This window comes from Eleutherodactylus coqui, chromosome 4 (genome assembly GCF_035609145.1).
Source record: "Eleutherodactylus coqui strain aEleCoq1 chromosome 4, aEleCoq1.hap1, whole genome shotgun sequence".
NCBI lineage: Eukaryota > Metazoa > Chordata > Amphibia > Anura > Eleutherodactylidae > Eleutherodactylus > Eleutherodactylus coqui.
In genome coordinates this window covers 46516011-46737860 of record NC_089840.1, presented here as the reverse complement: position 1 = coordinate 46737860, position 221850 = coordinate 46516011, and the positions used below count along the sequence as shown (strand labels likewise).

The 221850-nt window shown below is 44.7% G+C and overlaps 1 protein-coding gene across 2 annotated transcripts; it reads right to left on the bottom strand.

Annotated features, from left to right (window-relative positions):
- Positions 1 to 81782: 81782 nt before the first annotated feature.
- On the bottom strand, positions 81783 to 211409 carry LOC136624590 (galactosylgalactosylxylosylprotein 3-beta-glucuronosyltransferase 1-like). Of its 2 annotated transcripts, none has more exons than XR_010792357.1 (6): positions 211037 to 211409; positions 117977 to 118124; positions 102451 to 102983; positions 99334 to 99630; positions 98968 to 99167; positions 81783 to 82334 (listed from the first exon to the last, which is right to left on the bottom strand). XR_010792357.1 is itself a non-coding variant. In XM_066598550.1 (6 exons), exons 2-5 carry the CDS (start codon positions 118086 to 118088, stop codon positions 99081 to 99083), a joined length of 1029 nt encoding a protein of 342 aa, XP_066454647.1. In that variant the 5' UTR covers positions 118089 to 118124; positions 211037 to 211409; the 3' UTR covers positions 81783 to 82334; positions 99062 to 99080. The 2 variants fall into 2 exon arrangements, 1 of the variants encoding a protein (XP_066454647.1); XM_066598550.1 differs by having other exon boundaries at positions 99062 to 99167.
- Positions 211410 to 221850: the final 10441 nt, after the last annotated feature.

Genomic DNA, 221850 nt, shown 5'->3' with positions numbered 1-221850 from the left:
GTCCCCATGGCCTGGCGGTACACGTCCTTGTCCACCGATAACAGTGTATCATCCACAGGTCCACCCATAACAGTGTATCATCCACAGGTCCACCCATAACAGTGTATCATCCACACCTCCACTCATAACAGTGTATCATCCACAGGTCCACCCATAACAGTGTATCATCCACAGGTCCACCCATAACAGTGTATCATCCACAGGTCCACTCATAACAGTGTATCATCAACAGGTCTACCGATAAGAGTGTATGATCCACAGGTCCTCCCATAACAGTGTATCATCCACAGGTCCACCCATAACAGTGTATCATCCACAGGTCCACCCAGAACAGTGTATCATCCACAGGTCCACTCATAACAGTGTATCATCAACAGGTCTACCGATAAGAGTGTATCATCCACAGGTCCTCCCATAACAGTGTATCATCCACAGGTCCACCCAGAACAGTGTATCATCAACAGGTCCACCCATAACAGTGCATCATCATCCACAGCTCCACCCATAACAGGGCATCATCATCCACAGCTCCACCCATAACCGTGTATCATCCACAGATCCACCCATAACAGTTTATCATCCACAGCTCCACCCATAGCAGTGTATCATCCACAGGTCCACCCATAACAGTGTATCATCCACAGGTCCACCCATAACAGTGTATCATTCACAGGTCCACCCATAACAGTGTATCATCCACAGGTCCACCCATAACAGTGTATCATCCACAGATCCACCCATAACAGTGTATCATCAACAGGTCTACCGATAACAGTGTATCATCCACAGGTCCACCCATAACAGTGCATCATCATCCACAGCTCCACCCATAACAGGGCATCATCATCCACAGCTCCACCCATAACAGTGTATCATCCACAGATCCACCCATAACAGTGTATCATCCACAGCTCCACCCATAGCAGTGTATCATCCACAGGTCCTCCCATAACAGTGTATCATCCACAGGTCCACCCATAACAGTGTATCATCCACAGGTCCACCCATAACAGTGTATCATCCACAGGTCCACCCATAACAGTGTATCATCCACAGGTCCACCCATAAGAGTGTATCATCCACAGGTCCACCCATAACAGTGTATCATCAACAGGTCTACCGATAACAGTGTATCATCCACAGGTCCACCCATAACAGTGCATCATCATCCACAGCTCCACCCATAACAGGGCATCATCATCCACAGCTCCATCCATAACAGGGTATCATCCACAGATCCACCCATAACAGTGTGTCATCGACAGCTCCACCCATAGCAGTGTATCATCCACAGGTCCACCCATAACAGTGTATCATCCACAGGTCCACCCATAACAGGTATCATCCACAGGTCCACCCATAACAGTGTATCATCCACAGGTCCACCCATAAGAGTGTATCATCCACAGGTCCACCCATAACAGTGTATCATCAACAGGTCTACCGATAACAGTGTATCATCCACAGGTCCACCCATAACAGTGCATCATCATCCACAGCTCCACCCATAACAGGGCATCATCATCCACAGCTCCACCCATAACAGTGCATCATCCACAGATCCACCCATAACAGTGTATCATCCACAGCTCCACCCATAGCAGTGTATCATCCACAGGTCCACCCATAACAGTGTATAATCCACAGGTCCACCCATAACAGTGTATCATCCACAGGTCCACCCATAACAGTGTATCATCCACAGGTCCACCCATAACAGTGTATCATCAACAGGTCTACCGATAACAGTGTATCATCCACAGGTCCACCCATAACAGTGCATCATCATCCACAGCTCCACCCATAACAGGGCATCATCATCCACAGCTCCACCCATAACAGTGTATCATCCACAGATCCACCCATAACAGTGTATCATCCACAGCTCCACCCATAGCAGTGTATCATCCACAGGTCCACCCATAACAGTGTATCATCCACAGGTCCTCCAATAACAGTGTATCATCCACAGGTCCACCCATAACAGTGTATCATCCAGAGGTCCACCCATAACAGTGTATCATCCACAGGTCCACCCATAACAGTGTATCATCCACAGGTCCACCCATAAGAGTGTATCATCCACAGGTTCACCCATAACAGTGTATCATCAACAGGTCGACCGATAACAGTGTGTCATCCACAGGTCCACCTATAACAGTGCATCATCATCCACAGCTCCACCCATAACAGGGCATCATCATCCACAGCTCCACCCATAACAGTGTATCATCCACAGATCCACCCATAACAGTGTATCATCGACAGGTCCAAACATAACAGTGTATCATCCACAGGTCCACCCATAAGAGTGTATCATCCACAGGTCCACCCATAAGAGTGTATCATCCACAGGTCCACCCATAACAGTGCATCATCATCCACAGCTCCACCCATAACAGGGCATCATCATCCACAGGTCCACCCATAAGAGTGTATCATCCACAGATCCACCCATAACAGTGTATCATCCACAGCTCCACCCATAGCAGTGTATCATCCACAGATCCACCCATAACAGTGTATCATCCACAGATCCACCCATAACAGTGTATCATCCACAGGTCCACTCATAACAGTGTATCATCCACAGGTCCACCCATAAGAGTGTATCATCCACAGGTCCACCCATAACAGTGTATCATCAACAGGTCTACCGATAACAGTGTATCATCCACAGGTCCACCCATAACAGTGCATCATCATCCACAGCTCCACCCATTACAGGGCATCATCATCCACAGCTCCACCCATAACAGTGTATCATCCACAGATCCACCCATAACAGTGTATCATCCACAGCTCCACCCATAGCAGTGTATCATCCACAGATCCACCCATAACAGTGTATCATCCACAGGTCCACCCATAACAGTGTATCATCCACAGGTCCACCCATAGCAGTGTATCATCCACAGGTCCACCCATAACAGTGTATCATCAACAGGTCTACCGATAACAGTGTATCATCCACAGGTCCACCCATAACAGTGCATCATCATCCACAGCTCCACCCATAACAGGGCATCATCATCCACAGCTCCACCCATAACAGTGTATCATTAACAGATCCACCCATAGCAGTGTATCATCCACAGCTCTACCCATAGCAGTGTATCATCCACAGGTCCACCCATAACAGTGTATCATCCACAGGTCCTCCCATAACAGTGTATAATCCACAGGTCCACCCATAACAGTGTATCATCCACAGGTCCACCCATAACAGTGTATCATCCACAGGTCCACCCATAACAGTGTATCATCAACAGGTCCACCCATAAGAGTGAATCATCCACAGGTCCACCCATAACAGTGTATCATCAACAGGTCTACCGATAACAGTGTATCATCCACAGGTCGACCCATAACAGTGCATCATCATCCACAGCTCCACCCATAACAGTGTATCATCCACAGATCCACCCATAACAGTGTATCATCGACAGCTCCACCCAGAGCAGTGTATCATCCACAGGTCCACTCATAGCAGTGTATCATCCACAGGTCCACCCATAACAGTGTATCATCCACAGATCCAGCCATAACAGTGTATCATCCACAGGTCCACCCATAACAGTGTATCATCCACAGATCCACCCATAACAGTGTATCATCCACAGGTCCTCCCATAACAGTGTATCATCCACAGGTCCTCCCATAACAGTGTATCATCCACAGGTCCACCCAGAACAGTGTATCATCCACAGGTCCACCCAGAACAGTGTATCATCCACAGATCCACCCAGAACAGTGTATCATCCACAGGTCCACCGATAACAGTGTATCATCCACAGCTCCACCCATAACAGTGTATCATCCACAGGTCCACCCATAACAGTGTATCATCCACAGGTCCACTCATAACAGTGTATCATCCACAGGTCCACCCATAACAGTGTATCATCCACAGGTCCACCCATAACAGTGCATCATCATCCACAGCTCCACCCATAACAGGGCATCATCATCCACAGCTCCACCCATAACACTGTATCATCCACAGATCCACCCATAACAGTGTATCATCCACAGCTCCACCCATAGCAGTGTATCATCCACAGGTCCACCCATAACAGTGTATAATCCACAGGTCCACCCATAGCAGTGTATCATCCACAGGTCCACCCATAACAGTGTATCATCCACAGGTCCACCCATAACAGTGTATCATCCACAGGTCCACTCATAGCAGTGTATCATCCACAGGTCCACCCATAACAGTGTATCATCCACAGATCCAGCCATAACAGTGTATCATCCACAGGTCCACCCATAACAGTGTATCATCCACAGATCCACCCATAACAGTGTATCATCCACAGGTCCTCCCATAACAGTGTATCATCCACAGGTCCTCCCATAACAGTGTATCATCCACAGGTCCACCCAGAACAGTGTATCATCCACAGGTCCACCCAGAACAGTGTATCATCCACAGATCCACCCAGAACAGTGTATCATCCACAGGTCCACCGATAACAGTGTATCATCCACAGCTCCACCCATAACAGTGTATCATCCACAGGTCCACCCATAACAGTGTATCATCCACAGGTCCACTCATAACAGTGTATCATCCACAGGTCCACCCATAACAGTGTATCATCCACAGGTCCACCCATAACAGTGCATCATCATCCACAGCTCCACCCATAACAGGGCATCATCATCCACAGCTCCACCCATAACACTGTATCATCCACAGATCCACCCATAACAGTGTATCATCCACAGCTCCACCCATAGCAGTGTATCATCCACAGGTCCACCCATAACAGTGTATAATCCACAGGTCCACCCATAGCAGTGTATCATCCACAGGTCCACCCATAACAGTGTATCATCCACAGGTCCACCCATAACAGTGTATCATCAACAGGTCTACCGATAACAGTGTATCATCCACAGGTCCACCCATAACAGTGCATCATCATCCACAGCTCCACCCATAGCAGGGCATCATCATCCACAGCTCCACCCATAACAGTGTATCATCCACAGATCCACCCATAACAGTGTATCATCCACAGCTCCACCCATAGCAGTGTATCATCCACAGGTCCACCCATAACAGTGTATCATCCACAGGTCCTCCAATAACAGTGTATCATCCACAGGTCCACCCATAACAGTGTATCATCCAGAGGTCCACCCATAACAGTGTATCATCCACAGGTCCACCCATAACAGTGTATCATCCACAGGTCCACCCATAAGAGTGTATCATCCACAGGTTCACCCATAACAGTGTATCATCAACAGGTCTACCGATAACAGTGTGTCATCCACAGGTCCACCCATAACAGTGCATCATCATCCACAGCTCCACCCATAACAGGGCATCATCATCCACAGCTCCACCCATAACAGTGTATCATCCACAGATCCACCCATAACAGTGTATCATCGACAGCTCCACCCATAGCAGTGTATCATCCACAGGTCCACCCATAACAGTGTATCATCCACAGGTCCACCCATAACAGTGTATCATCCACAGGTCCACCCATAAGAGTGTATCATCCACAGGTCCACCCATAACAGTGCATCATCATCCACAGCTCCACCCATAACAGGGCATCATCATCCACAGGTCCACCCATAACAGTGTATCATCCACAGATCCACCCATAACAGTGTATCATCCACTGCTCCACCCATAGCAGTGTATCATCCACAGATCCACCCATAACAGTGTATCATCCACAGATCCACCCATAACAGTGTATCATCCACAGGTCCACTCATAACAGTGTATCATCCACAGGTCCACCCATAAGAGTGTATCATCCACAGGTCCACCCATAACAGTGTATCATCAACAGGTCTACCGATAACAGTGTATCATCCACAGGTCCACCCATAACAGTGCATCATCATCCACAGCTCCACCCATTACAGGGCATCATCATCCACAGCTCCACCCATAACAGTGTATCATCCACAGATCCACCCATAACAGTGTATCATCCACAGCTCCACCCATAACAGTGTATCATCCACAGATCCACCCATAACAGTGTATCATCCACAGGTCCACCCATAACAGTGTATCATCCACAGGTCCACCCATAACAGTGTATCATCCACAGGTCCACCCATAACAGTGTATCATCAACAGGTCTACCGATAACAGTGTATCATCCACAGGTCCACCAATAACAGTGCATCATCATCCACAGCTCCACCCATAACAGGGCATCATCATCCACAGCTTCACCCATAACAGTGTATCATTAACAGATCCACCCATAACAGTGTATCATCCACAGCTCCACCCATAGCAGTGTATCATCCACAGGTCCACCCATAACAGTGTATCATCCACAGGTCCTCCCATAACAGTGTATAATCCACAGGTTCACCCATAACAGTGTATCATCCACAGGTCCGCCCATAACAGTGTATCATCCACAGGTCCACCCATAACAGTGTATCATCCACAGGTCCACCCATAAGAGTGTATCATCCACAGGTCCACCCATAACAGTGTATCATCAACAGGTCTACCGATAACAGTGTATCATCCACAGGTCCACCCATAACAGTGCATCATCATCCACAGCTCCACCCATAACAGTGTATCATCCACAGATCCACCCATAACAGTGTATCATCGACAGCTCCACCCAGAGCAGTGTATCATCCACAGGTCCACTCATAACAGTGTATCATCCACAGGTCCACCCATAACAGTGTATCATCCACAGATCCAGCCATAACAGTGTATCATCCACAGGTCCACCCATAACAGTGTATCATCCACAGATCCACCCATAACAGTGTATCATCCACAGGTCCTCCCATAGCAGTGTATCATCCACAGGTCCTCCCATAACAGTGTATCATCCACAGGTCCACCCAGAACAGTGTATCATCCACAGGTCCTCCCAGAACAGTGTATCATCCACAGATCCACCCAGAACAGTGTATCATCCACAGGTCCACCGATAACAGTGTATCATCCACAGATGCACCCATAACAGTGTATCATCCACAGGTCCACCCATAACAGTGTATCATCCACAGGTCCACTCATAACAGTGTATCATCCACAGGTCCACCCATAACAGTGTATCATCCACAGGTCCACCCATAACATTGTATCATCCACAGGTCCACCCAGAACAGTGTATCATCCAGAGTTCCACCCAGAACAGTGTATCATCCACAGATCCACCCATAACAGTGTATCATCGACAGCTCCACCCAGAGCAGTGTATCATCCACAGGTCCACTCATAACAGTGTATCATCCACAGGTCCACCCATAACAGTGTATCATCCACAGATCCACCCATAACAGTGTATCATCCACAGGTCCACCCAGAACAGTGTATCATCCAGAGTTCCACCCAGAACAGTGTATCATCCACAGATCCACCCAGAACAGTGTATCATCCACAGGTCCACCGATAACAGTGTATCATCCACAGGTCCACCCATAACAGTGCATCATCATCCACAGCTCCACCCATAACAGTGTATCATCCACAGATCCACCCATAACAGTGTATCATCGACAGCTCCACCCAGAGCAGTGTATCATCCACAGGTCCACTCATAACAGTGTATCATCCACAGGTCCACCCATAACAGTGTATCATCCACAGATCCAGCCATAACAGTGTATCATCCACAGATCCACCCATAACAGTGTATCATCCACAGCTCCACCCATAGCAGTGTTACATCCACAGGTCCACCCATAACAGTGTATCATCCACAGGTCCTCCCATAACAGTGTATAATCCACAGGTTCACCCATAACAGTGTATCATCCACAGGTCCGCCCATAACAGTGTATCATCCACAGGTCCACCCATAACAGTGTATCATCCACAGGTCCACCCATAAGAGTGTATCATCCACAGGTCCACCCATAACAGTGTATCATCAACAGGTCTACCGATAACAGTGTATCATCCACAGGTCCACCCATAACAGTGCATCATCATCCACAGCTCCACCCATAACAGTGTATCATCCACAGATCCACCCATAACAGTGTATCATCGACAGCTCCACCCAGAGCAGTGTATCATCCACAGGTCCACTCATAACAGTGTATCATCCACAGGTCCACCCATAACAGTGTATCATCCACAGATCCAGCCATAACAGTGTATCATCCACAGGTCCACCCATAACAGTGTATCATCCACAGATCCACCCATAACAGTGTATCTTCCACAGGTCCTCCCATAACAGTGTATCATCCACAGGTCCTCCCATAACAGTGTATCATCCACAGGTCCACCCAGAACAGTGTATCATCCACAGGTCCTCCCAGAACAGTGTATCATCCACAGATCCACCCAGAACAGTGTATCATCCACAGGTCCACCGATAACAGTGTATCATCCACAGATGCACCCATAACAGTGTATCATCCACAGGTCCACCCATAACAGTGTATCATCCACAGGTCCACTCATAACAGTGTATCATCCACAGGTCCACCCATAACAGTGTATCATCCACAGGTCCACCCATAACATTGTATCATCCACAGGTCCACCCAGAACAGTGTATCATCCAGAGTTCCACCCAGAACAGTGTATCATCCACAGATCCACCCATAACAGTGTATCATCGACAGCTCCACCCAGAGCAGTGTATCATCCACAGGTCCACTCATAACAGTGTATCATCCACAGGTCCACCCATAACAGTGTATCATCCACAGATCCACCCATAACAGTGTATCATCCACAGGTCCACCCAGAACAGTGTATCATCCAGAGTTCCACCCAGAACAGTGTATCATCCACAGATCCACCCAGAACAGTGTATCATCCACAGGTCCACCGATAACAGTGTATCATCCACAGATGCACCCATAACAGTGTATCATCCACAGGTCCACCCATAACAGTGTATCATCCACAGGTCCACTCATAACAGTGTATTATCCACAGATCCACTCATAACAGTGTATCATCCACAGGTCCACCCATAACAGTGTATCATCCACAGGTCCACCCTTAACAGTGTATCATCCACAGGTCTACCCATAACAGTGTATCATCCACAGATCCACCCATAACAGTGTATCATCCACAGGTCCACCCATAACAGTGTATCATCCACAGATCCACCCATAACAGTGTATCATCCACAGGTCCACCCATAACAGTGTATCATCCACAGGTCCTCCCATAACAGTGTATCATCCACAGGTCCACCCAGAACAGTGTATCATCCACAGGTCCACCCATAACAGTGTATCATCCACAGATCCACCCAGAACAGTGTATCATCCACAGATCCACCGATAACAGTGTATCATCCACAGATGCACCCATAACAGTGTATCATCCACAGGTCCACACATAACAGTGTATCTTCCACAGGTCCACCGATAACAGTGTATCAGCCACAGCTCCACCCATAACAGTGTATCAACCACAGATTCACCCATAGCAGTGTATCATCCACAGGTCCACCGATAACAGTGTATCAGCCACAGGTCCACACATAACAGTGTATCTTCCACAGGTGCAACGATAACAGTGTATCATCCATAGGTCCGCCCATAACAGTGTTTCGTCCACAAATCCATCCATAACAGTGTATCACCCACAGATCCACCCATAACAGTGTATCATCCACAGGTCCACGCATAACAGTGTATCATCCACAGCTCCACCCATAACAGTGTATCATCCACAGCTCCACCATTAACAGTGTATAATCCACAGATCCACCCATAACAGTGTATCATCCACAGGTCCTCCCATAACACTGTATCATCCACAGATGTCTTCAAAAGTGCAATGAAAAGAATTCTCAGTTACCTGATAAGTATAGTGTGATTACTTGCCCCCGATCTTGATTTTTGTGTCAGAGAAGTCAGGTGACAAGTACAGAAAGTAATTGTCATTTTACTGACGTGTGCTGCCTCAACCTTGCAGTCTATAGTGCTGATATATAGCATACTGGTTACCAAGTTGGAATTGCTGCTCAATAACCACTTTTCTTTACTATAGGGTTTCTGGGTTATTACTAAACTGGCGGAATATTATTTCCTGAGGATCTGGCAGACTACCCTAACGCCTATCAGTGATCTAGTGATAATATCTGAGGTTAGAGGAAGTCAGCTTACTGTTAACATGGTGTTGTCAGAGAGGAATCTTTGCATATTCTTTTTGCATGTAACAGCTGACTCATAAACTACTTCAGAACTAAAGCAAGAACAGAAAGTACACTATTATTAGTACAATGGTAATAATTTCTCCTTAGCTATATTTAAAATACATTTTGAACAAATAGGTTTTGACAAAATTATTTCTCAATGTTGACCCCTATGTCCAAGAATATAACTACTATAATACTGCCTCCTATGTCCAAGAATATAACTACTATAATACTGCCTCCTATGTACAAGAATATAACTACTATAATACTGCCTCCTATGTACAAGAATATAACTACTATAATACTGCGCCCTATGTACAAGAATATAACTACTATAATACTGCCTCCTATGTACAAGAATATAACTACTATAATACTGCCCCCTATGTACAAGAATATAACTACTATAATACTGCCTCATATGTACAAGAATATAATTACTATAATGCTGCCTCCTATGTACAAGAATATAACTACTATAATACTGCCTTTTATGTACAAGAATATAACTACTATAAGACTGCCTCCTATGTCCAAGAATATAACTACTATAATACTGCCTCTTATGTACAAGAATATAACTACTATAATACTGTTCTCTATGTACAAGAATATAACTACTATAATACTCCTCTCTTTGTACAAGAATATAACTACTATAATACTGCCTCCTATGTACAAGAATATAACTACTATAATACTGCCTTCTATGTTCAAGAATATAACTACCATAATACTGCCTCCTATGTAGAAGAATATAACTACTATAATACTGCCCCCTATGTACAAGAATATAACTACTATAATATTACCCCCTATGTACAAGAATATAACTACTATAATACTGCCTCCTACGTACAAGAATATAACTACTATAATACTGCTCCTGTGTGCAAGAATATAACTACTACAATACTGCTCCCTATGTACAAGAAATTACCTACTACGACACTGCTACTGTGTGCAAGAATATCACTACTATAATACTGTCACCTATGTACAGTAATATAACTACTATAATACTGCTCCTATGTACAAGAATATAACTACTATAATACTGCCCCTATGTACAAGAATATAACTATTATAATACTGTCCCCTATGTACAAGAATATAACTACTATAAGACTGCCCTCTATGTACAAGAATATAACTACTATAATACTGCCTCCTATGTACAAGAATATAACTACTATAATACTGCCCCCTATGTACAAGAATATAACTACTATAATACCGCCCCCTATGTACAAGAATATAACTACTATAATACTGCATGCTATGTACAAGAATATAAATACTATAATACTGCCACCTATGTACAAGAATATAACTACTATAATACTGCCCCCTATGTACAAGAATATAACTACTATAATACTGATCCTATGTACAAGAATATAACTACTATAATACTGCCCCCTATGTACAAGAATATTACTACTATAATACTGCCTCCTATGTACAAGAATATAACTACTATAATACTGCTCCCTATGTACAAGAATATAACTACTATAATACTGCCCCCTATGTACAAGAATATTACTACTATAATACTGCTCCCTATGTGCAAGACTATAGTACAATACTGCCTCCTATGTACAAGAATATAACTACTATAATACTGCACCCATGTACCAGTAGTGTTAGCGACCCTTATAATGGTCCCAGTAGTAACAGTGACCCCTATATTGGCCCCAGTTGCAATTGTGCCCCCTCGCGGTGGTTTCAGTAGTAATACTATTACTACTGGGGCTGATATAGGAGACACTATTACTAATAGTGTCCCCTATATTGATACCACTAGTAACAGTGACCCCCACAGTAGCCGCAGTACTAATAGAGCCCCCTTGAAACCCATATACTTATCTCCTCCTGGTCTTCAGAGCACCACTGCTTCTCTTCTTAGCGCTGCTGCGGCTGGAAGTGTTTGTTCCCATCGCAGCGCCTCCTCCCAACTGTGGAACCAAGGGGGAGGGGTCAGGGGAGGAAGATCCCGGATGCACACACTGCCATCAGTGTGTGTATCCAGCTGCGGCGCCACCGCGGCCCCCGCCGGCTGGTAATCACTTTAATGGTGACCTTGCATGCTGAAAGTGGGACAAAAGCCAAACAGGAATCCCGAAAGTGGGACAAATGGTATTAAAACTTTTAGCAGACCCTATGTCAACCTTGTTAGGACACTGGTGAACTGGTTGTGTTAGGCAAGATGACTGTCAGCGGTAACTTTCGAGCATACTTAAAAGCGCTATAATCTAACCTTGCAGCATCAATTTCCACTCCAAGCTTAAGATCAGCGACCTTTACCTTACACAAGGTATTAATGGGGTAGAACGGGACAAAATGACACCACTGATTTCTATAGGAGTTCAGCAGTTTCGTTTTCACTATCGGGAAAAAAGATAGGACCTGCTCTATGCACTACGTACAGGAAATATCGGGCGGCACCTATCTCCCCGCATTTTTTTAAAAAACACCTGCACTTTGGCGCGGAGTTTGAACGGGCGAAGAAATACCTTGTTTAGGTGCAGCTACGCGAGTGTAGTTGTGCCTACGGCCTTCTAAAGTCGCCCTTACTCTTTGATTTGCTTCTAGCATCTTTAGCCCTGGAACATTTTGCACATCCCCCTGCATATTCCGTGCATGTTTGTGCATCCCCCATAGACTTCTATGGTACTCTTTGTTGTGCAAATGTTCACAAAAATAGAGCAAGTTCTATGTTTTTGCACGCGCAAAAGGAAATGAGAACAAACCCATTGTAATCAATGGGTTCTATTCTCTGCATATTAGGAAAACTGACCCATGATCCGGGTGGAAAAAATCGCAACATGACCTATTCTGGTCCATATTCACTGTCCCCTACATTGTACATCCAACAGCACACAGGTAGGGTATCCGTATGCTGTCCGATGCGAGTTGTGCCTGAGAATCTCGGACGCAACTTACACATAGTCATGTGAATGCAGACTTAGGGCAAAAACACTTGCGAGTCTTCCCTTATATAGCCGTGAATATCACGGTCGTATAACTGAAAAAAGAAAACCACTGATTTCAATAGGATTTCAGTGGTCTCGTTTTCACCATTGAGATTTCTTGTCCGTGAATACTACGTCCGAGAAAAGATAGGATCAGCTGTATTCGTTACGTGTGGGCAAGGCGACACCTATCTTCTTGCGGCTTTTTTCAAACTCCTGCACTCTGGCACGGAGTTTGAAAAGCCGGTGAAGGGGAATCAATCTCCCTCGTTCAGGCGCAACTATGCTCGCTGCTATGGAGTGCAGTTGCACCTGAACGAGGCTTTTCAAACTCCGTGCCAGAGTGCAGGAGCTTGAAAAAAGCCACGAGAAGATATACACTGGCCTATGGTAGTTTATTTGCACCCTTAAGGGGGTTGTCCCACTTCTAACAGATTGGGAACAGAAGGGAGCAGAAGGGAACAGACAGCTTCATGACTCCACATGTAGCGCCAATCCAGGCCGCTGCACAAATTACTCTTCAGAAAAACAGCTAGAAGTGGGACAACCCCTTTAACCTACAGCATTTGTTGCCATCTTTTTCCATTTTTAAGAGATGCTTCTCCATCAGGCAGATTTTAGATTTTTTACATCATGTTCATTTGTATCCATACGGTCATAAAATCATTGAGAGGTAAGGTCCTTCTCCCTAGATTGTAAGCTCCTCGGAGCAGGATTATGTGTAGCACTAGTCAGGAGGGTAGATGAGATCCAGGGTGATATCCGATCTCCACATTTGGGGTGAGGAAGGAATTATTTTTCCCTATATGAGACTAAGTTCTCCGGGGTTTTCTTTGCCTTCCTCTGGATCTTTGGATTGTGGCTCTTAACTCCGGACCCCAGAATGATGATAACTGTTATATATGACAAGTGCTGGATGCTCACATTATGGGGGCTCACACCAGTGCAGGGTTGTTCTGTTTGTCTCTATCCTATGAGCTAAACAACATATAAACCTGGATGGCACCGATTGGACCTCATCGACTATAATGGGATCCGTTTGGCTTCCTGCATGATGACAGAATGTTCCTCGGATGACATAGTGCAGCATACTGAACTATCTTGTTCGTGACGCCATGCTGGATCTGTGCAGCAGGCTCCAAAAGAATGCAGATGTGACCGGGGATCTGACTTAGTAGTCACCACCCTCGTTATTATATAGGATATAAGTCATTATTATTATTGGCTCCACTGCTTATTGCTAATAAATAAAGGTGTAACAGCAAGCGGCTGTTTTGTCGTTCTTCTCAGGGGTTATTATATCTCACAGTTACCAGGATGAGTTAGATAAGACTTCTCCATAGTCCATGCCAATCTGGAGCAGAACCGGACTATTTCCAGTCCATCATCCACTATCCCAATATAATATAAGGCTGCAGTCACATAATATGATAATCTTCCACAATAGCCAAATAGGCAATATCAGAGACTTAATGTCAGACGTTGCGTTATCTCTGTTGTATCACTGGGTTCCTATGTGGGGTCTGTGGCAGGTTCTGGAAGGGGCTCTTAACCACATTTCCGCACCTCTCTATGGTATAATATGAGTTTCTTTGAACTTCTCACTTCCTTTGGCCCGGCTCTACAGGTATCAACAACATCCTCTATCCAGGGTAATTTCGCCATCAATGGGAAACTTTGTTTCAACTTTTAATTAAGGGAACTCCCTGACAATGTGTTAGTGATTGCTATAACTTCTTCATTACTTTCACACCCAACTTCGAATGAAGTTAATATACCTGTCAGACTTCCCGATGCCCTCAGTTCTATAATGGAATTCAAAGCCTCTCGCATACGGGCAGAAATTCTGTGGCGGGATTTCCCGCAGAATTTCCGCTCGTGCGTGGTGCCATAGGATTGCATTAGATAATGCAATCTTATGCAGACAGCCGCGATTTGACCACGTGAAAACTCGCGCGATAAACAAATTGCGGCACGTCCTATTTCTTTGCGAGTCTCACAGAAACGTAACTGGTGACGCGCCGGCTCTTCACTGCGTATGTGCGGCTGTGCATCAGCCGGCACGTGCAGTGCAGAGAGAGAAGACGCCAGACAAATGAGTATAAGTTCAATACCGGAGCATGCGTGGCATCCCGCTGCAAAAATTCTCGCAGTGGGATCCAACCCGGCCTTGTGCAGGCGGCCATAGATATTAAGACAGGCACTATCCTACCAAAAGTAATTGGATGCCTGAGCAAGAATCAAAACTAGTATTTATTCCCATACATTAATACTTAGTGGGGCTCCTTTGGCCCTAATGACATTGGATACTCTCTGTGGCATACTTTCTTCTCTCAAGGAAAATGGATGCTGTTCATATTTCCTAACCTGATTTAACAGTTTATCCCAGAGATGTTCAGTAGGGATCACGTTGGGACTCTGTGCAGCCAGTGCAATCCTGGACTGTCCATATCCTCAAACCAACATAAAACAGCATTAGACCTGTGACAAAGCGCATTGTCTTGTTATAAGTATGGCTGACCATTCCCAGAGTACTGTCCATATCCTCAAACCTACATAAAACCTGTTAGACCTGTGACAAGTCGCGTTGTTTTGTTGGAAGTATGGCTGACCATTCCCAGAGTATTGTCACATTGTCAGCAGCACATTATTGTCTAGAATGTCAGGGTCACCACCGTGTTCATAATTCTTGTCACTATAACCAACGGACCGAGACCGTGCCACGTAAAACATCCCCAGACCATAGAAGGATCTCTGACCTACTTAACTGTTGGCACAACGCACTCAGGTAAAGGGCGTTCCCCATCATCCTCCACACCGAGGTAGTCTACCCGATGTGAAGACGGAGTACCGTGATCCATCACACGATAGAATGTTCTTCTATTATTACAGTTCCTATGCTACAATACAGTCGTTCACTGCTATCAAAACAATGTAACGCAGTGTTGGCGAACGTATGGCATGAGCGCCAGAGGGGGCACTCAGCGATCTCTCTGTGGGCATTGCATGCCATTCGTTACTAGTACTACTAGAAAGGCAGAGGGATGCGGTGCTGGGCTGCTCCGCTCCCCCTCTCTACGAGCGCCTGAGGACACATGGAGCGTGAGGGTGCGTCACGGCCCGTGGTGACTGTGGTTTATGTAGTGCACTACAGTGGAATTTGACTATGTAGGGGTTAATGTTACATTATAATGAATACATCTATGTGAGGGGCCGGCTGAGCTGGTGATGACAACATGATTAGATGGACTTTGTATTCGCCGGATGAGGCTAGCAGTAGATTTTTATACAAGCGACAGAATGTATGTAGTTCTTAGGGCCCTTGCACAGTAGCATTTTTCACGCTTGTTTTTTTTTCACGCGATATTGCTGAATTTTTTTTACACGAATTTCAGTAGGACAACACCAGTGTATCATCCACAGGTCCACTCATAGCAGTGTATCATCCACAGGTCCACCCATAGCAGTGTATCATCCACAGGTCCACCCATAGCAGTGTATCATCCACAGGTCCACCCATAGCAGTGTATCATCCACAGATCCACACATAACAGTGACATCCACAGGTCCACCCGTAAAAGTGTAGCATCCACAGGTCCACCCATAACAGTGTATCATCCACAGGTCCACCCATAGCAGTGTATCATCCACAGCTCCATACATAACAGTGACATCCACAGGTCCACCCATAAAAGTGTAGCATCCACAGGTCCACCCCTAACAGTGTATCATCCACAGCTCCACCCATAAGAGTGTATCATCCACAGCTCCACCCATAACAGTGTATCATCCACAGCTCCACCCATAACAGTGTATCATCCACAGATCCACATGTAAAAGTGTATCATTCACAGGTCCACCCATAACAGTGTATCATCCACAGGTCCACCCTTACCAGTGTATCATCCACAGATCCACACATAACAGTGTATGAGCCACAGCTCCAGCCATCACAGTGTATCATCCACAGCTCCACTTGTAACAGAGTATCATCCACAGGTTTACACATAACAGTGTATCATCCACAGCTCCACCCATAACAGTGTATCATCCACAGCTCCACCCACAGCAGTGTATCATCCACAGCTCCACCCATAGCAGTGTATCATCCACAGCTCCACCTATAACACTGTATCATTCACAGGTCCACCCATAACAGTGTATCATCCACAGCTCCACCTATAACAGTGTATCATCCACAGCTCCACCCATAACAGTGTAGCATCCACAGGTCCACCCATAACAGTGTATCATCCAGAGGTCCATCCATTACAGTGTATCATCCACAGCTCCACCCATAACAGTGTATCATCCACAGGTCCACTTATAACAGTGTACCATCCACAGGTCCACCCATAACAGTGTATCATTCACAGCTCCACCCATAACAGTGTATCATCCATAGATCCACCCATAACGGTGTATCATCCACAGATCAACCCATAACAGTGTATCATCCACAGGTCCACCCATAACAGTGTATCAGCCACAGCTCCACCCATAACAGTGTATCATCCACAGGGCCACGCATAACTGTGTATCAGCCACAGCTCCCCCCATAACTGTGTATCAGCCACAGCTCCCCCCATAACAGTGTATCAGCCGCAGCTCCCCCCATAACTGCCATGACAACGAACAAGGTAGTGTTAGATCATGTCAAACTGAAAATATCACTAGAGGGCAAAATTATCAAACAGCGGCTCTCTTTTTTTGGACACGTGATGCACGCTAACTCACTAGAAACAGTAGTGAAGCTTTGCAAGGTCAGTGGGAAGAGAAAATCAGGGCAACAAAGAACAAGATGGCTAGAAACAATCAAGGCCACCACGAACATGTCAATTGCGGAATTGAAAGAAGTGGTGAAAGACAGGAATGCGTGGAGAGCATTGATCCATAGAGTGACTGATCGGATAATCATCATCAAACAAGTTAAAATGAATAAAAATATTGAATTAACTTTGTTTCACCAAATTAAATCTAGGTTTTTGACTCTTCCAAGTCGCCCCCTCTATATGATATTACAGTTTTACACAATTAAGGTATTCTTTCTACAATTGCATTTAGATATTGTGCTGAAATTTCTTCCCAACATTTGTTGCAGGAGTTCTCATAAATGTGCTGCACTTGTAGGTTGCTTTGCTTTTACCCTTCTGTTCAGTTCATTCAAACAATGACAATGGGTTTAAACTGGAGACCATGCAGTCCATTCCATTCTTTGAAGCCTATCGGCTATTTCTTGCCTTTTTAAGTAGTTGTGACATAACCTAGAAGTTTGTTTTGGATTATTGGCTTGCTGTAATACGAACCTCTGACCAACTAGGCGGACACCAGAGGGCATTGACGTATCATATGCCATGGTAGTCATTTTTGTTAAATGTGCCAGTCATCCTATTGAAATTGTCAGCTCTAGATCCAGCAAAAGAGCCTTAAACCATCACGCTCGCTCCTCCATGTTTGGCAGTTAGTATCACATACTCAAGAACCATCCTTTCACTTACTCGACGGTGTACAAAAACCCTGAATAATGTACCAAAGATGGCACATTTTGATTCATCAGTTCATACGACCTTCTTCCACTCTTCAGTAGTCCACTGGAGCTGCTGCTTGGCCCAGGCAAGTCTTTTTTTCTTTTGCAATCTTAGCAGTGGCTTTCTTACTGATACTCTACCTGTCAAACCTGCAGATAGAAGTTTTTCACAATTGAAATAGAGACTTGTTTATTTTTAGTTGCATTAAGATGTGTTTGATGATTTTGTGCTGTGAGCTGCCGATTACGCAAACTGTTGACTCTCAAAAACTTGTAATCTACTTTTGTACTGCCCTTTGGTCTGATTTCGTAGTGGCCTCTTCCTGTCAGAGTTTCCTACAGCTTCAAAGTGCCCTTTGATGATATAGGAAACTGTACTGACTGTCACCTTGGATTTCTTGTCAAATTCTCTGTAGGACAGACCTACACTTCTAGTGGTTATAATTGGCTGTCTTCTATGATTAATTGCTTTTTTCTTGCCATTATGATAGCAATATGTTCTGTTCTGAAGAGCAAATCCTGCCCTACAGGGTGTTGTAATTCAGTCTGTTCCAACACTCATTATATAGAATCAGAGGGTTTGAAAATAATTTACAAAAGTTGAGAAATCTGTAGGTATATCTTGGATCCAATTTCAAACCAGAGTAGGGATGGCGAGAGGGGGTGAAGGGGGGGGGGGGGAGGAAGGGAGAATTGGTGGCTGGGTGAGAGCCATCCATACAAAAAGGCAAAAAATAAAAATATTGCAAAGGATAGATGTCAGGATTGAATTATCTAATAGACATCCCACAACGCCTAAGTAAGGTAAAACTGATCTAAGGCGTTGTTTAGATTGGCAGTTAGATACTCCATGTTACGCACATCATTTATGCTGGTGAGTGGTGATCAAGTCATGTATAGATGGTGGAGAGGTTTGTTTCCAAATATATCAATGAGGCACTTTACAGCTGTACAGATGAGTAGTAGCATCCTGGAATTAATTTTACCGAAGGCTTTAGGCGGAAGGTTCAGTACATATTTTAATATAACATTTATAAGAGATTGAACAGCTGATCAAAATGGAGTTATCAGTGGACAATCCTAAAAATTATGATCCAAGGTTCCCAATAACGCTTTGCATCTCCACCAAGCATCAGGTATAGAAAAGTTGAATATATGCAGAAGTGAGGGATTATGATACCAGTGCATTAATAATTTGTAGTGATTCTCCCAGTAGAGGGTACAGAGACAGAGGATTTAGCAGTATTTTGCAATATGATTAGCCAGGTAGGTATAGGTAGGGGTCTGCTCAAGTATCATCCCAATGCAGCATATAGTGTTTGTGTGTATCATGAGTAGGGAATTTGAATAGTAGTTTATAAATATGGGATATCAGGCCTTTGGAGGCTAGGCCGCCACTACATAGCTGCTCAAAAGGGGTGAGTTGAGGGGTAATTAAGAAGCTGAAATTGGATTTAGCTAATGTCATGTCCAAACTGGACACGCTGGATCTGTAACCCTGAAATACTCACAAGCTGTGACCAAACAGACCGCAGTAGCACACAAAACAGTGGTAAACAATAAAGAAAACTGACACAAGGAAAAAGACCTTAGGGAGGGATCTGCCTATAAACAGATAACCCGCCCTGACAAGGGCGAATTTGACCACTTACCTAGGCCATTAGCAGACCCTACGTTGAATAGGAGAAAACCAGATGTAAACGATAATAACTGCACTACCTAGCTTTGAGAAAATCAGGCAAACAGGAAATCCAGCACCAAGCTCTAACTTCAACCCAAGTCAGAGGAAGACTGAAATCAAACAGTACTGAGCTAAGCACAAGGCCAGGCTATATAGTCCTCCCAAATTATCTACAGGTGAGAACAAGCAAGTCTCAAAATTCCACTCCTGGCAGAAGATGGAGAAACAAATACAAGACCTGTACCACATCACTAGAAAGGAACAGGTCCCAGGACCACCGCAACAGATGAATGACAAAGTTGTAGATAAGAGAAGAAGGCCCGCCCTGGAATGTTAAATTTATTTAGGATGGATTCAAAAGAATAGCAATGTTCTTGAGACGGGGTCAATCAGATCATAAAAATGAAATACTCCAGCCGGAAACCATGGCCTAGGCATAGAAGAAGAGGGACTATTGGGGATGCAAGGGATAAACAGAAATTCTGCAAGAGTGGATGTTAGGGGGGCGAGGGGAAACCTAGAGCAGCAATAAGTCCATAGTGATTTTGTGAACTCCACAGGTGCTAGAAGATAGACATGCCAAGGGGTCGCGTTGACACCCCATAGGAGAGCATGAGAATGTGTGGGTGCAATCCATGTTTTTTCTATTTCTGTCCATTCATTAAATGCTAAAAGCATCATCCAGGATCGAAGAAGTCGTAGGTGAGCAGCATAATAGTATTTACTAATATCCGGTAGAGAAAGGCCATTCTGAGATAGCAGAAAATTTAGAACCGAGTTATGGTCTCCATGGCATCCCATTTTTTTTTCAAATAAAGTCCAGAAAAAAGGAATAAAACCATCAGAGAATGTGTTGGGATTTTCAAATAAATAGAGAAATTTCATGAAGATCGTCATTTTCAAGGAATTGATTAATCCTAAAAAATGACAAGTGTGATGGTTTCCACCTTTCAAGCTAGTTATTCTTTTCCTGAAAAAGTGGGGGAAAATGATATTAGTATAATGTAGAATGGAAATTGGTAGGGTTCACTCTTAAATATTTAAGGGAGGTCGGTTTCCAAGTATAATAAAAATTGTTTTTACAGCAGCGAGGAGAGGGACGGGGATGTTAATGGGCGGCACACCATTTTTAGCAGTATTAATTTTGTAACAGCTTAGACGGACATATTCTTGCATCAGGTTGTGAAGGTTCAGGATGGAAACTAGGGACTGAGTGGTAGTCAAAATACCGTCGCCAGCATACAATTTTGAATTCTTTGTCCCGGACCATCACTCCCCGGATAATAGGACAGTCACAAATTGCCGGTGCCAGAGGTTCTATAGAGATAGCGAATAGTAAGAGGGAAAGGGGGCAGCCTTGGAAAGTTCCGTTGTAGATATGCAAGGGAGAGGAAGTGGCGCATGGAAGTCCGAATACAGATGTAGCAACATTTGTGTAGCTTCCTGATTAATCACATCAATAAGGTCTATAGTTCTTCTTGTGTTATCACCTGCCTGTCCTATAAGAAATAAATGTGACCAGATTCTTATAGATAAAGTGAGGCAGCCACACATTTAATCTATTAGCTAATATTTTAGCTAATATTCATTGGTCAGAGTTAAGAACTACAATAGGTCTATAATAAAAGAAATCTGAATGATGATGATCAATGAGTGGAACAGGTTACCATGGGAGGTGGTGAGTTCTCCTTCAATGGAATTGTTCATACAAAGGCTGGACAAATATCTGTCTGGGATGATTTAGTAAATCCTGCATTGAGCACGGGCTTGGACCCGATGATCCTGGAGGTCCCTTCCAACTCTACCATTCTATGATTCTATGAATGATCCTTCCCCAGTTTTGGAATGACCGTAATCTGGGAATGGAGCATAGAAGGTGAGATGAGGTCACCCACCATTAAGGAATTAAATGAGCCATGTGTTTAAAGCATCTCCAACACCTTATGATAGAGATAAGGGGGACATCCACTCCTGGGGATTTACCATTTGGGAACTCCTTAATTGTGTCTGTCAGCTCCTCCATTGTTATTTTGTTATTCAAATGAGCCAGGGCCTCTGGGGGCAGTTGAAAGGGGGACAAAAAAGAGGAAAATAGGTCATGAATGATGCATTTCGGAATCTGCAGGTATGGAGGAAGAGAAAGAATATAGCAAAGAATAAAAATCTTTGAAGAGTGCTGTGATGCTGTGGGGGCCATCAATCATATTACCAGAAGAATCACGTATAGAAAACAAGGCAGTCTGAGCACGCCAATCTTGAAGTTGACGAGCGGAAAGTGAATGTGCTTTGTTACCCTTTTCATAAAATCATTGTTTAGAAAACGGCATCATTTTTTGTACAGCTACGAGAGAGATTTCTGTCAGCTGGGAGCAAGCTGCAGTCAGCTTGCGGATCGTGGAAACTGTAGGTCATGGAAGCCTCTGGCGCTCTAAATTAAAAATGGTTTCGTGTAGTTCTAAAGCCTTAAGCAACCCATTCTGTTTCCGATAGCTCGCCAGATTTATGTGCTTCCCACAGCACCGCAGAGGAAGAGACAGAGGACTCATTTTTTTTTAGTAAGGTATGATGTCAAATGCTCTCAGAGTGTTTCCCTATGAATTGGAATCGTGGAATAAAGAATAGAATGGTAGAGTTGGAAGAGACCTCCAGGGTCATCAGGTCCAACACCTTGCTGAATGCAGGATTCACTAAATTAGGGTTGTCAAACTCAATTTCACCAAGGGCTACATTAGCCTTATGGTTGCCTTCAAAGGACTGATTTTAATTATAAGATTGTATAGTAATAGTGACCCAGATAGTGGCCCCCATAGTGACCCCCAGTAGTAATAGTGACCCCCAAAATAGCCCTAGTAGTAATAGGGTCCCTCATAGTGGTCCAAGTATTAAAGGTGGCTCCAGTAATAATAGTATCTCCCATGGTGGCCCCAGTAGTAATAGCATCCCCTATATTAGCCCCAGTAGTAATAAGTGACCCCCATAGTAGTCCCAGTAGTTATATCGACCCCCCTATTAGCCTCAATAGTACTAGAGACCCCCATAGTGACCCCAGTAGTAATAGATGACCTCCATAGTATTCCCAGTAGTAATAGCGACCACCCTATTGGCTCCAGTAGTACTAGTGACCCCCATAGTGGCCCCAATAATAAGTGTCTCCTATATCGGTGGCTCTAGTAGTAATAGTGCCCCCCATTGTGGCCCCAGTAGTAATAAGGGACCACCATTGTGACTCTAGTAGTAATAGTGTCTACTATATTAGCCCCAGTAGTAATAAGTGACCTGCATAGTAGTGCCAGTAGTAATAGTGCCCCCTATCGGCCCCTGGTTGATCAGCATCCCTATAGGGTTTAACTCACTCAGCCTGCAGCTACAGTTCGGCAGCAGCTGCTACTGAGTCTGTGACCACCTGACGATGCGGGTGGAGAGTCACAGACTTTGCACTGCCACCGCCAGACTAGAGCTGCAGGCTAGGTGAGTGGAATGCCTGTAGGGATGGGACACAGCTGGTGGGCCTTATAAAATGATGTTGCGGTCCGGATTCGTTGTGTTTCACATGTGTGCACTATATCATTTCTGACCTTAAAAACATCCGTATACTGGATCCTTCCTACCCTCTTTCTGAGTTTGGTAAAACGCTGTGATTTCGGATGCAACGTTTTGTGAATGAATGTGTGAGAGTAGCCTAAGAAGCTCTAATTCTCCTTGTTTGTTTCCCATTCTCTGTGCATTTGTGTAGAAACATTTTAGATTGTGATCGGTGTCTGTTGCTCCTCTACTTTCCTTTAGAATTTTTTGTCTTTGTTCCTTCTTTTAGCTTCCAATAGCGAGGTTCTCAATTATATTCATCCGCTGTATATTTTTGTTTGGCCTTTCACTTTCCTTCCCATATTGTTCTAGTTTAAAGCTCTCCTAATGAGTGAAGCAAGGCACCTGCCAAATATATGCTTTCCTGTTTTGTAAGGTACAACCCATCTCTAGCAAGCAGTTCAGCATATAGGTAATTCACTTCATAGTCTAGAAATCCAAAATCTTGCTGATGGCACCATCGATGTAGCCAGTTGTTCACCTCTAGAATCCTGTTCCATCTTCTTATTCCGTGGCCATCCACTGGAAGGATAGATGAGAAGATTACCTGTGCTTCTAGTTCCTTCACCTTCTTGCCAAGGTCTTCAAAGTCTGCAGATAGTTGCAAGGTTCCTTTTTGCAGTGTCATTTGTCCCTACATGTATTAGTAGGAATGGGTGGTGTTCTGTAGGACTGAAAAGTCTTGATAGCCTATCAGACACATCTTTGACTTGTGCACATAGAAAGCAGCACACCTCTTGTGAGGTGTTAGGTCTGCAGACAGCGGCCTCTGTTCTTCTCAATAGGAAATCCCCCACACCCACAGCTCTTCTTCACAACTACACTTTTTTCTCTCCTTCCAAGAGGATTCTGAGTGCTTACTAGACTGTTCGTTGTACGCAAAGTCATTACTTGATGTACCTCTTCATTGTTTTCCTGTATGAGAACCCAGTACCGGTTCCTGAGCATTATGGGTGCACTGCTAAATGATTCCTGGTCCTCCTGCTTCTTTGGGTCACATGCCTCCATTCCTCTACTTCTGCAGGTACACTGAAAAAAGTTTTTTCATTCAACATTCTGAAGAGCTACTTCTACTCCGTCAAAGAAATCCTAATCTTCCTCAATGAGTTTCAACATAACTATTCTCTCTACAAGACTTTGCACCTTTTCCTCCAATAGAGACACAAGTTGGCCTTTCTGGAAGGTAGGGTTTGACTTTTCCTCTGGTAGGTCTGTAAACATATAGCCTACATTGCAGCTCACCATATGGCTACTCCCCCCTTCCATGTTAAACATAGTCAGTTGCTATCCACTTCCAAACTTCTAATAGTCAAAAATTCTTGTAATGATACTTAACTTTTAAGATTGTACTGAGAAGAAAACATTGCGCGCGGTAAGGTGCGTGGTTTGGGCAGTGTGCAATGACCCACTACACCCAGCTAAATCCAGCAATCGTCTCACTCACAGCAAATTTTCACTCTTCCCAGAATGGACTGGGAATATGCAAATTATCTTCCTGGAGCTCCAAACTCTGGTCTGCCAATGTCCTTAGAGCAGCTAGACCTGGCTAAACCCAGTGATTGTTTCACTTACTGCGGGTGTTCAATAAATGATCAATTAATATCCTATGACATATCTTTTCGACTGCAGGGGAGAGAGTTGAGGTGATAGTCAAAGGGGCATGGTCAGACCATGACAGAGAAGTGCTAATATCGAAGGACCAATATGTTGTTGTAAATATAGTCGATCCTGGTATACGTATGATGAGGGTTGGAGTAGAATGTGAATTGTTCCTGTGTAGGATTACAAATCTGCCAAAAATTAAAAACAGAGCGGGCGCGGATTAACTGATAGAAAGTCTTGCTCATCTGCACCACATATGGATGAGAAGCCAAGGGCGAACAGTTAAACAATCCATGGATTCAGAAAATGTTAAATTGAAGTCGCCATCAATAATAACCAAGGTGTGCCATAGAGAGTTGAGCCTATGGAAAAAAGATTGAAAGAAAGGGATCTGACCGTTGGTGGGAGCGTAAATGTTATATAGACTCAGCTAGACCAAAGAGAAGTCCCTGTAGAATATCGAATCTACCTAAAGGGTCTATATCTACATGAATGACTTGCAAGGGGCGAGAATTCGCAATTAGAATAGCTACTCCAGCTTCTTTATAGGAAGGGTAGCGCTGTAGGAGTGTGAATACCAGTATTTAGAAAAAATTGAAATTACTTTCTGAGGTGAAACGTGTCTCCTGCATGAAAGCAATATCAGCCTTCATGTTATAAAGCTCTCTCAGGGTCAACCTTCCTTTCACATCCTTGATATTGAGAGAAACTAGTTTGGTCCCGATCACGGCTGGTGGACAGGGTAGGCGCAGTGCTGGAGTGACATCTGGGCAGGGGGACAGAAATTCCAGGGTGCTACCACTAACAGGAGGCTGCGATCAGGGGTGAATAGAAGACAGTATGTAAGAAAAGGGAATACTGACATGGGAAAAAAATAAGAAGATCAGTAAAAACATTCTCAGAAGGTAAGGCACAAAGCCACATTACACTATCCCGAAGCAGGGGTTATATATCAGTCCCGGGGAGTAGAGCAGTAGACTGAAGAGCGAAATGTACAAGAGAAAGAACAGCTCCACAGAGGAGAAGAGCTCTAAGGGGGACCATCTTGGACCACCTTGGAAGGACAATTGTGACTCTGGGGAATTTTACTGAAATTATACTGTTTTTGTCTTGGAAAATGAACATATTATCTGCTACGAGGGAGAGAGGCAAAAGGGAGAGCAAAGGGTACGGCAATGTAAGCCGAACAGTCACAATAAACCATGTAACAGAAGTGTACTTGCCAACTTCCTCTATCTCTCATCTGTTATTAAAGCCTTTCCCTTTAGTGCCTGGGTATTTTGCCAAGTTGAAAGGCAACAAGTTCGGATATGGCTTTAAAAAAAGGACAGATAGGTTGATGCAACTCAATTTTATTAATAAGATGATAATTGAACAAAATTGTATAAAATAGGTGACAATTAAACTAAGTTACATGAAATAGATGATATGGTGTACTCTTTTACAATATTTCTTATGCAAAGGCTAAGTACTGATATCACAAAGGGATACATGAACACATTCATATTACACATGAATATACTAACAACTAGAGATGAGCGAGCGTACTCGGAAAAGCACTACTCGCTCGAGTAATTTGCTTTATCCGAGTATCGCTGTGCTCGTCCCTGAAGATTCGGGTGCCGGCACGGAGCTGGGAGCTGCAGGGGAGAGCGGGAAGGAACAGAGGGGAGATCTTTCTCTCCCTCTCTCCCGCCCGCTCTCCCCTGCTCCCCGCTGCGACTCACCTGTCAGCCGCAGCGGCACCCGAATCTTCAGGGACGAGCACAGCGATACTCGGATAAAGCAAATTACTCGAGCGAGTAGTGCTTTTCCGAGTACGCTCGCTCATCTCTACTAACAACACAAAAACATCATCTGTCTTGGTACATCAACTGCAGGAAGAAGCAGCGAAAGACAGAGAACCAATCCCATCTGTAGGAGCCTTCCTTAACATCATCTGTCTGGGCATCAGCTGGAGAAGCGGGTACCAGAAGACAGAGAACTACACTGTGAGAGAGAGGCTCCTACTCACAGGTCAATGGCTTTTGTCCTCCATGCATCAACTCCAATCTTTTATACACTATAAAATAGCTTAATCATCTACTATGCCCTAAGCTGCATCTTTGCAAAGAACAAAGGTTTGTTTCCCTGAAGTTATTACACTTCCAAAGTGGCCACGTTTAAAGTGTAAAGGCTAGAGATGAGCGAACACCAAAATGTTCGGGTGTTCGTTATTCGTAACGAACTTCCCGTGATGCTCGAGGGTTCGTTTCGAACAACGAACCCCATTGAAGTCAATGGGCGACCAGAACATTTTTGTATTTCGCCGATGCTCGCTAAGGTTTTCATGTGTGAAAATCTGGGCAATTCAGGAAAGTGATGGGAATGACACAGTGACGGATAGGGCAGGCGAGGGGCTACATGTTGGGCTGCATCCTAAGTTCACAGGTCCCACTATTAAGCCACAATAGCGGCAAGAGTGGGCCCCCCCCCCCTCCCAACAACTTTTACTTCTGAAAAGCGCTCATTAGCATGGCATACCTTTGCTAAGCACCACACTACCTCCAACAAAGCACAATCACTGCCTGCATGACACTCCGCTGCCACTTCTCCTGAGTTACATGCTGCCCAACCGCACCCCCTCCCCCCCACAGCGCACACCAAACTGTCCCTGCGCAGCCTTCAGCTGCCCTCATGCCACACCACCCTCATGTCTATTTAGAAGTGCGTCTGCCACGACGAGGGACCGCAGGCACACACTGCACAGGGTTGGCACGGCTAGGTAGCGACCCTCTTTAATAGGGGCGGGGCGATAGCCCACAATGCTGTACAGAAGCAATGAGAAATACAATCCTGTGCCACCGCCATCAGGAGCTGCACACGTGGGCATAGCAATGGGGAACCTATGTGCCACACACTATTCATTCTGTCAAGGTGTCTGCATGCCCCAGTCAGACTGGTTATATGCACCTTAACAGTAACCGCGTTGGTGGTAATGTGGTGGTGACTGCGGACCTAGTACCACGGTTGTATTTTGTTGGTTTTCGGAATGTGGCCAGGATTAAGTGGGCCGTGGCGGGGGGATGGTGGGGGGGCTCTCTTGTAGTGTCGGTAAAGGTGAAATTCTTGGACTGCCGCCAGACGAACCAATGCAAAGGCATTTGCCAACAATGTTTTCCCTGTTGGAGGAGGAGGGGGATGTTTTTGAGGCACTACGTGTCCTCTCCACGTGTCCGTGGTTATATGCACCTTAACAGTAACCGCGTTGGTGGTAATGTGGTGGTGACTGCGGACCTAGTACCACGGTTGTATTTTGTTGGTTTTCGGAATGTGGCCAGGATTAAGTGGGCCGTGGCGGGGGGATGGTGGGGGGGCTCTCTTGTAGTGTCGGTAAAGGTGAAATTCTTGGACTGCCGCCAGACGAACCAATGCAAAGGCATTTGCCAACAATGTTTTCCCTGTTGGAGGAGGAGGGGGATGTTTTTGAGGCACTACGTGTCCTCTCCACGTGTCCGTGGTTATATGCACCTTAACAGTAACCGCGTTGGTGGTAATGTGGTGGTGACTGCGGACCTAGTACCACGGTTGTATTTTGTTGGTTTTCGGAATGTGGCCAGGATTAAGTGGGCCGTGGCGGGGGGATGGTGGGGGGGCTCTCTTGTAGTGTCGGTAAAGGTGAAATTCTTGGACTGCCGCCAGACGAACCAATGCAAAGGCATTTGCCAACAATGTTTTCCCTGTTGGAGGAGGAGGGGGATGTTTTTGAGGCACTACGTGTCCTCTCCACGTGTCCGTGGTTATATGCACCTTAACAGTAACCGCGTTGGTGGTAATGTGGTGGTGACTGCGGACCTAGTACCACGGTTGTATTTTGTTGGTTTTCGGAATGTGGCCAGGATTAAGTGGGCCGTGGCGGGGGGATGGTGGGGGGGCTCTCTTGTAGTGTCGGTAAAGGTGAAATTCTTGGACTGCCGCCAGACGAACCAATGCAAAGGCATTTGCCAACAATGTTTTCCCTGTTGGAGGAGGAGGGGGATGTTTTTGAGGCACTACGTGTCCTCTCCACGTGTCCGTGGTTATATGCACCTTAACAGTAACCGCGTTGGTGGTAATGTGGTGGTGACTGCGGACCTAGTACCACGGTTGTATTTTGTTGGTTTTCGGAATGTGGCCAGGATTAAGTGGGCCGTGGCGGGGGGATGGTGGGGGGGCTCTCTTGTAGTGTCGGTAAAGGTGAAATTCTTGGACTGCCGCCAGACGAACCAATGCAAAGGCATTTGCCAACAATGTTTTCCCTGTTGGAGGAGGAGGGGGATGTTTTTGAGGCACTACGTGTCCTCTCCACGTGTCCGTGGTTATATGCACCTTAACAGTAACCGCGTTGGTGGTAATGTGGTGGTGACTGCGGACCTAGTACCACGGTTGTATTTTGTTGGTTTTCGGAATGTGGCCAGGATTAAGTGGGCCGTGGCGGGGGGATGGTGGGGGGGCTCTCTTGTAGTGTCGGTAAAGGTGAAATTCTTGGACTGCCGCCAGACGAACCAATGCAAAGGCATTTGCCAACAATGTTTTCCCTGTTGGAGGAGGAGGGGGATGTTTTTGAGGCACTACGTGTCCTCTCCACGTGTCCGTGGTTATATGCACCTTAACAGTAACCGCGTTGGTGGTAATGTGGTGGTGACTGCGGACCTAGTACCACGGTTGTATTTTGTTGGTTTTCGGAATGTGGCCAGGATTAAGTGGGCCGTGGCGGGGGGATGGTGGGGGGGCTCTCTTGTAGTGTCGGTAAAGGTGAAATTCTTGGACTGCCGCCAGACGAACCAATGCAAAGGCATTTGCCAACAATGTTTTCCCTGTTGGAGGAGGAGGGGGATGTTTTTGAGGCACTACGTGTCCTCTCCACGTGTCCGTTCCATGTAAGCAATAGTAGCACTCAAGACAGGCCCCAGTAACAATTCTGAAGCAGCAGTATAGCGGGAGCGCAGTCTTCGTTCCATGTAAGCAATAGTAGCACTCAAGACAGGCCCCAGTAACAATTCTGAAGCAGCAGTATAGCGGGAGCGCAGTCTTCGTTCCATGTAAGCAATAGTAGCACTCAAGACAGGCCCCAGTAACAATTCTGAAGCAGCAGTATAGCGGGAGCGCAGTCTTCGTTCCATGTAAGCAATAGTAGCACTCAAGACAGGCCCCAGTAACAATTCTGAAGCAGCAGTATAGCGGGAGCGCAGTCTTCGTTCCATGTAAGCAATAGTAGCACTCAAGACAGGCCCCAGTAACAATTCTGAAGCAGCAGTATAGCGGGAGCGCAGTCTTCGTTCCATGTAAGCAATAGTAGCACTCAAGACAGGCCCCAGTAACAATTCTGAAGCAGCAGTATAGCGGGAGCGCAGTCTTCGTTCCATTTCAGTAGCCTTAGTATAGCCAAGGCACAAGTGACATTTATGTAGCTAAACTGTAGGCCAACCCCACACACCTTTCTGTACCATGAGTGCAGGCGAAGAACATAGAAATTACTATGATTACACTGTAGGTGAGGGCCCCAAAAAATTGGTGTACCAACAGTACTAATGTACCTCAGTAAAAATTGGCCATGCCCAACCAAGATGGCAGGTGAATCGCTTTGGTTAATGTGGCTTAAGTGGTAACTAGGCCTGGAGGCAGCCCAGTGTAACGAAAAATTGGTTCAAGTTAAAGTTCCAACGCTTTTAAGCTAATTGAAACTTATAAAAATTGTTCTGAAAAATTATTTGAGTGAGCCTTGTGGCCCTAAGAAAAATTGCCCGTTCAGCGTGATTACGTGAGGTTTCAGGAGGAGGAGCAGGAGGAGGAGGAGGAGGAATATTAGACACAGATTGATGAAGCACAAATGTCCCCGTTTTGGATGGTGAGAGAGAACGTAGCTTCCATCCGCGGGTGCAGCCTACGTATTGCTTACGTATCGCTGCTGTCCGCTTGTGGAGAACAGAAGTCTGGCGAAATCCAGCCTTTGTTCATCTTGATGAGTGTTAGCCTGTCGGCACTGTCGGTTGACAAGCGGCTACGCTTATCGGTGATGATTCCCCCAGCCGCACTAAACACCCTCTCCGACAAGACGCTAGCCGCAGGACAAGCAAGCACCTCAAGGGCATACAGGGCTAGTTCAGGCCACGTGTCCAGCTTCGACACCCAGTAGTTGTAGGGGGCAGAGGCGTCACCAAGGATGGTCGTGCGATCCGCTACGTACTCCCTCACCATCCTTTTACAGTGCTCCCGCCGACTCAGCCGTGACTGGGGAGCGGTGACACAGTCTTGGTGGGGAGCCATAAAGCTGGCCAGGCCCTTAAAGACTGTTGCACTGCCTGGGATGTACATGCTGCTCGATCTACGCACATCCCCTGCTACCTTGCCCTCGGTACTGCGCCTTCTGCCACTAGCGCTGTCGGCTGGGAATTTTACCATCAGCTTGTCCGCAAGGGTCCTGTGGTATAGCAACACTCTCGAACCCCTTTCCTCTTCGGGAATCAGAGTGGGCAGGTTCTCCTTATACCGTGGATCGAGCAGTGTGTACACCCAGTAATCCGTCGTGGCCAGAATGCGTGCAACGCGAGGGTCACGAGAAAGGCATCCTAACATGAAGTCAGCCATGTGTGCCAGGGTACCTGTACGCAACACATGGCTGTCTTCACTAGGAAGATCACTATCAGGATCCTCCTCCTCCTCCTCCTCCTCAGGCCATACACGCTGAAAGGATGACAGGCAATCAGCCGGTGTACCGTCAGCAGCGGGCCAAGCTGTCTCTTCCCCCTCCTCCTCATCCTCCTCATGCTCCTCCTCCTCCTCCTGTACGCGCTGAGAAATAGACAGGAGGGTGCCCTGACTATCCAGCGGCATACTGTCTTCCCCCGCCCCCGTTTCCGAGCGCAAAGCAGCTGCCTTTATGGTTTGCAGGGAATTTCTCAAGATGCATAGCAGAGGAATGGTGACGCTAATGATTGTAGCATCGCCGCTCACCACCTGGGTAGACTCCTCAAAATTACCAAGGACATGGCAGATGTCTGCCAACCAGGCCCACTCTTCTGAAAGGAATTGAGGAGGCTGACTCCCACTGCGCCGCCCATGTTGGAGTTGGTATTCGACTATAGCTCTACGCTGTTCATAGAGCCTGGCCAACATGTGGAGCGTAGAGTTCCACCGTGTGGGCACGTCGCACAGCAGTCGGTGCACTGGCAGCTTAAAGTGATGTTGCAGGGTGCGCAGGGTGGCAGCGTCCGTGTGGGACTTGCGGAAATGTGCGCAGAGCCGGCGCGCCTTTACGAGCAGGTCTGACAAGCGTGGGTAGCTTTTCAGAAAGCGCTGAACCACCAAATTAAAGACGTGGGCCAGGCATGGCACGTGCGTGAGGCTGCCGAGCTGCAGAGCCGCCACCAGGTTACGGCCGTTGTCACACACGACCATGCCCGGTTGGAGGCTCAGCGGCGCAAGCCAGCGGTCGGTCTGCTGTGTCAGACCCTGCAGCAGTTCGTGGGCCGTGTGCCTCTTATCGCCTAAGCTGAGTAGTTTCAGCACGGCCTGCTGACGCTTGCCCACCGCTGTGCTGCCACACCGCGCGACACCGACTGCTGGCGACATGCTGCTGCTAACACATCTTGATTGTGAGACAGAGGAGGAGGAGGAGGAGGAGGGTGCTTTAGTGGAGGAAGCATACACCTCCGCAGATACCAGCACCGAGCTGGGGCCCGCAATTCTGGGGGTGGGTAGGACGTGAGCGGTCCCAGGCTCTGACTCTGTCCCAGCCTCCACTAAATTCACCCAATGTGCCGTCAGGGAGATGTAGTGGCCCTGCCCGCCTGTGCTTGTCCACGTGTCCGTAGTTAAGTGGACCGTGGCAGTAACCGCGTTGGTGAGGGCGCGCACAATGTTGCGGGAGACGTGGTCGTGCAGGGCTGGGACGGCACATCGGGAAAAGTAGTGGCGACTGGGAACTGAGTAGCGCGGGGCCGCCGCCTCCATGATACTTTTGAAGGACTCCGTTTCCACAACCCTATACGGCAGCATCTCAAGGCTGATGAATTTTGCGATGCGGACGGTTAACGTTTGAGCGTGCGGGTGCGTGGCGGCGTACTTGCGCTTGCGCTCGAACACTTGCGCAAGCGACGGCTGAACGGTGCGCTGAACTACACTGCTGGATGGGGCCGAGGACAGCGGAGATGAGGGTGTGGGTGCAGGCCATGAGGCGGTAGTGCCTGTGTCCTGAGAGGGGGGTTGCATCTCAGTGGCAGGTTGGGGCACAGGGGGAGAGGCAGGGGTGCAAACCGGAGGCGGTGAACGGCCTTTGTCCCACCTTGCGGGGTGCTTGGCCATCATATGTCTGCGCATGGTGGTGGTGGTGAGGCTGTTGGTGTTGGCTCCCCGGCTGAGCTTTGCGCGACAAAGGTTGCACACCACTGTTCGTCGGTCGTCAGGCGTCTCTGTGAAAAACTGCCAGACCTTAGAGCACCTCGGCCTCCGCAGGGTGGCATGGCGCGAGGGGGCGCTTTGGGAAACACTTGGTGGATTATTCGGTCTGGCCCTGCCTCTACCCCTGGCCACTGCACTGCCTCTTGCAACCTGCCCTGCTGATGCCCTTGACTCCCCCTCTGAAGACCTGTCCTCCTGAGTAAGTGTTGCACACCAGGTGGGGTCAGTCACCTCATCGTCCTGCTGCTCTTCCTCCGAATCCTCTGTGCGCTGCTCCCTGGGACTTACTGCCCTTACTACTACCTCACTGCAAGACAACTGTGTCTGATCGTCATCGTCCTCCTCACCCACAGAAAGTTGTTGAGACAGTTGGCGGAAGTCCCCAGCCTCTTCCCCCGGACCCCGGGAACTTTCGAATGGTTGGGCATCAGTGACGATAAACTCCTCTGGTGGGAGAGGAACCGCTGCTGCCCAATCTAAGCAGGGGCCCGAGAACAGTTCCTGGGAGTGTTCCCGCTCCTGAGCAGGTGTCATTGTAGTGGAGTGAGGAGGCTGGGAGGAAGGAGGAGCAGCAGACAGAGGATTCGGATTGGCAGCAGTGGACGGCGCAGAACTGCGGGTAGACGATAGGTTGCTCGAAGCACTTTCTGCCATCCAGGACAGGACCTGCTCACACTGCTCATTTTCTAATAACCGTCTCCCGCGTGGACCCATTAATTGGGCGATGAATGTGGGGACGCCAGAAACGTGCCTCTCTCCTAATCGCGCAGCAGTCGGCTGCGACACACCTGGATCAGGAGCTTGGCCTGTGCCCACACCCTGACTTGGCCCTCCGCGTCCTCGGCCGCGTCCACGTCCTCTAGGCCTACCCCTACCCCTCAGCATGCTGTATTACCAGTGATTTGATTTCACAGGCAGGAAATAAATTGGCGCAAGACTGCAGGCCAAATATAATTTTTGCCCTTTTTGGAAAACGAAAGGCCCCACTGCCTCTAGTGAATGAATTATCTAAGTTTAATAACTGTGCTGTGTCCCTGCTTATGTGTCACAGAACGTGAGGGTAGCAGAGTTATTATAACTCTTGGAGAGCAGGTATTTTTTTTCCCAATTAAGGAAAGCAAATGGCGAACCCAGCAGTAAAGCGTAGCTGGGTGCGTATGATTTAGCAATGTTTTTCACGCAGCTCACACGTCTCCACAGGCGTAAGGACGGACAGAGGCTGGACAAATAGATTTGTTTTCAGTTTTTTCCCACCAACAGGCAGCACTGCGTATATTCAATGAACCTGAGAAGTTTAATAACTGTGCTGTGTCCCTGCTTATGTGTCACAGAACGTGAGGGTAGCAGAGTTATTATAACTCTTGGAGAGCAGGTATTTTTTTTCCCAATTAAGGAAAGCAAATGGCGAACCCAGCAGTAAAGCGTAGCTGGCTGCGTATGATTTAGCAATGTTTTTCACGCAGCTCACACGTCTCCACAGGCGTAAGGACGGACAGAGGCTGGACAAATAGATTTGTTTTCAGTTTTTTCCCACCAACAGGCAGCACTGCGTATATTCAATGAACCTGAGAAGTTTAATAACTGTGCTGTGTCCCTGCTTATGTGTCACAGAACGTGAGGGTAGCAGAGTTATTATAACTCTTGGAGAGCAGGTATTTTTTTTCCCAATTAAGGAAAGCAAATGGCGAACCCAGCAGTAAAGCGTAGCTGGCTGCGTATGATTTAGCAATGTTTTTCACGCAGCTCACACGTGTCCACCGCCCGTAAGGACGGACACAGGCTGGACAAATAGATTTGTTTTCAGTTTTTTCCCACCAACAGGCAGCACTGCGTATATTCTATGAATAATAACTGTGTTGTGGCCCTGCCTATACAATTCTTTCCCTGCAGTATCAATGGAGGGTGGAATGCTCTGCAGAGGCGATTTTGAGAAGCCCAAAAAAAATGCAGCACAGCTAACAGCAGCCTGGACAGTACTGCACACGGATAAATATGGCCCTAGAAAGGACCGTTGAGGTTCTTGAAGGCTACACTCACTCCTAACACTCTCCCTGCCTATGCAGCACTTCTGTCCCTAATGCCAGGTGCAACGCTCTGCAGAGCCGATTTTGAGAAGAAAAAAAAATCCCACTGCTAACAGCAGCCAACACACAGCTATCAGTGGCCCTAATAAGGACCTTTGGGGGTCTTGAAGCCTACACTAACTACCAATTCTTTCCCTACAGCAGCTCCGGTACAAACAGCACTGTCCCTCATCTAACTCACACCGCATCTGAGGCGAGCCGCGGGAGGGGCCGACTTTTATATTAGGCGAACACCTGATCTCGCCAGCCACTCACAGCAGGGGGGTGGTATAGGGCTTAAACGTTGCAGGGGGAAGTTGTAATGCCTTCCCTGTCTTTCAATTGGCCAGAAAAGCGCGCTAACGTCTCAGGGAAGGAAGTGAAAGTAACCAGAACACCGCATGGTGTTCGTCACGAATAACGAACATCCCGAACACCCTAATATTCGCACGAATATCAAGCTCGGACGAACGCGTTCGCTCATCTCTAGTAAAGGCCCATTTAGACACAACAAAAATCGCTCAAAAATTGCTCAAAGCCGTCTTTTGAGCAATTCTCATTGCGTCTAAATGCACTGACATCGTGCCGTTTTCGTGCACGAGTCATTGATCGCTCACTTCAAGTTTTCTTGAATTGAGCAATCAGCTGTTATCAGAGCAGCTGGCTGTTATCACAGCCGGCTGCGCTGATAAGATTCTCTGTGCCTGTGGCCTGCTGTCAATTCACAGCAGGGCATGGGCTGTAAGCATGCAGAACAATACAGTTGTTTGCTTACGCAAAACAGCCACGCTCCGGCTGCATAACTGTGTATTAGCTACTTAGCTACTATAGGGTATGCAAAGATGATCGCTCAAAACTGTCACTCAAACTGTCGTTTGAGCGACTTTTGAACGATCATCTGAGGGTGTAAAAGGGGTCTATTAAAATCTGGTCAAATAAGACCTTAATTCAGACAATGGGAATGTTAGCAGGATTAACCAGGCTCAACAGGTCTTTTACAGAGAGGTTCATAGTCCAGACAATGATATGCTCATGGAGAATCAAATTATACACTTATCATAGTTTATATTCATGGCTACTAAGACACAAGATGGTGGGCAGCAAATAGCCACTTTTATACATTTTCACCACACTGGGGCAAGTCAGATGGCTGTCGGGAAGTCAGAAGTTGAAGCACGCTCCTTTTTATTGAAGGGTTGCTCAGTGATCCGTGCTAGATCTAGGGGGAGTTGATCCCACTCTGGCAGGTCTGGAAGGTCTGACAGAAATTAGGAAGATCATCAAGGGGTTGAAAAATAAAAGATAGTCCATCTTTTTTTGCAATTAGGCTGACTGTGAAGCCCCAGCAGTAGACAATATCATTAGCTCTGAGAACTTGCAGAAGCCAACAAAGAAATTAACATTGCTGAAGAGTGATGCATGAGAGGACGGGAAAAAGTATGTATAGTAGCTCTCTCTCTAGTTACAGCGATCAAGTAGCTCTGGCTTTATGCATGATATCTTCCTTTACTGAAAAATAGGTAATGCAGCAGATGGTATTCCTTGGCTTCCTGGGAAGCCGCTGCAGGCAGTGGAAAAGGAGTCTTCATCCAGCGGGACAATTGGGGGAAGAGTGGAGGGGATCGTCAGACAGACGCCATGCCCGGCGGTCGGAAGACACTCGACAGCAGCTTACGCTGGGATCAGTGGCACTTCAGTGAGGTGAGGATCAGATGCTATGTTGTCTGCATAGCTGGTTGCAGGAGCAGAGTCTCCAGAGAGGTAGCACTCCTTGGTACTTTGCACTGCTTGAGGTTGTGACATGGAGGGAGAGGCTTCAGGTGGCTTCTGATGCATTTTGATTCTCCTTGCCTGTGAAAAAGCAGTCCGAGGCAGAGTATTTGGAGTATAAGGGCCCGGGATTACAGACAGGACACGTCTTCTCACATCCTCAGTTAACCACGCCCCTGAAATTGCATAATATTTTTATGCTTTGAAAACTTTAGGCCTCATGTCCACAGGCGGGAGATCGCAGGAGAATCCGACCCTGCCCACACCAAAGGACACTGCTTACCCATCCAGGTTTTCTGTATGCCTGTCCAGGTCTTCTATTTTCTTCACTGCGGATGTGTGTGAAAGCGCCAAACGGCGCACCACCACATATGCGCAGTGGAGTATATTTTTTAAACTCCTGCTTGCCCGCGGAGTCCATGGCCTGTCCGCAATTCAATTGTGGATTGGACGGCTTCCATAGCCATCAATGGAAGCCGTCCGTGCAGGAACTGCAATGAAATGGAGCATGCTGCAGTCTGTTTTCCGGACCTAAAGGTCCGCAAAACAAATCTGCATGCTTTAATTAGGATGCGGACGCGATTGTTTTACTATGGGTGGCATAAACTACGGATTGTCCATACGGGGCACCTGCAATTCAAGTCCGCTCTTGGATATTGATCCTTACTTTTGAACATTTGAACCATTTCACATTATTTACTGCACTTGTACTGTGTTAATGTCAAAAATAATTTGAAAAATTGAAGTGTTCTAAAACTTTTGGAATATAACTCCTATAATACTGCTGTATATGTACAGCAATATAAGTAATATAATATTTCCCCTTATATAAATATAATACTGCCCCCTATGTACAAGAATATAACTACTATAATACTGGCTCCTGTGTACAAGAATATAACTACTATAATACTGCCCCCTATGTACAGGAATATAACTACTATAATACTGCCTCCTATGTACAAGAATATAACAACTATAAAACTGCCTAATATGTACAAGAATATAACTATTAAAATACTGCTCCCTGTGTACAAGAATATAACTACTATAATACTGCCCCCTATGTACAAGAATATAACTACTATAATACTGCCTCCTATGTACAAGAATATAACTACTATAATACTGCCTCCTATGTAAAAGAATATAACTACTATAATATTGCCCCTATGTACAAGAATATAACTACTATAATACTGCCCCCTATGTACAAGAATATAACTACTATAATACTGCCTCCTATGTACAAGAATATAACTACTATAATACTGCCCCTATGTACAAGAATATAACTACTATAATACTGCCTCCTATGTACAAGAATATAACTACTATAATATAGCCTCCTATGTACAAGAATATAACTACTATAATACTGCCCCTATGTACAAGAATATAACTACTATAATACTGCCACCTATGTACAAGAATATAACTACTATAATACTGCCCCTATGTACAAGAATATAACTACTATAATACTGCCTCCTATGTACAAGAATATAACTACTATAATATAGCCTCCTATGTACAAGAATATAACTACTATAATACTGCCCCTATGTACAAGAATATAACTACTATAATACTGCCCCTATGTACAAGAATATAACTACTATAATACTGCCTCCTATGTACAAGAATATAACTACTATAATATAGCCTCCTGTGTACAAGAATATAACTACTATAATACTGCCCCTATGTACAAGAATATAACTACTATAATACTGCCCCCTATGTACAAGAATATAACTATTATAATACTGGCTCCTGTGTACAAGAATATAACTACTATAATACTGCCTCCTATGTACAAGAATATAACTACTATAATATATCCTCCTATGTACAAGAATATAACTACTATAATACTGCCCCTATGTACAAGAATATAACTACTATAATACTGCCCCTATGTACAAGAATATAACTACTATAATACTGCCCATATGAACAAGAATATAACTACTATAATACTGCCCATATGAGCAAGAATATAACTACTATAATACTGCTCCTATGTACAATAATATAACTACTATAATACTGCTCCTATGTACAAGAATATAACTACTATAATACTGTCCCCTATGTACAAGAATATAACTACTATAATACTGATCCTATGTACAAGAATATAACTACTATAATACTGCCACCTATGTACAAGAATATAACTACTATAATACTGCCCCCTATGTACAAGAATATAACTACTATAATACTGCCCTCTATGTACAAGAATATAACTACTATAATACTGCCCCCTTTGTACAAGAATATAACTACTATAACTCTGCCTCCTATGTTGGAGAATAAAAATATGAATGGATGGAAAGAGATATAAGGCGGCATAATATAGAACCGTGGTGGCAAACCTATGGCACGTGTGCCAGAGAGGGCACTCAAAGCCAACGTCTGGTCACCATTAAAGTGAATTCCAGCCGGGGTGCCGGCTCCCTGGCCGGTAATCACTCACTGGTGCTGCTGTGGGATGCACACACTGACCACAGTGTGTGCATCCAGGATCCCCCTCCTTACCTTTCTTACTTGGTTCTGCAGGAAGAGAAGGGAGGAGGTGTCCGGGTCACACACTTCTGCCCACAGCAGTGCCGAACAGAAGAGCAGTGGTGCTTCGAAGACCAGGAGGAGGTAAGTATATTGGTGTCAGGGGGGGCGCTATTACTACTGAGGCTACTGTGGGCACCACTATTGCTTCTCGGGCCGATATAGGAGACATTATTATTATTAATAGACTCAGACCCAGTAGTGATAGTATTATTACTGAGGCCACTGCAGGGGCGTCAGTATTACTATGGGGGCTGATATAGGGGACACTATTAGTAATAGCATACCCTACATCGACCCCAGTAGTAATAGTATTACTACTGAGGCCAATATAGGGAACATTATTACAACTGAAGCCACTGTGGGAGGTCACTATTGCTACTGGGGCTAATATAGGTGACACTATTACTACTGAGGCCACTGTGGGGGTCATTATTACTAATACAGGGGACACTTCTACTACATATGCTGCCACTCGGCAGCATGGCAGCATACCTCAAGCTGACTTAGGCCTCCCTCACACAGCTGCTTTTTTCCGCGTTTTCAGAGCTGCGCTAATCGCGATATAACGCTCTCATTATTTTTAATAGAGCCTCTCAGACATCCGCTCGATCGTGGAGTCTGCTTTTGAGCGGAGTCTATTCTATTTTAGACGTTTAGCACACATCATCAATGATGAGGAATGCTAAACTCCGCTGTCGGCCGCTACTGAAAGTGAAAGTAAAATCCCAGCAAAGCGCCACGAATGAAATCACAGCGTTTTGCCAAATGCCTGTGTGTGGGAGGCCTTATGGTATGTTTACACGTGGTGGAAAGGCTGTGGAATGTCCACTGTGGAAAATTCCACTGCATCCAAAAAACAGTCAAAATCCGCAGCTGATTTCATACTATGCGGCGCTCCCCCTCCCCTACTCCGTAGGCTTCCCGCTGTCAGCGCACCCTGGCTTCCAGTTCGCAGCGAACTGGTCAGGTGCGGCGCCGCTGGTCAGGTGAGGCCACCACAGGGTACTGGATACAGGAAGCCGGGGAGTGCTGACAGCGGGAAGCCTACGGAGGAGGTGAGGGGGAGCGCCGCATAGTATGAAATCAGCTGCGGGTAGAATCATACATCGTGATAACCCCCGCCCCGTTGGCACTTTGTGATAAATGAGTGGGTTTTGGGTTGCAGTTTGGGCACTCGGTCTCTTCGCCATCACTGATATAGAACAAACCCACAAAGGATATAGATGGTAGAAAGAGGCTTGCGCACAGATTGCAGATATAGATTCATGTATTCAGACTTGCACTCTTCATTGTATACATCTATATTTTGTAATATATGCCCATCACTCTATTCTCCAATCATCCCGCCTGGATGTGATAGAAAGTTAGCAGCAATAAAGTTTCGGAATCCTCCGCCATAAGGACACAAAAGTGATGAACGTTACCAGAGAACCATCTGGGTTTTGAGCAGAAAGCATCACGTAAGCCTGCAATTTCACAGTCCGCAGCATAAACGTCCAGTGTTTTTAGTAAAGCAATTTAATAAGCGCTGGAGGAAGCTTAAAGGGCCGGCGCGCTCACCCAGCCTGAAGCTGTTAGTATTCATTTATCAGACTGCACTTTTCCACAGAGAGTGCGGTAGGATTAAGTGATTTAAAACGCGTCTATTCTTTAAGTGAATATAAAGGAGTGTTATGGTATAAATAATGCACTAAATAGGATGCTGTGTACAGGGTAATAAATTCACTTTACACAGCCAGGAGGATGGGACTTTTATGGGCACCGGTAAAATTAAATTGCCTGATCATGAAAAATGCAATGAAGAGAGGCAGGTTAATCCCTCTGGTATTAGTCTAATGGGACTATTTTCTCCCCTATCATTAAAACTGCATGAAGTGTATTACAGGTTGACAGAGTGTGACAAATTTGGGAGAGGTGTTGTATAAGAGCGCAGCCTGGTATTGTGAGAATAGTGCTGAGGATGCAGACCGAAAGATGTGGGTGTCTGTTTAAAGGGACTCCGCTAGAGCGGAAAGACTAGAGAATCCATAATACAACTGTGAAAGAATGCCCACTCTATGCTTCATACACACTATATGAGGGAAGGTGATAGGGGTGAAGGGATATACACCATATACACCAATTGGGGGTTAGCTGAACTCAACCGCCTGGAGGCCTTTGATCTGTGGAGTAGGGTTGGCCTAAAACGTCTTGCACAATTAGTATCGGCAAAGAGTATTAGATCATTTGATCATCTCCAAGGAGATTTGTAGCTTCTGCATTCACAGCTCTATAAATATCTGTAATTCAGACATACTTTTCGAGCAGCGACACTATCATCCAATTTGCAGATGACACAGCTGACCCCAACAGAACTCATAGATAATACGAATTTAACAGCGGGGAAGATTTCAGCTCTGTGGAATCTTTTACTGAATACATTTATTGAAGTGTCGCCCTTTGCTTTGAAAGAAAAGTGGGGAAGGGACATAGGTCCCATTGAGCAGGGGCGCTGGATAGAACTTTTGCAGTATATTCCCAAATTATCGCTAAGTGAGGCACACCGTTTATCCTAACTTCATATGAACCGCATAGAACACCAGAATTTTTATATAATATTGGGATGCAAGATAATCCATCAAATAAAATCATTGTAAAATACACCCTGCAGGCCTTCTTCATACGTTGTGGAGGTGTCCGGAGTTAGTTAGCCAGTGTATTGGGTCAAGTTGAAGGTCTCTCTGCTGGCTTGTATCTAGAGCAATAAGAAAAGATAGCAGTGGCCCAGTTATTATATACAGAAAATTGATGTGGTTGATTTTGCTGGCTGATGGTGCAACGAGCTAGAGTGGGCAGCAGTAACTCGAGTGGACAGTCTAACTCAGGCCTAGTTACAGTGGTAGTTACTCTGCATAGACCGATGGCCCGTGCAGTTAAGGGTTTACACAAAGGGGGTTCGTGATAGCAATGTTACAAGTTCAATGTGACGCCAGTGCCTCTGAGTGGAGTGAAATAAAGAGTTTTCATAGAATTGGAGGCACACTTTTTTCTTGTAGCTTGGAAAACAAATCAGAGTCCAACACAGACAACTCCTTACATGAACTTGCTTGATTCTTCACCCAAAGATAGTGATGAGGTAGTTGAGCTTAGCTAAGGGGACACTTTCCCAAGTGGCTATGTGTGGAAGAATAGAGAGAACGATGTCGGCTCTCCTGTAGTTACTTGACTTTGGACTCAACAGGGACAACTTTAACTCACGATTGTGGTGGTTGCTTTCCTTCCCACTAAAATTATGCACTTATCTGTTTTTTTTCCATTGAGTTTTCTTTCTTATGCATTTAGAAAGCCTCCTACTTGGTTCGCAGTCTCTCTTATAGTCAAGCTTCTGGATGGTGGGCGTTCCCAGCACTGATCAACCGGTCTCTATCATGAACACACACAAGCTCAGCTCCCCCCTCTTGTCTCATCTTTCAGATTCTGTGTAGCATAACCACGCCCACTCAATACTACTCAGCTATCTCTCCATCCTCTCTCTGAGTAGCTGCTGGTCCTGTTACCCCTCATTGCTGATATGAGCCGAAAATTAACCTGAATTGAATTAAATCTCTCTGTAATAGTAGCTTTTTCTGTTCTCTGTCCTCCTCTACCATCCCCTGACACTGTCATACATCCCTCTGTGATAGATCAGTGGAAAGGCAGTGACTGCACCTTCACAACAGGGGAGGAGGCTCGGGGAGGAGATGTCCGTTTACTCCGAGTGACAGAATTTGCTAAGATTTCAGTCCTCCAGTCTGCAGTGCCTTGGAAAGCAATACAAGCACAGAAATCAAACAATCAGACACTTTTAATGAAAACCAATTACACATTTCCAAAAGCACATTGATTAAAATAAAAAAACAACAACCAGAAGTTGTCCGATTGTAAACTATTTATGGCCCACCCTGACAAATCATCAATAGTAGATTGTTAGGTGTCCATCGCCCAGGACCCCCCACTGATTGACTGTATGCCAGGTGACTGCACTCGAGCACTGAGCTGATTTCTTTGAGAAGTGGCTGGTCTTGGTATTGCAGGCATTGAAGTAAATGGAAACTTGGCTTGTAATACCAAGCTGGGCCATTGCTGTAAAAATGGAGCTGTCTGCTTCCTGCCAAAATCATTTCAGTGCACGAGTTCAGACAACTGAGGAGTAGGGGTCATTGGTGACGGACACCTGTCGATCTGCTATTGATGACCCGTCCTGAGGATAGGTCGTAAATAGTTTACAACTGGGTAAAGCTTAGGGTTCTTGATGGTCTGCTTCACAGTATACCTTTGAGTACTCAGATAAGGGATAGCACTGCCCACATCTACAGTTACACTGGAGTAAAGAATGAAACGTGATCACCTTCTCCTTTCTCTCACTGCACAGTGTGGGATCAACTTTCCTTTCAAGTTTTGTGTCATGGAGACGTGCCATGTAAAATATTCCGTCAGAGACCTGCACTACAGGTATTTTCACCTGACACTGCTCTTGGATTCACCTTGAAGTCAACACATTTTTTAACCATTGATCCTTCAATCAAAGAGCATTTACAATCACCTCTTAAGATATTACGGAGGACTCATCATTAATTAACAACTAGGGACAATCAATTATTAACCCAGGATCATATCATATAGGCTTTCCTTTGAATTAAGTGTAAATCACAGGTGGATAGGGCAGCACAATAATGAACTTAAAGGGGTTGTATGGGATTAGAAAGATTTAGGCTGTATTCAGATGGAGCGGTTGAGGTGTGGTGAAACCCCATCAAAACCTAAAAAACCGCATGCAGGTTAACCACAGTTCGATTAAGTGTTCGATGTGGTTTCTACCGCAACCACATATAAAACGTGCAGTTTTTAACTGAACCTCAACGGCTTCTTCTGATTCCAGCCTGATTTATACAAAGGGCGGTCGCAAACACCAATTCCCAACGGTATGCAAGGCCTGATGTTTGTAATATTCGTAAAGGGAGTTGACAGCCCTTGACGTGGGTTGCAGACTGGAATATTTTGGCTACAATTTCAACTAATACCTCATTTTCATCATTTTTGCAGGAAGCGGTCTGGCCATGAGATGTTAGGGGAGAGAAAATGTATGATGAACTTAAAATATGTGAGGCGGTCTACCTCATGTAATACTACGGGTAAGCTGGCACGGTGCCTCACATGTAACTGTGTGACTGGCACCATAGAGAAGCCTCATCTGTTTTTTAATACCCTTAGGCTGGGTTCACACGGGGCGTATTTTCGTCGGAAATCTCGCGGTTTGGCCGCAGCAAAAACCGCGAGATTTCCGCCGGGAGAACCGCCGCGGTTTAAGCTGCGGCGGCTTTGAAGCGGTCCGGCCGCATGCTTTTCCGTTGCGGCCAGCTCTCCCATAGAGGAGAGCGTGGCCGTAACATAAATAAACAAAAAATCGACTGTAAACAGACATGCTGCTTCCTTTGAAACCGTGGCTGCGGCGGTCGCAGCCGCGGTTTCCACTGGATTTACCGCAGCGGATTAGCCGTCCCGGATTTACCGCAGCGGATTAGCCGTCCCGTGTGGACGAGGGTTCTGAAAAACCTCGTCCACATGGCTGACTAATCCCGAGATTAGCGGCCGCGGGCGGATCTGCTGCGGCAGAACCGCGGCAAATCCGCCCTGTGTGAATCCAGCCTTAGACAGTATGTGAAAGTATCATACTGAGTAGCCACCACTACATGAATGGTAGGTGTGTGAGTGGCTGATCATCAGTATTTCACACCTGTGCAACTTCTCCTTTATAACATTCAAACTTTTGCTTGCTTCTAGGAAATAGTGTTTATACCTGCTATTGTATCTCTGTATAAGTAAGTGTGGCCGTTTGTGTGATTTTAAGTAAATTTGATCCCATTCTCTGATTTGTGTGCGGAACTGTATGACAGTAGCTATAGTCTTGTACATAGGCGGCAGTATTATAGAAGTTATATTCTTGTACATAGGAGGCAGTATTATAGTAGTTATATTCTTGTACATAAGAGGCAGTATTATAGTAGTTATATTCTTGTACATAGGGGCAGTGTTATAGTAGTTATATTCTTGTACATAGGGGGCAGTATTATAGTAGTTATATTCTTGTACATAGGGGGCAGTATTATAGTAGTTATATTCTTGTACATAGGAGGCAGTATTATAGCAGTTTTATTCTTGTACATAGGGGCAGTGTTATAGTAGTTATATTCTTGCACATAGGGGATAGTATTATAGTAGTTATATTCTTGTGCATAGGAGGCAGTATTATAGTAGTTATATTCTTGCACATAGGAGGCAGTATTATAGTAGTTATATTCTTCTACATAGGAGCAGTATTATAGCAGTTTTATTCTTGTACATAGAGGGTAGTATTATAGTAGTTATATTCTTGTACATAGGAGGCAGTATTATAGTAGCTATATTATTTTACACAGGGGGCAGTATTATAGTAGTTATATTCTTGCACATAGAGGGCAGTATTATAGTAGTTATATTCTTGTACATAGGGGGCAGTATTATAGTAGTTATATTCTTGTACATAGGAGTGGTATTATAGTAGCTATATTCTTGAACGTAGGAGGTAGTATTATAATAGTTATATTCTTGTACATAGGAGCAGTATTATAGTAGCTATATTCTTGAATGCAGTAGGTAGTATTATAATAGTTATATTCTTGTACATAGGAGGCAGTATTACAGTAGTTATATTCTTGTACATAGGAGGCAGTATTATAGTAGTTATATTCTTGAACGCAGGAGGTAGTATTATAATAGTTATATTCTTGTATATAGGAACCAGTATTATAGGAATTATGTTCTTGTATATAGGGGCAGCATTATGATATATGTATTCTTGTTTATAGAAGTCAGCAGTATTATAGTAGTTACTCTTGTACATAGGAGGCAGTATTATAGTACTTATATTCTTGCACATAATGGGCAGTATTATAGTAGTTATATTCCTGTACATAGGGGGCAGTATTATATTAGTTATATTTTTGTACATAGGGGGCAGTATTATAGTAGTTATATTCCTGTACATAGGGGGCAGTATTATAGTAGTTATATTCTTGTACATAGGGGGCAGTATTATAGTAGTTCTATTCTTGTCCATAGGAGAGGATAGACGTGTGCTTGTGAGCTCCCAGTAGGGAGGAGGCATGGCCTCTGACCCAGGAGGAAGTGAGTGCAGCTGGGCTGACGATCCTGGGAGAGCCCAGAGCCTGGAGTGTGGCTTGCAGCATGGAGATCAAGAAAGTGGTAACCAGGAAATGGTGGCTGGTGAGATTACTGAATCATGTAAAGCATTTGGATTGAGTATGAAAGTGACTAAGAAAAGTTTATTTAAACTGGAAAGACAAATTTTGAAGTTAAGAGAAGAGATTAAGATAGAGACGGATGCAAAGACAAAGCTGATGAAGTGTGAGTGCCTGGATAATTGTACACGTGAGCTCGCCATACTAAAGGAGCGACTAGACAAAGAAGCAAATGCAATACCTAAAGCAGAAAACTGGGCAATGGAGAAAAAGAGGGAGGCCAGAGTGCAAAACATGAAGAGGGAGGCCAGAGTGCAAAACATGAAGAGGGAGGCCAGAGTGCAAAACATGAAGATTAAAGAAGTCATTGAGAAAAAAGGTACTGATTATAATGTTGTGTATAGTATGGTGGAGCAGGGAACCCCTCTGAGATGTGCGGGTGCAGCGCCTGGAGGGTCACTGAGTATGGGAGCTGAGCTATCAGACTCTGAAAATGCTGCTAATACTGAGGAGCAAAATGTGACAGCCAATAAGGGGTTAATTGCAAAGGACTCTGTTTGCAGTGCTGATGAAATGAATGCAAGTAGTAAACTGGTGTATGCTTCAGGGACTGACATTGTAAATGAAACACCGTGCAGTGTCATGAGTGAAGAGACAGCTGCATTGTCCGGAGTAGATATGGTGGAGATTTGTGAAGGTTCTCAGCCATCCGCAGAGGAGCGTATACAGCAATCTGCAGGACAGTCTCATACCACCGCAGGTGTGTCTGCAGGACAGTCTCCTACCACCGCAGGTGTGTCTGCAGATCAATCAGGAGTCAGTAAGCCTGCTGATGAGGAAAGGTCAGGCACTCATCCCTCTGCAGACCGTCCACAATTCAACAGACTATTCTCCAATGTCACAAAGCCAGCTCCCCCTCCACCACAGAGGAGAAACGCTGTCAGGATTAAGTACACAGGGCCAGAAGAGAACATTCCCTCCAGACTGTACATTGGGAAGAGTCTCCTAAAGGACTTTATGAAGTTTAAAGCCTCTGAGGTGTACGCTCTGATCCATATCCCCTCCAGCAGGATCTACGACATCAGCTTTAAACTGCAATATGACTTGGATGCATTCTGGAGTATATATAATGACACAAGGGGACAGTCAATCTGGGAGTATCTCCAGGTGATCCAGCTGTCCAAGCCTCAGGTGGTGAGGGCCACCATATTGTTCCAGTCTGAGGTGGTGGCGCTGGCAGATCTGGAGCACTGGCTGAGTAGGCAATGTATGATCATGAACTATCCAGAAAAAATCTATGATGAGGAGGGAATCTGGAATGGTGGATACACTGTAAAGATCCAATTAGAGCGAGCCAATGGTGTGACCAGACATCTACCGCACTCCTTCTATCTAGGCTCAGAGAGAGGAATATGCTACTACCCTGGTCAGCCTCGTCTGTGTCATAGGTGTGGGGGCAGACACCTCGCTTTCAACTGCTCTCGAGTCAAGTGTTCATTATGTGGAGAGTTTGGACATTCAAAAAGCGATTGTAGAGGTCCCGTCATCTGTAACCTGTGTTTAGGAGCAGGTCATACATTCCGGGAGTGTCCACATGCAGAGCATAATAAAGGAGCTGATGATATCGGCATAGAGCCCATGGAGGAAGGTAAAGAGGACGTCGCCGCAAGAGCAGATACAGCCCCAGAATCCAACACTCCTAATACTAATGTAGTGCAAAGTACCAGTGACCCTGCTTTAGAGGCTGATAACTCACCTGCTGCACTACAAGTACCAGCAGAGGGAGAGATGGATGGTCCTCCCACTACAGTACAAGTACCAGCCACCGAGAATGCATCTGATGGAAAAAGAAAAATCCTTGCTGTAAGAAGTGAAAAATCCCCTGTTGTACTACAAGCACCAGCTATTGAAGAGAAACCTCATGAAAAGAAGAAAGTATGCAATAAATCAGTTGCTAAATCACCTGAACAGAAGTCATGTAAGGCTACAGAACCCTCCGACCGAGCCGCAAGGCCCAGACGCCCCTCTGTGGATGAAGAGGGGTTCCAGGCGGTTAAAAGAAAGAATAAAACTGCAGATCCTGCTAGAAAAGTCACCGCAGCAAAGAAAACCCCGGATCAGCCGATGCTGGCCATAACCTCCGGACAGTATGGAGTGCTGGGAGAAGAATCAGAGGAGAAGTCAGAGAAAGAATGTGTCTCTTTACATAACTCGGATGATGACCTTCAGGAAGAGGAACCTCAACCATCAGTGTCCACCAAAAGATGGGGCTCTGCAGGTGACAGCAGCGGACGGAGGAGGAAAAGCAAGAAAGACCAGTGACTTAAATGAGTTTTGAGAGTCTGCTCTATAAATGGGAACAGTATAAAGACTAAGAACAGAAACAATGTACATAGTATAAACTGGAGGAGAATCCGGGTACCAACTTCTGTGCGGTTGGTCTGAAGTTTATTTTGTTCTGTTTTTCTGTTCTGTTGTTCTGTTTTCGTTGTTGACTCTTATGTGTTTATAGTTAGTATATTGTAATAATTTTGTTGCAAGTTTTAAATAAAAAGATCATTATAGTAGTTATATTCTTGTACATAGGGGGCAGTATTATAGCAGTTATATTATTGTACATAGGGGCAGTATTATAGCAGTTATATTCTTTTACATAGGGGGCAGTATTATAGTAGTTATATTCTTGTACATAGGGGGCAGTATTATAGTAGTTATATTCTTGTACATAGGAGGCAGTATTATAGTAGTTATATTCTTGTACATAGAGGGCAGTATTATAGTAGTTATATTCTTGTACATAGGAGGCAGTATTATAGTAGTTATATTCTTGTACATAGAAGCAGTATTATAGTAGTTATATTCTTGTACATAGGAGGGAGTATTATAGTAGTTATATTCTTTTACATAGGAGGCAGTATTATAGGAGTTATATTCTTGTACATAGGGGGCAGTATTATAGTAGTTATATTCTTGTACATAGGGGGCAGTATTGTAGTAGTTATATTCTTGTACATAGGGGACAGTATTATAGTAGTTATATTCTTGTACATAGGGGACAGTATTATAGTAGTTATATTCTTGTACGTAGGGGGCAGTATTATAGTAGTTATATTCTTGTACATGGGGCAGTATTATAGTAGTTATGCACTTGCATACAGGAGTAGTATTATAGTAATGGGAAACACTTACTCTGAGACGGCTAACAAGCCGCAGTGGAGGATTGCAACTTTAGAGAAGTGATGGGAGGAGTTTTTGACAAGAAAACGCCTCGCATCCCCATGTAAAGTCCACGCTGGTGAGTGCAATATCGGAGCGAGTTTTTACGGCCCGATATCGTGTTCGCCTGTGTGTAGGAAGCCTTAGAAGACAGCATACCCCACAGTGCTTGGATGTACCAATATGTGTGACAGACAGAAATTAACTCTTGTTTCCTTCACTTGTATTTGTTTTAGATGGAATAGATAAAGGTTTAATTGTAATCAAAAAGGTATGCTTTTTGTCTGTGAGCTATTTACGGAGCAGGATTATTGAATTAGTATAGTTATATTTGGCCGTGTGAAAGAATTGTTTGACTTCCCCAATAAAAAACAGTGAGGGCTTTTGTCTAAATGTAAAACCTGAGCGATAGAGAGAGCTTTGTTTAATGCAAACAGTAAAAGTTTATTTAACAGTATAAGCAAGGTCTGACACTCAAACAATATTTGTTTCCACATCCACACGCCTCTTTCAAAAACAGACATGTTACATTAACCCCTTAGTGACAGGTGGCCAATACGCCTGTTTACTGACCTCACTAATGGTGGTTTCACACGGGTGAGAAAATCACGCAAGTTTCGCGTAATACGAGAATCAGTAAAAAAGCAGATTAGGAAACCAATGATTTACAATGGTTTCCTTCCCATTAGCGATGTTTTCTCTCATGCAATGTTGCGAAAGCAAAAAATCACGGGATGCTCTATTTTTGTGCGATGTGCGATTTTTTTTTTTTTTTGTGATGTGATTTTTACATTAGAAAGTCCTATTGGCTTTCACAAAAAATATGTGATTTTGCAGCGATATGCTGCCCGTGTGAAAGTAGCCTAAGGGTGGACACCCACTTGCTATACGATAGCCTTACAATGTGAGAGTGAGTGAAAACACATGATAATGAAACCTATGATTTTCATTCTCATTTGTGATGTTTTCAATGTATCGCAAAGAAGAATTGGTGATATTGCCCATTGTTTTTAATTGGGCCAGCGGCAGCAGCGCTAGCCCCATTGAAAACATAGAGAGAACATTGCGCTACCCTGACGCAGCTTTCACAAGCCCCGCGGGGATGAAGGAATCCTCTGCCATAGTTGTTACAGCTGTGACAGAAGTCCGTGATGCTATCCAATTTCTTTCAATAGGACTGGCACTACTACAGCCCCAATGAAAGCAGTGAGTTTGCAGCGATGATTTTCGGGTAAGGGCTTAAAATATAAGCCTTTCCCTGAAAATCATAGCAAGCTGTAAAAAATAGTAAAAAAAAAAAAGAAAAGATTAACTCACCTAGAAGAGCCGTCCGGCTCTTCTCTCTGGCCCTGGCAGTCTTCTTCTCTGTTCTGGAGGCCAGGGATTGAAAAATCCCTGCCTCCAGAAAGCGCTGCCTCTGATTGGCTGAGCACTGTGGCCAATCAGAGGCAGTGCGCAGCCGTCATTGAATGACACCTGAGTGTTGCCTCTGATTGAGCGCTATTGCCCATTCTTCTTTGCGATGCAAGGTGACATTGAAAACATCGCTAATGAGAATGAAACCATTGAAAGTCATTGGTTTCATTATCATGCGTTTTCACTCACTCTCGCATCGCAAAGCTATCGTATAGCAAGTGGGTGTCCACCCTAAATATGCACATACAACATTTTAAGGCAGTGGCTTGGTTTACAATTGACAGCCAGTACTTAAGATTACAGCTGTACCAGGAGCCTTTTAGGAAACCATGAATCCAAAATTGGATTGGAAAGAGTTAAGGCCGGTTTCATATCTGTATTGGAACCTCTGGACGGAGGTTCCATAGCAGATCCTGCTCAAAATTCAGGAAAAAAAAGCACTGCTTGCAGAGTTTTTTTCTTCTGTCCAAAAGCCGAGCAGTTGGGCGGAAAGCGGATGAACTCCATTATAGTCAGTAGGGTCCACCCAAAGCTGTTCTGTTCCCTCCAGAGACTGAACCGTTCAGGCACAGGGATTCTTCACTTAACTTATGTAAATTTTCTTTTTTTTTAAGGCCTTTCTTTATCTTAATTCTAATTATAAAAAAATGAAATAACTAAGATGTTTTGCGAACATGACAAATAGTCTACATGTCTAAACCAACAGTGCAATATTAATAGAAGATGGAATAGAGATAGATGTCCTGTATGGAACATCAAAAGTCTAATGCTGCTGTTGCTAAACATAAATTTTGAAGAAAGTCATAACTTCACATGAAAGTTGAGCGCAAAGGTTAGTGGAAGGGGTGAAAAAGGAAAAAAAAGGGTCAGGGAGGGGATTGGGAGAGAAAAAGAAATGGAATAGGTGAGAATGTGAGAGTGGAGTGTGAGTATACATGTGGGTTGGGGGTTAAATTAAAGGGGTTTTTCAGGGAAATACTACTGATGACTAGGGATGAGCGAGTATACTCGCTAAGGCACTACTCGCTCGAGTAATGTGCCTTAGACAAGTATCTCCCTGCTCGTCCCTGAAGATTCGGGAGCCGCTGCAGCTGACAGGTGAGTCGCGGCGGGGAGCAGGGGAGAGCGGGCGGGAGAGAGAGATCTCCCCTGCACTCCTCTCCGCTCTGCCCCGCAGCTCCCCGCCCCGCGCTGCCCCCGAATCTTTAAGGACGAGCAGGGAGATACTCGTCTAAGGCACATTACTCGAGCGAGTAGTGCCTTAGCGAGTATACTCGCTCATCCCTACTGATGACCTATTATCAAGATAGGTCATTGTTAGTTGATTGGCTGGGGTCCGTCACTTGGGACCCGGACCAATCAGCTGAGCAGGCGCATGCTGTCAGCGCCGCAATACCACAGAAGTGGGAGTGGAAGCCTCCGCGCCGACCTCCATGTAGTGGCCAACGCTTGTAACTGCAGGCATGGCTCCGACCTCTGTGTATTTGGAGTGGAAGCCTCCGTGCTTACCTCCCATGTATTGGCCGGTGCCTGTTTTTATAAGGTTCTGTATTCCACTGAAATTTAATCCAGTAATACCATGTTTTTAAGAATTTTTCCTGCAGATCTTTTATAGAAGCTGTGAGGTCCTGCATTTCCATGGTTTCCTGTATTGTATGGAACCATAGTGAAATAAGGGGGGAGGAGGTTTGTTGCCATAGTTTCAGGATACAAGCCCTTGTTGCGTTAGCCAGATTTGTAAGAGGACAATGGGATATCACTGAGATGCAGAAGAAAGAATGCAGGTGATTTAGGAAGAGCACAGTTAGTGAATTTAGAGGTAATACGGCAGACCTCTGACCAGAAACCTGCCAACACTGGGCACTCCCAAAATATGTGTGATGGGGTTCTTTGTTCCAACCCTCATCTCCAGCATAGTGAAAATACAGATGGTATCATTTTGCATAGGCGGGAGGGCACCCTGTACCAGCGAGTTTCTTGAGTCTTACTAGAGATAGAAGATTTGTGTGTGATGGTATAAAGTTTGTTTTTCGGCTCCTTCGTGAAATCTCTTTCCCAACTTAGAACATAGGAGATGGGTGATTAGAATACTGTATATGCATGAGAGGGTATGTCAGGAGGGACCTTCCGTGCTAGATATTTGTTCAAAAGGTTTTCCATCCACGACAATCCTGATGGGTGAGGTAGAGATGCAAGGAAGTGTCTGAGTTGGACGATGTGCCAAGACTACAATTGAACTGGATGAACTATTCCTGCCAATATGTCTGCAGATAGCCATTGTCCCTCTCGAAGGAAGTGATCTACTCTGGATCTCTTGTCAGAGAGCCAATGGAGAAATACCTTGGTTTCCAGGCTAGGTGGGAAGGCCGTATTTCCAAAAATGGTAAACAGAAGGAAGGGTTTGGGAGATACCCAGTTTGGGGAGGACGTGAACGATAAATTTAGTGTAGGGCCAATTGTAGGGTGGTTTCTGGCATCTATGAGGGAGTGTCTTCTTAGAGCCTGTTACGGGCATGGGTAGGGATGCTTTTTCTAAAGAGAACCATTGTTTAAGTTCTTCATGTCTATGCCAGTGAATTGCCCACAATAAAAGAAAGGCTTGATGGTAGGCTACAAAATCCGGCAGACCAAGTCCATCCACGACCTTAGGCCTGGTGAGTGTATTACATGCAATGCGGATGGGTTTGTCTGCCCAGATGAATTTGGTAAGGAGAAATCATAAGTGTCTAAAGAATTGTCCAGCGGTATGGATAGGCAAGGCCTAGAAGGTGTATAGGATTCTAGGAAGGATGTTCATCAAGCATCTGCTAAACCAAAAAAAAGGCCCTTTGTCCATGTGTTTAAATCTGACCTAAAGTTGATCAGGAAGGTCGGATAGTTGGCTGAGTAGAGGTTGGAGATGTCTGCGGTGAGTAGATACCTCAATATTTAACATTATCCCTTGCGCAGAGGAAAGAGAAGGATTCTTTTAATTCAGATGCCAGGGCTTGAGGTAAAGATATATCTAGCACTGCAGATAATTGATTTTGAAGTTGGAAAATAAGACATACTGGTGAAGTTCGTCTAATAAGTTTAGAAGAGAAATTCGTGGTTTGGAGTGGAAAAATAATAGATCAATGCATTAGCAGTTATTTTGTGTATGGCGACCCCCATCTGGACGCCAGTGATGTCAGGGTTGGATCGAATGCGACCGAAGAGGGGGCTCCAGACACAAGACGAAAAGGGAGGGGCCTTGTTATTTGTATAGCGCCAACTTATTCTGCAGCGCTTTCAGGTAATTTATTTATTACCCCCCAGCAAGCTGGGTACTTACTTTACCGACCTCGGAGGGATGGAAAGCTGAGTCAACCTTGAGCTTGCAACCTTCAGGTCATGAGTGAGAGCTTAGGACTGCATACTGCTGCTGAGGTGAAAGACGGCATCCCTGCCTTCTTCCATTTGAGACTGTGAATAGGGTAGAGAACTGGCCGCTTGCTTTAAGTGAAGCTGATGGGAAGGAGTATAGACTGGAAATCCATTGCAACATGTTAGATCCAAGACCAACGTGTCGGAGGGTCTCAAAAAAGATCTCCCAGTTAATCCTGTCAAAGGCTTCGTCAGCATCTGTGGATGATATGCATAATAGTATAGATATTTTTATTGCCTGATGTATAAGGTTTATAGCTTTAATGGTGTTGTCTCGCTCCTCTCGTAGAGGTACAAAACCCACTTGGTCTCTATGTATGATGTGTTGGAGAGAAGGGGATAGTTTGTTGGGTAATATTCTAGAGAAAAGTTTTAGGTCCGCATATAATGGGGATTTGTGGCGGTAACTTTGCCAAATGGATGGGTCCTTCCCCTCTTTCTGGACAACTGTGATGTATTCTCTCTTGCTCTCTCTCGCTCTCTCGCATGAAGGAAGTGAGAGGAAAGGGTTTCAGAGAAAGTTCTGAAGTATAAGAACAGGAGACCATCAGGGCCAGGGGCTATTCTGGTACAGGATTCTTTTAGTGTGAGGGCAAGTTCTTCTTGTGATATGGAAGAGGGGGGGGGGGGGGGGTGTTCACCATTTTCTGCCACTCTGGCGACACCAGAGGAGAAATCATTTTGTGCGCTGGAGTTGGCAAAGTATGAATCCATTGTTTAAGTGCAGCGTGAATTCTGGCGTCGATTACAAAAACAAGAAAGTTTTTCCTGCGACACATAGTGCCCATGTTAAATGCATACCACCCATGTACCTCAGAGACCATAAAACTGTAAACAAGACACCCAGTACTGCGATGTGGCAGAAAATGGAACTTACTGGTATGTCCCAAAAAACTTGGAGCCTTCCTCTCTTGAGTGATGTGCGGGTTGTGTACCTCTCTTTTATAGTTTGTTTGTAACTTAATCCCCAAATCTGCTCCTTCGTTTTGAATAAGCCTATACTTCTACTATCATTTTTCAATGTTTTTCCGTGACTGCTTTTCTTTACCACCAGATGGCGCCAGACAGTCATCAAACTTCACAAAGGAAAAACGTGTTGAAATACTTGACGCACGTATCAAAAGTTTTTCAGGAAAAATAGCAAAATCTTAGACTAGATAATTATATTTGTTTCCATGCTGCAATTTATAGTTTTTTTTAATTTTTTTATTTCTGTGTTGCCGCTGTTAGATGGATAGATCTCATCATTCATAGAGTTTATAAACTAAAGATGTAAGAGTAAGCTGAAGAGATGGATGGCTGAACCCAATCTATGTGAGACTATTATTACTAAGTGTGAAATCAAAGCAATAATTATCTTTTTTTATCATAAATCAGTAGTGCACGTGGATATATGAAACTCAATGATATATCTAATAGGGGGAAGTAGCATCTTCCTTATCTTTCAACAGTTTGTAGCTCCTCTTTCCCTGCAGGGTCTACGTATGCCGCTTTACCGCCGTGGGCCAGCTGGGAGTGACACCCTAGGGAGGGACTGTTACCCGGGGAGTCGACAGCCAGTTACAAGCTGCAGACTCCCCCAGCACGCGGCCCTCCTTTCCACTGAGAGACTGGTAGATGGCATGATTATTGTGCAAATCGCTCGTTAGATCGAGCAGTTTGCATGATAATTATGCTGTGTGAACGCATGCAGTTAAAGACTGATCAGTGATAAATGGTTGATTGGATCTTTCATGCAGACCTAAGAATAGGGTGTGGTCAGAGGCGGGGCTTACCATGACATAATTTTACCTCTATCGTTATAAAATATACAGGGTCGTTTTGAAAAAGACAGAGGGCAAATTCTGCAGCATTCTGCATCCAAAAACCAGTCAATCTGTACCATTGCTGTGGATTTTGACTGGTAATCAGCCACGTTCCTGCAGCTGATTTTATACCATGTGGAGCTCCCCTCACCTCCTCCGAAGGCTTTCCACTAAAAAAAACTAAAAAAGTATAAAAAAAATAAGAATGCTAAAACCCCACCTTTCCCCATTTGCTTTGTAATTAAATAAATATGATTAAACATGTGATATCACTGCATTCGAGAAAAAAGTTAGTACATGAAAAAAATACAAAAAATGTGGCAAAAATAGCTAGTTTTGCTTATCTCTCCTTACAAAAAAAACAGAATAGAAAGGGATCAAAACGTTGCATAGATCAAAAAATGGTACCATTAGGGCTCAGTCACACGGGCGTTTTAACGTCCGATTATTTGCGTGTTATAAAAGATCGCAGTATAAAGAGCCAATGCTGTCCAATGGCAGCGGTCACATGTGCGAACCTTTACATGCTCAAAAACGTCTGCGGCGAAAATGATAGGACATCGTTTTTTAAAACGCCACTAGCTGCGGCATCGGTATTTTTTGAATGTGAAACCCCTGAATGCTGTGCAGAGCAGTGAAGGAGAAGACCCGGCTGGACGCGCCTGAGCCCCGATAGCTGCAGAGAGGTGAGTATATATATTTTTTTATTTTTTACACATTTTATGGATGATTTTCAGGAAAGGGCTTATATTTAAAGCCCTTCCCCGAAAAATCACTGCAGGACTTGCCGTCAGCTCATTGCTTTTAATGGAGCCGGCTGTAGCGCTGGCCTTATTGAATTCAATGGGAAAACATTGCGGTCCTCTGCCACAGCTGCTACAGTTGTGGCAGAGGATTTCTTTATCTCTGCGGGGAATCCTATTGTCACTGGACACTGTGACAATGCTATCACAGTGTTCAGTGACAAGGGGCTCCCCGCAGAGTTGAAGAAATCCTCTGCCACAGCTGTCACAGAGGATCACAATCTTCTCTGTATGTCAATGGGGCCGCCGCTGCTGCCGCTGGCCCCATTGACCAAAGGTTAAACCCCTGCTGTCACTTCCAGGGGTTTCACATCCAAGGAATCCCCTGCTGCAGCTGTCACAACACAGCAGGGAATAGTGGGCAGCACACTTTTTGTGCAGAAAAACCCGGCCAAGTGAGGTTTTTTCTGCGTGCTGCCCACTTCGGTCATGCGAATTTTTGAACACATGCGTTTTGCGCACGTAAATTTGCACGTTAAAGCGCTGTGTGACTGAGCCCTTAAAAAGTACAACTGATCCCCCAAAAAAACTCTTTTCACAGCAATGCTGACAAAAAAAGAAAAATGTTATGTGTCCTTGAATGCAGCAATAAACAAAAATATTGTATATGTTTTTAAAAAGTTGCAAAGAAAACAAAAACTAAATAAATTTGGTATTGACATAATTGTACCGGCCTGCAGAAATAATTTCGCATATCATTTATACTGCAAGGTGAACGCCGTTAAAAATAAAGAGTAACGTGCCAGAATTGCAAAGTTTGATAACCTTGCCTCTAGAAAATAATGGAATAAAAAGCATTAAAAATCTTACATGTTCCTAAAAATTGGATAAATGAAGACTAGAATTCATCCTAAATAAGACCTTATAGAGCTCCATTGTTGAAAAAATCTAAATGTTATGGCTCTTTAAAATGCGGCGACACAACAGCAGATCTTTTTTAAAAGAGTGTTTTTTGTTATCAAAAATAGCAAAACATAAAAAAAATTTCTTTCGGTGTTGCCGAAATCGTGTTGACCCAGAGAAAAATGTTATCGCATCATTTATTTTGCACACTGAACGCCGTAAAAATTAAATCTAAAAACCAATTTAAAGAATTTCTGCCCCCCCCCCCCCAAAAAAATTATAAAAGTTATATAATACATTATATGTACCCAAAAATGATGCCATTAGAAGATACAACTTGTCCCACAAAGACCAAACCCTCATATGGCTTTGTCGACAGAACAGTTAAATATTTATAATGTAGCTCCTGGAATGTGCTCCAATCACAGCACAGCTTTCATTTCTTTTTCTGCTCTAATCGTGAAAGCTGCGCTATGATTGGTTGCTATAGGCATGAAAGTTTTTTTTTTGAGCTTTCATAATCTACCTCTATGTATTTTTGTGGATTGTCATTGGAAACAGTGTACAACAGTGACTCAACCAACAAAATGAGTGCAGCTCTGGAGTATAATACAGGATGTAACTCAGGATCAGTACAGGATAAGTAATGTAATGTATGTACACAGTGACTTCACCAGCAGAATAGTGAGTGCAGCTCTGGAGTATAATACAGGATGTAGCTCAGGATCAGTACAGGATAAGTAATGTATGTACACAGTGACTCCACCTGCAGAATTGTGAGTGCAGCTCTGGAGTATAATACAGGATGTAACTCAGGATCAGTACAGGATAAGTAATGTAATGTATGTACACAGTGACTTCACCAGCAGAATAGTGAGTGCAGCTCTGGAGGATAATACAGGATATAACTCAGGATCAGTACAGGATAAGTAATGTAATGTATGTACACAGTGACTCCACCAGCAGAATAGTGAATGTAGCTCTGGAGTATAATGCAGCATGTAACATAGGATCAGTACAGGTTAAGTAATGTAATGTATGTACACAGTGACTCCACCAGCAGAATAGTGAGTGCAGCTCTGGAGTATAATACAGTATGTAACTCAGGATCAGTACAGGATAAGTAATGTAATGTATGTACACAGTGACTCCACCAGCAGAATAGTGAATGCAGCTCTGGAGTATAATACAGCATGTAACATAGGATCAGTACAGGTTAAGTAATGTAATGTATGTACACAGTGACTCCACCAGCAGAATAGTGAGTGCAGCTCTGGAGTATAATACAGTATGTAACTCAGGATCAGTACAGGATAAGTAATGTAATGTATGTACACAGTGACTCCACCAGCAGAATAGTGAGTGCAGCTCTGGAGTATAATACAGTATGTAACTCAGGATCAGTACAGGATAAGTAATGTAATGTATGTACACAGTGACTCCACCAGCAGAATAGTGAGTGCAGCTCTGGAGTATAATACAGCATGTAACATAGGATCAGTACAGGTTAAGTAACGCAAGGTAAGTACATAGTGAAGGATGTAACTCAGCATCAATGAAAGCTAAGTAATGTAATGCATTTAGCTTTTGCACCCCTCTTGGGTGCTGTATCAATCTGTCTGCTTCATTCTAACCCTTAGAGTCCTCTAGGAGGACCCCCCATGTCTACTTGAAACCACCTGCTTTTCCACATTCTACCTACCCTAGTTCCCCGTAAATTATTCAAAGAATTCATTGTCAGATTACCATCTACATCTGAGGCCAGCTGAATACGCAGATCATAACCAATGTCGCAGTAAAAGGAAGGCCTTTAGGTGAAGTGTGTAATATAAAGATTTTTTATTACCACTACAGTGGGTATATTACTACCGTAGATATGCCCCCTCTTAAGGTTTGAGTGAAGCCCATCTGCTTATACTCCCACCAGAGGCGTAACTTGAAGCTCCTGGGCCCCAATGCAAAACCTGTGACAAGGCCCCCAACTATAATGCTTTATGCATAGTACTGGGCTCCCTCTATGGAGAAGAGAGGCCTTATGGGTCCCCTAAGGCTCCTGGGTCCGGGTGCAACCACATCCCGTATAGTTACGCCAGTGAGCCCCACTAATATTTAGAATGAAGGGAACTCAGAGATATTTATAGGGATTGTCTGGTTTAGAAGCACATTTCCAAATAGCCTATTACACAATCCAGTCTTAATAGAAGGGGGTCTCCCTTCCATGAGCCTCATCTATTATCCGGAGTTGAGACCGACTACAAAGAGCATCTGTTGTTTTGGATGACCTGACACATCAATACATAACATAGATAGTCTATTAATTTCAATGGGAACTCTGTAATACTTTCTTTCACCTGTGGAGGCACCGCAGGGAGACTGAACACTTCCTGCCTTATTCTTCCACAAATTTCAGCTGCTTACTGGGGGTACTGGCAGTAGGGTGCCTTGTTATCAGTTGATTATCGAGAAATCATTGATTTTCCATACCAGTGACATTCTTTATGCTGCAGCACCTTCCCTGATCCTTTCAGCCTCTGGCTCCACTGGGAACTACAGCACAGCCTTATTCACTTATGTGCAGCAGTTCTGTGCATAGTGGATGACCAGGGGGCACTGCTGTGCAGAAGAGCTTCAGAGCCTTTGTTCTCCTGATCACCACTGTCCCAGAAGTTGGACTCCCGCAGCAATCATAATGTTAGGTTACATTCTAGAATAACCCATTAACTCTTTCTTTAGGTGTCTTGGAACCAACATGAATTATATCGAGGTAGGGTTGGGTGATATGGCCTCATTTAAAACTTCAATTTTTCCCAATATTTGTTCAATTCTTGATTTTAATCTATTTTCTTGCTAAATAAGCTAAAATAATTCCTAAATGCAAGGTGTTGTACCAGACTTTTCCCATTGATGACCTATCCTCAGGATGCCATAATAGGTGATTGGCGGATGTCCACCACTGGGGATCTCTGACGATTTCCTGGCACCGTTGTCAGTATGGACAGAGCTAGAAGCAGATAAAGCTGTCCATATTGCAGCAGCCCGATTTGGTAATACAGGCACAGCTACCATTGAATTCAATGGAGTATTATCCTCTACAGCAGCCCCTCCTATAGTACTGTCCTCTGCAGCAGCCCCTCTTATAGTACTGTCCTCCACATGGTACTAGTGTAGCTTGTCTCCTCCGGATATATGGGTGGACATATGGGTTGGCTAGTGTAAGTGACCGGTAACTCCCAGGGCACACGCCCCCTTCAGCTCCCACACATGTGTCTGTCTGACTCTCTCTTCCTGCCGGACTGCCATCTCCGCACACGTTCTCTGGCTGGCTCTCTCTTCCCGCTGGACTCTCAGCTTCGCTCCCGTTCCTCCAGCGGCGGCTGCAGCTGGGACCGCTCTCTGTGATCCTCGCTCCTCTCCCTGGCGGACTGTGGTATGGTCAGGTGCTCATCCTGTGTCGCTGAAGCCGGACCTGCTCTCGCCATGGCTGCATGCTGCCACCGTTCAAGGTCCTGAAAGGGCAGCAGCGCTAGTGGCTGCAAAATGCCAATGCCGATTCTAGCGACATGTTTCCCTGCTCCGCGGAAGGGTGGTTGCTGCAGGACCTGGCCGCCCCGCAGATGTAGTGGCCGCAGCTTCAGTTCTGGGAGGATGAGGCAGGAGGCAAAGCTCAGGAGGGCACATCTGTAGCAGCCAATCAGCCACAGGGGGCAGGAGGTAGAGTTCAGGAGGGCATATCTGTGGCAGCCAATTAGCCGCTGGGGGCATTGCTTTCTACTGAGGACTGCTAAACGCTGTCTCCACCCATTATTTTGGTGGAGACAAGATGCAACACTACCCCTCCACATTAACTCCCCTTGTAGTACTGTACTCTACAACAGTCCCCAGTAGTATTACCGTCCTCCGCAGCAACTGCACATCCTTCTCCGCATTGCTTTAGCAGCTCTGCTGCTGAGCTGGGACACAGTGCTGTATACAAGCATAGCACTGATTGCCGAGTCTCAGTCAGTCATCACTATGCTTAGTTGTAGGACTGTGTTCCAGCTAATCAGTGTACAAGACACATCCGCCCCTTACTAAAGCTGTATCCCGCATCCTGCTGACACTTGCCCATGGCTTGATATTAGCCCTGCCCACTGGGGTGGGGCGAATATCAATTTCACAATTCAGGGAAAAATCCGAATCATGCTGCCTTAAAGGGGTTATCTGGTTACCCAACAACTTCCCTTTAATGGGGCTATCAGAGGCTGCAGCAGGCACCTGACTTCCAGAAGATGCCGGGACTGCAGTGGTGGATCCCAGCGTGGAGGGGTGAGCAGTGCTCTGTTCATTATTTTACTAGAGACTGCTCTATTAACTCCTTAATACTCAGGATGTACATGAAGGTTCGAGGTTTATATGGAGGGGGATTGGGAGCCGATCCCATGCCAAACAATGCGGGTGCTGACGATTCTGACAGCCGCATTTAAATGCCCCAATCAATGTTCGTGGGTCCCGAATGGCCACCTGTGAGGAGATTGCGGGGTGCAGTTCAGTTGTCATGGCAGCTTGAGGCCTTCTGAGAGCCCCCAAAGCTGCCATTGCAGATTTCCTACTAAGCCATGTCTTGACGTGGCCTGATTGTGGTACAATGTAATACTACGGTATAACATTATATTGCAGAAGTGATCAAACCATCACAAGTTCTTTTTCCTTATGGCGACTTAAAAAGAATGTAAAAATCAATTTTAAAAAGTTGTATTAATCATAAAAAATAATAAAAATTTTAAAAAACACAATTTTTTTCCATATTTATAATTAAAATAAAAAAAACCCAAACATATATTTGGTATCGCTGCGTGCATCAAACTGATCTATGAAAGTAACCTATTATTTACCCTGCATGGTGAACATCGACAGAAAAAACAAACAACTCCAGAAATGCGCTTTCTTTGGTCACCCCATCTTCCAGAAAAAATGTAATAAAATGTGATCAAAAAGTCCCATGTACTCTAAAATGGTACCAATAGAAGCTTTAGGTTGCCCTGCAAAAATGGTGCCCTCAAACAACTATGTTATAGTTATTAGAAGGCGGCAAAAAAATTATATTATTTTTCCAAAGATTTTTTTTATATTTTAAAAGTAGTACAGCAAAAAACCTAAAAATACATAAATTTGGCATTGTATTAATCGTATTGACGCATAGAATAACGTTATGTCATTTTTGCTGCCGTGTGTACACCGTAGAAACAAAACCTTCCCACCCAAAGATGGAGGAATTTAATTTTGTTTTTCTACTTCTACTCCACTTGGAATTTTGTAAAAGTTTTTCAGTGCATTATATGATACCATTGAAATATACAAAACATCCCGTAAAAAAAAAACAAGCCCCCAGACAGCGATGTTGATGAATAAATAAAAGAGTTATGATTTTTTTGAAAGTGGGGAGGAAAAACAAAAATGAAGAAAAAAAAGGGCTGCATCTTTAAGGGGTTAAAGGGAAGTTGTCCAGTAACCAGACAACCCCTTTAACTCCTTCAGTGGCAGGTTTATTACTACCATGTCAACGCAGCAAGCCCCGGAGATTTTCCTGAGGTAATTCGAAGTGGCAAACGTGTACAGTGGCACAGCAACTGTGTGTCCTGGCCAGCATTTCAGCACTAGAGCTGTCCACAGAAATCTTCCGGGGTTTAACTGGATGGTCAGTGCAGCAAGCCTGGAGATTTTCCGGGCGTGCCACTAAAAGGGTTAAAGCAGCTAATTAATTTGATTAATCACCCACCCTACAATGAAGTCCTTTTGTTGTAGGCACCAATTTGGGGGGGCATTCCAATCCCAGCATCCACTGAAAATGCCCCCTAATAAAATTCATAAGCTTTGCATCAGCTCAAATAAGAATGTTCCCAAGAGATTGGAGAGGATCGGAGGGCAATGCCCAACCTTTCTGCCCTGGTTAGAGGTCCGCTTTAATGCCATCGTAACTCACTGCCGCAGCAAATGATAGTTCTGCAGTAAAAGCAACTCTCCCAGTACATAATCATCTCTCCTACGAGCCGGGATGTATCTTCTGTACGATGATTCACTGTTTTCCTCATTTTTATTACTCAACAAACACCCTGCCAAGAAAAACCTGGCATCATCATCTGCCTGAGAACCCTGAGCAAAATGTATCAGTCGTGATAAAAAGATAATTAGATGTCACTCCGGAACGCTGCGGTAATACACAGCCGCCGTATTATTACAAGGGACTGATGTCTTTGTTACCTGTAGAGTGTTACTTAGTGAAGCATTAAGAACACTGGATTATTACAGCTAAGCATTGACACAAATGGGCATCGTGCCTGTCCTGTATGTGCAGCGATGATGCCACCTTCACAGCACTAGGGCTAGGATTTCGACACAAACCGGGACACCATCTGCCTGCAGTTAGTATGATCTGTGTGGGTTCTCTTCTACAGTCCATAAGCATCCTGTTGTATTAATTTGCTTCCTACTAAATTAGCCTTACTGTATACATGTATCTCTGCCAATGATATTAGATTGTAAGCTCCATTGGGGCAGCTGTTATAGGAATGAATGCATTCTGTATGGAGCACAGGTAAGGCTTGGACAATAGCACATGTAGCAGAGCTGAACCTGTCACAGTTCATGGTGATATCACAACTTTTCTGTGTTTTTTCCATAGGACTTCAGGTAAAAGTTAAAGGGGTTGTAGGAGAGTTTAATGGCTTATCTTGTTTATCAGGATAACACAATGAGTTAAAGGGGTTGTCCAGTTATAAACTAATCAGGGGCGGAACTATAGGGGGTGCAGAGTTGGCAGTCGCTACCGAACCCTGGAACCTTAGGGGGCCCAAAGGCCCCATTGTTGAATATCAAGACAGCAGTATTATAAATGGCACATGGTAGATATGGGGCCCTGTTACAGATTTTGTATCGGGGCCCAAGAGCTCATAGTTTCGTCTCTGAAACTCACAATGGCATATGCTCAGAATAGGTCATCAATAGTAGATCGGTAGGGGTCCACCACCAGTGACCCTCAGCAATCCGCTCTTCTCTTGGCCAGTGCACTGAGCTGATTTCTGCAGCTCCATTCCCACTGTAGTGGCCAGGCTTGGTATTACAGGCAAAGTTTCCATTGAAGCGCACTAGCCCATGAAACAGTTGATACCCTGTCTAGTCAAAAATAAGACCTACCCAAAAATAAGCCCTACCCAGATTTTTGGGGAGATTTTCGGGGAGGCTTAAAATGACATTAAAAAACAAACAAACGATACATTACCTAGCAGGCTCAGTTTGGGTCCTTCCACTGCTCTTTGGAGCAACAGCACGCTTGCTGCATTCCTCAGCCACCCACAGAGGAACCCTTCCTGGTTACGGGATTCATAAATCCCTCCTCCAGGAAGTGATGGCTGTGATTGGTTCTCGAGCACTGCTCAGCCAATCAATGCAGCTCTTAATGAACCAGTGAAATTACTGTGATTGATTCATCGAGCACTGCATTGATTGGCTGAGCAGCACTCGAAAACCAATCACAGCTATCGCGTTGTCGAGGTGGGATTTATGAATTGGCTAATCAATGCCGTGGCTCAGACAATTCATAAATCCCGCCTTCACCATGCGATGGCTGTGACTGGCTCACCAAGCGCTGCATCGACTGGTTGAGCAGCGGAACCAATCACACCCATCGCTTCCTGGAGGCAGGATTTATGAATCCCGTAACCAGGATCTTCTGTGGGTAAACAAGAACTGCAGGATGCCCAGTGGAGTTCCAGAGAGCAGCGGGAGAGCCCGGACCGAGCCTGCTAGGTAAGTATAGTAAGACATCCCCCCAAAATAAACCTAGTTCCTCTTTTGGGGGGAAATTAATATAAGACAGTTTCGGGGAAACACGGTAGGTGGACGGCCTTGGCAACAGACCAATCCCTGCAAACAGATCATCAATAGTTTACGAGTGGATAACTCATTGCATTATCATGGTGAACAAGAGAGACCATTCAAATCAGCTCTGCTACATCTGTGTGTCTTTGTATAAACTTACTTAGTGATGTACTATAGCAATGTGGCGCAATTGAAAGGATTTTGGTTTATTCTGTATTTTCTTCAGTATACTTCATGCATATAATAGGTTTTCATTTGTCACAAAACTAATTTTGCGCCATATAATGTGAGTTCAGTAATAGAGATGAGCGAACGTACTCGTCCGAGCTTGATACTCGTTCGAGTATTAGCGTGTTCGAGATGCTCGTTACTAGAGGCGAGCACCATGCGATGTTCGAGTTACTTTCACTTTCATCTCTGAGACCTTAGCGCGCTTTTCTGGCCAATCGAAAGACAGGGAAGGCATTACAACTTCCCCCTGCGAAGTTCAAGCACTATACCACCCCCCTGCAGTGAGTGGCTGGCGAGATCAGGTGTCACCCGAGTATATAAATCGGCCCCTCCCGCGGCTCGCCACAGATGCATTCTGACATAGCTCAGGGAAAGTGCTGCTGATGCTGGAGCTGCTATAGGGACAGTGTTAGGAGTGATTTTAGGCTTCAAGAACCCCAACGGTCCTTCTTAGGGCCACATCTGAGTGTGTGCAGTACTGTTGAGGCTGCTTTTTGCTGTGTTGCACATTTTTTTTTTTTGTATATCGGCCATGCAGAGCATTGCGTCCTTAGTCTGCAGTAATTTTACATAGTCCAGGGCGAGTAGTGGTGAGCCAGGGACAGTGAAAAAGATATACTGTGTATATAGGCAGTGGGCTTTTCCAAAAAAATTTGTGAAAAAACATTCTATTTGGGCTGCCTGTGACCGCCCTGAGTGTACTGCGTCTCTGCTGGGGGTAGTAGTCCTAATTAATACGCAGCCATCTAAGTGTTACAGCAGGCTTGCGCAAAATTCTTTCCTGGCTCTGCTGTGCGTTACACATCACCGCTGTCATCCTGTCCAGAGGGAAACAGTCTGCAGTAATTTTACATAGTCCAGGGCCAGTAGTGGTGAGCCAGGGACAGTGAAAGAGATATACTGTGTATATAGGCAGTGGGCTTTTCCAAAAAAATTTGTGAAAAAGCATTCTATTTGGGCTGCCTGTGACCGTCCTGAGTGTACTGTGTCTCTGCTGGGGGTAGTAGTCCCAATTAATACGCAGCCAGCTAAGTGTTACAGCAGGCTTGCGCAAAATTCTTTCCTGGCTCTGCTGTGCGTTACACATCACCGCTGTCATCCTGTCCAGAGGGAAACAGTCTGCAGTAATTTTACATAGTCCAGGGCCAGTAGTGGTGAGCCAGGGACAGTGAAAGAGATATACTGTGTATATAGGCAGTGGGCTTTTCCAAAAACATTTGGGAAAAAACATTCTATTTGGACTGCCTGTGACCGTCCTGAGTGTACTGCGTCTCTGCTGGGGGTAGTAGTCCTAATTAATACGCAGGCAGCTAAGTGTTACAGCAGGCTTGCGCAAAATTCTTTCCTGGCTCTGCTGTGCGTTACACATCACCGCTGTCATCCTGTCCAGAGGAAAACAGTCTGCAGTAATTTTACATAGTCCAGGGCCAGTAGTGGTGAGCCAGGGACAGTGAAAGAGATATACTGTGTATATAGGCAGTGGGCTTTTCCAAAAAAATTTGTGAAAAAGCATTCTATTTGGGCTGCCTGTGACCGTCCTGAGTGTACTGCGTCTCTGCTGGGGGTAGTAGTCCCAATTAATACGCAGCCAGCTAAGTGTTACAGCAGGCTTGCGCAAAATTCTTTCCTGGCTCTGCTGTGCTTTGCACATCACCGCTGTCATCCTGTCCAGAGGGAAACAGTCTGCAGTAATTTTACATAGTCCAGGGCCAGTAGTGGTGAGCCAGGGACAGTGAAAGAGATATACTGTGTATATAGGCAGTGGGCTTTTCCCAAAAAATTTGTGAAAAAACATTCTATTTGGGCTGCCTGTGACCGTCCTGAGTGTACTGCGTCTCTGCTGGGGGTAGTAGTCCTAATTAATACACAGCCATCTAAGTGTTACAGCCGGCTTGCGCAAAATTCTTTCCTGGCTCTGCTGTGCGTTACACATCACCGCTGTCATCCTGTCCAGAGGGAAACAGTCTGCAGTAATTTTACATAGTCCAGGGCCAGTAGTGGTGAGCCAGGGGCAGTGAAAGAGATATACTGTGTATATAGGCAGTGGGCTTTTCCAAAAAAATTTGGGAAAAAACATTCTATTTGGGCTGCCTGTGACCGTCCTGAGTGTACTGTGTCTCTGCTGGGGGTAGTAGTCCTAATTAATACGCAGCCAGCTAAGTGTTACAGCAGGCTTGCACAAAATTTTTCCTGGCTCTGCTGTGCGTTACACATCACCGCTGTCATCCTGTCCAGAGGGAAACAGTCTGCAGTAATTTTACATAGTCCAGGGCCAGTAGTGGTGAGCCAGGGGCAGTGAAAGAGATATACTGTGTATATAGGCAGTGGGCTTTTCCAAAAAAATTTTGGAAAAAACATTCTATTTGGGCTGCCTGTGACCGTCCTGAGTGTACTGTGTCTCTGCTGGGGGTAGTAGTCCTAATTAATACGCAGCCAGCTAAGTGTTACAGCAGGCTTGCGCAAAATTCTTTCCTGGCTCTGCTGTGCGTAACACATCACCGCTGTCATCCTGTCCAGAGGGAAACAGTCTGCAGTAATTTGACATAGTCCAGGGCCAGTAGTGGTGAGCCAGGGACAGTGAAAGAGATATACTGTGTATATAGGCAGTGGGCTTTTCCAAAAACATTTTGGAAAAAACATTCTATTTGGGCTGCCTGTGACCGTCCTGAGTGTTCTGCGTCTCTGCTGGGGGTAGTAGTCGTAATTAATACGCAGGCAGCTAAGTGTTACAGCAGGCTTGCGCAAAATTCTTTCCTGGCTCTGCTGTGCGTTACACATCACCGCTGTCATCCTGTCCAGAGGGAAACAGTCTGCAGTAATTTTACATAGTCCAGGGCCAGTAGTGGTGAGCCAGGGACAGTGAAAGAGATATACTGTGTATATAGGCAGTGGGCTTTTCCAAAAACATTTTGGAAAAAACATTCTATTTGGGCTACCTGTGACCGTCCTGAGTGTACTGTGTCTCTGCTGGGGGTAGTAGTCCTAATTGATACGCAGCCAGCTAAGTGTTACAGCAGGCTTGCGCAAAATTCTTTCCTGGCTCTGCTGTGCGTTACACATCACCGTTGTCATCCTGTCCAGAGGGAAACAGTCTGCAGTAATTTTACATAGTCCAGGGCCAGTAGTGGTGAGCCAGGGACAGTGAAAGAGATATACTGTGTATATAGGCAGTGGGCTTTTCCAAAAAAATTTGGGAAAAAACATTCTATTTGGGCTGCCTGTGACCATCCTGAGTGTACTGCGTCTCTGCTGGGGGTAGTAGTTCTAATTAAAATGCAGCCAGCTAAGTGTTACAGCCGGCTTGCGCAAAATTCTTTCCTGGCTCTGCTGTGCATTCCGTAAGCGAAGTCAGCCTCCAACCACAGGCCAATAAGCGGCACATTTAATTACAGCGTTCTGTTTCTGCACTACTGGTAATACACCATGCTGAGGGGTAGGGGTAGGCCTAGAGGACGTGGAGGTGGACGCGGGCGAGGACGCGGAGGCCCAAGTCAGGATGTGGGCACAGGCCGAGCTCCTGATCCAGGTGTATCGCAGCCGACTGCTGCGGGATTAGGAGAGAGGCACGTTTCTGGCGTCCCCACATTCATCTCACAATTAATGGGTCCACACGGTAGACCTTTATTAGAAAATGAGCAGTGTGAGCAGGTCCTGTCGTGGATGGCAGAAAGTGCATAAAGCAATCTATCAACCACCCAGAATTCTGCGCCGTCCACTGCTGCAACTCTGAATCCTCTGGCTGCTGCTCCTCCTTCCTCCCAGCCTCCTCACTCCATTACAATGACACATTCTGAGGAGCAGGCAGACTCCCAGGAACTGTTCTCGGGCCCCTGCCCAGAATGGGCAGCAATGGTTCCAAATCCTCTCCCACTGGAGGACTTTGTCGTGACCGATGCCCAACCTTTGGAAAGTTCCCGGGGTCCGGGGGATGAGGCTGGGGACTTCCGGCAACTGTCTCAAGAGCTTTCAGTGGGTGAGGAGGACGATGACGATGAGACACAGTTGTCTATCACTCAGGTAGTAGTAATTGGAGTAAGTCCGAGGGAGGAGTGCACAGAGGATTCGGAGGAAGAGCAGCAGGACGATGAGGTGACTGACCCCACCTGGTTTGCTACGCCTACTGAGGACAGGTCTTCAGAGGGGGAGGCAAGTGCAGCAGCAGGGCAGGTTGGAAGAGACAGTGTGGTGGCCAGGGGTAGAGGCAGGGCCAGACCGAATAATCCACCAACTGTTTCCCAAAGCGCCCCCTCGCGCCATGCCACCCTGCAGAGGCCGAGGTGCTCAAAGGTCTGGTAGTTTTTCACTGAGAGTGCAGACGACCGACGAACAGTGGTGTGCAACCTTTGTCATGCCAAGATCAGTCGGGGGGAGCCACCACCACCAGCCTCACCACCACCAGCATGCGCAGACATATGATGGCCAAGCACACCACAAGGTGGGACAAAAGGCCGTTCACCACCTCCGGTTTGCACTGCTGCCTCTCCCCCTGTGCCCCAACCTGCCACTGAGATCCAACCCCCCTCTCAGGACACAGGCACTACCGTCTCCTGGCCTGCACCCACACCCTCACCTCCGCTGTCCTCGGCCCCATCCACCAATGTCTCTCAGCGCACCGTCCAGCCGTCGCTAGCGCAAGTGTTGGAGCGCAAGTGCAAGTACGCCGCCACGCACCCGCACGCTCAAGCGTTAAACATGCACATAGCCAAATTTATCAGCCTGGAGATGCTGCCGTATAGGGTTGTGGAAATGGAGGCTTTCAAAGGTATGATGGCGGCGGCGGCCCCGCGCTACTCAGTTCCCAGTCGCCACTACCTTTCCCGATGTGCCGTCCCAGCCCTGCACGACCACGTCTCCTGCAACATTGTACGCGCCCTCACCAACGCGGTTACTGCCAAGGTCCACTTAACAACGGACACGTGGACAAGCACAGGTGGGCACGGCCACTATATCTCCCTGACGGCACATTGGGTGAATTTAGTGGAGGCTGGGACAGAGTCAGAGCCTGGGACCGCTCACCTCCTACCCACCCCCAGAATTGCGGGCCCCAGCTTTGTGGTGGTATCTGCGGCGGTGTATGCTTCCTCCACTAAACCACCCTCCTCCTCCTATGCAACCTCTGTCTCGCAATCAAGATGTGTCAGCAGCAGCACGTCGCCAGCAGTCGGTGTCGCGCGGCGTGGCAGCACAGCGGTGGGCAAGCGTCAGCAGGCCGTGCTGAAACTACTCAGCTTAGGAGAGAAGAGGCACACGGCCCACGAACTGCTGCAGGGTCTGACAGAGCAGACTGACCGCTGGCTTGCGCCGCTGAGCCTCCAACTGGGCATGGTCGTGTGTGACAACGGCCGTAACCTGGTGGCGGCTCTGCAGCTCTGCAGCCTCACGCACGTGCCATGCCTGGCCCACGTCTTTAATTTGGTGGTTCAGCACTTTCTGAAAAGCTACCCACACTTGTCAGACCTGCTCGGAAAGGTGCGCCAGCTCTGTGCACATTTCCGCAAGTCCCACACGGACGCTGCCACCCTGCGCACCCTGCAACATCGGTTTAATCTGCCAGTGCACCGACTGCTGTGCGACGTGCCCACACGGTGGAACTCTACGCTCCACATGTTGGCCAGGCTCTATGAGCAGCGTAGAGCTATAGTGGAATACCAACTCCAACATGGGCGGCGCAGTGGGAGTCAGCCTCCTCAATTCTTTACAGAAGAGTGGGCCTGGTTGGCAGACATCTGCCAGGTCCTTGGAAACTTTGAGGAGTCTACACAGATGGTGAGCGGGGGTGCTGCAATCATTACCGTCACCATTCCTCTGCTATGCCTCTTGAGAAGTTCCCTGCAAAGCATAAAGGCAGACGCTTTGCGCTCGGAAACAGAGGCGGGGGAAGACAGTATGTCGCTGGATAGTCAGAGCACCCTCCTGTCTATATCTCAGCGTGTTGAGGAGGAGGAGGTGGAGGAGCATGAGGAGGAGGGGGAAGAGACAGCTTGGCCCACTGCTGAGGGTACCCATGCTGCTTGCCTGTCATCCTTTCAGCGTGTATGGCCTGAGGAGGATCCTGAAAGTGATCTTCCTAGTGAGGACAGCCATGTGTTACGTACAGGTACCCTGGCACACATGGCTGACTTCATGTTAGGATGCCTTTCTCGTGACCCTCGCGTTACACGCATTCTGGCCACTACGGATTACTGGGTGTACACACTGCTCGACCCACGGTATAAGGAAAACCTTTGCACTCTCATACCCGAAGAGGAAAGGGGTTCGAGAGTGATGCTATACCACAGGACCCTGGCGGACAAGCTGATGGTAAAATTCCCATCCGACAGCGCTAGTGGCAGAAGGCGCATTTCCGAGGGCCAGGTAGCAGGGGAGGCGCGGAGATCAGGCAGCATGTACAGCACAGGCAGGGGAACACTCTCTAAGGCCTTTGACAGCTTTCTGGCTCCCCAGCAAGACTGTGTCACCGCTCCCCAGTCAAGGCTGAGTCGGCGGGAGCACTGTAAAAGGATGGTGAGGGAGTATGTAGCCGATCGCACGACCGTCCTTCGTGACGCCTCTGCCCCCTACAACTACTGGGTGTTGAAGCTGGACACGTGGCCTGAACTCGCGCTGTATGCCCTGGAGGTGCTTGCTTGTCCTGCGGCTAGCGTCTTGTCAGAGAGGGTGTTTAGTGCAGCAGGGGGAATCATCACGGATAAGCGTACCCGCCTGTCAACCGACAGTGCCGACAGGCTTACACTCATAAAGATGAACAAAGCCTGGATTTCCCCAGACTTCTCTTCTCCACCAGCGGACAGCAGCGATACCTAAGCAATACGTAGGCTGCACCCGCGGATGGAAGCATCGTTTTCTATCACCATCAAAAACGTGGACCTTTTAGCTTCATCAATCTGTGTATAATATTCCTCCTCCTCCTCCTGCTTCTCCTCCTGAAACCTGACGTAATCACGCCGAACGGGCAATTTTTCTTAGGCCCACAAGGCTCAGTCATATAATTTTTGTAAACAATTTTTATACGTTTCAATGCTCATTAAAGCGTTGAAACTTTCACCTGAACCAATTTTTATTTAAACTGGGCTGCCTCCAGGCCTAGTTACAAATTAAGCCACATTAACCAAAGCGATTAATGGGTTTCACCTGCCCTCTTGGTTGGGCATAGGCAATTTTTCTGAGGTACATTAGTACTGTTGGTACACCAATTTTTTTGGGCCCTCGCCTACAGTGTAATCCAATTAATTTTTTGCCCACCTGCATTAAAGCTGACGTTACATCAGCTGTGCTGGGCACTGCAATGGGATATATTTATGTACCGCCGGTGGGTTCCAGGGAGCCACCCATGCTGTCGGTCCACACGGAGTTGTAACTGCATGTGTCCACTTCTAAAAAACCCCAGTCTGACTGGGGCATGCAGTGTGGGCCCAAGCCCACCTGCATTAAACATAACATTACCTCAGCTGTGCTGGGCACTGCAATGGGATATATTTATGTACCGCCAGTGGCTTCCTGGCACCCAGCCATGCTGTCGGTCCACACGGAGTTGTAACTGCATGTGTCCACTTCTAAAGAACCCCAGTCTGACTGGGGCATGCAGTGTGGGCCCAAGCCCACCTGCATTAAACATGACATTACCTCAGCTGTGATGGGCAATGCAATGGGATATATTTATGTACCGCCGGTGGGTGCCAGGGAGCCACCCATGCTGTTCGTCCACACGCACTTCACAATAGGGCATTGTACCTGCCTGTGTCTACTTATAAAAAAACCCCAGTCTGACTGGGGCATGCTGTCCAGGGCACTGCAATGGGATACATTTATGTACAGCCGGTGGGTTCCAGGGAGCCACCCATGCTGTGGGTGCACACGGAATTCCCATTGCGGAGTTGTACCTGCCTGTGACTATTTATAAAAAACCCCGGTCTGACTGGGGCATGCAGACACCCTGACAGAATGAATAGTGTGTGGCACATAGGTTCCCCATTGCTATGCCCACGTGTGCAGCTCCTGATGGCGGTGGCACAGGATTATATTTCTCATTGCTTCTGTACAGCATTGTGGGCTATCGTCCTGCCCCTTTTAAAGAGGGTCGCTGCCTAGCCGTGCCAACCCTCTGCAGTGTGTGCCTGCGGTTCCTCCTCATGGCAGACGCACTTATAAATAGACAAGAGGGTGGCGTGGCATGAGGGCAGCTGAAGGCTGCGCAGGGACACTTTGGTGTGTGCTGTGGACACTGGGTCGTGCGGGGGGTGGGGGGGTTGGGCAGCATGTAACCCAGGAGAAGTGGCAGCGGAGTGTCATGCAGGCAGTGATTGTGCTTTGTTGGAGGTAGTGTGGTGCTTAGCTAAGGTATGCCTTGCTAATGAGGGCTTTTCAGAAGTAAAAATTGTTGGGAGGGGGGGGGGCCCACTCTTGCCGCTATTGTGGCTTAATAGTGGGACCTGGGAACTTGAAATGCAGCCCAACATGTAGCCCCTCGCCTGCCCTATCCGTTTCTGTGTCGTTCCCATCACTTTCTTGAATTGCCCAGATTTTCACAAATGGAAACCTTAGCGAGCATTGGCGATATACACAAAATGCACGGGTCGCCCATTGACTTCAATGGGGTTCGTTATTCGAAACGAACCCTCGAGCATCGCGAAATTTTCGTCCCGAGTAACGAGCACCCGAGCATTTTGGTGCTCACTCATCTCTATTCAGTAACCTTATTGGTGGATTCTGTGCTGGAAATTCAAGTATTACCATAATTCTGGTGTCACACGGCGGAAGCTCATTAACGCCGTGTAGTTGTGTAATGGGCATGGTATATATGCATGTGTGTGTTTTACTGTACTTTTTGTGCACGCAAAAAAACCCCACAACCATGCACTCATTCATTGAACTTGGCAATTAAGTTAATTAGTTCAATATGTGCTATTTTTTCGTGCACAAATGCGCAAGAAAATAGAGCATATTTTTTGCGTGACCATAATGCATGCGCAAAATATGCTGATGTTAACAATCCTACTGAAATCAATGAATTCTGCACTGTGTATTGTGCGCGCAAAACGTTGTGTGAATACGTTCCGGTGACACGGGTCTGAGGCTCGGTTCACATTTGCATAGTAATAATGGCGTCCCATACGGTCTGTCATGGTGTCGGCACGCAGCACTCTTCTTCCTGTCAAATCTAACCGGCTTTGTAATATCCGATGAAACACAAAAATGGACATTTAAGGGTGCATTCACACAGGCAAGTGCGATATTGCTCCAAGAAACTCGTACCAATATCGCACATGTGTGAAAATCGCATATTGTTTTAATACGAAAAATTAAAATCGCATTGCACTCGCATGAAACTAGCATATACATTCAAGTGGGATGCAAAATTGTTTAAGTCCTATAGAAAATTATGGGTGATCTTGCCCAAAAATAGGGCATGCAGCGATTTTTCGACTTCTCAATATAGTTGCGAGTGAAAAATTACTTATGTGAATTAACCCTTTGAAATCAATGGGTTATTTTCCTGCGTGAGGTCCATCTGAATCGCAATTGGACAGAACTCGCACGGGAAAATCGTTTGTGTAAATGCACCCTGACTGTAACGATTACGTACAGTATATAATATTAATCAGGATTTCTTCATGCTCGATAATAAATCTGGCGCATCTTTAGAAACCTTTATCTAACTTTATAGCAATTACTAGTTAACAGAGCTTTTGCAAGTTTTTGAAACAAAGTATTGGCATGAGATGTTACATTTAGGCCCCACCCTCTCACCACCATCCATGTCCCTTTTTCAGGTAAAGTACAAAAAGCTTTTAAAAGTGCCTAAAACATAGTAACATAGTAAATGTGGCGCAAGGCATGAAAGACAGTTTTTTGAGACAATTTATAATAGTACCTCTACCCCTTTGTATATATTGGAACTGTTTGTATCTAATTAAGGGTGGCTTCACACGAGCGTGTGCATACGTGCGCACAAAAACACAAGTCTGTTATAACCAATGCATTCCCTATGGTGCGTTCACATGTTCGTGTTTTACAGGCGTGCGCCTGCAAAGATAGGACATAAGTGCACCATAGGGAATGCACCCATTGCCTTCAATGGAGCCGCAGCTGCTGCCGGTGACTCCATTGAAGGCAATGGTCTGCCGGCATCCCTTAATTGTTTTTTCAGGGAAGGGCTTTAAATATAAGCCCTTCCCTGAAAACCAACTATTTTAGTGTAAAAAAGAAAAAAATGTATATATACTTATTACTTACCTGTCCGCCGCTGCAGTGTCCCCCGCGGGGATGAAGAACATATTTGCCACATGCGGCAGACGTTTTCTTTATCCCCACGGGGAATGAAGAATTCCCTGCTGCACCTGTCACATCTGTGACAGATGCGGTAAAGGAATTCTAAATCCCCGCGATGAATAAAGAATTCCCTACCACAGCTGTCACAGATGCCAGCTGCGGTAGAGGACCCAGCTGACGGGACCCTGTAATTGTTTTTCAGGGAAGGGCTTTAAATATAAACCCTTCCCTGAAAAACAAAAACTAGTGTAAAAAAAAAAAATTGCTCAAAGAACTTACTTCATTGCAGAATCGGAGACAGTGCAGAGAGGACACCGCTGAGCCCCGGCAGCTGAAGATAGCTGAGTATGTGTTTTTTTATTTTTTTACACTAGCTTGCCTTGTTTTTCAGGGAAGGACTTATATTTAAAGCCCTTCCCTGAAAAACAATTATGGGGTGCTGGCAGACCATTGCCTTCAATGGAGCCGCCGGCAGCAGCCACGGCTCCATTGAAGGCAATTCGCACCTGCATACACGCGTGTTTTTGCGCATAGAGGGGTGCACACCTATGTACGCACAAACACACGCTTGTGTAAAGCCAGTAGGAACAATATAGTGCGTAGTTATAAAGTGTGGCAAAAGTAAATCGTGTTAATAAGAACATAAATTCCATATACAGGAGTCCGGCTTTTGTGAGATAGTTCCTGCTTTTATTCAAATAAACTTGTGCTCATGACAGACAGAGTACGCGTTTCGGTTCACATAGAACCTTGCTCACCTCTGAGGTTCTGTGTGAACCGAAACGCGTACTCTGTCTGTCTGTCATGAGCACAAGTTTATTTGAATAAAAGCAGGAACTATCTCACAAAAGCCGGACTCCTGTATATGGAATTTATGTGTTTAACCAAAGCCAAAGCAACCGGATGGCAATGTGAAGGCGTGTGAGTATACCTGCCGACAGGAACAGAGCTGCAGCACATAAAGCAAGGTGGGACAATTTACTATTTGCTCTATATCACGTGTTAATAAGAGTAGAATCTTGGGAGTTACTGAAGCCCCATTTACACTGAAAGATGATCGCTCAAAATTCGTTAAGATAAAAGATTGGATGACTGACAGTTTGAGCAATTATTTTGCATAAGCTGCTAATTAGCACTAATGCCCATTAGTAGCTTATCACCTTCATTCGCATGTAATTAAGGCTCCCTTTGCTGTATGCAGTTAACAGCAGGTGGTCTGTTAATTGCATACAGACCCTTTGTTCTGCTGTGAGACTGCAGCAGAAAACAAAGTTATCAGCGCTCCCCAGTGGAGAATCACAGCTTGCAGTCCCTGCTACCAGCTGCCTGGCCTAAGGATACATTTTAACCCTTTCCAATCCACTTTCTGAAGTCTAAAGACATTCTGATTGATGGCTATACAGCTCCGATGTTGAAAGACGTCCGGCAGGGTATTCTTACTGTAGATTACTGGTGGCTCTGTTGTTGGGGGCCTCTCCAGCATGTCCCATACCGCAGTACTGGCTCTAGCCAGCAGATGGCAACATTGTATAATGGTGGAAAGAGAAAGCCCCCTAGGAAACCCTGATTTCAAAATTGGATTGCAAAGGGTTAAACTCAACATAAAATCATCGTTCGGATGAAAAGCTAACGATTAAAGCATTTACGTGCAACGATTATTGCTCAAAAGACACCGTTTGAGCGAATTTTGAGCGATAATCGTCCCATGTAAATGGGACTTGATTCTCCTTGTTGCGATCCAGATGGTATATTAAAGGGGTTGTCCCACGCTGAAACGGTTTTTTTTTTTTTTTCACCCCCCCCCCCGTTCGCCGCGAGACAACCCCGATGCAGGGGTTAAAAAAGAACACCGGAGAGCGCTTACCTGAATCCCCGCGCTCCGGTGACTTCTTACTTACCTGATGAAGATGGCCGCGGGGATCTTCTCACTCGGTGGACCGCAGGGCTTCTGTGCGGTCCATTGCCGATTCCTGCCTCCTGATTGGCTGGAATCGGCACGTGACGGGGCGGAGCTACACGGAGCCGGCATCCAGCACGAGCAGCCCCATTGAAAAAAGAAGAAGACCGGGACTGCGCAAGCGCGGCTAATTTGGCCATTAGACGGCGAAAATTAGTCGGCTCCATGGGAACGAGGACGCTAGCAACGGAACAGGTAAGTAAAAAACTTTTTATAACTTCTGTATGGCTCATAATTAATGCACAATGTACATTACAAAGTGCATTAATATGGCCATACAGAAGTGTATAACCCCACTTGCTGCCGCGGGACAACCCCTTTAAGTCTTAAGCCTGCTTTCACGGCACGACTATCGTGCCCGACAGCCATGCCAGTGATGCTCACTCATGTACTTTAAGGCCCCCTTCACACAAGTGTATACACGTGTATGAGTGTAGCGTTTCAGCAGAACGAACTATGCTTTTTCGCAAGTAAACCGGCGTATTTTACTGCACTTTTTGTGCTCACAAGGCAAGTTTATTTGCACGCAGCGAACAAAGACGCACCAATTAGAATGGTTGATTCATCCAAGGAGTTCCAGATGTGTTCTTTTTCCAGCGGAATTATGCAGCATATTACGCATCTCCTCGCATATCGTGCACAATGATTTTATGGTCTGCACGAAAGATCTGAGCATCAATTTATCACTGATCAGTCTTTCCCCGCATGCCTTCACACTGCACAATTATGGTGCAAGCCGCTCGATCTAACAGGCGATATAACGATAATCACCCTGTGTAAAATGGGCTTCAAAGGCAATGTTCCCAGGATAAAAGTATGCAAATGAGCTATCCTTCGGACAGAAGAATACAGTTTCTCGTGCCATGTACGTTTTGTCTGTACCACAGATTCCTGCCAAAAACATAGGTTAAGGCCTCATGTCCACGGGGAAAATCAGGCCCGCTACGGATTCCCCATGGAGAATCTGCAGCGGGTCCCTCCTGCCCCGCGGACAAGAGGGCTGAAAATAGGAATAAATAAGAATTAACTCACCTCTCACACGCTCCGGATACTTCCTTCGCTGCGGTGCCATCTTCTCTGCGTCACGGCCGGATCTTCTTTCTTCGGCTCGGCGGATGTGCAGGATGATGTCGGTGACGTGCCCCGCGCATGCGCCGTCCCGAAGAAAAAAGATCCGGCCGCGACGGAGAGAAGATGGCGCCGCGGCGAAGAGAAGAACCGGAGCGTGTGAGTAAAATCCGATTTTTGTGTCCCGCGGATCCGGACGGCTTCCATAGGCTTCAATAGAAGCCCGCGGGAGCCGTCCCCGCGGGAGACCGGCACGAAACTGGAGCATGGTCCGGATTTTTTCATGCTCCATTTTAAAAAAAAATCCCTTTTATTGACCATCCGCAGGTATTTATCTACCCCGCGGGTGGTCAATGCATCCCTATGGGGTGCGGATCCGCGGGCAGGAGAAGAGTTAAAATCCGCTGCGGATTTTAATTCTTATTTTGCCCGTGGACATGAGGCCTAAATTGTCTAGATACGAAATAATAATTGGTAGTTACTCTGTCCGACCCATTAACCCTTTCCAATCCACTGTCTGACGTCTAAAGACATTCTGATTAAAGGCTGTACAGCTCCGTTGTCAGAAGACGTCCGACAGGGTATTCTTATGTATATTACTGGCCGCTTTGTTGTTGGTGGCATCTCCAGCATGTCCCATACTGCAGTACTGGCTCTAGCCAGCAGATGGCGCCATTGTATAATGGCAGAAAGAGAAAGTCCCTTAGGAAACCCTGAATCCAAAATTGGATTGCAAAGGGTTAAAGAACCTATAACATAACCAGGAAAATCAGCCAAACCAGAGACACCCTTCTGTAAATCAGCGTAAGGTAAGTTTTTAGTTGGTCGGGTGAGATGCCGTTAAAGCAATTCTTGGAGGGTACTGGTTCTCCTTCCAAAGACTCCAGCTGGTCTAGGGATGCGCAGTGTGCAAAGTAATACAGAGAGACCCATCAATCAGTGGTATGGTAGGCGGGGTGAGCAGTGAATATATAAATATTAATGAGCCGCCCAGGACTTATCTCTGCAGCAGGCTGCAAACTAAGATGTACCACTACATTTTCCAGACTCCTGAAGCGATGGGTATAAGTGACTGTCACTATACTGTAGTGCCCACAGTCCGGACACCATTATGAATTTGACAGATTCCCTTTAACTAGGCATGAGATCTGGAGCTCTATATGAGAAAAACAGACTTCTAACCACCTTAGAGATGTAATAGTAATCCGTACAGAATTTTGGCCCAATTACGTTTCAGAATGGACAATCCCTTTAAGCCTACATTTTCTCCTATGACGCCATGAAAAGATGATAAAAATACACATATAAATAACAGCAGGAGAACCTTTATTATACATGTGCCATTTTGTGGTTTTAATTATCATCAGCAAAATCTGCCATGTCAGATGTGGCATAAGCCGGTCTTTCTTAAAAAGAAAAAAAAACCCATCCAGCTTTGTCAGTCGTACGGAAACTTGATTAGTAAGTGTCTTAGAATTGACGGCGCGTCAAGCATCGAGAACATTTTAATTAGCTTTGGTACACAGACCCATATGTCTGAGGAAGAACCAGCATATGTTTCATCAGAACAAAAAAAAAATTGTTGTTGAAATAGTTGATCTCTCTTGTTCGGCAGTTTTCGATCGTCTTGTCTGATCTCACGTCTTAGCAGCAGGAGGAAGTTTCCCGGACGATTCCAAAAAGTTTTTGATTTTTTTCAGCTTTTTTTTTTTGCGTTTTTTTTTTTGTGTTCAGTAGAAGTTTAAGCAGCCATGAAGAAGTTCCATGATAGTATATTAATGCTGTGTTGCTAAATCAAGTGTAGTCTCTATGATCTTTATTTGTTTTTGTTTTTTCTTTTTTTTTTTTCATATTTTTTTTCTATGAGCCATCTGTAAAAAAAATTGAGAGAATTATAAATATCATTCTGAATACACAGCAGTCATTATAAGAGTTTGTCACTGTTGATTAAATTGCAGACTAATAAGATGCTAGGTATGTATTAAACCTATGTAAATCAAATAAAAATCTGTCTATCTCCCCAATGATGGAAACCACGGACATGGCCATGTCAACTGAAAAATAAAAAAAGTAATGGCTTTTGAAAAGTGGACATGAAAATACCCCCCCAAATTGTCACGTCCTTAGGACCAAAATAGGCCATGTCCTTAAGGGGTTAAAGGGAACCTGTCATCACCTCTGCACAGCATAAACTAAGTTATGGTCTGAAAGGTATTTGTTGTAACTCAGGGCTCCCTCACACGAGCGTTTAATCGCAGCTATTTTGCCGCTATAAAACGCTAGCTGAAAATCACAACCATCTGAAGCATTGGATTCCAATGCATTTGTTCAGATGGGCGATTTTGTGCTGCGTAAAATCAGCTGTCCGGAAAAGATAGCGCCCATAGTGCGCATTTTCGGCCGTCTGTTTTTAGGCTGACCGGAAAAGATAGGTCTGGACTAGAGATGAGCGAGCATACTCGCTAAGGACAATTACTAGATCGAATATTGTCCTTAGCGAGTATCTCCCCGCTCGGAAGAAAAGGTTCGGCTGCCGGCGCGGGTGACAGGTGAGTTGCGGCCATGAGCAGGGGGGAGCGGGGGGGAGAGAGGGAGAGAGAAATCTGCCCTCCGTTCCTCTCCGCTTTCCCCCACCGCGCCCCGCCCGCCGCTGGCAGCCGAATCTTTGCTCCCGAGCGGGCAGGTACTCGCTAAGGGCAATGCTCGAACGAGCAATTGCCCTTAGTGAGTATGCTCGCTCATCTCTAGTCTGGACCTATCTTTTGCTGGAATACGCCAACAACTGCTATAGACTCCTATGGGAGCCTATGAGAGCTGCTGGAAAAGGGGGGAGGGAGGGAGTTTAGCAGCGGCTCTGCTAAACTAGCCCTCCCTTCCCTCCCCCTCTCCGACTCTTGCCGGCAAAGGGAGGGGGCAGGACGGTGTGGGAGATAAGCACACTAGCTCTGCTAAGCTCCCGCCCCATCCTGCCCCCTCCCTTTGCCAGCAGCCGGCAAGGGGCAAAGAGGGAGCGGGAGCCAGTGTGTTAAACCCCTGCCCCCTCCCTTTGCCGGCAAGGGATGGAAAGGGGGAGGGAGTTTAGCATAGCTAAACTCCCTCCTCCTGCTCGACAGTATTCCGGGCTGCAGCATATACATGCTGCAGCCCGGCCATCTGAATGGGCGTTAGAAGGGGAGATGCAGCTGCAACTTGGTCATAGCTGCCTCCCGTTCATGCGATTTTCGGCCGAAAATCGTAGCGTCCGTGTGAAGGAGCTCTCAAAGTTAGAAAAGTAGCAAGATAACGCAAGTAAACTAAATTAGTTAATTAAAAGCATTAGATAAATAACAAAATGTCGTAATAGAAACAAAATGGAAAGGGTGTGTATTTTCAACCAATTTTCATTGCTCCACTGCATCTAAAATAGAAAACAAAGTAATTTTATAAATCTGCTTATAAATCACCTCTCGTTTTGTGTCTACAGATTCTATGCAGAACTATGTGTTTCCATAGTTACAGAATACATTGGGGGTTATAGAGCAGATTGAGGACGGTTTGTCGCTACGGAGCATAGTTGTGCATAAACAGGGTTATTATTCCCTCTTGGGCTTCTCAAACTTGGCGCCACAGCGCAGGAGTCTTAAAAGAAATAGCGTCAAGAAAGTTCCCATTCAGTATGTACCCGAGACTCTCACAAGCACCTCACACCAGATTGTGCTGTCCAATCCCGCAAGTAAAAGACTTTGCATGTCTGATTCTAGTCTGCAAATAAGGCCTCATGCACACGACATACACGGAATTTGTCCGTGACCGTGGCGCATGACCCTGCATACCTGTGTATGCAGGTGGTCTCCTTCGCCGCTGTCCGTGCGGTCCTGTCTTCCGGCTTCTCTATACTGCAGATGGTCCGCATGGCCCGCTGCCGGACATGCACAGTACAGACTTTTAGTTTGAACTCCTACTTTTCACGCAGAATCCACGGCCCATCCACAATGTCAATTGTGGACAGGCAGCGGGTCGGATGGCTTCCAATGACTTCAATGGAAGCGGTCCGTGTAGGAACCACAGTAAAACGGAGCATGCCGCGATTTTTCATCTGTGAGCGGAAACCGCAATTGGTTTTCGCTAGTGTGCATGAAGAATCATTTTTCCATAGCATGCTATGGAGGGTTATTGCTGCAGAATCCGGAGGTGCACACAGGCCCCATGCTCTGCTTTATAGCTGCTGAGCCCTTCTTTGGTCTATATGGTGCAGGAACTTTTTAGCAAAACTTTTTTACCCAAAAAGTGCGTTTTATATTTTGAAAAATTTCACACTCTGGTCAAAATAAAGTAAATGCGGGCAAAAGTGCGACAAATCTATACACCTCTGTGTGCCAGGTGGAAACCTTTGCCAGCTAGGACGTGGCATAAATGATGCGGGTTATCATTTCCTGGTGTCCTCTTTTTTGGGGAATTTATTTTTGCCGGAATTAGATAGAACATGAACAATCTGTCCTTGATGAGCCTTTGACATTAAGGGAAATAGAGGAAGTGTTGTATTCTCTCCCTAACGGAAAAGAATTATACAGACATTCTGTCCGAGATGTTTGAGTCATCATTGGAAAAAAGACAACTTCTATCTTCTCTGAATGAGGCTGTCATTTCAATAATAGTGAAGCCGGATTAAAAACCCAAGCTTGCTTGACTCGTGTCACCCCGTCTCACTACTTCAAAGGACCATGTCAGTAGGATTATCCACTCGGAACTGCCACCACTACCTGTTGGATTAGTTTATAGGCTTTTTAAAGGTGACCACATGTGTAAAGTATATAGAGGACTTTGTGAAAAATGGATTTTAATAGCTGCGCACGCCATATGCTGTTAGTCGTTTTGTACTCATGGGTGGAGATGCTCCAGAGCAGTCAAGCTGGTCATGGCCATCCAGTCCGGCTTGATTAACGTCCTTGATGATTGGGTGCATCATCTCAAGCTTGTCAAAAATTAAAGGATATTCCCATTTTGGCAATCCTATTTCAGTGTGTTCGAAATCACAAAGCAACGCACTGGGTGACAGAATGAGGGGTAGAGGGAAGAGTGCCATGGATGCCAGTTCTGAACTGGAACACCCCAATAAGTTTGCAAAGTTGGCAGATGAGGGAAATGTTATTACAGGGCTAGCACTGCTGCAGTACGACATGCCCTTGGAGCACCAGAGGGATGTCTGCCTAGTAAGAAGGGGAATAAGAGCACAGATCAGGCTAGGCAGGTCCTGGTAGTGCCGATTAAATTATTAAAGGAACCAACAGGGTAATCTGCCACAAAGTCCGAGATCATCGAACAGTGTGTTGTCTTCCTGGAGTTCGAGTTTGACACATTGGGTTGACAGATTACTGGGAGGAGCTGATGATTATCTAGCAGTCATGGTGCAGATTGGCACCAATGACAAAGTTAAAGGTAGGTGGATAGTCCTTTAAAAGCATTTCAGGGACCTAGAATGTAAGCTTAGGGCAAGAACCTCCAAAGTAGCTTTTTCTAAAATACTACCTGTACCATGAGCCACACCAGAAAGGCACCGGGATATTAGGGAGGTAAACAAGTGACTCAAGAGTTGGTGTAAAAAAAAGGGGTTTTGGTTCCTAGAGAACTGGGCTGACTTTGCTATTGGCTACAAGTTCTACTGTAGGGATGGGCTGCATCTCAATAGGGAGGGGGCAACTGTGCTGGGGGAGAAGATGGTTAGAAGGTTGGAGGAGTGTTTAAACTAGGGACTGGGGGGAGGACAATCAGAGAGATAGTGGGGAAATAGTGTAGACAGTGATCTGGGACTAAGTAATGAAAATGGAGGTGGAGCAGTGGGAGGGGTTAGTAGTACAACTGGCAGAATAGTTAATAGGGATACACTTAAAATAAAAAATAACCAAAAACGTCTGACCAATAAGGTTGCCGAACTGCAAGCAATAATGTCTGAAGATATCTATGACATATTGGGAGTTCTGAGACCTGGGTGGACAAAAGCTGTGACCGGGCAGATAACTTACAGGGTTATAGTTTGCTCAGAAGGGATCATAAAAATGTAAAGGGAGAGCTGATTGTCTATATGTAAAATCCTATATAAAGCTCATAGTACAGGAAGATATATGGGAGGGAGATGAACATGTGGCGTCTCTATGGGTAGAAATATATGGAGGGAAAACAATAATCCTTATAGGGGTTTTCTATAGGCCACCAAATATAACAGAAGCTACTGAAACTCTATTACTGAAGCAAATAGATGAAGCAGCAAATCACAATGAGGTAATTATTATGATGGGAGACTTTAACAATTCGGATATAAACTGGAAAGCTGAAACCTGCAGATCTCATAAAGGGAATGAGTTTCTGTCAATAATTAAAGATAATTACCTTTCCTGACTTGTGCAGGACCCAACTAGAGGGCCAGCCATCTTGGACTTAGTGTTAACCAACAGACCTGACAGAATATCAGAGGTGCAGGTCAGGAGTCACCTGGGAAATAATGACCATGATATAATAAATTTCAACTTGTCTTTCAATAGGGAGTTTTATTGGGGAGCTACAAGAATACTAAACTTTAGGAAGGTGCAATCAGCTTAAAAATGCCCTTAATCTGACTGAATGGGACAATATTCTCAGATATAAGAATGCAGACAAGAAATTGGAAATTTTTAAAACCATCTTAAATACTCACTGTGAACAGTTCACATCTTACAGAAATAAAAGGGTTAGGAATAGAGGTGAGCGAGCACGCTCGGTTAAGGTAGTTACTGGAGTGAGCATCGCTCTTCTCGAGTAACTGCATACTCATCCGAGAAAATTCAGGGGGGGGGGAGCGTGAGAGAGATCTCTATAGTGACGGGGTCTGTTCTATTGGATTGGCGTATAGCAACTGTAGTGTGAATTCAAAAAGGGGTCAAAAAGTGAACCTGGGAATTACAGGTCGGTAAGTCTCACTCCTTTTGTGGGTAGAATGTTTGAGGATTTTCCAAGAGATGCTATCCTGGAGGACCTCAATGAAATTAGCTTTATAACTCCATATCAGCACGGGTTTATGAGGGGTCACGCCTGTCAAACCAACCTGATCAGCTTCTATGAAAAGGAAAGTTCTGGACTGGGAAAAGTTGTAGGATGTTGTATATTCAAAGCATTTGATTCTGTGCCATAAAAAATTGGTATATAAAATGAGAATGCTTGGTCTGGGCGAGAATGTGTGTAAGTGGGTAAGTAACTGGTCAGTGATAGAAAGCAGAGGGTGGTATTAACCCTTTCCAATCCACTGTCTGACGTCTAAAGACATTATGATTTAAGGCTGTACAGCTCTGATGTTGGAAGACATCCTTCGGGGTTCTCTTACTGTATATTGCCAGCCTCTCTGCTGTCTGAACCTATCCAACGTGTCACCTCATGCAGTACTGGCTTTAGCCAGCATATAGCGCCGTTGTATAACGGCAGAAAAAGAGTAAGCCCCCTAGGAAAACCAGGATGCAAATCAGATTGGAAAGGGTTAATGGATAGATACTCTGATTGGGTCACCATTAGCAGTGGGGTGCCACAGGGATCAGTATTGGACCCTTTTATTTTACATCTATTTAATAATGAAGCTGTAGAGAGACTGTAGTGTAAAATATCAATATTTGTAGATGATACAAAACTATAAAGTAATTAGCACAAGAGAGGACAGTATACGGTTGCAAATGGGTCTTGGTAAACTGGAGGCTTGGTCAGAAAAGTAGCAAATGAGATTTAACACTGATAAATATAAGGTTATGCAGATGGGCAGGGAAAATACCTGTCACCATTATACACTAAATGGAAAAACAATTGATAAAACCGACATCGACTTGGGGATTTTAGTTAACTGTAAGCTTTACTGGAGCAACCAGTGTCAGGCAGCTGCTGGCAAGGCAAATGGGGTGCATCAAAAGAGGTCTAGGGGCGCATCACGAGAACATTGTTCTTCCTCTTTACAAGTCACTGATCAGACCACACATATTGTGGACAGTTTTGGGCACCAGTACTAAAGAAGGACATATCAGAGCTTGAGCGAGTTCAAAGGCGGGCAACTAAAGTAATAAACGGATTGGGTGGACTACAATACCCAGAGAGGTTATCAAAATTGTGGTTATTTAATTTAGAAAAAGGACAGCCAAGGAGCAACGTAATAACTATGTATAAATATACCGGGAAACGATACAGAGATCTCTCCTATGATCTGTTTATACCAAAGACTGGGACTTTAAAAAGGGGGCGACCTCTACGTCTGGAGGAAAGAAGGTTTCTACAACGACATAGAAGGGTGCTCTGTACTGTAGAAGCAGTGAAACTATGGAGCTCTCTGCCTGAGGACGTGGTGATGGCGAACTCGCTAAAAGGGTTGAAGAGGGGCCCGGATGCCTTTCTGGAGTGTAACAATATTACATGTTATAGTCATTGATGACTTCAGAAGGGTCGGTGATCCAGGGATTTATGCTGATTGCCAGATTAGACTAGAGAAGTAATTTTTTTCCCCTAAAATGAGAAAAACTGTCTTCTACCCCATTGGGAGTTTTTCTTGCCTTCCTCTGGATCAACATTGGGGGGGGGTAATAGCTTGAACTAGATGAATAAATGTCTTTTTTCAGCCTTACACATTATGTTACTATGTTAATATCTGGAGAACGGAGCATTTTTATAAGAAACATCTTATGGGTGAGTTGTTTGTTTTTGCATTTTTGAACACAGTGAAATAGGATTTCTGAGATGGGAATACCGCTTTAAAGGCATACGCAGTTGCTTCTAACTATGGTGCATGCACAGCAAAGCTGGGTGCATTAGGGTGGCTTTACACGGGATGAATGTTGGGCACTTCAGTGTGATAGTCATTCAGTGAATGAAGGTGGAGCACGTTGGAGATCTCTTCTGGCCACCAACCAATATTCACTGTGAACATGTAGTCATTCAAAGATGAATGACTGCCTGTTTACACTGAGCAAGAACTTGCTCACTAGCCTCCCAACTACCCTCTAACAGATGATGTTGGGGAAAAGAGGGATCTAGCACATTGAATTGCAATGCCCAATCCTTATTTTCCCCGGAGGTAAGGTGATGTCAGAGCTACTTGGCATTGGCTTTCCCCACTGTCCCTATGAATGGAGTATTTAAGTCCATCTGGGAGTTGGAAGAAAGGGCAGTTGGTGGAAAAAGTTTGTCTGACCAGAAGTTTCTCAGCTCATGTCTCGCTATATTATAGCCTACTAATTTATTCAAAATGATGTGAAAGGAAACAAATGTGTCCAAGATGTCTTACAAATGAAAGTGACCTCTTACATTGGAGGTGTGTGAAACATAGATGTTAGTAGTCAGAAACTATTGCTTATTTGCAAGGTACATTCAAGTTAAGAATTGAGTATGATCCCATTAATTGTATTCTCGGTGCTCACACGTATTTACAGGGTTAGGCCTGTGTCACATGAACATATTTGTCAGCGTTGTGCGTGCAAAATTTGTGTGCACATTGATTTTAATGGGTTCGTTCACATAAGCAGATGTTGCTTGCGCATTTCGCTTGCACAAACAATACGCAGCATGCTCTATTTTCCTGTACGTTCTGTGCGATATCGCTGCGTTTTCACATGGTGATAGTACGACTTTGTAGCGCTCTTTTGACAGGATTTTCTGGGTGACTTAAAATATAAGCCCCGAAAGTAAGCCCTAGCTGCATAGAAAAAAACCCCAAAAAAGCAAATACATCACCTAAGAGGTGCTGTCCAGCTCTGCCGCACTTCTTCCAAAGCTCCCTTTGACTTGTTTGAAGTTCTCCGGCAGAGCTTCCTGGTCAGGAATTTGAAAATCACTCAATGAATGGCTGTGAGTGGTTCATCGAGCGTTGGCTCTGATTGGCTTAGCTGCGGCGCTCGAGAACCAATCACAGCCAGCACTTTGTGGAGGCAGGGATTTTAAACCTCCAATCCAGGAAGGACTGTCTGAAGGCTATAGAAAACTGTGCCGAAGCTGCAGAGGAGACACGCGCCGGAGCTGACAGTGGCTGTTAGGTGATGTATTACTATTTTTCTTTTTTTTTATGTAGATAGGACTTATTTTAGGACTTTTACAGTAGAATTTCCTACTGTAAAAGTTGCACCGCAAGAAATACACAAAGGAAGGCTCCTTAGGGCAACATGGGCTGAAAACATAGGAAATTGCGACTGTATAGAGCATGCCACAATTTTGTATTCTCTCAATGTCGCAGGTTACAAAACATTGCTTATGTGAAAGAACCCATTGGAAAGCATGGGCTTCACATATATGCGATTTGTAGTGCAGCGACCGAGGACCAGGCCTTCAGTTGAGGGAATGGCAGGGTATACTTTGGCAGACAGTTCACAGTGGCTCTACCGTTTCCCTCTTTCCAAGATAGCCGAAGGGTAGCCCAGCCGCACGCTGGCGGGAGACTTAGGGGATTTTACCTGGTCATCCCAATGGTGTCCTTATTTGTCATCGTGACGCCAGTGCCCCTGAATAAGTGACTAATTCACTAACCCAGAATAAAGTGTAGTGCAGAACAAAAGACTTTCCAGAAACCGGGAGCACACGGTTCTCTTTTAGTCACGGTTAACGTGGAAATTTGCAAGTACAAACAGTTCACTCAAGCTTGGAAAAATACAACATTGAGCGCTTCAGAATAAACCTTTGAGCATTTACAATTCCTTTTAGTCATTCAGATGAAAGTGCAGTTCTTTTCTCAAGGCACACACATCCTCAGCCACAGTTATCTGATGGATGCTCCTCTCCAGGCAGACTCACTTAAACATCACAACTCTTTCATACACGTTCCTTTTTATGACGAACTTCAGACAGTTTCTTTACTGTTCTCTTCATGCTGCAGTTCAACAGGGGAACTCCTTCTCTGCATGACTAGCATTTAGAGATGAGCGAGTATACTCGCTAAGCCACTGTCAGAACCGGCAACTCTCGGGGCCGCCGTGCCCGCACCACCGGTCCGGCCACCCGGGGTACAGGAGCACGGCGCAGAGGTACCCCGGTTCTTGTGATCTCCCCGGGCCGCTGTAAGACTGGTCGCCGCCGGGTTGCTAGGGAGGCAGCTGGTGCTTCTAGTCGCTTGACTACCAGGCTGGCTTCCCTGGTAACTGTCTGTGCAGTGAGACTGGGGGCGTGCCCCCAGCACCGCCCTGATTAGCCCTGCTGCTGTCAGGCTCCCCGCCCCAATCAGCTTCTGGGGCGGGAGCGCTGACAGCATTTAAATAGGTGTGTTTTCCTCTCAGGCCTTGCCAGTGTTAGTTTGGTCTTCCAGCTGCACCCGCGTATTCTTTTGACTCCTGTTTGTGACCCCGGCTTTCTTGACCTCTGCTTTTGGACCTTGACTACGTTTTGCCTGACCCCCCTGTACTGCGTACCCTCCTGTTGCCGACCCGGATTGTCTGACCGCTCTACCGTTGTTTGTCTTCAGTGTCTGTTTGTCTCCCCGTGTCCCGCTTCCCTAGTGAGGGTAGGGACCGCCGCCCAGTTGTCGCCCTGGGGGTTAGCCCAGGGGGGCAAGTAGGCAGGGACAGGGGTTGCGGGATATATCAGGGACCCCCATATCCCGGACACTGTCCTGACAGTAACACTGGCCGAAGGTAGGTCAGACTCGTGCATCCGCCCGGCTACTTTGAATCCCTCGATGGAGGCCGTGGCTGCGTTAGCGAACCAGGTCCAGGTCCTTACTAACCTTGTCCAGGACCTAACCGCCCGCATGCAGCTACAGGAACAAGTGGCGGCTGCAGGTCCCATGCAGCCCCCTTCCGCTCCCGGGACTATGTCAGAACCCCGAGCCACGCTGCCGGACTGCTTCTCTGGAGAGAGAGGTCAGTTCTTTGCATTTAGAGAGAGCTGCAAGCTCTACTTTGATCTCCGACCCCACTCCTCTGGTACTGAATATCAGAAAGTGGGAATTGTAATTACCCGCCTGAGGGGGGACCCCCAAAATTGGGCTTTCTCGCTACCAGCAGGCTCTCCAGCCCGACTATCCCTTGACGCCTTTTTTTCCGCCCTGGGTCAAATTTATGACGAACCCGACCGGGCGGGCTACGCAGTCTCCAAACTTCTGGCCCTGCGCCAGGGTTGTAAAATGGCGGAGGACTACTGTTCCCAATTCCGTCAACATTGTACGGAATCCGGGTGGAACGATGCCGCCCTAAAAGACTTATTTTTGACCGGTCTGTCTGAGGGTCTCAAGGACCTACTTGTGGCCCACCCAGAGCCTAGAACCCTGGAGCAAGCCATGACGCTTGCTATTCGGGCCGACCGACGTTTGAGGGGCCGACACGCCGCTCGGGCCACTCCACTCCCCACGCCCACTTCTTCTACTGACCTGACTCTCTCACTTCCCACCACCGAGCCCATGGAACTGGGAGCCATGAACCCCAAGCAGCGACGGGAATATCGCCTGAAGAAGAATCTTTGCTTCTACTGTGGGGAGCCGGGTCACCGCATTGCCACCTGCACTAAGAAGCCACGGCAGGAAAACTCCCGCTCCTAGGCAGTTGTCGGGAGGACTGTCTAGGAGCTAAGGTACTCCCTGTGTTATCCAAAATGTTATTGCCTTGCACCCTAGAATTTCATGCTTTCCACCGTACTGGGCAAGCCTTTGTTGATTCTGGGGCTGCGGCGAATTTCGTTAACTTTAATTTCGTTGCTCAACTGTCCGGGGTTTTTTTACGTTTAGAGACCCCGATTCTGGTTTCAGGAGTGGACTCCACCCCATTGCAAGCAGGGGTGGTTCATCTGGTTACCCCTGAAGTAAGGTTTACGATAGGAGCCTTACACGTGGAAACCTGCACCTTTCTAGTGATGAGAGATTTGTCTGTGGACGTCGTCCTAGGCCTCCCCTGGCTCCGGGAGCACAACCCGGTAGTAAATTGGGACACGTTGGAACTGGTAAAGTGGGGTCCCCGCTGTGCTAACCACCTTTGTGCGGTGAAGGTGGGAATCTCCACCTGCGAGGGGACCCCCCTACCAGATTACCTCTCCGAGTTTTCTGACGTGTTCTCCAAACAATTATCTGAAGCTCTGCCCCCTCATAGGGAATGGGACTGTAAAATAGACTTGATTCCTGGGGCCAAACTTCCTAAGGGCCGCATTTATAACGTTACGGTTCCTGAGAGAGAATCCATGAGGGACTATATCCAGGACAGCCTGGCCAAGGGGCACATCCGGCCCTCAGAATCCCCGGTGGGTGCCGGGTTTTTCTTCGTTGAGAAGAAGGATGGGGGTCTCCGGCCCTGTATTGACTATAGAGAGCTAAACAAAATCACAGTCCGAAACCAGTATGCCCTTCCACTCATTCCTGACCTCCTCAACCAGGTCGCTGGTGCCCGATGGTTTTCTAAACTTGATCTCAGGGGAGCATACAACCTCATCCGCATTCGGGAGGGGGATGAGTGGAAAACCGCCTTCAATACGCCCCTCGGGCATTTTGAATACCTAGTTATGCCTTTTGGATTGTGTAACGCCCCCGCCATTTTTCAGGGGTACATGAACTCAGTGTTTCAGGATATCATGGGGGTGTTCGTGGTTGTATATCTAGACGACATTTTGATTTTTTCCTCCGACTTGCCAAGTCACCATACTCACGTTCAGACTGTACTAGCTCGACTCAGACATAACAAGCTGTTTGCTAAACTCGAGAAATGTGTGTTCGGGGTACAAAAGATATCATTTTTGGGGTATATCATCACGCCATGCGACTTCCAGATGGATCCTGAAAAGGTGAAAGCCATCACGGAGTGGGCCCAGCCAGGGTCGTTGAAAGCCCTTCAACGCTTCCTCGGCTTCGCCAACTACTATCGCAAATTCATCAAAGACTTCTCCGTGGTGGCTAAACCTCTAACGGACCTCACCAGAAAGGGGGCAGATGTGAGGACCTGGTCTTCTGAGGCTCTGAGGGCCTTCGATACCCTAAAGGCGGCGTTCTCTTCTGCACCTGTCCTAGTACAACCAGATCTGTCCAGCCCTTTTTTGGTGGAAGTAGATGCCTCTGAGTTTGGTGTGGGAGCGGTACTGTCCCAAGGTCCCTCCACTCTCACCAACCTTAGACCGTGTGCCTATTTTTCTAGGAAGTTTTCTTCCACCGAACGGAACTATGATATAGGCAACCGGGAATTGCTGGCGATTAAGTGGGCTTTCGAAGAGTGGAGGCATTTTTTGGAAGGAGCCCATCACCAGATCACGGTACTCACAGACCATAAAAACCTCACCTATCTAGATTCCGCTAAGAGGTTAAATGCTCGGCAAGCCCGCTGGGCCTTGTTCTTCTCTCGGTTCAATTTTGTTGTTACCTATAGACCGGGTTCTAAGAATGTCAAGGCTGATGCCCTGTCTAGGAGCTTTGGTTCTCCGGAACCTGCCGAGCCGGAGCCTGAGAGCATCCTCTCCCCTGGGGTGGTCCTCGCTGCTGTCTCCTCCGACCTTTCACCTCTCATTCACGCCGCTCAACAATCTGCTCCTGAAGCCCTTCCGGAAGGCAAATTATTTGTCCCATTGTCACTGAGATTGAAAGTGTTAGAGGAGACACACGCTTCTGTCCTAGCTGGACACCCCGGCATCAGGGGTACGCTGGAGTTAGTATCCAGACTCTATTGGTGGCCGCACATGGCCAAGGAGGTACGGGTATTTGTGTCCGCGTGCCCGGTTTGCGCAAGGGGGAAGAATCTCAGGAGACGTCCTGAGGGTCCTCTTCTTCCCTTGCCCATTCCGTCCAGGCCATGGTCCCATTTGTCCATGGATTTTATTACTGATCTGCCATCCTCGCTGGGGAATACGGTCATCTGGGTAATAGTAGACCGTTTCTCTAAAATGTCACATTTTGTTCCGCTTTGCAAGTTGCCTAACGCCAAACTTCTGTCTGAAATGTTCATCAAGGAGATTGTTCGGTTACATGGGATCCCCGAGGACATTGTGTCAGATAGAGGGGTTCAGTTCGTCGCTCGCTTCTGGCGAGCCTTCTGTAAAAATCTAAACGTAAATTTGTCCTTCTCCTCCGCTTTCCATCCCGAGAGTAACGGACAAACGGAACGAATGAACCAAGAACTCATCCAGTATCTGCGACTGTTTGTCTCTGATAACCAGTATCAGTGGGCCAACTACTTACCTCTCGCCGAATTTGCTATCAACAACCATGTTAACTCGTCGACCCAATTGTCACCTTTTTTTTGTAACTATGGGTTTCATCCCCGGTTCTCGCTTTCCACTCCTGTGGTCTCGAATAATCCGGCCGCCGACATATCCTCTGAGGAACTGTGCACAGTTTGGGCCCAGGTTCGTAAGAACCTTCAGGGTTCCCAAGAGAAACTGCGTAAATACGCAAATAAAAGATGTACCATCTCTGCACCTTTTGTAGTCGGGGAGCAAGTTTTGTTGTCTTCCAAGAATCTGAGACTCAAGGTTCCCTCCCTGAAACTTGCTCCTCGGTTCATTGGCCCATTTACTGTTTCTCAGGTCATCAACCCGGTGTCATATAAGTTGGCACTTCCTGACCCCTGGAAGGTCCACAAGGTTTTTCACAAAAGCTTACTTAAGAAGTATGTGACTCCAGTTCTACCCACCCAGAACCCGCCTCCTCCTTCTCTGGTACAGGGGGAACTGGAGTATGAAGTAGAAAGGCTGGTGGATGCCCGACGGGTTAGAGGTGTGCTGCAGTACCTGGTCCACTGGAGAGGATTTGGCCCTGAGGATAGGACGTGGGTCCCTGCCAGGGACGTTCATGCGCCACGCCTAGTCCAGGCATTCCACAGGGCTTTCCCGCTTAAGCCCGCACCTGGCCATGGGGGTCCGGTGTCCCCCCGTAGAAGGGGGGGTACTGTCAGAACCGGCAACTCTCGGGGCCGCCGTGCCCGCACCACCGGTCCGGCCACCCGGGGTACAGGAGCACGGCGCAGAGGTACCCCGGTTCTTGTGATCTCCCCGGGCCGCTGTAAGACTGGTCGCCGCCGGGTTGCTAGGGAGGCAGCTGGTGCTTCTAGTCGCTTGACTACCAGGCTGGCTTCCCTGGTAACTGTCTGTGCAGTGAGACTGGGGGCGTGCCCCCAGCACCGCCCTGATTAGCCCTGCTGCTGTCAGGCTCCCCGCCCCAATCAGCTTCTGGGGCGGGAGCGCTGACAGCATTTAAATAGGTGTGTTTTCCTCTCAGGCCTTGCCAGTGTTAGTTTGGTCTTCCAGCTGCACCCGCGTATTCTTTTGACTCCTGTTTGTGACCCCGGCTTTCTTGACCTCTGCTTTTGGACCTTGACTACGTTTTGCCTGACCCCCCTGTACTGCGTACCCTCCTGTTGCCGACCCGGATTGTCTGACCGCTCTACCGTTGTTTGTCTTCAGTGTCTGTTTGTCTCCCCGTGTCCCGCTTCCCTAGTGAGGGTAGGGACCGCCGCCCAGTTGTTGCCCTGGGGGTTAGCCCAGGGGGGCAAGTAGGCAGGGACAGGGGTTGCGGGATATATCAGGGACCCCCATATCCCGGACACTGTCCTGACAGCCACATTACTCGAGTGAGTAGTGCCTTAGCCGAGTATCTCCCCGCTCATCTCTAAAGATTCGGGGGCCGGCGCGGGTGACAGGTGAGTTGTGGCGGGGAACGGGGGGGAGAGAGGGGAAGAGAGATCTCCCCTCTGTTCCTCCCCGCTCTTCCCCGCCCCCCGCCGGCCCCCGAACCTTTAGAGATGAGCGGGGAGATACTCAGCTTAGGCACTACTCGCTCGAGTAATGGGCCTTAGCGAGTATACTCACTCATCTCTACTAGCATTTCTATCCCCAAAGGTGATGAACTTCCCACGAGGGGAGACTTTGTCCAGGCTCGGCCCTGCAGGAGCAGCCCTTCCCTCCCCCATCTCCATTCTCTTCCTCACTGCTTCCCACTCTCTCCTCACAAACCAACCTCCTGTCTCTCCTTCACCTAACTGACATCTCTCTAACTCCTCCCCCTAACACCTGACCTATTGCAAGGCAGGTGCACATAGAAGGTTAAGACACACAATACACATAAACAAGACTAGAACGATACATTTTTCAGACACCAGAAATTAACTCATTCATGCCCTGTTTTGGGTTAAGACAGATAATACTGTACCATTCAACACTCCTAACAGTGACACGAGACACACATAAAACATACAGATTCTTAAGTGCTGGAGGGACGCCAACTCTGGTCCACTACAGTAGCACTGTTGCATCGCAAGGAAATTGTGTGATTTTGTCGCCCATGTGAAAGCGGCCCAAAACATGCAAATGCTTGTGCAACTGCACGGTATTATTGTATCTTGATGCCTCCGGAAGTAGTGGTGGAGTCAAGATGCAGGGTGTTTGACAGGGGGTTGCCGCCCCCCTGTTCCTGATTGGCTGTCCGGCTGACGCGGACGCCGTGGAGGAAGGTGACAGGCAGCGGTCGGGACTTCTGAGCGCTGCTGTACACCGGCGGACGCCGTGGAGGAAGGTGAGAGCGCTGCTGTGGCATGGGGCGGTGAGAGCTGCATAGCGGTGGGGGGGATGCAGTTTCATGAGCGGAGCACTTTGTCGGCAGCAGCAGGGCCAGGGTGTATGAGCAGGAGTGGGGAGCGGTTCAGAGAGGCGGGGGGCACTGATTAATGAACGGAGCAGTTTGCCGGTGTCAGGGTCTACATTTTTGCCAGCCCTGGAGGGTTAGGGTTAGGGATTAGTGTTCCACTTATCCTTAGCTTATTTGCTGTCAATGCTTCCATGTTACCACTGTAACATGGAAGCAAAGCCTAACCCTCCAGGCTAGGCAAAAATAAATCTACACGCTGCTGGTAGGACCTACATGAAGGTAGCCAATCGATAGCTAGGGGTGTGACAGGGGCGTTTCTGCATCCAAGCCCTGTCAAACCCCTAGCTTCCGGTGGCGTCAAGATACAATAATACCCAACTACACAAAGCCCATTGTGCAAATGTGCACATAAATGTGCTTACTCCCGTGTGAAGCCAGCCTAAAACAATACCGAATCACTATTTTTAGAGCTTTGTTTGTTGCAAAAAAGACAATTCTAACAGAATAATAGATAAAACTCCCCTTTTATTGAACTTCAAACAAGGATCCCAAATGGAATAAAATTGCTTTAAAGGCACTTTCCGACTTTGAAAAATGTTTGGATAAAGACAAAGATATATTATTGCGGTAGGTCATGAATTTTTTATAAAGAAGGCATCAAGGGAAAGGAGGCTTTTAATTGTTAAATGCTTTTCCTGTTTTGGCCTGGAGGAGAGCTTGGGAGGAAATCTACTGTAGTATTTGCAGCCATTCTATAGTCTAAACATTCAGTAAGTCAGCAAGAAGCAGGAGACCGGAGGATAATTAGTTTGACTGCAGGATCCGACTACCTGGGGCTTGTTTGTGGTCTGTAACCATGGAGGCACACAGGCCCTCCTAGGAGCCGTAGACACAAAATTGTCATAGATTTTTAATCAAAACAATTAACAAGGTTGTGTTCATTTTGTGTTTTAGATACATCGGAACAATAGAAAACTTTCTGTCTAACGTGTACATACCTTTTATGGCGGAAAATTCCTTTAAATTGTGAACTTTGACAAAAATAACTCTGCATAATAATCCATAGCTCCCGAGTAAGGAGACTGCACTCACGTAGTGATACACTTGGTGACTACACTTCAATGTTCATGTCTGTGAAGCCCCGTTTTCCCTCATTCACTAGTGTAGGTCTTTCAGTCCTTGTGTGCCAGACCAAAACCTGTATGAAGGGAAGATATACAGACTGTATATATCAAATTGTGGGTTGCGATATTCCTAAATTTAAAGGGTCAGTTACTTTTTCATATGAATGAATGAACATTTGGATGTTTGAAAATTTGGTCATGTAACCTCAAGTAGCCATGAATTGCAGCTTCTTTGCTGACCTTAGTGCAGTTGGCGGCTTTGGCTTCCAGTCCATCCATGGTGACCAAGTCTTTCAGCAAACTGGTCTCTTGATAACCTCCCTTTACTCCTTCTAGCTTGAAGTTGGCGTGTGGTCTTTCAAGGATTAACCGTAAATTAATGGCAAAACCAGCCATGTCAATGGCAAAAGGCCTCTTAGGGTCAAACACTGTTTTCCAGCCGATCACTCGTCCTGTAGGGCCAACTCTTGGAGACTCGTATCTCAAACCACCAACAAAAGCCACCGGCCAGACAGATACTGTCCTAGTGTATCGCATCTGTTGATGAGACAGTACATTACTGTTAGCAATTCCTTACCACAGAATAATACTTATATGCAAGAGCAGGTTAAAATTGTTGAAGTCACGAAATTTGAAAGTGTTCATCCAAACTTTGGGATCTGGACCCCACCTAACCCCCTATCATAGCCTCATATAGGAGAGGTGTCCACACATGTTTCTGGCTTTCTTCACAAGTCTATGAGAGTTACGGATATAGGTGCCCCAGTGTCCTTTAGACTGTAAAGGATGGTGCCAAACACATACATGGCCACCTATCCATCTCATTTAATTGATTAGGATAGTTCACATGAAATTAGGTGACCTAATTTTCCTAAGAGGGGAGCAAAATATACACTACCCATTTATATAGTGACCAGTGGTGTAATGAGAAAATTCTTTGCTTCCCCAATCCCAATTCAATTTTCATGTCAGGACAGGCAAGGGTGATGATATAGAAAGAGAATGCTAGGTGGGTCACAAGCAAAAAAATAGGTTATGGTCTGCAAGGTAAATAGAGGGTCAGAGAGCTAAAAGCTCTTTCTTCTGATCAGGTTTGGACTTTTAACAAGCCAGGGCATGGAGGGTGGGTGGTGGAAGCCCCTAGGTCCCAGTATTGGTGCATATACTACCTATAAACTTTTTCTGCTTATGTTGAGTATTAGTGCCATTTTCTTTTACATTCTTTCCACCATCTAACTCAGTTGTGCTCAATTTAATGTTATGGGAGCCTCAGAAAAAGCCCTTTATCCATCGGAGGGGTGGCATCACTCATGCAGTCACTCTCCATCATAGTTTATGGGAGGTACTAGTCTCTTATATACAGTATACATGGGACATCTGTTCATAATATCAATGGAGATTCCAGACTGATGAAACATTTATGACAACATCTATCGATATCCTATGTATGCTAGGAAAATTTGGTCACTGCACTTTGAGACAACTTGTGTTAATATGATAGTCAATGTGATAAGTAGCAAAAGTGCAATTTACTTTATTTACCTAAAATGATGTTTTTATGCTGAAAAATCACTTTAACGTGCTGGACATTAGGGGGTCTCCCTTCCTTCTAATTTGCTGTGTATTGCCTGTTGTGAAGTAAAATCCGTCTCTAGTAACAGAAATAACAAGACGGAGAATAGAAAGTGAAGGAGGGTGATAGCTGATGCTGCTTATAGGAGTCTATGGAGAGGAGAGCAGGAGGAGGAGGAGGAGGAGTGTGACATAAGCAGAGACTCACAAACCCTTATAAAATAGTGTGGCATCATCAACTCAGGGCTGAGAACCAATAAACATTTAGAAATTCCTACTAATGTAGCAGAGCTTGGTTTGTTAATGTAGTTTGAGTTAGGTTGCCATTAGAGATGAGCGAACGTACTCGTTTCAAGTAATTACTCGATCAAGCACCGCGGTTTTCGAGTACTTCCGTACTCGGGTGAAAAGATTCGGGGGGGCGCCGGGGGGCGGGGGAGGCGTGGTGGAACGGGGGGTAGCAGCGGGGAACAGGGGGGAGCCCTCTCTCTCTCCCTCTCCCCCCCACTCCCCGCTGCAACCCCCTACTCACCCACGGCACCCCCCGAATCTTTTCGCCCGAGTACGGAAGTACTCGAAAATCGGGGTATTCGGGTGAAAAAGGGGCGTGGCCGAGTAGGTTCGCTCATCTCTAGTTGCCATCATCATATACAAGATGTGTAGGAGTTATTAACTCAAGGTACATAAGAGAAACAATAAAATGATAACTTCAGCTCAGCTACGGTATATGGGAGTAATTCAATATTTTTTAACCATTCATACAATTTAACCCTTTCCAATCCAATTTTGGATTCATGGTTTCCTAAAAGGCTCTCTCTTTGCTGTTATACAATGGTGCCATGTGCTGGCTGAAGCCAGTCTGTGTGTGGCAGAGAGGCTCCGACAGCGGAGTGACTGGCAATAGACGGTAAGAATACCTCGTTGGACGTCTTCCGACATAGGAGCGGTACAAGCTTCAATCAGAATGTAGGAAGACGTCAAACAGTGGCTTGCAAAGGGTTAATTTTTTTGGGAGTTTGATGGGAAGTCATTGGCTCTTTTATCTAATGGGAGGAGAGTGCTGTATCCTTCTTATAGGTGGATGGTTATGATAAATTGCTTTAGCTGTAAGCTGTTATTATGTGTTAGATTACGAGGAGTTTGCACACACGGTACTTGATATGTTAATGAGAGATATTAATCATCGCGTCGCTCCATGTATATCTAATATTCCACTGGGTCCTTCCTTCCTGCTGCACTGAACCCAAAGAACCGTGTTTTAATGAATCAAAGTGTATGCAGCTTATAAATTATTTGGGTTAAGATTACATTGTATTATCTTAGTACTCTCTTGACAGTTTTACTGTTCTATTAATATTACTGCCCTCCCCCATTTTTAATTTCTTCGCCAAATTACAAAAAAAACATTTCCTCTTAAGTACAGTTCGTTCCTACAACAATAAAACTATTTTCATTTAACGATCTTAAGAAATTGGGGGTTTGTCCAAAGGTCAACTTTTTGAATCATGTCATGGTAGCAGATGATATTCTAAGCTGTAATGACTGTTTCACTACACATTAAAGCGTATTGCCCGTTAAAATCCATGATTAAATCACAATTTAATTAAAGAGCAAAAACATATTGATTTTTCAATAGACATAAAATTGAAATTTCAACATTAAAGGTGATTAAGCATGTTTTGTGAAGCCAATTACAAGGGTGAATTAAGATATTTATAATGTCTGAAGGCCAACTATGGCTCTCTCTCTCTCTCTCTCGAGAGCTGTATTTATTAGATCGCTTACCTCTTCAAAGACCTCAAGACTGTACGTGTTATCATCATCTGCAAAATAGACAACTCCTTCTGGTGGATTTGAAGCGTTAAGGTTGTCTCTAAGCCACCGAAGGCCAAGATTCCTCTGCACGGTTCCTCGAGGGGTGACCTCAGGTGTCCTTGATATGCCCACTTTTTGGTTATGTGGGCTCTCAATATTTAAGTGGGTGAAGTTGAGTCCTGCTTTCTCAAGTAGGTTAGCCACGAGCTTTGTTTTTCTTGGACAATCTTCCACCACAATCCAGTGCAAATTGACTACATGGAGAAAAGTGTTGGCTAATCGAACAAGCTCAGCCTTCTGGACAGGCCTAGTGTAGGTGGGCGTAATCACATAGATAACTGGAATATCTTCATTCCAACGTGGGGGTCTTGAATAGACATATGTCCTGACCACAACTGGGGTCTCCCTGGTGGGGTACTGGCTGACACATTGAAGAGAATCATCTTTACTTTGTGTTACATTACTGAACAGGGGTTTCACTGTGGAATTGTCACCTATCTCCTCTGTAAGAAAGAAAAGATGACTTACGTTAGGCTTAGAAATTTCACATTTTGTAAGAGAGAAAAGATTGCTTGTTTTTTCTAGCCAAAAAGTTTTATAATGTCTGGCATTGAGAGAAAATAGTCCCATAGTAAAATGATGAAAACTGTATCTTAAGGGGGGCTTCTGCTTTGGGCATTCCGCACTTGTTGAAAGGGTTCCTTGACAATAAGATAATCACACATTTTTCCCTGCTCACATTCCTAGTGATCAGCTGTAATCTATTGCGGAACCTGGCAATAAGTGTTCTGTTTTGCTGCAGTGCCACCACAGGAGAAATGAAGTATTACACAGTGACCATTCACATCAATTGGTTGCCTGTGTAATGCAGGACAGGAGAGGCCCTCCAGAGCAAGAGATGCTCTTTGTAACCACTCCACTCTGACCGAGAAATGAGGATCCATGAGGAACAGAGAATACCCTCTGTTAAGTAATAATTCCGTAATAGGATGTATGAAAGTGTTCTTTTTAAGCTAAACATGAGATTTAAAGTCATTAGCATGGGCATATTGTGTATTTCCCCAAAACATTTAGGAATGATATATATCATCTGTATCCTAGTCACATGGTTATCTCATATTTTACGTGTGGTTTACAGATACATTTTGACTTATCCTCTTAAAGGGGTTTTCTGATATTTTTTTCATTACTGACATGGGGAACAAGTTGTGTTTAAAACAAAAAAACTCACATACTTACCTCCCACTGCATGTTGCTTCCCCACTGTTGTTGGACTCTACTCTGTTGCTTTGTCTACATTGGCGGCAGCAGTCATGTTAATTGTTTACCCACATGACCACTGCAGTGAATGTGAATCTGGCAGGGACATCATCAGAAACATCCTGTAAACCTGCCTCGGGGCTTCTTCATTAGAAGCCTATGTGAAAGGTTTACGGACAACCTGATAGCCGGGTGACGTCACCTATAAATTACCGCAGTGCCGGACTGTCGAAACAGTAGTCCGGCACTATGGTGTGTATATCTCTTTAATATAGTTTTGGGCATGGGGAGTAATAACTCAAAAAACCCCTTTAAGGCAATAAGTGATTTGGTTGCTGTGCTTTGTGAGATGGAATCACTTTCCTCCTTCTTATTAAAATAGTTCTTACAGTCACTTGGCAACAAGATTCCGACTGGTAAATATCTTCACTGAGGTATCATCATTTCACAATCCTGTGATGAGATGAGAAAATCTTCCGAACAAGAATAGGAAATAAATGTAGTCAAATTTCACATTAGACTCAGTGGGCCTGTGCCTAGAGTGGCACAGGTTTAGAGAAGGTGTATGTCAAGACTGATTTATGTTTGACTTCTGTACGTCTACTTGAAAATACACAATCTGTCCTGTATAAAGAGGTGTGGCCATCAGAAAGAAAGGACCTTCTGAACCCCCAAATCCTATGCCTTACAAGCCCTAGCAAAGTAAATCTGTCTCCAACAGAAAAGATCATTAAATCAAAAATGTTTTTGATGTAGTATCACTAGGTTCTAAAGGACTAATGATCTGGATCTGAAATACAAAATGGGAGCACAGCAGTGACGCTTTAATGGTTGACTACTCAATGGCCCAAAACATGGGACCACTTGGACATTCTCTTCCATGTACTAACTTTTTCCATATTTTTGGATGCATCTTTGATTCAATGCTGAAATTTAGTAGAAGGCAGGCCTCTCCAGAGCTCCTCTGAATTTCAAAAACTCTGTCTAAGCACTTACCATTTTTACCTGCCCCCTTTAAAGCTAGCAAATGGTCAATTTACTTGCTGCATGATTTTACATGAAAATATCAATTTAAGTCAAGTAAAGGTAGATCTTGTGATAGGCTACTCCTAATTATTAGTAGAAATCACAAATCCAACATTGGAGTCAAGATCGATGGAAGAAACATCAACAATCTCAGATATGCAGAAAGTCAGGAAGATCTTGAACAACTCATACTAAAAGTTAAAGAAGGAACTGAACAAGCCGGCCCACACTTATATATCAAGAAACAGCCCTATAATGGTACAGGAAAAAACAAAATCAGCAATGAAGAAATCAAAGCAGCTCAAGACTTCCTCTTCCCTGGATTGAAAATTGACCATAATGCAGACTTAGGACCCGAAATAATATGTTGAATTGCGCTAGCTCGCAGCGCAATGTTAAGTATGGATACAATCTGGAAAAACAAAGACATCAGCATTGCAACAAATTGCCGGCTAGTCAACACAATCATCTTCCCAATCACGACTTATGGCTGCGAAAGTTGGACTTTGAAGAAAATGGACCAGAGAAGATTTATGCATTCAAACTTTGGTGCTGGAGGAAACTCCTTGGACTGCAAAGATTACGAACAAAACAGTCCTAGACGGCATCAAACCAAAGTTTACATTGGAGAGTAAAATTACGAAACAGAGATTCTCATACTTCCGCAACATAATGCGAGCTAATTCATTAGAAACAGCGACAATGCTTGGAGAGGTCAAGGGCCAAACAGGACCTGACCCCCAAAGAACACACTGGCAACATGCAAATGATCAAACTGAAAGAAGCAGTACAAAACAGAACCACGTGGAGGGGGCATATCCATGAGGTGCTCTAATGATGTAAAGGTCCCTTTACGCGGGATGACTGTTGGGCGCAGAACCGCCTGACATCTGTTCCACAGACCATCACTTCTGCGCTTTTACACAGGAGCAATAGTCGTTCTGAGAATGGAGGCAGAATGAATGCCTGCCTCTATTCACTGCAAACAGGCAAAAAGATTAGGAATATATAAAAAAATATCTTTATTTACTAATCATATTAAAATATTTCTATTTAAAATTCACTAGTTTCACAAGATAGTGCAGCCCTCACACAAAAATGGTACATCATCAGTCAAACATGCATTAGTATAATGGTTGATGTAAATAAATGAACATACTTATACCATATATAGCACCGACCTGAATGCACATCCTGACACAGTGTTTCGCCCAAAAGAAGCCATATGCTGGTTTGCTGATTTTATAAATTGCAGTAATCATCTGTGTTTTCGTCCACAAGCTGTTTGCTCAGCTGGGCGTGTGTTTAGGCAATTGTTCACCCAGCTGAGCAACCATCTGGCAGACACATTCCATTCTTCTCCTAGCGGCTTAGTAAACATTGTATTCATTGAATATGCAAAGCAAAATAAAGCCATTGCTTAATTGCTGGAAACACTGGACGAACTGCGTTCAAACTGAAAGAATTTCCAGCGGTAAAACAATGGATTTTATGCCAGCCTAAAAACCTTGGCTGACGATAATTGAATGAACAGTGCACCACAGGGAAACCTTTAGCTATGGTTGCTCAATATATTTAACTAAAAAAAAACCTGTAACAGTTAATAGTCATTTCCTATAGGCGAAAACTATTAATGCCCTATCCTCAATCTCCAGGGACCCACAGCACAGGATCCCTGGCAATGAGCTGATTGTCTGGCCTGCTGTGAGTGTGCAGTGAGCAGAATGTGTCATAGGGGACAATGGAAGCTGAAGCCGACCGTTGCACTTCCCCGTCTAACCCTGGTGTTGCAGGCGGCAATGCCGAAAGTGTAATAGTGGCTTCAGCTCCCACTGATTTCAATGGGAGTATAGCCAGCTATGGCACTTTCGCTGCTATCCCATATGACAATGTCTGGCCCCACTTCACTGACAGCGGGCCGGGCGATTAGCTTGTCACCGATCATTACGAGCAGCGGGGTCCCTCCGATTAACTATTGATGACCGATTCTGCCGATAGGTCATCAATAGTTTTTGCCCAGAAAACCCCTTTAACTGTTAAATAATAGAAAACCAGCAAAAGCTCCTGAAAAAATAGAATTTTGCTTTATATAGGGAAAAAATAATATTTTTGCAAAGGTTGGCACCTTCTCAGGGAAGGCATGAGACTTATACGTAAAACACTCATGGAATCCTGCGCTTCCCCATCTTATTCCTGACTATACAAAGGTCAAGAACATTTACATTTAATCAGTAGAATGAGCCAGTGCATCTGGTTAATATCAATGGTTGGTTAGTCGTGATTAATGCCGAGCCGGCCGCTGGCAGAGATAAGTGTAATCAAAGAAATCTATAAATATATCGAATCATTTCTGTTTGTTCTAGAAGCTTTTTCTCCCAAAATATCACATTATGAAATTCCAGAGAAAGGAAGAATCTGGCTTACAGAGGAACAATATGGAAAACGTACCTGTGTGAGGGCTAGCGGTACTGGAAAATTATTATCTACCCAGTATTTTATGGCTTAACCCCTTAAGAACCAGGGTGTTTTAGTCTTAGAGAACCAGACACTTTTTTGAGATTTTACACATGTGGTGGTTTTACTGCCCGATTTTTTTTTTTTTTTTACTTCAGCTACCAAAATTATTTTTGATGCGTTTTTTTTTCAGTGACCCAATGCTATTTTTTGTGTTTAAAAAGTTTTTATTGGTTACATTGTTGTTGAGCCAACATATAATACAATGACTTGAGGTCAATTTAAAAAAAATATAAATAAACTGCTCAAACTTTAATATAATATAACGGCCTACCCCAAGTGGGTCACCCAACCCGAGACCCATAAGGGTAAGAAGCCCCATTTGTTAGCACACTCCTTCAGGGAGACCAACTAAACTAATATTTAGAAATAAAACTAATAAAACATAATTTAGACGTTAAGCTCCAGCTGGATCTACTCTACACATCCCAAGCTGAGACGGCCCTCCAGTGGACAAAAGCCCATTACTACCGACTGGCTAATAAACCCGACAAGTTGTTGGCCGCAAAGCTTAGGCAAAGAGAGGGACTTAACACAGTCTACTCAATTCAGTCCGGCGATAAGAACTACACCTCAAACCCCAGCACAATTGTGCAGGCATTTCGAGATTTCTACAGTTCTCTCTATAAATATAAACCACAGAGCCACCCACTAGCGCCACAGTCTTTCCTGGAAGGAATCCTGCTTCCACAGCTGGACCCAAATCAACAATCTGATTTAAACCAGCCCATTGAGGTGCAGGAGGTGGAAGAAACTCTAAAAAAATCTAAAGCTAGGCAAAGCTCCAGGGCCTGATGGGTTGACCGCCCTCTACTATAAAAAGCTTGCAGAACTCCTCATCGACCCCTTGGTTCGTCTGTATAATGACCTACTTTCGGGAAAACAAATACCTGAGGAATTCTTGGACACTCATATAGTGGTGATTCCTAAACCCAATAAAGATCACACCACCCCAAAGAACTACAGCCCCATATCTCTCTTAAATCTAGATTATAAAATATTTACTATTAAAGTATTCTCGCCACCCGGATAAATAAATATCTCCCTGCCCTGATCCACAGGAACCAAGTGGGTTTTACACCTGCACGCCAAGCCCCTGATAATGCTAGATAGTTAGAAAAATTCTGAACCTTGTCCACATCTCACAATGCCAGAATTCCCCATTGCTCCTTCTAGCACTTGACATAGAAAAGGTGTTTGATAGCTTGTCATGGGACTATCTATTTGCTGTTTTAGAAAAGATAGGTGTGGAGGAGCCTTACTTAGAGGCCCTCAGGTCTCTGTACTCCCATATGTCTGTAAAACTAAAACTCCCAAATGCAGAGAACCACTCGATCCCTATTCAGAGAGGGACAAGACAGGGTTGTCCGTTGTCCCTGGCCCTATTTGCATTAGCGATGGAGCCTCTGGCTTGTTTAATTAGACAAAACCCGAACATAGCAGGTCTTAGTTATGGGAATAGAGAATACAAGATGAGTCTGTTCGCAGACGATATCCTGCTCTCCCTCACTAGGCCTCTGACTTCCCTACCCAACCTGTTTGGAACCCTTGATTCCTTTGCAGAGGTGTCGGGGCTCTATGGACAACACAGAGGCTCTTTATATCTATGTTCCCGGCCCAATGAAAAAGCTTATAGACCTCAATTTTGGGTTTCACACTCCTCCCCACTATCTTACCTACCTAGGCATAAAACTCACTCCTACTCTGACCTTCCTGTATAAATGGAATAAACCACATTGTTTAAAGCCATTAAGGCAGAACTGATGAGCTGGGACCAGCCTACCCTGTCCTGGATTGGACGCATAAATGCAATTAAAATAACGATACTACCAAGACTTCTTTATTTATTTCTCTGCCTCCCAGTTAACATTCCTACGGCTGAATTGGAAGATATTCAGCAGACTGTTTTCCAATTTGTCTGGGGAGGGAAGAGACCAAGAATTTGCCAAAATATGATGTACTACCATAGACAGGTGGGCTGTGTGTTCCCAACTTTCAAAAATCTTTTTTGGCAGCCCAATTATCCCAGATCCCTCCATTATTTGCTGGGAAGGGAGCACCCTTTTGGACAGAACTGGAGTCCTCTATGATAGCCCCGCTGGGCTTTCATACAGTTTTCTGGGACAGGAGTTTCAAGGTAGCGGCCCTGTATCTAGCATGCCCACTGACGTCCCATCTTTTCGACATGTGGAGAAAGACTAGGTTCAAATATTCTCTTATGACAGACCCTTCTCCCCTTTTGCCTATTATCCCTAACCAGGGCTTCCCCCTGAATACCCAGTGGAAGACCTTCTGCTGGTGGAAGAATAGGGGTATAGTACTCCTAAATCAGGGGCGTACCTAAAGGCTTAGGGGCCTGGGTGCAAAAGTTCAGCTCGGGTCCCCCCAGGCCCTTTTCCCCCTCGCCCCGTAGCTATGCCTGAGGGCCAATGTCCACGTGCGGATTTTATTTATAAAATCCGCATGTGGACCCGCACGGGAGATTCATGCATCTTGCTGCCCATAGGGATGCATTGGCATCGCTAGGGCAGCTAAAAACATGCACATGGGATTCCTTCCCAGAGTGCGGGTCACACGCACAGGAAGAAATCGCAGCATGCTCCATTTTCCTGCGGATCTGCCACACGGATGGCTCCCACGGTTTCCATTGAAGCCTATGGAAGCTGTTCGTATCTGCGGCACAGCAGCAGCTGTTTTTGTGCTGTGCCGCGCATACGCGGGAGAACAGGAGATTTTTAAAAATATTGGTGCACATGCACGCGGCACGCTGCCGGCGTGCCGAGCACGCCCGCCGACCGGAAGAAAGAAGATCAGGCCTGCACAGAGGGGAGCCCCGCAGCGTCCAGAGAGGTAAGTATAATGTATTTTCCCTCTCCATGTCCGTGGGCATGCACGGATTTCACTGCGGGATTCAGCAGTGAAATTTGTGCGTGCAAGTGGCCATGCGGCCTAGGAGTGAGAGATAGATAGATAGAGAGATAGATAGATATGAGAGAGATAGATATGAGATAGATAGATATGGAGATAGATAGATAGGAGATAAATAGAGAGAGAGAGAGAGAGATTAGATAGGAGATACATAGATAGACAGAGAGATAGATAGATATGGAGATAGATAGATTGATAGATAGATAGATATGAGATAGATAGATAGGAGATAGATATATGGGATAGATAGATAGGAGATAGATAGATAGATATGGAGATAGATAGATAGATAGATATGGAGATAGATAGATATGGAGATAGATAGATAGATATGGAGATAGATGGAGATAGATAGGAGATAGATAGATATATGGGATAGATAGATAGGAGATAGATAGACAGATATATAGGATAGATAGGAGATATATAGATAGATTTATGGGATAGATAGATAGATAGATAGATAGATAGATAGATATGAGACCAGACAAGATAGATAGACAGACACATAGAAAGACATACAGACAGGCAGACAAGCAGATACATACCCTGGTGCCCAGACTACTTCTCTGCTGAGTAGAGCAGCTGTACACAGTGTCAGCAGGACTGAAGCAGCATGGAGATGACCTCATCCCTGCTCCACTGGATGCCTTGCTGTGCTGTGCCTGTGTGCGGTGAGTCTGCTTCTGTGTCCTCTCTGCTCTTTCCCCTATCCCCTCCTTTTCCCCTGTCTTCTATTCAAGTCCTCCCCCTCCCTTCTCCTACTCTACTCTCTGGCTCGTGCTGTCGGACGGCCGGCTGGACCGCACTAACTTAGCAAGCGGCGGTCGACAGCGCGAAGTGAAAGTAAAGCTGTATATGCTGGAGGGGGGCCTCTAGGCCCCCTCAAGCGCAAGGGCCGGGTCGCCGTTGCGACCCCGGCACCCCCTGCTGGTACGCCTATGTCCTAAATCATTTCTTATAATTCCGAAAACTGCTTAGTATCCCCCAGATTATCGAGAAATATGATGTCCCTGATAATAGATGGCTCGAACTTCACCAGATATACAGTTTTGTCAGCTCACTACTGCCTATGACGACTTCTACATCCAATAACTCCACTTTGAAAGGTTGTGTCCTTGGACCCCACTGCAGCCGGGGACTATCTCCTACCTTTATGCAACCATGAATCAACCTCCCCTAGATGGCAAACTTCCATATATGATAAGATGGGAACGAGACCTTAACATCTCTCTCTCACTACCTAGTTGGCATCATTGTTGCACGTTTACATCAAAAGGCAGCCACCAGGTGACATTGGCAAAGACCCTAATTAAGGTTCTCCCCAGGCCCTATATGGTCCCCGAAATTATTAGCAAATTTAACATGAACAGCTCATCATCCTGCTTTCGGGGATGCACTGAATTAGGTTCTACTGTACACACCTGGTAGACCTGCCCGAGGCGAGATCACTCTGGGGACAGGTCGCTGGCCTTGTCTCCTCAATGATTGGCAAACCCTTTGACCAGGCCCCAGTGACATGTTTGCTAGCGGATAAACAGCTAGGCTTTAACAACAAACAACACAAATTTGCTCAAAATATATGTATGGCTACCAGAGTGTATATAGCATCACAATGGTTATCGCCTGTACTGCAGATTGGTCCAGTCAAGGCTAGAATCTCATGGATGATGGTATACGAGAAGCTTTCAGCTATCAGGAAAGATAGGATGGGGTTGTTCCTAATAAACGTGGCAGCCGTGGTCTGACCATCTGGGAGCCCCGGGTCTTACAGAAGCTCTTCAGCGGTCAGATGGGGAGGATGGCGGTCTGGGGTGGGAGGAGGGGAACTATGGACGTCCTATGGAAGAAATAGAGAGTAATAGTGCTAATCTAAAGAAACCTGATCTATTATATGTGGATGTCATTGCCTTAATCTTTCATTACCTGTTGTTATGTTATGTTTCACAAATTTTCTACTCTGGAATCCCCCTGCGCGGGATATATTTTTGGCAAATATGCTGCTATATTTTGATGAAAATTTGAAATTAAAACATAATTTAGGTGTCATCAAGGGAAAGAGAAAAAGGAGAATAGAGAAAGTAAAAATGAGAAGAATGGGGTCCTGACAGACCGCTTCATGCTTGGATTGTCCATTATACAGTACCACTTAGCATCCAACCCGCAAAGGAGGATGAATCGCGGAAGTTCAACCATACTGACCAGGTGGAGAAAAGGCCCAAGAGATTGGTGGTAAAATCAGGACATCTGAGTTCCTCGAAGTGTTGCAATGAATCCTTGGCTTCAACCCAGGATATCTTGTGGATAGTGCCTTGTTGTTTCCAGTGTCTAGGAATAATTTGGCGCATTGCCATTACAAAGTGCCTAAGGAGCCCTTTTTTAAATTTTGTGACTAAACATGGGAAGCAAAGTGATTTCTAGAGTGATTTTTAGTGAGGAATGACTTATGGCACTGTAGAGTCTACAGTGAGCACTCCCACCAAACGAGTATCATTGAACCTACATCTGAGAGGCATCCACCCAGCGCCCGCTCCCAAGCCCCAACCTTACCTGTTACTGAGCCTCATGCTCCCTTCCTCTCCAACAATCCATACACCAATAAAATTACGTGTGTAGTTGCCTCTGGTGCAAGGCATAATTTAGGGCTATTTTTTAATATCTTTTTTCACTGAGTTTTTTTTCATTTTTTTTTTGTTTTATGGGGGGTAAAAAGCTAAACAAATTATTTATTTTTTATTTATAGTTGTTTATTTTTAAAATTTGTATATTTATGCTAAAATAAAGTATGGGAATGGGTTCCTCATTTTTGTTTTGGATGTTTTGATATTAATTTGTATAGTTTTGGATTACAGGAAACATATAGCAACGGTTTTGGTTGGCGTCAGCGGTGGGACAATTTTTTTATGTATTTTTTTATTTTATTCTGTAATTTTAACTTCTTTTTGTTACTTTTTTTTACCATGTATATTCCTATGACATCATATATAAGACCTATTTCTTTTTTTAAAATGTCATACTTTTTTACTGTAGCTGGAGCATCCATAGGAGTCCCAGTTACAGGGGAAAATATCCCCCTGTAGTGATAATAGTAGCTAACAGAGCTGATCAGGGTCTGCTAGAGCCCTGCAGCTCTCCTGTAGCAGGGGGCGCCCAGTGGTCATGTGATCGCGGAATTGCATAATGGAAGTAATACTTCCACTTTTACTATTTAGTACTTAACGCTCGTTAAGCATTATGTAGCATGGAAAGGAAAAGGCAAAAGCCGTTAAAAATGCTTCTCCCTTCTTTTCCAGGTCCTCAGCTGTGTCTGACAGCCGAGAAACTGACCTGCTCCTGCTCGATTGCAATCAGCCGGGATTAAAGCCCAACACCAAGCGTCATATTTCAGCCCAACACCAAGCGTCATATTTCACCGTGTTTGGTCCTTGAGGCCTTAGTCACACAGGCGTTTTTTCGCGCGATTTGCGCATCGCATGACGGATGCGCATGCGCAAATCGCGTGACCGGCGCCGAAAAATCGGCCGAAAAAACGCCCGAAAATCTGCTCCTAGCCGCGTTTCATTAGAAACGGGCCGGAGCTGTCCAGCGCATTGCATTCAATGGAGCCGGCAATACAGCCGGCTCCATTGAAAGCAATGCGCTGCGGGCGAGCCCGGGATGAATTGTCGGGAAGGGCTTAAATATATAAGCCCTTCCCTGCAATTCATCCTAAAATGTGTTAAAATAAAAAAAAATTGTATACTCACCTTTCCGCTGCAGCCGGAGTTCTGCCGCGGCCGCTGTCAGTTCTCCTGAACTGCTTCTCGGCACTATTCAGCCGGCGGGGCTTTAAAATCCCTGCCTGCTGAATGAGTTGCCTCTGATTGGTCACAGCCTGACCAATCAGAGGCAGGTTTCACTCACACACCCATTCATGAATTCATGAATGGGTGAGTGACTGCTGCCTCTCATTGGCTCAGCGGGACCAATCAGGGGCAGCTCCCGCTGAGCCAATGAGAGGCAGCAGTCACTCACCCATTCATGAATTCATGAATGGGTGTGTGAGTGAAACCTGCCTCTGATTGGTCAGGCTGTGACCAATCAGAGGCAGATCATTCAGCAGGCGGGGATTTTAAAGCCCCGCTGGCTGAATAGTGCTGAGAAGCAGTTCAGGAGAACTGACAGCGGCCGCGGCAGAACTCCGGCTGCAGCGGAAAGGTGAGTATACAATTTTTTTTTATTTTAACACATTTTAGGATGAATTGCAGGGAAGGGCTTATATATTTAAGCCCTTCCCGACAATTCATCCAGCGCTCGCCGGCAGCCCATTGCTTTCAATGGAGACGGTTGTATTGCCGGCTCCATTGAATTCAATGGGCAAACATCGTTCTTCTCTGCCACAGCTGTTACAGCTGTGGCAGAGAAGAATGATTTGTCTTCTATATGTTCTCAATGGGGTCGGCGCTGCTACCGCCGGCCCCATTGAGCGCATATAGAGAAGAGAACAGGAATCGCAGATCGCAGATAGGTGCGATCTGCGATTTCTGTTCTATAATTTATCGGACGAGCGCATAAAAAGCGCTCATGTGTCCGATACCATTGCAAAGCAATGGTTTTATAAAATCGCCGGACGCATGCGCATGCGCAAATCGCGGCTAAAAACGCCTGTCTGACTAAGCCCTAAGGAGTAAAAGAGGTTCTCTGTTGTTACAAAAATCTGATAATTGCTGCAACAGGAGTCAGTGAAAAGCCTGGAGTGAGTACTGCCGTGGCTCATTTTAGGGATTTTCCAGGCAAGAACTATGACCTATTCTCAGGATAGGATAGGTCATCAATAGTTAATTGCCAGGGATCTGTTGCTTGGAATCCCTGATGATGAGCTGATTGACACGCCCGCTGTCAGTGCAGTAGGATGGATGTACGTCATAGGGGATGGCAGCGGAAGTGCCTTATCTAGCGTCAGCTCCCATTCAAATCAATTAATAGCTGAAGCAGCTGTTAAACTTCCACAGCCATCTCTAGCGTCAGAGACAGAAGTGCCAGAAGAATAAGGGGTTGTTGTTCTGAGGCCACCCCTTTCAACTTAATGTTTCCCCGTGAACACCATTTGTTTTAATATAATTAGGTCAAAAATTGAGTAACTTGGTTATACAGGATTATTCAAGTCAGGACCTCAAGAAATATTTTTCGAGCAAAAATAAATTAATGTAGGAAACCTAGTGCAAAACGTAGATGGGTGGGGGAAAACTTTTTGGCACTATGGTGGTGCCTGTTGGCCAACTTGGTAGCAGCCACCTTGGATTCAGCTCAAAAAACTTCAATAAAAAGGGGGTCATGGAAAACACGATTTAAGGGTAGAATCGGATCATAAATTGGTAGGTGCCATGGTTTTTTTTAACCCTTTCCAATCCACTGTCTGACGTCTAAAGACATTTTGATTAAAGGATTTACAGCTCTGATGTCGGAAGACGTCTGGCAGGGTATTCTTACTGTAAATTACTGGCCGCTCTGTTGTCGGGGGCCTCTCCAGCATGTCACATACCGCAGTACTGGCTCTAGCCAGCAGATGGCGCCATTGTATAATGGCAGAAAGAGAAAGCCCCCTAGGAAACCCTGAATCCAAAATTGTATTGTAAAGGGTTAATACCTCCAACCATTTTCCAGTTATGGATGATATCATGTTGAGTATTAATAAAGTTGTTATGTTGAATTATGTGGTATGTAAAACACTAATCACATGCCTTTTCAGATACCAGAAGATGCCGTTAACAATCCAGGACAGAACTGAAATCCTCCTGATGGTCGGTAACAAAGTTCACTTGGGGTGGCAAAGGCTTTCAATGAAGAATATCCGGGTAGACATCCAGTGAGAGCACAAACTGTCAGGAGACTGATCCAGAAGTTATGGGAACTTTCTAGTATTGGTGGTTTTGTTTATTATCCTCCCTGGGCAGACATTTGGGATGATTTAGTGAATCCTGCATTGAACAGGGGTTGGACCCGATGACCCTGGAGGTCCCTTCCAACTTCTCTATGATTCGATTTTCAAAAAAATTTGCCTCATCACTAATCAAGACAGAACTTTCAAATTGTGTATCTTGTTTACACGTTTGTAAAGCCCACTGAGAAAATTTCAAGTGTCTGCCCAGGTCATCTTCACATGACGTCTGTTGCAGTTCGTTCGGGTACCATTTGTGTGTTTCATGGATTCTTTTGACAGTTGCGTGACCCACACTATGCTTCAATGCCGCTCTCCTTGTGCTTTTCTGTGGACTCTTTGTGGAAACAGCTAGCATAGCTGTTGACACCTGGGGATTGGCAACACTGTTCGAATGACCAGTTCTTAGCTTCTCCTGGCCATCACCAGTTTCCTGAACTTCTGAATCAGTTTCCTGACAGTTCATGGTCTCACTGGATATCTTCCTGGGTGTTCTTGATTGAAAGCCTCGGCCACCTCAGGGAACTTCCATTACGGACCATCAGAAAGATCTCAATTCTGTCCTGGATTGTTAATGGCATCTTCTGGAACCTGAAAAGACATGTTTTTAGTGTTATCCATACTACCCAATGCAATATAAAAACTTTATTAATGATCAACATGACATCATCCATAACTTGTTAGTTTTGAAATTCTACCCTTGAATCATGTATCCAATGACTCACTTTCCACTGACCCCATTTTCTTGGACAGAATCCATCACTATAGTGCCAAAACGTTTTTCCACACCCATTTAAGCATTCTACAAAGTTTCCCACTCGTATCTCTTTTCGTTCTGAAGATATTCTTGTGACCCTGACTTTTGAATCATCCTGTATATCTTTATAATAGTTTGAATACAGAGCATCAAATCCCCTGCACAGACATAGAGTTAAATGATAAAATGCTCTCTGCCTCCAGCCACCACTAGGGGGAGCTCTTTAGCTGATTGTGTTCTGTAAATGCATTATAACTTTATAACACAATATACCGTAGGCTCCTGAGCTCTCTTTAGGGTGGCTGCATGCAGACAGAAATGTATGTGACTACATTTGTACTATTTAATAATGTACCTCTGTAAATGTATCTCTATACAGCAGATTTGGAGCTTGTTATCTGAAAAACAGCACTCCAGATAATTTTGCTCTGCTTGGAGTATGCAGACAGACTGTAATGGGTCCTTTAGGAATGCTTATAATAAAGAACCGCATGTGTCCTATTGAAACTCCATGTCAGCAGGGACCTGAAGATCACTGACTACATCCATTGCTCAGAGGCATGATTTGCTAGATAATGCACAGGTTGAAACAAATCTAGGAACTTTCTTGCCCTAAAAAAAATATTAAAGCTATTAGTCAAATCAGTTGATGCGATGGGTCCTAAATAGCAGCCCCCACCAACATAGATTCAGGTGCTGCATTGCTTTCTAATCACTTTCATATGTTTAAAAGCAACACCAAGATACATCCCCACCTTTGGGAGAAGCAAATGACTCAATCAGGAATACAATCCTGGGACTACAGTAAAGACAGACACTGACATAAGCAGAGAAAATGGAGTATAGTATATGGGTAAGTGCAGATTTAAACACCTTTGGGGTCCATGGAAAGCTTTGTGATAACCTACATGTTCATTTTAAGGTTGGTGATTTGTCGCCCAGCATCTGCTCCCCTTGTAGGGGGACTGAATTACTCACAAATAGAGAAATAGCATAATAAAACACTTCACACTAGGGGACAATACAAACAGTTGTCATGTGATTGGTTGTGGGTTGGCATGGCCTCAACATAGTGCTTCATGTTTGGTACTTACTTCTTAAAAGGGTGAGGTAACGGCTGGTTGGGTTTTGGTGCCACAATGTTAGGAGAAGAGCCCATGGTAGGACAATGAGCAGTGTAGTGAGAAGGTTGCGTCTCCTCAGCATGCTGTTCTGACTGTCCGTGATAGGTCATTTCTTTACCTGGAGAATAAGAAAAAAAAGATCTTTTAGATGCAATTCAGTTTTTATTCTAGCTATTACACTTGAGCAGTCATTAAATTCATGCTCAACATTTTCAACAATGATCTACACAGCATTTTTAATTTACATGGCAAAGACATTTTGCTTATTTTTGGGGGTTTTGCTGAGTACGTTTACTTAAATTTAGTATATTGCCCTCTATATAGAATATAATTACTATAATACTGCCTCCTACGTAGAAGAAAATAACTACTATCATACTGTCCCCTATGTACAAAATACAAGTATTACAATACTGCTCTCTATATACAAGACTATAACTACTATAATACTGCTCCTTATGTACAAGAATATAACTACTATAATACTGCCCCCTATGTACAAAATATAATACAATACTGCTTTCTATGTACAAGACTATAACTACTATAATACTCCCCCTATGTACAAGAATATAACTATTATAATACTGTCCCTATGTACAAGAATATAACTACTATAATACTGTCCCTATGTACAAGACTATAACTACTATAATACTGCCCCCTATGTAAAAGAATATAACTACTATAATACTGCCCCCTATGTATAAGAATATAACTACTATAATACTGCCCACTATGTACAAGAATAAAACTACTATAATACTGCCCCCTATGTACAAGCATATAACCACTATAATACTGCTCCTTATGTACAAGATTATAACTACTATAATATTGTTCCTATGTACAAGACTATAACTACTATAATACTGCCCCCCATGTACAAGAATATATCTACTATAATACTGGCCACTATGTACAAGAATATAACTACTATAATACTGCTCTCTATATATAAGAATATAACTACTATAATACTGCTCCTGTGTACAAGAATATAACTACTACAATACTGCTCCCTATGTACAAGAATATAACTACTATAATACTGCCCGCTATGTACAAGAATATAACTACTATAATACTGCCTCCTGTATACAAGAATATAACTACTATAATACCGCCCCCTATGTACAAGAATATAACTACTATAATACTGCCCCTTCTGTACAAGAATATAACTACTATAATACTGCCTCCTATGTACAAGAATATAACTACTATAATACTGCCTTCTATGTACAAGAATATAACTACTATAATGCTGCCCCCTATGTACAAGAATATAACTACTATAATTCTCCTTTTGTGTACAAGAATATAACTACTATAATACTGCCCCCTATGTACAAGAATATGACTACTATAATACTGCCTCCTATGTACAAGAATATAACTACTATAATACTGCCCCCTGTGTACAAGAATATAACTACTATAATACTGCTCCCTATGTACAAGAATATAACTACTATAATACTGCCCCCCTATGTCCAAGAATATAACTACTATAATACTGCTCCATATGTACAAGAATATAACTACTATAATACTGCTCTGTATGTATAAGAATATAACGACTATAATTCTCCTCTTGTGTACAAGAATATAACGACTATAATACTGCCTCCTATGTACAAGAATATAACTACTATAATTCTGTCCCCTATGTGCAATAATATAACTACTATAAAACTGCCCCCTATGTACAAGAATATAACTACTATAATACTACCCCCTATGTACAAGAATATAACTACTATAATACTGTCCCTATGTACAAGAATATATCTACTATAATACTGCCCACTATGTACAAGAATATAACTACTATAATACTGCTCTCTCTATATAAGAATATAACTACTATAATACTGCTCCTGTGTACAAGAATATAACTACTACAATACTGCTCCCTATGTACAAGAATATAACTACTATAATACTGCCTCCTGTATACAAGAATATAACTACTATAATACCGCCCCCTATGTACAAGAATATAACTACTATAATACTGCCCCCTCTGTACAAGAATATAACTACTATAATACTGCTCCCTATGTACAAGAATATAACTACTATAATACTGCCCCTATGTACAAGAATATAACTACTATAATACTGCCCCCTGTGTACAAGAATATAACTACTATAATACTGCTCCCTATGTACAAGAATATAACTACTATAATACTGCCCCCCTATGTCCAAGAATATAACTACTATAATACTGCTCCATATGTACAAGAATATAACTACTATAATACTGCTCTGTATGTATAAGAATATAACGACTATAATTCTCCTCTTGTGTACAAGAATATAACTACTATAATACTGCCTCCTATGTTCAAGAATATAACTACTATAATTCTGTCCCCTATGTGCAATAATATAACTACTATAATACTGCCCCCAATGTACAAGAATATAACTACTATAATACTACTCCCTATGTACAAGAATATAACTACTATAATACTGCCTCCCATGTACAAGAATATAACTACTATAATACTGCCCCCTATGTACAAGAATATAACTACTATAATACTGCTCCCTATGTACAAGAATATAACTACTATAATACTGCCTCCTGTGTACAAGAATATAACTACTATAATACTGCCCCCTATGTACAAGAATATAACTACTATAATACTGTCCCCTATGTACAAGAATATAACTACTATAATACTGCCCCCTATGTACAAGAATGTAACTACTATAATACTGCCCCCTATGTACAAGAATATAACTACTATAATACTACCTCCTATGTACAAGAATATAACCACAATAATACTGCTCCCCTATGTACAAGAATATAACTACTATAATACTGCCCCTATGTACACGAATATAACTACTATAGTACTGCCCCTATGTAGAAGAATATAACTACTATAATGCTGCCTCCTATGTACAAGAATATAACTACTATAATACTGCCCCTATGTACAAGAATATGGCTACTATAATACTACCTATTATGTACAAGAATATAACTACTATAATACTGCCCCCTGCGTACAAGAATATAACTACTATAATATTGCCCCTATGTACAATAATATAACTACTATAATACTGCCCCCTATGTACAATAATATAACTACTATAATACTGCCCCCTATGTACAAGAATATAATTACTATAATAGTACCTCTATGTATAATTTACCCCCATATATATCTTTGCTTTTTGGGGGGTCATTGCTGTTTTCCTTACAGGTAAGGTCAGAACAGAACCCAGTAGTTAATGGGTTACGGATATTTCACTGTTACGCTCTATTTAAAAATAATTACATTCAGACTCAGTTAAGCGGACACTCAATTTTAGGACCTGACTTTGATATAACGACGTACCAGAAATAATAGGATGCAAATGAATAAATCAGCACTTTGTAATTGTCTCTGCCCACTTTCTCAGGTCAAAACTTTAGAAATTATTAGTTTCTGTGGCTTTACCTGTAACATGAATTCTGGGTTCTAAATGGTTGTCTTTTTGTTCCCTTCTTAAAGGGAGCCTACCACCAGGACAGATGTTCTTTAGATAGCAGCATCTGTATAATACCTTATCAGACATGAACAAGAAGACACAACTGAGCTTTTGGAATGCCTAGTGTGACAATAAACAAGCCATTTCAAGTGCACCCCAAAAGAGTCCTGTTTTCTAAGAATTGGGGAAGTGCTCCTCCTACCCCATGATTTTCAATTTGAGCGTGCATTTAAAGGGGTAGTTCAACATCAACAGCCCCTTTTATATGTCCTATTACATTATATAAACATTAGTGATGAGTGAACTTTTAGCAAACTTTAACCCGAAACAGGGTTCTACTAGTTTGGTTTACTCAACACTAGTGAATATCTTAGATGGGTTTCCCAATAGCCAGACTGGATAGCTGCTAAGAAAGGGTCTCTATTGGACATGGCCTATCCATGTACTACTATGGTTGTCCATTCACTTAAATGGCTGGCATGCAATATTGCATTTCCCCTGTAGTGGTTGCTAAAGGGAAAATGTATGGCTAGTGGAAAGAGGAAGTCTGACCCATCAGTGGAAGCTAATTCTAGATATCAGCTCAGTCATAGCTGTTGACTGGACAGGTAGGGGACCGTTACTCACAATCATACCCCCACAGGGGCAGGGTTAGTTGGGGCCCAACAAGGCTTTTCAATTAGGGTGTCTGGACAGTTGTGTTTGAGGGTTACCACGTTTTAATTGTTGAAATTTTGTACATTTCATAAAGGGCAGAATGACCATTTGGACATTGAAGCAGAGTTAGAGGGCCATTGAGGGCCCATCCTTTAGTCAGTTAGAGCACAGTTTGTGGCACTTGTGAATTAAAAAGTAGAAATAGATACATTATTACTGCTTTTTAAATAAATAAATCTTATTTGTTATTTGTATAGCGCCAACCTATTCCGCAGCGCTTTCAAGTAATTTTTATTTATTACCCCCCACCTAGCTGGGTACTCATTTTATTGACCTCGGAAGGATGGAAGGCTGAGTTGACCTTGAGACGGCTACCTGAAGCAAGCAGGGATTGAACTTACAATCTTCAGGTTGTGATTGAGAGCTTACTCTCTGCACCACACAAGGCTCTAAATAGTAAGCTAAATACAATGTATCATTGCTATATTGGATGGTAAGGAGCCCATGACATTTGAAGGGGTGTTCCCATCTTGGTTTTCCATGGCCAAGATGGCAAATCTCAGCCTTCTTTTCCTGACCACCCATCAGAAACAGCTCAGCGCTTCGGCGCAGCGCTGTTTGCGTAGCTCTTTTAGAGAGCTATGGAAATACCGTAGCACAGTGCGCTACACTGTTTCGTTAAATCCCATTCATTTTAATGGGATCAATGGAAGCAGTGCCGCCCCGAAGCACCGGGCTGTTTTTGTAGTTACCGGCCGGGTGACTGACAATTGCCATTGTCACTTCGGACGTGTATAGAGATGAGAACACAATGTAGCTCCTAGGCAGCTCCCATTCAAAGTAAAGCAAAGTATTTAAGAAGTGACATGACTTTCTTATGTAAACACAACCGCTGCGGTGATGTAAAATGTTGTTGAAAAGCTGAGTTTTCCTTTAATGTTTCTTGTCTTTAGAAAAGCGTTTTTAATAAAATAGATGAAGGAAGTGAGAATTATCCGAGGCGTTCGGCATCCCCGCAGATGACATTTAATGGCAGGAACTCGGGTCTGTCAACGCTTTGAGGGAGTGATCTATTTATTTTTGAAGGCTACAAGCTGTTCCTCTATGCAGTAATTTCCTGTGATAATTAATACATGGGAATAAAAATAATAAAGTAGGATATTTTTTTAATTTCAAAGGGGGAGTAGATATAAGGGCCGGCCTAGCGAGCAGTAGAATCACCATTAACACCCCCCTACCTTCATACCTTCAAATGAAGGTCATTTCCTCTCATACGTATATGTACCATGGCCCTCTGATGATTGTTTTCTCATTGGTGGTTTAGGGATTTATAGTTTTAGTCATTTTGACTGTTCTCTGATAGAAATTATTGTGAACAAGCAGAGCTGCAGTTCAAAGCATGGGGAAAACTCTAACAGACAATGCTTCTAAATGGCTATGCAGTGACACTTTAGGAATAAGACCTGTGTGGTTTATTAGTTGCCCCTTTTGAAGGGGCATCATAGATGACTTAGCACTAGGGATGAGCGAGCATAGTCGCTAAGGGCAATTACTTGATCGAGCATTGCCCTTAGCGAGTACCTGCCCGCTCGGAAGAAAAGGTTCGGCTGCCGGTGGCGGGCAGGGAGCGGCGGGGGAGAGCGGGGAGGAACAGAGGGGAGATCTCTCTCTCCCTCTCTCCCCCCACTTGCTCCCCCTTTCTCACTGCCGCAAATAACCTTTTCTTCCGAGCAGGCAGGTATTTGCTAAGGACAATGCTCGATCGAGTAATTGTCCTTAGCGAGTATGCTCGCTCATCTCTACTTAGCACTCGTGGCTTGTGACCGCCATGAATCGTACTTTTATAGCAGTGTAATTTAAACATTGCAACAGCTGCAGCTGTAAAGTAAAGGTGACCGTATGTTCGTATTATTTTACCGCTGTACACTATCCTACCAAAACTAATTGAACACCTGAACAAGAACCCAAATTAGTATTTATTTACATATGTTAATAGTTGGGCTAATTGGGCTTCATGACAATGGATACTGTCTGTGGCATATTTTCTACTAATGCCTGATACTCTTCAGTTGGTATTTCCCTCCATTCATCCTGCAAACATCTGGCAAGTTTTCTTAAAGATGATGGATACTGTTCATATTTTTTGACCTGATGTTTCAAATCATCTCAAAGATGCTCATTAGGGTTCAGGTCAGGACTTTGTGCAGCTAATCCAATCATGGAACATTTATATCCACAAACCAACTAAAACAGCGTTGGATTTGTGACAAAGTGCATTGTCTTGTTGGAAGTACTACTGAACATTCCCAGAGTATTACCACATTGTAAGCAGCACATTATAGTCTAGAATGTCAAGGTACACCTCCAGGTTTATGGTTCTTGTGACTATATTAAACGAGAGGTAAAGGTAGGTACCCATCTTTCCCAGGTTAAGATTAACCCCTTCCTGCTCCAGGTCGTACATTTACGTCCTGGAGCGTTGGGGTATGTATAAATAGGGAATCCCCACAACCAGCACTCTCTCCTCTGCTCTGTTCTCTGTGGGTAGAGTCATTTCTTGCTGTACCTCTTTCTCCTCTGCTCTGTTCTTTGTGGGTGGAGTCATTTCTGGCTGCACCTCTTTCTCCTCTGCTCTGTTCTTTGTGGGTAGAGTCATTTCTTGCTGTACCTCTTTCTCCTCTGCTCTGTTCTCTGTGAGTAGATTCATTTCTTGCTGTACCGCTTTCTCCTCTGCTGTGTTCTTTGTGGGTAGAGTCATTTCTTGTTGTACCTCTTTCTCCTCTGCTCTGTTTTTTTGGGGTAGAGTCATTTTTTGCTGTACCTCTTTCTCCTCTGTTCTTTGGGGGTAGAGTTATTTCTTGCTGTACCTCTTTCTCCTCTGCTCTGTTCTTTGGGGGTAGAGTTATTTCTTGCTGTACCTCTTTCTCCTCTGCTCTGTTCTTTGGGGGTAGAGTTATTTCTTGCTGTACCTCTTTCTCCTCTGCTCTGTTCTCTGTGAGTAGAGTCATTTCTTGCTGTACCTCTTTCTCCTCTGCTCTGTTCTTTGTGGGTAGAGTCATTTCTGGCTGCACCTCTTTCTCCTCTGCTCTGTTCTTTGGGGGTAGAGTTATTTCTTGCTGTACCTCTTTCTCCTCTGCTCTGTTTTTTGGGGGTAGAGTCATTTGTTGCTGTACCTCTTTCTCCTCTGCTCTGTTCTTTGGGGGTAGAGTTATTTCTTGCTGCACCTCTTTTTCCTCTGCTCTGTTCTTTGTGGGTAGAGTCATTTCTGGCTGCACCTCTTTCTCCTCTGCTCTGTTTTTTGGGGTAGAATCATTTCTTGCTGTACCTCTTTCTCCTCTGCTCTGTTCTTTGTGGGTGGAGTCATTTCTTGCTGTACCTCTTTCTCCTCTGCTCTGTTTTTTGGGGGTAGAGTCATTTCTTGCTGTACCTCTTTCTCCTCTGCTCTGTTCTTTGGGGGGTAGAGTTATTTCTTGCTGCACCTCTTTTTCCTCTGCTCTGTTCTTTGTGGGTGGAGTCATTTCTTGCTGTACCTCTTTCTCCTCTGCTCTGTTCTTTGTGGGTGGAGTCATTTCTGGCTGCACCTCTTTCTCCTCTGCTCTGTTCTCTGTGAGTAGAGTCATTTCTTGCTGTACCTCTTTCTCCTCTGCTGCTCTGTTCTTTGTGGGTGGAGTCATTTCTTGCTGTACCTCTTTCTCCTCTGCTCTGTTCTTTGTGGGTAGAGTCATTTCTTGTTGTACCTCTTTCTCCTCTGCTCTGTTCTCTGTGAGTAGAGTTATTTCTTGCTGTACCTCTTTCTCCTCTGCTCTGTTCTTTGTGGGTAGAGTCATTTCTTGCTGTACCTCTTTCTCCTCTGCTCTGTTCTCTGTGGGTAGAGTCATTTCTTGCTGTACCTCTTTCTCCTCTGCTCTGTTCTTTGTGAGTAGAGTCATTTCTTGCTGTACCTCTTTCTCCTCTGCTCTGTTCTTTGTGGGTGGAGTCATTTCTGGCTGCACCTCTTTCTCCTCTGCTCTGTTCTTTGTGGGTAGAGTCATTTCTTGTTGTACCTCATTCTCCTTTGCTCTGTTCTCTGTGAGTAGAGTCATTTCTTGCTGTACCTCTTTCTCCTCTGCTTTTGGTTTGATAGGCACTGTAGGGTATGTTATTTTTGCAGTGTATAGTGGTGACAGCAGTACTTTATAGCATTACTAGTTATTAGTATTATTTATATAATACTAAGGGCTGCCTATGCCCTGGACGGTGAGAGTAACAGAGAAGTCCTGAATCATATAAGACAATATATCACTGGAGGGCAAGATGACCGGACTCAGACTCACATATTTTGGCCATGCATTGGAAGCAGAGTCGCTAGAAAAATCTATACTGCTTGGACAGATAAGTGGCAAAAGAAGACCCCGGACGCCAAAGAACACGATAGCTGATACTGTCAGAGCTGATACTGGCATGGATATCACGCAACTGAAAGAAGTAGTACAAAACCGATGACTAACAACAAGTATTATTTATAGTACCAGAGGTTTTTTTTGGTGGCGCAATGCACCACCTATAATATATTATAGTGAATGACATCATCGCATGTAACTCACTAAAGAACCTGTGATGACGGTTCGAATTGGTCAAAATATTGAAGGACCTGTAATGACATCACCGTCATGGGATTGGGGGCGGAGCTCAGAGCTCCAGTGATTCAGTTGCTTGTTGAGGTGAAATTGTGGCTGGGATGAAGGACTTGTGATGACATTATGTGATTAGGGGTGGAGCATGTAACTCACTCACTCACGGACAAGTGGTCGTTAGTACATTGATTAAATAAGTAACTGTATGGAAATTACATTTTGCCAATATATGGTAGTTATTTGGGCACTATACTGTATGGCGCTCATAATTAGGCACTGCATGGTATCGCTGTTTATGCCCTACATACCATGTAGTGCAGGGTTGTCTACAGAAAGTACTGCAGTACGTTGTTTCCTTAACTCTCATAGAAGTCAATGGAAGTTACAAAAACACTGTAGTTATGGAAACAGCTTAACAGAGTCTGCTTGTCTATTTTCGTAAGTCTCGACCCTCTCTGTTCACCGCATTCAGCTGAGGCAGGGGTGTTGGTGGCCAGAAGTAGAGATGGGTGAGTATCCCAGAGGCTGGACCCACATCTATAAAACTTTCATGACCTATGCTTTGAATATGCCATAAAAGCCTCAGATGGGAATACTACAATAAACTATTAGTTTTGTTATTTTATATATTTAACAAGACATGATGGGTGTCCGTAATTCCTTTTGCTCCCTGGCGTTATCAATGGGGTCTCCCTGTGGTCACATGAATAGAGCCTGTAACACTTCTCCAAGGGCTAAGCTCCATTAAGAGTCCATCATCTCTCCTGGGCTCCTCTACTAATCCCAGCACTGTAGATCTCATCACTTCTTGTCTTGTCTATAAACTCACAGCCTCAGGAAGATTGTAATCTGATTATTACAGTCCTGGCTGTTATAATTAGACCAAACGCAGCACAATATGAGAGCGGGGAAGGGATTAAGTCTCCCACTGCGGGCTTGTTGTATAGTAATAAATGTCCTTTTGTCTATGGGGATGCGGACATTATATTCATCACACAGGTATTATTCTTTTGTAAGCAGGAGATAAATTCTTCATACCCTGAGGCAAGTGTTCTTGCCTGTGCACAGTTAACACATTCAAGGCTGGCGATATTTTAACCTTGGAGGCAATTTTCATGCTAATATCTTGCATCCTTATTGCCAGGATGAGCACCAAATAACCAAAGTCATTCAATTCAATTCTCCTCCTAAGCTCATTGATTCCACAAGAGCCATTTGCAGATTCCTCATCATGATGGAGGTACTCACTAGTGTCATACCAAGGCATGTGGAGATCCCTGGGGAAAACATATGGGAGTCCTATTCCCATCTCTTATTAGAAAGAATTAAAGGGATAGTACTAGTGGCATATTTATGCGCACCGAAATTACAGTGCAATACCGTGTTTAACAAATTCTGCAGTACTGTACCAAATAATAGTGCCATAAATTGGCTGCATAATAGTGCCATACGGGTGAAATGTAACCATGTCATAGGGCGCCTAAATAGAAGTGCTATATATCAGACAAAACATATTGCTGTCCAGTGCCTAAATAATACCACCAAACAGTGAAATATAGTAGTACCATATAATGGACACATCATACAATGCTTTTATAATAGGCAGAGGAAATATTACATTACCATAATATGCCCAAATAATACCAATAAACAGTGTCTAAATAATACTGAATAGAGTGCTAAATAAATACGCCATACATTGCCTTCATGAAATATACCACATGAAATATAATAGCAGTATCTCGTATCTATTTATCTATCTATCTATCTATCTATCTATCTATCTATCTATCAATTTATCATCTATCTATCAATCTATCATCTATCTCATATCTATCTATCTATCAATCTATCATCTATCTATCTATCTCATATCTATCTATCTATCTATCTCATATCTATCTCTCTATCTATCTATCTCATATCTATCTCATATCCATCTCATATCCATCTATCTATCTATTTATCTATCTATCAATCTATCATCTATCTTTCTATCTATCAATCTATCATCTATCTATCTAGCTCATATCTATCTATCTATCTATCTATCTATCTATCTATCTATCTATCTATCAATCTATCATCTATCTATCTATCTCATATCTATCTATCTCTCTATCTATCTATCTCATATCTATCTCATATCCATCTATCTATCTATCTATCTATCTATCTATCTATCTATCTATCTATCTATCTATCTATCTATCAATCTATCATCTATCTATCAATCTATCATCTATCTCATATCTATCTATCTATCTATCTATCTATCTATCTATCTATCTATCTATCTATCAATCTGTCATCTATCTATCTATCTCATATCTATCTATCTATCTATCTATCTCATATCTGTCTATCTCATATGTATCTATCTCATATCTATCCAATCATCTATCTATTGTGGATATAAAAAGTCTACACACCCCTGTTAAATTGCCAGGCTTTTGTCATGTTACAAATCTGATAAAGATGAATCATTTCATATTTATTTCCGCCTTCACTGTGACACGTATTTCTACAATTCCTTTGAAAAACAAATTGAAATCATTTAGTGTGGAGAAGTAAAACTAAAACAATGTTGAGTGTGAGCGCCCTCTTATATTTGGGGATGTGATTCTATTCAGAATCAGCCAATCACATTTAAGCTCATGTTAGATAGTAGTCAGCACTCCGCTGCCTTTACTTACAGGGATTCTGATCTCCTCCATATAAAGTTCAGCTCTTCTAGTTTTGATTTTCCTGACATTTTCTTAGTTACATTTTTCAGCAAAAGCCATAAAGATCTTACAGCACATTACAGGGGTCTGATTGTTGGAAGGTATCAGTCAGGAGACCAAACATGTCCGAGGCATTAAATATACCAGAGAACACAGTGAAGACAGACGGTCATCAAGAAAGAAGTGTATTAAATTTGGCACAACAGTGACATTACCAGGAACTGGACTCCCTCAAAAATCGATGGAAAAACCAGAAGAAAATTGGTCCAGGATCTGCCAAGAGGCCGACAGCAACAGTAAAGGAGCTGCAGGAGTTTCTGGCAAGTACTGGCTGTGTAGTCATGTGACAACCATCTCCTGTATTCTTCATATGTCTGGGCTGTGAGGGAGGGGGGCAAGAAGGAAGACTTTTCTCACAAAGAAAACATTAAATCTCAGCTATGTTTTGCCAAAACCTCCATCAATTCTGCCAGAAGTCTGTGGGAGAACGTGTTATGTCTGATGAGACTGAGGAGGAACATTTGACTATAATTCCAAAAGGTATGTTTGGCACAAACCAACACTGCACATCACCAGAGGACCACCAGACCTGCAGTGAGGATGGTAGGGGCAGCATTATGCTTTGGGGCTGTTTTTCCACTGCTGGAACTGGGGCTTTAGTCAAGGTGGAGGGAATTATAAACAGTTCCAAGTATCAGTCCATTTTGGTACAAAACCTTCAGGCTACTACAGCAAAAAATGAAGAAGAATTTCCCCTTCCAGCACAACGACACAAAGCAGACCTGCAAATCAACAAAAGAATGGCTTTGCCAGAAGAAGATCGAAAATTTTGGAATGGCCCAGCCAAAGCCCAGGCCTGAATCTCACTGGAAATCTGTGGGTTGACCTGCAGAGGGCGCTACACATGAGATGCCCTCTGGGAGTGCTTTTGCAAGGAAGAGTGGGCAAAGATAGCCAAGTCAAGATGTGCCATACTGATAGACATCTACCCAAAAAGACTAAATGCTGCCATACAGGTGAAAGGGGAAAACAACAAAGTATTAGTTTTAGGGTGTGCATAATTATGCAAGCACATTATTATTATTTTTTTATTTTTCAACCCCAAAAGAGTCTATCTATCTTATATCTTTTCACACTTTTTATCTATGTTTTTTTTCAAGTTTAGTCATATATGGAGGCACATCATAAGATCTTGTATTACACGTTCTGCATAACCTCCCATTGTCTTGTGTCTTCAGCAAGCTTTGTATCAATGCAAAATATCACATGAAGATGGAGTGATGTAAATGTATTGTGCTTCACCCCCGCCCTCTGTACTTATCTCTTCACAGATAGCCTTCAGGGCCTTTTCCCTCTGTCTTTGAGCCTCTCTTTCTGTACAGGAATACAATACCCACTGCTTCTGTCTCCATTGTTGATGATCATTTGATTTCCTGTCTTTATAAAGTCACCTTCAGATTCTTTGCTTCCAAAATACTTTTCTTTGTCCTGTTTGGAACCTTCCGTCCTGTGTTCATTCTAGAAGTTCAAACACTCAGATTACACTCAACATTTTTTTCTTCCTGACAATTGTATCTTGTCTTTTCCTGATGCCTGAAACTTGGATAGTACAGGGAGAGTTTCCAACAGTATTCATATACTGATCTATCTATCTATCTATCTATCTATCTATCTATCTATCTATCTATCTATTCATCTATCTATCTATCTCCTATCTATCTATCTATCTATCTATCTATCTATCTATCTATCTATCTATCTATCTATTCATCTATCTATCTATCTCCTATCTATCTATCTATCTATCTATCTATTCATCTATCCATCTATCTATCTGTCTCATATTTATCATCAAATTCAAAGCAGCTTTATTGGTCTGGATTAAACAAGCATTAATATTGCAAAAGCAAGTGGAGAATAGTGATTGAGAGATAGGGGTAAGAGATTGGGGCTAAGGATTTAAGAAGTAGGGACATATCTGGGGTAGAGTGCATAGAAGTCCATGGCATATCACGTTCCTCTCTGTCTATGGCAGACACTTAAGGCCCATTTACACACACAGATAATCTTTCAAAAGATTGAAAGATCAGCGATCGTTTTGCATAAAGTACTAATAGGCACTAATTGCTGTTAGTACTTTATCAGCTTCATTTGCCTGCAAATGAGCTTCTGGGAGCTGTTGCAGAACTCAGCAGGAGGTCTGAGCACTGTAATTAGCTCCATTGTTCAGCCATGGGCTGCTAAGAGAAAACAATGTAATCTCTAGCTCGCCATGGATAATTCAGCACCATGGACAGCAGACACAGAGTGCAGTCCGTCTTATCAGCTGTTCTGCCGAACAATGGTTTTCAAGCAGAACTGAAAACCGTCGTTCGGCAGAAAACTGCAAGATGGGCACATTTAGACACAATGATTATTGATCAAAAGATAGCTTTTGAGTGAATTTTGAGTGATAATCGTTGTGTCTAAATGGGCCTTAACATATTGTGATAACATAGCCATTGTGTCCTCATCCACCAGCAGGATAAAGAGTTTCTCTTCCTGTTCAATGGAGCTAAGATTTCGTAAGAGATCAGATCATCTTCTGAAGTGAGATTCCCTCTCTGCTAAGTATCTGGGGCTTCGCAAGAAGTGTGCATCATCCTTCACAGTCTCCTGGTATTGTTTTGGCACAGTCTGTTCTCTCTTGGCTTGTAGTTCTACTTGTCCCATCCTGATTCAATGACAAGGCTGTGAGCACTCAGCCTTTAGCGGCTCAAAATTTGGCGTTCTCTGGCGTCTCGTAGGATTTTGAGATATGGGGCCAGTTTGTAATCCTTCTGTAGCCCCTGATATATTAGTTTCTAGAATGTTCTTATGTCATTCCTCCAGTCACTGATATATTTCTTTTGTTTGTTGTTTTCTTGATATTGGCTTTTGTGTGGCGATGCTGGTTGCTGGGTTGGGTTTGGTTGGATTGTTCCAGGGTGTCTGATTTGTTTGTGGCCCTTTGGTATAGCATGGCTATGTAATGGTAGGTACTTGGACTGCTACTTCGTAAGTGGACCCAGAATGATAAGGCCCACTTTTGTAAAGTGTAAATAGAATCAGTCCAGCGAAGCTCAACAGGTGTTGCTTGAGCTGGTCCAATGGACTTGAAGAAGGTGCTTGCGGAATTGCAGCTGGAATACTTCTACTGGGCTGGAATTACAGGTTGACCAGTCTGAGTATGTGTACTGGCCCCAGACTTCACTGGCATACAGGAAGATTAGAGGTAAAGATTTGGTTTGAGATAGTAGAGTTGTCTTCTGATGGCCTAGAAGGTTTTGCAAGTCTTGTCTTTTAGAATCGCTTTGGCTGATTTGAGACTCCCCAGTTGATTTCTAGATCCAGGTAGGTGTAACTGTTAGTTGCTTTAAAGCACAGTTGTTCAGCATAAAAGTAGATTACCCAGTTTTGTGTTTCTTTGTTGGAACACCATGATGTTGGTCTTCTTTAGGTTGATGTGGTTCTGAATCTCTCCAGAATTTGCAGGCTGTCCTGGAGTCCATTCTCAGTTGGTGATAGTATCAGGAGGTCATCTACATACAGCAGGAATTTCACCTCAGTGTCGTGGAGGGGGAGACATGGTGCTGAAGAGAATTCCAGGACTATGGCCAGCTCATTGACATAGATGTTGAAGAGCTATGGGCTGAGTCTGCTGTCTTGTCTGACTCCTCGGCTCTGCTAAAAATAAGCCCTTCTCCTCCCGTGACCCTCTTGCTTCACCAGTTCTCTGTGTAAGAGCTCTTGATCACATCAGATGTTTCCATCCTATTCTGCTCCCCATTAGTTTCAGGTCCGAGTGCCACACTGAGTCAAAGCCTTTTTAAAGTCCACAAAGCAGGCATAGATATTTCCCTGCTTTGTGTTGTGAACGTGGCTCCTTATGAGGCTGTGCAGAGTGTAGATGTGGTCCATGGTGTGGTGGTTTGACATGAACCCTACTTGGCTTATGGGGAAAAAGCTCAGGATCCTCTTGTTCAGGATGCTGTGGAAACAATATCCCCAGGTCGCTGCTGACACGAATCCCTTGGTAATTGGCTGGGTTGTACCTGTTCTCACTCTTATATATGTGGGTTATGAGGTCTTGGTTCCAGGTTTGAGGGAAGTAGCTGGCAGTCAGCATGATATTGAACAATTTTGTTGTTGCGGTCTGTACTTCTGGAGAGCTGTATATTTATCATTTCTGGTAGGGTTCCATCTCGGCCACCAACTTTTTTGCACTTTATGGACGTTATTCTCTCTGTTACTTCCTGCAGTATTGATGTATCCAGAGGGTTTTGAAAATCTTTGAGTACTTCCTTCATAGTCTTTAGTTTTGTCATTATTTCTTCTAGTTCTGGGACTTGTTTTTTCTTTTGGATATCCTTGTACAGGTCTTTGAAATATTGGAGCCAGATTTTGCCATTTTCGATGTGGAGGTTGTTTTTCTTGCGGTGTGTGCCCATATGGATCCATAGTACCTAGAAGGAGTTGTCTAGGAGGACATCTTGGAGTTGGTTGAGTTTGGTGTAGATGCTTTGTTTTTTTCTTCTGATGGGTTTGTATTGTATTCTGTTGAAGAGGTAAAATGCAGTGAAGCAAATTACAGCCGAAAATAATACTAGTGCTCCAATTAATATGTCCAGATGCACAACTTGTCCTTCCTTAGCACAGGTGGGCTATACCAGCAGATGACCAGTTCCAGTGCCATTCCTGGGTTTCAGGTGCAGAATATAAATCCAATTATGGAAAGGCTTTACACCAGTTCACGTAAACAAACAATGTTTTACTGAATATACAATAAAGAATAACATGGCAATAACATACAACAATATTATTTGGATACAAAAAAAGTTTAGTAACATTCATTTAATGCTATAGCTTATTCTATACCCTACAAATAGGGTGTCCTTAATATTGTGCACACAATATAGAATTATCATAGTCAACAAATGGTTTACCTTGGCCATGGGCAAATAGCTCCACAGATGATGTTTGAAAATAGTAATCTGCCCAGAAGTAACCTAGTCTTGCAGAAACTGCAGTTAACTCAATGACTAAGTCTGATAACTGAAATATGCAGTCACTGTCCCCTGAACAAATTATTAGCACAGTACCTTTGGGGAGGTTGTACAGTGATAAATAATAATAACAAAATCCATTTTACTGGTGGAGAGCCTAGGTGATAGTAACACACCATCGAAACTCGAATACCCAGATAATAGTTTTCACTCATGGTCTCCCTCTCAGGATGACTGAGCAGTCAGTAATTGCAGTTGATGTTTCATTGGACAATTGATAGACCTTCCTCTGGCATTCAGATTGCAGCAGCTGAATAGTGCCATTGCAGGAAATTGATTTGTGCTCTCTCTTTCTGGTACAGGAAAAACCGGATTTCCAACAACACTGGGGCAGCTCACTCCTCACAAGGCTCTCTGTAAAAACTGATGAGTCACCTCCAAGCTCCGGAACCTCTCTTTTATACCAAGCCCATCACCCAATCAACAAGCTGCTCACTCGCTCCTAATCCACAGCAGCTAAGTTAGACCTCTCTGAATATTCTAGCAAAAACATGTATGCAATTAAGCAATAATATATATGATGTAAGCAGCATGAATTGACAAACCCTTCCTGGTAGGATGGTAGAGGTAGAGTAATGGTCTGTGGAAGGTTTTCTTGGCACACCCTACAGAACAATTTAAACACCCAGTGGAATCTATACTATGATGAATTAGTGCGGTTCCAAATCCTAAAGAAGGTCCAAAGCACGTCTAGATGGGTGTCTAATAAAGTAGCCATCAGTGTACATCCAAATGGGCCCCAGCTATGAAGTCTGTTTCTTATATATTTGGTCTCAGCTTTCAATGCTGCGGTGAACACTATGGGTAAGAAGGGTAGTGTTTCTGTTTTGATAAAGGCCCATCCTGCATCGCAAAAATGTCCGCCTGCTCTACAGACTAACAAATTATCAAAAAAAATCATGTCCCTTAGCAACAGCCCCGACCTTGGGTGATCGCTATTAGTAATACAGATCATTCCTCCCGCTGTTGCAGCTCCTCCGTAATCACTTCTGCTCTAGTCTTGGCCTCAGGTAGTTAGAAAAAAAAAACAAGAAACCGCAAGATTAGTTTGTTTGTTGCATATTTAAAGGGCCGACGCAGATCTCATATGGCGTCTCTCTTATTAATTTTGTTCCAAGGGCTCTGACGGCTGCCTTGTTACTGTTGCAATCATGGGGAAGCAAATTATTTAAGTCATGCAGATTCTTCAAGTCCAACAAGAAGGCCGGCGAAGGGGCTGTGAAGGAGCAGAGACAATGTCTCAATTATTTATGAAGATGACCTCTGCCTCCTCGGCCCATGTTTTATTCATGCCTGTTTGTTCTTCGCTGATATCCACCCGCCAGACACAACTCTCCTCCAATTTAAATCCAGATAAAGGGACGGCTCCATCTGTCTCCCCCACTCGCTTTTTATTTCCCAATTACCCGGCTGCTTCTAGCTAAAAACACGTTCTGGAAAACAAGGCAATTTTTTATTCAACGTCTTAAGGTGGAATATCACGCCACAAAATCAGCTGTTGCAGCTGTTAAAGCGATATTACAATGTGTTATGTCAATAAAGCGTAATGATTGGGTAATGAAACGTTCTGCAGCCTTTTAATAGGCTTTGCAGGAGATTTATTAAGACTGGTGACATACGCCAGTCTTAACCCCTTAACCCTAAAGGTCGTACTTGTACTAAGCGGAAGTCCAGCCTGCTCCATACATGGCAAGTGCCGGCTGTCTTTGACAGCTGACACCCGCTTGCAACAGCCCTGATCAGCATTTAAGCTCATTGTGGCTGTTAACGCTTTAGATGCCCCGATTGGCGTTTAGAGTCTCAAAAGCTCCCCCTGCAATGAGATTGGTTATCATGGCAGCCCAGGGTCTTATGAAGGCCCCCAGGGCTGCATTGAATGATTGATAGGCTTGATAGACTGCCTGTCAGAATACCATATAATGTGATACTACGGTATTGCAAGATCACAAGTTCTAGTCCCCTTAGGGACTAAAAAAAGAAAGGAAAAATATGTGAATTGTTTTTTATTGTTATCAATAAAAGTATATTATAAGTTAAAAAAAAACTTCACCTATATTTATAATAAAAAAACACCAAAAAACAGGAACATATTTGATATTGCCGCATCCATAAAAGTCAGATGTATCAAAATAATGCATTATTATAGCCCGAACGGGGAACATTGTCAGAATAAAATAAAAACGTTAGTATTGTGCTTTTTTTGATCCCCCTGTCACCAAGAAAAAAATGTTATAAAAAACAATCAAAAAGTTGTATGCACTCCAAGACAGTAGCACTAGAAACTAAAGGACAGACCACAAAAAGTGAATCCTCACAGAGCACCATTGACGGAAAGATTTAAAAAGTTATGGTGGTCAGAAGAAGGCAAGAGAAATTTTTTTTTCTAAGATATTTTATTTCTTAAAAGCAGAACAGCAAAAAAAGAACAAAATAAATTTGGTCTTATCATGATTATACTGACCCACGGAATAAAGTTATGTCATTTTTGCAGCAGTTTGTACACTGTAAAAACAATACCCTGCAAAGATGGTGACATTCTGGGTTTTTTTTTCATTGAACTCTGCATAGAAAATTTTAAAAGTTTTTCAGAACATTATATGATACACTAAAGAATACCACTGAAGAATAACAACTCGTCCAGCAAAAATAAGCCCTCAGGCGGCTGCGTCGATGGAAAAATAAAAGATCTTTTAAAGTGAAGAGGAGAAAACAAAAACTGAAAAAAGCGCTACATCCTCAATGGTTAATCAAAAGTCCTTTGGAGTAAAATGTGCCAAATGTATTCAGTGGGGGCTTTCACAGACCCAATCCGCAGTTTCTTCTTAGGAAGAGAATTAATCCACCGGCATTTTTGAACTGGACCCTTAATGTTGCAAACTCCATCCACTAAACTCCAGTATTTCTACACCAGCACCCACATAGCAGCTGTGATATTTGACTCATCTGTAGCTTTTCTTCTACTTTTTAGTTTTTTCAACTGGTTGTTTTTGTCGGTGCAGTTTTGCAGTATTTTCCTGTACTTCCAAGCCAGATAACCCGCAGCTCTCCAGTTGCTATGCTGCATTGTGCCCGATCCCACCGTGAACCCTTCCACATTTTGTTCACCTGTTAACTGTCTGCATAGCAACATCTCCACAGAGTAACAAAAGAAGCATTATATCTGATTCATTCTCTGGTGGGCACGTCTCATGTAATGGAAAAAAGCTCTAAGTGCAACGTGGTCTTATCATAGTCACAAAGAAGCTTGAAGGACAGGAAATGATGCAGCTCCGGTGAGAGATATCTGCAAAAACTACTACTTCCCAGTACTTCACTGGAGCGATGGGTGACTACACTGGTCTTCAAAAGGGGCCTAGAGGCCCAGAGTAGTCACTTGCTCACTGCTTCACCCTTCGCTAGGTAATAACTAGAAAATATTAGGACTAAGGGCGCTTTCAAACAGACTACTAAAAAGTTGCGCTCAAGATTCTTGGGTGCAATTTGTATGGGTCAGCACACGGAGATCCCATCCATGTGCTGTCCGATGTGCTGAACACGGCACATTGACTTGTGCTATTCTTGTACAAAAATTGGACAAGAATAGGGCATGCTATGATGTTTTTGTTACTCAGAGTAAAAAAATAGTCCATGTGTTCACACCCATTCAAAGTAATGAGGACTATTTCCATCCGGTGTTTAAGGGCGCCCACCCACTGGCGTTTGCGATTTTCGTGCGTGAAAAACGCTGCGTTTTCCGCGCGTTTTTGGTGCGTTTTCCGTGGCTTTTTCGTGGCATTTTCGCAGCTTTTTCGCGCCTTTTCCGTTAATTTCCATTGACATTCATGGGTGCATTAAGAGAAAAATAAGGACACATATGCAACTGACAGTTTCTATGTTAAAAATTGCAACGGACTGAAAAAAAAAAACGCCAGTGGACAGGAACACATTCAATACTAATTGCTCTTGAGAAAAAACGCAAAACGCAAAGGAAAAAAAATCGCCAGTGGGTGGGCGCCCTAAGTCTAAAAATTGGACTGCAAAAAAAAAGCCCAGGTGCATGTACCCTAAGGGAATAAAAGTGTTATGGACAGTGAGTGGGAACTCACTGTGCCAACCAACCAGTTTGATTTTGGGTTAATCCTAATTTTTTCCTGTATTCACCGTTTTACCCCTGTACAGGGATCTGGACTTCGCTGTGGGAAACTGAGCAGGCTGCTACCTCCTGGAGTAGTCCCGGTGTGGTCGGCAGCTGATCCATGGAAGTCAGAGACACCAGTGCAAAGAACAATGAAACAGACCAAACTGTAAACAGAATCCGGTGCAATGTCGGGACAGGCAGAAAACAAACGAAGCCAGGTAAAAGTCTAGGAATCAGGGCAGACATCGAAATCAGAGACAGGGGACTCTTGCTGGGCAACTAAGGCAAACTCACACCAACACTCAGGCAAAGGAGGATCCCCAGCTCAATTAAATAGGAGGGCAGTAGCTTTTTACCCTGCAGATGGGCTGAAAGCATTGGGGAGGAGTACCTCCTGCAGTGCTGATGGAAAGTACATAGCTAAGGGTCCATTCATACAGAAGGAGCAGAGTGACGCCCGTGTCTGCCTGGAACAGCAAAAAGTAGACATGTATGTATTAGGGGTCAAAACAAGTGACTAATTACAATGAGCTACTATAGTTTTTGATGGAACTTCCATTGAACTTCTTATACACTCTGATAAATGTGACTACATCAACTATGACCACATTTTTTTCTGGTATAGAGCTAGAATCTCCCCTGTATAGACAAAGAGTTAAAGGCGTTGTCTGCCCTCTTTCCCACTGATGACTTATCCTCTACATAGAGCATTAGTAGTTGATGAACAGTGGTCTGCCACTCTGGACCCCCATCCATCAGCAGATCATCAGCATGGCCACATGTTGTCATTAAATGTCACAACAGGAAGTGCATGCACTGGCTTCACTGCCATTGAAATCAATGGGAGCGCCACGCTATTGCAGCACTTTCTGCTCCTTTGCTGGCCATGACGTTATGTCCAGTCCTGACCAAGATAAGAATAGGAAGTGGAGTAGCAGCATCGCTCTCTTATTGATTTCAATGGGACTGAAGCTAGTGCAGGCACTTCCTCCCCTGTCCGCTTATGACAACATCTGAGCTGCTCCACTGGACAGCGGGCAAGACAATCATCTGAGATAAGGGGCTCCCAAGTGGCGGACCCTGTCCATCAACTACTGATGACCTATGCAGAGGATAGATCATCAGTGAAAGAGAGAGCAGAAAACACCTTTAAATGATAAAATTCTTGCATCTAGTGGAGCTCAGGCGATTATGCTAGATGGTGTTATTCTTGAGTACAGTGTAGACATCGAATAGACACTTTATTAGAGACCCCGGCCAATTCACAATTAGAGGTTCTCAGTGGATCAGTTTCAGTGTGAATCCACGATAGATGGGAAAATCCAGCTATCTGAGCAACTTTAAATGAGGTCTGGTCATCGGTGCTAGACCAGTCAGGGCCACGATTTCACTGCCAATCTGTAGATCTTAATAAATTGTCGAAAAAGGGGTCAGAAGAATCACTCTGACGAACAGACGGTGCGCAATCATGCAAACTGCAGTTTAATACAATGCTGGTGCACAAACTTACATGTCTGAAAACATAACTCACCACTCCTTAGATGACCAGTGACAGAAAGGCAAGACTCCTTTGGGCAGCATGTAACCCAGGAGAAGTGGCAGCGGAGTGTCATGCAGGCAGTGATTGTGCTTTGTTGGAGGTAGTGTGGTGCTTAGCTAAGGTATGCATTGCTAATGAGGGCTTTTCAGAAGTAAAAGTTGTTGGGAGGGGGGGCCCACTCTTGCCGGTATTGTGGCTTAATAGTGGGACCTGGGAACTTGAGATGCAGCCCAACATGTAGCCCCTCGCCTGCCCTATCCGTTGCTGTGTCGTTCCCATCACTTTCTTGAATTGCCCAGATTTTCACAAACGAAAACCTTAGCGAGCATCGGCGATATACAAAAATGCTCGGGTCGCCCATTGACTTCAATGGGGTTCGTTACTCGAAACGAACCCTTGAGCATCGCGAAAATTTTGTCCCGAGTAACGAGCACCCGAGCATTTTGGTGCTTGCTCATCTCTACAAATAACCAATAAACCTCTTAAAGTCATATACACCGGGCTATTGCTGAGACTGCGCATGTGTTCCGTCTCGCTGTGAGTGTTCATATACTATAGCTATGAGACAGCGCACATGTGCAGTCACGGCAATAGCTTGGCATAGGATTCGGCATTCCCTGCTAGGCAGTGAACGCTATGTCATTAGTGACCGGGGTACATTGACCTGCAGAAAGGAGAATGCCTGTAAATAGATGCTACATAAGGGGAAGAAGAGAATCCGGAAGGCTGGAGGTGACGTGACCTGCGGGACTGGAGGAGGCAGGAGAAGATCGGTGAGGAGAAGATGCGGCAAGAAGACTGACGGGGAAGGAAAAGGTAAATATACGATTTTTTTTTCTAATGACAAAACCCCTTTAAGAAGTGACCACATAAGTTCTGTAGTGTACCTAATCCAGGACACCACAGCAGTTTTACCAAACCCTCTGACTGTGAGAAGTATTGGGTCTATATGGGGCTTTTACCTTCAGAAAACAAGATTGTTCTCATTCACTGACTGCAGGCAGAGTTACTGAGATTTGCAAGAAATTGAAATGCAAGGGCACAGATGAGAAAGTACAATTCTGTAGAGTCACACAGCCATGGCGCAGTGTGCAATATGGAAGGATGATAGACAATACAATAGTCCGTCTGTCCAGCACTGGCCGCTCACAGATCCCCTCTTCCTGTGCTGTGAATGGAGCTCTTCTCTCAGGAATAACACCCCCATTATATATAAGCTGGAGGGACAAATAAAATATACCAGGAGCGGCTGGAGGTTGGCACGTCTGTGTGAGCTCAGAGCCAAGACTAAGAAACACAGCAATATGATTGTCACATTACTGCTGGATGAGCTGACTATACCGGGACGGAGCTGTCCACCATAATGATAGGAGTCGGGACCAATAGTGACATAGAAAGGAAGAAGTATAGACTTAGAGGGTTTCTGGTTTTCTATCCATAAAGCTTGATCATTGTATAAATGAAAAGTTCTATAACTTTCTGATAGGCTTTATGTTTCAGTTCTTCATCATTTTACAAATTCTCTGTTTGCAGTCACTGAATGAGGACACTCCTGTTTACATTCACAGAAGTGGATACAATTCTGTCAGTCTAGGCAAAGCTCCGTAAGATAAATGCATCAGCAGCAGCTGGATATGGCTGTAAGAGGCTATCCTAAAGGGTTAAAGGGGTTGTCTGGTTACCGGACAACCTTGCTTCAATAGGGATGAAGGGGTTAAAATAATTTGAAACATACAGACTAGAGATGAGCGAACCTACTCGGCCACCGCTATTTTCGAGTACTTCCGTACTCGGGCGAAAAGATTTGGGGGGCGCCGTGGGTGAGTGGGGGGTTGCAGCGGGGAGTGGGTGGGAGAGGGAGAGAGAGAGGGCTCCTCCCTGTTCCCCGCTGCAACCCCCGCTCTGCCACGCCTTCCCCCGGCGCCCCCCAAATCTTTTCACCCGAGTACGGAAGTACTCGAAAATAGCGGTGCTCGATCGAGTAATTACTCGAAACGAGTATATTCGCTCATCTCTAATACAGACCCTTACGTGGCCGCCGATATCCAGCGCTGCAGCTCCACTGTGCTCCTGGTGGTTGCTGTGATCGCCAGTGAGAGGCTGCAGCGTCATGTTCCTGAACTCCTGGCATTGCGGCGCTCAGGATGTAAGCACTGATGCCACTGAGAACAAGCGGTAACACTGCAGCCTGTCATTGGCTGAAACCGTCATCTGAGTTCCTGTGACATAAGTGATCACAGCAATCACTGGGACCACAGCAAAGCTGCAGCACTGGATCCCAGCGGCTGTGAATAGGTAAATTTGTTTCAGCTTATTATTTTAACCCCTTTAGCCCTATAGAAGCAAGGTTGCCCAATAACCAGAGAACCCCTTTAAAGTACTGCTATGGCAATGGAGAGATACACCAAATTTTGGCATGACTGTATAGAACATGCCTAGTGATTGGCTAGTCCCTGGTTGATAAAAGCAAATTTTTGCTGCACCACAGCGAGAGTGCAGGGACTAATGAATAAACTCAGGTGCTGCTGGGAAGCTGCTGCTGATTAGAGAGAGAAAAAGGCAGTGGAAGCCTTGATCCTTGGCTGAGAGGGGACACTTGGAGGAGAGAGTGGTGCAAGTTGAGTACTGGACAGTGAATGAAGGCCCGGAGATTCATTGTCAGCATCTGGAGGCAGGAGGGATAGAGGAGTCACGCCACTGCCGTAAACTGGTGCAGCAGCTGAATCGTGACAAGGAACAGAGGAAAGACATGGTAGAGTCCTATTGCTAACCCAGGACAAGCTCAGGTAGTTAATAGCAGGCGCTCCCACGCAACAGAACCGTAAGTGAGGCCAGCCTCAAAGGGACACTAATTGTACACACCCAAAGAGGGTTAATAATAGTCAACAGGCCTGCTACAGGAACAGACAGGCACCACACAGGAAAATTGGACCATTGGTAAGAATGCAATGCTCGGATTCCTGTTCACAGACCGAGGCAAATGTTGCCTGGGGTACCAGGTAAGGCTTAAAAAAACATCCAGAGTGTTAATCTTTAAAGAGAGACTGTGTTACGCCTCTCTGCTCATAGTTTAATTTTGCCAGCACACCTTGTTCTGTCCAGATGAGCCAGGGTTAACAGCTCCTGTGCCTTCCAGTCAGGTTAATTACCCTGCTGTGTGTCTGAGTAGTGTGCTGGTGATTGACAGGTCTATCTACCTATCGGGTCCTTCCGCCTCCCTATAGGATGCAGCTCACTCTGGCTGGGAGTGGCCGATTATTGTCCAGTTTTTCAGTGTTTGCTGAGTAGCCCTGCTGGTAATCTGGTCCTGGTACTTGTGGCATTCCCTCAGTCCGCTAGCTAATCTACCTTCCATGTTATCAGCCAGGGTTTTCCAGTCCTCTCTGTTTGTATCTTGCTTCTGTCAGTTTGTTTGCTAGACCTCGCTGTTGTCAGCCAGGCCTTTACATCTGCCTCTGTCCTGTGTGTATTGTTCGTCTTGGTTTTGTCATCTGCCTTTCCTGTCGGTGCTAGTGGGTAGTAGTCTCTTGCATAGGTACTGCAGTCCCTGCCTGTCCCCCCTAGTAAGCGTAGGGTCCGAATTGGAGGCCTGGACGTGTCCACCATCAGGGCTATCTCCAGGATGGGACAGTGGCGTGGGTGTAGATAAGGTAGCCCCGTGCCATGCGTACCTAAGCATCCCACTAGTACCGTAACACACTGCATATTATATTCCGCACTTTGCATCTCTTGGAAACGGGACTGATCTTTACAAGGTGTTATTGATATTGTTCTTACAGGTGTTATATTTTTTGCTGTTTTACCTAAAGTAATATCATTCCTAGAAATTAGTTAGCTGTTGCCTAGCATCAAGTGTCTCAGTGGCCAAAGTTTAATTGCTTATTTGTTATTATACTAGAATTCTCTTGCGTTACTTACTTCTTACCCCCTTAGTGACGAAGCCTGTTTGCGCCTTAACGACCAACTAATTGTTGAGGTTGCCACATTCCAGGAGTCATAACTTTTTATTAGTTCTACCTACATCTCTCTAGTAGTTTGCTACTATACAAGGGGACTCAAAAAGGATGGTGGAAAAGTAACACATGAACTGACCTACAGCAGCCAGAATGATATGAAAAGATAGAAGAACTCCTCAAGTTTTTAATGCACACAGCAGATATCAAGTCAGTCGTCCGGTTCTGCCCAAACGTGTCGCTGCATATCCTCTGTTAACAATTCAGCTGCAGCCGAGATGATTTGAGGTCGCCTAGTGTCACCAGCGGTGCCCACACCGAACATCTGTGAGGTGCGCTGAAAACTTGAAGAGTGACTTAGAAACCTGAAGCCATCAGTAATATGCTATTGATGATATGTAATTCTTAGTATGTGACTATTGAGCACATTACATAATGGGGTCTTGCTGCAGATGTGTGGGTATGAGGCGGACAACGGGGTTACAAATATAGAGGTTATTATAATGAACTGCAAAGAGAATTGGTTATGCAATTTTATAGAACAGTTGAGAAAGTACGTATATGTTATACAACACAACAGTTAGCAATTACATGATCAGTACGGCACAATATCCGTAACGCACACCAAATAGGGAACAATCAGTACTTTAACAGTCCATGATAAATCAGTGCTTGTGACTGGCTGCACACTGTCCACAATTAACCCCTTGAGTGGCGGGTTTCCTACCACCCTGTCGTGCCCACCAGGGCAGGTTTTTTAAAATGGTCTAATCATTGAATTTCAACTAATTTTGCAGTTGCGTCTCAAGAGCCATAACTTTTTCATTTTTCCATTGACATGGCCATATAAGGGCTTTTTTTTTGCGGGACAAGTTGTGATTTTTTTAAACAGGGGGGAGGAAAAAAAGAAAAAAAGGGGCCATGTCATTAAGGGGTTAAATAATGTATTAACTTCCTTCTCTGGGTCATTACGACGCATGGATACCACATGTGTGATTGTATTTTTGATTTTTTACAAAGTAAAGGGAGACAAGTGTTTTTATAATTTTTTTAATAATTTTTTACCTTTTTTTTTATTTATTTATTTATTTATTTATTTATTTTGTCCCTTTAGGGGACTTCCACAGGGACCCATCAGGACCCCCTGATCACATTCCGGGGGTCCGATGGTGACAGCCCTTTACATGCTGCAGTGACAGCCCTTTACATGCTGCAGTCACATAGACTGCCGCATGTAAAGGGTTAACACAGCAGAGATCGGAGGTTTTCTCTGATCTCTGCTGTAAGAGCAGGTACCTAGCTGTCCTCTGACAGCCAAGCACCAAGCTCTCCCTGCCACAGAGACTATCGGCTGGCTTCTGACAAGCCGATGGTCTCTATGGCAACCTGTAAACAAAGCAGGAGATTGCCGGCAGATCGGCAATATCTTCTGCTGGTTTTTCAAAGCCCTTGCTTTGTTCTCTGTGGGACAGTGCAGGCAGAGCACACTGTCACAGCTTGTGGCATTGTGCTCTGCAGCTCCCATAGTGATACATAGCCCGGAAATCTTCCGGGCTATGTCTCTATGAGCAGTGGAGCTCGTCCCGGAAAATTTCTGGGCGTGCCACTCAAGGGGTTAAACCCTCAACTGTCAGCAACTAGCGGATTTGTAAATTGCAAGCCAAATCCCCAAAAGTCCCAGACTCCTTTATGGTAAAGTCTCAGTAATTGTTCAGGAGTTCGAGCCAGATTCTACTAGTGTCTCAGTGTCATGTGACTAGCAGGCCTGCGTAGTCCCTAACAGTCACAATATGTGTGCACACATTTGTATTTCATTGAGGGCCGGGCTCACTTACAACCCGATGCTGACAAATAATTTCCTGTCTTGCTTTGAATCTTAGTCCAGGGATTTATCATATAGCAACAACCTTTCCTTTCCCACGCTACTGCCCTACTGGTTCTAGTCTCTCTTCTGTGACACAGCAGCCACTAAGCTTCTTATTCAAGTCTCTGCTCTGTCTTCTGTAGGTCTTGTGTCTCACAGAACCCTCTGATGCTTCCTACAGCATCTCAGCTCACAAGCCTTTCACAGCTCCTTTTCTTGCAGACCCTCTGCCTGCTGTACAGCACCCATCTCTCTCATAGTCCCAAGTGAGTCTTTAGGACCTTTCTGAGGAGAAGGACCTCCTTCTGCAGTGTCTAGTAAGGTCAAGGAACTTTTTCTGCACTGTGTAAGGGGGCAGTGCTTCCTCTTTCCTCCTTACAGATGGGATGAAGGTTATAGGTAACTACCTACGCATGTAACACTGCATTACTACTTTACAGAAAAAGCACATCAAATACATACATTTTATGTCACAATTGCAACTTTTTTTTTCAAAGAAAACCGTTCCTAGAACATTGTAGTGCCACAAGTAATTTACAGTTTTGCGGTTTGTTTGCTGTCACTGAAGTCTATGAGATAAGAAATGTGACGGGCCAGCGCCACTGATGGCCATCCAATTAAATGTAATATCAGACACTAATAGACGAACAAAGTTGGCACAAGGCAACCAAAATCCTGTTGGTTGGATATGAGTGGTGCTGTCTGTTTTGGCGCTGATGGGTGGAAGTCACAATCGCAGATTAAGGCCGCTTTCACGTGACAGCGCTACAAAATGCATGCTTGTGAAACCCATGCTCTTCAATGGTTTCCTTCACATTAGCGAAGCTTTCACTGATGTGATGTTGCGAGAAAAAAAATCGCGGCATGTGGCTATGTTTCCCTATGGAGCCTTCTTGTTTTTCGCATCGCAACGCACAAATTTGTGATTTTCGTGCGATGTGTTTTAAACATTAGAAACTCTTATTAACTTTCTCATGATAAGATTTTATCACGTGAGAACATCGCAGCCAGCCTCAGCGCGGTGCGCAATTTTTCACAGACAAAACCATTGCTGATGCTACAAAATCACTGAAACAAAGCTGCGATATCGCCACAATTTCCTCGTGGTGATATTGCGATCACCCGTGTGAAAGCGGCCGAATGGTCTATTAAAGAGATAAACTATCGATGATATATACTGGCAAATCCCTTTAAGGCCGCCTGCGGATTTGCATTGCGGAATCCACATTTGGCATCTGCTCGTAACATGCTATGGAAAAGCGCTTCTTCCTGCACATGAGTGAAATCAATTGCGATTTCCGCTCCGGGAGGAAAAAATCGCAGCATGTTCTCTTTTTGCGCTGATTCCATGCTGACAGCTTCCATTGAAGTTAATAGAAACCGTCTGACCCGCAGCCCTTTCACAATTGACATTGCAGAAAGGTCGCAGATTCCATGTCCTCACCTAGTGACGGCATGGGCTGCCGGCACCCGGAATCCAACCGATTTGTGTGCAGGCGGTCTAAGACCATTTACGGCTCGATTAATTTGCGCGGAGCAGTTTGATGCAGTTTTACTGATAGGTTCCTAAGGAGGACCCATTTATAGTAATTTTATGTGTTTTTTTTTTTTTAGATCCTGTATTGTAAGGCTGGGTTCACACGGGGTGGATTTGCTGTGGAAATTCTGTGCGGAATTTCGCCGCGGCAAATCCGCATGCGGCCGCTAATCCCGGGATTAGCCAGCCATGTGGCCGAGATTTCTCAGAAATCTCGTCCACATGGGACAGCAAATCCGCTGCGGATAAGAAGCCGCTGCTGCGGCGCGGATTTGCCGACCGCCACATGTTCATTTTTTTTTTCTGCTGCGGCCACGCTCTCCACTATGGGAGCGCCGGCCGCAGCAGAAGAGCGAGCGGCCGAGCCACTTCAAAACCGCCGTGGGTTTTGCACCACCGGTTCTCTCGGCGGAAATCTCGCAGTTTTTCGCTGTGGCCAAACCGCGAGATTTCCGCCGAGAATCGCCCTGTGACAACCCAGCCTTACAACTAAAAGAAAACTGCATCATAAACTGTAAAACACCAATAATTAGATCTATCAATACAATCTAATCAGCTTGTTGACGGTTTCCATTTGGCAACATTTTTTTATTCTGCACAGAAGGAACAATAGAACTGCAAAAAAAAGGTCATCACAATGCACTAAAAAGTTGTTACATTTGCACTACAAATCCCAATGTAATTAAAGGGCCAGTGTCAACTTTATTCCAAAACTAATGTAACACCTCATGTTACAAGATTATAGAAAGCAGCAGGGGTTCCCGGGGATTTGCGAAGATGAGCAATGTCACTTCTATAGAAAATATGGATGTTATCCTGGTCACCGGTTTGATGCACACAGATTTGCCGCTCGCACATGTCTGCCGCCCATTAAATTAGAGACTGCGGCCTGACTATGACAGACGGAGCAGCGCTGACAGGATGATTTATGCGGATCTGAGAGATAACAGGGGAAAGAGATTTACAGCCGCTCATAAATAAGGGTTTCTGTGCTGCTTTATGGAGTAAATAATAAGCCCCGGCAGCTTTATGATCTAACAGCGGTACGGCTTTATTAGGGCTGTGATAGGGCTGGATGTGGGCTGATTACCGCTGAGTAATGTGGCTTCCACCTTCCGGCCTCCGCTCAGGTGTTTATTGTATTAGGATTTAATTATAGGACATTTGCATAACCTCACGAACCGCAGGCTGCTGCATTTACCGCTGCTAATTGGGGATAACGGAGACGATAAATAACAGCAGCTACGGCCGCGGTCTGGGGCGCTGCATTAAAACACTGTACTGGCCAAGTGGAACCTATGATAATGGCTTCTTGCTTTTTTTTTTTTTTTTATTGGAGCAGCGCTCTGAGCTACATGCATAAAAAGGGGCATTTCGGCGGTGAATATTGCAGAGAATTTACTGAACGAGCACCAAAACTCATGTAATACAATTACTATGTTTATTCAGTAGAGTTCTAAGAACAAAGCTGAAGTTTGCCAATTTGGATTTCTATTTTTTTCTGGACAACTTATCCAAAAATCGGGGCCAGACAACATTTTTCAACCCTTTCCAATCCACTGTCTGATGTCTAAAGACATTCTGATTGAAGGCTGTACAGCTCTGATGTTGGAAGACGTCCGTCAGGGTATTCTTACTGTATATTATTGGCCGCTCTGTTGTCGGGGGGGCCTTTCCAGCATGCCCCATACCGTAGTACTGGCTCTAGCCAGCAGATGGCGCCATTGTATAATGACAGAAAGAGAAAAGCCCCCTAGGAAACCGTAAATCCAAAATTGGATTGCAAAGGGTTAAGGTCAAATTGGAAAACCATGAATGATATGATGAAGATTATAAGTGATACATATTTATAGGTTAGATACTGATACCAACTCATCACCGACATTTACGGTGAGCTGCAGCAGCCATAATACATACAAATCCGCCAGAATAGGAGTTACACTTACGCAGTGCCCACGTTATGTCCCTATGCCCTACGAACCCCAATGGATAAAGATTGTCTTCAAGGGGTAACCTTGTTATAAACTTTTTTAATTTGGCACAATTTGCACTAAACTTATTAAGGTGACTCGCGCCACATATTTAATGCAACTCACACCCAACGTGGCACACTACTCTTCCTTAGGGCTCTTTCCCACGAGCGTAGGTGTTTTTACCTGCGCCCGCCGGCACCGTAAACATGCGTGAACGGGCGCACAAATCTAACGTTTGTGCACCTGTTCAGACGCATGGGCCCGGCGCATATATGCCAAGGCTGCAATGCCGTTGCCTCCCCTTCTCTCCCCCTGACTGGCTCACCTCCTCTCCCCTTCCCTCCGGTTGTTTGTAATTGGAGTGGGTGGGACAGGGGTGGAGATAAGCACCCGTCACCTCCACACCCCCTTGTCCGCAGCAAGCAATGGAAGGCGGTGGAGAGGGGCGGATTGAGGTGGAGCTAAGCTCCGCCCCACCCCTTCCCATTGCAAACAACTGGAGGCGAGGAGAGAAGAGGCAGGGAGCTTAGCAGTCACACTGCTAAACTCCCTCCCACCTCCCTTCTCCGGCCGCTGTCATTTGCTGCCATAGGAGTATTCCTGCCAGGTTGGGGTGATTCCGTTGCCCCATGTGAATCAGCGGTGCCTGCACAAACATGCTCCATATTTGTGCAGGCATGAGTGCTACATATACTTGTTCGCCGTGCAAAAAAATTGCCCAGAAGGAAGCATATTACGTTCCACACTCGTCTGTTGAAGCCCTAAGTCTCCTTTTACATGATAAATCGCTCGCATGGGCGAACGATCACGGAGTTCACTTGCTCCCTCATGAGCCTGTTTATATAGGCAGATAAGATATTCGCAATTGCTTTCGCATACCGTTCAGATGTTTACATTCGCTGTACCAGTGAATGACTAAACAATCGCTGTTCACACGCAACAACACGCGAACGAGTGGGTGATTCTTTTGATGCATGCATAAAGTAAACGACAACTGAGAAGCAAACGAATTCTCATTCGTCCAATCATTGGCCGTGTTTACACTGAACAATTATCGTTCACATTCGCATGATCGAACAATTTTTTTGAAGGATAATCATTCCATGTAAAAGGGCCCTTACACAACATTATGCCTGTCACATTTGGCACCCAAAAAGTTTTGAGGACTTAGTCTGAGTCACATGTGGCTTAGAGCTGCATTTCCATACAGCAAAAACCACCAATGGCTTAAACCCCGCCCGGTCGTGGCAGCCAATAAACAATTAACAGGGTGAATCAGAGGTGTAACTTGAAGCTTCGGGGCCCCAATGCAAAACCTATAATAGGGCCCCCAACTATAATGCTTTATTCATAGTACTGGGCTCCCTATATGGAGAAGAGAGGTCTTATGGGCCCCTTAAGGCTCCTGGGCCCGGGTGCAACCGCATCCACTGCATCACTTATAGTTACGCCCCTGGGGTGAATTAAGAATGCGCTACTGAATCTGATGTTCTATCACAAGTAGACTCCACCTTAGGCGTGAGCAAACACTAGCCTCTATTCCTCCACCTAGTAGTTATAGCGATGTAACAGTTTCACCAGGATCATATAAGCCCTGTTTGATTAGTTCCTTTACGTCATCCTTAGCAGGTTGAACAAATCCGATCCTGCTTAATACTAAGAGTCTAATAATTTGGCCTCTCTTAATCGTTCAGGTGCCCCGCACCGCTTGGGGCGCTCCCTCCAGTGCACAGCAATTTGGATGAAAATAGGAACAGTTCTAAGCTCAGAACCATGGTGGTCAACCACTGAGAAGTTAAAAGGGCCATCTTACCTATTCCTCAGTGTGCACTGTATTCCTGTCTTAGAGACCGGTCTCTACATACACTTGTTGTTTAAGTATAACTGCTGTGCAATCACCAAACATGTAATGTTTGCAAGTTCCTGTAAGTAATGCATGGCTTCACTACTTCTTTTCTCTCAGGGAGTACTGACCCGTCTTGTCCAAAAACACTGATGCCTCACTGCTCCAGGCTCTTTCACTGAGTGTTTCTTCTTCATCCTCAGCAGCTTCCTTTCAGCTCAGGTAGCTTCTAACAATGAGGTAGGCTTAGGGGACCTGCGTTCACTTCTCCTGAGCTCCTCCAAAACTCATTGTGTCACCAGTCCTCTCAGAACATGCTCAAAAGTTCTGTACCTACACTTTTACGACTAGGTGACGTGAAGACCGCCAATCATAAAATTTTGCAGGGAAAAACAATCCGGAGGTGTTGTTATGCAAACTGGCCACTAGATGCCACTGTAACATAAAATTTTACTGTACCCTTAATAAATTTGGTAGCTATAACGATTACTTAAGCATTTTTCACACATCCCAATAGGGTAGCCCCCTTACAATTGTGAGAAACATCAGGAAGCTTGTTACCACCATTAAAGCATTGATGAGCTCCTTTAAAGTTTTTGCTTTATCTACATCAGACTACTGTTTACAGATTACACTTCTCTGAACTCACTAGGGAAGCTCGGTGCCAACAGACAACCTAGGAAACGTCAGCTCTAAAGTCTGCAGAATTGTGAATGCAGCTTTGAAGCATAATACAGGCTGTAGTTTTGCACCAGAATATCTAACTTTTTGGTGGTCACTTGGTAAAAGCATGTTGGGGGCTGCACTGGTCTCTACAGCCTGTCAGGGGCTGCGCTGGTCTCTACAGCCTGTCGGGGGCTGCGCTGGTCTCTACAGCCTGTCGGGGGCTGCGCTGGTCTCTACAGCCTGTCGGGGGCTGCGCTGGTCTCTACAGCCTGTCGGGGGCTGCGCTGGTCCCTCTAGCCTGTCGGGGGGGCTGCGCTGGTCCCTCCAGCCTGTCGGGGGGGGGGGGGGGGGGGCTGCGCTGGTCCCTCCAGCCTGTCGGGGGGTCTGCGCTGGTCCCTCCAGCCTGTCGGGGGGCTGCGCTGGTCCCTCCAGCCTGTCGGGGGGGGGGGGGGGGGGGCTGCGCTGGTCTCTACACAGGGACTCTGCAGTAAGATGATAACTACAATAGACAGAACTGTTGTATCTTAATTAGTATCTGAACCGCATCACAGGATTTAAGAAACGTCTTTGGTTTTAAACAATCCTTTGATAATAGATCTCTTTTCTCATTCTTCTTACAAGGTTTCTTCCTTCTCCTCAGCAAAGCTCCTACTGTGACAGGATGTGAAAATCTCTGCCACTCTTATTGATCAGAATCTTGCAGCATCAAAGGGAATATTATATGTAGTAAGTGAGCGGCAGTCAGGCAGGAGGGAAGAAAATACCAATTTCGTGGTAGAGTAAGAAGCCCCGGCTGCTGCACTCTAATCTCAGCGCAGATTAAAGCCGCTGCTCCTGGCCTGCTACTTGCTATTAGAGCGAAACCTGCGACAGTCATTAAGACCACTCAGGTAGAAACATCTTCTCTACAGCAGCTGAAGATATTCTGCGACAACTCCTCAAAAAAGAGGGCGAAAGAAAAGAAAAGTGTAAAACTTGGTCTCTCCAACACAGAAATCTGATTACTACTGCAGCCTGAGATGGGGGGAGGGGGGGGGAGGACCGGGTAGGAGTACTCCCATGATTCTTGTTCGCAGTCCGGCTTGGCGTGGCATTTGAGACTGCACAATGGGGCAGATTTGCAAAAGAGAAAGCAGGTACTGCGGAATCCGACCGGCCCGTTCGTGGGCGGCCTAAGTGGTTGCTAAAAACACACTGTCTAGCAACCACAAACTTTCTTCTAGGGTTGGCAAGCAGAGTCGCTAGCAGCCAGTCAGACAAGTCAACAGGGCTGGTTTTAGGTCAGCGGCACACGAATGGGTCAGATTCCGCATGTGGAAGCCCGCAGCGGAATCAGGCTCTGACCGGCGAAAAATGATTTTTACATACCTTTAATGCATGCCATTTGCTGCGGATCCGCCATGCGGTCACCAACCCCGAATTCCGCTATTCAAATCCGGTCATGTGCTGCCAGCCTCAGGGTGTGAAACACTGGGCAATTATTCAAAGCCTGGACCCCCATAAGCAATATGATAGCAGAGCGTCTAAACCTTCACTACCCAGGATCACCAGAGACTTCACCATTAACCTCTTCAATATTCAGATACTGCTTGGTGCCAGTAAATGGAAGTTTTATTTACACATTGAATGGCAATACAGTGCGGGAAAGATATGGCAGTTTTATGTGAGCACTATATGGTAGTATTAAGAGGAGCACAGTGGAACATCTAGACTTTCACTGCCCTGGATCACTAGGGACTTCACTATTAAACCCTTCACTATGTAGATACACTATAGCGGTATTATTTGGCCAATGTAATGGCAGTTTTATTTGTACATTATTGTGTGGGAAATAGATGGCAGCGCTACAGTATGCAGGACTATATGGTAGTATTATGTAGAGCAGTCTGACAGTGGAGCATCTAAGCCTCCACTGCCCTGGATCACCAGGGACTAGAGATGAGTGAGCATGCTCGGTTAAGGCAGTTACTCGAGAGAGCATACTCGTCCGAAAAAATTGGGAGGGGTGGCGGGGGGAGCAGGGGGGAGAGTGAGAGAGCTCTCTCTCTCCCCCCGCTCACCCCTGTCGCCTCCTCGAATTTTCTTGGCTGAGTATGCTCGCTCATCGATGCTCACTTGAGTAACTGCCTTAACTGAGCATGCTCGCTCATCTCTACCAGGGACTTAACCATTAAACCTTTCACTATTTTGAGATTCTATGAAAGTATTATTTGGCCAGTGCACGGCAGTTTTTATTTGGACATTGATTGGCAATATTGTGTGGGAGATATATGGCAGTGTTATGTGGGCACTATTTGGTAGCATTATTTAGAGCCATCTGACAAAGGAGCATCTAAACCTTCCCTGCCCTGGATGACCAGGGAATTCATAATTAACCCCTGCGCAGTATAGACGCTGTATGGCAGTATTATTTGGCCAGTATTGTGTGGGAAACATGTTTCAGTATTGTGGGCACTATATGGTAGTATTATTTGGATATTGTATGAAGGTAGTATTTAAGCATTGTACGATGGCATTATTTGGACACTTAAGGGTATGTTCACATTAGGTAGGTTTGCAGATAATTTTCTGGGTGGACCCTCTACAGTAGCAGCAAACTGGAAGAGAGTTTAATTATATTGTCCACATGCTGCAGAAAAAAACCCGCAGTGGAAATTGATCTGAAGAACGGATTTTTGATCCGCAGTAGGGATGAGCGAGCGTACTCGGAAAAGCACTACTCGCTCGAGTAATTTGCTTTATCCGAGTATCGCTGTGCTCGTCCCTGAAGATTCGGGTGCCGCTGCGGCTGACAGGTGAGTCACAGCGGGGAGCAGGGGAGAGCGGGCGGGAGAGAGGGAGAGAAAGATCTTACCTCCGTTCCTCCCCGCTCTCCCCTGCAGCTCCCCGCTCCGTGCCGGCACCCGAATCTTCAGGGACGAGCACAGCGATACTCGGATAAAGCAAATTACTCGAGCGAGTAGTACTTTTCCGAGTACGCTAGCTCATCTCTAATCCGCAGCATGCCAATTATAACACCGGATTTTTGGTGCGAACTCCACCTTTTCAAATTCTTAAAGTATTTTTTTTGCATTTTATGGCAATACTCAGGCATACACATTTGGGGGCAATGTTCTTATGTATCGGTATTAGGGACATTAGCGTTCTTGCTTGACAACTAGCTGTGCTGTCGTGGGAGCAGCAAATCTTCAAGAAGACATTTCAGTTTTCCTGCCCATAGAAATTGAGAAAAAACTTCAGTTTCAATTACTTTCTCAATTTTCTGTCTCCATCCCATTTTTTTGTGCTGGAACAAAACCAGGTTAAAAACGTAACCAAAAAGGGATCTGTTTTTTTTTTTTACATTGTCAATGGGATCTGAAAAGAACAGAAAGCAATCCGTTTTCATCCGTTTCACTTCCATTTTGCACAGTTCTGTTTTTTGTAAAACCGGATCTGCTGAAAATACTCTAGTATGACCTTTTAATGTGTATTTTTTTGAACTTATGAGAACATTTCTCTACATTTAGTGAGCGGCGCGCCCTACTGCACTTAGTCCCCAGGAGTACATTTTCTTTAAGATTGGTCATGCATATTAATCACATTTCTATAGAACAGGTAGAACCAAAATTGAAAACCACCGTGTTCTGCGTTGTCACAGCACCAGTTTAACAACCTCTTCTCACAAAAATGCTAATTGCCGAAAATGATGCACCACATATGCGGGCATACGTGGCACCTGTGCTCCCTAGGGGACTCTTGGCAGTTGTCCATGGTAAACAATAAATGTGTCCGTGATTATTCTTTAACCCTTTCCAATCCAATTTGTATCTTGGTTTTCCTATTGGGCTTACTCTTTTTCTGCCGTTCTACAACGGCGCTATATGCTGGCTAAAGCCAGTACTGCATGAGGTGACACGTTGGATAGGCTCTGACAGCAGAGAGGCTGGCAATATACAGTAAGAGAGCCCCGACGGACGTCTTCCAACATTGGAGCTGTACAACCTTAAATCATAATGTCTTCAGAGGTCAGACAGTGGATTGGAAAGGGTTAAGCTGAGGTTTGCTGTGCAGGGCATTGTGATGGCCATTATCATCGATTTCTAAGTTACAGTAGATGCTGCTGATGCCTCTATATCAGTATCCAAGCAATAGACATACTAATATCTATATCACCCACTTTGTAATTCCAGTTGGTCCATTCATTTTTGGACTGTTCGTGTCTGGTCATGGTCGTAGCTAAAGGCTCATGGGCCCGGGAGTAAACGTTTATCTTGGGGCCACCCAACTTCTCTTAACCACATAACGCAGAGGCGTAACTTGAAGCTTCTGGGCCCCAATGCAAAACCTGTAATAGGGTCCCCAACTATAATGCTTTATTCATAGTACTGGGCTCCCTATATGGAGAGGAGAGGTCTTATAGGCCCCCTAAGGCTCCGGAGCCCGGGTGTAACTGCATCCCCTAAGGTTACGCCAGTGTGTCCAGTCATAGAGGCAGAGATACCAAGAGGTTTCCCAGATGAAAGTAGTGCCACTACATATACATAGTTTCCCAATCAACACTTTGAGGGTGCATATGGAAATCCGCACTAAAATTTGCATCAAATTCCACACCTTTGGCGCCAGTCAAGTATAAAAACAAACAAAACATAAACAAATACAAGTACACAAGTACCAAAGGGACCTTATTACTCAGTGATGGGTATTTAAGAGGCCTGGAGCAATGAGCATCAACTCAAGTCCAGGATGATTGGCGTGCCATGGTCCTTTAAGACACCAGAAGCTGGCTCATGCATGTGTAAGGGGGTTGTGCTGTAATGTGTTTTATTTTTATTAATTTTTGTTGTTCACCAACTTTTGTGTGATTGGACGCAGAAACCGTAAGTGGCATAGAAGAAGCAAACTAAATGGCACAAGATTACCTGTCACTTCTTTTGGGTGCCACGTGATGGGCATCGGGTCTACAGTGCTGGACAAGGAGTGGACGGGATAGGTGAGTATTCAATTTTTCTTTATTTTAAGGCTGCTTAACCTTATTGTATATCCCAGAAAACTCCTTTAAAGTTTTCTGAGCATAATGACATAGAAGACCACCTTTATTGGATATCCCCGCAGTCCTCATTATACTGTTATACCTCAGGGACATTTTAAAGAGTATGAGCACTGGCTAAGTCCTAATTTGGATTTGCCAGAGCCTCTACATGAGAGTCTCCTCATGCCACTGCAGATGTACCATGACAAGGCAATGATGATGCCCATAATGGTTCAGGCACCTGTTTAGTCCAAAAGTCAGCGTCTCTCGGTGAGGAGACATGACCCATATCACCGGCCCGGTCCACTCTGGTGGAAGGCTATAAAGCCTAGCTGACCTCCCGGTCCATCCTTATCCGGTCATGTGTTATAGTAAATACGTCTTTAGATTTGTTCCATTATGCCTGAGGAAGGCCCCTGAGAGGTCCGAAAGCTTGCTATAACATCATGTATTTTTGTTAGCCATTAAAAGGTATCATATCTACAAGATTACTTGATGTCTCTTACTGAGAACAAACACATTTTGGTCCACCCTTACACATACTCCCCTCAGACAGACTGGCACATGCAAAATGGAGAAGTGACAAATTATTAAAATAATCTAACAGCTGTCATGATATTGGACTGATCTTGTTCCCATCCTTCACTACTAGAATCTTCACTACAGTCTTGTGACACAGATATTGGATGAGGACGTCCACGGGAGGTTGGCTACATAGAGGCAGTACTAGGTGTACTCTGAGGGCTATAACTTTTGGCCAATGGTTAAGGGGTAGAGGTAGACCCCATGGCTTCTCTTTTATACCTCACCACCATATCAGCACATTTCTCTTGCTCCCCTACTGTATCTTTTAACATATGATAATTAAATCACAGTGGAGATGAAGGATCCAGTAATTTCATAAAATGGAGATATTAAAAATAATGACCACCAAAGAAGCAAATTCTTTTCTTTGCTTGAGAAACTAACTCCGGGAGAAATTACATTTTCATCTCCTGCAGAACGCCCCCTCAGCTGCACAAAGAAAGGATTTTTAGGCTAATGTGTGGGATTGGAGCTTTCTTGAAGACTTCAGTTAATTGCACATACTGTACCGTACCAGAGACTGGAGTCTTAATCAGATTCATGTCAGAGGCACTTAGATCCTCAATAGAGGAGTCTTATTCCCTTGGATACCTATTGATTCTTTTCAAGACCCTATACTTGAGATGCTTGTCTTCATCAAGGGAAAATTATGGTTAAATCATAGATGGTTCTGATCTGAGGGAAGAGTTCTGTGGCATTCAGATTCATAAGTGCAGGGCTATATTGGCATATCAGATGTCTGATAAGATGGGCATTATTGGGGGCTATAAGGATGTAGCGGAGATGGATTTCTAATGCAGTAAGTTTGCCTGCAGTCCTATGTAAAACCACACATAGAACATCATTATATCTGCGTGGATAGAAATTGCTCCCCAGGCTGCCTGCTGCACAGCAGCTGTATCTAATCTGATCATGTATGATACTGACAGCTCAGTCATGTATCTAATCCCATCATGTCTAATACTGTTTGCTGATACAAGGTATCTCACGGCTCATGCACATGGGCCGGAGAAGGCAGGGGAGAGGGAGTTTAGCACCATGACTGCTAAACTCCCTCCCCCTTCTCTTCTCCTCTCTGCCCCTTGCTGCTGTTTGCAATGGGAGGGGAGGGGCTCAGCTCCGCCCCCATCCTGCCCCCTTGATCCACTGCAGATTGTAACACTCTTCTCAAAAACAGTCTGCATAGAAGCATTTCTATTTTTTCCATTTCACTCCAAAGTTTTTACAAGTTTTTCAATACAATTAATGGTACCATTAAAAAATACAACCCGCAAAAAACAGGCCCTCCTATGGAGATGCCAATGGGAATATAAAAAAAGTTATGGCTCTTGAAAGGGGAGGATGAAAAAAAAAAGATAAATCCCCGAAATGGCTGGTAGTTAAAGGGTTAATTATATTAACGAAACACCATACATCTGCCATTCAGATTTCTGGGAAAGCTGGGTGACAACCCTGTATGAACACTAATATTGACCATATCACCTGTCACCCAGCTGCCCTATGACTTTGCACAGTGGTTTGCAGGGTAGAGTATATAGAGTCAGAACTGGGATTGATACTTTCCCATATCGTCTGTAACAGGATTTACAGTTCCCGCTTGTCTTCTCTGATATCGTCGTGTTTCCAGCACTTGCCACGCTTCCCGCTCAATGTGAAATATATTGAAAAAGACATCAGCTTTATCTGACATAGCACAGACAACGCCGGCGACAAGAGTCAGGCAATTAATTACTCGAGATAATTAGTGTTTTATTAGCAATTTTCCAGTTCTTGGCAGCTTCCCCCTATAGACGGAATCTTCATACACATATCAAACCGAATAACTTATTATCTTTGTTTCCTCCTGCAGGGTTCAGAGGAATGATAACCCCCGGGAGCTTCCAGTTTAATGGCAGGATCAGAAAACCACATGCCACCGGTCTGATGGAGCGGTGGGGAGAATACTACAACTGCTGCACGTATGTGTATATAGGGCTGAGGATTATGTATATCTTTAAAAACAGTGGAGCCTTTTTGTACATACATTACATTGGGTTGACATTTGGACTTCCGTTAGAAGCCTCTGGCGCAGATCTGACACGAATCGCCAGATAAACTAGTGCAGAATGCAGTGCTGTTTTATCCGGGAAGATGCCAGGAAGCATGCCAGAATACAGATAGACCCCATAATAGTAAATGGTGTCTTTGACATCGTTTAGGTCCAACATGTGCCAGATCCCGCAGGTCCCTTATTTTGGTTGTTCAGCTCCTAGGACAGCACTGAGCAACAGAATGTACAGCGATGGTGTGAACCCATTATGTGCCCACCAGAGTTACATCCTGAGCTGAATTCACTATTCTGCTGGTGCAGACATTATGTACATACATTACTTATCTTGTACTGATCGTGAGTAACATGCTGTATTATACTCCAGAGCTGCACTCACCATTCTGCTGGTGGAGTCACTGTGTACATACATTACATTACTTATCCTGTACTGATCTTGAGTTACATCCAGTATTATACTCCAGAGCTGCACTCACTATTCTGCTGGTGGAGTCACTGTGTACATACATTACTTATCCTGTACTGATCCTGGGTTGCATCCTGTATTATACTCCAGAGCTGCACTCACTATTCTGCTGGTGGAGTCACTGTGTACATACATTACTTATCCTGTACTGATCCTGAGTTACATCCTGTATTATACTCTAGAGCGGCACTCACTGTTCTGCTGGTGGAGTCACTGTGTACATACATTACATTACTTATCCTGTACTAATCCTGAGTTACATCCTGTATTATACTCCAGAGCTGCACTCGCTATTCTGCTGGTGGAGTCACTGTGTACATACATTACTTATCCTGTACTGATCCTGAGTTACATCCACTATTATACTCCAGAGCTGCACTCACTATTCTGCTGGTGGAGTCACTGGTGAATGTGGTGGAGATTCCTGGAAGGGAGTTCTGAGATAAGAAAACATTCTGCATATTTTTCTAAGACAGCTTGACTATTGGCTAGCCTATGATCATGTGTAACATTTCCTGCAATTTCAGTCCCAGCCACATGGGTAAAAGTGTTTCTGTTTGAGGTGAACAAAACAGGCAACCCATAGAAATGAATGATTTTTGTATACCTCCATAGAATGCAGATTAGGAATGAGGAATGATACACCACTGAGCCTCTACAATCAGGACACATTTCCATGATCAGCAAGTATATTGTTTGTGTTCTACACAGAGAAAATAATAATAATCCCCATCCCTGATACATTCCTTAATTCAAGTGTCTTTTCCAATCAAATGGACCATTGACTGCGAGTGCTAGAGGCCGGGGGCGGGGGTGTTGCTGGTGGTGGGGCACCGGGTGCATACAGGATGATGTATGGCTGAGCGGCCAGCAAATGAATAGCAGATTTTTTATTATTATTATTAAAGGAGAATTATCAGATTCATTATTTAGAGAAAACAACAGAAATCACTAATTTGCCGAAGATTCAAGGAGATTAATTGTTTTTTTTTCTTTACTCCGATCTGAGTAAACCATGTGCCAGGCTTCTTTATACATTAGTTACATCAGGAGGTACCACAGATGGAAATCAATGCCAGCTCAAAAGATCTGTCTGTCCGTATCTATCTATCTATCTATCTATCTATCTATCTATCTATCTATCTATCTATCTATCTATCATCTATCTATCTATCTATCTATCTATCTATCTATCTATCTATCTATCTATCTATCTATCTATCTATCTATCTATCTCATATCTATCTATCTATCTATCTATCTCATATCTATCTATCTCATATCTATCTATCTATCTCATATCTATCTATCTATCTCATATCTATCTATCTCATATCTATCTATCTATCTATCTATCTATCTATCTATCTATCTCATATCTATCTATCTATCTATCTATCTATCTATCTATCTATCTATCTATCTATCTATCTATCTATCTATCTATCTATCTATCTATCTATCTATCTATCTATCTATCTATCTATCTATCTATCTATCTATCTCACCAGCCCTGTAACACCTAGCTATGTGCTCCTAGGAGACATAGAGGGTGCCTTACGTTGGCAAGACCCTATCTTTCCCCTTTCTTCACAAGCTTAAGCTAACTACGTGGCAACAGCTGGCTGCTGATTGGCTGCTTGTCATTCTATGCCTGATTGATAGAGGGGAAAGGGCCAGAGCCAAGAGCGGGAAAGTGAGCAGGGTGAGGTAGGATGTTGGGAGGAGTTTGGAAAAAGTACGGGAGAGAAGGGAGGAAGTGAAGAAGGAGTTAGAGGCAGTGGTGAGGAGGTTGTCGTCATGGTAGGATGTGAGAGGTGGTGCACAGCAGTGTGGAGAGGTTTAACGTTGTCCGGAGGGCATATTAACACATTCTGCCGCAGTTCTCCAGCGCGGCCGATTCACCCAATCAGCTGGCTGGAATCGGCACATGTGACTACACAGCGTGCACGCGGATTGCCTGCAGCAGCCGTGTGCACTACACAGTACAGTTAAGCAGCCGTGTACTACACACTCCACTTAAGCAGCACGGGGTTAGGTTTAGGGTTAGGTTTAGGGTTAGGGTTAACTAAACCTAACCCTAACCCCAACCCTAAACCTAACCCTAAACACTAATCCTAAACCTTAACCCTAACCCCAACCCTAACCCTAAACACTAACCCTAAACCTAACCGTAAACCTAACCCTAAACCTAACCCTAAACCCTAACCCCGTGCTGCTTAAGTGGAGTGTGTAGTACACGGCTGCTTAACTGTACTGTGTAGTGCACACGGCTGCTGCAGGCAATCCGCGTGCACGCTGTGTAGTCACATGTGCCGATTCCAGCCAGCTGATTGGGTGAATCGGCCGCGCTGGAGAACTGCGGCAGAATGTGTTAATATGCGTCCGGAGGAGGAAGCAAGCATGTGAAAGATTCCACTTCAAGCGCAGTGTGGAGGAAAAAATTTGGGACCAATTTTCCTAACAGGGAGTTACAGGAGCCCCTGTTAAAGGTAAAGTCAAGAAAAGTGAAAAAGGCCCATCTTTAATCCAACTTCATCAACTGCCTAATTGTCTTTTAGAAATCAACCCCCCAGATAAATAGGACTGTGGGAATTCTACTGAGTAACCTTTCAATGCGAATAGAGAGAGAGAGCGTTGATGTTTAACTAGTTGTTGTACGGCACTGGAACCTGGACCAACGTTATTGTCTAATGCAAAGTAATACCTCTACCATTACTGAAGGACTCTACCTGTTTGCTCAAATGTTACCAAAGCTGAAATAAACTGAGTACCTCCAGTTTGCAAATCAAAGCTACCAGGAATTATTTTCTCCATTAACCCTTTGAGTTCCTTTAAGGAAGAGGTACTGGCGTCACTTGACAAACCACCGTTGATAATTGCTAACTGTAGTAATCTTTTTGCCACTGTGCATGACCGAGTCAGGTCTTCTGCCGTCATTGCAGGGAGAGATTTCAGAGCCAACTGTGACATCCATCTTGTTTACCCATGGTCTCCACAACCTTGGCACGCCCCGCTCGGATGCTGCACAGGTATCATGTTATAGAGCAGGAGGAGCTGAGCGGACTGGTATATAGTTTTCTGGGGAAAGATTCAGTATAACTTGCATTTTATTCATTTATACCTTTGCTCATTTTGAGCTGAGCAGTCCAATGGGCGGAGCTATCAGTGATTGACCACTATCTGTGTATGACTATAAATTCAGAGGTCATTGTCCATCACCAACAGGACCGCCCACTGGACCATTCAGCTCAGAATGAACAGAGATATAAATGAATAAAATAGAAGTTAGGGCGCCCACCCACTGGCGATTTTTTTCCCTGCGAAATTCGCAGCGTTTTTTTCTCTGCAGTGGTCTATGGGACTTGTAATGTTAAAATCGCGATCGCGCAAAATCGCAATTTACCGCGAAATCGCGATTTTTTGCGATCGCGATTTTAACATTACAAGTCCCATAGACCACTGCAGAGAAAAAAATGCTGCGAATTTCGCAGGGAAAAAAATCGCCAGTGGGTGGGCGCCCTTAGGGCGCCCACCCACTGGCGTTTTTTTTACCTGCGTTTGCGTTTTGCGTTTTTCCTGCACAGGCATAGAGATAACATGTGTTCCTGTCCACTGGCGTTTTTTTTTTGGTCCGTTGCGATTTTTAACATAGGAACTGTCAGTTGCATATGTGTCCTTATTTTTCTCTTAATGCACCCATGAATGTCAATGGAAATTAACGGAAAAGCCGCGAAAAGCCGCGAAAAAGCCGCGAAAAACGTGTGGAAAACGCACCAAAAACGCGCCGAAAACGCTGCGTTTTTCACGCACGGAAATCGCAAACGCCAGTGGGTGGGCGCCCTTATACTGAATCTCTCCCCATAAAACTATATATCAGTCTGCTCAGCGCCGCCTGCTCTATAACATCATGCCTGTGGTTTGGAGACCATGTTCAGGATGACCTATCCCCTCTAACTGATTGTTTGGGGTGTGAGTGGATTTAAAGTGAACTTGTCAGGTATCCATGTGAGTGGATACTAAGGGAATTAAGTAATTTGACAGGCCATTGTTCCATATATTTAAGGACTCTATAGTGACGGAATCTGTTCGGCTGTGAACGGTGACATAATGTACATTGCCGGCAGGAGGGAGACTGCTTGTCAATGTACGTAACTTCACAGGAAGCAGAGGAATCAGCCAGCTGGAGGTGAGGTGACCCCTCCGGACTGCAGGAGTCAGGAGAAGATATGTGAGGTGAAGATCTGGTAAGTAGACTGACGAGGGAGGAATAGGTAAGCAGAGATTTTTTTTTTTAATGACAGAACCCCTTTAAGGCCAATTTACACGTAAAGACAATCTTTCAAATGATTGAAAGACTGACAGTTTTAGTGATCATTTTGCATAAACTGTTAATGGACCAATTCACACTTTATGTTTATGGACCAATGTCCATTAACACTTGATCATCTTCATTTGTGTGTAAAAGGGCCTCTGTGAGCTGTTTGCAGAGCCCAGCATGTGGGCTGGGCTTTGAAAACAGCTGTATTGTTTTCGTATGGGCTGTCAGCAAAATACAATGTAATCTTCCGCCTCCCACTGACAACACAGCGTGCGGTCTGTTTAGAGATACTTTATTTCTCTGCAGCTGAACAATGGATTTTAAGCTCACCTTGAAATCATCGTTCAGACAAAAAGTGCACGATGGCCGCATTTACACGCAACAATTATCGCTCACCTGCGGTCGTTTGAATGAATTTTGAGCAATAATTGTTCCTTGTAAATAGACCTTTACATACTATGTTATGGGCCCATAGGAGAGGAGCCACTGAGTCCGAAGGGGGTGATTTGTATAGTCATCTGCTTCTTTGTGCGCTTGCGGTCTGCCTAGGAAGCTGCTGCTTGGTCTATTGAGTGGACTCCTTGTCTTCATTTGCGTGTATGCATACACTTTCCATAATGAGAGGACAGCGTGTGCAAGAACAATAAGGAATCCGCTCAGTGGAGTGAGAATAGGGTTTGTGGAAGGACAGCAAGGGAATGAGGAGGCAGGTGAGTATATCAATCAGCCCCCGGACTTAGTGGTCCATGTCCTATATGGGACTCATAGGCAGACAGAATGAACTCTACAAGTGGACTATTAGGACTCTCTTCATAACAGATTGCTCATTAATTTCATGTTGTTTAAATGAAGCTTCCTTGTGGTGGTCCATAACCAATGAGAGGATACCACTGGTCTGTAATTGACAAGAGGCTAACCTTGCCATGGTCAATGCTATAACCACAAGGTCAACGCCAATCTGTATAGTCATCAAACTGCAGGTTCCCCCAGCAGGTAAATGGAGGATCAGTAGTTATTGAAGCATTATGCTACAGCCAGCTTAGTGACTGTCACTGCATCCGGATTAATTAGGGATACGACCACTTGGAATGAGTAAACTCTGTGACTGTATAAGTTAATTGTGTCATTACTAGATCCCCTTGGGGAGCAAACATCTGCTAAATTTCTTTTTAAATGCTCTTGGAAGGATTTCTGCAAAGACAAAGCTTAAGTATGCATCAAAACGTGTGTAGGACCCTGAAGCGTGAACTGCGGGATGTTCTATTTACTCGCAGTTATCAGGTTTATTTGTCCAAATGCTCCTTTGCGGTTATGTATAAAGACGCAAATAGTGGCGATATACAATATAAGCAATAGGATTGTAGAGCAATTGATTACATTTGTATAATCTATTTTTAGGCTACATTTGCCAAGTATCAAAAATCCATTTGCGGCTTAGACTCTGCGTAGCCGTGGCTGCCAATTTTGTGATCTTGCAGCGATTTTTGATACATAGGAAAGCATCCAAAGAGGCATTCCATAGGGCGCGGTCTAATTGTCTGACAATTGTAGGACTACGTGTGCTAAAGTTGCGTTCCTCATACATGGTGTTTGTCTCAGGGATTGGACTCACACAATTAGATATTCATAGCGTTATCCTCCTGCGTGGTGTAGTATATAGAGGACCTTTCGGCTCTCCTGTGTGGTGTAGTATACAGAGGAGCCCTTCTGTGTGGTGTAGTATATAGAGGAGCTGTCGGCTATCCTGTGTGGTGTAGTATATAGAGGAGCTGTCGGCTCTCCTGTGTGGTGTAGTATATAGAGGAGCTGTCAGTTCTCCTGTGTGATGTAGTATATAGAGGAGCTGTCGGCTCTCCTGTGTGGTGTAGTATATAGAGGAGCTGTTGGCTCTCCTGTGTGGTGTATTATATAGAGCAGCTGTCGGCTCTCCTATGTGGTGAAGTATATAGAGGAGCTGTCGGCTCTCCTGTGTGGTGTGGTATATAGAGGAGCTGTCGGCTCTCCTGTGTGGTGTAGTATATAGAGGAGCTGTCGGCTCTCCCGTGTGGTGTAGTATATAGAGGAGCTGTCGGCTCTCCTGTGTGGTGTAGTATATAGAGGAGCTGCCAGCTCTCTTGTGTGGTGTAGTATATAGAGGAGCTATTGGCTCTCCTGTGTGGTGTAGTATATAGAGGAGCTGTTGGCTCTCCTGTGTGGTGTAGTATATAGAGGAGCTGTCGTCTCTCCTCTGTGGTGTAGTATATAAAGGAGCTGTCGGCTCTCCCGTGTGGTGCAGTATATAGAGGAGCTGTCGGCTATCCTGTGTGATGTAGTATATAGAGCAGCTGTCAGCTCTCCTGTGTGGTGTAGTATATAGAGGAGCTGTCGGCTCTCCTGTGTGGTGTAGTATATAGAGGAGCTGCCAGCTCTCTTGTGTGGTGTAGTATATAGAGGAGCTGTTGGCTCTCCTGTGTGGTGTAGTATATAGAGGAGCTGTCGGCTCTCCTGTGTGGTATAGTATATAGAGGAGCTGTCGGCTCTCCTGTGTGGTGTACTATATAAAGGAGCTGTCGGCTCTCCCGTGTGGTGTAGTATGTAGAGGAGCTGTCGGCTCTCCTGTATGGTGTAGTATATAGAGCAGCTGTCAGCTCTCCTGTGTGGTGTAGTATATAGAGGAGCTGTTGGCTCTCCTGTGTGGTGTAGAATATAGAGGAGCTGTCGGCTCTCCTGTGTGGTGTAGAATATAGAGGAGCTGTCGGCTCTCCTGTGTGGTGTAGTATATAGAGGACCTTTCGGCTCTCCTGTGTGGTGTAGTATATAGAGGAGCCCTTCTGTGTGGTGTAGTATATAGAGGAGCTGTCGGCTATCCTGTGTGGTGTAGTATATAGAGGAGCTGTCGGCTCTCCTGTGTGGTGTAGTATATAGAGGAGCTGTTGGCTCTCCTGTGTGGTGTAGTATATAGAGGAGCTGTTGGCTCTCCTGTGTGGTGTAGTATATAGAGCAGCTGTCGGCTCTCCTATGTGGTGTAGTATATAGAGGAGCTGTCGGCTCTCCTGTGTGGTGTGGTATATAGAGGAGCTGTCGGCTCTCCTGTGTGGTGTAGTATATAGAGGAGCTGTCGGCTCTCCTGTGTGGTGTAGTATATAGAGGAGCTGCCAGCTCTCTTGTGTGGTGTAGTATATAGAGGAGCTGCCAGCTCTCTTGTGTGGTGTAGTATATAGAGGAGCTGTCGGCTCTCCTGTGTGGTGTAGTATATAGAGGAGCTGTTGACTCTCCTGTGTGGTGTAGTATATAGAGGAGCTGTCGTCTCTCCTGTGTGGTGTAGTATATAAAGGAGCTGTCGGCTCTCCCGTGTGGTGCAGTATATAGAGGAGCTGTCGGCTATCCTGTGTGATGTAGTATATAGAGCAGCTGTCAGCTCTCCTGTGTGGTGTAGTATATAGAGGAGCTGTCAGCTCTCCTGTGTGGTGTAGTATATAGAGGAGCTGCCAGCTCTCTTGTGTGGTGTAGTATATAGAGGAGCTGTTGGCTCTCCTGTGTGGTGTAGTATATAGAGGAGCTGTTGGCTCTCCTGTGTGGTGTAGTATATAGAGGAGCTGTCGGCTCTCCTGTGTGGTGTAGTATATAGAGCAGCTGTCAGCTCTCCTGTGTGGTGTAGTATATAGAGGAGCTGTTGGCTCTCCTGTGTGGTGTAGAATATAGAGGAGCTGTCGGCTCTCCTGTGTGGTGTAGTATATAGAGGAGCCCTTCTGTGTGGTGTAGTATATAGAGGAGCTGTCGGCTATCCTGTGTGGTGTAGTATATAGAGGAGCTGTCGGCTCTCCTGTGTGGTGTAGTATATAGAGGAGCTGTTGGCTCTCCTGTGTGGTGTAGTATACAGAGGAGCTGTCGGCTCTCCTGTGTGGTGTAGTATATAGAGGAGCTGTTGGCTCTCCTGTGTGGTGTAGTATATAGAGCAGCTGTCGGCTCTCCTATGTGGTGTAGTATATAGAGGAGCTGTCGGCTCTCCTGTGTGGTGTGGTATATAGAGGAGCTGTCGGCTCTCCTGTGTGGTGTAGTATATAGAGGAGCTGTCGGCTCTCCCGTGTGGTGTAGTATATAGAGGAGCTGTCGGCTCTCCTGTGTGGTGTAGTATATAGAGGAGCTGCCAGCTCTCTTGTGTGGTGTAGTATATAGAGGAGCTATTGGCTCTCCTGTGTGGTGTAGTATATAGAGGAGCTGTTGGCTCTCCTGTGTGGTGTAGTATATAGAGGAGCTGTCGTCTCTCCTCTGTGGTGTAGTATATAAAGGAGCTGTCGGCTCTCCCGTGTGGTGCAGTATATAGAGGAGCTGTCGGCTATCCTGTGTGATGTAGTATATAGAGCAGCTGTCAGCTCTCCTGTGTGGTGTAGTATATAGAGGAGCTGTCGGCTCTCCTGTGTGGTGTAGTATATAGAGGAGCTGTCGGCTCTCCTGTGTGGTGTAGTATATAGAGGACCTTTCGGCTCTCCTGTGTGGTGTAGTATATAGAGGAGCCCTTCTGTGTGGTGTAGTATATAGAGGAGCTGTCGGCTATCCTGTGTGGTGTAGTATATAGAGGAGCTGTCGGCTATCCTGTGTGGTGTAGTATATAGAGGAGCTGTCGGCTCTCCTGTGTGGTGTAGTATATAGAGGAGCTGTTGGCTCTCCTGTGTGGTGTAGTATATAGAGGAGCTGTTGGCTCTCCTGTGTGGTGTAGTATATAGAGGAGCTGTCGGCTCTCCTGTGTGGTGTAGTATATAGAGGAGCTGTTGGCTCTCCTGTGTGGTGTAGTATATAGAGCAGCTGTCGGCTCTCCTATGTGGTGTAGTATATAGAGGAGCTGTCGGCTCTCCTGTGTGGTGTGGTATATAGAGGAGCTGTCGGCTCTCCTGTGTGGTGTAGTATATAGAGGAGCTGTCGGCTCTCCCGTGTGGTGTAGTATATAGAGGAGCTGTCGGCTCTCCTGTGTGGTGTAGTATATAGAGGAGCTGCCAGCTCTCTTGTGTGGTATAGTATATAGAGGAGCTGCCAGCTCTCTTGTGTGGTGTAGTATATAGAGGAGCTGTCGGCTCTCCTGTGTGGTGTAGTATATAGAGGAGCTGTCGGCTCTCCTCTGTGGTGTAGTATATAGAGGAGCTGTCGTCTCTCCTGTGTGGTGTAGTATATAGAGGAGCTGTCGGCTCTCCTGTGTGGTGTAGTATATAGAGGAGCTGTCGGCTCTCCTGTGTGGTGTAATATATAGAGGAGCTGTCGGCTCTCCTGTGTGGTGTAGTATATAGAGGAGCTGTCGGCTCTCCTGTGTGGTGTAGTATATAGAGGAGCTGTTGGCTCTCCTGTGTGGTGTAGTATATAGAGGAGCTGTTGGCTCTCCTGTGTGGTGTAGTATATAGAGCAGCTGTCGGCTCTCCTATGTGGTGTAGTATATAGAGGAGCTGTCGGCTCTCCTGTGTGGTGTGGTATATAGAGGAGCTGTCGGCTCTCCTGTGTGGTGTAGTATATAGAGGAGCTGTCGGCTCTCCCGTGTGGTGTAGTATATAGAGGAGCTGTCGGCTCTCCTGTGTGGTGTAGTATATAGAGGAGCTGTCAGCTCTCCTGTGTGGTGTAGTATATAGAGGAGCTGCCAGCTCTCTTGTGTGGTGTAGTATATAGAGGAGCTGTTGGCTCTCCTGTGTGGTGTAGTATATAGAGGAGCTGTCGGCTCTCCTGTGTGGTGTAGTATATAGAGCAGCTGTCAGCTCTCCTGTGTGGTGTAGTATATAGAGGAGCTGTTGGCTCTCCTGTGTGGTGTAGAATATAGAGGAGCTGTCGGCTCTCCTGTGTGGTGTAGTATATAGAGGAGCCCTTCTGTGTGGTGTAGTATATAGAGGAGCTGTCGGCTATCCTGTGTGGTGTAGTATATAGAGGAGCTGTCGGCTCTCCTGTGTGGTGTAGTATATAGAGGAGCTGTTGGCTCTCCTGTGTGGTGTAGTATACAGAGGAGCTGTCGGCTCTCCTGTGTGGTGTAGTATATAGAGGATCTGTTTCTCTCTCCTGTGTGGTGTAGTATATAGAGCAGCTGTCGGCTCTCCTATGTGGTGTAGTATATAGAGGAGCTGTCGGCTCTCCTGTGTGGTGTGGTATATAGAGAAGCTGTCGGCTCTCCTGTGTGGTGTAGTATATAGAGGAGCTGTCGGCTCTCCCGTGTGGTGTAGTATATAGAGGAGCTGTCGGCTCTCCTGTGTGGTGTAGTATATAGAGGAGCTGCCAGCTCTCTTGTGTGGTGTAGTATATAGAGGAGCTATTGGCTCTCCTGTGTGGTGTAGTATATAGAGGAGCTGTTGGCTCTCCTGTGTGGTGTAGTATATAGAGGAGCTGTCGTCTCTCCTCTGTGGTGTAGTATATAAAGGAGCTGTCGGCTCTCCCGTGTGGTGCAGTATATAGAGGAGCTGTCGGCTATCCTGTGTGATGTAGTATATAGAGCAGCTGTCAGCTCTCCTGTGTGGTGTAGTATATAGAGGAGCTGTCGGCTCTCCTGTGTGGTGTAGTATATAGAGGAGCTGTCGGCTCTCCTGTGTGGTGTAGTATATAGAGGACCTTTCGGCTCTCCTGTGTGGTGTAGTATATAGAGGAGCCCTTCTGTGTGGTGTAGTATATAGAGGAGCTGTCGGCTATCCTGTGTGGTGTAGTATATAGAGGAGCTGTCGGCTCTCCTGTGTGGTGTAGTATATAGAGGAGCTGTTGGCTCTCCTGTGTGGTGTAGTATATAGAGGAGCTGTCGGCTCTCCTGTGTGGTGTAGTATATAGAGGAGTTGTTGGCTCTCCTGTGTGGTGTAGTATATAGAGCAGCTGTCGGCTCTCCTATGTGGTGTAGTATATAGAGGAGCTGTCGGCTCTCCTGTGTGGTGTGGTATATAGAGGAGCTGTCGGCTCTCCTGTGTGGTGTAGTATATAGAGGAGCTGTCGGCTCTCCCGTGTGGTGTAGTATATAGAGGAGCTGTCGGCTCTCCTGTGTGGTGTAGTATATAGAGGAGCTGCCAGCTCTCTTGTGTGGTATAGTATATAGAGGAGCTGCCAGCTCTCTTGTGTGGTGTAGTATATAGAGGAGCTGTCGGCTCTCCTGTGTGGTGTAGTATATAGAGGAGCTGTTGGCTCTCCTGTGTGGTGTAGTATATAGAGGAGCTGTCGTCTCTCCTGTGTGGTGTAGTATATAAAGGAGCTGTCGGCTCTCCCGTGTGGTGCAGTATATAGAGGAGCTGTCGGCTATCCTGTGTGATGTAGTATATAGAGCAGCTGTCAGCTCTCCTGTGTGGTGTAGTATATAGAGGAGCTGTCAGCTCTCCTGTGTGGTGAAGTATATAGAGGAGCTGCCAGCTCTCTTGTGTGGTGTAGTATATAGAGGAGCTGTTGGCTCTCCTGTGTGGTGTAGTATATAGAGGAGCTGTCGGCTCTCCTGTGTGGTGTAGTATATAGAGCAGCTGTCAGCTCTCCTGTGTGGTGTAGTATATAGAGGAGCTGTTGGCTCTCCTGTGTGGTGTAGAATATAGAGGAGCTGTCGGCTCTCCTGTGTGGTGTAGTATATAGAGGAGCTGTCGGCTCTCCTGTGTGGTGTAGTATATAGAGGAGCTGTCGGCTCTCCTGTGTGGTGTAGTATGTAGAGGAGCTGTCGGCTCTCCTGTATGGTGTAGTATGTAGAGTAGCTGTCGGCTCTCCTGTGTGGTGTAGTATATAGAGGAGCTGTCGGCTCTCCTGTGTGGTGTAGAATATAGAGGAGCTGTCGGCTCTCCTGTGTGGTGTAGTATATAGAGGAGCTGTCGGCTCTCCTGTTTGGTGTAGTATATAGAGGAGCTGTCGGCGCTCCTGTGTGGTGTAGTATATAGTGGAGCTGTCGGCTATCCTGTGTGGTGTAGTATATAGAGGAGCTGTCGGCTCTCCTGTGTGGTATAGTATATAGAGGAGCTGTCGGCTCTCCTGCGTGGTGTAATATATAGAGGAGCTGTCGGCTCTCCTGTGTGGGGTAGTATATAGAGGAGCTGTCGGCTCTCCTGTGCAGTGTAGTATATAGTGGAGCTGTCGGCTCTCCGGTGTGGTGTAGTATGTACAGGAGCTGTCGGCTCTCCTTTGTGGTGTAGTATATAGAGGAGCTGTTGGCTCTCCTGTGTGGTATAGTATATAGAGGAGCTGTTGGCTCTCCTGTGTGGTGTAGTATATAGAGGAGCTGTCGGCTCTCCTGTGTGGTGTAGTATATAGAGGAGCTGTCGGCTTTCCTGTGGGGTATAGTATATAGAGGAGCTGTCGGCTCTCCTGTGTGGGGCAGTATATAGAGGAGCTGTCGGCTCTCCTGTGTGGTGTAGTATATAGAGCAGCTGTCAGCTCTCCTGTGTGGTGTAGTATATAGAGGAGCTGTTGGCTCTCCTGTGTGGTGTAGAATATAGAGGAGCTGTCGGCTCTCCTGTGTGGTGTAGTATATAGAGGAGCTGTCGGCTCTCCTGTTTGGTGTAGTATATAGAGGAGCTGTCGGCGCTCCTGTGTGGAGTAGTATATAGTGGAGCTGTCGGCTATCCTGTGTGGTGTAGTATATAGAGGAGCTGTCGGCTCTCCTGTGTGGTATAGTATATAGAGGAGCTGTCGGCTCTCCTGCGTGGTGTAATATATAGAGGAGCTGTCGGCTCTCCTGTGTGGGGTAGTATATAGAGGAGCTGTCGGCTCTCCTGTGCAGTGTAGTATATAGTGGAGCTGTCGGCTCTCCTGTGTGGTGTAGTATGTACAGGAGCTGTCGGCTCTCCTGTGTGGTGTAGTATATAGAGGAGCTGTTGGCTCTCCTGTGTGGTATAGTATATAGAGGAGCTGTTGGCTCTCCTGTGTGGTGTAGTATATAGAGGAGCTGTCGGCTCTCCTGTGTGGTGTAGTATATAGAGGAGCTGTCGGCTTTCCTGTGGGGTATAGTATATAGAGGAGCTGTCGGCTCTCCTGTGTGGGGTAGTATATAGAGGAGTTGTTGGCCCTCCTGTGTGGTGCAGTATATAGAGGAGCTGTCAGCTCTCCTGTTTGGTGTAGTATATAGAGGAGCTGTCGGCTCTCCTGTGTGGTGTACTATATAGAGGAGCTGTTGGCTCTCCTGTGTGGTGTAGTATATAGAGGAGCTGTCAGCTCTCCTGTGTGGTGTAGTATATAGAGGAGTTGTCAGCTCTCCTGTGTGGTGTAATATATAGAGGAGCTGTCGGCTCTCCTGTGTGGTGTAGTATATAGAGGAGCTGTCGGCTCTCCTGTGTGGTGTAGTATATAGAGGAGCTGTTGGCTCTCCTGTGTGGTGTAGTATATAGAGGAGCTGTTGGCTCTCCTGTGTGGTGTAGTATATAGAGCAGCTGTCGGCTCTCCTATGTGGTGTAGTATATAGAGGAGCTGTCGGCTCTCCTGTGTGGTGTGGTATATAGAGGAGCTGTCGGCTCTCCTGTGTGGTGTAGTATATAGAGGAGCTGTCGGCTCTCCCGTGTGGTGTAGTATATAGAGGAGCTGTCGGCTCTCCTGTGTGGTGTAGTATATAGAGGAGCTGTCAGCTCTCCTGTGTGGTGTAGTATATAGAGGAGCTGCCAGCTCTCTTGTGTGGTGTAGTATATAGAGGAGCTGTTGGCTCTCCTGTGTGGTGTAGTATATAGAGGAGCTGTCGGCTCTCCTGTGTGGTGTAGTATATAGAGCAGCTGTCAGCTCTCCTGTGTGGTGTAGTATATAGAGGAGCTGTTGGCTCTCCTGTGTGGTGTAGAATATAGAGGAGCTGTCGGCTCTCCTGTGTGGTGTAGTATATAGAGGAGCCCTTCTGTGTGGTGTAGTATATAGAGGAGCTGTCGGCTATCCTGTGTGGTGTAGTATATAGAGGAGCTGTCGGCTCTCCTGTGTGGTGTAGTATATAGAGGAGCTGTTGGCTCTCCTGTGTGGTGTAGTATACAGAGGAGCTGTCGGCTCTCCTGTGTGGTGTAGTATATAGAGGATCTGTTTCTCTCTCCTGTGTGGTGTAGTATATAGAGCAGCTGTCGGCTCTCCTATGTGGTGTAGTATATAGAGGAGCTGTCGGCTCTCCTGTGTGGTGTGGTATATAGAGGAGCCGACAGCTCTCTTGTGTGGTGTAGTGTATAGAGGAGCTATTGGCTCTCCTGTGTGGTGTAGTATATAGAGGAGCTGTTGGCTCTCCTATGTGGTGTAGTATATAGAGCAGCTGTCGGCTCTCCTATGTGGTGTAGTATATAGAGCAGCTGTCGGCTCTCCTATGTGGTGTAGTATATAGAGCAGCTGTCGGCTCTCCTGTGTGGTGTAGTATATAGAGGAGCTGTCGGCTCTCCCGTGTGGTGTAGTATATAGAGGAGCTGTCGGCTCTCCTGTGTGGTGTAGTATATAGAGGAGCTGCCAGCTCTCTTGTGTGGTGTAGTGTATAGAGGAGCTATTGGCTCTCCTGTGTGGTGTAGTATATAGAGGAGCTGTTGGCTCTCCTGTGTGGTGTAGTATATAGAGGAGCTGTCGTCTCTCCTCTGTGGTGTAGTATATAAAGGAGCTGTCGGCTCTCCCGTGTGGTGCAGTATATAGAGGAGCTGTCGGCTATCCTGTGTGATGTAGTATATAGAGCAGCTGTCAGCTCTCCTGTGTGGTGTAGTATATAGAGGAGCTGTCGGCTCTCCTGTGTGGTGTAGTATATAGAGGAGCTGTCGGCTCTCCTGTGTGGTGTAGTATATAGAGGAGCTGTCGGCTCTCCTGTGTGGTGTAGTATATAGAGGACCTTTCGGCTCTCCTGTGTGGTGTAGTATATAGAGGAGCCCTTCTGTGTGGTGTAGTATATAGAGGAGCTGTCGGCTATCCTGTGTGGTGTAGTATATAGAGGAGCTGTCGGCTCTCCTGTGTGGTGTAGTATATAGAGGAGCTGTTGGCTCTCCTGTGTGGTGTAGTATATAGAGGAGCTGTCGGCTCTCCTGTGTGGTGTAGTATATAGAGGAGCTGTTGGCTCTCCTGTGTGGTGTAGTATATAGAGCAGCTGTCGGCTCTCCTATGTGGTGTAGTATATAGAGGAGCTGTCGGCTCTCCTGTGTGGTGTGGTATATAGAGGAGCTGTCGGCTCTCCTGTGTGGTGTAGTATATAGAGGAGCTGTCGGCTCTCCCGTGTGGTGTAGTATATAGAGGAGCTGTCGGCTCTCCTGTGTGGTGTAGTATATAGAGGAGCTGCCAGCTCTCTTGTGTGGTATAGTATATAGAGGAGCTGCCAGCTCTCTTGTGTGGTGTAGTATATAGAGGAGCTGTCGGCTCTCCTGTGTGGTGTAGTATATAGAGGAGCTGTTGGCTCTCCTGTGTGGTGTAGTATATAGAGGAGCTGTCGTCTCTCCTGTGTGGTGTAGTATATAAAGGAGCTGTCGGCTCTCCCGTGTGGTGCAGTATATAGAGGAGCTGTCGGCTATCCTGTGTGATGTAGTATATAGAGCAGCTGTCAGCTCTCCTGTGTGGTGTAGTATATAGAGGAGCTGTCAGCTCTCCTGTGTGGTGTAGTATATAGAGGAGCTGCCAGCTCTCTTGTGTGGTGTAGTATATAGAGGAGCTGTCGGCTCTCCTGTGTGGTGTAGTATATAGAGCAGCTGTCAGCTCTCCTGTGTGGTGTAGTATATAGAGGAGCTGTTGGCTCTCCTGTGTGGTGTAGAATATAGAGGAGCTGTCGGCTCTCCTGTGTGGTGTAGTATATAGAGGAGCTGTCGGCTCTCCTGTGTGGTGTAGTATATAGAGGAGCTGTCGGCTCTCCTGTGTGGTGTAGTATGTAGAGGAGCTGTCGGCTCTCCTGTATGGTGTAGTATGTAGAGTAGCTGTCGGCTCTCCTGTGTGGTGTAGTATATAGAGGAGCTGTCGGCTCTCCTGTGTGGTGTAGAATATAGAGGAGCTGTCGGCTCTCCTGTGTGGTGTAGTATATAGAGGAGCTGTCGGCTCTCCTGTTTGGTGTAGTATATAGAGGAGCTGTCGGCGCTCCTGTGTGGTGTAGTATATAGTGGAGCTGTCGGCTATCCTGTGTGGTGTAGTATATAGAGGAGCTGTCGGCTCTCCTGTGTGGTATAGTATATAGAGGAGCTGTCGGCTCTCCTGCGTGGTGTAATATATAGAGGAGCTGTCGGCTCTCCTGTGTGGGGTAGTATATAGAGGAGCTGTCGGCTCTCCTGTGCAGTGTAGTATATAGTGGAGCTGTCGGCTCTCCGGTGTGGTGTAGTATGTACAGGAGCTGTCGGCTCTCCTGTGTGGTGTAGTATATAGAGGAGCTGTTGGCTCTCCTGTGTGGTATAGTATATAGAGGAGCTGTTGGCTCTCCTGTGTGGTGTAGTATATAGAGGAGCTGTCGGCTCTCCTGTGTGGTGTAGTATATAGAGGAGCTGTCGGCTTTCCTGTGGGGTATAGTATATAGAGGAGCTGTCGGCTCTCCTGTGTGGGGTAGTATATAGAGGAGTTGTTGACCCTCCTGTGTGGTGCAGTATATAGAGGAGCTGTCAGCTCTCCTGTTTGGTGTTGTATATAGAGGAGCTGTCGGCTCTCCTGTGTGGTGTACTATATAGAGGAGCTGTCGGCTCTCCTGTGTGGTGTAGTATATAGAGGAGCTGTCAGCTCTCCTGTTTGGTGTAGTATATAGAGGAGTTGTCAGCTCTCCTGTGTGGTGTAATATATAGAGGAGCTGTCGGCTCTCCTGTGTGGTGTAGTATATAGAGGAGCTGTCGGCTCTCCTGTGTGGTGTAGTATATAGAGGAGCTGTCGGCTCTCCTGTGTGGTGTAGTATATAGAGGAGCTGTCGGCTCTCCTATGTGGTGTAGTATATAGAGCAGCTGTCTGCTCTCCTGTGTGGAGTAGTATATAGAGCAGCTGTCGGCTCTCCTGTGTAGTGTGGTATATAGAGGAGCTGTCGGCTCTCCTGTGTGGTGTACTATATATAGGAGCTGTCGGCTCTCCTGTGTGGTGTAGTATGTAGAGGAGCTGTCGGCTCTCCTGTGTGGTGTAGTATATAGAGGAGCTGTCGGCTCTCCTGTGTGGTGTAGTATATAGAGGTGCTGTCGGCTCTCCTGTGTGGTGTAGTATATAGAGGTGCTGTCGGCTCTCCTGTGCGGTGTAGTATATAGAGGAGCTGTCAACTCTCCTGTGTTGTGTAGTATATAGAGGTGCTGTTGGCTCTCCTGTGTGGTGTAGTATATAGAGGAGCTGTCAGCTCTCCTGTGTGGTGTAGTATATAGAGGAGCTGTCGGCTCTCCTGTGCGGTGTAGTATATAGAGGAGTTGTCGGCTCTCCTGTGTAGTGTGGTATACAGAGGAGCTGTCGGCTCTCCTGTGTGGTGTAGTATATAGAGGAGCTGTCGGCTCTCCTGTGTGGTGTAGTATATAGAGGAGCTGTCGGCTCTCCTGTGTGGTGCAGTATATAGAGGAGCTGTCGGCTTTCCTGTGTGGTGTAGTATATAGAGGAGCCCTTCTGTGTGGTGTAGTATATAGAGGGGCTGTAGGCTCTCCTGTGCGGTGTAGAATATAGAGGAGCTCTCCTATGTAATGTAGTATATATAGGGGCTGTCGGCTCTCCTTTGTGGCGTAATATATAGAGGAGCTCCCCTGTGCGGTGTAGTATATAGAGGAGCTGTTGGCTCCCCTGTGTGGTGTAGTATATAGAGGAGCTCCCCTGTGTGTTGTAGTATATAGAGGAGCTGTCGGCTCTCCTGTGTGGTGTAGTATATAGAGGAGCTGTCGGCTCTCCTGTGCGGTGTAGTATATAGAGGAGTTGTCGGCTCTCCTGTGTAGTGTGGTATATAGAGGAGCTGTCGGCTCTCCTGTGTGGTGTAGTATATAGAGGTGCTGTCGGCTCTCCTGTGTGGTGTAGTATATACAGGAGCTGTCGGCTCTCCTGTGTGGTGTAGTATATAGAGGTGCTGTCGGCTCTCCTGTGTGGTGTAGTATATATAGGAGCTGTCGGCTCTCCTGTGTGGTGTAGTATATAGAGGAGCTGTCGGCTCTCCTGTGTGGTGTAGTATATAGAGGAGCTGTCGGCTTTCCTGTGTGGTGTAGTATATAGAGGAGCCCTTCTATGTGGTGTAGTATATAGAGGGGCTGTAGGCTCTCCTGTGCGGTGTAGAATATAGAGGAGCTCTCCTATGTAATGTATTATATATAGGGGCTGTCGGCTCTCCTTTGTGGCGTAATATATAGAGGAGCTCCCCTGTGCGGTGTAGTATATAGAGGAGCTGTTGGCTCCCCTGTGTGGTGTAGTATATAGAGGAGCTCCCCTGTGTGGTGTAGTATATAGAGGAGCTGTCGGCTCTCCTGTGTGGTGTAGTATATAGAGGAGCTGTCGGCTGTTCTGTGTGGTGTGGTATATAGAGGAGCTGTTGGCTCTCCTGTGTGGTATAGTATATAGAGGAGCTGTTGGCTCTCCTGTGTGGTGTAGTATATAGAGGTGCTGTCGGCTCTCCTGTGTGGTGTAGTATATAGAGGAGCTGTAGGCTCTCCTGTTTGGTGTAGTATATAGAGGAGCTGTCAGTTCTCCTGTGTGGTGTAGTATATACAGGAGCTGTCGGCTCTCCTGTGTGGTGTAGTATATAGAGGAGCTGTCGGCTCTCCTGTGTGGTGTAGTATATAGAGGAGCTGTCGGCTCTCCTGTGTGGTGTAGTATATAGAGGAGCTGTCGGCTCTCCTGTGTGGTGTAGTATATAGAGGAGCTGTCGGCTTTCCTGTGTGGTGTAGTATATAGAGGAGCCCTTCTGTGTGGTGTAGTATATAGAGGGGCTGTAGGTTATCCTGTGTGGTGTAGAATATAGAGGAGCTCTCCTATGTAATGTAGTATATATAGGGGCTGTCGGCTCTCCTTTGTGGCGTAATATATAGAGGAGATCCCCTGTGCGGTGTAGTATATAGAGGAGCTGTTGGCTCTCCTGTGTGGTGTAGTATATAGAGGAGCTGTTGGCTCTCCTGTGTGGTGTAGTATATAGAGGAGCTCCCCTGTGTGGTGTAGTATATAGAGGAGCTGACGGCTCTCCTTTGTGGCGTAGTATATAGAGTGGCTGTAGCCTCTGTTTTATCTTGTTTTGTGTTGTGGTTCTATCCGTTTTACTAAAAACTTCTATTCACGACAATATAATAGGTCTGAAGCATCCCTTTCTTAAAACTGTGCATTTTGCATGCCTCTGTTATTCCTACTGGTAATGTATGAATATATGTTCAGCTGGATGCTACCATACCTTCTGTTACCAGGATGTGCTCTTTGATAGCCTCACACTATGGTTGCTGATAGGACCCTTTCAGACTGTGTAAGGACACATCCAATTGACAAGTGAAATGGAAACACTCGTTCATCAATTTATTCTTACATTTCCAAGAGGAATAACAGAGGTCGACAGGTCATCCTTTAGTCCTTTGAAGGTGGAAAATCCTGTGTTTGCAGCAGATTCTCATCTTCTCATTGTTAATAGAACTACGGACTCTGCTTTTCTCTGCACATCCAGCCAAATTAGGTGAAGTGCGTATTCTATGAGCGTCCCCCGGGGTGTTCTCAAATAATCAGTCTGCGCTGCAACATCCACTCCACAGCACTGCAGACTTGATTGCTTTCTCTCTGGTAGCCGGAGAGGCCGATGGCAAATAAGACATCTTTTATAATATATTCCATATCATATGTGCTCCCGGTAATAATGTACACGCTCCCAATCTATGCCAAGGAGAAACAACAGATTTAATGAGGATGTGACATATGCATATTTCAAGATGTATCTTATTGCCAAACCACGATATCAAGTGCTTGTCTCCAGCTCCCAGAATCCTCTCTGGTGTTTGTCTTGGACTGAACACAAGTTGTAATTACTTTGGATTAAATCCATGCATCATGGCGTGTATGTGGAGGATCGCACTGCAGATTGTTACCCCGTACATTATCCTATGTAACTGTATCTATAATCTCACCGCAGCCCCGCAGTCAGCGCCTCGCTTACTGATCACTGACGCATCTCTGTTTTCACCAACTGCTGATTAGTTCTTGGAAAGCATCAATTTTCCTTCACTGAGATAAGAAACCAATGACGTGTTCTTCTGATTGACAGACAGTGAACCGAGCACAGAGGCCATAATGCTAGTACAGTACTCCCCGACCGACCGAATAATCGCATAAACCACTCCAATCTACTGCTCATTCAAGTCAATGTTCTTGTCTACAGGGGGCAGTATTATAGTAGTTATATTTTTGTACATAGGGGGCAGTATTATAGTAGTTATATTTTTGTATATAGGAGGCAGTATTATAGTAGTTATATTCTTGTACATAGGGGGCAGTATTATAGCAGTTATATTCTTGTACATAGGGAGCAGTATTATAGTAGTTATATTCTTGTACATAGGGAGCAGTATTATAGTAGTTATATTCTTGTACATAGGGGGCAGTATTATAGTAGTTATATTCTTGTACATAGGGGCAGTATTATAGCAGTTATATTCCTGTACATAGAGAGCAGTATTATAGTAGTTATATTCTTGTATATAGGGGGCAGTATTATAGTAGTTATCTTCTTGTACATAGGAGGCAGTATTATAGTAGTTATATTCTTGTATATAGGGTGCAGTATTATAGTAGTTATGTTCTTGTATATAGGATCAGTATTATAGTAGTTATATTCTTGTACATAGAAGCAGTATTATAGTAGTTATATTCTTGTACATAGGGTGCAGTATTATAGTAGTTATGTTCTTGTATATAGGATCAGTATTATAGTAGTTATATTCTTGTACATAGAAGCAGTATTATAGTAGTTATATTCTTGTACATAGGGGGCAGTATTATAGTAGTTATATTCTTGTACATAGGGGCAGTATTATAGTAGTTATATTCATGTACATAGGAGGCTGTATTATAGTAGTTATATTCTTGTACATAGAAGCAGTATTATAGTTGTTATATTCTTGTACATAGGAGGTATTATTATAGTAGTTATATTCTTGTACATAGGAGCAGTATAACAGTAGTTATATTGTTGTACATAGGGGGCAGTATTATAGTAGTTATATTCTTGTACATAGGAGGCAGTATTATAGTAGTTATATTCTTGTACATAGGAGGCAGTATTATAGTAGTTATATTCTTGTACATAGGAGGCAGTATAACAGTAGTTATATTGTTGTACATAGGGGGCAGTATTATAGTAGTTATATTCTTGTACATAGGAGGCAGTATTATAGTAGTTATATTCTTGTACATAGGGGGCAGTATTATAGTAGTTATATTCTTGTACATAGGGGAAGTATTATAGTAGTTATATTTTTCTACATAGGGATAGTATTATAGTAGTTATATGTTTGTACATAGGAGGCAGTATTATGAAGCATGACACAGTTCACACAGAACAGAACATGCACAGAGATGCAGGAGCATGACACTGCCCACAGCAGAACAGACAGGAGAAAGACCAGCAGCCTCTAACAAAGGAGCTGGTATATATATATATATATATATATAAGCACAGACCTTGGGAATTGCCTGTCTGGAGCAAGGCGCAGCCAGCCAGCTCAATCATTCCACACCTGTGGAGGTATGCTGCTGAAAACTAATGTAGTACAACAGATTTCACCAGCAACCCTAACAGCACCTCTCCCTTAAAGAGGGGCCTCTGGCAATACAGGTACCTAGCACAGTATTATAATAGTTGCATATATTCTTGCACATAAGAGTAGTACTGTAGTACTTATATTTTTGTCCAGATAAATAAAACCTAAATGCACCCCAGGTGTAAATCCTCCTTTTTTTAATTAGGTAGTTCACGTTTGTGAAGTTAGTTGGCTGCCTGATGTTCTTCCCACAATCCTGGAAGGTTGGTCTATATCCAGGAAAGTTCCTGGGCTCTGTGTGGTGCATCAGAGGCTCTCATCCTCTCATCTGAGAGACGGTAATATTCTAACTACTGTTTCCCAATCAATAGTAATGCATAATTTATCTGTTGTAAGGAGCCGGTTTTAATTTGAATGAATCATTGATGTCCTGTTTACAAATATGAATGCACAGGGCTGGTGTAATTCCAGAGAGACTGCGTATATTACTGTTGCTTCAGGAAGGGTTAACGCAGTGGGTGGGTATTAATAATACTTGCCGCACCATCTAATATTTAATGCTTTGCGCCTTAGGTTAAACGGGGGCGAATTTAGCTCAGGGGTCAAATTCACTATCAAAGAGATAGAAAAACTTTCTGTGACCTTGGCACCTTTCCCGGTGTCTTTACGATATCCTCTCAAGACAGTCAGGCAAGGTGAGAAGAACTGATGCGCAATATGAGTGGAATGCTGATGAGCCATCAATGTATAGGCTAGTGTTGGGCAGTGAATACCAATGGCACCGATGTTATATGCAGCGTATTTTATGTCTTAAAGAAAGCGATGTGTTTAAAAAAAATTCACAAAAAATCCCATAAAAATTGTTATAATATGTTTTACTGCTGGGATCAAACCTGTTTCTGGTTGTAAGTCAACTGACTGTGACAGCAGATTCCCCCCCCCCATAGCTTTATTTGCTATGGGAGATCAGGGGTTTTCCAAGACTCCAATATTGATGACCTATTCTCCGATATCTGATCAATGGAGGTCCGCCACCTTGGACCCGCGATGAGCTGGGGCCATCGTATGTGCCAGAGTTGCTCTCAGACACAAGGGTCAAGGTACGTACCCATACACCCATCCGCCAAGAAAACATTCCACACACCATTACTCCACCTCCACCAGCTTGACAAGAAGGGTTCAGCGATTCATGCTGCTTCCGTCAAAATCCGACCCTCCCATCAGCCCGCTGCAACAGAAACCATATTGCATTTAGCTGCAGATTTCCTTGACTGTGCACTGCCTGTTCGTTAGAAAGATTCTTGACATCCTCCTCTGACCCCTTTTGTTAATGCGTTATTTACATCCACAGAAGCTTTCTTCATTGGATGTTTTTCCTCCACCGCACCATTCTTCGTGTACTCTCCATGCTTCTGCACAAGAAAACCCCACAAGTTTGGCAGTGCATGAAATCCCAACCGTAGCTAGTCTAGCAGCAATGACCAAGCGTTGTTGAAAGAAGTCCTTCAGATTACTGAATTTTCTCATTTTAATGTGAATTCACACTAAAACCAATTCACGTAAAATTTGTCACTTGAGTTTATGCTGCACTCTGGGGGTCAAAGGCCTAATTTCCATACAGGGGATGTCCTATCGTAAAAGGACCAATTCAGTAGTTCAACAAGAAAGTGGCTATTGAGTGTAGAAGCAAATGATATAATTTTGTCTGTCTGCAGCCACCACTAGGGGGAGCTCACCTTTTGCAGAAACCTCCTAATGGCAGCTACATGCAAATGCTCTGCACAGTTCCTTGGAGGACCCCCTCTCACTAGGGGCCCCATGGTAGTTGTGCATCCTTTCCCTATGGTTGTATGCCATTGTCTATCTTCCAAATGAAATTGATAAAATATAAAACTAACCACCAAGTTGCTGCATTATGGGGTCATTTCTGAACATTTCTCATCCTTTAAAGAAACATCTGCCCTTAGAAATATTATAAATCACGCTGGTACAGCATCTAATTAATTATCAGCGAGGGGAAGAATGAATTTCAATAAGACTCTCTGCTGCCTGATATAAAAGGGGCATCCGTTTGAGTTCATATTTTCCCTAATCAGCTAATTTCCTCTCTTTAATTTATCATGGCGGCATAAGTCACTGGCGCTGTGTGATCACTTAATACAGCATGACTGAGCCGTATCCGCTGATCACTGCAATCGCCAGTCACGGGGCCTTCTGTACAATCACCAAGGCTGCTGAAGACGAGGCATATGTGCCATGTCTCTTGGTCTTAACTGCAAAACTCTGGCTTCTTGTCAGTGAAGCTTAGTTGTTGTATAATGAGAAGTTCTGCAAATTTCGAATCTACTTTGTGTTTCAGTTCCCTTTCAGTTTCATCATCTCTGATTGCTTTCAGTGAATGGGAAAATTCATATACGTCCAATGACTAAAAATCAGTGGAGATCTAACTCTCAGCCAAGGGTTTATTATAATTGTATCAGTCTTAACGCTTGTCTTCTGTGTACCCCACTTGGAGCGCAAAGTGATCACTGAACGTTTGAGCGATCACCTTGCCCTGTAAAGGCACACAACGATTATCGCTCAAAAGTCACTCAAAAGACATCTTTTGAGCGATAATCGTTGTGTCTAAACCAGGCTTTAATCCTCTTTCACACGTCCATATGCGTTTTTACGTTTTCTCAGCCGCACCGTAAAATTGCATGTATGCCCGGTTTTCCGTGCTAGCATTTTCTTCCCTATTCAAACGACCAAGAGCGATGTTTTTTTGTGAAAAACCCAGAAAACCCTCACTTTGCCAAAATCTTCAGGATGCCTTCCAATGCCTATATAGAGGCACCTGTAAGCTTTTCGCAATGTTGGATGCTGCTAAAATGCCTCCTCCTCCCTTTCTTTGTCCAGCTCCCATAGGAGTCTATGAGAGCCACCGACGTATATTGAGCAAAAGATAGTTTCACGTGAGCGCATAAATAACGTGTTTTTTTATGGCTGACCGACATACGCGACCACCTGAGGCTTTGGTTTCCAATGCATGAGTTCACGCAGGCAAATATACGGCGTGAAGTCAATGGAAGCCGTCCAGCCACTGGCCTATCCGCAATTCGCATTGTGGACAGATTGCAGATTCCCAAGACGGCGTGGGAAAAATAAACATTTCAAAGCAAAATTTATACTGTTCATACAGCGGCTGCGGTCAGAGCTGAATCCACTGCGGGAACCTGCATGCGGAATCCGGCTCTGCCGTGTACAGGCAGCCTTACGCCACTTCCTTATGCATATGTCTCCATCCATGTTTTGCACAGAAAAAAAACTATAATCCTTTTAGTAAATTTGGTGCATTTTAAAACACCCCTAAGCCACATTCTTTCCCTAGACAGCCTTCAAGGGTGGCGTAAAAATTGTCTTAGGGCTCCTGTAGACAGGGAATTTTAATGGCTCTCTCACATTCTGTATTTTTGTGCTCAATTTTCATGCGTGCGAAAATAAAACATGACATGCTCTATTTTTGGGCACATTTGCGCACCCAAGGCACCATAGTGGTATATGGAAGTGCACACCCGATCCACACAAAATTGCACACAGAACTGCACTAGGTTAATCAATAACTCCGGCGAATAATTAGGCTGCACAGCCTGTTTAATCCCACGCCGATGTGACCGGTCCCAGCAGCACAGAAAAGTACAGTAGATTGCGCAGATATATTTGTGGTCGCCTATGATAGCGCTCCCTTCACAGCGCAATTACATCACACTATTGCGAGTGAATCTACACCTATGCCGAAGCTCTAAAACATGGTTTTGCGCTTGTCTTGGTTAGAAAAAAACACCAACATAATGGCTTAAACAGACGGGCGTGATTTTGTCCCGTTAAAATCACGGCCGCAGAATGGGACGAAAGAAAACCATTCGATGGTTTTGTTTAAACTAGCGGTATTCTCGCCTGATAGTAGAAAAAACTACGTGTGAGAAAGACTGGGGCGGAGCTATCTTCCCGTTTTTTTTTCAAACTCACACGGAATAGCGTGGATTTGAAAGGTAAAAAAATATTAATTTTTAACCTTGTTCATGCACAACTACTGCACTCTGTAGCGGCGAGCAGAGGTGCGCTGACGCGTGTGTGAAGAGGTCCTGAGGGCTTGTATATACGTAACTAGCTGATATACCCGGCTTCGCCCGAGTTAATTTGGTACTGGTGTTTATCTGGTGTTCACACGGAAAATTTTATGAAGTCGTAGTTATTTTAGAGATACTGAGGAAAAAAATATGTTCACCATTTTGCATGGTTCTTTGCGTTACCAAGGAAACACCACGTGAAGGTAACCATGCGCCGTTTCCTTTATATAAAATGACATTGGGAAGTGAGAGAATTAGATTCCGTATGTAAAATTTGGACGCGAATTCTTTTGTGCTGAGAATTGAATAATCAAGTTGGGACCCCTTTACTTTTCCTATTTTGAACATAATCTATGCTTGTGCCAAATTTCATGTTTCTATGACATCGGGAAGTTGGAGAATTGGTGGCTAGTCAGTTAGTCAGTCAGTCAGTGAGTGAGTCAGTGAGTCAGTGAGTGAGTCAGTGAGGGCTTTCGTCTTTATATATATATATATATATATATATATATATATATATATATATATATATATATATATAGATATGCGTATTTCGGTAGCATAACACGCAGCATATTTATGAGACTGTAGTACGCATATTCCATGAGGATTTTGTCTCTTTTGTAGGCTTTTCGTCCTCTGAAATATGCAATGCATTTACACGTACAAAAAAAAGCAGAAGGGCCCATGGTTTAGATGCACAAATACACTGTAAGGCCTTAGTCACATGGGCGTTTTTTCACGCGATTTGCGCATCGCATGACGGATGCGCATGCGCAAATCCCGTGACCGGCGCCGAAAAATCGGCCCAAAAATCGCCCGAAAATCTGCTCCTAGCCGCGTTTCATTAGAAACGGGCCGGAGCTGTCCAGCGCATTGCATTCAATGGAGACGGCAATACAGCGGCTCCATTGAATGCAAGCGCTGTGGGCGAGTGTGGGATGAATTGTCGGGAAGGGGTTAAATATATAACCCCTTTCCTGCAATGCATCCTGAAAAGTGAAAAAATAAAAAAAATGTATGTACTTACCTGCTCCCGGCAGCTGGAGATCCCGGCGGCCGGCCTGCAGTGGGTGTGAAGGGGGTGTGACTCAGGCTTGCCCCTGATTGGCTCAGCGCTGAGCCAATCAGAAGCAAGTCTCAGTCACACCCATTCATGAATTCATGAATGGGTGTGACTGAGATCAGCCTCTGATTGGCTCAGGCTGAGCCAATCAGGGGCAAGCCTGAGTCACACCCCCCTTCACACCCACTGCAGGACGGCCGCGGGGATCTCAGGCTGCCGGGAGGCATATTAACACATTCTGCCGCAGTTCTCCGGCGCGGCCGATTCACCCAATCAGCTGGCTGGAATCGGCACATGTGACTACACAGCGTGCACGCGGATTGCCTGCAGCAGCCGTGTGCACTACACAGTACAGTTATGCAGCCGTGCACTACACACTCCACTTAATCAGCACGGGGTTAGGTTTTTTGCCCAGCACATATTACGGTTGTGTATAGCATGCTGGGAATGGTATTTGCTGTGGATCCGCGATGCGGACGTCCGTTGCAGATCTTGCAGCAAAAATCAGTTTGTGTGCAGATGGCCTAAGGAGGATAAAAGTATCAATAGGCCTAGTGCTACAATGGGACTATATACTTAATGGAGAGTGCAGGGAGTCATATAGGCCATGCAATGCTCCCTGGGATAAGGATATGCAAATAAGTGATTGGATAATGCTCTAATGCTAGGTAGCTGCCCTGGTGCTGTGGAGGCACTATGCCACCTCTCATGCCTATCACGTCATGGACGAAATCTTGATCTCCGATTTGCACCATTTTTTTATGATTAACATTCCTCACCATCAACCATAGAGAATGCTCTGAGTTTTTCCGTCTGCTCACAGCCGTCCGTCCAATGTCCCCTCTATAGATTTTACTTTCTTCTCCAGTAATTGTCACCTGCAAACCTGCAATCTGGCGCCCGCTGCGAGCTGAAGATTTCATTTAGAGAAGCAGCGGACTCAGTCACATGCAGATCCCCGTCATTATCTCCAACATCGCCTCTAGTTTCCCATCGATTTTCACTCAACTCCAGCAAATTAGCTGAGAAAGTCTGATAATATCAGTGTATGGTAACCAGCCGCTACGAACAGGCCGCGGAGCACGAAATCCAGGCACTAAAAACTTTTGCAAGTGGTAAATCTGAGGGGGGTCATTTATTAACACATCTCTGTACCTGCTTTATAGATTGCTATGAGAAGGGCTCGTATGCATCACTGCTGGGGGTTTCAGTCTTCCTGCTCCGTTCGGGGGGCAGGAGAACAACAGCCTCCGGTTGAATGGATCTGTCTTATGATGATACCGAACAGCGCTCAACGGACCCCATTGACTAGAATGGGGTCCGTTTTGTTTTAGTCGTCCGTCCAGAAATGTACAGGGTGAAATAGTGAAGTATGCTGTGTTATTCCATTCTGTTTCATAGCGGAAATCAGTGGCAGAGGTTCCCGAACGGAAACTCCAACGCCGATGTGAATGAGACCTTATTTGCAGATTTATGCAATTGTATTGACTGTTGCAGCATGGTTTCCACATTGTAGCAACTTTTGGCGTTTAATGTCCATGACATATAGACCTAATACATTTAACCCCTTTAGTGGCACGCCCAGAAAATCTCCTTCCTCCAAAATTTGGAAATTATTTTCCAAAATTGTTATAATGTATTCTTTCATTACAAAAAAATGTTGCAATGTGATTGTTGCGTTCCTTAATACTTGCGAGATTAAATTGAATTGTTGACTCTGATTTAAGAAAACTGCCCTCTGAGGCATGACATGGTAATAATAAACCGGCCACTGAAGGGGTTAAAGGACTTACAGTTGGCCATGACATAGTGTCTGCATCTGCTCTTAGCGCAGTATATAGTCTTTCCTCTCAGTGTTGCAGTATGGTTTCTACATTGTAGCAGTTTGTGGCCTTTTATTTGCATATTGTATTTTCCCATGATAGCAGCTTGTTGTCAGACTCCACCCATCCATATTATTTCTCTCTCCTAAACAATTAGGAGGTGCGCTCAGTCATGTGACAGCTCGGCACAAGAAAAATTAAAAAAAAATGTAAATCTAGTCAATTGACTTCTTGGTATGCAAATCTGTTCTGCAATGTCCTCCATGTTTAGGCTAAGTTCACACTAGAGCTTTTTGTTTCCTTTTGAGCTTAAGCAGATGGGCTTGAGTGCAGCTATGCTCGCTGCTACGCAGCATAGTTGCACATGAGACAGAATTTATTTTTATTGGACTTTTCAAACTCCTTGCTAATGCGCGCAAGTTTGAGAGAAAAAATGGGAAGATAGGTTCTGTCTAAAGATGAGCGAGTACGCTCGGTATGGGCAGTTACTTGAGCGAGCCTCGCTTATCTCGAATAACTGCCTTCTCCTCCGAGCATGCTCCAGGGGGGCAGCTGGGGTGAGCGGCAGGCGGTTCCTCTCCACTCTCCCCTGCCGACCCCTGCTGCCCCCCGAGCACACTCGGAGGAGAAGGCAATTACTCGAGATGAGCAAGGCTCGCTCAAGTAACTGCCCATACCGAGTGTTCTCGCTCATCTCTAGTCCTATCTTATCTTTTCTCATCCATACTATTAAAGGGCGAGAATACTGCTAGTGAAAACAAAGCCATTGAAATCAATGGTTTTGTTTCGGCCCGTTATGCGGCTGTGATTATGACGGCTGCACAAGGGGATGAAATCACGCCCATCTGTTTAAGCCCTTAAGCGGTTTCGTTATTAGAATAGCTTTAAGGGAAAGAAAACGAAAATGAAAAAACGGAAGCAAACAGATAGCTTTCCGTTTACTTCCATTTTCCACCAACAGTAATGTTAAAAAAAAACAAAAAACGGAAATGTACTCCGTTTTTTGAACTGGAAACAAAAGTGCAGCATTCCATGCTTTTGTTTCAGTGTAAAAGCAAACAAAATAAAAAAGAGTGGAGACAGAAAATTGAGAAACAACTCAATTTTCAGTTTCAGTGCATTTCTGTGGGCTGGAGAACTGAAACGTTTGCGTTCTGTTTTGCTGCTCCCACAATGGCACAGGTAGACGAGAAGCAAAGCGCTAGTATGAAATGTCCCTTACAATTGTTAAATAAGGCATTTTCATAAAACGGCAGAAAATGCTTGTTGGCGGTGAATGGAAACATTCAAGCTTGCATGCAAGGCTGGCGTACGCTAATGCCACTCACACAGCTGATAGATGCTGATAGACTTCTAACACTGTATCAGTGTCTGTAATATCTATAAACCCGGAGACCGTGACAGCCGACAGATTTGTGCGGCTCTTGCTGCATTTAGCAGCTTGCAAAGAATTGCCTGCATAAACTCACTGTTACAATACAACCCTCAGTTGGCAGTTTAAGTGTTAACTACATACTGTATATTCATTGAACTCAATACTAACGCAGTATCCAGTAGGCTCCCGAGTTCCCTCTAGTGGTGGCTGCAGAAAGGCACAATATTATCATAGATAAGGGCAAACAAAAGAAATACTTTTCTGGCAGTGAGCTGACTGTATGGGCCCATTTAGACTCAACGATTATCGCTCAGAAGCCATCTTTTGAGCAAGAATAGTTGAATTCACCGATGACTGTTATCAGCGCCGCACGCTGATTTTCTCAGCGGACAGTGCTGATGGCATTCTTTCAGCTGGCATCCCACTGGGACTTTCCAGCAGGATACCAGCTGAAAGCTCCGAGAACAAAGCAGCTGTCAGTGCTCCTGCTGTTTCCGGCGCTATCAGCTCAGCGGGACACCACTGATAACTGAGAGAACAAAGCAGCTGTTTGCTTATACAACACAGTTACTTTTCTCAGAGTTATCAGCCGTGTCCCGCTCTGCCTGCATTTAACTCTTTAAGTAGCTAGCTACTTAAAAGTTATGCAAAGATGATCACTCAAAACTGTCACTCAAACTATCATTTGAGCGATCATCTTTTAGTGTAAATGCACCTTATGAAACACAGAAGCACAGGCAGCCAATGCCTGGAGCAAGGAGGCACTGAGCCAGACCACAGGTGAGATATATGGAGCAGGAAGCCCTCCAGCGTCAGCAGGAATTAAAATCCAAACTTTTGTTTGTACATGAAGATAAAGGGTTGTACATCCTCAAGAAAAAAAAGTTCTCTTACATGTTTCAAACCTTTGCGATTCTTCGCTATGACCAAGAACTGAAATGGTTTGAAACATGTAAGAAAACTTTTATTGAGGATGTACAATCTAATTTAATCTCAAAGTTTTGGATTTTAATTCCTGCTGGCACGCATTGTCAAATAAATCCAAGCACCGAGAAGGAGTTGTCGGAATCAAATGAAACTTTGTGTCTGATTGTAACATTAATATAAGTAAGTGAATACAATATCAGAGCAAAAGGATAGTTTATTAGAGGAAATTCAACATGTGAAGGGAGGCTCTAGTACACTGTTGGGCCGCCTCTAGCTTGGATACAAGATGTGATACTGGCGGGCATGGAGGGATACAGGTTCCGTATGGCATCCTGCAGCATATCAGTCCATATTTGCTGTAACGGAGCCCCTAAATTGTGCAAACTCATAGACTGTCAAAGTTGGCATCCTAGATGGTCACATAGATGTTCTATTGGCGATAAATCTGGCAACTGGACACCCACGGATGTGGGACAATGTTGTGGGGACATTCCTGTGGCCCCCTTATGTGTGTGGCCAAGCATTATCCTGCTGTCTCTTGGAAGCCACCATGAGAGGAACACATGGGGCTGCAGGATGTCCTGAACATATCGCTGAGCTGTCATTGTTCCTCGTACCCCTACTAGGGGGGACGGACTGTCATAAGTGATGCGACAGTCGCATACAAAGCAGGCAGGAGAGCAGAGCGTCCCTTACAACAGCTCATTGCTGGAGTGGGGGAACAGCAGGGGGCTCAGTGATCAGCTGTTGTACGGGCAGGCGGCTCCTGCTATGGTGTGATAAATATCACAGGTCTGCTCTATAGCAGCGCCCATACAAACAGCTGATTAGTGAGAGGAAACTGCTCCCCCCCTCATCAATCAGCTGCAGGTACAGATGGCTTTCACATCTGCTAGCAACATAGCAGAGGGAGAAAGAGATGCCTGTATGGTGTATACATTTGTGCCTAGTTGTGCACAGATGTATACACCATACATAACCATAATGAGACATACCATGCAGGGCTCCTGGAAAGTTGGGTGACAACTAATGGAATCATTACATTGTTACTCAGCTCTTCCAGGATCATGAATGCCAACTGCAAAGTTAAGGCTCATTTACACGCAAAACAATCTTTCAAACGATTGAAAGATTGATAGTTCTAGCGATCATTTTGCATAATGTACCAATGGGCACTAATGCCCATTAGCACTTAATCAGCTTTATTTGTATGTAAATGAGCCTCCAGCAGCTGTTTGCAAATTCAAACATGCGGTCTGGACTTTGCACTCAGCTGCATTGCCTTTGCATGGGCTGCCATGGGTTGTCAACTCAATGCAATGTAATCAGCTGCTCCTGTGGAGAAAACAGCCTGCGGTCCCTGCTATCTCTCTCAGGCTGAAAGATGCATTTTATGCTCACCTAAAAATCATCGTTCAGCCGAAAAGTGAAAGATGGAAGCATTGTTTGAACGAATTTTGAGCAATAACCGTTGCGTGTAAATGGGCCTTTAGTCAAACATGACATTCAGGGCTCCTGGAAACCTGGGTGATAAGTAATAAGATCTTGTTTTGATATTCCCAATCATTGTTATGTCACTTTGATTTGAAAGAATGCTGAAATCCAATAAATGGTACTATAGAGGTATTTTTCCATCTTTCTTATTTGCATATATGACTGGTTAGTTACTATATTCTTATCCAAGTACTTACATACATGCTGTTTAGTAATTTGTTCAAAGATTTTTCCAAGTATAGAAGTCAGACTTACAGGCCTGTAGTTTCCTGGATCCACCTTATTCCCTTTCTTGAGGATAAGGACAACATTTACCCATCTCCAATTTTCTTGGACTTCTGTTCTCCAGGAATTTTCAAAGATCACAGCGAGTGGTTCAGCAATTACCTCTGCTGCTTCATTTTTAGTATCCTACAATGTAATTGATCTGGACCTTGACCTTGATTCATTTAAGTTAGCTACGTCTTTCCTCACCATCTTTCTGCTTACAGATAGCCTGCATTCTTTTATTTCCCCAATAGCACAGGGAAGATTAGCTCACATTGAATTTACTTTCTGAGAGAAAACAGATACAAAAAAGGAATTTAAAAGTTCAATCTTTACAACATCATTTTTAACCAATTCACCATTTTCATCTTGTAAGCATCCAATAGCATTTTTGACTTTTCTTTTGCTTTTGTCATACCCCCAAAATCCTTTTTATTGCTTTTGGTCTCTGTTGCAAGTCTCAATTCATTATTATCTTTAGCTTTTCTGACACTTGCCCTACAGTTTCTGCAGACCGCATTATATTCTTCTTTAGATATTCCCCCCTCTTTCCATTTGATAAACATATTTTTCTTCCTTTTTAGCATGTATTTAAGTTCTGTGTTCATCCATCCTGGTCTCTTTAAATGCTTCCCATTCTTCCTTCCTTTAGGGATTGTTAACTGTTGTGCTTTGAGAATCATATTTCACAATATTTCCCAACCTTCTTGAACATTTCTGTCCTTAAGAACATCCAGCCATTGGATTCTTCCTACCCTCTTCCCGAGTTCATTAAAATCTGCCTCTCTGAAATCCAACCTTGAGGTCTGAGTTTTCTCAGGTCTTCCTTTTCTTGTTATCCAAAATTCAAGGATCGCTTGATCACTGCCTCCTAAGGTCCCAGCCACCCTTACTTCCTCAACCATTCCCTCCCTGTCGGTAATAATCAGGTCCAAGATAGCAGATCCTTTTGTTTTCTCTTCTACCTTTTGGAAGATAAAGTTGTCAGTAAGAGCGGATAAGAATTTGTTGGATCCATTACTTTTACCTGATAGCGATTCCCAACAAATGTCTGGATAGGTAAAATCTCCCATGATCACTATGTCATGCTTTTTTGAGAACTTGGCCATCTGATTTAGGCTGCCTGTCGACAAGTGAGGCGGAATATCGCTAGCGATATTCCGCCATGGGGGAGCAGGAGGGAGAAATGACAGGTCTCCTTGATGAGCCTATCTCATAGATAGGCTCACAGTGGAGAATCACATTAAATCACAGCATGCCACAATTTGAATCCCGCGAGTGGAGAACCGCTATGATTCTCCGCTCGTGGACGTCTGGCTGCGCTTTTCATAGTTAAGTCTATAGAAAGCATTCACTGCGTTACCTGCGGCCAGATTATCGCCGCAGATAACGCAGTGACATATCACCTATGGACAGGAGGCTGTAGAAAGAGTTCATCCATATCATCTGCTTGTCCAGGTGGCCTATAGTTAATGCCTACAATGGTGTCTGCTCTGTTGTTCTCTCCTTGTATTCTTACCCAAACAGTTTCTACAGAACTCCCAGCTCTGAAGCTTGAGTCTCTGTGGAGATGAATGTTTTCCTTACATACAACGCAATACCTCCTCCCCTTTCATTAAGTCTGTATCCTATAAATAAGTTGTATCCTTCAAGCCTTGTATTCTAATCATGTGTATCATTCCACCAAGTTTCCGTGATGCCTATGACATCATATTCCTCTTCCTGTGTTAGGAGCTTCATTTCTCCTTGTTTGTTTCCCATGCTCTGTGCATTTGTATAAAAACATTTTAGTTTGTGATCGGTGTCTCTTGCTCCTCTACTTGCCTTCTGAATTCTTTGTCTTTGTTCTTTCTTTCCACTTCTAATAGGAAGGTGCTCAAATGTATTAAATAGCTGTAGATTTTTACCTGGCCTTTCACTACCCTTCCCATAGTGTTCTAGTTTAAAGCTCTCCTAATGAGTGAAGCAAGGCGCCCACCAAATATATGCTTACCTGTTTTTGCAAGGTGCAACCCGTCTCTAGCAAGCAGTCCATCATGTACATAATTCACTTCATCATGGTCTAGAAATCCAAATCTTTGCTGATGGCACCATCGATATAGTCAGTTGTTCACCTCTAGAATCTTGTTATATCTCCTTATTCCATGGCCATCCACTGGAAGGATGGATGAAAAAACCACCTGTGCTCCTAGTTCTTTCATTTTCCTGCCGAGGTCGTCAAAGTTTTTGTAGATAGTTGCAAGGTCCTTTTTTGCAGTGTCATTACTACTACTACACGTATTAGTAGGAATGGGTAATGGTCTGTAGGACTGGAGAGTCTTGATAGCCTATCAGACACATCTTAGTTGCACCTTAAAAACGACATGTTGATAAAAAATGGATGTTCACATCATGGCATACTCTAGTTACATCCAGAGCTGCATTTTTCTGATAGACATCTATCCGTTTGGAGCTGCTGACAGACACTCCCCTAATACAGTAGACTTCTTTCCTTCAGTAGTGTAGCCCAGTAGCCCTGAATACAGCTTTGATACCCATGTGTGCTAGAGGTAAGCAAACACTGCCCCTGTAGTTGAGGCCACAGGATCAGGTCACAGGGCACCTAGTTAGGAGCACTTTTGACTGGTCCTAATTTTTCATACTAAAATTATTTAAAGACTGTGATATTTGCCGATTGTCACTTGTTAGTCATTGGAATGCTCCCTGCAGGGAAATAATGAGGCCGGCTACTCATGAGTCATGGTTCTGGTTCCTGATGTCTTACCTGCTCACAGTTAATTGTTTGAAGTAATGTGGGTGGTAATTTTCTATAGAGACGCTAATAAAACATTAAATGCATAGATTTTATCGGAAGTAAAAAGACCATAAATAATAAATACTGCAGATTCAAAATTGTGTTTTATGGGGAATCTGTCACTGGCAGAATGAACAATTTTAGAGCGTGTATATGAATACAATATACATTACTTATCCGGTACTGATCCTGAGTTACATCCTGTATTATACTCCAGAGCTGCACTCACTATTCTGCTGGTGGAGTCACTATGTACAGACATTACATTACTTATCCTGTACTGATCCTGAGTTACATCCTGTATTATACTCCAGAGCTGCACTCACTATTCTGCTGGTGGAGTCACTATGTACATACATTACATTACTTATCCTGTACTGATCCTGAGTTACATCCTCTATAATACTCCAGAGCTGCACTCACTATTCTGCTGGTGGAGTCACTGTGTACATACATTACATTACTTATCCTGCACTGATCCTGAGTTACATCCTGTATTGTACTCCAGAGCTGCACTCACTATTCTGCTGGTGGAGTCACTGTGTACATACATTACATTACTTATCCTGTACTGATCCTGAGTTACATCCTGTATTATACTCCAGAGCTGCACTCACTATTCTGCTGGAGGAGTCACTGTGTACATGCATTACATTACTTATACTGTACTGATCCTGAGTTACATCCTGTATTATACTCCAGAGCTGCACTCACTATTCTGCTGGTGGAGTCACTATGTACATACATTACATTACTTATCCTGTACTGATCCTGAGTTACATCCTGTATTATACTCCAGAGCTGCACTCACTATTCTGCTGGTGGAGTCACTATGTACATACATTACATAACTTATCCTGTACTGATCCTGAGTTATATCCTGTATTATACTCCAGAGATGCACTCACTATTCTGCTGGTGGAGTCACTGTGTACATACATTACATTACTTATCCTGTACTGATCCTGAGTTACATCCTGTATTGTACTCCAGAGCTGCACTCACTATTCTGCTGGTGGGGTCACTGTGTACATACATTACATTACTTATCCTGTACTGATCCTGAGTTACATCCTGTATTATACTTCAGAGCTGCACTCACTATTCTGCTGATGGAGTCACAGTGTACATGCATTACTTATCCTGCCCTGAATTACATCCTTTATGAACCTCCAGAGCTGCAGTTACTATTCTATTAGTTTAGTCCCTATGTATGTACTTTACTTATCCTGTACTGATCTTGTATTATACTCCAGAGCTACACCTATAACAGTTCAGCTGAACTTCTATAATAGCCTCTTAGCCATATTATAAGGTTGTACATTGAATGGCTGCAGAAGACTCTTCCTAGAATGCAAATCATTAGCGCAAGCTCTGCAGGCAGCGGACAAGCAACAGTTACGAAATGATTGCAGCTCTGAAGTTGCAAATGGTGGGACATTTAAGAGCTCCACCTATTCCGCTGAAAACAAGCATAAAACTGCTGGAGATACAAACTGACATAATCCCTGCCCCCTTTTTGTGGAAACAAGACCAACATCCAATAAGGGGTCTGCCTAAAAGTTTCTACATTTTGCATTTCACCATTACATAATGGTAATTATAGGTAGTCTGGGTCCCCTTTAAATTCTATGCGGACGCAGGTGGGGAGGTGACAATTAACTGCATTGTCAAGTGCTGAGATCACGTTCTTTTTGGACAGCGCAGTGATCTTTGCTCCACAAGAGGGCGCCGTGCATGACATTCATTCAATTACTGGCTCATGAAAAGGTCTCTGCCTGGAAATCACTTTCAAAGTTTGGCAGCTATGAAAGAAGCTTTGTAGGGACATTTGGCGACCGTGTCTGCATTCTGTAGATTTGCATTTTCGTGTGTGTTGGTGGAAGCGTGCTGGGCACTGTCCAGATTGTGGAATAGCTGCAAATGACTTCTGTTACAAAAACGGCAACTTTATTCTATGACTTTTTCATGACTTCTGCAATTTTTGAAACTTTTTGAAAATTTTATTCTGTTTTAATCTGCCTGTCCCTTTAAATGAACGGCTCACTGTGAGTATGGAAGCCAGTCCAGCTCCCGTGGGCAGCAGCTTGTGACAGGTGGCCTATTATATACCAGAGGACCCTCCATGTGCCAGGGGAAATAGACGGCCATAAGCTCACAGCTTTCTTGGCACGGAGCAGCGGAATATCTGCAATAGATTTCCATGGACATTAAATATTAACCAGGTTGCGGAGCGGGTGCGGGGGGCACGGAGATAATTGCTTTCATCTATTCTTGGAATGGGAGCCTGTATTAGGTTATGATTGTACCCCACCGGATGATTAAATCACCGCAGAAGCTGACTAGCCCATCTACAGCGCCAGACAAACCGGAAAATGCTGAGTTTGGTACAATTAATCACAAGCCCCCTTCTGTCCAGATTAGAGATGAGCGAACGTACTCGTCCGAGCTTGATATTCGTGCGAATATTACGGTGTTCGGGATGCTCGTTACTCGTAACGAGTACCACGCGGTGTTCCGGTTACTTTCAGTTTCCTCTCTGAGACGTTAGCGCGCTTTTCTGGCCAATTGAAAGACAGGGAAGGCATTACAACTTCCCCCTGTGACGTTCAAGCCCTATACCACCCCCCTGCAGTGAGTGGCTGGGGAGATCAGATGTCACCCGAGTATAAAAGTCGGCCCCTCCCGGGGCTCGGCTCAGATGTCTTGTGAGTTAGCTGAGGGAAAGTGCTGTTCTATTGGAGTTGCTGTAGGGAGAGTGTTTGTAGTGAGTGTAGGCTTCAAGAACCCCAACGGTCCTTCTTAGGGCCACATCTACGTGTGTGCAGGCTGCTGTTAGCAGTGGAGAAATTTTTGTTTTTTTCTCAAAATCGGCAGTGCAGAGCATTGCACCCGGTATTAGGGACAGAAGTGGTGCTTAGGCAGGGAGAGTGTTAGGAGTAAGCGTAGCCTTCAAGAACCTCAACGGTCCTTTCTAGGGCCACATTTAACTGTGTGGAGTACTGTGCAGGCTGCTGTTAGCTGTGTTGCTTTTTTTTTTTTTTTCTCAAAATCGGCGGTGCAGAGCATTGCACCCTCCATTGATACTACAGGCACAGAATTGTGTAGGCAGGGCCACAACACAGTTATTAGTCATTGAATAGACGCAGTGGGCCTATCCTTTTAAACAAAAGGGAAGAAAGTATATTTGCCCTGCCTCTGTCAGTCCTAAGGGCTCTGGGTACGTGTGTGCTGCGTGGAGAACGTAAAAAAATCAGACGCAACCAGCTACGGTTGAGTGCAGCCTTGCGCCAATTTCTTTCCTGCCTGTGAAATCAAATCACTGGTAATACAGCATGCTGAGGGGTAGGGGTAGGCCTATAGGACGTGGACGCGGCCGAGGACGCGGAGGGCCAAGTGAGGGTGTGGGCACAGGCCGAGCCAGTGCGGTGTCCAGGGGTAGAGGCAGGGCCAGACGGAATAATCCACCAACTGTTTCCCAAAGCGCCCCCTCGCGCCATGCCACCCTGCACAGGTCAAGGTGCTCTACGGTGTGGCAGTTTTTCACAGAGACGCCTGACGACCGACGAACTGTGGTGTGCAACCTTTGTCGCGCCAAGATCAGCTGGGGAGGCACCACCAACAGCATGCGCAGGCATATGATGGCCAAGCACCCCACAAGGTGGGACGATGCCCGTTCACTGCCTCCGGTTTGCACCACTGCCTCTCCCCCTGTGCCCCAACCTGCCACTGAGATCCAACCCCCCTCTGAGGACACAGGCACTACCGTCTCCTGGCCTGCACCCACACCATCACCTCCGCTGTCCTCGGCCCCATCCAGCAATGTCTTAATGCCGAAGCCCACCTGCATTAAGCATGACATTACTACCTCAGCTGTGTTGGGCAATGCAATGGGATATTTCTATGTACCGCCGGTGGCTTCCTGGCACCCACCCATGCTGTGGGTCCACAGGGAATTATAAATGCATCTGTGTCCACTTGTAAAGAACCCCAGTCTGACTGGGGCATGCAGTGTGGGCCGAAGCCCACCTGCATTAAGCACGACATTACTACCTCAGCTGTGTTGGGCAATGCAATGGGATATTTTTGTGTACCGCCGGTGGCTTCCTGGCACCCACCCATGCTGTGGGTCCACAAGGAATTATAAATGCATCTGTTTCCACTTGTAAAGAACCCCAGTCTGACTGGGGCATGCAGTGTGGGCCGAAGCCCACCTGCATTAAGCACGACATTACTACCTCAGCTGTGTTGGGCAATGCAATGGGATATTTTTGTGTACCGGCGGTGGGTTCCAGGGAGCCACCCATGCTGTCGGTCGACAGGGACTTCACAATAGGGAGTTGTACCTGCCTGTGTCTATGAATTAAAAAGCCCGGTCTGACTGGGGCATGCAGAGACACCTTGACAGAATGAATAGTGTGTGGCACATAGGTTCCCCATTGCTATGCCCACGTGTGCAGCTCCTGATGGCGGTGGCACAGGATTCTATTTCTCATTGCTTCTTTTAAAGAGGGTCGCCGCCTAGCCATGCCAACCTCTGCAGTGTGTGCCTGCGGTTCCTCGTCATGGCAGACGCACTTCTAAATAGACATGAGTGTGGGGTGGCATGAGGGCAGCTGAAGGCTGCGCAGGGACAGTTTGGTGTGCGCTGTGGGGGGGAGGGGGGGCGGTTGGGCAGCATGTAAGCCAGGAGAAGTGGCAGTGGAGTGTCATGCAGGCAGTGATTGTGCTTTGTTGGAGGTAGTGTGCTGCTTAGCTAAGGTATGCCATGCTAATGAGGGCTTTTCAGAAGTAAAAGTTTTTGGGAGGGGGGGGGGCCCACTCTTGCCGCTATTGTGGCTTAATAGTGGGACCAGTGAACTTGAGATGCAGCCCAACATGTAGCCCCTCGCCTGCCCTATCCGTTGCTGTGTCGTTCCCATCACTTTCTTGAATTGCCCAGATTTTCACACAAGGAAACCTTAGCGAGCATCGGCGAAATACAAAAATGCTCGGGTCGCCCATTGACTTCAATGGGGTTCGTTACTCGAAACGAACCCTCGAGCATCGCGAAAAGTTCGTCCCGAGTAATGAGCACCCGAGCATTTTGGTGCTCGCTCATCTCTAGTCCAGATCCTACTGTAATACAGGATCTACAGGAAGCAGAGATATGGGATGCTGTATATTGAAGAGTTGCTTAAGGGCACGTTCACACATAGTGGAAATGGTGCAAAATCCTTATCAAAACCATGTCAAAAACCGCATCAGAATCCAATGGAAAGAGTGAAACTGCTGTGGATTCACATCAATATCCATTGTGCACCATTTTTGAACGTACCCCAAATAATCAAGATTTTGGTAAATAGTGGTAGACATTGGTAACATATGGCTAGAATGTCCGATCAGCAAGGGTCCGACCATTGTGATCCCCACTTTTCTCTAGAACAAAGTACCAACGGCACAATTGTGAACACATTGTTGGCCACTTACTATTAAGGGCTCATGTCCACGGGTGTATGCGTAAAACGCTGCACGTCTCCCCATAGCATTTTACCCATTTCGTAAACATATCCTCTACTGGCAGAGAGCCAGCGGAAACCGCGTACGGTTGCGTATGGCACTGTGCATACCCGTGTATCACACGGACACGGACATTTTTTAACTCTTTCCAATCTATTTTTCCCCCCTCCATTCTCACCAGCTCCAATTTATTTGAATGCCCATTCGGCATTCACCCTCCTGATCTTTGACAGCTGAGATCAGAAGGGTGCCGGTGGTCACATGATCGCCAGGGGAATGCGAAAGTAATACTTCCGTATTCTCTCTTCCCAGTCCTGATCTCGCTTTGACTAATAGCCAAGATCAGGAGGGTGCCGGCGGTCACATGATCACTGGGTGGAATGCGGAAGTAACACTTCCGCAATCTCTCTTCATCCTCCCGACCTAGGCTGTGAGTGACAGCTGAGTTCAGGAGGCTCCCGGCGGTCACATGATCGCCGAGCAGAATTCGGAAGTGTTACTTCCGCATTCTCTCTGCATTACATAGTGCTAATTGACCGCTATGTAATGTGTAAAGGAGACGGCAGAAGGGTTAAAAACTAGAGATGAGCGAGCATATTGCTAAGGGCAATTACTCGATCGAGCATTGCCCTTACCAAGTACCTGCCCACTCGGAAGAAAAGATTCGGCTGCCGGCGGCGGGCGGGGAGCAGCGAGGAACGGAGGGGAGATCTCTCTCTCACTCTCTCCCCCTGCTTCCTGCCGCAACTCACCTGTCACCTGCGCTGGCAGCCGAACCTTTTCTTCCGAGCGGGCAGGTACTTGCTAAGGGCAATGCTCGATCGAGTAATTGTCCTTAGCGAGTATGCTCGCTCATCTCTATTGAAAACCCTTCTGCCTTCTCCCCAGGGGTCATCGATGAGGGCCAGTGCAAAAGTACATCTGCACCCGATGTCTGATGAGCGGGTGCAGATGCACTCCTGCACTGCAGTGGTGGGCCTGTTCCGACATCGGAGCTATAGAGGAAGCTCATGATTTCAGAACAGGTGAAGCATTGGAGTAGGAAGGTTAAATTCCCCTCTGTTTCAATCTATTGCATATGGACGGCATATCATACGCACCCTATACAAATGTATTAGGTTCATGCTGCGTGGTACGCAGAGAGATAGAGCATGCTGCAAACTATTTCTCGTGTAAATCTACATGCAGCGTTTACACGTATATGTGCATGCATTAATGAAAATCCATTGAGTTTCATTGACTCCATTCACCACGTATCACGCGTCTGTGCAACGCACATGTAAAACGCGGTGAAAACACGGTTGTGAAGATGAGCCCTAAGGCCGTGTGCCCACGTGGTGGTCTTTGTTGCAGTTTTCAACCGCAATTAAAAAGCGCATAAAATGCATGTGATTTTAACAATATATGACGTTTTTTAATGCATTTTTAATTGTGGTTGAAAGGCGCAGCAAAAAAAATGCCACTTGTGAACGCAGCTGAAACGAATGCTTACATGGCGGAATTCACAGCAGAAGTTTCCAAAAATTTCTCTAAAAATCCACATTCTTTTACAACGCTTATTGCTGCTGATCCGCACGTGGATTTAGCCCTGTCAGTGGGCAAAATCTGTGTGCGGAATACAGACGCATTTCCATGTCAAGAAGTGACATGCCAGGAAATACTATTTTCCGCATCAGAATTCCATACACAGATTTCGCCCATCCTAGTCTTGAGAGTTGTTTTTCTTTTAGACAGTCTTCACAAGGGTGTGGTGCCGGGATCTGAGACGGGCTACTTTTCCTTGGCCCACCATGTACTTTGGGGCATATTTCATTCACGCTGCTTTTCTACATGGTGATTTAACCTTTTGCAATCCAATTTTGGATTCAGGGTTTACTAAGGGGCTTTCTCTTTCTGCCACTATACAATTGCGCCACCTGCTGGCTAGAGCCAATACTGCGGTAAGGGACATGCTGGAGAGGCCCCCCACAACAGAGCGGCCAGTAATATACAGTAAGAATATCCTGCCAGACGTCTTCTGACATCGGAGCTTCTTACAGCCTTTACTCAGAATGTCTTCAGACGTCAGACAGTGGATTGGAAAGGGTTAAATAAAGATGGCGCTGCTGTGAAGTGCGCCAATATATTGAGAAGCGCAAGTCTCTTCATACATTTGGCGAATCTTTCAGGCCATCTGTGCATAAATCTATGTCCGCAAGGATTCGGCGTAGGTTTCCACTATAATTTCTACCAGTCTCTAGAGTAAAGTTTTGTAAAACTAACTACCGCATACATTTATGCCCCATTTCGCCTAGCTCCACCCACTTTTTGAAAATGTTGAAGGCTGCTGTAAAAAGGCCCAAAGTCACAAATTTTATGGCGTGTGAGCTAACAGCTAAAAACAGTGGCTAATCCTACCATCACACAGCTGACAGTTTTGTACAATGTATCAGTATAGCAATTCTACGGGCTGCACACAGCAAATTCTTCTCTTCTCTGGAACTCCAAACGGATAGTTCCTACCTACACTGATACATTGTAACAAAGAGCACCTGTATAAATTGTCAGTCTCTGTATATAACTGGAATATTCTCAGTCACTGATGGCAATCAAAAATCTTGAAAATGATGAAGAATTGACTCCAATATCTAAAAAGTTGCAGAACTTTTCATGATACAATCATCACATTTTATTTACATGAGAAGTCAATGCAAGGAGCCACATACAGCATCCCGGGTCTCTGCTTCCTGGACATTGAGTATGACTTGAGGCAGAGCAGGATACTGAATTTAGCTCCAGTTAAACCTTCATTTCTGGTTATGGATGACGGAGTGCTGTAAACGGATGAACCATCTGATGTTCTGATCGCCTGATAATACGCAATTCTCTCATATCCCTAACAATCTAAACACTTGTGAGCACTGACTGCTGATCTGGAATCAATAAGCGGAATCTTCCATGTTTCTTAGGCTGCATTCGGCCAGGAGAAATCTTCTAAAATCCTTCTACTGGCTCAATAGAGCCAGCTGACATCGTATAGCAGCGCTAAATCACATCATGTAAAAGTGGCAAAGAATTGCATTATAACAATTGGAGTCTCTGGTCGAATCACTCTGACATATCCATGATTTCATATCTATCGCATATCTATTCATTTTTCCCAGGCTGGCATCAGCACCCGGCAAACCTGGGCATATGCTGGGGCTCACTCTGGGGTGGGATGAATCTGGTCCTCATTCTTTGAAGTCTATTGCATCTGTGTCCTCAAAATGTGGATACAATTGACTACAGTATGACAGCAGCTCTGCCGTAAGTCAAGTGATTCCTGTTCCACCAACCAGCACCTTATTTGCCCCCTGCGTCTTTCCGCGTGATGCTAGCTAAAAGTCAGAGAATGGAGGACCCAGTGAGAGTGTCATGGAGGTGAGTTTATTATTTTATTTTATTGCTGGGGCACAGTGGGACCTATAAGTAAGTCAGGGCACATTGCAGCCTTTAAGTGACTCTGGACAGAGTGAAGCTTGTAAGCGACTCAGGGCATATTGTGACCTATAGATTATTAAGAGACCACAGCAGGGCCTATAAATTACTAAGGGAGATCACTGTCACTTTGTTGCTCAAGGGCCCATGTAACCCTGGAGCCGATTATCTATCTATCTCCCCAATATCTATGTATCTCGTATCTATTTCCCCAATATCTATGTATCTCGTGTCTATTTCCCCAATATCTATGTATCTCGTATCTATCTACCCAACATCTATCAATCTACCCATCCATCTATCTAATATCTATCTCCCAAATATCTATCTAATATCTATCTCCCAAATATCTATCTAATATCTATCTCCCAAATATCTATCTAATATCTATCTATCTATCTATCTATCTAATATCTATCTATCTATCTATCTATCTATCTATCTATCTATCAACCCAATATCAATCCACTCAATATCTATTTATCTATCTATCTATCTATCTCATATCTATCTATCTACCCAATATCAATCTACCCAATATCTATCTATCTATCTATCTATCTATCTATCTCCCCAATATCTATCTAATAGCTATCTCCCCAATATCTATCTATCTATCTATCTATCTATCTATCTATCTATCTATCTATCTATCTATCTATCTATCTATCTATCTATCTATCTATCTATCTATCTCATATCTATCTATCTATCTCCCCAATATCTATCTACTATCTATCTCCCAAATATCTATCTATCTATCTATCTATCTCATATCTGTCTATCTGTCTGTCTATCATCATCATTTAGGGTCCTTTTACATTGGTCATTTATAGGGCATTTAGGCACCCAACAATCGTCCCAGCAGTAATCGCTCTTGTGTGACGATCGCTCAATGAATGGAGGTGGAGTGGGAAGGAGATCGCTCCAGCTACCCGCCTCCATTCATAGTAAACAGGCAGTCGTTTATAGATGAATGATTCCCTGTTCACACCGGACGATCATCGTTTGATTTTTACGCCTACTGAAGCTGAATGAGGAACGATAGGTGAACAAATTATCATTCGCTGGCAGCGTTTTCACTAAACAATATCATTCAGATTCCCACAATCTAGCCAGAATCCGAACAGTGATTGTTCCATGTAAAAAAGCCCTCAGTTAGGAACCTATCACCTGTTGATATATGTTCCTTACCTCCATGATATAACTGTTCTGTCTTCCTTGTAGTCACTGTTACAGTAATGTCTCTACACTGTATAAGCCTAATGCTTCCAGATATATCAGACCTATGCTATCTACGTCATGGCCATATCACTGCTTAAAAAATGTAATAAAAGGCAAATGAAATGAAGCATCATGGGACATAGCTAATACGGTAAAATTGCCACATCTCTCTGGTGGCCTAAATGTTCCCCGTAATGGGTAAGTGGTGGGTGACAATTGCAAGAATTCCAACAGGAAGACGTCAGATGTGAACCGAAAACCTTCACCAGTTCTTGGTGACAACTCATACAATGTTTCCTAGGGAGAATGCCTTATAATACTCACTAAAGCCAACTTCACACGGGCGTAGGTGCATTTGCAACGCGTATTTGCTGCATGGGGTTGTGTATTTGTTCACGCATCTGCATATTTTGCTGTACTTTTTGCAAAAAAACCCACAAGCATGCCACAATCATTGAAGTGGGTAATTATGTGCTCATCATCCAAGGTCCTTTTGGACATGCTGAATTGGTCTGCAGTAATATGCCCCGATTTAGAAAGCGTGTCCATGGGAGCTAGTATGTTGCCGTTAACACAGTAGATCGTATGTAAGGGGACGGAGATTGCTTAATGAAGACCCCCAATCGTTGTTCATCTGCACATCTCCCTGTTCACACAGGTAAAGATATGCCGCTGATTCGTGAGCATTTGTACAGCTGCTTAAAATCCACAATTAGCAGACAAATGAACGTTTGTCTGTTCATGAGCTGATTGTTGGCCCTTTGATATATGCCTCGATGATCAGGTGAATGTTTGTGCCCAATGATCCGGCCAGGTAAAAGGCTTTTTGCACACCGTTACATCAATTACATGGATTCTTCATTATAATGCATGACAAATCTTCAGGCGTTATTAAAGAGACAGGCAAGACTGTGCAACAATTAGAGAAGGATGTGAGTTTATAAAGAGGAGAAATATCCCAACACAACTAGCTCTTCATATACACTGCGGAGGACTCAGGAGATGAGCGTATACTGTGTGGTTATAATGTATAGCTGTATGCAGTGAGCTCCCCCTAGTGGTGATTGCAGGCAGCCAGAATGTTATTTATCTCTATGTCTATGCAAGTGATTTGGACCTCTGTATCAGAAAAACTGAGCTCCAATCTCCATAAAGTAATATCAAGAAATGAATCATCATTCTATGTCGAATTTATTTAGATTATAAGAACAAATAACTAAAAAAACCGTAAATGGTGCTCACTTTAATCTTTCAAATGGTAATTTTTTAAAGCTGTGTTTCAGTATTATTTATTTCTGGGAAAGCTGGGTTACAACCAATATGGCCATACTGAAAACTTTGAAGTGGGTTATGACCCGGCTTTTCTACACAAATGTGGTTAGTTATAAAGTGATGCGACCGTCGGCGGCAGCATGTCACGGGATAACCAGGCAGAAAGGAAGAGAATGAGGAGAAGGTAGGCGTGTTCTGTATAACAGTATTTATGGTTTGAATGTAATGTAACGCAATCATAATGGACAGCAGGTGTAGACAGCCACCTCCTTCTAACCAGGGATGCCAACCTTCTTTTTTTATGTAGAATTCAGTAAAAAATCATGAAAAGCCACATTTTTTATGGAAAAATTGGAAACCCAAAGTAACAGCTGAGAAATGATATCTATAATATGACAATTGTTCTACTATTACAATGAAGAGAATTATAACCACAAGAACCTGCACAAGCTCCAACAGTAATCACAGACAGCTATTTATTATATGGAAGGTAATGCGGTAAGGGTAATCCGACAAACACTAAAAGTTCATATCCATTTTACTACCATCCAATTAATCCACGTAATAATAATAAAATTATTAGCCATAAACCATAATACAGATGTCTGTGCGGAACATTTTACAACAATCCTTTGGATTATGAGGGATCTTGTGCCAGTGAATATTCAACAATGACATTTACTCTGTCTGTCTATATCATATCTATCTATCTATCTCATATCTATCTATCTATATCATATCTATCTATCTCATATCTATCTATCTATCTCATATCTATCTATCTATCTCATATCTATCTCATATCTATCTCATATCTATCTATCTATTTCATATCTATCTATCTATCTATCTATGTATCGCCTATCTATCTATCTATCTATCTATCTATCTATCTATCTATCTATCTATCTATCTATCTATCTATCTATCTATCTATGTATCGCCTATCTATCTATCTATCTATCTATCTCATATCCATCCATCCATTTGTCTCATTCAGTTATCTGATATTTATCTATCTCATATTGATTCACTAATAGATAGATAGATATCAGTTGGTATGTATAGTTTATATTGCTTCAACTAACATTATCTATGTTATCAATAGATAATCAATCTATGTTATGCTTATCTTTCAATCTTCTATCTATATCTCTTTCGCTGTATTCTGATACAGATTGTTCAATCACATATCTATCATCCATCCATCTGTCCATCCTTCTCATTGATTTATCTGATATTTATCATTCTATCTCATATTGATTCTTTGATAGCTAGATAGATATGAGAGATTTATCTGACATCAATCTGTCATATTGATTCATCTAATATCTATCTATCTATCATCTATCAATCTATCTAATATCTATTTATATCTATCTATCTATCTATGTATCTATCTATCTATCCATCCATCCATCCATTCGGCTCATTGAATTATCTGATATCCTCATATTGATTCATCTACAGACAGACAGATAGATAGGAGATAGATAGATATTTTTGAAATAGATAGATATTAGATTCATCTAATATCTATCATCTGTTACCTATGTGATACTTATCCTTCGATCTTCTATCCCTCTCTTTATATTCTGATACCGACCATTCAATAACATAATGATTTATCTGTTCTATCTAACTAATCATCTCATAGATTTATCTGATATTTATCTATCTCATATCGATTCATCTACAGATAGATATTTACCAGCTGGTAGCAATAGTTCAAGCTTTGTATTGATTATTCTGATCTATCTATCTATCTATCTGTCTGTCCCTAATTTATTACGCAGCACTTTAACAAGAATAGGACATATTTACTTAGACCAGCATTTCACACGCCTATCTAATAAAAGTTTGCATCGTTTTAAGAGCAAAAAATGTAACAAGAGGCTTAGTATATGAGTTGCATCAGTTGGTGGCACCTTCATGCTCCAGATTAAAACATACGCACATAGGGTTTTAGTTATAAATTATGCCAATTTCTGATGTAAATACAGTAAATCTGACGGTCCGCGTGCAGCCACGCCCCCTTACGCGAGTTTTTGAAGCCCAGAATAAAACCTCGCAAAGTCACAATTTTGTTGCGTGTGTGCCAAAATTGAGATGCACAGAAGATAAGACATATGCCCCAATACATTTACCTATATTGATCATTCACAATGAAACCTCCTTATTTCCATCACATACATGTTACAGATAATATCATAGGACTTCAGTTCACCTGGTAATATGGTATTGCAATGTGGGAGCAAAGCAGAAAACCTGGAGAAATCTGAGGATATAGAAGGGGCCCTTTAAATTACCAATATTCTCCCCAACATGACATGAGCGTGGGATCCCCCTGTATGTAAGAACCCGTGGATCCTGGGTGTTCACATGTCACTCCATAAGAGTAACAGCCATGGTGATAATACGCACAATTCTCGTCATCCCATACAAATGTCATTGTCACACACAGCACTTTCCCATACATAGAGGAAGCCCCGATGGGAGAACAGAGGGTCTTCTAGTTGCCCTCTTCGACTAAGATAGTAAAATGCCATAAATTTCCTCTAAGGTCAAAAGTTTGTACCAGTGACATGATATTGTATTAGGAGTCTATCAGGATGGAAGTTGTACTTGGGATCTTCACCTGCAGCAAGAGTGATGGGCGAGGGTTGTCAGACATCATCCCCGCAGTGTTGGACCCAGAGATTGTGTAAGTGTCAATGCAACGTCTGGAACCTTTTTTACATACTCTGTCTATAATCAAGGAGTATATGTGGCTGGCGTATCGGAAAGGAAAGAAGACCCCTGACATCAAGCCCTCCAGGGAAATCTTTGGGTGGTGGGAGATTAATGGAAATTTTTGTTATTGGGTTGACTTTTTTTCGGAGGTGCTAAGGGGTAAGAAGCTGTCTGAGCACTGCAAGCTTACAAAATGCATTTAAAATATATATATAATTTGGCTTGCATTCCTATACATATTCATGCAGTGCAGCCTGCCGGTGGACCTGCTATTGAGCCTCTGCAGGAAATGAATTTTGCACTTTTTGAAAAAAAATGACTATATTGCCCATAAAACCCCAATATCCACTATGACAATGTAGCTGGCAATAGAAACCATAGAATGTGTAGCAGCACGTTTCTGAGTTGGGAACCTAAGTGTCAGCCGGCATGCTGGGACTCCAATCTCAGTGTGCCAACGTAGGACCCAATAGAAGCATATTGTAATCCAAAAGATTAACTCCACCTCTTACAAAATCAAAATTCTAAATTGGGATATTGGTGCCCATCAATATTTTGGACAAGTCACATGTCCAGCCCTTTTGGTAGTAGTAATTAGGTCCAAAAGAAGTAAAAATACCCATTTTCTATCCCTTAGGGGATCGAGTGGCAATTTTGCATTGGAATCTATATCTGATCCATAAGGGGCATCAGATGCTACCTTCATTGCTTCTGCGTAGTAATTATAATGTAACTGTAATGCAATTGGCTGAAGAGCTGACAATCACCCCCAGCAAGGGGCATACCAGAGAGGACTAGGTGACAGGTTGGGGTATTTAGATGCAGGGCTAGGACAGCAAATTGAATCTTTGCACTGGATGATCAATGCCCAGTTATGACTTTGCCCCCCCATGACCCTCCATAAGCAATATTAATCCTAGTCAATGCAATTGAAAGAAAGTCTGAAAGCTTCCACGTACCTGGCGGAGGGAGGTTGCTTCATTTTTACCGGTGCAACGTGAGACACAAGGAAAACGTGCAGGAGATCCTTTTACTGTTGCTGCTGATAGCTGTGCAGATACAAGCAATGGTCAGTGGTCCAGCGGACCCTTAGACAGGGGGAGAGACAGCGGCGATAGCATAAAGCATTCTTTCCAAGTCAGTGGACAGAGAATCCCATATAATGCAGCTAAGCCAGGCTATGCGAGCAAGAAAAAAAAAAGGGACCCCTCTTAAGGTATCCCTGCTAAATCTGCTTGATGAGTTTAAGCGAATCACTGCGCCACCTTAAAAACACAAAGGCTAAAAACAAATGCATTAAATTGTTCTTTTTCCTCCCCAGCTCGTTTCATGTCGGAGTCTAAGGATGGAGAGAGCGAGAACAATGCACAACCTTGTATTTAAATCTGAATGGCGGGGAGGTATTTAGGGAAGATCAGGATGTGCTGGGCTCTGATTGGCCGTAGGTTAAGTACGCAGTGACAGAGAGAAATGGCTATCGCGAAAAAGTGAGGGTTTTTTTCCCCCCGTCTTGAAGCATTGGCTTGAAGGATTGATCAAAGTCTGTCTGAATGAAAGGCATTCATCATAGCCGCCTGCATAAGTCCCTCTCAATGCAACAACATCTCTACCAGCTGCTGCTGATTCCAAAGCATCTTCCGCTTAACCAGCAGCAGGATGCGAGGGCGCAATACAGACGATGTGAGGGAATGCGACTTCATGGGTGCTTGCAGGGGAAAAGCTGGAAGATGGGGTATGTGTGCAGACAGAGGGGGGAAACTGACATTCAAGTCCTGTGTTGGGAATAGGAAAATCCATGAAATTTTGGGATTTGTGGCACGGATTTAATCTGGAAATCAGGGATCTGTGGACAGTGTGGGGGGAAGTAGAGAACTGAGGGGTCTCTGCAATGATGAGGGGAATCTGGGAGAATGAGGGGATTCTGGGATCTGAAAGGGTCTTAAGGATCTAGCAGAGTTGGGAAGTAGAGAATTGTGAAGTCTATGTAGTGATATGATGATCTGGGAGAATCTGGGATCTCTGGTTGTAGTGGGATTATTCGGATATCTGGGGTCTGTGTATAGTCTGGTGGAACGTAGAGAACTGTGGGGTCTATGTGGAGGAAGCAGTGATGAGGTGTGATTAGCAATATGGGAGAATTGGGAATTTTAGGAAGTGTGGCAAGGATAGAATCAGGATGTCTGTCGGGAAGAAGAGAATTGAGGGATCTTTGCAATGATGGGGGTAATCAGGGATCTGGGAGAATGAGGGGATTCTGGGATCTGTCAGTGAAAGGGTTTTAAGGATCTAACAGAGGTGGAAAATAAGGAATTGCAAAGTCTATGTAGTGTTATGAAGAAAAGGAAGAATCGGAAAATCTGGGAGAATCAAGGAATTCTAGGATCTGTAGGATTATTAGGATATATGGGATCTGTGTAGGGTCTGGTGGGATGTAAAGAACTGTGGGGTCTATGTGGAGGGGTAATCAAGAAGCAGTTATTAGGTGATTAGAAATCTGTCAGAATCAGGGAATTGTGGGATCTGGTAATAGGATTATCAGGATTTCTGAGGTCTTTGTATGGTGTGGTGGGATGTTGAGAACAGTGGGGTATATGACATGGTAATCAGGAAGTAGTGATGAGGTGATTAGGAATCTGTGATAATTGGGGAATTATAGGATCTGTGATAGGATCAGGATATCTGGTGGAAAGCAGAGAACTATATGGCCTATATGCTATAGGGTAAAGCAGAGCATTGTGGGGTATGTGGCAATGGTACGATCAGCGGGATATCTGGGGTCTGAGTATCCTGTAGTTGATAAGTAGAAAATTGTGGGGTCTATATGGTGATGGGGTGATCATTAATGTAGAAGAATTCTGGCAGTTATATCAGTATAGGTCTTGAAGACCTGGTGAAAAGTTGAGAATTGTGGGGTCTATGCTGTGATTGGTCAGAGAGAATCAAGAAATTATGAGATCTGTGGTAGTAATAGGATTATTAGGATATCTGGGTCTGGGTATGGTCTGGTGGGATGTAGAGACCTGTGGGCTCTATGTAGAGGGTTAATCAGTGATGAGGCGAGTAAGAAACTAGGAGTACGTGAGATTTCTGGGATGTTGTTGTAAAAGGATTATTAGGTTATTTGAAGTCTTTGCACAGTATGTTGGAAAGTATAGAATTGTGAGGTCTATGTAGTGATCAGGAATTTGGGACAATCAGGGAATCCTAGGATCAGTGGTAGTAATAGGATCATTAGGATATCTGGGTTCTGTGTATGTTGTGGTGGGATGTAGAGAACTGTGGGGTCTGTGGTGGGGTGATCAGGAAGTAGTGATCAGGAATCTGTGAGAATCAGGGAATTCTAGAATCTGTGTTACTGATGGGATCAGGATATCTGGTGGGAAGTAGAAAATTATTCAGTCCATGCCATAGGGTAATCCAGAATCCTGATAATGTATCACAAAAAGGGAAATATAAAAACAAACAATCATTGAAAACGGCCATATACTTACTGATACAGGAGGGCAAATATGTGCGCCACCTCAGCATGCAGGCTACCACACTGCCAAATGAAGGAGCCAGTTACACCTGTGGAGAGGGTGGCTGCTTGGTGTATACTCCTGCACTGAGTAGATACAAAGTGTCAGACCTTCTGATACATGTGGTGCACCATGCAGACTAGCAACCTATTAGTGACGCCATAATAGTTCGGCTGGCTGCCCTGCACCTCAAAAAGTGAACCACATTGGTACTGTCGCCCTGAACTCATCTGTGTTCTCCATGGGTGTAACTGGCTTCCTCATTTGGTAGTTTGGCAGCCTGCATGTTGAGGTGGTGCAGATATTTGCCCTCCTGTATCAGTAAGTATATGGCCACTTTCAGTGATGGAATCTTGATAATGGTGCATTTAGACAGAATGACCCGTGGAGGACACCGATGAGCCTACGGTGACAGTACCAATGTGGTTCACTTTTTGAGGTGCAGGGCAGACCGCCAAACTACTATGGCGCCATTAATAGGTTGCTGACTTACATGGTGTACTACAAGTATCAGAAGGTCTGGCACTTTGTATCCACTCTGTGTGGAAGTATACACCAAGTAACCACCCCCCTCTATATTAGGAGGTTGTGTGAGTGGCTGTCTCATCGGTGTCCCCCACAGGTGTAACTGTCTCCCTCATTTGGTAGTTTGGCAGCCTGCATGCTGAGGTTCGTACACATATTTACCCTCCTGTATCAGTGAGTATATGGCCGTTTTCAGTGATGGAATCTTGATAATGGTGCATTTAGACGCAATGATTATCATTCCAAAAATAATTTAAATAGACGAAAGTGAACAATAATCATTCAGTTTAAACCTGAGCCACCGACTGAACGGCGAACGAGGATCGCACGCTTCTCGATCATCATTCAGTTTCAGCTGGCATAAAAATCATCGTCGTCTTGTTGTCTTCTTGCTGTGTTTGAATGCTGATTGTTCAGTGTTTCATATAGGAATGTGAAACACTAAATGAGAAGTTCACGATTCCTGAGAATGATTTGCCTGTCTAAACAGGTTGCACGGAAGCAAATGAGCTGGTAATCATGTCACCAGCTGGTTTGCTCAGGCAAAAAAAAAATCATGAGGTTCTCATTTGGTGTAATAGGGCCATTAATCAGGATATCTGGGGTATATATGGTGGGATTATCAGGAAGTAGGTGATAAGATAAGGAGTATGGGAGAATAGGAGAATACCAGGATCTGTGGCAATGATAGGATCAGGATATCTGGTGCAAAATAGAGAATTGTAGGATCTGTGGCAGTGATAGGATCAACATATCTGGTGGGAATAGAGAATTGTCTATACTGTAGGGTAACTGGGAATCTGAGATAATCAGGGAGTATTGGCATATGTGGCAATGATAGGGTCATCAGGATATGTCGGGTCTGGGTACAGCATTTTGGGAAGTAGAGAATTATAGATTACATATGAAGATGAATTAGTGAAGAATTTGGGAGATTGCTGATATTCTTGGATCTGTGGCCATGGTAGGATTATCGGGATACCTGGGATTTGTCTACAGTATGGCGGGAAATGGAGAGTTGTGGGTCTATATTGGGATGGGGAATCAGGGAGAATCATGGAATTCTGGTATTTGTGTCAGTGATAGGATCATGATATTTGGTGGGAAGTAGAGAACTGAGGGATCTGTGCTGTGGGATGATCAGGAAAATTAGAGAATCATTCAGCTACGGTAATCAGGAATGTGGGATAATTAGAGAATGTGAGCCATGCGATAGAGATAAAACCATCAGGATGTGCAAGAAAAAAAAGAAAAAAAACTAGAGAATTCACTATAAAGCCACAAAGCTATATATCAAAAGACAATCTCAGCAACACTTACGGTACTTGGAGAGGAAGGAAATTATTTTTACATCCCTAGCTTACCCTAAAATATCCAGGGATGCCCATTTAAAGACAGGTGGCACAGTCTTCCAAATCCAGATGAACCTTTATTCAATGCGAAAAGATTAACACATTTCAAGGAATATGTGTAGTAGATCCCCTTCCTCAGGGGAAAGCCATAAGTTTGCAATGGATATTTTTAGAGTAGTTAGGGGTATGAGATTAATTTTTCCCCCTACTACCTCCAAGTAAGTGTTGCTGAGATTGTCTTTTGATATATAGCTGTGTGGCTTTATAGTGGATCCTCTAGCGCCTATCTGTTTTTCCTTTTTTTCCTTGTAGATGGTTTGACCCCCTCATCTGCAGTTGTGGTGGAAAGGCTGCTGATCCGATTGAGAAGGGGACCATCCTCCGTTTTGATTGCTCAGTGCCTTCTCCGATTTTATGTGGTTCCAACAGGTACCACCTGGGGCATTAAAACCCGATTTTGGGTTTACTGTGTATATTATATTATATATAGTAGTGGTAGTATTATCATGGTATCTGGTGGGAATTACAAAACTGTGAGGCCTCTGTGGTGATGAGATGATCAGGAATCTAGGAGAAACGGGGAATCGTAGAGTCTGTACTGTGATGAAGTAATCAAGAATCTGGAAGATTTTTGAAATTCTGGGATCTGTGGCAATGATTAGCAAGATATCTGGGATCTTTCGTACTGTATTGGGGGAAGTAGAGAATGGTGTGGTCTATGCTGAGATGGGGAATCAAGTGATCAAGAGAATTAGGAAATTCTGGGATCTATGTCCGTGATATAATCAGGATGTCTGCAATCTCTACAGTATGATGAGAAGCAGAGAATTATGGAGTCTATACCGAGGTGTGATCAGCAATCTGGGAGAATCATGGAATTGTGGAATATCACATCCCTCTGTAGGGGCCATCAGGAATATCTGGGATCTACTTTATATTGGGGATTCAGGACTATCTGTGATCCATGTATAGTGTGTGTGTGGGGGTGTGGGGGGGGGGGGAATTGGAAATATCTGGGATCCATATATAGTAGGGGGATCAGAAATATCTGGGATCCATGTACAGTGGAGCCATCAGGAATATCTAGGATCCATGTACAGTGGAGCCATCAGGAACATCTGAGTTCCATGTAGAGTGGAGCCATTAGGAACATCTGAGATTCATGTACATTGGGGCCATCAGGAATATCTGGGATCCATGAATAGTGGGAGGAACAGGACTTTCTGAGATCCATGTATAGTGTGGGGATAAGGACTATCTGTGATCCATGTATAGTAGGGGTGAAGTGGAAATATCTGGGATCCATATATAGTAGGGGGATCAGAAATATCTGGAATCCATGTACAGTGGAGCCATCAGGAATATCTGGGATCCATGAATAGCGGGGAATCAGGAATATCTGTGATCCATGTATAGTAGGGAGGAATTGGAAATGTCTGGGATCCATGTATAGTGGGGGGATCAGAAATATCTGGAATCTGTATATAATGGGTGATTAAAAGATCTTTGTAGAAGGGCAGCTTCACACAGGCGTATGCGTTTTTGCGCATGCCTCACTGGAATGTATTTGCGCACAGAGCAGGGCGTTTTTGTGCACGTATCAGCGTATTTTACTGTTCTTTTTAAACTCGCAGGGCATGTTTTTTTGTGCATGGGACACAACCACACCCCGATTTCAATGGCTACTTAGCCTAATGAATTCCAGATGTGTCATTTTTCTTGTGGAATTGTGCAACATACTGTGCATCCTATTGCACATTGTACGTGCATTTGTGCAACTCCACAGACTTCTAAAAGTATAGCATGCTGTGTTCTTTTGCATGAACTGCTTGCACAAAGAAGGGAATGAAAACAAACCCATTGCAATCAATATAAAATCAGGAATATCTGGGATTTTTATATAGTGGGGGAAGAAATGGGAATACATCAGCTCTTTGCTCAGTAAGAGAATTGGGAATGTCTAGGGTATCTGTGTTACATCACTGGCTTAACAGAATTATAAGACCTCAGTACCATAAGGGGATTTTCAGAATATTATGGGATTTATGTGCAATTACTCTTTTAAGACCCTGCTGTTGTATGTGAGATGATGACCCTCTGAACAGAACATGTCAGCTTTTGTGACTTTTTCCTAGAACTCTGTGTTGTGCCATTTTTTTTATTATTCCTCTTGGAAATGCATGAATAAATTGACAACTGGGCGTTACCATCACTCTTCATCAACAGGATAATGACAGTGTCCAATTGATGCTGACAGCTATTATTGAACTCAATGGTGGCAATATATGTATGTGGCAAGCTCCCCAAGACGTGCTTGCTCTGCTGGTAAGGTGATCTCTCCCCATTTTGGGAACCTCCAAGACAATTCTCTAAGAGTTGGAAAGTATGACTCAATGGGAAATGCAGATGCAGTGCTGTCAACCCCCAGTTACTAACTAACGTCTCAATCACACTCAGACTATGGTTTGTGATAACTATACATATAGAATAATTATAAGGTTCAGGCTTCTTGTCGGAGTTCTCCTTTACACAGGTGGGAGTTCTGTCTGTAAATGTCTATATTAGCTATAGGTGACACAATCAGCTGCTGTGAGAATATATGAAGAGGTGTCTGGAATGGCAGATAGAGTCCTGGGTTTGTGTCCTTGGATGTATATCACTCTTCTCCATACAGCAATGTTATATAGAATGAAGCTTTTAATTTGAAGCCCTTTGCAAAGCGTCTATTGTGTCACAATGCGAACAATTCCCAGTCATTGTTAAAGGCTTGTATAAAGAGTCTAACATTGACTTGCAGGAATGCTGCCTTCCAATAGGTGGCGCTGCAGATGTATTATTCCATCTCTCTTATTTGCATATTACCCAGAGGAGCATGAATGGCCTTATAAGTCTTCTCACTCACTCATCTTCTGGGTGCTCTCCCTAAGGAGAAAAGATAGCGTTCCAGATCAATGTGAACAATATAACAATTATCCAGAATTATCTGCATGTAAATCTTATATCAGATCAAGCTTTCAGATCATTTTCATACAAAATCCACTTTATATTCCCTTTTACATCTAATCAGTTCAGGTAACACATTCTGATTTAAAGAAGACCTGTCCATTCTTATGACCTGTCTGTTGTAAATGCTGGTATTCCCCATAAACTTCTAGTGCTGGAACACAACTCTGTATTGTCATGTTCCTCTGTTATTCCTCCTGGAAATCTATGAATAAATTAGCAACTGCGTATTAGCATTTTCATTAATAAAGAGGTATGTGAAATAGATCGTGAATGAGGCGCGAGGGGCATGTTAATGTGATGGCACAGCAGCTGAAAGATGGAGGCAGAAATTACTTTAACAAAATTACCTTTACTTAACAGGAAATGTAGCATGGGGTCACTCCATGCACTGGCGTAACTATAAGGGATGCAGTTGCACCCGGGCCCAGAAGCCTTAGGGGACACATAAGGCCTCTCTTCTCCCTATAGGAAGCCCAGTACTATGACTAAGGAATTACAGTTGTGGGCCCTGTTACAGGTTTTGCATTGGTGCCCAGAAGCTTCAAGTTACGCCTCATGCGTTATGGGGTTAAGAGAAGTTGGGGGGCCCAAGATAAACTTTAGGACCCTGGCCCATGAGCCTCTAGCTACGCCCCTGACTCCATGGGAGAGCAAAAGTTACTTAAACATTTCAAATAAGGGAGATGGAATAAAACCTCTACAGTGCCACCTATTGGAAGGCAGCATTCCTTAAGCCTATTGGAAGGAATGCTGCCTTCCAATAGGTGGCACTGTAGAGGTTTTATTCCATCTCCCTTATTTACATATTACCCAGAGGAGCGTGCATGGCCATTTGAGTCTTCTCACTCACCGTCTAGGTGCTCTCTCTAAGGAGAAAAGATAGCATTTCTGACCTTAAACATTTTCACGCCCCGGCGAATATACGCTGCCCCTCTGATGCATTGGCATACAATGCATCAGTGCACAGGGGCGTATTTCTATGGTGCAAAAGTACCTGACCGGGCGCTTTCACGCCATTGGCGGCAGCTGCATAGATTCCTGTGAGAGCCTATACTAGCTGCCGGAGAAGGGAGGTAGGAGGGAGTTTAGCAGCGTGACCTGCTAAACTCCATCCCCCTTCTTTTCTTCTCTCCGCCCATTGCTGCTGTTTGTAATGGGAGGGGGTGGGACAGGGGAGGAGTTAAGCTCTGCACCCTCCCGTTGCTGGCTGAGGACAAGGGGTGGAATCTTCGCACCGCCCCCTTCCATTGCAAATGGCCATAGGGGAGGAGAGAGGTGGTGAGCCGGCGAGGGAGAGGGAAGGGGCAATGTCTCCCCAGGCCCCACGGCATTGCGGCCTCAGCGTATATATGCGCCGGGCCCTATGTCGTTCAGGCGGGCACATGTAAAATGCCCATGGCCGTGTGAATGGGCGCTTAAAAGGATTCACACTTGCAATGTACCTACATTGTAATGACAAGACACTACGTAACTTACTTGTAACTAACCATGGTACTCTATACTCGGCGTACTATACTCTCGAAGGTCTGCAGCATAATATAGAAATCGCGGCTTAATAAACCTTGGGTGCCAATGCCTGCACTGTAGCCTTCAGATGTTGATACTGGGCCTGGCTTATTTTTAGGGCTCTTGCACACTCACATTTTTTCATGCGATATCGCTGCATTTTCTCACGCGAATGTCAATGGGACTTTCTTATGTTAAAGACGCATCGCACAAAAATTGCAAGAATTAGAAAGTCCCATTGACATTTGCGCTAAAAAAATACAGCGATATCGCATTAAAAAGAAAAGCGTAAGAAAAATGCAAGTGTGCAGGAGCCCCTATAGGTAGAGCTTAGAAAGAAAAAAAAGGCTGCTGCTTGATGGCTCCCTGGAATTTAAGGGTAACTAAACTTTTTACATAGTGACATGTCAGGAGTTTTGCTTGCTGGAGGTTCGGGCACTGAGACTACCGCTGATCGGTAAAACAAAAGGCAGGTGCGCTGAGCTGAGCACTGTGCCGTTCGGCTGTCACTACAAGCTGCGTACAGACTCTATAGACTTTCAGTGGAGCCCATACACCTCTCAGAGCAGTGCCTCAAACTGCCGAATAGACACAATTCTCAGCTGAGCGCTTCTGCCCTTTTGTTTTAGCAATCGGTGAGTGAAGCAGCAGGATGGTTGTGTTTTATGGCGCGGCGGTGACAGATGAAGGCGGAAGCAGTACTTTTTATAAGACAAACTTTACTTATTGGAGCTCAGTTTATATCGCCCCACTGAAGGCTCTTTGTGCTTTAATGTTGCCTGTTAACTTTAACCGGAAGTCACACTCACACTTACTTAAATAATGATCGCCTTATTACCCTCTCAGAGACTGCGTACACCATAGGTGCAGGGTACATCTCCTTCACTCCTATCGGGGCGACAAAACACTTAACTCACTCTACATCATAGTACTCCATCCTTTACATAACGAGGTCGGCAGCATTACTCTATCACCACGGCCTAGTGCACCTTTATGTGCCGGAGTACATTGTAATCTGAATCCTGCGTCCCTGTGGACTCAACGCACCGTAAGTGAGAACAGACATTTCAATACACTTTCTCCTTACTTACTCGAATTAGCGCAGAACACCACTGCTTCGAAGTGCTCTGTCTGCTGTCGCTCAGCATCTTAAGGTAACATCACTTTGCATACGACCATTATTTCTCTTATCTCCGTTACATAGTGTATGACATCTGGCAGTAAGTCACCTGTACATTAAATGCTAGTCATTGGCCTCTATTAAATCTACTTCACATAACATAGACCTCTTCCCATGCCGTAGGGGCTGCATCTCGAGAACTGAGACACCAGATGTCGTTGAGGCCATATACATACGTAGGTCTCTCATTAGTAAATTGCGGCTTAACTTCCGCGTAATATCTGGCTCTAATATCACTTGTGATTCTCTATCAACAGGTGAAGTTGCTGCACCCTCACATCTCAGTAACTATCATAAGGGCTACACATCACATTAATACGTCATAGCATTATACTATTATACATGAACATGCACCAGCAACCAACCCTGCAAGACCTTGCACTATTCATTAATCCATGGCGCCAGACTTCCCCTTGTGAGCCAGCATGTCACAGTCCCTTAAAGTCTATATCCCCCAACCTGGCCATAGATTTTACTTTACACAGTCCCAGGGAACAAGTACACTTACATCTGTCCATCATCCCCTTTACCAAGTCTCTCCATCACGCTGGTCCTTGTCTTCTGCGCTGATGGTCCTGTCACACTTCGACACTTAGTGTCTGGCATCTGTGGAGACTCCCTCTCCTCCCATGCTGCTGGAATCCGTAAGAGGGAGCAGGGCACTGCCCGCCCCGCTTACATGGGGG

What these genes read in the sequence shown, in the direction of transcription:
- LOC136624590 (XM_066598550.1), bottom strand. Translation starts at nt 118,088, where the DNA reads ATGCTGAGGAGACGCAACCTTCTCACTACACTGCTCATTGTCCTACCA. An exon ending in GTCTTGAGGTCTTTGAAGAG is followed by an intron (nt 99,631 to 102,450) that starts GTAAGCGATCTA and finishes TCTCATCAACAG; the next exon opens with ATGCGATACACTAGGACAGT. An exon ending in AAGCCGCCAACTGCACTAAG is followed by an intron (nt 99,168 to 99,333) that starts GTCAGCAAAGAA and finishes CCCTTCATACAG; the next exon opens with GTTTTGGTCTGGCACACAAG.